The sequence below is a fragment of the Acanthochromis polyacanthus genome, chromosome 1, assembly GCF_021347895.1.
Source record: "Acanthochromis polyacanthus isolate Apoly-LR-REF ecotype Palm Island chromosome 1, KAUST_Apoly_ChrSc, whole genome shotgun sequence".
Classification (NCBI taxonomy): Eukaryota; Metazoa; Chordata; class Actinopteri; family Pomacentridae; genus Acanthochromis; species Acanthochromis polyacanthus.
In genome coordinates this window covers 9,350,150-9,557,709 of record NC_067113.1, presented here as the reverse complement: position 1 = coordinate 9,557,709, position 207,560 = coordinate 9,350,150, and the positions used below count along the sequence as shown (strand labels likewise).

The window sequence follows — 207,560 nt, the reverse complement described above, 5'->3', positions numbered from 1 at the left end:
TTACGTATTTAGAATACTAATTATGAGTAACTGTATTCCGGTACAGTTACTGTTTTTAAACGTGGTATTTAGAATACAGTTACTTTCATCATACCATTGGAATACTAATGTCTTTTTCACTTATTTTTATTTTATTTTTTTTATATCACCAAAATATAAATAAATTGCGTGTAGCGCTGGCTATCCCATAATTCCCAGTAACATGCATCTCACTCCCGCTCACTACTGATGACTAGCTACTAGAATCAGCATTCATATGCGTGGTCGAGTATGGATTCAGAGGAGAAGCCGGGCTGCTCGGAGCCACAACCACAGCAGAATCGACCTTCCAGCAATGAAGGAAAAAGTGCATTCACGGCCTGGAAATTTAAGCATTTTTTTACCCTGAAAGAGGAGACGGGTCAGCGAAATTTCAGGGTGCAGTGCAATCTTGGTCCGTGTATATTTTGGTAATTGGATTTTCCGTTCTAAAGCAGGTATTGAAAAAGAAAAAACGAGTGGTTGTAGACCCTTTATTTGTTTACAAACATTGTGACGTTTTTTGTGGGCGGGGCTTATGCTGGAGGCAAAAGCGGAGCGAGAAGTCAAGCAGGACTGGGAGTATATAGTTTGCGCTGGGAGTTTGCGCTGCAAACTCGAGCATTTTTAACCCGTTAAACTTAAGTGTACCGCCGGTGGTACACTTACTAATTTGCATAGGAATTTAAAGAATGTCTGAAGGCTGCAAACGTGATTATAAAAACACTATACGCCGATGGAAAGCTTAGATTCTCATGAATCCGCCGGTATAAACCACTTTAAGATGTGATTACCACAGCGGGTAATATAAACACATTTGTCCGACAAACAACGAATATCCATCCATCCTTTCTCTGTACACGGCTTTAACGTACACGGCTTTAACGTACACAGCGCGACTCACATTTCCGGGTTCATTATTACACACAGATAAAAAATATTCCACAAAAAACGGCCATAATCCAACCTTGGACATCCAGACAACACAAGCCAGTAAACTATTTTGTCCAAAACATGTCTTGAAGTCGGTATATAATCCACAAATTGGTCGTTTTCAAGGAAATGCACCTCGCGATGCGCGTCCAATATTCCCTGTATTTCTCGTCATATTTAACGGGTTATTGTTTTTGATTGTATTTTTTTCTGTGTCTTGTTGTGTCCTTGTTCTTATGGTGTGTGTATTTGGACCCAGTGTCTGGAATAAAGCTGAATTGAATTGAATATTTTTTTATTTACAAATAGAATATTAGCGATTTTTTGTACTGAAAATGGTTGGAATTGACTGCAGCTGATTGTCTCTGTCCAGTCTTTTCACCTCAGTGCATTTAACCACAACTGTCTTCGTTCCCTCTGAGCACGAGTGTTCGGTGGAATCCTATAAAACTTTAATTTGCGTTCGCCAATGTCATTACCCCTCATTCCTCCTATTCTGGCATCTAAAAACACAGCAGGACGGCATTTTAGAAAAGTTGATAGAGTCTAGTCCCTCAGTCTTTCGCCTTTCGGTCACGGCCGCGGGCTTCCTCTTTTGCCTCCAGCTAAAGCTGTGACGTCATTCGTGACATGGGTCATTAAAGGGTCTATTCACCTTATTCAGCTCCGCCCATTTTTCAACAGGTGGGACTTCCTGTTTTGAGTATCACTTCCGGTAACTCAGTCAGGGCGGTGTTTACAACTGAGAAAGTGATGTGGGAAGAAACGAAAACCTCTTTAAAAAACAGAAATGGATCAAGTCTGCCTCATCCGCGACTTATTACAGAGTGGGAGGATGACATGAAAAAGTGGCCACAAGTCATGTATGGCAATATTTTTAACTATTTCGTGTTGTCTCTTGGCGTTGATCGCTCGGCTATGAGGAATTATAAGAGCACTGAAGCCTATCAATATTTGCACAGTGGTAAAGTCGGCGCTGTTCTGTTACATCAAGAACGGGAATATACGTTTCTTAAAGCTAATGTCAGCCCGAGTCAGGCTTGTACCTCCTCACACATGGTGGGTGTTGGTGACAGCTGATGAAGCGGTGGAGACCACGGGATACTCCTGTATCGCTGGGTTGGGACGGTCCTGCAGTCATGCTGCTGCGATATTATGGAAGGTATGTTGATTTGAATAAAACTTTATTTGATTCATGTATATACGATGTGGTTGTGCAAACGTAGGTTGTTATTGTCATTTCTGAAACAACTACTGCGGTTTACTGTGTTATTAGCCCTGTCACAAGCTAATGCTAATTCCCTGGAGCAACAAAAAACTGATTCTGACCAAACCGCAGTCATAACAACGTTTCAAAATAGCAGAGAGTATCTTTTTACCTCATTGATGGCACGGCTAGGTCTTTAGTGGAAACTGAACTTTGGTAGAATCGCTGTAGCTGCGCTGACAGTGACCGATGCAAGCTGTGTGTTTACATAGCCATGAGCTGGTCCGCAGCATTCAGATCTAACCTTTCCGTGCTCTAAACAATTCTGAGAGAGAGAAAGCTTCATCGTTCCCCAGTTGTTGTGGCACCCACGGACAGCGCAATTGATGCCAAACATGTTAAAATCGCTTAAAAGAACAGTTAAAAGTAGCTACAGTAGCGAGAGGACTCGATGTTGTTGTAGTGCGAAGACGGTCAACCGGAAGTCGATCGCAAAAATGGCGCCGCCCTGCCTCACTTCCTGAATAAGGTGAATAAAATAAGTCAGAGACAGAAACGAAATGGGGATGGCTAGTAACTACGTCATCGTGTCCAAAAACGTCACTTCCGTGTCCTACCAAACCAACGATATAATGGTGCTGTGTTGTGTCCTGTGTTGCAACAATAGAAATGATGTAAATAAAACGATATCTTTCTACCACTTTCCTCTGGACGAAAAGGAGAAGAGAAGATGGCTGACACTGATAAGGTAAGTTGGATTTCTAATCTTAGAAAATACATTTAGCGCCGGGAGCTAACGTGCGCTAGCTAGTATTAGCCGCTTGAATTATGTTGTCTTTTTGTGTTATGAGGAGTGTTTGGGCCACATTACAAAAGAAACTAAAAGTGGTCGAGATTAAAGTCTCTGATAATAAGTTTATACTTTTAATTTATAAGAATAAAGTCTGCCGAGGGAGACTTTTGTCCCAGTTTTGGGGACTTGGACTTGCTTGACCAATCTGCCCAAAATACTCGACTTGACTCGGATATGGGTCTATGTGACTTGGATTTAATTGAGTCCAATACTTGGACTGACTTGCTAAAAATGTTTGGCTGAGATTATTTTAACTGTTATGGATTCATGATTAGTGTAAAGAGATGCGTAGTTATTTACATATGCAAATTAGCCATGTGCTCCCGGCAGAAGTTAGCGCTAGAGTGTGCTGCTGGGAATCTTCAGAGTATACTTTTCAAATCTAACATAACAACTCTAACAAAGCCAAGTAAACGACATTTAACCTCACACAGATGATAAAGCTAGCTTTATTTCTGACATCCTGTGTTTGTTAGCTTACGCTACTTAGCTACTCACCTCAACACTGTACGTTTTCCTTTTCATTGACGCCTGCACTTTCCCTTTACAACCACCTGCCAGCACACTAACTCTTACAACTCTGTTTGAGTTGTAAGAGTTAAGACCTCGCTTTACCGACTTCGGAAAATCCGCAAAATAAGATGTCACAGTGAAAAAGGTGACCGGTTCTTTCGCTACTGCCATTGTGTTTTCATTCGGTGCGCCGCGGCTTGGACACGGAAGTGGTCCGTGACGTCACACTAGCCATCCCCATAAGAACCGTTTTTCATTTTCTGAGACCGGAAGTGGTCATCAGCAAAGGTGGAGCCGTGATTGGTCAGACTCAGAGCCCTAGAGATAGTAAGAGTTGCGACACTCATGCTCTCGCAGCGGGGCGGTCACGTGGTTCATGTAAGCCTGAATAGTTCCAAACAGGCAGCGCTGTCATTTCCTTCTATGGGACTGAGAGCGGCGATTTCACGGTAAAAAAGGAATAAAATCACACCTCCAAGTACTTGTTTGATTATTAATTCATTGGAGTATGTATGTAAATGTCAGTTTTACATTTTGAGCCGTAAGGTGACATATTAAAGACACTTTTGGGGTTTTGGAGGGAATGTTTCACATTCGTGTTAGCATGGAAAATCGACTTTTACACAGAAATGTAAGATGATTAAAGATGTTAATTTTTGCCCAGCTGGATTATTGTATTTCCAGACAATGTCTATATTTCTCTGATTCACTTACCCGTAGTCTGGGAGTTATTGAAAAGCAGAGTGACAACAGTCCATTCAGCAGATAGTGTCCAGGCAGGAGTTGACTCACTATAGCCATTTTAAGACATACACAAAATATATATATTCAAGAATAACAACTCATTATGCTTTGATGAATGAAATAGTATGTTTTTATTGACAATGGGAGAAACAATGAGGGTCTTCGTGTCTTCAGTGAGGGCTCTCGGGATGCTGGCAGATAAATAGATACGATAGATATTAATAAATATATATTTTTAAATACTTACAAGTAAAAAAAAACTTACAAGTATACGTTTATGCATTATAAAGGGTCTCATATAAAAGACATAGTCTTGACAATTAAAAAGAGGTAGCGATGTAGCTAGGTAGCTTTCAAAGAAGAGCTAACAAGCACAAGGCAATGCCTGAAAGTCGGTCATCTGCCAATATTCACAAATACAGATAAATGTATGCACCACAAAGGGCTTCTGATATAATATAAAGACGTTAAAATTAAAAAGAGGTAGTGACTCATCAATTAATCCGTCAATATATCTCTGGAGATAACTTCACAGCTAACAGCAGAGTCGAGCTAAAAAAAGTAGCAGAAATTCGGTCGTCTACCAAGATAAAAAATATATATAATTACACTGCACAAATACAAATAAAGCTCAGCATATGCATCATAAAGAGCCTCTGATAAAATATAGGCAGTTGACAATTCAAAAGAGGTAGGCATTTCATCAACTTACCTCCACATATACTCAACAACCTGCAGTGCAAATGAACGGTGGCTGTCAGTGTCGAAGCGGTGCTTGGAACTAAACAAGCCTCCACAACCCGGAAGTAGACCGAAAGAAAGCGTACAACGGCACCCTATGGGAGTGTCGCAACTCTTACTATCTCTAGGGCTCTGGTCAGACTGAATCAGAGCCGAGGACTCTCTGTCCCGCCCACATTTATCGGCTTCTGCTGTTTATGGACGCTGCTGCCGCTGCTGCCAACAACGTTAGCTTCCAAAAGTGGAGATAAACTCTACAGGTAAGTGTTAAAGTCAACTTTGTAACTAGTTGCACTCTTCTCTACTTCTGGACAATATCACATATAAAGCAGTGAAGTTACTGTAAGTGAACATCAGACTGTAACCTCTGATATAAACATGTTCTAACATCGTGTTTTAAAGTCGTTCTGTAAATCTCAATTTATGTTTCCTAACTTTGTGTTTACACTGAGGCTAATCCCGGTTAGTCAGTGTTATCTATTAGGTGTAGCTAAGTGTCCTGAAGGTCACAGCTGATCAATCATAATAGATCAGTCATAAGGGAAACTGCTGTTTCGAGGTACAGTTCATTAATGATCAGCAGATAGAAATTAATCTATGTTAACGTTCCTCCACAGAACTCTGTTACTGATGAATGTTAATCTCTCAGTTCAATGAATGAAGAACAATTCAGTTCTGAGTTCATATCTCTGTTCTTTGCTTCAGACATTTTTTTCTCTACAACAGTGTACGGTTAGATAACTGTGGAGCTCATGTTAACGCTAATGATACATTAAAATAAAAATAATAAACTTTATTGTCCATCTAAGGCAGTAAAATACTCTTTGGCCTCAACTAGGAAAACAAACATTTCTATACGATTAGAAAGTAGGACAAAATACAACACTCTGTTGTGTTTCATTCGTACCCTGATGTGTTCACTCTGATATTTAAAGTTCCAGCAGTTGGATTGAAAGAACCTTGGAGATCTTCTTCTCACTGTTCGTGTCTTTTCCTTCCAGCCTTGGTCTGGATCATTTGGAACATCTAGTCTGATGGACTGAAAGCTACAGAGAACATGAACATTCAGCTGTGGTTGTCTGAACATTCTTCTCTCCATCACTGTGAGGAAGAGCAGCACTGATGTTTTCCTCATCCTTCCATTAAGAACAATAATGCTGCAGATTCAGCTCCTCTCTTCATAATACAACTTGTCTTGTGACTGTTCAGTTTTTACACTTCTTTATTTTTTTATTTTTTTTGTCTGCAAGTCTGCTCAAAAATGACACCAACCAACCATGGTGTCAATGCTTAAGCTTCATGTGCAATTTTTTTCTTCTTTGTGACTGTGACCATCACCTGCCCTCATGGCAAATTAACCTATCATGTTTATTTCAAGCTGTTTCCTGCATTATGCCATTGAGGGCTGTGCACACCCAAGTGAAACATAAAACAAACACAGGACAGACAGAAAGGTGAGGCATAGACAGTGTTCTAAGAGAAAAGGTGCATTTTATTTGTTTGTGCTCTTTAATTCACACCTTAAAACCAGTTACAAATATAAAACCCTTCACAAACACCAAATATGACAAAATCCCAACTGGATCAATCATGAAGATGTCAGGAGGCCACAAGAAGGATAGATAAAGCAGAGTGAGATCCACAGACACTAACCCAGCAACCTCCACTGACTCAGCGACCGGAGGAACAAACTCTATTGAGTTTTGGTAGGTGCCGGTGTGGTGAGTCTGGCATGCATGAAAACCTCCACCAAAAGGAGGGAGCTGTCTCCTCCAGCCCAAGGAGGTCCACACAGCCCCCCTGCAGGAGCCACCAAGCGGAGACCCAGCCCAGGAGCCCGGAGCGACCCCCCCCCCGACACAGCCAGAGCCCCAAGGCCCGCGCAGCAGAACAGACCATAGCAGACCCCCACCGGCCCACAGCCCCACTTCCCCCACGACCACCCGCCCTCCCCCTTCCTCCCCCACAACCCGACCCCCCGAAGCAAATAAATAACAATAAAAGATATATGCATGGTTTGTTTAAAATATGAGATATAGTACCATGACTTCAATATGAAATATAGTGTGTGTTTTACAAATTCATACAATTCAAGTAATTGGTAAGAGAGAAAAATTGTGTCATTTTGAAATCTTCTGTATTTCTCATTATGTATTACTGTCCATGTCTATGTCATCAAAAAATTAGACCACTTTTATGTATTATTTTAATCACTAAAACTGGGTTTCTGTGTTTGTTGTTTCAGAGGAAGCATCCCAATGCAGTACTGCAAATTCCAGCCACATCATCAGATGACTCTATTTCAAGCACACCTCTCAAGCAAACAGTTTTGGGCACCTGCACACTTACTCAAAAAAGACTTGATGAATTGGTGTTTGAGTACATCATAGCCGATGTATTACCTTTTTCACTGGTAGAGAATGCATCATTTTGGAAAATGATTGAGGGAATCAGTGGAGGTAAAAGACCCATGTCCAGAAAAACCTTAATGCAACACATTGAAAGTGAGACTCACAAAATGAAGCAGGCACTGACGGAAACACTCCGTGATGTTCAAACTGTTTGCACAACTGCGGACATATGGACAGCTCACCATAGAAGTTTTTTTGGTATTACTTGCCATTGGATTGAGCCTGAGACGTTGCAACGGAGGTCTGCGGCACTTGCCTGTGAACGGCTTCGTGGGCGCCACACATATGATGTAATTGCGGCCAAACTTTCTGAGATTCATTCACAATATCAAATCCAGGGCAAAGTGAGTGCAACAGTTACTGATAATGGCAGCAATTTTGTGAAAGCTTTCAACGAATATGGAGGGTCTGAAGCTAAGGACGAAAGTGATGTTGCAGATGAAGTACAGTTTGAGGATGTCTCAGCTGTTTTGGAGGCAGACCAAGATGATGAAGAACTACATTTTTTTTTGCCACCTCACCATCGATGTGCTGCACATACACTTAATCTTATTGCAACAACAGACTTGGACAAAGCAGCATCACAAGGTGTTCACAGAAAACTATCGAAGCGCCATGTCCAAATGTGCAGCCATCTGAAACAAAGCCCACCGCTCATCTAGTGCTGCTGATGCAGTCGAAGAAATTGCCCAGATGAGATGCCTGGTGCCATCAGTGACAAGGTGGAGCTCAGAGTACCATGCCATTGAGAAGCTGATGGGCCTCTCTGATGATCAACTGAGTGACATCTGCGATCGCCTCAGTGTGTCTAAACTCCACCCACAGGAGATAGCTTTTCTGAAAGAGTACACAAGCATTCTGCAACCACTTGCCTTCTCCATAAATCTTCTCCAAGGAGAAAAAAACTGCTTTTTGGTTACATTCTTCCAACAATCATCAGCCTGAAAGCCAAACTGTCCGAAAAAATGAGACAAGCTCAGTTTTCATCTCAAATCCTTACAGCAGTGATTAAAGCTATTGACACTCGGTTTGGGGAGTTGTTTTTATGTCATGAAGCAAGAATGGCAGCATCTACGATTCCAAAATTTCGACTGTGGTGACTTGCAGATGTGGAGAGAGAAGAAATAAAAAGAAAGATTGTCCAAGAAGCTTCTCAAATCAACTCAGGGGGACCCTCTGCTGATCACCATGCAGCTGCTAATGCCTCAAGTGGACCAGATGTGGAAGATGATGACAACTTCTTCACTTTTGGCACAACAGAGTCAACTGGTTCGATTGCAGAAGAAGAGGTGCACAGGTACACATTTTGAAGCTTATTTTATTTCACAATAAACCTAACTCAAACCAAACTCAAATACCTCAAACATGCAAAATCAAATTCTAGCATGTAAGTTTGTTGACCATAATACTGAAGTACCCCTCAGTAACGTCTGCCCCCGTGCTTTGTACTGCTCTAATACTTGTTTGTGTTGACAGGTACCTTCAAGATCCAGACAAGTTCTTGGCTTCACTGAAGATGTACCCAACTGTCAAAGCCCTCTTCATTAAGTACAACTCTACATTGCCATCAAGTGCGCCTGTAGAATGACTATTCAGCCAGGGAGGACTCGTATTCACTCCTCATCGCAACAGACTGACAGATGAGCACTTTGAAATGTCTCTCTTGCCAGAAATCACAGTGTATGATTTTTTAACAATTTATTTGTATGATACTGCTGCAAATAAGTATTTGAACACCTGAGAAAATCAATGTTAATATGTGGTACAGTACCCTTTGTTTGCAATCACAGAGGTCAAACATTTCCTGTAATCTTTCACCAGGTTTGCACACACTGCAGCAGGGATTTTGCCCCACTCCTCCACACAGATCTTCTCTAGATCAGTCAGGTTGCTGGGCTGTCACTGAGAAACACGGAGTTTGAGCTCCCTCCAAAGATTTTCTATTGGGTGTAGGAACTCAGCGAAGGCCTCTGGGATTCCTGAGCAGATGACTAACTCAGATAAGCACTCCCTCTCCCCAGCACTGAACTCTCTCTCCTCAGTTCCTGGAGACATGGGGATACAAATGTATTTCTGTGTGTTTTCATTCACAGAAGGATGGAGTTCTCTTACTTAGCCTCTTCACCCCTAAAGGCTGCAATGATGTCACTGTCAGGATTCGGCCCTCTTGCGGCCTATTTTGTTCCTTCTGTTTGTTGCTTGTCTGTGTGCATTTTTGTTGTTGCCTTTAGTGTGTTTTTTGGCTTGTCTCTGTCTCCCTCTGGCTGTGTTTTCACCCTGTCCCTTTTCCACTCGCTCGTCCCCTGGCTCTGTCTCATTAGCTCATCACCCTCACCTGTTGCAATCAGCTCCACTCAATTCACCTGGTCCCCTTCCCTGTTAAGCTCTGCCATTTCCCCTCAGTCTTTGCTGGTGCATAGTTGGACATTCATACAGTTTTTCTCCACTCCCCACTACCCTCCTCCGCTGGACTTTCACTTGTTGGACTTCGTCTTTTTCATCCCCTCACGGGATTACCCTCACCGGACTCGTGTTTGTAAGAGCTTAGTTTTGTTCTTGAGTTTACTGTTTGTCCCCCGCTGTAGTCTGTTAGTTTTGCTGTAGCTTTTGTTTTGTTTAGTTTTGTCCACTTTAGTCTAGCCGTTGTCAGTGTCTAGTTTAGTTTTTGTCTTCTTTCTTAGACTTCCTGTGGTCGTTGTGTAGTTAATTTATCCCTCCTGAGTTCCCTCCTGAGTTCCCCTGTTCTCCTTTTAGTTTTGTCCACCTAGACTAGCTTTCAGTTGTTAATGATTTTTGATTTTGTTAATAAATCCTTTAAATATGCCTACCGTATTGTCAGTGATGTCTGCGCCTGGGTTCTCCACCACCACCAATCCCAACAGTCACGCCATTTGCTCCTATCCTTGGCTACCTTCTTTGCCTCCTCCCAAGAAAAACCCATCTCCTTTAGTTCACTCTCACTCTCGATTGTCCTTCTCCAGGTGGTCTTCGGTCTGCCTGGCTTCCTTCGTCCTGTTGGTGTCCACCTAAGTGCTGTGTGAGGTATTCGTTTATTTGACATTCTTAAAACATGTCCACATCAACTCAGCCTCCGCTTCTTTATCTCCATTAGAACACTGCAGCTTCCTGTTTTATCGTATAGCTCTTTGTTCGAGATTTTCTCCGGCCAGAAAATGTTACACATCCTCCTTAAGCATCCATTGTGGAAAGCCTCCACTTTCGCCATATCTTGCTTTACAACTCTCCAGCATTCGGAGCCATACAGTAGCACTGTTTTAACATTGCTATTATAAAGTGTGACTTTGGTATTTAGGATGTACTGCTTCGACTTCCAGATTGGTCTTAGTCTGCTAAAAGCACTTCTGGCTTTTCCAAGTCTGGCTATAATGTCCTTCTGAGCACCACCATCTTTATTAACGCAACTTCCTAAGTATGTAAAATCATCTATGGTGTCTAGAGTTTCACCGTCTATGGAAAGCGAGTTTTGTGGTGTTGAGTTGATGTGCATCCCCTTGTTCTTGATCTTATTAATATGCAGTCCAATCTGTTTGGCATACGTCTGCAACCTTGTTGTTTTTTCCTGCAGATGCTTACCATTAGTTGACATCAGGACTATATCATCTGCGTAATCTTGATCCTCCAATTGGTTAAACAATGTCCACTGTATCCCTCTTGGCTTATCCAAGGTCGTGTTTCTCATGACCCAGTCGATGATGGTTACAAACAGATAACGGATAATATGCACCCTTGCCTTACTCCAGACTCCACAGGAAATGGTTCGGACATCGAGTTAAGGATCATTCTGCATTCAAAATGCTCATAGAACTTTCGGATAATTGATATGATTTTAGGGGGAAGTCCATAATGCCTTAGAATCTTCCACAAGCCTTCCCTGTACACGCTGTCAAACGCTTTCTTGAAATCAATGAAGTTTAGGTGAAGTGGGGTGTTTCATTCCACACACTGCTCTATGATGTTACAAAGCGTAAAGATATGGTCTATACATCCCCTTCCCCTCTGAAATCCAGCTTGTTCGTCTCTCAGCTCAGCAGCGATAGCTTCTTCAGTACGGCCCAGCAGCACTTTGCAGAAGACCTTGCTTGGAATAGATAATAGTGTTATACCCCTCCAATTATCGCAGTTGCTTAGATCTCTCTTCTTTGGAAGCTTCACTATTAAGCCTTTATGCCAGTCTCTAGGTATAACATCTTCTTCCCAGACACTTCCAAAGAGCTCTGTCAAAACCTTAGTGGAAGTATCAATGTCAGCCTTAAGCTACCTACTGAACATTAAACACCTCGAAGAACCTTTCTGATGGACAATGATTCTCACTTTGATGCTATGAATGTTTTGTTTAATCAACTTTCATGCTAAAACCCCTCCTCCACTCTCTTAGGAATGCTCCTTCTCCCATCTTTGACCACCACAGGATCAAATGATAGCCATAAAACTTTGACCTGCTGAAGGCTGGAGCACAGGGAGACTGGTACCAAATTAAGGAAATGAACTGAAACAAAGAACATCTTCAAAATTCATATTTCTGAGATGTATCTTGTATTTTCAGGTTTACCAAAGTTGTAGTGAGATGATGTTATACATTGCTTCCAAAAATGACAGTTCTATCTCTTACAGAAGTCCAGATATCAAAATGCCTGTTTAATTCAATTTCTTCCACAGTCCCACAGTATTCCATTATTAACCTTATTTATTTTTCTTTTCAGCTTGAAAGGATGAGAACTGTGTTATCTATTATCATATGTATGACATGTTATACATATGATAATAGTACCCAGGGGGGTACTGTGCTCCCTGCACAGCACGCATGAATTTCCAATCAGCGTGGCATATAAGCCCAACACCCCTCACAACTCACCGCCGGTTCATTGTTCCATCATCCATGCTCCATGCTCCATCATCCACGCCACGACGCACTCAGCTAAACCCTGCACACTGTTCCTCATCTCCTGCACGCCGCTTTCTGGACTCAATCTCCCCTTTGGACGTATTACCTGTTCCCTGCCCTCGCCACCTCTTTCCTGTTCCGCCCGCTTCCACCTTCCCAACCCAGGACTTCCGTGAGTCTCCCTACCCCGTAGTTTGGTTATTGTTTTATGTTTAGTTCTACTCGGCCTTCGGGTCCGCCCTTAGTTTAGTTTCGTTCAGTTTACCTCTCCTCCCGCAGTTTCCCCCCAGCTTCTTTTATTCAGCGTTTTCTGTTTGTATTCATTCTTATTTTTTCATTAAATCTTTATTAATCTCACCCACTTGTCTGTGCCTGCTGCTTGGGTTCACATGCCTGATCATAACAAGAAGCCGGTGCATCGGATGCAACGTTCGGCAAGAGTCAATTTATTTTCTCAGTTAAGGTAGCTAGTTGTTTATACATTGCTGAATTACTAGCTGATAACGAACGCAACATCTCTTCATGTGGATTTGAAGTGGCTTCAATGCAGCTTAAGACCTCCTGGAGGGACATTTTTGAATCACTGTCTGTATTTCTAGCATTTCCTGCTGAGCTCATTTTGGCCGGATCGTACCGTTAGGATTCTATGAGGCTCAGGAAATGACAGTCTCAGTTTAACATAAAAAGGTTTCTTTATTTACAGACGTTTCCAAAAACTACAACAAAGATGACGACTACTGCCGGAAACTAAATCCTCTTCTCTAATATTCACACAGCGACTACTTGTGGCGGGAACTGCAATTACTACAAAACACAAATTGCTCTACTCTTAGTAGGCGACACTTTAGCACTACGAAACAAACAATTTCTATAACCTCTACATTCGAGGGAAGGCTACGAATAATCAATACTTCGAAAACAGCTTGGTATGGGAGCTAACGCTACGAACGACGACAGAAAAACATAATTGCATCAGGTATGCTCGGGATGGTTCACCGTGCAGGAGACCAGTGTGCAGGACCAGATGGTGGACGGCAACGGCGGTGGTGGATGGATGAAAGAGACGCCTGGAGGTGTGGGACAGACTGGGAGGGAGTCTCCTCTTGCTGAGACGGAGACAGAGATCCGGTGCAGATGGTGAGTAGAAAACCCTCCTTGGAGCAGGTGGAGCCCCAACCAGGAGAAACGAGGACAGCAGACGTTAGAACAGCACAAGATGTGAATTTACTGGTAAGATTGTCTACACAGCTCCTACACGATGTGTCACGATCCGGCGTCCGGGAGTTGTGAGGCGTCTGGTTATATTGAGGCGGGGTGTGCTTGATTGAATGATCTCCACCTGCTCCTGATTCTGGCTGCGCGCCGCTGATGAGAAACACCTGCCGCTGCCACTGCACTGCTGAGCCAACCTGAAAGAGAGAGAGAGAGGGAGGAGAGGCACTATCTGGGTCTGGCAGCAGCCAGCCTGACAGTGTGTGACCTCGGGTTAAACTGTTTATCATCAAGTTCAGTGAATAAATACCAGTCGCTGGTATTATCATGTATTGTTTAGTGCAAGAGGTAAGTTTAACTGTTTAATTGAGATGAAAGTTATGCATGAGAGCATTGCCCGCATTCACAGTGTATATTCAGAATCCGAGGGTAATTTAGTAGCTCACGCTGATTGATCTCCTATGCTAAGGTTTTCTTCATAAAACCGAAATGTATATATCAGTAGGAGGGCTACACACAAACTTCATAAACCCTCCTATTCTCCTCAAATATTACAAACACATTTTACCCTTGGGGTCAGTTTGACACCAGGGATATTTGCCTCCAGATATTGGTTTACATAAAATTGTTGACCAAGTTATTGTGTCTGGCACTTTGTTGAATTTGTTTGGTGAAAACATAAAATAACCCTTTGATAGTGAAACCTGACCTGTCGTCTAGCGCCACCATCAGGCCAAACTTTTCAGTTAGAATTAATGTATCTCAAAAAGTTTTTATACAAATCTTCTCATGTTGTTTCCCATATGGCCTCACCACGAGAAGTATCAAAGTTCTCCTGAGAATAGTTGTTTCCCCCCACTACCTGTTATATATCAACTCAAAAATATCAACTCTGCAGCAGCAGGTGTGAGGATGTTAGGTCACACACAGAGACAGACAAGTTTTAGGGAAGGGAAACTAACTAGAACTAAAGCATTAAATAGAGAATCGCCAGAAGTAACTAAAGAGGGTGAGGGAGAAACTGAAGTAAACTCACTGCAGGCTGGAAGATGGAGCTTCTGGCTTCCAGGGACCGGCGATCCAGAGGCGTCACCGCTGGACGGAGGGAGCTGGTGGCGGAGAGTGGCAGTGATGGCTCGGAGTTGGGACAGCTGGGAGCTGGTCCGCTCTTTGGGAGGACAGCGGGGCAGAAATGGGGGCAGGATACGGCAGGATACTCCAGAGGCTTGGCAGGATTGTTCCAGCAGAACGCACAGACAGCGTGACCAGCGGAACTGCAGGGGAAAAGAGACTGACGTTAAAGGTAAATGCAAGCAGATAAAAACTGTGCAGCGGTCGATTACTGACTGCGTGAGCAGAAGCTACAATCTGGCAGGGAGTGGAGAGTGAAGCCGACTGTTATTGAAGAGGTGATGAGTCCAGAACGCAGTGCTACAGCTTCCTGGAGTTGCTGATGATGAGGCAATAACTGTTTACACCCACTGCAGGGAGTGGCACAGGAGGGCGAGAGTGAGAGTTCGGTAAAGTCATGGACTAATGGATGAAGTTGGAAAGGTATTGACAGATTCGGACTTCCAGCATCAATAAGAATAGAATAGAATAGAACTTTATTTGTCATTGCAACAAGTACAACGAAATTGCAAAAGCCCTTCAGTCAGTGCAAGACAGTGTGAGAAATACGATAAAAGGTGCATTGAACGACATGAGGTATTTATAATATAAGAGGTAGTGGTGTATATTGCACATTTCACATTAACAAAGGCTATTAGCCTTTGTTCAGGACCCTTACTGCTGTTGGGTAGAAACTGTCTCTGAACCGGTTTGTTCTTGCAGTGATTGACTTGTACCGCCTGCCTGACGGTAACAGATTAAACATATGGTGTCCTGGGTGACAGGGGTCCTGGGTTATTTTTCCTGCCTTTCGGAGGCAACGGGAGCGGTGCAGATCTTCAAGTGTGAGGAGAGGGCAGTCTGTGATGTTTTGGGCCGTGTTGATGATCCTATGCAGTGAGGCCCCCTGAGCCACCATGCAGCTGGTGTACCACATGCACAGACAGTACACCAGGATGCTCTCGATGGTGCACCTGTAGAAAGACACCAGCAGTCTCTGGGAGATGTTGTTCTTCCTGAGCACCCTCAGGAAGTGCAGCCTCTGCTGGGCCTTCTTCAGTAACTCGGAGGTGTTCACAGTCCAGGTCAGGTTCTTTTCTAAGTGGACACCCAGAAAGCGGAAGTCCTCTACCCTCTCCACACAGTTCCCGTTGATAATTAGAGGTGGAATGTCTGTTTTAGTCCTCCGAAAGTCGATGATGAGCTCCTTGGTCTTGGCTGTGTGGAGGAGCAGGTTGTTGTCTCTGCACCACCCAGTCAGCGGCGCCACCTCAGCCCTGTATGCGGACTCATCCCCCCCAGAGATGAGCCCCGCAACTGTGGTGTCGTCGGCAAACTTGATGACCGTGTTACTGGGGTGCATAGAGGTACAGTCCAATGTGTAGAGGGTGTAGAGCAGAGGGCTCAGCACGCAGCCCTGGGGGGGAGCCGATGCTGAGGCTGATGGTCCCAGATGTGTGGTCTCCCACCCTCACCCTCTGCCTGCGGTCCGACAGGAAGCTGTAGATCCACATGCAGATGGAATGTGGAAGTCCAAGGTCTCCCAGTTTACCCACCAGTTTGTGAGGAAGGATGGTGTTAAACGCGGAGCTGTAGTCCACACAGAGCATCCACGTGTGTGCAGCCTGCTGCTCCAGGTGAGACAGTGACGCGTGGAGCGCTGTAGCTACAGCATCCTCTGTTGATCTGTTGGCCCTGTATGCAAACCGGTGGGGATCGAGACTTCTGGGGAGGATTGAGGTGATGTGACCCCGTACCAGTTTCTCAAAGCACTTCATCACCACTGGAGTGAGAGCTACTTGCTGGTAGTCATTGAGGCTGGAGATGTGTTGCTTCTTGGGCAGGGGGACGATGGTGGAGGACTTGAGGCAGGGTGGGATGACGGACTGGGAAAGGGACTGGTTGAAGATTCTGGTGAACACTCCAGCCAGCTGGTCAGCGCAGTCCTTCACCACCTGTCCAGGGACAGCATCGGGTCCAGCCGCCTTCCACGGGTCGACCACCCGCAGTGTGCGCCTCAAGTCGTGCTCCTCCAGTGTGAGGCTGGTGCTGCTCTGGGTCACAGGGTGTGGTGTAGCTGCCTCTGGGGATCCTGTCTCAAAGCGGGCAAAGAAGGTGTTCAGCTCCTCTGTCAGTGAGGCTCCTCCCTCAGCAGTTCCGGTGTTGGCCCTGTAGTTCGTGAGGTGCTGGACCCCTCGCCACACCTGTCTGCTGTTGTTACTCTCCAGGTGGTCCTCAATCCTCCTCCTATAGTCCCTCTTGGCCTGTCTGATGCCTTTCTTCAGGTCGGCTCTGGCTGCACTGTACAGAGCGCTGTCACCAGACCTGAAGGCGGTGTTTCTGTTTTTAAGCAGCTGCTGGACCTTCTGGGTCATCCAGGGCTTCCTGTTGGGGTACACCTGGATGGTCTTGTTCACTGTGACCCGGGGGTTCTTGCTAAATCCGTCGGGATGTTGTGTGAGTCGATAAACTCAGCAGTAACGCGCCGTATAAACTCCTGTCCTATCTGGAGGAGTTTGTGATGGCTGTAGGTTCTAAGGCTGTAGGTTCTAAGGTTATCTATCAAGCACTGGCTGGGAGAGCAGTTAGCCACAGCTACTGTGAGCGCTGCCATCTTTATCATCAGATATACGTTGTCAAAACATAAATGATGCCTCTTTCAAATCGTTGTAAGGTAAACAATGTACTACCAGCCCAGTTTTATCAAAAGTAGCTGTCTTTCAAGCTGCACAAATAACATTGGTGTCTATCCGAATACACAGGAACCATCTGCGAATTGCAAAGCCACTGCAACAGCGAAGATAAACATCCATCCATCTATTCTCTATACACCGCTTTATCCTCACTAGGGTCGCGGGGGGTGCTGGAGCCTATCTCAGCTGACTCGGGCGAAGGCAGGAGACATCCTGGACAGGTCGCCAGTCTGTCACAGGGCTACATATACAGACAAACAATCACACTCACATTCACACCTATGGGCAATTTAGAGTCATCAATTAACCTCAGCTTATTTTTGGACTGTGGGAGGAAGCCGGAGTGCCCAGAGAAAACCCACACATGCACAGAGAGAACATGCAAACTCCATGCATAAAGATCCCAGGCCCAGGCCGGGACGTGAACCGGGGATCTTCTTGCTGCAAGGCGAAAGTGCTAAGCAAAGAGAAACACTACACAAATATTCAGTAGCTTAACTCTCATAACTGTAGTGTCACTAAAATCACTTCAGTCATCAACTGGCTCCTGCTGGTCATACTACAAGTCCTGGTTTGAGAGAAAAATATGTTTTTTTCCCCAAGATTTTACGAAATTTTTATAGTAACAAAAATTCAAAAACTTCACTCTTGTGTACTGTAGTATCACCAAAAGCACTGCAGTCTTCAGTTGGCTCCTGCTGGTCTTACTACCAATCAATCAATCAATCAATCAATCAATCAATCAATCCATCCATCCATCCATCCATCCATCAATCAGTCATTCAAACAATCAATCAATCAAACTTTATTTGTATAGCACTTTTCATACAATCAGATTGCATCACAAAGTGCTTTACAACATTAAAAACATTGAGTTAAAAACACTGAGTTAAAAACAAGAAAAACCCTTCCCTTCCACCCTGGGTATGTACTATAATTGCACGCAGGCATCCACACACGTACACACACACACTCTCACCAGGGACTGGAGGAAGACATGGCATGGCACTGAGGATCATGGAAGACGCTTCCATTGGGGTCGTCCACCCTGGGAGGAGCCGCAGGCCATGACCACCGGGGGCCATGACCACAAGGATCCCTCGGACCCGGACAGACAGGGGTACCCCCACACTGAGGTAGGGAGCTCCCCAACCAGCCGAATCAAAAGGACCCATGGACAGCACCCCGAGCAGCAGACCAGATACAGCCCTCAGCGTGGAGGACCCCCTTGGAGAAACACTGGAGTTAAAACTTTAAAGTATAAAATAAAAGGGCTGTACGATAAGATAAAAGAAAAAATACATAAGATAATAAATAAGTAATGATAAGAGCATAGGAAGGAATTAAAAGGTTAGTGAAATGCCTGATTGAAAAGGTGCGTTTTTAACCTTCTTTTAAAAACATCAACAGTCTCTGCAGTCCTGAGGTTCTCTGGCAGGCTGTTCCACAGGCGGGGGCCATAGTGGATAAATGACGCCTCGACGTGGGTTTTTGTCCTTGGTTGTGGTATGGATAAAAGGCTGTTTCCAGAGGACCTCAGGATCGGCGAGGGTAGATATGGTAAAAGAAGATCAGACAGATAAGAAGGCGCAAGGTCTTTAAGATATTTAAAAACTAATAAAAGAACCTTAAAATCGATCCTGAAGCTGACGGGGAGACAATGCAGCGACTTTAATATTGATATTAAATATTTTTTTCAGAATTTTAAGGAACTTTTATTTGTAGTAAAATTCAATAATTCTATTCTTATACACTGCAGAAAAAATAAACTCCATCCAGCCATCAAAGGGCTCCTGCTGATCAGACCTTCAGGTTTTTTACTTCCAAGTATTGTCTGTACCGGCCTTAACTTGGAAAATATCATATTCTATGTTTTTCTTTTGCCTGATTGGTGCTGTTGCTACCTTTGGTTTCACCTAAACTTAAAACAATCTGTTGTAAATTATTTAAAAAATAATTTTCTCATCTTTTTTGTGTTAGCTTGGGAGGGCTTAGCCCTGTTAGCCCATTTATACCAGCCGTCCCTGCTCACCCTACCACTCCATGCTGGGCCATTGACTGGGTTGCCTCTGTCATTGTTGTTCCTGCTCTCGTCTCTGCTACTGCTGACGCTCCACCAGCCACGCAGCTCAGGTTCCCCCCCAGCTCTGGATTTCCATTTCATTTCATTTTATTAATTTCAGGCTCACGACCATTTTTGGTTTGGAGCACATACACAACAAAACAAAACAAAACATGGCAAAGTATATTACTTTAACAGAGGTAGGACACTTTTCAAAAAGGCACCGAGCCTACAGATAATATTTGTATTTTCGTTCTCCATTAAATATATAAATTTAACCATAGAAGGATGCCTTACATAAAAATTAGGTAGGTATTGTGTCCTGTAACGCACAACATCAGGGTTCACACATTCAAATAATAAATGAAATTCATCTCCGAATTTTCTTTCATCACAAAGGTTACACAAACGAAATTTTTTATCTATTCCTTTATAACGACCAACAATTTTTTGAAGTCTGTTATTACCGATTCTTAATTTGCAAATGGCTTGCCTATAGTGTCCGTTCTCACACAGTAGATATTTCTCCAACTTAAACACTGTTTTGAAAGACACATACACATCACAGGAAGACATAGCTTGACGTTCACTGAACCACTTTTGTATGAACTGATCTTTCAAAGTTCGCTCAACAGCGAGTTTAAGCCAGTTGACATTGGTGATTTCCTGAGATCTCCAAATATAACAGAGACCACAGTCATCGAGAATCTGTTTCACTTGCAGAAGCCATGGAGACAGGTATTCCCCTTTACAATACATATCAAACAAAAGATTGTACATCTTTTTACTTAATTTAGTGTCCTCACTCTTTACTATCCCTCCCCAGAATCCAATCATTCTTTTCTTAATCACTATTGACAATGGGTAACATCCAAGCTCACCATACACCATGTTACTGCAAGTGCTCATTTTACTTTTTAAAATATATTTTAGAAATCTGAGATACAATTTTTCTAATAGATCTACTTTTTCAAATCCCCAAACCTCACAGGCATAGAGCATGACAGGGGAAACAAGTTTATCAAAAAGTTCCAATACAACATTAACTGCTAAATCATACTTCCTGCACTTAGCGATTACAGCAAACATTGATCTTGTCGACTGTACATGGAGTTCCTTTAATCCATTCTTTAATGAGCCATTACAACTAAACAAAAGACCAAGGTATTTGAAAGTTGGAACAATTTCTAATTCCTGCCCATTACATAAAAAATTTAATTTTGTAGTATTAACCTTTCTATGCCCGAACACAATTACTTTTGTTTTATCACTGTTAATTTCTAATTTCCATTTCTTACAATATTCACACATGTGGTTCAGTGCCTTTTGCAATCCCACTTTAGTTGTAGACATGATGATAGTACCATCTGCATACAACAAAAGAATAAGTTTCATGTATAGATCTGTTAAGGATCCACCAATGTCAACAGGCTGACATCCATTTTCTAACAAGAATTCCTCCAAATCATTCACAAATAGGGCAAATAACAGGGGAGACAAATTTTCTCCCTGTCTAACTCCTCTTAGGCTAACAAATGTCTGAGACTTCACCCCGTGTAAATAAACACATGATTTTATATTGCAATACATACTTTTAACAACTGCCAAAAACTGACCCTTTATGCCCGTTTTTAACAACTTACACCACAAGGCTTCTCGCCACACCATGTCAAATGCTTTTCTATAGTCTATAAAAGCACAGAACAACTTCTTCTTCTTCTTGGTAAAGATCTATTATTTGTTTCAATAGAAAAATATGATCATTGGTAGAATAGCCCTTCCTAAAACCAGCTTGATTTGCTCAAATGGTAGCATTCTCCTCACAAAATTTACATAAACGTACATTTAAAATATTAGTAAATAATTTTCCCAGACAACTTAGAAGGGTAATACCTCGATAATTATTACAATCTTTTGGGTTGCCCTTTTTCTTGTATATAGGCACTATAAGGCCAAGAGCCCATTCTTCAGGAATTATCCCACTATCCAAAATCTTATTAAACAGATTTACATACACTGGGACAAAAACCTCAGAAGAATATTTGATATATTCATTAAAGAGCTCATCAACTCCAGCTGCCTTACCAATTTTCAACTTTTGGACAGCGTCTTTGACTTCTTGGTAACTAGAATTTTTATTAAGAGAACTACAGTCAAGGATAGGTATATCTGCACTTAGATCATCTTGCAGGACTAAATCATCATATGATTCTACTTCCATGGATTTAAAGTAACGATAAAACTCCTCAACAGAAATGGGGCTTTGGGCTTTACTTTTACCAGGGTCAGCAAGTTTTCTCCAGTAGAGTTTAGGATTGTTAGACTTTAAATTTAACAGTTCTCTATTAAATTTTGTTTTATAGGCTTTTCTTGCTTTATGCAAAACTTTCTTATATTCTTTACTTTTTATTCTTAAGTTTTCTGCAGATAAAGGGTTTTTTTGTTGTCTATTAATTTTCTTTGCAGCACAATATTCTTGTTTTTTTCTGCCTACAATCATGGTTAAACCATCTACGGTATTATAGTCACCCTTCATTTTTTTATTCTTTTTAAATGTTCTTATTGGAAAAGTAATCTTTGCACTTGAGGTCAGTATTTTACAAATTTCTTCTACAATTTCTTCCACCGATAAGATATCCATATGAGTAGTTAAGGATTCCACCATATCTAAATCTAAATCTGCCTGCTCTGTCCTGCCCAGCCCAGCTCTGGAGCTCTCCCTGCTTGCTCTGTCCCTGGAGTCTCTCCCACCAGTGGTGTAGTCCAGGGTATACGGCGGTATACGGCATATACCCACTTATTTTTCAGTTAGCTTTGCGTATACCCACTTCTAATGCTCCCTGGTGCGCATCATTCAGTAATATCTGTGTGCCAGGTAGCCCTCTTTTCCTTTAGGTTGATGAAGCCATGAACAACCCTCCTCTGCATGTAATTGGCTGTTACATGCTACCTTCACTGATTCGATTGGTTAACTTTAGGGATGAGCCAATCAGAGGCAGAGTAGGGCGGGTCATACAGAGGAAAATTTTGCTAACACCTCTGTGGCACTCCAGTTGATTGACAGGTCTGCTTGAAAGATGCGCGGAAATGCGAGAAAGTCAGAATAAACACCTTTCAAGTGAGTGACACGTATCGAGCGAACCTACTTTCATGGACGATATAATTCTCAGGTAAGTTTTAAGGTGGTTTCCAAATGAATCATTGTTTTAAACTACTGGCAACATGACTGCACATTTCAAGGAGAGGATATTTTGTCGCCAGTGGTTAAAGCTGCAGTCAATTCCAGCCATTTTCAGTACAAAAAAATCGCTAATATTCTATTTGTAAATAAAAATATGACGAGAAATACAGGGAATATTGGACGTGCTTCGCGAGGTGCATTTCCTCGAAAACGACCTATTCGTGGATCATATACCATCTTCAAGACATGTTTTGGACAAAATACTTTACTGGCTTGTGTCGTCTGGATGACCAAGGTTGGATTATGGCCGTTTTTTGTGGAATATTTTCATCTGTGTGTAATAATGAACCCGGAAATGTGAGTCGCGCTGTGTGCGTTGAAGCCGTGTACAGAGAACGGATGGATGGATATTCGTTGTTTGTCGGACAAATGTGTTTATATTACCCGCTGTGGTAATCACATCTGAAAGTGGTTTATACCGGCGGATTCCTGAGAATCTAAGCTTTCCATCGGCGTATAGTGTTTGTATAATGGCGTTTGCAGTTTCAGACATTTAGCAAATTGCTTATGCAGATCTCAAAGTGTACCGCGGGCGGGACACTGAAGCGCAACTGAAGCGCAACGAGTTAAACTGAGTGTCGGGCCGAGTCTTAACGTTTTGAAAGGCTAACGTTATTCTAACGTAAGTCTGAAGCTAGCTAGATTGGGATAATGTGGGAAAACCTCTAGGCTGGTAGTTGATTTTAAAGTAAGTAAAAACACAAGAATGGGGACAGGTAGTTTAAGATTCGACCTAAAACAATATTGAGGTTTTATTCATGATGAAATATGAACAAGGATGCACTGTCAACTTCATATTTGAAGTATTTTATTTAAATAAATGTTCAAAAGTAACTGAAACACCATGTTTGCCTCATGATAAATACATGTTACATAAATCCAGTTTGCTTGTGTGACCAGTAATAACTACAAACTGCTCCTAATCAAGTCATGATAATTTTATAATAGTGGGCAAGTAGAAATGACTGAATAAATTGAATAGAGTAGTCTTCTATGTCACTGTTTCTAAAACAGGGCGGTTTTCTGGACTAATTTTTTTTTTAAAAAGGTGAAAATTAAGAGTATACCCACTTCTCCAGGGACCACTACACCACTGTCTCCCACCCCTCTGTCCCTGCCTCGACTCTACAACCACCGGCCCGCTGCATTCAGGCAGCCACCTGCTCAGTGCCTAGAACTTCCCCACTGCCCTCGCCTTGGCTCCCAGTACCTGGACTTTTAGTTGTAAGTCTTTCTGTTAGTTTCTTAGTCTAGTCCATGTCGTGGCCTGTTTTTGTTCCTTGCCTTTGTTTCGTTGGAGCCCTGCTTTAGTTTTATTTAGACTACCCCCTGTATGGGATTTTGGTGTGCCTTAGTTTTGATTATTAAAACCTGTGTTTAAGTATCTGCCTGCCTCTGAGTGACTGTTTTTGGGTTCAAAAACCTCACACCGTAACATCCGCTGCCTAATCACTACTGATGAAAATAATCCTTAATTGCAGCGTAAGACTGTAATTTCATTAGCAGAATGCAGCAGCACATAAAGAATATATGTTACACATGTGGATACAGTGAATTCTGTAATACTTGTACAACACATAAAAATGTAGTGGAGACAGTTATCTTATATTTTACAAGCATTAGATACTAGATCATGCTATATCATGCAGTTGCATGAATATAAAAGTAGAATCAGAATCAGAATCACTTTATTCATCCCCAAAGAGAAATTCAGTTGTCAGGGTTCTTATCTGTTTAATTTTGAATTGAATAGCCTGACTGCTGATGGCAAGAAAGATTTCCTAAATCTTTCAGTCTTGCAACGCAGGGATAGGAGCCGTCCACTGATGTTTCGTTGTTCATTGAGGCAGATGTGAAGTGGATGATCCATGTTGGTCAGAATGGCCTCCATCTTGTTCAGTGCCCGTCTCTCCACCTCATACTCCAATGTGTTCAATCCGATTCCAACCACAGAGCCAGTTTTTTAATCAGTTTGTTCAGACGCCTTGCATCCTTCTGTTTTATACTGCCTCCCCAGCAGACTGCAGCATAAAACGGGACACTTGCTACCACAGACTGATAAAACATCAAGTAATAAAACATTGTAACATTATCCCTCATAAGATGATACAGTTGATAAATGGTACAATCAATACCAAGCTAATTTTTGTTGTAGTCCTTAAAAATGACCACTAGGGGGCACTGAACAACTGTCTACAGTAGAGTGCCTGTACCATAGATATATACAAACACTAGATGTCTCAAGACAGAGTTGGCAGTGTCATCACTTGGCGGCCATCTTAGGACAGGGGACTGCTCTGGCGCACTGTACTGTAGTCAGTGGTAAGGTGGATGATTTCCTCACTTTAACACTCATAATTCGCTCAATTCTTGATTGATTTACAAACGGTTTAGTTTATTACAAACCTTATTAACGTGGCTATGATTCAGGCTAAATTCCGAAATCGCAGCTTTTCGTTTTGAAAAATGCGGCATAGTTGTGTGTCTTTTCTGCCTGGCTACTCATATTGAAGATGGTGTTACTCACAATCTGATTTTCAATTATTAGGTTTTCCTGAGACCAGCGTTTTTTGAAAACCGAATCTTTAGGTGAAATTACATTCTTTGTGGTTGTGGTTGTATTTATTTGCTTGTGAAGATACTTTGATTGAGACCTTAGACTTATTGTTTGTATACATCTATGCCTGGATTAGTTAGCCTGCAGCCGAAATGCATTGTGGGTAATGTAGGCACCAGGTTCATGAAAAGAAAAGACAACATCTCTGTTTGTTGTGCATTGATTTTGGTTGAGCTTTGTTTCGGTGCATTAGAAAGCTGATAGTAATAAAGAAGTGCAATGCTAAATAATAAAATTACATTTACATCCATTTATGCTGAAAAAAGATGATATCTGTGTTCATTTTTTATTTTTTTTGCAGTGGCAGCCTGAAGTTTAGAGAAGTGGAAGGTCCTCGCTGCAGTCCTCAAACCAGCAGGATAAAATTGTGACGATTAAAATATAAGTATAAACCATGAATTAACAATAGTAAGACACTAAATAACCTTTGACTAAAAAGACAGCTAGCAGACAATTTTCATGCCCGAGATTTAGAAATAAATAAATTCAAAAGCTTAACATGATACTGTGCAGCTAGTTAGAGATATTGGTCATCAGCCTTTAATCTTGTTTTTTTTTAAGAAGGCAAGATTAACTTAAAAATTGCCCACTCCATTGTTGTAACTTCAGTTGGTTATGGGACACTGCCAAAATCCTGGAAAATGATTTATTGAAAAGAGTGGGAACCTTGTTATTATTTTTCGTTATTTATTTTATTTTTTGTTCAAATGTCATTATTTTTTCATTTTAGCATTACTTTTTGTTATTTGTTCATCATCATTTATTTATTTTGTCTATTTGATTATTGTAAATATTAAAGATTGACAGTATCATATCTGTGTGTGTATAGCTATTTCTTTATTACCTATCTACTTAATATAAGTTTTATATGAATTCAGTGGTTTTAATTATTCTTATGTAAGCAGTAAAACAAGTACATCTCTGATGTTTATAACAAACCAAGCTGTTGTAAAATCGGTTGAAAATTGAGCAATCTACAGTGATTATAAAATCCATGCTTCATTGACTTTAATGTTATGAGTGATCGAGCAGCCCTGTCCCAAGATGGCCGCCATGTGGCGACATTGCTCTCCATAGGCTGACAGCGAGGATAAAGCGGTGTATAGAGGATGGATGGATAGGCTGACAGCGCTCATGAGCCATCTAGTGTTTGTATATATCTATGGCCTGTACAACCAGAGTAGCGACAACTGGGGATTTGACGCCATTTTGTTTCCATTCACTCAATATGGGACGCGCAGCGCGAGGTGCACATTCACGAAAACTAGCTATTTGTGGATTGCTTACTGATTTCAAGACATGTTTTGGACAAAATATTTTTCTGACTTGTTTTGTCTGGATGTCCAAGGTTGGATTATGGCCGTTTTTTGTGGAATATTTTCATCTGTGACTAGTTTTGAGCCTTCAAAAGTGAGTTGTGCTGTTTACGTCATGTGCTGTTTGTTGGACAAATGTGTTTATATTACCCGCTGTGGTAATCACATCTGAAATTGGTTTATACCGGCGGATTCATGAGAATCTAAGCTTTCCATGGGTGTATAATGTTTCTATCATTGAGTTTTCAGCTTCGGTCAATTTAGCAAAATACGTTTGCACATACGGACCGCTGAAATTTAACGGGGTAACCAGTTAAACTTCAGCGGCCCGTATTTCATGCATCTCCATGCATGAAAATGGTCAAAGTCAAAATAACCACAACTGCCTAAAATCACATCAAACTTTTCTCTGTGTCATTCACCCATACATCATAACATGAAAGTACATACATGGGACTAACCTGGCACAAAAACGATGATGAAGTCAGTTTCCATCCCACTCTCCGGACTTTATTTTCCCACAGTTTCCTTCTTTCTGAATCACTGGGAAACCGAAACATGTGGGATCCCTTCTCTGACCGATTTGTGCACCCAAAGGCACAACAGCCCGTCATTTTTCTGGTATTTAGGAAGCGAAAAAAGACCTAGAATTACTCTGCGGTGTAAACAACGTTAAAAGGAAAACCCGGCGTTCATGAATTGGAAACAAAATGCCGCCTATACATCACGTGACCAAAATTTTTTGGACCCGTCATGTCGCCACTCTGGTTATACAGGCACTCTAGTCTACAGATGTGAGCAAGACAGTGAAACTGTTCAAGTCAACTTTTAAAAGTGACAGTAGAGTTTTCTACACCTCAACTTATGACATTGTGTCTCTAAATGTAAGAGAAGTTTTTTTTAAATGACAAAACAATTCACAGATCACACCTCAGATTACCAATATTAAAACTTTTTTTTGGTGAGAATTGGAAATAAAATTAGAGTTAATGTCATTTAATTTAAAAAGGTTTTAATTCCGAGGCCTAGTAACATGCTCCTTGTATTACAGTGTAAGGTACATACACACATGAATACATTTTATTAATTCATTCATTCATCCATTATCAAAAGACAACCTAATCCTCTGTCGGATCATAGGAGTGCTGTAGTCTATCCCAGCTGACTTAGGGTAAAGGCAGAGGACACCCTGGACTATCACAGGGCTGCACATAGAGAAACAGACAACCAAGCACACTCAGGTTCACACCAAGAGACAACTGAGAATCACCAGTTGATAAGAGCCCCTTTGAAGCGATTTTTCCAGAGTACAATAAACAATAAACAAATGTTACTGGAATATACACAATTACACAGAGGTTAGTAGTAAAATATAAATAACAAAAAATCTACAGTACAAAATGTAAGTTTTTTTTAAGTGTTTGTGTGAAGTGTCATAGTGTGTCAAGAATCTTAAGTGTGTAAAGTGACTATACTAATGCTACAGAAATTAACTGAAGTAGAGAAAACAGATCTATTGAACCGATGTATTCCAGCTATGTTGCACATAGAAAAGTTTGTTCATTATGTATCCCTTCCGCAGTAGAGGGAAGAATTGTAAAGTCTGATTGCCTCCGGTAGGAAGGACCTCCTGTAGCGTTCTGTGGGACACCTCGGTGGTGTCATTCTACGACTGAAGGTGCTCTGAGATGACATCAGTGTGTCATGCAGAGAGTGAGAAATTGTGTCTATGATGCTGCAAAGACTGGCAGAAGTTCCTCCTGTTACCCAGCAACAATCCAATAAACTGTCCTTAAGATGAAAAGGAATATTGCCCTGATCAGCATCACAAGTACAGTCTGAAAAACATTAAAATAGGTTTATCTTCCATATGTTGCTCAAACCTGTGGTGCAGAGCAGAAATCCAGGAGTCATGGACAGATCCAGGACACTTTGCCTGAACACTGGTGACCATGCAATAATGGACACAAGTCAACTGCAGAAGAATTTGTGGTCATGAAGCTCTTTAGGCAAATCCTTGGTGTCCATGTACCAGAATGACCAAACTGTCATGAACTTGGAGGTGTGATGTTGTTTTCCTTGGTAAATCAGGTGGTTTCCATTTTTGGTAACTGAACAGGTTTGTCCAGCTTATTAACAAGGTCACTAATGAACCATACAAGTACAGCTGACAGCAGTTAAATACGTGTTCCAAACATCCATCCATCCTCTATACACCACTTTATCCTCACCAGGGTCGCAGGGGGTGCTGGAGCCTATCCCAGCTGACTCGGGCGAAGGCAGGGGACACCCTGGACAGGTTGCCAGTCTGTCACAGGGCTACATATACAGACAAACAATCACACTCACATTCACACCTACGGGCAATTTAGAGTGATCAATTAACCTCAGCATGTTTTTGGACTGTGCCCACATATGCACAGGGAGAACATGCAAACTCCATGCAGAAAGATCCTAGACCCACCCCGGGATTTGAACTGGGGATCTTCTTGCTGCAAGGCAAAAGTGCTAACCACTACAATACCGTGCAGCCCGTGTTCCAAACAGAGGGTGAAAAAAAAATAGTTTTCTCTCAAAAACAAAAAAATGCCCCAAACATGAAACAAAATCTTGTGAATTTTCCAGGATGACAGAAAAGTCCTTGAGACCAGAGAAACTGGTAGATTTGTTTTGGTTTTGCTGTCGTTTTATGAAGTTAGAAATTGTGTGATGGTTTCTCTGATGGTTCTGTCAGTTGACTGAATTGAGGTGATGGATCTACAACATCCAGGGGCTTTTTTGTGAACAGGGGAGGTTCTGTGCCTTTGATAGTCCATGCAGACATGTAGATCTTACCATGATCAGTGCCAACGTGGCTCCCTCTGTCCAGATCCTCACCTGCTTTGAGGTGGGCTTTGTTCTGGAGAGCAAAGGTCTATTAACATGAACTGAGATGGGATCAGATGAGTCAAGATGGGGGCGTTAAACTGCTCTGAATGCTTCTTTGATGTTAATGTAGGCCTGATCTAATATATTGGGTCCCCTTATAGTAAAATCTACATGTTGGAAAAAATGAGGCAGAACTTGTTTCATGTTTGCTGTTTAAAGTCCCCAAAAACACTGAATACCATCTCAGGATATGTGGTTTGCACATTTCTGACACTCTTAGTTCTGATGCCATGTTTCCCATTTGACAATTCTACTTGGTAAATAATGTTCTGCTGGAAACTTGAGGAACAGAAGAGTCTATTATGTGGTGCAGTGGATAAACATATTGTCTGTTTAAACACTAATATATTGTAACATTACTTCTAATGAGATGATGATAAAATGATCATTTTAAACATTCCAATCAGTATCTAGCTTGGTTCTGTTGTAGTTCCAAACTATGACCACTGGGGGGCAGTGAACCTTCATCACACCTGTCTACAGGTGTGAACAAGACACAATAACACTGTTCAAGTCCTGAAAGAAACAATGGTGTTATCAGAACTTCCTCTCACTGCACTGCATGATGATGTACTCAGTGTGTATGATGAAGAAAGATACGATCAACAGCCATGATTATTTATTACACATATTGTATTGTGTTTTTAAATGTTATAAAAAAGTTTTTTTTAAATGAGAGAACAACCAGTTCCATCACCATTTATTCAATCAGAACAGATAACAAGATACAGATGCTTCATCAGTAGCCATCATTCACCTGATTTGTTCAAAGTGTTGACATTATTGATCACACAAGTTCAAAAAGCATCACAACAAGAATCTGTAGTCTTTCTATATTGTATAAAAGTTTATATATGAATGAGATTACATTTCTTTCCCCCCATAATAAAATGATACAGAGACTAGTTAAATGTGTTAAACTGAGAGTAGTAACTCTATTTGTTCTGTACCAGTGGAGTAAATGAGACCTGAAGCCGTCTGACACATCAACTGTAAATTAATATTGGTTCAAATATGCAACAAAATTATGATTAAGAGGTTATATTTGAAAACTTTATTTGCAAAAACAGATAACTCCGTTTTATAAATTTTCGGAAAACTTTAAGTGTTTACTTGAGATAATAATAGTAATAACAATAATAATTTATTTTTTCTCTATTTTGTCATGTATTTTTCTACATCCAAATCCAAAAGTCAAATCCACTCAACTTCAGTTTGATTGATATTATCTCAAGTAAACAATATACAAAAAGTTTTCTGGAAAATTTATCAAAACTGAGTTATCTGTTTTTGCAAATAAACTCTTCATTTCAGTAAATGAGACCTGAAGCCGTCTGACACATCAACTGTAAATGAATATTGGTTCAAATATGTAACAAGACTATGATTAAAATGTTATATTTATATATTTAGGACCCGATGCTGCCTCCTTTAGAGGAATCAAGAAGCCAAATGTCCTTCAGCATTTACTTTACAATATCACACTGCTGTGTCCAAACCCAGAGCCTTTTCAAACACTCTCTGTGCATCATCAGCAAGTTCATTGAGAAACACATTCAGGATTCTGTAGGTTGCAGTAAAAGAGAGACCTGCTGCTACTAGGAAACCAAACACCGGAATGAATCGCAACCCTTCTTCTACGGCAATTAAAAGACCTGCACTTCCTATTTGGGTTATCACTTTCAAGAGGAGATCTGTCGTTAATTTGTTTAAAGCCAGTGGTGATTTGATGACAGCAACCAGATCCTCATATGGTACACCTGTGGTGCCAGCAAGTCTCTGCAGTGACGACTTATCAAGGCCAAATCCAAGTAGATATTTTCTGATAACAGCAGCAATCAAGCCTAGATCAGCAGTAACAGAAAGTCCAGGAATTGGTACACCTGCTGCTAGTGCAGACAGAGCAGCTAAGTATTTTATTTGGGCCTGAAAAGCTTCTTTCTTCTTGTTGATGATCGCACGGCTGATGTTGGGCATGGCAAACAGTAGAGCATTCTTCTTGTGGTCAGGAAGTTCTCTCTCTAAGGTCTCATGGAGGAGAGAGAAATCATACAGGTGGAGCTCAACGCTGGACACCAGGAAGACCTGTGGAGCCTCAATACCCTGTTTTTGAAGACCTGCAATGAAGAAGAGGGGAAACAACATGATACAGAGTTTAATTTATTATTCTGGAAATCAAACAACGGCTTTCACACAAATTCTAATGAGGGACAAAGCAGATAATAGGATTTAAATTTTGAAATTTAGGTGACAACAGCTACATAAAGTTACAGTGACTAAAATCCTTGTTTTTTGGAATATTCTCATTTAGTAATCTCCACGGTTACTTTAAAAGCGAGTACTGACAAAAAATTATATATTAAAAAATGTGTTTGCACACTATGAAAAATGTCCATAACACCAAACTTTTAAGAACAGTAATAATAATAATAATAATAATAATAACAATAATAGTAATGACAACAATAACAACTAAACACTTGGATACTTACCTTGAATGCAGTCTTCTCTTATACGTTTGAGAGTCTTCTCTGCATCAAAGTTCTTCTTACTTCTTTTCTCATCCTGTATGTTATGGTCAATCTTTGAGCGAACAAAGTAGAACTTTTTCTTCATCTTCTGAATCTCCCGAGCCAGTTCACATCATTTTCTCTGAAGCGATCAGCTGAGATGATGATGAAGAAGTCATACTTCTCAAATCCAACATGCTCCAGGTACTTATCAGCTGGAAAGTTGGTGGTGCCAATTCCAGGAAGATCCCAAAAGGTGACATTGGGATATTTTGGATGAGGGTATGAAGTGACCTCCATGGTGGTTTCTACACAACCAGTGGGAGCAGCACTCTCATCCTCATCATCATCTATGCCCCGAACGGCATTAACAAAGGTAGATTTACCAGCGCCAGATTCTCCTGTGATGGCAATATTTAGTGGAATATCATCTTGCATTTCTAAATATTCTTGAATTTTTGCAGCTGCTCCGGCAGTATCATTGTTCTTCAGATCTTCTTCACATTCTTTCATTTTTTCTGTATCCATGTTGGTCCTTGAACAGAAAAGGACAGTGTACAAGTCAGTACACCGTCATCTTGGACCAAAGAATATGACTACACACATAACTCTACTTAGAACAAACATTATGATTTCAAATCAAATGTTTCCATGGATCAGTAAATGTGCCAAATGCAGACACTAACAAGAAGTATTAAATTATAAAATCTGAACTTTAATCAATACAAAAAAATAACTACTGTGCACGTAAAACAAAAGCATGGGGTGTGAGAAAGATTAAATCAGAAATCTAAAAAATAACAAAAGCATGGAACAAACTAAAGCAAAAAATAAAGGAACAAGAAACCCAGAAATCAAAAGTACAAACCAGACACGGGAGCGCTGGTAAAACTCACAAAGCTGAACAGGTGCTCTTCTGAGAGGGAGTCCAAACTGGGTGATGTACAGTAGAAAATCTCAAGGACAACAGCTGAAATACAAGATAAACTGGCAAAGAACATGAGGAAAAGGGTGAGTATATGTACACTGGGGGAGGAGAGACTATCACACACAAGTAGAGCATATCAGGGCGGAGCAGAAGATCACACAGGAGGGAAAGCAAAGACTGAGAAGTATAAAGACACCCAAGACAAAGGCTGACTACAACCACATAACAGGACATGTCAAAATAAAACAGGACATAAATGAAACATGAACTAAATGCATCATCTGAACGTGACAATCTGACCTTAAAAACACATCACGTACATCAGAAGGTAGCAGGAAAACGTTCTTGTTCTCTTTTTATCACACTGGTCTTATTTTTTATTCACTTGGATTTCCTGTAGAAACTGAACCCTGGATCAGAACCACCACTGTTCCACTTTATATAATTAAGTGGAGACCAGGAGCAGAATCTGTGTCTGTCTGGTTGAATTCAGATCTCTAGGCAAACCAGTGTGACCATCCTAATGTGAGGGAAACAGATTCTCATACACAGTGATACTCTGGGATGTTCAAGAGGAGGCTGCCAGTCCAGTGTTTTCTCTGTCACTTCCTGGACTCTACAGGAACAGAGGAAATTACAGCTCTGACCAACATCAAGACCTATTCATTGGTGACAATGGGAAATCAAATTAGAGTTGATAATTTCCTGTAGTTTCAACAGGTTTTAGTCACTGGGCTCACAGACTGTATCCTTTAAATATGCTTGTTTCAGCCTGGTGTTTTGAAACTTAACATGCTCCATGGATGACAGTGTGAGGAATATGTTTCCCTACCACAGTAGGATCATCAGGACACTTTTTGCAACTTCACAGAACTGCTGGTCATGTCATTTTAGTTTTTCTGATGCATTCAAAAGATCTAAATTATTTGTCACATCTCAGTCTTTTAACTGGTGAGATCTTAGAACTATGTTCTGAAATTACAATCAAATGTTTGAACACAAATTATTGTGTCAACAATAAGAGTCACATTTACACTACTGGTCAAAAATTTAGAATGCCCCAATTTTTCCATTTAAAAAAAAAATTAAGTAGTTCAACACCAATGAATAGCTTAAAATGCTAGAAAGGTAAGTGGTGAACTGCCAGAGGTTAAAAAAGGTAAGGTTACCCAAAACAGAAAAATAATGTACATTTCAGATTTATACAAAAAGACCTTTTCCAGGGAACAGAAATAGGATAACAACTTAAAGCTGTTCTGCAGCAATGGAGGTTGATAAAGCCTTAAGTTGGTGCTACCAAATCCTACAGGTGTCCCAACTTTTCTAGATTCCTTCCAAACCCCCTCTGTCTGCATAAAGTAGTGTTGGAACACACTGTAGAACCCTCCAGAACATTATTAGAACAGGACTGTACTGCAGAAGGGGCTGCACAGTGGAGTAGTGGTTAGCACATTCACCTTGCAGCAAGAAGATCTTTCTGCATGGAGTTTGCATGTTCTCCCTGTGCATGCATGGGTTTTCTCCGAGCACTCCGGCTTCCTCCCACAGTCCGAGGTTATTTGATGACCCTAAATTGCCCGTAGGTGTGAATGCGAGTATGATTGTTTGTCTGTATATGTAGCCCTGCCACAGACTGGTGACCTGTCCAGGGTGTCCCCTGCTTTCGCCCGAGTCAGCTGGGATAGGCTCCAGCACCCCCACGACCCTAGTGAGGATAAAGTGGTGTATAGAGAATGGATGGATGGATGGATGTACTGCAGAAAGTAGTGAGTTGCTATAAAAATGGAGAGAAAAAGGTAATTAACAATAGAAGAGAGACAGACCATCAGAACACTTATAAATGTAGGTCTTTCCAACAGAGAAACTATGAAGAAAGTCAAAGTGTCAGTGAGTCCAGTTTCCTTCACCATCAGAGGGCTCAGAAACTGGAGGAAACTCTGACAGGAAGAGGTCTGGAAGACCCAAAACCACAACAGAACCAGAAGACCAGTTTGTGACAGTCAACAGCTTGGTGATAGGAGCTCACAGGACAACAGCTTCAATCAGCTTCATAGTGGTCGTAGTAAGAAGTGTCAGCTTAACTGTGAAGAGAAGACTTGGAGCTGCAGGTTTGACAGGTGGAGCTGCAGCAGAAAGCTGTTTGCTAAATACTTTCAGAATGGGAAAAAAGAGGCTTCTGGGACCATGAAACACACCCCAATGGACTACTGAAAACTGGAAGAGGTATATGGACTGATGGATCTAAATCCTAAATTTCTGGTTCATCAGCAGGATTTTTGTAGCCGGTCCAGTCGGAGAAAGGATGGTTCCTCAGTGTGAAACATCAACTGTCAAACATGGAGGAGGAAGTATGATTTCTGAGACTGTTCTGCTGGATCCAGGGTGGGTTCTTGTACAGAGTGAGAGGAACCCTGAACCTAAACGTCTACCACAGCATTCTGCAGCTCCATGCAGAACCCTCTGGTATGTTCTAGTTGGTCAGAGGTTCATCCTACAGCAGGTAATGACCCAGAACATCAGTCCAAGCTCTGGGCAGAACTACCTTAGGAACAAAGAACCAGATGGTTTGAAAACATGGTAGTGCAGCACAGTCTCCAGACTTTAAACCCCATGACGCTGGTTGGATAACTGGACAGAAGAGAGAAAGCAATGAACCTACAAGAACCACACATTTATGGGAACTTCTGCTTCTGGAAGAACTTTCTGAAGAATTATTTTGATTTCCATAGTAGAAAGAATGCCAGGAGTGTGTTCAGCTGTTATATCTTGCCAAAGGTGCTACTCGAGTCAAAGGTTTAGAATATATTTTGGTTTCTAAATTGACTATTATTTAACCTAATTTATTTGTCTGTGCTTTCGTTTTCAGAGTACAATGAGACATAAATGTGAGATTTCACGTTTTACTACTAATAAATGTGTTGTCTTTTTACTACTAATGAATATATTATCCTTTACTACTAATAAGTATGCTTTTATACACACTAACACTATTACACATACTGCTGGCTTCATACTGATATAAAACATTGCATTATGTGCTAAATGAAAGAATTGTACTGATATGTGAATGAATGAGAGGGTTCTCTAGCAGCTGTTCCACGGTGTGACTCCATAGAAGAACAACAAAGATGAATTGGTAGCAAGGCAGACAGAGGCAAATCCCATCTGCTTACACTCAAGACACACGAACATGCGCTGCAGAAACATATACACTCACACATGCTCAGACACAGTTAATCAATACTCAAGGCCACTCTGAGACATAAAAACAGAAATGTTAAAGAAAGAGAAAAAAAAGGCAAAGTAAGATGTATTTAGTGCCTGTGCATTTCAAATTTAAAATGTTGACAGTTTAAAGAAATTATGAAATAAATTAAATTATTGTGAAAACAGTAATGTCTTCATTTCACAGTATGTAATCATTTTACATGATTAATTTACAGTAATTAAAAAAAAATACAGTTATCCCTGTTAGAGTAGTCCACTATTTTCTTGTGATTAAAAGAATACAGCACCTTATTAGAGGGATGACCGTTACAGTGCTATAATTATTACTGTAATATCAATTACAGTATTTATAATTACATCAAATTTACAGTAGGGGTACTGTAGATGGTAATCTTATTATACACACAGTTTTTTTTTTTTGATGATTTTACCAGAATACCCTAAAAACCACCAACTCTTGTTTGCTTCTTCATTGTATCCGAGAAATTCCCTTTCAGGAAATCAGGAAAACAAGAGTACTGGACAACACAGAGGCAGAGTCTTGAGTCAAAGTTCACGGTTGTAGAGGTGCTGAGTCATTGTGCTGCCATCTTGTGGCGACACATGGAACTGAACCAGTAAATTCCTTATCCAGCCCTCATTGCAAATCATCCATCCATCCATTCTCTACACACCGCTTATCCTCACTAGGGTCGCGGGGGTGCTGGAGCCTATCCCAGCTGACTCGGGTGAAGGCAGGGGACACCCTGGACAGGTCGCCAGTCTGTTGCAAGGCTACATATATAGACAAACAATCACACTCACATTCACACCTACGGGCAATTTACAGTGATCAATTAACCTCAGCATGTTTTTGGACTGTGGGAGGAAGCTGGAGAACCTGGAGAAAACCCACACATGTACAGGAGAACATGGAGACTCCATGCAGAAAGATCCCAGGAAGGCTGGAACGCAAACCGCTGTGCAGCCTCATTTCAAATCTAATTAAAATATACTTTATTAATCCCGAAGGATCCAGCAGCGCATTACACTTCAAATATACAATAAGGCTTTGAATCTATCTGTGGAGCATTTCAGCGACAACAACTTGCCACTGAACATGCTCCTCAGTCTGTCCAAAGAGCTCTATCGGGAATGGTTGGGGTTTTCTATGATGCACAGCAGCTTGCTCAGACAACATTGTTCAGCTACTGTGAGTCCAGCTCCCTCCCAACAACTCTGCTGGGCTTGTTAACCAGCTTATTGAGTCTGTTCCTGTCCCTGGCTAAAACCCCCAAGCACTGGAGACATCAGAATGGTAGAACAGGTTGAAGAGTTTGCTGCAGACATTGAAGAACTTCAGCCTGCGTAGTAGGTACAATCCATTCTGCTCCTTCTTTTACAGCAGTCATGCTTACAGACCAGTCCAATTTGTCATCTATGTACCTGTAATTGTGGATCATCTCCACATCCAAACCTCCATGGTGACTGGGAGTGGAGATGATGACAATCTCCAAAATCCACCACCATCTCCTTGGTTTTGGTGGAGGTGGTTCAGCCTGCACCAGTCGACAATTTACCATTATTTTGGAATTTCTGTCATTCTTTAAATCATTCAGCATGTGGACAGGAGGGAGGCCTGATAGGTGGAGAGACTGGGCTGTAGCTACAGTACCTCGGGTCTGATCTCTGCAACAGCTGGTGTTGTCTTTGTTTTCTTAATAATATTTCAGAAAACATCTGTTGACAAAAGGTATTAATGTATAACAGTGATGTTCGTGCCTTAAAAGATTAGTTATGAACAGGAGAAGCCAAGAGGTGACTTACAGAGGCCATGGTGCCCACAGACCAAAAACTGGCTGACAAGTGATCGGAAACAAGTGACACAAACTGCTGAACAATGCAAGACTGTCCCAAGACCTGGAGCCAGAAGAAAGAACATGTAGCTCTGAAGGCTGGATGGACACGATGTCATGTCTCAGCTACAGGTCTGACCTGTGTAACAGTCCTTTATATCCTTTAATGTATATCCTTCAATGATATACATTAAATAAGAATTTCTTTTGCAATATCTCTGAAAAAGAAACACTAAATTGATTTTTAAAAATCTGAAAAGAAGATGTTTTGTAAATATATGACTGAAGCATGAATTTGTGTGTATGTGACTTATTGCTTCGTACTTTGGGAAACATAAAGAAAACACATATTTTCAGTGTAAAATATAATGTAAAAAGTGTTGCTGTAACAATAAAATCCTTAAGGCAACTCGTTGTCATTTAGTTGTATAAGCTTAATTGGCTTTTTTTCCTCTTGTGTTTATGAATATTTATTTATTTACGTTTTAGTTGTATATATTAACAATGACTGTTGAAAGAAACTGCAGGAGTTACAAAAATAAGAGTGCGCACTACACATTTTTAGATTTGGTTTAGCAAATTAAAGGTGCATTCATGATGTTTTTGCCCAGTAGCCAGTGCTCTTAATTCTGTAATGACAGGTTGAAGGTTTGTGGATGATTTCAGTGTGGAGCACAGTCATATTTTATTACTGCCACAGTTGGTATTTTTAGCATTTTTTGGCGTCACATTATTCTAGTTTAACCTTGTGTTGAGGCTTTGTTCACTCTGCAGCCTGTCTGAGGAGTGAGGTATGAACTGGAGGGGGTGTGTCGTGCTGGAAACTAACTCCAAAATAAAGATCACGTGTTGGCTGGAGTTTTTGCTGCTGGAAAACATCGCCCTCTGGTGGAACAGGGCAGTATGGCAAAAATAACAGCACCTCCGGACGGAACCATTCGCTTGACAATGCAGTGATGCAGTCACAGATTACCCAAAACCTGGTGTAAATGTTACTAAATCCTTAATATGTTGTGATACATAAAATCATAGCTGTATCAAACTTAAATAAAGACAGCTATCCCGCCTGCGGCACTTATGTAACGTTTCTGTGGATTGTTTTGTACCCCGTGTATTGAATAAAAGTGGTTCGTTCCAATAGTATTGAAGGCAAAGCTGAAAAACGGTTTGTTTTCCCCGAGAGGAAGAAACGTCGCTGTTCTCCGCCGCCGCTGCACCGATTTAAAAAAAAACGGTTTAAAATTTCTTTCATAGCTGGTTGGTGTTTAGACAGCAGGTTTCTTAGCTCGCCATGGCTCTGTGCGGGGGTGTCGGAGCCATGGCTTTGCCCAGCGAGCTTATCGTCCACATATTCTCCTTTCTGTCTGACCGAGACAAGCTCCGGGCCTCGGCCGTGTGCTCTCGGTGGAGGGAGTGCCTCTTCTACCCCGCGCTGTGGACTGAGCTCAAACTGCGGATAGGTGGTGGTTGTAACGGCGGCGGGTCCAGCTCCGACGAGACACCGAAGCTGGAGTTCCTCATGCGGAAGTTTGGCTCTTTCGTGCGGGAGCTGCAACTGGAACTCGCTCCAGTGGAGGGCAACCTGAGCCCCCTGAACAACGACCCGTCGTCCGCCAGGATGGACCAGCCTCCGGGACCTGACGACGACCCTCAACTCTCGGAGCAAAGAAGGGACGCCACGGCCACTTACTTGGACCAGGTGTTGTGTGTGTTCACCAGCATCCGAAACAATAGGTAATATAAAAAATACCCCAACGATGTGTTTTCGAGTCTTTGTTTTTATTTAGATTTTAGGAATTGTCAGGAGGCATCGTGCCGTTGTTTAAATTTTTACGACGTTTGGTGTCGCTAGCTAGCTAGCTTAGTTAGCTATAAACAAACCCTGGCATTAGGAGTTACGTAATCGTGACATGTCTTTGCAGTGGAGCTAGCAGCCAACGTTATGAATCCGAACAGTGTTCATTTAATAGTACGCCACTGCTCACTTTCACATCTGCAGTCATCAAACAGCGACGTACGGAGGATGCATGCTTCAGTTAAAGTCAAACACTCGTCTGCGTTTCTTTTGTTGCCGGTCCTATTTTCCATGTTACACTGGTCTCTCCATACCAACACAATGCAGCACTGGTGGTGGCTAGAGAAGGCTTTGTTGGCCGTGACTTGCTGATATCAGCACTGCCACACACATATACAGTGTACGTGTAGATATATTTTGCCCTGGTGTTCTGTTGCATACTGTAGGATATAAACACCCATGTGCAACATTCATAAAATATGACCACTGGATGATTTCTGCTTTGGAAGTTAGTATTCAGCTAAAACTTTCCTCTGGATGTTCCACATCGCTATTACAGCTTCTCCCCCATTCTCCATTATTCTCTGCAGTGCTTTGTAGTATTGAACTAGCTCCCATTCAAAGCTGCACACTTCATGTCTTAGTTCTGCTGAGGGGGTTTAAACCTTTTTTTGTCTGATGTCTTTGCATTGAGAAGTTTCTATTAATGAATCAACTACAAATGTAACCCGGGTCCCAGCTCCATACAACACATTGGTTGTTATATGGGTTTTAGTGTTTCAAAATTGGGCAAATCCACATGCCTTTGACGATACTGAATTTGCATAAGTTTTGCATGTGGACAGCATTATTCCACCACACAGAGCCAAACAGAAGGAGAGTTACTAACCACTGACTCTTACTATATTGCATGGTGATGACAGTGCTTCAGAAATATCTCAGATGAAAAATAATAATACGTTTCAAATCAAGGGAAAGCTTTTCTACTTAGATTGGAAATTAATCAAGGTTGTGTCACACTGGTACATGAGCTGTATAATTTCCTGTAAGTACAAGACAAAATGCATACGGTTTAGTTTTCTTACTACGTTCTTGTTTAGTGAGTCTGCCGTGAATATCAGTTAACCACTGAACAAGACAAATCATTTGGCAGTTTCCAAATCTATCTTCAGCTGTCATGTTACCAAATGATAAAATTTAGTTTTTCTCTGAGTTAATACAGGAACTCAAAACAATGAGACCAGATAACTTCGTGCTCCTTCCTCTGGGCCCTAAGTAGTTTCACATAGACGCTGAAGTAGGAAGTGGGTGCGCTGTACACAATGGCTTGCTGGTAGGTTTATGTGATGTGTGGCACATGTGTGGTTGCTCATCATTTCCTTTCACATCATACATTGGTTAACATCCAGACATCACTGTCAAAGATGAGAGTTTTCAAAGCTGAATGTCACTATTTCTCTAGTTCTTGGTATTGTTCTGTATTCTTTACCAATTCCTACTAAAATTAGGGCTGAGACGATTCCTTGAGTTATTTGAGTAATTCGATCACTGAAATTCCTCGAGGCAAAATTCTCTGAATTGAGGCTTCGTTTAGTCCACTACATACTAGACCTCAGGTCACTAACTGGTGGACCACGGTCCGAGTCTGGACCAAGATTTCATCCAATTTTAAATTTGACTTAAAGCTTCTATTTTAACCAGTGCAGCTTTTCTAGTGTTCACGCCATTTATTAGATCAGAAGCTGAATTATGAAGACAGTTTGACAAAGTCAGACTTTCTTTTTGTGAGTCGACAAAACTAAAACCTCAGTCAAAGTTAGCAGGTATGAAGGTAGTTTTCAACTTTCTTTGTTAACTCAGACTTTCTGCTTCAAACTCGTCACACAAATAGAATCGCTTAACCAACATTTGACTCCAGTCAGTTTTCTGCATAAAATCAGCTAATTGTGAACAGGTTGTTTTAATGGAGAACAATAAGGAACATAAACATTTATGATAGTAAAAACTGCAACTGGAAATTATGTGAGACAGGAATGCCGGTAGAAAACTGTTAAACATTTGTTAATGTATTTATTTTACCAATAAATACAGCTGAGTATTGATATCAGACAGCTGCACAGTAAAACTATCAAACTTATCTTCAAACATGATATTGTATTAAAGTGCATGTAGGTCTGACACTGTCTCAGAATGAAGGAAATCACTTTAAATTGAACCAAATCAAAGTGAACTGATGTCACTGATTGAATATTCTCTGTAATCAATACTAATAAACTGATCAGTTTTCTGATTTGTGTTTTATCAGCTGCCGTACCAGCAGTTTAAACAGACCAAACATAAAGACATATTTATGTGATTTCTGCACCACGAACTAGGGTTCCTTTGAGTTTTAGATTAATACCCCCGTACTATACTATATATGTACAATACCCCTGTACTATACTATACACGTACAACTCGCCGGTACTACACTATATATGAACAATACACTGCAGATGTCGGCCCGTGTTCTTTCAGGACGGTTATTTCTGTTGCACAGCGCGCTCACTTCCGTTGTTGATGCTGTAACACGCATGCTGATTGCCTGATTGATTATCAGAATGATCGATAGAGTCCTCGATTACTAAAATAATCGACAGCTGCAGCCCTAAATGAAATCCATAAATATAGGATTGCTCTACTCTGGTTGCGATTGCAGCTACCTTTCTGTCTGTAATTGCTAGATAACGTTCTGCTCACTGCACTTCTTATCAGTATTGGTTCTAAATATCAGTTATCAGTCTCCTTGATGTCTCCTTAATTGATATCAATTCTGGTTAAAAAAACAAAACACCAGTCAACCCCTGTTCTAAAGAGACCTAGACAGCCTGTTGAATAAAGGTAGCTGGGTTCGCCGTGACCTCTGTGCTTACCTTGACCGCATCAACTTTGTACGCATCAACATTTGGCATGTAGTCTACTGCTTGATCTTTGCCAATCTATTTTAGGTATCAGGATATAGAGGGCTGTAGACAGCAGTTCAGCACAGTACAGGGCAACCATGATTCTGTGTATGATAGAAGGCAGCTTAGCAATATACAGAACCACAGCTAAATTGGATAGTCACAAAATGGCTGCAATTTGCCTAGTAGGTGAACCCCTTTATTGATCAGCGTCTGTCTGTCTGTCAGTCAGCAACATTACTCAAAAACCGATTTGGCTAAAATTTTCAGGGAAGGTCAGAAATGACATGAGGATCAAGTGATTAGATTCTGGCAGTGATGCAGCTTATAGTCTGCATCCACACATTTTTTTCAGATTCCAGCCGTTGGAAATGATACGACTGAGCAGCCTTGACGGAGTACTGTGCTCTCTGTGCTTTTCTAATATTTAATTTGAAGTGCTGCTGTCGCTTCTGTTAAAATTCCATATTATCCCTAATGTGCGATGTAGTGTAAAATCACGTTACTGTAATAATAGCTTAAACAGACATTGACAGTGCTCATTTCCATGTTGTAAGCGCCGGTTGTTAATCAGGTAGAAGCAGTGTCAAAGTTGTAATGCAGGTGATTTGAAAATGACTGCCACATCAAATGGATGTTTTCTCATTAACACAATGTGTTGATGTTGTAGATCTGTCTGACGTTTGTTTCTTTTCTCACATTTTCTCTCACTCTCTAGAAACCTGCAGAAGTTGAGTCTGTATGGAGACACCTTTATCCTGCAACAAGAGGGACTATTAGACAGCTCTAACCTGCTCCAGATTCACCAGGGGGACAAAAAGATCAATGAGTAAGTCTGAGCTCGAAAACGCTTTTCTTCAGAACACCAGAAATAGTTATAAGTAGAGATTTTTTTCTGTGCATCGAGTTATCGCTTACATGTACAGGTGACCTGCAGGGGTTTTACCTGGCTCAGAATGGGCCTATGGGGCGTTACCACACATGATAGTAAACGTGATTGGTCCTCCTACAGCAAGGCATTGATTCTGTGTTGCCTTATCTGACAGAAATCTGTGCGTTTTCCTGCCATTTCTGAACATTTAAATAAACCAAAAATGTCTTCTGCCTCTAACAACAGAACTATTTAAAAATATATATTTTCAGTTCTTCTCATATTTGCGCTGGTGCCAAAAATTCCTCTATGCAGCAGAAATCCTCCACAAGATCATGGCAATATATTGGTAACTGATTGCAGAACATGATTTTGAAAAAAAATGTTAGCACTATATAGCCTTTGATTTTAGTCCAGTGAAGTTCAGTTTTATTTTTATAGTGCCAAGTCACAGAATGCAATAGCTCCATGCAAAACCATACAAAGTTATATAGAAGAACCTCAGCAAATCCAAAATTTTCCCTGGATTCCCTTTGAGCAAGCATTGGCAACAGTGGGAGGAAAAGTTGTGCATGTGGGTGTAAATGAGTATTACATACCAAATGGCACTGTTGGCTCTCTTGTTGAATTGGAGACAATGTGATGTTTGGTGTTTCAGAGTGGTAATTAATTAAGAAAAGGCAGTTTGTCATTATCCACTTAGAGGGCACACAACACCACGCACTTACTGAGTGTTCCTGGTTTTCTGCCAACAAACTGAAGCTATACCCACACAAATACGCTTTCATTTTAAAATGAACAACTGCTTCTACATTTACACATAGCATTCAGACAACTCCACCATTTTAGAGCTCCAAAAATGGAGACTTTTGGAAACGTTAGAAAACTCCAAGGTTGCGTTTTAGTCTGGACAGGCAGAAGGGGAGACTTTTGGAGTCCCTAACACAGACACCTATGTTCTCTTCATAGTTTTACCTCAATGATTAATCACACTCCTATGATTTTCTGGAAGAAAACCAAGATATGAGCCTTGACTACCAGTGGTCAATTCGACAATGATACACAATTAAAAGCATTGCTGTCCTTGTCTGTACTAGTAGCTGGTGTGTGGTTAAGGAACTCTCTGCTCTTTCTTTTTACTGCTCTTCCTCTGTAAATTTTCTACAACTGAACAACCAAACCCCTGCCTCATGCTTAACACAGCACCTGTATGCCCAGTGTTCATCAGAAGTCATGTGATTTTCTGGTGTGTTGCTACTCTTAGAGATTATTTTTGAAACAGAGCTAAAGCGCTTGTCTGGATAGAGGTTTCTTTTGTTCTAAAATAAAAATGTATTTGTGCGGCTGTTGCCTGTATATGGGACAGTTTAGCCTGGACGGCTAAGGTGCAGACTGTGTGGACCACAGCCTCTGCAGAGGGTTATTGGTAAGAGACCAAGAGCTGCAAACGATGATGTCATGGCTTATAAATAATCCAGTACAGCAACTTCTGCCAACATGCTAATTAGCAACTATTGGCCCTGAGAGAATATTTCGAAAGTCTGATCAGATTTAAAGATATGTTGGTGGCAGAAACCCGTAATCTTCAGACTTGTCTGAGAGTAGACTCAAAGGTTTCGTTTGGAGCAATGCTTCTCACATTATGGACTTAATATGTGCCCTCATTTATGTGTCAGGAGTTCCAAGTTCAGTACAAACTTGCACATAACAGACTATTGGCTCTTCAAAAGGATGAACAGATCATCACGAGTTTAGATGGTCTTTCATTTGACTACAGTAGTACCAAAACTCTCACAGGCACTTGGTAAGCCTCGTGTTAAAGGTCATGGGCAGTTGGTTTGGGCAAGGAAGACAAAGTCACTATCTAAAAGAATGACGGGAGATTGTCAAAGGCCACAGAGAAATATAAAGTAAATGTGCTTTCAGAGCATCTTGCATTTAATTTAAAGGTAGCTGCAGTCAGTCTGGTAGTGAATTGAAATTCTCAAGGTTTGTTTTCGTCCTCTCTGCTCTCTACAGGATCCAGCAGTTGTTCATGGAGCTGCTGTCTAACAGCAGGCAGCTGCGGTGGCTGTCCTGCAGCTTCATGCTGGGTCTCGTGACTCCCTGTTCCTTAGCCTGCCTATCAAATCCTTCAGCTGAGACTCTGCAGCACCTCAGTTTACTGGACCACCAGCTAGGCATGTATTTCTATCCAACTTCACATGCTTTGTACATGCTACATGACTGTATAGCCTCCTCCGTGTTTAGGAAGTATAGCAGGGCTGGCAGTTTATATTGAGTTTGTACAACTGTGACTCTTCCTCAGGTCCCCTTATCTCACCATCAGAGCTTGATCGTCTCTCTAACCTTCACTCTCTGGCTCTGGATTTTTCTGACTTGACATCTGAGCTTTGCGGTTTGCTGGCATCTCCTCGCCGAACTCCACTGCATCGCTTGTCCCTGCTGCTCAATGGCGCCGCCCTGGAGTTCAAACCATTAGAAGGGACAGCTACAGAGGATGACTGGAAGGCACTGGTAATATAGCAACTTGTGATCTAGTTGTAGGATCTTTTTGTTTTTGTGTTTACACTAGAATGTTACATTACCACTAATCAACAGTGACATATCAGTGAGTCTAAATGTTTGCGTCAGTCAAATGTACCCGATCCTCTGCAGGTTCGGGTGAGTGCCAACCTGCGGGTGTACATCATGGCCCTGGAGGTCGACAGTTCTGAGCTCCTCAGGGTCCTAAAGCCTAGCCTTCCCCTGGAGCGCCTTCACCTCGACAGTTACAGCACGCTGGTGACCGACGCCACGTTGGAGCTCATCTCTCAGCAGTACAACAAAACGCTGACTCACTTTCTTCTCCTGAGGGACGGCCCCGATTTCCCTGACCTCAGCGTCAATCGCAACGAAGACCCATTGGTCCTACTGGCATGGAGATGCACTCAGCTGGCTGTGCTGGTGATACATGGTGAGTTGGAGCTGCTGTGATCTGAGCTCATACTACCTCATGATTAGGGATGGGAATCGAAAACCGGTTCTTTTGGAGAACCGGCTCCCAGTAATTCGATTCCTAAGAATCATTTGTTTACTTGCCCGACGATTCCGCTTATCGATTCCTCTTATGTCGCAAAAACGTGATGACGTCACATGCAGGTTCTGGACTTTTCCAACATGGCATCCCGGCAGAAGCACTCAAAAGTGTGGCTATATTTCACTCGTAAAGACGACACCAGGGCTACTTGCAACACTTGCAATGCTTCAATTTCGTCAAAGGGCGGAAATGCTTCCAATATGCTCAAACATCTGTCCACCCAGCCTTTAATTAGTTTGCGGAAATGTTCCACGTTTGATACTCTACTTAGCGCAGGTGAGCCTCATTCAGGTAAAAGCAGGAGCGGAGCTAACGTCTCGGCGTCGTCTGCTTTACATGTCGAAGGTAACGATAAACTCCTCCAGGTCCTGTACATTGTGTTTATGCTAGCGCAGATCTCCTGGAATTATATTTTAGATGACGATGATGACGGCCTGAGCCATGCTGGCTCAGATGCTGGCTCTCACTCTGGCTCGGAGGTTGTAGCGAGTAGCTCTCGTGCACGTTTAGCAACCCCTTTCATCAAGGCAGGGAGGACTAAAATGACAGAGGCGAGGATAAATGAATGTCACCGAGCAGTGACCAGATTTGTGGTGAAGGATTTATACCCTTTTGCCACAGTAGATGCCCCTGAATTTCGGTAGGTTAATTTGTTGCATATTTTCTGTTATCTGCTCAAGAGTCAAAGCAAACAAACCAATCTGTATTTTTTCATGCTCTCACCCAATGAGTATCGATAATGGAATCGGAATCGCTAAATTCTTATCAATTTCTATCCCTACTCATAATGGTATATCAGTCCCTCCAGGAATTCGCGATGTTGCAATCGAGCGAATTCATGCGAAATCAACTAATCTCTGTGAATTTTGCGCGGCCTTGCAATTTTGTCCAATCACCGCAACTTTCGCGCAGTTTTGCCCCACCTTCCGTGAGTTCCACCAATCATAGCAGCTCCCAGGGCAATTCACTTCCTTGTTTATGGTTTGAAGATGCAGACATGTGCGATACTAATGTCTCTCATTTACCAATAAAAATTACTGCTGAAGACCGTGATAAACAATTAATTCACTGATGTTCTTCACCAAAGCGGAGCTAAACTGTTTTACACCCGTGCTATATTGTGGTGGAATACAAAAAAAAGAAAAAAAATAATCGATTGATACACACACTTTTTTAAAAAAAAACATGAAACGTATTAGAACGGCTGAAATGAGCGGACAACAGACCAGACAAATCACCATGATGGAAACTGTTGCATCTAGATCCGTTAGAGCACTGAAAGACTGAGGTAAATTAGATTAATTATTCCACCAAAGAACACGGCGGAGTTATGTGACGATCAGCGTGTGTGAATCCTTCCTCTGTTACCAACATCACTCAAAACCAGACTCGGGGATCTGAATGAAATTTTCAGGGTCGGTAAGAAATGACGCAAGGACCAAGTGATTAGACTTCGGCAGTAACATGGCTTAAAGTTTGGATCCACGGATTTCCCATTGAGGTAGCGGCACAGCGTCTGATAGCAGCACGGTAACCATGGCAACAAGTGAACGCTACCTCAGTGGCCTGCTGACGATCACATGATTGTGATCCTCCAACAAATCTACCACTGTGGACGTATCGGAAATGTCACAAGTAACAACTGATTCAATTGTGGGGGTGTTTCTGAGTCCCATCAATTCCCGTCGCCCACTACATATTTAGGTCACGCGATTCAGTATCTGTGCACATGCAGAACACACACCTGTGTTCAGCGGGAGGTCAGGTAATGAACAGTCTTGGCGGAGTACTGTGCTCTCTCAGTGCTGTTCTTGTTAATTGACGTGACAAGCCGTGTATGTGAACACGTGTGCCCCAGGAAGTGAAAATTAACTTTTTTAACCACTGACAGATATGTGCAAATATGATTCATTCAATAATAAATTATCATTTTGTGCCGCAAATCTACCAACCACGTCATATTAAACCAGTATCTGGCTGCTGCTAATGTCCCACCATGGTCTGCCAGCTTATGTGGAAATGGGTCGGAACGCAAAATAATTAATTTCTGAATAAATACTGTCAATTACAGCCTTGAAACATGTTCTACAAGCTGGAAAAAATGCAGCTTTTTAGCAATTGTCACTGTCTCCCGCAATTTCACCACAACAAATAAGCTTAAAACATCGCAACTTTTATCGCAATTTTTTTAGAAAAGCTCCCGCAAATTCAGGCATTTTCGGCCGCAACAATCACGAAAAACGCCCTGGCTTATTGCTCTAGACATACGTATATGGTAGTAGTTACTTCTTTTTCTGCAGGCCTCCTCTGTTTTTCAGGGCAACAATGTGAGATGAGAAACAGAAATTAATTGAAGGAAGCTTGATTAATGTTATTTCTTTGCTGTCATAGCCTGCTTTGTGTGGTTTGTGTTGTATGTAAACCCCTGTCCTTAATGTCAGCGAGATTAGTCCAGCCCTCCTGAACTCCTCTCCCTCGTTGTAGGTTACACTGTGTGGTCCCATAACTTGGTGGCCATCTCTCGTCTGCGAGGTTCCAGCCTTCGTGTCCTGACCGTCTCCGAGGAGAGCATCGACTTCGACCCAGACCAGTCGGTGTACGTGGAGGGTGACCCTGTCCACAACCTGGTGAAGGAGGTTTCTCTGGGCCTTGGCCGTGTGTGGCACCCTTGCTTGGATTCCAGCCTGGTCTTGTCTGAACCCACCCAGCACTTCCACCGTGAGCTGCACACCTTCAGCATGGGCATGTAGGCAAGGGATTGCAAGCTGAACGCATAGCAGCCTAAACTGTGTCAAGACCAGGCCAGACCCCCCAAGTCCAGGTCAGCTCAGACCTCTGAACCAGGTCAAAAGCAGACCAAAGTGGGAAATCTTAAAACAATCTATAAGTTACACTTTTGTGAGCTGATTGTCTTTAATTATATTTAGATTTTTCTTTCTGTTGCTTTCACAGAGGTTTTAGCACGCAATCAAGTCCTCCAGTTTTCAAATAGATCTCCTGTTTTCTTGCTTTTTCTCTAGATTATCTCGTTAACTTGAATAATGGATTCAGCCTTTGATGCATTAAATGTATCTTAGAGTTGAGAATATTCACTTAAACTGCATATTCTATTAAAAATGTGATATTATTTCAGCTTCGATGTATACCACGCTAAGACTAAACACATTTGACTTTGTCTGCTAAAAAGGGTCATCCTCCTGCTTCAGACTCCAGCCTGGCCCACTCTGGTCTGGTCTGGTCTTTCCCACAAGTGTTCAGAGCTCTCTTCTTCACCTTAATAACCTCCAGAGCCTATGTATAATGTAACTTTGATTTGTTTCCTGTTTTTTCCGCTTTTTTTTCTTTTTGTTTGACTGTTTTCCATCTCTCCCTGCTCTGTGTATAATCTTGTTTTTCCAGCGTGGTGGTTCCCTTGCCTGTGTAGGCTTTGTGTGTGTTTAAATACAGATATATTATTATCCTGCTCACAGCTAGAACAGGACAGGCAGGCGGGTTGAGTGATGGACCAGTGGGATTTAAGATGGGATGCGTGTTGAGACGCAACCTATTAGCTTTTCTTTTTTTTAAAAAAATCTTTGCTCTGTGTTGGTCTGTCTGCTCCACTCCACCAAAAGTTGGAGTTTGTAAACTACCCGATCGATGACTTCCTGGGTAACAACCATAGCTGCTTCTTCTGTTGCTCTAAAAGAGCACCTTGTGCACTTGTCCACTAGTTGGAAAGCCTTGCCAGCAGGGTGGGAAATTCCACTGTAAAATGGCTGACTGTGGCTTGTGCTAATCAATGTTAATGCAGTTTTCAGCAACAGTCATGTCAGCGCCATGACCCAGATGTGGCATTTCAAAGCCAAATGGTTTTATTTTTGGGTTTTGAGCACTTCACCAATGGCGTTATGGAGAATACTGTTACATTCTTGCCGCCAACACACTTCCCACCCTGCTTACTTGTTGACTTTTTTTGGGAAACCTCACGTCAGAAAAGTAAGAAGCCTTTTCTTCCAACTGACACTCGGAGCCAACCTATAAATTTCAGCACATTACAATACAGCACACCCCTACTGTGTTCTGTTTTGAGCTGTAATGAGCTGGTGGTAAACCGTTGCATCTTTTTCTATGTTCAAGATGAATATATTTGCCTTTCTGATAAGCATCACTGGTTCCAGAGCCCTTTTGTATTAAGCTGGTTGCTTCTGTCATTTGGCATCCTGATGATGATGCTTATTACTTGCTAAAATGAAGGCATCAAAGGGGAACTTTGGCATGGGGTGAAAGAAAAGATCCAAATGTGCACCGCGATAGGAAAGGGCTCTGAGATCAAAAACGTCTTCAGATAGTCCTGCAATATTCTAGAGACAAAAGGAGGTTTTATTCCATTATGCCATAAATAACTGTGTTTTGAGAAATCTCTTTGTAATTGCTTCCAAATTCGTGGTGAGGCTATGCTACAACAACAGCAGTATTCTTTAGGCGCAGCTTCTTAAGGTGGCAAATACCAAACCCAGGTTTTGCAGACATGCCAGCAGTACTGTAAGTAGGAACCAGTTTTTCTCAGTGGCACAGGTCTTGTTTTATGAGTCGAACATTTCATGATTACGAACAGGGAAAAGAAAAGGATGCACTGAATGTAATTTTACACGCATTTCTTATTGTGTTGGCCAGTCAGTCAGCTTTTTTGCTCCACATCGAAGGCTTACTGTATAGCTGTATTTGCCACAGAAATTTGGCAAAATGCAAATCTTGCCGGACAACTGAATAACTGAGTTCAAACATTGTAGGTTCCACTGACAGCCGAGACTACTTTTTGTTTTCTTTATTTTTTTTCGGGGGAGCAATGGCACCTACAGCACAACAAGGTTTCGGGTCACGAGGCTCTTTTCTGTGACGAAAAGTTATTCTTTGTCAGTCTCAGGTAGGTTTTTAACATCACTATGACCAAGACAGTGGTGGTGATGATGTTGTGTGGGATGTGCGAAACAATCAGTAAATGTGAGAAGTAGTTTTTTCTTTCTTTTTTTTTTCCCCTCTTGAGTCACAGTTGCCTTGGAAACAGTCCCTTGTTTTCTGGATACAGTTGTCGTTGTTGTTGATGATGATGTTGTTTCTCTTGCCATCTGATAAACCCTCGCTACACCTCGGTTGGAGGGTCAGCAAACCTAATCATACATTTGTTTTCAAAGATTAAGGTTGACAAAGACTAAAGAATGGCAAAACCAAGCTGCTCATTGCACGTGTTTTATATCTCCTGCAGATATTGTTGGGGACAGAGAGCGGCCGTGGAGCGGGAGAAAATCTATGCTGTCGATAGGCGACCTGCTGGGCCTAATTAATCTCCGAACGGATGGTAGTCGGTTTTCTGGGGTGAAATGATTTCTGCCTGATGCAGTGGATCTTGTCTGGCTTGTTCTTTGACATCCATTCACGAAGGCATGACTTTGACTACATCCCTGTGTGAATGCCTTTGTTCTATTAAATGAAATGAATGTTTTTCAGGCTCTTTAAAAGTGCTAGTATTCCATGTTCAAGGCTCAAGCCAGGCACTGTAGACCAAATAGCTCCAGGTAAATACGAGTATCATGAGTTGATGGCCCAGTATGGTTACATGTGAAGCTCTAGTGTTGTTTCAGCTGAGTGGTAATTAGAGCCATTGTGCACTTGTGTCTTGCTAAGGCATTTCTTGAACTGGACTGGGATTTTGACAGGAAAATCAATGTTAGGTTGGTCCTAATGGTCCTAGGCCAACCAGCTCCTGTCAGAAATGTTACCCAATCCAATGGCTTCAGCTCAGATTTAGTTGTATACAACATGGATTTGTAGATTTTTGGACAATGACACTGCAGACTGTGAAGGTCCATATCAAGGTCTACAGTTTACAAGGTTGATCAGCGGTTATTTTTCCTGATATGGAACCAGCATCATACAGTGTGCCAGCACTCAGAATGATTTGGTCCTCGTGATCGGCCCGTGGATACCAAATGTTTGCTCGTCTGTTAAGGGACCTTGATGGTTTAGCCATGATAATCTCTCTCGTCCTTGGTTCATATCTCAGGATTAATGCACTTTGGTACCAAGAGTTACTTTTTAAGGCTGTGGCTGTATATAGCGCTGTACACTCACACACAGAGAGGGGATAGAAATGCCAACATAACACATTCAGACCAAAATATGTTGGTTTTTATCTTATCTTCCTTCTCCCCTCTTCTCCTCTTCCTCTCATTGCTTTTAAGCGCTCATCTTTGTTCCTTTTATGTAAGACAGTTAAGCTGTTGCAGCTTTGTATTGTGTGTAGATATCAGCCGGGTGTGGGGTGGAAAACAAATCAGTTTTTTTTAGTTGAATGTAATATCAAACTGGGTAGTTATCTCAGCTAAGCAAGTAGACTTTTACTCACAACTGATTTTAAAATTTACAGGCTCAACTCCCACTTCCTCCTCTGTTTCCTGTCTTTTCAAGTCTTTAGATCTTAGTGGCTCCACACAAGTAGTTAGATCTTCTTTGGGCAGTCCAATGCAGCCATTGAGGCAGTGTTTCTGCCCCGAATAAAAGAAGGGGTTGTAGTTTTTACCAGATATAGCCAGTTCAAGCAGAATACGTTTGATTCTTCTATGATATTCCTTATCACACAGTGTATAAAAATATATTCCTCTAGTCATAGAATTCCCTTACAGACAGATTAAGGAATATTTATGCCATAAAACTGAAGGTAGAAACACCAAAACAGACCCAAATTGTAGTGAATGTGTTGTAGAGAGAGTTCTTGTTTTGTCCACATAAGGAGAGAGGAGGTGAGACAAAGTTCTGTCTGGTAATACAACACTGACAGGCCAGTAACTTCAGATAGGTTTTGACCAATCCTGGGACAACCATGCATAGCATAGGATTTTGAGAACTACCACCAGTGGAAAAACAACCTTTCCCTGACCCCTGTGTGTCATCACCAGTAGCTAAATATTGAGCCGCCTTGTGCCTGAAAGCCCCTGGAGTCTCACTGCTTTTCAAACCTCAGCTCTCCCCAGTTGTTGGCTTTGTATTCGGTGTTAGTTGTTGCTGTGATTGTTAGTTCACTCTTTAGGGATGCATCGTTGCGAGCTACAGTGGCAAAGGTCTCACCACTCGTGTTTGAATCTCCCTTGGAGCGTGCCTGTATTTTCTGCGGACGTTTTCATGTGTATCCAGTAGAAATGTGTGAGTAAGATGTGTATGTGAACAAGCTGTCAGCTGTGCAGCCGTCATTCGTTTTCTGCATGCGTGTGTGTGTGATTATGTGTATTTATGGGGGGCTTGCTCATGTACAGCAGTGCAGTCGTATCACTTCCACTGCAGCAGGAAACAGGAACAGAAATCATTCGTTCTCAGGGTACACTTGGTTTTTCAAAGAGGAGGAGGAGGATGGAAAGTAACAGTAGCTCAGGCCTCTAGCTCAGTCATATGGATACTAGGAGTCACTGGACCTGTTCTCCTCCTTTGATGTGTTCTAAGCTGCCAAAGACCACAGTGGAACAACCCAGACACAAGTCTATCTGAAGTGCCGGCGTACACTCACTAATACACACTGGCGGGAGGCTGATCCGGTGTTCTGTTCTCCTCCACACCTCCTCCCCTTACTTTCTGTTCTTTTCCACCTCTTAGTTTCTTCCACCGACTATGAATACTCTGTTTTTGTGCATCCATGCTCTGTCCTTGCTCTGCTTTGGTACCATATCCAACAGTCTCGTCATGTAGTCATAGTGAATAGAGACCAAAGCAGCAAAGGTTTGGCCTGTCTTGTGTTAGTGACTGTACCCTGTGTGTAACAACACAGGACTATGTGTTTCGGAGAGCATTTCTGGTCGTTTATTTCCAACATGTTACCTGATAAGGGTTAGCACCATTGTTGCACAGCTTGTACAATGTGGCCAAATTCTTACCTCTGAATGGCGCTCTGGGTCGACATGTTGCTGCGGCGTCATCGATCAAAGCCAGACCTGTCCAGTGGAGAACACTTCTACAGTGTGACAGAGGTTTAAACAGAAATGTCTGGAGTTGGACCACTCACCACCATATTCTTCCTTCTTTCTATTTCCTGTCCATCACCTGTTTCACTGTGAGGAGAGAGTGAATGTAAACCTAAAGGCAAGGAGAACGAAGAGTTTGGTTCAATCTTAGAACAGGTCAAGGACTAAACGCTCCCACGGATGCTTCCAGAAGTTACAGATAGCAGCTTCCCAGCCAGGACAATGGCCCGTGTGTCTGATGTGATGTGATGTGTTGAATGGCTTGTAGCCAAGGTCAAATTTGATGGGAGGCGTTTAGTCCTGGGCTTTTGTAGCTGTAAAGTGATTTGCTGCTAGAGATCTGCTAGGAACAGGACATTCCACACGGGGGTCGCTCAGGCCGTCTGACTAGCAAACCGTTTACTACATGGCTACAATGTCTGCGTGGAAATTAGACTCTATATACAGATATATTCTATTTTTTTTACTTTGGTCTATTTTGGAGGGATTGGGGATGCAGCTTGTACTGATGAGTCACACCAGATCAGCAGCTGGTCTGAGCAGAGTGGAGGTGTGATACCATTTAGAAGTGGTTCTTTAGAGTGTGTCGCTCTTTCAAAGGTCAACTGTCAACTTTCTACTGTGTGTTTCTGTGATGCCATGCTTCAGCATCCTGAGGCCGTTTTGGGGCCTTTTGTGTCCGGTACACAAAAAGTCACAAGGTAAAGCGACTTGCTGTGACTGTTAAATATAAGGACTGAGCACTCTTTGCATGAAATTCATCGTTTTCACACATTGAATCAATCTGGCAGATAAAGAACATCACAGTACAGAAGGAGGATGTTAGTCTGCATATTTAGGGCACACAGGAACTTGGTCTGTACTCATTTACACACCAAATGCAGATGGTGTTTTACTATGCTATACTGTGTACACACAGAAAGACTGAATGACACACAGCTAGCAGAGCCGTGTTTTTATTGAGGCCTCACAGGTCTGAAGGCTCTGGAGGGGAGAGAGCGGTGTCAGTTTTTCATGAGACCATTACCAGCAGTTACTGTACATTCACATAGTTGCAGCAAGTTCAATATGCCCTGTTGACCTTTTACGCTTTTTTTTGTTAGTTTTTTTGTTTTTTCGTGCTCTTCGTAAAGTATTCCTCTTCGACAGCAGGGCCTGGTGGCCTGATGAGTAACTGAATCCACAGAGCTGGCCTCTAAATGCAGTCCATCTGAAACAGTTGGCCTTGGCAGCGTATTCAAACTGTTGTGATTGCAGAGCTGTAAATATACTGTCTGTTTAAGCCTGTATACGAAGAGTTGGGTTCGACACTTCTGTGATAATACTTAATAGCCAATATTAATACCATTGACAGGGACAGGAGTGTGAGAGTGGGTTATTTTAGTACCAAAGCAGCAGACTGTGTCAAATCTGCATCAGTCTAAACACAGGCTCAGAGCCACAGGCAAACACTCATCAGACATCACTAGTCTCATTTCCACTTTGATTACAGCTCAGACTCGATGCCAGCTCGAGAGTTTGTAATGTTGACTCTCAGGATGTTTGCAGTGTTCTGGAAACTACACCTAAAAATAGCCGTGGAAAAGAGGTAGTAAGATGGTTCTGGGTCGAAACTGTCCCTAAAAGACATGTTTCTGAAGGGATTAACATTAAGACACAGGGTTTCCTCATCATAAAATTCTATTAGTTTTATTTTTTTTTATCTAAATGCTACAACCATAGACTACTACCAGGACTTGCAAAACTGAAAGAGTTCCCAGAGGGCTGGACTCATGCAGGAATGTGACAAATCTGATTAAGATCCTGATATGTTTTAGTGGCTTGGAGAAAAACACTGGATGTGCATTGCACTGGTATAAAATCAGTCCTGTGTAACCGATGTAGATAGATGTGTGTGTGTGTGTGTGAGATCTACTCAATGAGGGGGAGGCTCACACACAGCCAGGCTGCTAGCAGTTAGCCACACTGACAGGAAGTTTGGATTCTCCAGCTTTCAGCCATAGCTGAGACTAAAACTGTTCATCCAGCCAGTTTCTGATGATGATCTCAGCATGATTGGATACAGAGGGTATTATCATATACCTGTTACTCTGTAGTTCTAGAGAAGAAACAACAAAATGGCACTGATGGCATAACCTGGCCAAATTCTGTCAGTAGTTCTGCTGCACAGAGGAATTCGTGCAACGCCTGGCTATATCAAGGAACTGATAGATATTCATGCTCAGTGTCAGCCAACGATCTTCATTGAGATCTCAGCTACTGTGGCTCTGATGTTTCTGGCTGGTAAACAAAGACTTTCTTGTCAAGTCTGGAGAGCCAAACCTCCTAATTAGCCAGGCAGGCCGGCCTACTGCCCAGTCCAGCCTCACAACTATGCAAGAGGAATGCATATAATCCACTTTATTTTTTTCAGTTTTTATATTTTCTTTATCTCACCGTCACACAGTAGAAGTGAAGATGTAAACTAATAAGAACTTGCAATGACAATACTTGGCCTTATGATGATTTATGAAATCTTATCATTTAGTTTTAAGATCTTTTGATTCTGGTCAGCCAGCCCAGCGACAGCAGCGGTGACGGCGGGCTCACTCTTGGTCTCTGTGAGACTGGCTAGACGGCCCCAGTTTTATCGTGGTACGAATGTTGTGCATTTGTTTAAAATCAGGACAGTTTGCAATAACAGCAGTCTTACCAGTGGCCACAAAGGGGCACAAGCAGTGCTGATGGCGCCCGGCTGCGTCTTTAGAAAACCATAGAGGAAGAAATATAAACTATATAAATAGATATATTAACTCACACAGTGCATATTTGTATAGGTATCAACAATGCATTACCGTGGTATACTCTTATGCAACACATGTCCGGGTTCAATTTCTGAACGTGAAGTATATTATGAAATCACACAGACTTTGTAAATCAGAAGCTATGTTGTTGTGTGTTTTTTGCAAAAATGGTTTTACCATCCTTAATGTTGAATATTCTGAGCATAATGTTCCTGTGTGATTGTGTTTGTCAAAGTGAGCACACAGCACTGGGTTTTACCTTCTTTCTGTAAGCAGGGAATCAGACGGAGCCCAAAACACAGCTGGACAGACTTCAGATACCATGGAGAACATTTCAAGTATGTGTGATCATCTTTCAAAAACTTCAAAATCTGATCTGTGCAGAGCCTTGAAATTTAATGTATGAATCAGACAAACCGGAATTTGGTTATTGGTTACTGAACAGCATGGATTAGGACTTGTTGAGACCAAGCAAAGCTGAATTCCACCTTAAAGAATAAAATAAAGAAGGCGTTTTAATGGAGAGCCTGACTCGCCTTCGTCTGAAATCATGAAATTGCAATTTGAAATCTTCTCAGCTGTTTTTGGGACGAGTCTGCAGGGAAAGAGTCCTCTCTGGAGAAGAGGACAGATTTTATCTTTGAGAACAGTGTTGATCCATGGTTCTGTTGTGGAGAAAAGGGAGGCGCGTTACAAACCTCCATGTGAAACCTCTTAACTGACAGACGGCGTACACTTTAGGGGTCAGCCTGCTGAATGTTGATTTGAATTAATGTTGAATGAATGCTTCTCTTCTTTTAGTCAGTGAATAAAAATATTAAAAAGCCACTCGCTTCCATTGTGTGTTATTGCTTTTTTTATTGGCTGTTTACTATCTGTTGGTTTGAGGTAACACAGATCGTATTCCAAATGTTATTAGAGCCGAGATGGATGGATTTGTTTTTAGACTCCTCAGTCTCCAGTATGAAGCCAAACCTTACCACGGTCTACTGGAGAACAATAAGAAGCAAAATGATCATGCAAAGGATTCCAACTTTGCTGCTTATAGAAATATAAATATCTGAATGTAACTTCGATGACTTGACATGTTTAAGTAGCTCTGCCCATTGTGAAGTAGTAAATCTACCAGAAATGTAACAGAATAAGAAGTTTGTGACAGATGAAGGCTATTTAACTCATGCAGTAGAAGAAGCTGACCAAAATGGAGCCCTCATTTGCATTTCTGCTGCTCTCTCTAATCAAGCAGAAGTCTGAGCAGCACATAGTTCTTCTGCAATCTTTAAACAGGCAGAGAGTGCAGCAGGACCTTTACGGCTCATTAGGAACAGTAAACTGAATGTCTCTTCCTCCACCAGACACCAGGAGCCGGTGGATGAAAGCGTAAAGCAAAGACTGCTGGGAGACAGAGATGTTCTAATGGACTTTACCGAGCAGGAATGGAATGGATCAGATTAAGCATTTGCATGTTTATTAAATACTCTTTTTTTCCTATTAAAAAGATAGTGGAAAAAGTATACACCGCCTTTCTCAGTCTCACTGAAAATTTCCTGTGATCAGGCTGGCTTTCATGTGGTCACATGAGGCATTTTTTCCAATTTTTAGTGGAACAATTGGTGGTGTGGTTCCTCTGTAGATGACCTGGGAGTCTATATGTCTGTATGTAGTGTAGGAGCTCACTGTGCCTGTATATAAGCACGGATTCTCACAAAATGTCTGACATTGCCAAGCAAACAAGCAACACTTTGTGGCTCCCTCAGCTGGTGTCTGTTTTTCTGTCTGGCAAAGTGTAAGCTGGCTCACCTGACCACGTCACAGCCGAGCTTTCAAAGAGGAAGCAGAAAATAGCCTCTGAGCTTCAGACTGAATGCCGTTTTAAGTCTGCAAACGGCCCAAATAAAATGCTGCTGCTTTCTCCTGTCCACCTGCTCAGAATGCTCAGCAGCTGTAGAACAAATGGGACACCTACTGTGTGTTCAAACGCCTCCATCTGAGGGAGAACAGACGATGAGGAGCTAAAACCAGCTGCACTCAGCGGACCGACACAGAGGCTCAGCAACACCTCCATGCTCTGCATGGCGGGGCTTTCCCTCGAGTGAGGCGGCAACATGAAACACTTGGAAATGAAATTCAACCTCTGTCACCATGACAACGCCACAATGGGAAACGCTGGGAAAATCGGCTCAAATTGTTGGTTAATGATGAGCAGAGAGAGAGGAGGGAAGGGAGGAGAAAGATACTGAGAGGGAGGATGAGGGTGTTTACTAAGATCCTCTCTACCCCTTTTTCTTCATATTGTACTCAATAAATATAGAAAATATACTGGAAATATAATTACCATCCTATCCATCCCCGTTCATTTTCAACAAGATTATTTGACTGCCCTGTGACAGACTGGCGACCTGTCCAGGGTGTCCCCTGCCTTCACCCGAGTCAGCTGAGATAGACTCCAGCACCCCCAGCGACCCTAGTGAGGATGAAGTGGTGTATAGAGGATGGATGGATGGATTATTTGAGTGCTGAAGTGGGGTGGTATCATGATCACTATACGCTTGAAAACTGTGGGAACACACATCGAGGACATAAATGTCATAATCCTTAATGCAGAATAAAGCCTCACCAAGGCGTAGCCCTTTTATGAAGAAACAAATTTTTCATAAGTTAGTAGCCTATCTGGTTTAACTGCAGGCTTTTGACACCTCTGTGGTCATTTTATGATGAGTCATACAGCACTAAGAAGGAGTCTCCTGACAAAGAGGCAGTTGCCATTATGAGACGTCAAAATGTTATTTGATGGACGTGAACGGTCGTTTTAAGGCCGTCTGACGTTAGTGTTTGCACTCCAGGGAAAGCCAGGGCTCAGACTAAGAACTCATTCTCGTCTGGATAATGAGACTATGAGATTATCATGCTGGTGTTACACAATTAAACTGAAACAATAATACTTTTTTTCTGCTGTGGAGGTCACAAACAGCACGTTCCAGCACACAGTAGAGAAAATAATGTCTGCAGGGTAAATCAGTGCAGGATGGTCTGCTCTGGTAGCAAAATCCAGCTGTGCCACATGTTGATATGAAGCAGGAAATCAGCTGTGGTTTTTGTGTTTGAGGTTTTTTACTTTCATATGCAAGTGCTGCAAGAGTAGAGTAGGACTCTAGACAGGTTTTATTTTCAGTCTTGGACTCACACAGCAGAGCTGGCGTTCTCAGCACACTGCAGTTTGTGGCTGAGATCAGAAGAATCAAGCAGAACCTGGCAGAGTGTCTGAATACAGGAGCAATAACATAAATGAGCACTTTCTTCTCTCCTGTTCTAAACACAGTCTCAAAACAGAGACTTTTTTTAAATTCCTGGAAACATGAATATGTTTTGTAACCAGACACTATTCAAATACCCTCTAGATTAAGAATCCCTGCCTTACATTCAGCTGTTTCTTCACTGCAGTGGCATCATTTCTGGGGATCTTGTGACTTCTGAGAACGTCCATAAATTCTGGGTCTTCTGAGTACATTTCACATGTGGGCCCATCAAGTTTCAAGAAAAACTCCCAGTTAAATGTATCTGACATTAGTGTTTCACATTAATCGTGTTTGTGTGCTTTAAATAGTAGATCCTTTGTTTCCCTCAGAGGAAACCTTCAGAAACAAACCAGCATCTGTTTTTTTGTTTTGTTTAGTTTATTATTTTTTATCTGGGTGTAACAGTACAAGCAAATTTAGTGTTTTCTTTACATAAATAATTAACTCTTTACATAATAATTTGTTTGGGTGCTGAGGAGGAACCACCTGGAGGAAAGACTGCAGGTGTCCTTCTATTGGGCCACCATAGAGTCTGTGCTGACGTACTGTGTGACTGTCTGGTTCACAGCACAGGAAGGTTCTGCAGAGGGTCACCAGGACTGCAGCGAAAACCATCAGCTACTCCCTGCCCTCTGGAGAATATCACGATCTCCCGCTGCATCAGTAGAGCAAATAAGATCTGGGCAAACATCAGCTGTTCAGCCTGCTGCCATCAGGAAAGACGCTCAGATCCTTAACCCTCGTGTCATCCTTCGGGTCAAAACTGACCCGTTTTAAAGTTTGAGAATGTGAGAAAAAAAATATTTTCACAGCAAAACTTCTGATTTCCACATTTTCAACATTTTTGGGAAATCTTTGAACATTTTTTGGTGGAAATTTCCCCTGGATTTTGGTTGATTTTTATGTGAAGAAAATATTAGAAGTTTTACTGATATATATGTAATCACTTTCGATATTTTTGGAAGATTTTAACTCATTTTTTAAAAAATATTTATAAGAATTTTCCTGCCAAATTTTTTTCTTAACTTCTAAGGGAAATTTTTTAAGGAATTATTGGAGCTTTCTTCCTGAAGGTTCTGCAAATTTTCAGAAATTTGGAGAATTGTTTTGCTGATTTTTTTTTTTTTTTTCAGACAAGGAAACAATATTTTTTGGTGCCCAAAAATGAGGACAAAATACAGGACAAACAGGCTGAGAACCACTTTTTACCCAGGGTCCATCGGACTCCTGAACTCAAAACAACAACACACAGTGTCACTTTTGATAATGCTGCTAATCTCCTACCCATATTTATTCTATTTCATTGATTTTTATATTTGAAATTTTTTATCTCATATCTTGCATCTTTTGCATGATTCTTTGTGATGAGTGACGGCTGTGTTTCATAGCAGCAGGGGGCGGCAATGCGGCGCTACGTCACATGTCAGCTGCTGCTTTAAACTCCATGAAGAAGAAGAACACGTGACCCGCGCTAACTGAAAGGAAGATGGCGGTGGTGGTGCGGAGCTTGCAGGACCAGCTCGAAAAAGCGAAGGAAAGCTTGAAAAATGTGGATGATAATATTCGTAAATTGACCGGACGGGATCCCAATGAGTCAAGGTAAGACTGCAGAATGCTTATCTAGCTTTTTTTGTATTTATAGAAATAAACTAACTAGCTTGCTAGCAATCACGCGGCAAGCGACGTGTGCACGGTTAGCATGAGTCGGCTAACTAGCTAGCAGCAGGACCACCCCCTTGTTATTTACGGCTAGGTAGCTGAATCTGCCTAAATTTACGTATGTCCGGCATGCGGGTGTAATTGCACAAAATTATATTTTTAAAAATCCATGGATTTGAAATTACTCTTAACTTTGGAAGGAATTATGAAAAATTGTAGGTCAATTCCGTGTAGGCCCAGTGGTAGGCCTCACAGTTCTCTGTTTATGATGCTGCTTCTCCTACAGTCACGATGCGGGTACCAGACAAAATTACCAATGTTTCCCATGAATTTTTTTAAATCTTTGCTTTTGTGTTGATCTTATTTGTTGCTGTGTTTACAGACCGGGTCAGATCCGTCGGCTCGGCGGCCCCATGGCAGGCCTGGGAGGAGGTAGAGGCAGAGGAATCAACCTGCTCAGGTAAACAACGATCTTATTGTTCGGTCTGCATCCTCATTATCTGTCGTCAGATACTACAAAATCCATTACGATGTGTAACCCGGAACATTTACATTTGTTTCCATGCAGGAACAGTGAAACACACCGCACTGAACCTGTTAAAAATCAACTCAGAAATAGTCGGATTTTAGTTTTAGTTAATTTGTGTTAGATTGTTTGTGGAATTTAACAGTAAAAAAAAAAGTCCTCTCTAAAATGTGGTGTTTGTGGTAATTCTGCATTTCTATTTATTGACAAATTCATAACTTTCCAAACAAAACACTTGCACGTGGCATCCCTGATGACATGATCCGTGAAAAGCAGATCATATTCCAAATTAAGATTATATACAAAATTGATGATGTGATCGCATGAGTTCAAGTAAGTCAGTGGGGAGAATTTTGGTGCAGATTGTGTATTAATATTCTACCTGAAAACAACATCAACGATCTTTTGGCCCAACCTTAGAGATGTCACAACTAGCACAAGTTAATATAGATTAAGCGAATGATTGAAATATTGGAAGAATTGCTCAAATCTGTCCACAGCGGAAATAAAAAACATGCTACATAGCTGTCAAACTTGGTGTGCTGCATTTAAAACAACAGTGAATGGGATCACATTGCAAATAATTCTTAGTGTTTGTTTTAAACTATTTTTTTAGAGCCATATAGTAGTGTTTTTTCATACATTAGTTAAATCGGACACGGGTTCAGTCATGACAAGTTGCTGCACTTTCTAATAGGCTTTAAGATTTTAAATGTCGATATAGCAGCAGCTGGCTCTTTGCAGTGTTTAGATACTGTGCTTTAATGGCATGCAGAGCAGAGATAGAAGCGTTTTAGTAGCCGGTCTGGCTGCACACGTATGTTGGTGCACACAAACTTTTGCTTTTGAAACTGTTTCCCCTCTCTGCATCTGTAAACAAAGTGTGATGTCGATGTTAGTACAGGCTGGAATGTACAGCTCACAATATGACATGTTTTGTTTAGTTCTGAAATAATGCTTTTTTTGTTTGTTTTAAAAATATGTAGTATTTCTGAATGTGGTATGCAGTACGTTTAAGTCTCCGTGTGCTTCTCAGGCGTAGTCTCTCAGACATGGGAAGCGGCGGCCCTCCTGCCAAGCAGAGGGACATCGAAGGAGCCCTGCTGAGGTGAGGTTTTGACTTTTATTGTGCATCAACTCACGCAACGTCATGGTGTTCTCCTCTGGGGTTAAATATTTCTAGGGCTAGGATTTTTGTTGAGAAGCGTCAAAAAGATTCTCGATTGAAATTTTCAACACTGAAGGCAGTTCATTTTCAGAGTTTAAAGTCAGTTTAAGTAAATGTGCCTTTTACAGGTGCTGATTGTTGAGACTAAAGCTTTTTTAATTAAAAAAAAAACCTGTAAATTGCCTCAGACTAATGAGATTGTAGTGGCACTTATCTTTCATCATGTTTCTTCTTGCTGGATTTTTTTTTATACATCTTCTGGTGTACAGATTACATCCCAAACTATAATGGAATCATTTTGATTCTTGGCTCGCTGACAGATGTGAAGCAGCAGTTGCTATTTTTGAATTTGTTCTGAAGAGTCAGTCTCTAATCTTTCTGTGTGTTTGTAGGCTGGCGGGGGACCAGAGGGCCAGGAGAGACACGCGCCACGACAGCGACGCCGAAGATGATGACGATGTCAAAAAGGTAAGAGGACCGTGTGCGTGTAGTTTAGTTTATGTGGGACAGAAGTTTTATAGAAGACTTACACTAGAAGATTTGAAGTATTTTCTCCGTATTTATTAACCCTTTACGCTTCAGTGCGTTGTAGGTGTACCGTCGGCGGTACACTTACTAATTTGCATAGGAATTTCAAGAATGTCCGACGGGTGCAAACCCGATTATACAAACCCTATACGCCGATGGAAAGCTTAGATTCTCATGAATCCGCCGGTATAAACCACTTTCAGATGTGATTACCACAGCGGGTGAGAAAAACACATTTGTCCGACAAAAACAAATATTCATCCATCCGTTCTCTATACACGGCTTCAACGCACACAGCGCGACTCACATTTCCGGGTTCATTATTACACACAGAAAAAAAGATTCCCCAAAAAATGGCCATAATCCAACCTTTTATATCCAGACAACACAAGCCAGTAAACTATTTTGTCCAAAACATGTCCTGAAGTCGGTATAAAATCCACGAATCGGTCGTTTTCAAGGAAATGCTCCTCGCGATGTGCGTCCAATATTCCCTGTATTTTTCGTCATTTTTTTAATTTAAAAATAGAATATTAGCGATTTTTTTTTTTTTTTTTTTTTTTTTTTGTACTGAAAACGGCTGGAATTGACTGAAGCTTAAAGGGTTAAAGTTAAGAAATTGTAGAAAATTAAGTCTCTCCTGGGTAATGTGTTTTGAAAGCAAACATTCATCATGTGGCTGAGGCAGACTGACGGGGAGCTCCGTTATTATTAAAGCTGTCAAAAATAGATCATCTATCACACTGATAAAGTATGTTTCGGGGCAGTTTTCAATTAAAAACAAAGGAGCTTAATTAGGGCTGCAACTAACGATTATTTTGATAATCGATTAATCGGTCAATTATTTTTTTTTCGATTAATCGATTATCAAAATACATTTACATACATACAACTTAGGCATTTATTGGGCCACTAAAATACTGTAGAGTCTACGGCCACATTAGTTTGACTATAATCATCCTCTGGTAAATTCAAAACCGTGTACTGATGTCTCTTACCAAAGGGACTTCAGGAGATGATTAGATGATGATAAACTGTGACCTGCTGGTTGGGTTCTCTGTCCTCATGTTTCTTACATGTTGGTCTCCTGATGCTGCCTTACTTCAGCTAGTCTATGAGCAACAGAAAACAGTTTGCCCTGTACCTATTGCCAGGGTTCCAGTCTTCCAGTCTGTGCTTTTGAAAACGTTTTTGCTTCTTTGGACGTGGTGGAGTTTTGGGTGTAGACATTTTTAAACACACGGGAGCAGCAGCGTCTGTAACCAGGAAACCCGTGACAGGACTGGCAAACAGAGAGGTGTATCCGCTGGACCTCGCATCGGGTCCTCGCTACATAGGTCTAAGGAAGATGAAACTGGCTGCCCTTAATATTTCCTGTGTTTTATTTTGTTTATTATGCAGTTTTGATGCGTGTGTGACAGACGTGTATGGGACATTTATGAAAATACGTAACAATTAGCGTCCCGTATTGAATCAATATGAGACGCTACAATTAATTTTCAAATAAAGGACGAGTCCGTATTTTAAGAGACAGGTGGCAACCCTATTATTTTTATCGATTAAATCGATTGGTTGTTTCAGCTCTAATTTTAACAAATCTTTTCCTCATGTCTTCTCCTTCCCTCAGCCGGCGTTGCAGTCGTCTGTAGTGGCTACCTCCAAAGAGAGAACACGCCGAGATCTTATTCAGGATCAAACCATGGATGAGAAGGGCAAACAGAGGTACGTCAACACACGGCTTTAACTGGACATACAGATTTACATTCAGTATTGTTGAGTACATATTGTGGTCAAATTGCAAAATGAAGGCAACTGATCCTTTGCTAAAATGTTCAGCAGAAGCTGAGAATTGAAAATGCCTGATGGTGGGTGTGTGTTGTCTTGGTCAGGAATCGGCGCATGTTTGGCCTGCTGATGGGGACGCTGCAGAAATTCAAGCAAGAATCCAACGTCTCTTCAGAGAAGGTGAGGAAATCCGTCCATTTATGACTGAACTGTAGAGCTCAAGACATGATTGATAGGATTGTTGTTCACATGTCATTAGGGCTGGGCGATAAATCGAATTAATTTGATTAATTCGCCTTTTTAAAACCTGATGATTTGAAAATTTGCCAAATCGTAAAATCGAGGCGAGCTTAAATATATAACAATACAGATTCTTCTTCTGCCTTTCACGACTTGTGCACTGGTTTGCTTCCGCCTCTCATCTCCTTCCGCCAAAGCACTGACACCCCTGTCATGGCGGACAGAACAGCAGACGAAGAGTTGGTCGCGAGAAAAGGGCCTGATGTTACATCGATTATATGGAAGTGGTTTGGCTTTGACAAGACTGATGCAGAGCAAACTACAGTCATGTGCAAGGCTTGCAAAAGTACTGTGAAAACGAAGAGTAGCAGCACAACTAACCTCTTTCAGCACCTCCGGCAGAGGCATCCTAAAGAATGGGAAGAGTGCTTGCAGCTACGGGAGTGCGGCATGGCTAGCACTAGCCATAGCAAACGGACCACAAAGAAACAACAAAAATCGATTAAAATTGTAATCATTCAAGATGACTAAAATAATCGAGATTTTATTTTTTGTCCATATCGCCCAGCCCTACATGTCATTGAGACTAAAGTTTTGCAACTTGGGCATTACGAATTTGTGGGTTTTTTGCCTTTCAACTTTGTTGACAGGATAGTAGAGAGAGGAAGACAGGGAAGTGGGGAGAAGAATGGGGGAAGGACCTGCAGGAAAGGGCTGTGGGCTGGATTTGAACCCGTTTATGGGCTGTCCAACTCGACCTGTGGAGCTACTGGGCTGCCCAATTTGTGCTTCTTCTTTAGAAATGAAGAATAATTCATTTCATCAGTGTCTCAGGGAGACTCACTGTTAAAAAACCTGAGTTACGTTTTTCACACGGAAATGAGACGCTTGGAAATCTGCTAGAGAGAATGTGTGTGCATTTATAATAAATATAAAATTTAGTGGTGCACGACACGGAAATGTTCCGCTTGAGGGGGCATGGCTGCTAAAATGACCTAATTTGTCCACACCAAGCCACATGGACCTCGCATCAACATAAAACAAGTTGTCTGTGTTTGACAGTCATCTGTTGTTCATCCCACAGCAAAAGCGACGTTCAGAGATTGAGCAGAAACTCGAGGTTCAGGCTGAGGCTGAGAGAAAGAAGGTGGAGAATGAAAAACGAGAGCTGTTTGAAGAGAGGAGAGCCAAGCAGACCGAGCTGAGGCTGCTGGAACAGAAAGTGGAATTAGCTCAGCTGGTAAGAAAATATTTAACACTTTTTTGAAAGTGAGACCAGCAGCAATAAATAATTAATAGTCTTTTATTTTTTATTTGTCAGTATGCACCTGTGTTCCATTCATGATTGTTTTTTCTCTTTCCTTGTTGCACAGCAAGAGGAGTGGACCAGCCACAATAATCGCCTGGTGAAATACATTCGCACAAAGACGAAACCTCACCTCTTCTACCTGCCTGGAAAAATGTGCTCCGCGACACAGAAACTCCTCGATGACTCCACCAAGAAACTAAATGGTCAGTAAGGTTCAGTGACGAGCAGGTTTGACATGTATCTGTCTGTTGATTACTCTGTAACCTGTGAATCTTCGGCTTTTCTCCCCCACAGCTGTGTTTGAAGAGAGGCGTGAGGCTTTTGCTGAACACCTCAGCAAGATGGAGTCGCGCCCCCGGCGACAGCTAAACCGCGACCAGGACGGAAACACAGCGGCAACAGGGACGGACCACCCGGTGGAGGGTAAGCCAGCAGGTCAGGTAGTCAAGGTGACAGGTAATAAGGGTACTATGGAAATGGAGGAAGATGAAGAGGAGGATGAGGAGGAGGAAGAGGAAAGGGAAAAAGAGGAGGATAGAAAGGTGACAGAGAGGGATGAAGGAGAGCAGAGGGAGGGAGGGGAGAAGGAAGTGTTGAAAAAGGAAGAGGAGGAAGGAATGGAGCTGAGTGAGGAGGGGAGTGAGAAGAAGGAAGGAGAGGAGCTGAAGGAGAAGGAAGAGAAGGAGGCCAGTCCAGGTTCAGAGGAGATGGAGGTGGATCAGGGGGCAGAGAAGGAGGACAGAGGTAAGGAGAAAGAAGTAGAAACAGACAGTAAGCAGGGGCCCACAGACCTCCAGAATGAAAAGACCAAAGACATCCAGTCCTCTGAACCAACCGTAAGCAGTCAGGAAACGGCAAACACGAGTCATCAGCCCCAGCCCAGCTACCCTGCAGGGAAACCAGCAGAACAGCCCCCTGTGACCCAGGAGTCCTCTCCGGCCCCAGAACCCCAGACAGCCTCTGCCGGGCCTGAGCAGGATTTTACCGTCTCTGGATTTAAGGCTCAGGACTCTACAGTGGAGAACCAGATTGTGGAAGAAAAATCAGGGGAAGAAGCCCCAGAAAAACTGCCTGTTTCCCAGGAGGCCCCAGTGATTACCCCCACCAAGGAGGATGAGAATGCCAGGAGAGGGAGGAAGAAGGAAAAGGAATCGAGGAAAGGTCGCAGTCATAGCAACAGCTCCTCGTCTTCCTCCTCCGGCTCCTCCTCCAGTGGAAGCTCTTCTTCTTCCTCCGGATCCAGCCGCTCCTCGTCATCCTCGTCATCCTCGTCATCCTCATCGTCCAACAGCAGCAGCCGAAGTCGCAGCCGGGAGAGCGGCAAGCGCAAGAGGAGGCCGTCGGATAAAGGCAGGGACAGGAAGAAAGGAGAGGAGAGGAGTCACCACAAGAGAGGAGGGAGCACCGGAGGAGGGAGGGACTCCAAGGGATCGAAGGAGAGGAGGAAGAGGAGGAGTGAGGAAGGGAGGGGCAGGTCTTCCCGGAGTGATAGGGAGCATAAAGATAGAGATAGGAAGGACAAGAGACGCTGATCAGGTTCTCTGAGCTTCTGTAAAAACACTGGGGGAAGATGAACCTCCTGCTCATTACTTTATGACACGACAGGAGTTTTTAAAACTAGTTTTTCTTCCTAAAACATCCAAGGTTTCACCTGGACCGGCTGGAAATTTTAATATTGAAGGACGTTTCAGTGTCGACATTAAGCAGATGTCTGGTTCTGACTTTCCTCTTTTTCTTTTTGCTTGACAAACAAGTAGGCTGTTGGTCACAGGGGGACATGATAACAGGAGAAATCCCTTAAACTGTCACTAACCGGACCCCTTACTGAACAGATCAGATAGGAGAGACGTCATTCTTGTCCCATTATTTCAGATTTGGATTTTAAAAAGATACTTGTAACGCTATGAAGTGGTATTGAATGTTTTTCTAGTTTCCATCCTAATCATATTGCCATAGACTGGGGTGATGATGGTTATGGTAGATGTTTAAGTTGTTGTGATGATGCTATTAATCCTTCTTTATTTCACTGTTTGATCCATGTACATTGTGATTTGCTCAAATATTTGCTTTTGAAACTGTATTTCTTTTTTGGTACCAACTGAATCTGCTTCAAATAAAGGTGGGGTAATAGTAGAAACGTCCATGGTGTGGTTTTTATTTTGTATTATTTGCATCAATGATATATATTTTCACATATTGTTCAAAAATGTACAGGTGAAAACTAGATGGTGTTCTGCACTGCTTCTAGTCACATGCAGTGAATTCAGTTGAGTAGTTTATGTAAATCGTGTATTTACAATCTAGAAAGACGAAATACTCTAAAATGTCTGATAGTCTCATTCTCAAAACTTGAAATGAGAACAATTAGAGATGAATTACTAGTCATTCTGCAAAATCAATAACCGATAGCTATCGCAATAAACATTTTTGCCTCATTTGAGCAGCTGGAAACCAATAGAAGCAAAATGATAACCATAGTCTCTAGAATTCATCCTCTGGCCTTTTCATGGTTGGGGTGGCTGTGGATCAGGTGGTAGAGCGGGTCGTCCAATGATCAAAGGGTCGGCGGTTTGATTCCCACTCTGTCCTAGTCATGTGCTGTTGTGTCCTTGAGGAAGACACTTTACCCGCCTTGCCTCCAGTGCTGCTCTCACCCTGGTGTGGGAAGGGTCCTGACTCCTGAGAGTGGAGGTCTGCAGCCAGACCCCTCTCTGAATGTTGGCACGGATTGGCAGCCACTCTTCCGTCAGTCTGCCCCAGGGCAGCTGTGGCTGCAAATGTAGCTTACCACCACCAGAGTGAGAATGTGTGAGTGAATGAATAATGGATCCATTGTGAAGCGCTTTGAGTGCCCTGAAAAAGCGCTATATAAATCTAATCCAGTATGATCTGTATGATCTCTGCTGTAGTGAAGATACTTGACTAGATTCATGTCATTTTTAATGCTGGCAACTACAGTATATTTGAGGTTCTTCTGAAGACCATGTCCACCCACACAATGATCCTTCAACCCTGGTAGTATTATGCTAGGTATTTTAGTGCCAGATGATCTGGTGCTTTCCACAAATTAAATGCAATAAGAAGGATCACCTCAACATTCTTCAGGAAAAGGTTGGATCTTAGATGCAGTTGGGTTCCAACAACACAAAGACTCCAAACACAAGGTTGATCTGTGCTGTAGTGAAGATACTTGACTGTAGACTTATGTCATTTTTGATTTTGGCAACTACAGAATATTTGAGGTTCTTCTAAAGCAAGGGTGTCAAACATGCGACCCGCAGGCCAAAACCAGCCCTCAAAGTGTAAAACTTACAGAGAAGACATTAACTGCAAATTATGAATTTGAAAAACCATAAATGTAAAATACCCTAGTGAGGATAAAGTGGTTTATAGAGAATGGATGGATGGATAAATCTAAAAATAATTCCTAGACCTTGACAAGTTGTTTTGATCATAAAGTAAAATATGAGATTGCTCATTGTTCTTTTGTCGTTTTGTGTCTTATTTTTTAAAGATTTTCTTGTCTTTTGTGGGGGTTTTTGTCTGTTGCTTGTCATGTTTTTGTTGTTTTGTGTTTCCTTTTTGTTTCACTTGCGTAGTTTTTCTGCGTTCTTGTCATTTTATGTCTTGGTTTTGGAATATTTTGTCTTGTTTTTGTTGTTTTTTGACTGACTTGTCGTTTTGATCGTACAGTATAATACTACATTTTTCCGTTCCAGATGATTAAACGTTTTGTTCCTTTTATGGACCCTCTGATCTGGAAGATGTAATGTGTAAATGATAAACTGAGGGACAATATGGTTTAAATTTAACTTAATTTTCTTCCGAAATTTCAGGTTGTTCACAATGTTTTGTAAAAAAACAAGTCCTTTAATGTAAATATTTTCAGAATGTGCTTTCTTGCACTAAACAAAGGGAAAAATTAGTAATTGTGGTTATTTATAGGTTAGTAAGCTGTGACTTTACTGGTCTGGTCCACCTGAGATCAAACTGGGCTGAATGTTGAACCTAAACTAAGATAAGTTTTGACACACTTGTTCTAAAGATTCAAAGACCACGTCCACTCAAGCAGCGATCCTATAAATCATGAAGAGTTTAATAAACACATCTTGCATCTAAACCTCACAAGTGAATTCACAAAGACAAAGTTCAACTTGTTCGATATAAAAATATCAGTGATCCTGCTGCGTCAGTACAGCTCAGTTTGGTAACTGGATTCATTACAAGTACAAAAGTTAAGTTCACGATTCAGTCTCTTCCTGTTTATCTTCAACTTTCATCCCGACGTGAAGAAGCACTGCTGCCCCGTGTGGATGTGTGCTGGTACGACACTGGAAAGATGCACTGTCTCTCTCAACATCATTCAGTTCCTCAGTGAGCTGATAGCATCATTAAACATCGTTAAACAGTTCCTCTTCACTCCTGATGGTCTGCCAGATCATTCTGCTCAAAGTATCTGCAGGACAAACACAAGTAAGTGAGCACAATGTGCCGTACATCTATACTTGAGTAAAACCATGTATACCATGGTAGTCTTGAGTTTCCAGTAACTCCTAAAACTACTTTTCTCTGATGGAGTCATTTAAAGATACGTCTTTGTCTCAAAAACAATCATGCATTTTCATAAATTCATAGATTTATTTTAGATTTTATGGAAATCTGGTGGTCAAAAATATACATATGTAGAAAGCTGTGTGGATCAAATTTTCTTTGTTGCCTCTCTGTCTTGTGAACACCATGATTGACTACAGCTGCTGACTTCTCCGAGCCAATAGGGAACATTAAATACACCACTCGGGCCCAGACATAAATAACAACAATAACCAGAAATATGTTTGGAGGAGAGAAGGCGAGGCCTTAACTCTGGTAGTATTATGCTCTGGGTCTGTTTTGGTGCCAAAGGAATTGGTGCTTTACACAAATTAAATGCAATAATAAAGAAAGAAGATTACCTCCTCATTCTTCAGGACAAATAATCAGCCAGAAGGTTGACTCTTAGATGCAGTTGGGTGTTCCAACAACACAATGACCCCAAACACGCATCCAAAGAGGTAAAGAAATGCCAAATAAGGCTAGAATTAAAGTTATTCCCCTGACTTCCCCTCACTTAAACTCTATTTAAAACCTGAGGACTGTGCTGAGGAAACCGGTCTGTGCCAGAAAGCTGACAAGCTTAGTTGAACTGAAAGGCCAACCAGAAGCTTTGTAAGGCTACAAAAAGCACCTAGCTGAGGTGAAAATGGCCAACAGACACGGAACCAAATATTAGCATTGTTGTGTGTATGTTTCTGACCAAACAGATTATTATATTTCCAGAAGACTTACAATACATCTATGACTGTTTTTGTGACAAGGCTATATGTGTTTCAATGATTTCATCATATGAAATAGAGTTATAGGAGGCCAGCACTTATTTAGCGCTGACAAAGTATTAAAAAAAAAAAGGGGTGGGGTGGGGGGTGGTTGGCAATTTCTTCTGCAACTTGATGGCAACACCTTTGACCAATCGCACTTGAAGCACTTTTTGCACTTACTACAGGTTTTTCCTTATGTCTGAATTCTTGCTTGTGTTGTACGTGGCTTTGGACAAAAGCGTCTGCTAAATGAAATTGTAGAATTGTAGAATAGGAGGCACTGGAAACTCAAGACTGCCATAATATACGTGGACTTCTAGAAGTGTCTTCTTCTTTTCCTTTCGGCTTTTCCCTTCAGGGGTCGCCACAGCGAATCAATTGCCTCCATCTAACCCTGTGTGCTGCATCTTCTTCTCTCACACCAACTAACTTCATGTCCTCTTTAACCACATCCATAAACCTCCTCTTTGGTTTTCCTCTCGGCCTCCTGCCGGGCAGTGGGAAACTCAGCATCCTTCTACCAATATATTCATTCTCTCTCCTCTGGACATGTCTGAACCATCTCAGTCTGGCCTCTCTGACTTTATCTCCAAAGCCTCTAACATGTGCTGTCCCTCTGATGTACTCATTCCTGATCCTATCCATCCTGGTCACTCCCAAAGAGAACCTCAGCATCTTCACTTCTGCTACCTCCAGCTCTGCCTCCTGTCTTTTCCTCAGGGACACTGTCTCCAGACCAAACAACATGGCTGGTCTCACCACAGTTTTGTAAACCTTTCCTTTCATTTTAGCTGAAACTCTTCTATCACACATCACACCTGACACTTTTCTCCAGCCGTTCCAGCCTGCCTGTACACGCTTCTTCACCTCTTTTCCACACTCTCCATTGCTCTGGACTGTTGACCCTAAGTACTTAAAATCCTCCACCTTCTTGATCTCTTCTCCCTGTAACCTCACTCTTCCACTTGGGTCCCTCTCATTCACACACAGATACTCCGTCTTGCTGCGGCTAACCTTCATTCCTCTCCTTTCCAGGGCAAACCTCCACGCCTCTAGCTTCTCCTCCACCTGTTCCCTGCTCTCACTACAGATCACAATGTCATCTGCAATCATCATAGTTCATGGAGACTCCTGTCTAACCTCGTCTGTCATCCTGTCCATCACCATAGCAAACAAGAAGGGGCTCAGAGCTGATCCCTGATGTAGTCCCACCTCCACCTTGAACTCCTCTGTCACACCTACAACACACCTCACCACTGTCTTACAGTCCTCATACATGTCCTGCACCACTTTAACATACTTCTCTGCCACTCCAGACTTCCTCATACAAAACCACAGTTCCTCTCTGGGCACCCTGTCATAAGCTTTCTCCAGATCTACAAAGACACAATGCAGCTCCTTCTGACCTTCTCTGTACTTCTCTATCAACATCCTCAAAGCAAATATTGCATCTGTTGTACTCTTTCTTGGCATGAAATCATACTGCTGCTCACAGATGTTCACCTCTGCCCTTAGCCTAGTTTCAACTACTCTTTCCCATAACTTCATCGTGTGGCTCATCAGCTTTATTCCTTTGTAGTTGCCACAACTCTGTACATCTCCCTTGGTCTTAAAGATGGGCACCAGCACACTTCTCCTCCATTCCTCGGGCATCTTCTCACTATCTAAGATCCTGTTGAACAACCCAATCAGAAACTCTACTGCTACCTCTCCGAGACACTTCCATACCTCCACAGGTATATCATCAGGACCAAGTGCCTTTCCACTCTTCATCCTCTTCAATACCCTCCTCACTTCATCCTTACTAATCTTTGCTACTTCCTGGTCCACAACAGTCACCTCTTCTACCCTTTGTTCTCTCTCATTTCCTCATTCATCAACTCTTCAAAGTACTCTTTCCATCTTCCCATCACACTATTGGCACCTGTCAACACACTTCCATCCTTATCCTTTATCACCCTAACCTGCTGCACGTCCCAACCTAGCATACGAGTAATCGTAAGCCCCTTGTTTGGCCTTTGCCACCTCTACTTTCACCTTACGCTGCATCTCCCTGTACTCCTGTCTACTCTCTTCAGTCCTCTCAGTGTCCCACTTCTTCTTAGCTAACCTCTTTCTCTGGATCCACTCCTGCACCTCCTCATTCCACCACCAAGTCTCCTCATCGCCTTTCCTTCCAGATGACACACCAAGTACTCTCCGATCTGTCTCCCTGATCACATTTGCTGTAGTTGTCCAGTCATCTGGAAGCACCTCCTGACCATCCAAAGCCTGTCTCAACTCTTTCCTGAAAGTCATACAACACTCTTCCTTTTTCAGCCTCCACCATTAGGTCCTCTGCTCTGCCTTTGCCCTCTTCATCTTCTTCACCACCAGGGTCATCCTACACACCACCATCCTATGCTGTCTGGCTACACTCTCACCTACCACTACTTTGCAGTCACTGATCTCCTTCAGATTACACCGTCTACACAAGATGTAATCTACCTGTGTGCTCCTACCTCCACTCTTATAGGTCACCCTATGTTCCTGCCTCTTCTGGAAGAAAGTATTCACTACAGCCATTTCCATCCTTTTTGCAAAGTCAACCACCATCTGTCCTTCTGCGTTCCTCTCCTGGATACCAAACCTGCCCATGACCTCCTCATCATCTCCGTTTCCTGCACCAACATGTCCATTGAAGTCTGCACCAATGACAACTCTCTCACTTCTAGGGATGCTCTGCATCACTTCATCAAGGTCCAACCAGAATTTCTCCTTCTCCTCCAGCTCACATCCTACCTGTGGAGCATACCCACTAACAACATTGAACATCACACCTTCGATTTCTAGCTTCAGGCTCATCACTCAATCTGACACTCTTTTTACCTCCAGGACATTCCTAACAAACTCCTCCTTCAAGATAACTCCTACTCCATTTCTCTTCCTATCTACACCATGAGAGAACAACTTGAACCCTGCTCCTAAACTTCTAGCTTTACTACCTTTCCACCTGGTCTCCTGGACACACAGTATGTCCACCTTCCTCCTCTGCATCATGTCAACCAGCTCTCTACCTTTTCCTGTCATAGTTCCAACATTCAAAGTCCCTACTCTCAGTCCTAGACTCTTGGTGTTCCTCTTCTCTCTCTTCCTACAAACACACCTTCCTCCCCTCCTTCTTCGACCAACAGTCATCCATTTTCCACCGGCACCCTGTAGGTCGACAGCACCGATGGCGGTCGTTGTTAACCCGGGCCTCGACCAATCCGGTATGGAAGTCATACATTTGATTTGCATGTTTGATTTGGCCAAAGTTTTACGTCAGATGCCCTTCCTGACACAACCCTCTGTATTTATCCGGGCTTGGGACCGGCACAATAAGACACTGGCTTGTGTCCCCTTGCGGCTACAATGGACTTTTAGAAGTGTATAATCACCCTAAAGAAACCAGACAGTCTCACCTGGCGACCAGACAGATGAGTAGGTTGAGGGCCGGCAGCTTCTCATCCTCCTGACTATCCTGTGAAGTAATTTAAGCAGAAAGGTTAATTAACAATGCAGTATTTTATTCATACAGGCAGAAGTGCAGTGATCTGTGGGTTATGAACAATAAATTTACCGTCATCCTATTTTCTTTCTATGCTCATACCATGTTCCACGGTAAAGCTACACTGAGTGCAGGGGAGCAGGACCTACCAGCGTGCTGCGGAGCTGAGCACATCTTCTGGCCAGCTGTCTGATGGAGGAGTGAGCTTCAGGCAGCAGAGGCTTCTCCAAACAGGCCAACAGGGCATACAACCAGCGGCCCTGTGACAAGAAACCAAGTAAATAACTATGAAAACACAGAATTCACAAGTATTCAGTGACAGCATGATTACAGTGAGGGAATTTACACATTTTATATTTCAAATGTTGGAAGTCAAAAAAAGCAATGAGAGGACAAACGTGGTTCTTAAATAATGCTGGTACAGTGCAACACCCTCTTTGTCTCCAATTACATACTTGAAATTAAACATTGCTCATTTTCTGTCACGTTCTGTGAATGTTGTGAATAATAATCTGTGTGATTTTAACATCAGTCTCCTGTAGAGTCTCCAATCAGCTGAAAAATGTTGAGTGACTTCATGTACCAAACTCACCAACTGTGGAACAAATTCTCTCTCCTCAAACCAGCTGATAAGGATTTCCAACACCATCAGCACTGTGGACTGCAGACAGAGAGGAGGGAGCAAACAAACACACCAGTCAGACTGCTGGACTGGTTCAGAGTGAGATAAATGTCTAAATGTGGGAGTCTGTTCACCTGGTTCAGTCTGCTAACGATGCTCAGGAAGGGAGGGAACCCCACCTAAACACAAACACTGATGAATCCATCAACAAAATTTGGGTTCTATGTTCCAAAACACATCATGGAAAACAGTAAAATGCTTAACATATTCATTAGACATTGAACTATACAAAAAAAGACTCGCGTTGTCAGTTGTATTTTCAGAATCTTGGTGAGACCAGTGATAAAATATAGTTTGATATTTTCCTTTTAATTAAAAACTTGAAATTTTTTACATTTCTCAAAAATATTTCAATTTGCTAGCTCTTAGGGAATAGTAAAGATCCCATTTATTTAGGAAGAATTGAATAAACTAATCACTGTATTAATATGGTACAAAATAAATCTTCAGACAACCTTGCTATAGTCCACTGCTGGCTCTGAATCTGCATCAGTGTGGCTGGATGAAGAGCCCAGATAGACCTTCTCTCCTAAACAAAACCTCTTCCAGCCCTCTTCATCTGTTAGCTTTGGCTGCGAACAAAAAAATACATTCAGAACAAATTCAAAATCTGTTTGCTCTTGGAAAGCGAGAGAAAACTGTAGCAAGATTTCCAGTGGTTATGTTCCTGACCAAACTGAAGCTGAAACACCTCATGTGATGCTATTAAATGTACACAGAAGAGTATTTAGGACTCCACCAAGGAATTTGGTGGAGTGATGTGATGATCGTTGTACATTTGTCTGCCTGTTCTTATGTCTGAACAGATTTGGATGAAATTTTCAGGGAAGGTCAGAAATGACACAAGGACCAAGTGATTAGATTTTGGCAGTGATGCAGCTTATAGTCTGGATCCATGGATTTGTTAAAGATTTCTGTATCATTGTGAGATAGCGGCACAGCGTCACTGTAACCATGACAACAAGTGAACATTACATCAGCTGCCTGCTGAGGATCACATGATTCTGATCCTACTACAAATCCACCACTGAGGACTTATCAGGACTTATCCATCAGAAATGATCCAAGGAACAACTGATTAAATTTTGGGGGTGTTTCTGAGTCCCATTAATTCCCGCCACCTGCTACATATTTAGGTCACATGATTCGGTATCCGTACATAACGTACACATGCAGAACACACGCCTGTGCTCAGAGCAAGGTCATTGTGTTTGTGGGTTCATCTGTATTAAATGGTCACATTCTATGTTGTTGTGATTTCTGATCATCAGTTACTAATAAACACTGCTGTCAAACGATTAAACATTTTCAATCAGATTAATCACAGGATTGCTGTGGATTCATTTTGGTTAATCATGATTAAATATCATTCATTTTTAACCTATATTAATCATGTTTCATTTTGCATGAGCAAACAGACTCAAAAAAGAGGGGTATATCATTCACATTTCCCACAAGACAGCCGACATGCTGTTTAGTGTCTTCCATTTTAAGTTGCTTGGTTCTGCCACTACCAGATCAACTGCCCATTTGCGCATGTGCGACAGTAAATCTACTTGAACAAACTGCTCGAAATGTGTTGCCAGAAACGTTTCAGGTATTTTAAGTCATTCTGCGCTGTAGAGGGGTTAACCGCATTAAAATTTTTAATCAGATCAATCACGGTGATGGATTAATCTGCGTTAATTTTGACAGCCCTACTAATAAACAAATGCTGCATATTTAACAATGGCATATGGGGGGGATGAGCAGCCTTGGAGGAGTACTGCATTCTCTGAGTGCTTTTCTAGTTTAATTATTAAATAAAGTTTGTGACATCCCTCACCATCAGCACATTGGCGTCTAGAGACTGGCTGCTCCAGTGTCTCCTGTTCTTCATGATACTCTGAAAAAATATGCAAGATACAGAAACATGATGATCAAAGTTCTGCAATGATCCTACCTCAAAGCAAACAAGCAATTCTTAATTTTTGGATTAGTTGATATAGAAATGTTTTAAAAACAGTCAAAGAAGCATTTTTATAACATGACTTTGGGCTCTAAGATGGGAGTAGATCTTTCATTTTTTTACCTGTCTGACATCAGAGAAGTTACTGACTTGCTGCTGCTGCCAGCTGAGGCTGGGGGAGAAACCAGCTGGAGCAGCATGACATCCTGCAACCTGAAGTTCAGGAAACAACAAGGTCATCACATTTTACAGAGACTCACATATCCATCCCAACATCATCAACACACTAATGATAGACTAATAAAAAAGTGATTTAGTGACATTTGTTTCCTTAAATCAGCTCATGTCGCTGTTTGGACCCAGCTGAAGTCAGCGATCACATTCAGCTCAACAATCCTCTGCCACTTTACGTTTATTCATTTGAAAAATTTACCAGATATCACTATGAAACCTCGCCAGCAGATTACTTACAATGAAACAGTTATTTACTGCATTACCATTTTTTGTTATTTTATGTTGAAATATGCAAATTAGGTATTATCTTTCTAGATATTTGTTACTTTGCACGAATGTATAAATGTTCCAAATTCTTATTTTATTTATCTGACATATTGGAAATCAAATGTTTTTACAGAGCAGGTTTTGAATATCTCTACTTACCACTCAATAAATGAGCCAGAAAAAAAATGTATCGCTGGCATGTTTTTAGGAATAAAATGTTCTATAAATAAAGCTATGAACAATACATGAATGAATCTTTCCACAATAATGTTCAAAATATGGACAGTAATAAAACTAGGATGTGTGGTGCTTGGAACTGCTATTGAAGTGGAGATTTCTGCCTCAGGATATGAGGAAAAACTCATTTCGAGAAAGTCTCCTTTAGAGCACACACAAATGCGTATTTTGGAGGTTTTCTTTCCACTAGTCTCAAAGAAGACATTATGGAAGCAAGACATCCCAAAATCTCAAAACTAACCAGAAAAAAACTCTGAAAGAACATTTTTTTACCCACAATGTCCCAACTTGTTTATTTTTATTGACATGTATCATCAAACAGCATCTCATCCCTAGTTAGAAATATATAATAAAATTCTTTATATTTACTCACAGATACGTTGACTGTTTGTTTCTTCTTCAGTTTCTTCGGGTCGATCTGAGCAACCACCACCTCTGGACACAGTGACGCCTCCAACCTGAAGAAAAGGAAACACAGGATTCAATCAGCCTTACTGGCTCAACTAGAACAACATTCTCAGCAAAACAATACAAAGCTGCAGGTCAGCAGTCATTTCTTGTACTTGAAAACAGAATACATGTGAGAAAAAAAATACTGAAAACAAAAAAATAACATCTCGCTAGTTTTACAGAAGCACTCTTCTGTTCTACTATATTTACAGTGTCAGTGTGTATCACAGCAGACCTACATAAAGCAGAGGTCAGACCTGGACATCCAAGTCCACAGCACTAAATGTTTTTTGAATAACTCCAGATCTCTCTACTTCTCTCAGATGATATGAGATGATGTCATTGATCAAAAGTGCAGCAAGTGTATGTTTGGGGTCCTCTTTGTGTCAGTCAAGCAGCAGATCTCCTTCAGTCTACTTGGCACTCAAACATTTTGTGGAAACAGCAATTACACGGCTTGTCATTGTTAGCTAATTCACTACGGTGAGACTAGAATGGTCTGGATATAAGAGGCTTTTTCAAAAAGAAGGATAAAGATTATGAGATGCAGAGAAGGCTTGAGAAGGTGGAGGAAAAGTTGTCTCCTTCTCCATAAACTGTCATTAGGCAGAAATCGCAGACTGTCAGTATATTTGGTCTGATTATTTTCATTATTCATTACAGGTATAATGTTTTAGGTCTTCATGAGTGAACTTTTTTCCACATCATCACCTGCATCTCTTCTCCTAGACTGTTTAAAGGGCTGGTCACCAAGATTAGTATTAAATACGCCAAATTAAATAAATAAATGTAAAAAAAAAATTGAATGAGTGTCAATAAGCTATGAAATACACCAACCTATCTCTTTCTAGTTGTTACAACTGGCAGCTTCGGTCTCACTCAGTGGTTCTCAAACGTTTGGGGCAGAACATTCATTTAAAAAGAAAACGTGTATTTCCAAGGCAAACCTTTACATATGATTATAGCTGTGAATCATTATGAATAGGACTAATTCCAAGGCACAATGGTCTGTCCTATACTCACAGTAACATCACTGCAAAGCATGGGATGAGCATAGGATGGAAGGGAGAACTTTGCTTTCAACCCAATGTCTCACATCTTATATTCATTTTACTCAAAAATAACTTGAAAATGGTGCAATTATCAGGATAAAATCTAAATATATCTGGGCTAAACTAAGCACTCATTGTTTCAATATCCTAACTGCAACTCTGGCATAAAGTTACACTCATTCTCCACTGCCAAACACAACAAACACAAAAACACGGCTGTAGGTGGTGAACGTACTGGACTTGTCGGAGGTACTCCTGGGGGTTTCTGGGGGGTCCACTCAGGTCTAGGTCCTCGGTACCGGCTCGACACTCCACCGGCAGAAGCCTCGGCATCAACTCCTCCACGTCAGACTTCATTCTGTATCGACAGCAGACTAATTTCAAACCACACGATCTTAAAGGTTGCCTCGTACGAGTAAAATATCGACCTTCAGCGGACCAAAACAAAGAAGTTTCATCAAACGCTCCCAAACTAGGAAGCCATCTTGTTTGAAAACGCAGACAGATGACGTTATCTTTGTGCGCCAGAATCGTTGCCATAACAACGAACGCTGCACTAATTATCAGCTTTTAAAGAAACGGGCAAAGTCCACAAAATGTCAGCTTTTAGCGGTGAAAACATTTTTTTCTGTGACTTTGTTTGTTTCACGGTGGAATTTAAACCACACAGACTGTAATCTAATATTAAGCTCTAAAAATAAAATAAAAACCTTTAACCTATCACCAGATAATGTTTTGTATTGTAAGCAGCTCTAGGATGTTAATGATTATCCTCATGCTGGCCTTATATCTTATCTCATCTGTTTCATTTGCCATTAGGTTTTCATGACAGCAGCAGCACAGAGGCAATGTCCACTTGCCAGCACAACTGACCAGAGTTGTTTCTACCCCATTATGGATGTTTATTTCTTGATACACTCCAGATAAATCACCAAAATGGCTGTTTCACAGGCTTCCAAACTCCTGTGGGTTATAGGTGCAGCTTTTGTGATTTTACCACGCATCAACGAGGGATTGTTGTCTGACTACAAAATCTGTGGAGATTCTGGGTGTGAAAGTAAGTCAAAAAGCTCCTGATTTAATTCTAATTTTAATGTCACGCTGTGCACTTTTTAAATTTAATTTCAAGTCAGTGATCACGATGATCTTCAACACATCTTTTCTAATACACATGTGTTTGTGTGTGTGTGTGTAGGAATGCTGAGTAGAGTACAGGCAACAAAGGACTACCATGGTAAGGACTGTCGTTTCCTGAGCTTCAGAAAAGGAGATACCATCTTTGTTTACCACAAACTGACTGGAAAGAGAGACGACCTCTGGGCAGGCAGCGTATGTCTCAAATCTGTGTCTGTCTCATTTTCTGTGTAAAAAAAAAAAAAAAAAAAGGACAGAAGAAAAACTTATGCTGTCCCTAACAGCCCCTCATCAAAGGTTCTAAGTTAAAGAGATTAGTATTGGTTATAATACAGATAGTTTAGTTTGCACTGATCGGCTGTAATCATGTGTTTTTGATGTCGGTTGCTTTTGTAAGACTGAGAAACACAATTGCTATTTTGAGCTCCTTGTGAGTAAATTTATACAACAATATAATTATGTAGTACAATGGACAGACACAAAGACATAGCATTTAGTTACCAGTTAAAATAGAAGTGATTCATTTGAAGTTATAAACCACTCGCACACAGTCAATTCTGAAACTTGTTGATTTGAGAAATCCTCTGAAATTATATCTGACTGGTTCTTAGGTGAGGTTAAATCTGATTCATTGTGAGTTCACAGTAGTTTCTGTAAGGTGTAGGCTTACACAGTAAAATGTTTGAACCAAATATGGGTGTGAAAAAAACCCTATGTTTAGGACCCTAAATTATAGTTGAAATACTGCTACGTGTTGTCTTAGTTAACAGTTGTCACAAACACATTTTGGCCCATTTCACAGTGTGTGTGTTGATAACTGTCTGATAATGACAGCATAGTGGAATTGAGTGAGCAAACTTGAGTTCAAATCAAGCTTTAGTGCAGAAGACATAAATGTAAATGTCTTTGCATGTCACATAAAACTGACCTTGTAAAAGAAGAAAACCATCAAATAATTGGATTTTTTTTAAATGCTTCACTATGTTTGTCTCTCATCTCCTCTCCCTCTGATTCTCGTTTATGTTCTTTCTTCTTTATTTAATCCATAAATCTGTTTGTAATATGGAATTTTGATTACTGCACTGTTTTCTATTTGTTTCAGATTGACAAACAGTTTGGCCATTTCCCGATGGATGCAGTGCGAGAGGAACAGGTTTATGCAACTGCGGAGAAAGTAGTGAAAACACAGGTAATTTCAGCAACTGTTCAGTTTAGAGGCTCTGACCTCAACGCACACTGATCAGCCACAACATTTAAACCAATGAAAGGCCAATCCACAGAGGCTACACCCCACAGCGCACAAGTTTCACCCACAGTCCAACAAGTCGGAGCTGTTTTTGTAGCACCAGGAAACCTTCATACTATTAGGCAGGTGGTTTCAGTGTTGTCACTGATCATAAAAAGCATGTGAGGTGACTGTAATTACTGTAATATTTTTAAATTTATTGCTTCTGCATTTGTTGCTTGCCCCATTGTTTAAGAGTACTCCTTCTCTCCTTTTCTTCAGGAATCAGATTTCTTCTGCATTGATGAGATAGGCTATTCCATTGACTCTGCTCATCTGGAGAATGATGATGAAGATGATAGTGATCAGAAAGTCCAAATCCAGGAGTCAGACACCACCCAAAACAGCCTGAACACTGATGGCGCAATCACTGAAAGTCCTTTGACACCTGCAGATTCCTCTGCAGAACCTCCAGTTTCAGCTCAGGAAACAGAAGAAGATACAAACCAAAATAGTGATGATGCAGCAGCTGGGCCTCATGAGGAAGCACAAGAGACTCCTGCGACTCCGAACGAACAAGGTGGGTCTCCCTCTTCTTCCTGGATCGGTTCCTCAGTGACAGGATGGTTAGGTCTGGCTGATGAGGAGCCACCTGGCAATTTGGCGGAAGGAGAGAAGGAAGATGAAACGAAAGAGATCCAGGCAGACGATTCGCTTGCTTCTTCAATGACAGGATGGCTGGGGTTTGGAAGACAAGGAAAAACTGACAAAGCCAAAGAAAGTGTAAAAAATGGCGACGAAACCACTGATTCACTCACTGCTACCATGACTGGGTGGCTCGGCTTTGGAGATAAGAAAAAAACAGAGCAAGAAGAACAAAAAGAAGTGAATGAAGAAAAAGAAGAACCAGTGGAGAAATTCAGGAGTAGGAGGATGTCTTTGGATCTTGAAGGTAGCCAGCTGCATGTAGAAGAGAAAGAAGAGACGGGGACGTTGGGTTGGTTGGGTAATGGACTGTCAAACACACTGGGGTTTGGCCCGACCAGTCAGGACTCAGAACATGAGGCAGTAAGTGGAGGAGGAAGTGAGGATGAGAAGGAGCAGCCGGCATCTAATTATTGGATGGATATGGGGATCGGAGGCATTTTAGGCTTCAGGAAAGATAATGATGAAAGTACAGTAAGTAGCTTTAAGGAGACAGAAGAGGATCCAACCTCACAACAACCAGCAGGATCACTGAGTGAGGAAACTCATCAGTCACAGTCTGCTCTGACAGATGAGGGGAAGACTGAGACTAGCAATGAATCACAGGTGGAAAAACCTCCAAAAGACCTAAATGCTCCATCCACAGAAGCAGTGACTGCTGACAGTAATGATAATGATGTAGATTCTTTAGACAGTAACAAAAGCAGTGTTCTGCAGATAGAGTCTGAATCTATAGATGATCACAAAGATCTGTCTTCTCGTACCAAGTCTGAGGAAAAATCCCACATTGTGAGTGAAATGTCCTCTATGATCAACAGCTTTTTCCAGATCGGTGACAAAGAGGATAAAGAAGATGCTTTAGAAGATGGCAGTAAAGAGAAAGACAAAACAGATGAGGAGATATCTGCAGAATTGGAGGCTGAAAATCATGAGACGCCTAAATCAATGGGAAATGAGGGTAAGGATATTAACAGGGAGCCAGAAGAGGAAGAATTTAAAACACAGTCTGACAGTAATTTGGGCCCTGACCATAGTTCCGTGGATTTAAAGCCAAACTCCATGGAAGAATCTGCAGATAAGGTCGAGGAAGATGAAAGCAGGAAAACAGACGGTGTTCAGGAGGAAGGCGATAAAAACATTCATCAGGCAGAAGAATCCACAGCTGTGTCTGGTATGATTGGCAGGAGTGGTGACAACCATGAAGGAGGGAGCAGTAATGAAGAGACAGATTTACCTCACAGAGAAACTTTCTTAGCTCAGACTGAGGAATCAGCAGAAGAAAGTCAAGTCAGTGGTGAGCTATTCTTGTCATCAGCTGATGAGAGAAATGAACCAATCCCAGTTGTGGATAAAGGTTTTACTCTGCAGAGACCTGAAACAAATTATGCCAGCTCAGATACACTAGCTATGACTGACAACAATGCAGAAACACGTCACAGTGAGTTTGGACATGAGGAAGAAACACAACCTGTTAAGGACAGCTCTGAGGAATTGGAATCCTCCCATTCTTCTAATAGAAGCACTGAAAGTTTGGATGAAAATGCCTCTGAGGAGGACAGAGAAACAATCTCCTCTGGTGGAAGCACAGCAAACACAGATCAGGCCTCTGTGTCTCCACAGATGGACCACAGGGTCACACAAAGGGATGGTGATACAGACGAAATAAAGGAAACTGTTGAAGAAACTGTGAATGACAATGCAAACAACCTCCAGCAGGCTCAAACTGAGAAAGAGACATCAGGCGCCAAGGAAGACGGTCTGAAGGAAAGCGACCAAAATCCAACTGTAGGCTCTGAAACAGAAGCTGGAGAAGTGGAGCAGTCAAAGGATGGGTGTGAACAGGAGATGACAGATGGTGAGAAAAATGAGAAAATAGAGGATTTAAAGGAGGTGGAGGAGGCAACGGAAGAAGAAAAGCAGGAGGGAAAACATGATGAGCTGGAGAAGGTAAAGGAGGAGAAAGATCTGGAAGAAATGGAGATACAAGAAAAGGACAAACAGGAGGAGAACAATGAACTAAAGGAAGAGATTGAAGAGAAAGAGGTCGAGGATTCAAAGGAGGAAGAACAGCTTCAGCAAACAGAGGAGGTAAAGGGAGAGAGCAAGCAGGAGGACGAAGAGGAGGTAAAGTTAGAGGAACAGCAAGAACAAGTGGGGGACTTAACTGAAGAGCATACACTAAAGATATTAAAAGAGGAGAATGAGATGAAGGAAGAGGAGAAGCAGGAGGAAGTGAAGGATGAACAGAAGGATGAGGCAGAGGAGGGAAAGGAAGAGGAGAAGCAAGCGGGAGTAAAAGTAGAGGAGCAACAGGAGATAAATGAAAACGGGAAACACGAGGACAAGGAATTAAAGGTTGATGAGGAGGAAAAGAAGGAAGAAAGCTCAAAGGACGACAAAAAACAGGAGGATGTGGCAGAGGCAAATGGAGCAGAGAAAGAGGAGGAGACAACGGCGGTAAAAGAAGAGAGAAATCTGGAGGAGGTGGAGGAGCAAGAGGAGGTGGATAAACAGCAGAAGACAGAAGAGTTGCTAGAGAAAGAAAATGAGGCCAGAGAGGAGGAGTTAGAGAAAGAGGAGAAACAGGAGGAGTTACAGGAATTTGAGGAGGAAAAGGAGACAAAGGAAAGCGAAGGAAAACAGGTACAGCTGTCTCATTTGGAGGAACACGTGGAAAATATTCAGGATAACATCAACAGATCAGAGCCAGAAAGCGATGAGAAAGAGACCGAAGATGTGAAAGACCTTGGATCATCATTTACTGAAACTGCTGCAAAGACTGAAAACCCAGAGGTGGAGGTAAAGAATGAAAAGACTGAAGAGAAGGAGGATGAAGAGAAGCGTCAGGAGAGGCATACAGAGGAAGACGACCTGAAATGCTCAAGTGATCTTTGCACTCAACCAAATGAGGAGGAGCCTGTGGTAGAAAGAGATGGAGTTGGCTCTGAGGGAGAAAGTCCACAGAATGGTGACTCTGATATACAAATGAGGAATAATCACAGAAATACAATTAGTAGTGAATCCTGGAGTGAAGGAGGATTGGAACCTTCAGCTCCCCATAATGACTCTGCTCAAAGTCAGGATGTGTCACCTGAACAAACGGCCTTATCTGGGCCTGAGGATCCTCCTGGGTCTTCACTTCCACCTGATGATCTCAGTAGAGGGACAGCAGAGAGTAAGACTGGAGGAGCCTTTGGTCTTTTCAAAAATCCATTTGGATTTTTTAGCCAAACACCCCCGACTGAAAGCCAGGAGTCCACAGAATCAGCTCAGAGTTTCAATGCCGATACAGGTGAGACATCACAGCCACAGGCCTCTCTGACTCCTGAACAAGAACCAGATTCTACATCTGATTTGAGAAAGAATCAAGAGGTCCACACAAACTCTCCAATCAACACATCCACAGAGAAGCCACCGTCTTCCTCTCCTGAAATCCATCCCCATACTGCAGCTCCAAAAACAGAAGCACTCTTTCAAAAAAAATCATCTCTAAACTTTACAAGAACCTTCTTGAAGACATGAGTGTGGATGAGATGGTTATTTTGCAGGAACTTTTTGGGCGACACAAGCTGCAGTTTTTGGATTACATTTTGGTCAGCTCAGAAGGTGTGACTGAGGATCCTGATCATGACGAATCTATTCTGTCGGATATAGAAAGACTTCTGCATCATCACAGGGAGACGCTATCTCCTAGCGTGAAGCTCGCTGATGCTCCACCGGAAGACTCAGAACAAATCAGAACACTCAGCGCACTTCAGAAGCTGGAAATGCTGTTGGCAAGAGTGAGAAAGATTGTCAACACAGGACAATCAGATCATCAAGGTATTTTTGTCCACTTTGCCTCAACCATCTTGGCAGATATGTTGATATTTTGATCTAATTCAATGTTCCAATCAAAGTGTGCTTTTGGATTGCATTTGTATCAGTCAGAATGAATTTGTTTCCCTGTCAAACGCAGCTGTGGCCAGCTGTGTTGAGACGTCCTGTTCATCTCACAACAAAGCTAAGGAAGTGAACACTGAGACAGAGTCAAGGAAGACAGGGGATTCTTTGGTGACCCAGGATAACTCCATCCACAGAGATGGGCAGATGGCACTGGAAAAGGACAATAGCCAAGTGGGTGGTGACAAAAGACAAGAGGGGGAAACTATGGGTGAAGGAAATAAAGAAGATGAAGTCTCTCCTCCTCACATGCAACCAGGATCACCACAGCCACTGGAAGGTATGGATGACCCAAGTACCCGTTAATCAAGAAGGACTTTACAGCTGATTAAAACATATAAAGCAATAAGATATGAGAGGGAGTACTGCTCCACTTGCTGCATTCTCATTCCTGCAGCACACAACCTCGGATGGCCTGGCCAGAGAAATATTCTTTTTTTTACACTAGAATCACACATTAAACAAAGACAAAAGTTTTCAGTACAATCAGTATCAGTATCATTATGAGAACAGATGGAAAGTTTACATTTTAAACACTGTCATTTGTTTTGCTCTAACTCCCCAGTAATGAAGCAGATTCTGGACTTTGTTCTGCAGATGGCTGAAGACGCCATCATTTATGCTGATGCAGTGAAGGAGCTCCTCATATGGCTTGCTGTGCAGGTAAGAGTTACCAGCAGATTTTCAATGCAAGGAAGTTGAATGTAGATGTCATTTGTTTGGCAGAAACAGTGATGCAGCAGACCATTTTTATAGGTGGCGCACAGAAACTGATCTCTGATATTATTATATTTGGTTGTTTTATGTGCATGGGAAATTGCTGAAGAACAACGTTTTTGCTCTCTTGTTTTTATCATTGGCTTGTGCAGACTTGACCAGTCATTAAAAATAATCTTTTTATAGTAAATGGTCCACACCTGTGTTGTAGCTTTTAGCCTTATCTAGCAATAGCACATTACAACATTTATACATTTAAACACCATGCAAGGTGCTCGCCTATTTTTCAGAGCAACTCTGGGTTCAGTGTCTTGTTCAAGAACAATCTGGCATGTGGGGTAACTGGGGATCAAACCACCAACCTCTAACAGGCCTAATCAGTTCTGAGTGGGATCAAGGTTCAGGGTTCCTTTATTAATCCCTGTGGGTAGATTTGTTTTGCAGAAACAAATGATAGCATTTGGCATTCCATAACAAAACACACACTGAACCTGACAGGCAGCTACTTGATCGAGTGACAAGACAAAACAAAAAAGTTCTCAGTTTTCCACTAGTCACCGATATAACAGCAAGGAAGTAAAAAGATGTGATAAATAAATAAGATCAAGATAAATAAAAATAAACACACTATAAAAAAACCTTAGGGAAATAAAAGCAATCCTTGGGATAAAAAACAGGATAAGAACATACAATGTGAAAGTCACAAAGATAAATAGATCTAAGAAATATGATAAATAAAATAAAATAAAATAAAGTGCAAATGTCACTACTACTTACTGAGCTTAATGACGACGACAGGAACAAAGCTGTTTTTATAATGCTTTGTTCTTAACTTCGGGACTAAAAACCCCTGTCCAGAGGGAAGAAGCTGAAATTCACCCTGTAGAGGATGGGAGTCATTATTAAGAATTATAAATCCATCCTCTGTACCTGTTTAGTGGACAGGGAGGCTGTAACTCACCAATCAGGTGACTAGACCATCTCACTATTTGGTTCAGTGAGTTTTCTCTGTAACAGAGGTCTGACTGAACCATGCCACCAAGCAGAAAGATAAAACAGATTTAATAAAAGAAAACAGAGTCAAGATTGTTCGGTCGATGTGGAAATGTAGGGATTTTCTGAGGCAGTGCAGGCGCTAATGGACCTTTTAGCAGACAGATTTATGGTCCCAAGGTATTTATATGATTGTTCTATTTTCTGACCTTTAGTTAAAGTGACTCCGTGCCTGTCTTTTTGTTTTCTAAAATCAGTAACCATATCTTTAGTTTTTGAGATGTTCAGTTGGAGGTAAGGCTCCTCACATCACTGTACAAACTCATCAGTAACTGGGCCATGACTGGTTTCAACCTCTTTAAGATGGGCCTGTTTTCATATCTGCTCTGACACATGTTTGTATAGAGGATGAATAATAAAGGTGACAGCACACACCCCTGTGGAGGAGAACCCTGGGTATGATAGAACCCCATTTGTCCTCACTCTTTGTGACCTGTCAGTTTAAAAGTCTAAAATCCAGCCCACCAGATTTTTGCTGATTTCAAACTGTTCTAAAAGCCTTTTGGTTAAAATGTGGGGCTGGATTGTGTTAAAAACAGAGGAGAAATGGGTAAATAATAGTCCCTTTACTCGCCACATTTTTGAAGATCATGTTTAGTAGAGTCAGTGGAGTGTCCTCCACTCCTCTGCTGGGTCTGTATCCAGCTTGTGTTCAGTCTCCTTCAGGATCACATTCCTAACAAGATTTTTAAATACTTTCATCACGACTGAAGTGACAGCAACAGGCCTGAAGTCATTCAAAGCTTTTGGACGACTGGATTTAGGGACAGGTACCACGACAGCATTTTTCCAGACAGAAGGCACATGCTATGTTTTCAAAGACCTGTTAAAAATAACCTGAAATACAAAACTGAGTTCTTTAGTACATGATTTAATAAGGCGACCACTAATATTGTCAGGACTACGGCTTTTGTTCACCTTCACGGTACGAAACGCCTTTCTGACTTAGCTGAGTTCAGTGTTACAGTTCTGAGTGTCCTTCAGTTCCAGTTTCAGTTCCCAAATGTCCTTGCTAAAATCAGAAGAATTAAAACAGAATCCCTGGTCACTGACATCCAGCTGGGCTATATGTCTTGTCTTTCTTTAAATTTTGTTATCTCGGAAACTTTCCTAAACAAATTTAAACATGTTCTGTCAGGTACCATCAGATTCAGAGCTACTTTTGGCCTCATTTTTGTACATGGCACTTTGAGGTTCCTCCAGGTGCACAATAGACCAAAGTTGTTTAAGCGTCTACATAATATGGTGAGTGGTTCTTTAAGACATTACAGCTGTCTCTCCCTCTGGCATTCAGCTCTGCCTGCGTCTCAGCTGTCAAAGCTGGCTGGACTCTGTCAACATCCCTCACATTTGGGTCTATCACAGTCTGAGCCAGTTGGCAATCAACACAGCTATACAGTCGAAGTGCTTTACATGTTTTGAGGGGGGAAGTGAGGTTCTAGTTTCAGATGGACGAAAATGAGGCCAGGTCGGTGAGTATAACATTTAGAAACACGAGGCGAACATGAGCTGCCAGACTGACTAGTCTTCACCTGTGTCCTACTTCGACTGGCTGTTATTAGCTTGTGCTCGCAACTGATAGCTGGACACACACAGCTCAGGAAAACCTGTTGAGCATTTATGTGTTAAATTTGAGACAGTTAAATTAATTAGTGTAGAGGTTATCGAAAGCAATAATTAGAATACAGTATTCTCTTCGCTGACACCTGTTTCTCTGTCACTTTGAAAAAGCTCCGACGTGTCTGTGTGGCATCTTACAATTGGTGACGTTACGATTAAACCAATTGTACCGGTGGGGGTGTAATATCATTTCTGTGAAATTATAAGTCCACAAAATAATCTATATATGTTGCATTTAGCCTTATACATTTCTGCAATAACATATTCTAAATTGTCTGGACCAATTTTAAGCATAGACTTGCTACAAGAACTTCACAAAGAGAATTACAATATTCTTACCCCTCCCTACGACGTGCAGTCAGACGTGGTGTGCTCTTGAGCGTCGGTGTTGTGAATAGGATGTGAAATCGCCGCTAACCCAGTTGACGGCTTTAGTTTCTTTTCGGTATAAATAAGAAATATATAACTAAAATATAGGGCAAATGAAATAACTCAGAGATGGCGGAACACCCGGCGAGTGACCAGATGGCCAGCAAAGCGGTGGACTTTCAGGCGACGGCCGAAGCTTACTACAGTATCGCCGTGGAGAAAGTGAAGGATGTACGTTATGTGGCAGGTTTCGTTAGCATTTCCCAATTAGCCGCCAGAGCAGAAATAATGTAACGGGCTGTCATGTAGTCAGAACACGGCAGTATTTTCTGTATTATATTCATTTTTGACTACATGCGTGTTCTGTCATAGCTGCTGGCTAGCTGTCAGCACTGCTTTGACTATTTTGCCGCATTTTCAGATGTGTGTATGATTGTACACACAGTTAGCCGGTAAATAGTTAGCTAGCTAATTGTCAACAACATTAGTCTCTTATTAGTTGCTCTTCAGCCTTATTGCTGTTTCTAGTTTGCTGCTAAAAATGGCAGGTGTCACTTAATTCTCCCTTTAGTAGATAAAGAATTCACCAGCATGTTTGTCCTGCAATTTCCTTCCCATAACAGCAGTGTATTAAGCTGTCAGGAGTAACTATTTTCTTAATTAAGTATTCTTACAAACATTCTTTCCTGTTTTCAGCTGTCAAATGTAAAAACATTCCAAATACAGGAAAATAAAACGAGAAAAAAGATTCTTTTTATACAAAATATATACTCCTAGCCACTAAAATTATATATGCTCTTCTGTGTGAAGATAAGCTGAATGAAACCAGTTCTAATGCTCAAAGCATTCACAATCACATACATTTAACTGTTCATTATAGCGATGCTTTTTCCTCATGTGCTGATTAGACTTTCAGGGTAGTCATGCAGTGCTAGGACTCTAAAATTGTCTCCTCAATGGAAGTTTTTCTGTCTTTTCATTCAGGTTGTGTCATCGCTGCCTGATGACATAAGACCCGGGCCAGACCTGTACGGTGTGCCATGGGAGCCGGTCATCATCACCGGTCTGGTGGGGCTGGTGACGATGCTGCTGTTCACCTGTAGATGTTATAGCTCTGTGAGTGTTCAGCCTTCTATATTCACAGACACAAGACTTTACAATGTATTCACAAAATGTATTGGTGCAAAAACAGACACAAAGAGGTCACACATGTTCCTTTGGCATTTTTCAAACCATCTGTCTTTTCAATCACTCTAATTCATGGTTGTTCTTATTTCCTCAGATCAAAAGCAGAATGTATCGAAGTAAGTTATCACTACATATTCAAGGTCAAAGGTCAAAAGGTTCTTTATTGTCATATCATTCCACATTTTCACATGAAACAATACGAAATTGGACCCTGGTCCCAGTTTCAGCCATCAAAACAATATGAAAACACTTTCATAAAGACAATGTAGGTATAAAGAGACACACTATATATACAAACCTACAACATAAATATATGTGCAGTGACCCAACAGTTTGTGCAATATTTAGTAGGTAAATAAAGAGCCTAGTGCAGTAGTGTGGTGTGTGTATGAATGTGTGTGCCTGTTTGCGTGTGAGCATGTGTGTGTGCGTGTGTATGCTTGTGTGTGTATGTGGGGATGTGTGCATGCATGTGTATTTGCGGGGAGAGGTGGTGATGATGATATGGAAACAGAGTCTACAGAGACCTGTTCAACAGCCTGACCGCTTCGGGGAAGAAGCTGTTTCTCAGTCTTGTGGTTGTGGTCCGGATGCTGCGGTTGAAGTGTTTGTGTGCAGGGTGGGTGAAGTCCTTCAGGATGGAGGTGGCCCTCCTCCTGCATCTGTTTGTGTTAATGTTTGTGTAAATATTTTAGAATAGAATATCTGTAAGCCTTGATTCTTGTTTTTCAGGGAAAGAGCGGTGGATGGCTGAACAGGTTGTGCAGCTGCTGGATGAGAAATGTAAAGTCCTTGAGACTCTCAGTCAGTGTCAGCAAGAGGTAGGAGCTTGTGTTCATGCTGACTGACTTCTGACTACAGAGAGAGTCTGTCTCACACACAACACTAGGTCATTAAGTTGAGGTCACATTCATTTAATACGTTGTCATAAAAGCATCTGAATTACGTAGAAGAAGCAGTCTTATGTACATTGTTTGAAGTGAGATCAAAAAGCAGAGGCGTTGTCCTTACGAAGAAATTGCAGAAAATAATGAGCATCACTTACGATCCTGATTATATGCATTAGTCATGGCTATCATGAAAACTCTGACATTTACTGCTTGGTGATGTGTCGTTTACAGTATGATGACCTGGAGAGTTCACTGAGGGACAGTGGTGTCTTGGCCCAGTCTCAAAAGACAGAACAACTGGAGGTAAAGCAGAAAGAAACAAGAATGAAATAGGGATTACAAAATATGTCATTTTGAAAACCTTATGCTGTTTATTTTAAGAACTTCCTTAATGTCTGATGTCTGAAGGACGTCACTAATAGATGAAACTCACTCAGTGTGGAGTTGTGCACAGATTCAGATCTTAGGATTAGTGTCTAATTCCAATGGACATTCCTTATCAAAACAGCTCCAAAAGGTAAATGATTGTTTTTTCTTTTTAAGGATTTATGAAACTGTTAAAATCTTTCAAACTACCTCGCTTGTGTTTAGGTCTGTTTTTTGTGTTATCAGTTTGCAAAGCGACATGCTTAACTCACATTTCATATGCTGAAAATGGAACTTAGTTACACTGAAATAGCCTCAAATTCCAACATGCTATCTCATTGCACTCACAGTCAATGGTTTCTCACAAAAGATGTAACACAAATTTGTCATCTGTTTATCCCGGAATGTTTAAAATGGATTTCTAAAAGCAAATAAAACCTTTAAATTATATTTTGTGTATGTAGGCATCTTCACTTTCACAGCTACGATCTGAGTTGGTAAAATTTGTTACAGTATGCCGACATATCACATAAAATATAATAATCAAATTTTCCTATAAAATGAAGAACTGAAATGCAAAAAGTGTAGATTACTACAGAAGAGAGAAGTCCATATTGCAGCAAAAGGAAAGTTTTTCGTTCTGTTTATTCCTCACCCTTCTTTCTCCCAGTTATGCTCTAATTTGAAGGAGTCTCTTGATCACATCTTGTTGTCATGTGAATTCCAGGCTAAAGCACAACAGCTGGAACATACTAAAAAGCAGCTGGACGCTGATCTGGAAGAACTAAAGGATCAACTGGACCAGCAGAGACAACACAGTACAGAGCAAGAAAAGAGGGTAGGAATACAAAATAATAATAATAATACATTTTATTTGGCAGCGCCTTTCACAACACCCAAGGTCACTTTACAGAGGATAAAACACAGTAAAATAAATAAAACAAAACAATCAGACAAAAGTAACACAGCAGTTAAAAGAAACAATGAATATGCAGATTTAAATAGATGAGTTTTGAGTCTTGACTTGAACTGGGGTAAAGAAACAATGTTGCGGATGTCTGGTGGGAGAGAATTCCAGAGTTGGGGAGCAGAGCAGCTGAAAGCTCTGCTCCCTATGGTGCTGAGGCGGGCAGAAGGTACAGAGAGGTGAAGTACAACCTGATGTAAAAACACTGGGAGCTGACTATTGTGGTGTCATACTGAAGGAATTTTTGGTTCTCCCTCCAGATAGCAGTGCTTGAGGAGAACATGAAAACATTTGAAGAGGAAACCAAAGACCTCCAGTCACAGGAAGAGCAGGTGCAGTCCTTCACTACCTGACCTGTCCCCTTTGTACCTTCACATTACTGTCCTCTTTCTTTTGCTGCTGCTTCTTTTACTCCTTTGCTCTGTCCTTCTGGGCTTCATTAAACAGTTTTTATTCTTGTCTTTCTCAAGGCACAAACCACTCTTAAAGTGTACAGTATGAACAGCGAGAGACTACAGAGGAACCTGGAAACAGCAGGAGAAGAGAACACAGTGCTGCAGGAGAGCAACGCTCAGGTGGGATGCTACACACATGAAAATACAATTACTGTTAATGGTGGAAAGGGGAGCAGTTTTAAAATAAAATAAAGGGTTCAAGACATTGCCAAGCCATTTTTTTCTGTTCAGTTGTTCCAGTTGCACTGTGCCAAGTACCTGCACAGAATTGTTGTCCTATCTTGGTCCATGCCTTCTCTGTATGTCCCTGTATTCCTTCCATCATCATTTCATTTCTCTGCTCGTCTCTTTTTCTTTACAGTTAAGGCAAGAGCTGGAGGGGTGGACAGAACGAGTGAGTGAGTTGGAGGCAGAGATGAAGAGATGTGAGGTGGCCCACAGTGGGATGCTGCAGGATGTAGCCAACAAGGACGAACGCATAACGGTAAAATGGGTTCTGACAGTAAATAAGAATCTATTGTAGGTAGATATTATACAAATACATATCTGGTCTTTAACACAGGTTTTATTTTTAGAATTACTACAGAGGAGGACTGTAAATCAATATGAAAAATTTTATACATATATGTATATTGTAAATATTTGAATGCTTCCAGTCTTTGACGGATCGTCTTCTGAGGATGAAAGGTTGGGATTCAGATCTGGAGGAAGAACAAAATGAGGAAGCAGGAGAGAAGCAGGCAACCAATGGGAAAGCAGGAAAAGCGGAGAAGAATGGAAAACTGGACAAATCAGACAAACAGGGCCATCTCCAGAAAGTCCAGAAGCTCATTTATGCTGCTAAGGTATGTGAACAAAATCAGCACAAGCACTGGCAGTAGTATTTGATATTCTTATTTGTGTAGTGATGGTACAGAAGAATGCATTATATGAGATAACTTAAAAATGAAATACGGTTTGGAAGTTTACAGCAGTGTTCCCTCCAACGTTTTCTGTATTTGTGTGTAGCTGAATGCGGACCTCAAATCAGTAGATGAAGATAAAGACAGAGTATTTGCTAAACTGAATGATGAAGTCAAAGCTAAAGAAGACTTGCAAGGTAAGTTATAAACTGTATGCTAATGTAGGTTTCATTAAGATATCTGTGCAGAACAATTCAGTCAGTCAAAGCGCAGCTTCATTATTAACGGTTTCCAGAATCATAGGGCATTTAACAACTGTTAGTGTGTAGAGACTAGACATACAGTATCACTGATAATGTTTGTTGCTTCACTGTGTTTTGTTTTTCTCTCAAGAGGGCATTAAGGAGCTGGAGAATGAGAAGTTATCTCTGCAGTCTGACACTGAGCACTACTCTGATCAGGTAGCAGACGTCGACTATGTATTAATGCAATCTTATTATTTTGGTCCTTTTTCCCCCTTTGGATTAATTCCTCTTACTGGTGTGTTTAGGTCCAACGATTACAACAGAAACTCCAGATTATGACAGAAATGTATCAGGAGAATGAGCTTAAGCTGCACAGGTATCGACACATAGATAAACACACATGTATGAATAAGTCCAGCTAAAACTGTTTACTGATTTTAAATGTTTATGAGGGTAGTAATGGACATGTGTGCTCATAGACTGCTGACAGTGGAAGAGAAGGAGCGTCTGCAGAAAGAGGAGAAGTTAAATAAAGCAGACAAAAATATTGCAATGGCTATGGAAGAACTAAACAACTACAGGTAGCTGCTTTCTCAGCTTATTAAAAAACACATTACCAGCATATGTCATCGAAGGCATTTGTGAACTTCTCCTTCATACAGTCTCACTTCTGCTTTGTTTCAGGCAACGAGCTGAAGAGATGGAAGAAGAGCTGGAGAAAACCAAACAGTCTTATCAGACTCAGATTTCAGCACATGAGAAGAAGGCTCACAATAACTGGGTTAGTAAAATTCCACCACAGACTTATCCTGAACAAAAATCCTGAGGTTATTGGTCATGTTGTACATCTTAATGCTTGCCATGGTCGTGGTTTGACCACTGCTGAAACTGAAACGTTTGTTTGTGTGTATTTAAACACACTGAGCTTGACTGTATCTGTGTCTTTGTACATATGTTGTGTTACTGATGTTTCCAGCTGGCAGCCCGAGCAGCAGACAGAGAGCTGGCAGACATCAGAAGAGAGAACGGCCTTCTCAGACAGAAGTAAGCATAAGGTCAAGGTTTTCAATGAGTGAGGGAAGTTAACTACAACACTGTATTCTGTTCAGCTTCTGTAGTAGTTCACTCACCTTCATGGTGTACTAATGTTTAGCACACAAAGACTGCTTTATTAATAGTCAGGACCAAAAATGTGTGTCATACTTCAGCTTTAGGTGTGTTTGTTTACAGACTGACGGATACGCAGTTCAAACTCGACGCCCTTGACAAAGATCCGTTTGCCTTGAACAGCTTAGCTAGACCACTGCCTTTCCGAGGTACACACACACACACACACACACACACACACACGTCTGGTTCTTATATCCCCGTGGGGACTTACCATTGACTCCCATTCATACCTAACCCTTACCCTAACCCTAACCTTAACCAACACCAAAACAATGCCTAATCCTAAAGAAACTTTTTTGCACTTTTACTTTTTTCAGTAACAACAACATGGCCAAGAAAAGACTGTTTCCCCCCGTGGGGACCTCATTTTAGGTCCCCACCATGAGACGAGTCCCCACGTATATAGCAATAGTCAGGTTGAAGTCCCCACCGGTATAGATAAACAAGTACACACACACACACACACACACACACACACACACACACACACAGACGTCTAATATATGTTTAAGCAAATGTGAATTTATCTGTAAATATACCTTAAATTATTATCAGATCTTTTTTTTTCCAGATTGTCAGACAATTATAAACAAACACAATCTATTTTAAACCAATATGAGACCAATCGTTCTGTTCTCACGTATGTTAAATATTGGCTCTGCAGCTTGTGAGAAATATTTGAGCTCTGAAGCTAACGGCATTAACAAAAGTTAGGAGATGGCAAACTTGTATGAATGAGACAAGACTCACAGTGTGTGTTGGAGCTAATTTAATCTATTAAAAACACTTAAACATTTTGAGTTTGCAATTCACACAAAGCATCTACTGATGTAAAGCATGCATTACAAAATAAAAGCTTTCCAAAGACTTGCCATAAAGCTGGAAAGTGTTACTAAGTTAGACACAATTAGACAGACTTTGCATACAGTCTAGTAGTGTGCCTACGCTGCCTAGAGGTAAGAGACAAGCTAAGATGACTCCAGAAGAGCAATCAATCCAGTCACTGGAGCTCTTTGTTCATAAATCAAGCACAGATAAATTGTGGAACGGCAGTTTATCTTTGGGATGGACATTGAGCAACCTGCTGCTCCACAAACAAAAAAAACATTACTTTGCTAAAAAGCACTTTTACTCTCCCTTAAACACTGTAAAATGTTTTGTTTGATGAAGGTCCTGCACTTCTCTGATCTGCAGCTACCAGAATTGCCTGTTTGAGGTTATTGCTGTCCATGGAGGTAGTTGTTAAATCCAAGGGTTCATTACTTTTCTACCAGCACTCTGAATGTTTATTGCATATGTTTAATAAATCAGTTAGAATTGTGTGTGTCTAAACTTGGAACTTAGTAAAAGATCTGGTCAGATTTTACAACAAATTAATGAGGAAAACCAGATCCGGGTTCAGATAAAGGGTTCAACCTCTTGTTCTTGCCACGGTGGTTGAAATTGAGGAGGACTACAGATTTCTTTGCCTTTGTCTTACCCAAAACCTTCCTAAATTCCAGCTGAAAGGTCACCGTACGGTCCTTCTCCTCTGGGTCGACCTGCATCTGAAACCAGACCTTTCCTCTCTCCTCCTACATTGATGGACGGACCACCTGCTCGGCTGTCTCCTAGAGGTATATACTGTAAACACAAAATCCACAGTTAGCTGCAGCTGGACTCCATTCCAGTTACAAAATGTTGATCTTATTCTACAGACAGTACAGTTTCACACTGAGCCTCATTGAAGCATGCTGACCAGCTGATAGCAGCATGACAAACTGTAGATGCTGAATGGTTGTAGCATGGTCTGTGTGTTGGCATGCAATCAGCAGCCTGGAATGTACAGGGGAAAAACTGAGTTAGAGATTTCTCAGTTCACTCTGATTTATATGTTTTCATACTTTTTCTTCCCCACTCTCCTCCAATCACACTCCTGATTGTCTTCACTGTCTTGTATTGTGTCTTTTGGCTGTTGGTTCTGCTTCTCCTCCTCTCTTTCTCTTTCTCTGTAATTCTGTCCCTGTCTGTCACATCATCACCTTCAATCATCTTTTCTCTCCTCTTTGTTCCGGTGCTCCTTCTATTCCCACTGCTCCTTTCCTCCTCAGTGTCTCTTGGTCCAGGGGAGCCCCCAGGTGGCCAAGTGGAGATGGAGCGTGCTGCAGGTCCTCATTCAGACAGCGGCTCGATTTCTCCTACATGGGAGAGAGATCGCAGGGGACCCCCACCAGGTCCCCCAGGGCCTCTAGGACCACCAGGTGTGTATATATGTGAGGACAAATCCGTGCTTTCCATGTCCACTATGGCCTGCAAGAGTACGCCTCACGTAAATTTCATCGTCTGCCCAAGTTCACATTGGTCCGCTTGGGAGTCTCCATGCAGCCGGAAATGTGTGACTCCATGAACTGGCGCACTTCATAATTCATCACTTTGAAGCAGTGGCTGCTGGACGTTGGAGGTGATTTGATGGGGAATTCTGAATTCTCTAGAAATCCTGCGCTATGTCTGCTCCCTGTGCTCAGCTTAACTCAGGAATAACCACTGAGTACAGTCAACTCTGTAGCTAGCTGGGCTATGTTGTAAAAAGGTGCAAAGTCACTGTCAGCCTTCCAGAACATCCACAGGAGCCCTTAGTGTTTTCTGTAGGTGATATGTGGAGCAATGAGACTGTCTGCAGCAGACAGACGTGTACCTATTGTAGTATGAATGGAACCGAGTGTCCGTCTGCTTGCCGTTTATAAAGTACATGCACCATTTAGAAGAAAAAAAAGAAGACAGACCATCAGAATATTATGATAATTTCCCACCCGGCTGGACCAGTCCCCACCTGACTCTGAAGATATCAAGAGTTATTCATCAAACTGATGTTTCCTTAGTTTGATGCAAACATAGCAGGTGAGTCTTCAAAGGTTTGGTTCCTTAAAGGTTATTTTAACAGCATTTCCATTGCTCATTGTACAATTTAAGTAACAGTCTCTAAGAAGCTTCTAGTTTATTTAAGGTGATCTAAATTTTATTAAAGAGAACTGTATGGTGACGACACTAGCACAGACTTGTGACTTGCAAGGATGAAGACCAAACAGTTGTACTGAAGATTCCTACACTTGCATATCAAAGTAAGAATCATCGTTCAGACTGCTGCACAGAGCTTTTTTTTTTTTTTTTTTTTTCCCAAAATCAGTCTTGGGGAACGTTTTTGCATGTGGCGAGCTGTTATTGCTCGGTGTGCATGTGCACCTTGAGTAATGTTCAGGAACCCAAAAGAAGAAGTGACAGAAGCTGTGACTGAAAGCAGTGAGTGCTCACATATAACATTAACTATGATGCATCGTACCACGCCTCAAAGAGCTACATGGAGCGCAGTCATCCCTTCAGATATTAGTTACACCTGAGTTTGGCAGGTCAGAAGTTGAAGTCAAAGTGTGCATGTGAATGCTAAATGCATGTTGACAGTGCATGTGTTTTTTCAATGCATTTTGACAATGGAAACTACAGTTGTCTGTGAAGCCCTGTGAGACAAAAATCACATTGAAAAGGAAAGTCTACCTGAAAACACTATTTGTTCAGCTAATGTTTGTGTTTAGGTTTACAGGTAAAAAACAACATTTGGTTTTCCTTCTATTTCTTTTTTCTTTCACCCTATATCAGAAACTCCCACTTTACTCTGTGCCTGCAAGTTTAGAGATTTGTTCAACTCACTTACATTTATAGAATATTTTTGTGCTTTCTCACTTCCCCAGGCTACATGTTTCCAGAACCAGGAGGCCCCATGTACAGGAGACCTCCACCTCCTCCAGGTGCTCTGGGCATTATGCCTCCTCCTGGTTCTCTCCCCCCTGGCCCTCTCCATCCTCGGGGTCTCCCCCCAGGAGCCCGTCAGCCTCTGGACATGGCAGGTGAGTCGCTGTAGTTTTCCTGTCTTTTGTTCCTTTGGAGTGTTAAGAAGTGAACTTGTAGATACAGTAGGTTTACATCCTCGACCTACGGCATTTCGTGGTTACGGCGCCATGTCCTATAAATTTATTAAGAAAGTCTTGTTCTGTCATTCTGACGTACGGCGTTTGCGATGTTAAAACAAATTTTGTGCGGGAAGTAGTTGGCGTGCGGAGCGGATGAATACGTTGTCACGCGCTGCTATACGAGGAAGACAGCTTTGTTTACATCTGCCGGTTGTACGCCACATATGTCACAGTAGAACAGAATTCCAGCGTAAATCGAGGACCCCCTGTATTAAAATGGAAAAGCAGAATACAACTGTTCTGAGTGTTTAGACCTGTTGGAACGAATTCTACATGCTCATGTTCCCTTCATTCACTCACTAAATGTTTGTCGATGCAGATGGCTCATACAGAGAAAACAGCCTTGGACCTGCTGAACTAGAGCATAGAGAGGTAAGGAGTGTTTGTGTGACTGTTTTATGAGTGGATCTGTGGTCCAGCCTCTGTAAAATGTTTTTCTGTCTGTCTTCAGTCTGGTCCTGGTGATCGGAGGAGTCCCCCTGAAGCAGGTCCGAGGATAGGAGGTCCACCCCCTCCTGGACCCCCACTGGGTCCTATGGATGGTCCTTTTCCTCGAAGAGTCCCTTATGGACCCCCACCCCCACCTGTTTTCTACCCCCCTAGGGGACCGGGGGGGCCTCCTATGATGCCCAGTAAGAAGTCACAGCCATTTTTGCAGTTTCTAGCATCTTATCTCCAGATGTCATCAGTGGAGCTTAACTCTTTATTTCCTGCTCTCTCCCTCCAGTGTGGGCGCCTCCTCCTCCAGGAATGATGTTACCTCCTCATTTCCCACCCGGCGGACCTCCACCTCCTCCTGCTCCTCACCCTCACATGCATTCCTACGGCCCCCCCATGCGACCCCCTCCTCCAGACGGTCTCCCACCTTCTTCCATGGGCCCTCCCCTTCCTCGGCAGTCCCTCCCCTCCCCACCACACAGCCAGTCACCTGAGGAGAACACACCTTCGCCTGAAAACGCCATTTGAGCCTCACAAAGTTTCTGCTTCAGTGGTGAAATGATGTATTTTTGGTTAAAATTTAACCCGACACTAGATGGATGCTAGGGCAGGTTGTTGCTTTCCCTTATTTTCCGTAACATCTATTTATTCACCAACAGGATATAGTCCATGAATAGTGTTAGCGGAAGGGAAAAAATCAGCATTCATCAGAATGTTTTTTTTTTTTTTGCTGTAAGTCTGCTTCAGCTTTTTCTCCTCCAGTTTCATCCTTTCTGCTCTCTTTCTCCTGCCTTCTTTCTGCTTGTTATTTCCCCTCTCTGCCATCCACATCCAGCTACATCCCCTGTGAAATCATGGCGACAACAATTAGGCTCCAGTGCTGCTGTTCTTTTCACATGCAGCCTGAAATGTGTGTCTGGAAACGTAGCCACATAAACCAAACACAGTTGTTAGATCGTCAATTCCAGAAAGGTTTTTATTGGGACTTAGTTTGAATAATATCCAAACGTTCATAATGGAGCTGCATCAATCAACATTTCACACCCAGTGACAGAGAAATTTAAATGATCGCAGACCACAAAAATACGTCTTTCAAGCTTGAAGCAGTACATGTTGTTGTACCAAGACTCATGTCATTGTCACAAAAAATGAAAAAATGTAGCCATTTAGCAGCTATTGTTATTGACCTGGATTTGACTGTACCCCAATCCGATCACTTTACATTTTCTTTTGTCCATGACTGAACTGAACTTTAAATAATCCTCAGACGTCCAAGAGACTGTTTTCCTAAAATATAAATGCACAGCTGAATTTCACTGACTTCCCTGTGGGATTTGGATGGCTTTGCCTTCATCAACAAAGCTATGATTGAAAAAAAAAACAGCACGCAAACAGTGCTTTTGATTGTGTTACAGTGACTTACAAATGACCGAGGCTTGAAAAAGTGGCTTTTAATAGCTGCTTGTGTTTCACTGAAGAAAGCTGTGACTCATTCCGACAGTCACAGAGTGGTGAATTAAGCAGCCTGACTGGAAATGAGGCTGCTTTCAGAGCCGCAGAGATGACACCCATGTGAATTTTGTAAAAAAGAAAAAAAGATTATCGACAAATGAATAAAGATTCTAAAATTGTCAATGTCTCCATATCATTTCTAATGTAATAATGTCGTCGTGCATAAAGCTGTAACATCAAACTCATCAGAGGCCACCACAGGTAGCAGAGCATTTAATTAGAGAGTGCATAAGACACAATGAAAATGTTTTAAATATGATACACCTGTAACTAAATATTCCAAATATACTTTCAGTTATTGTAACCTTGATTGTACAGCACAGTTCATAAGTAATGACCTTTACCTGACTAAACTCTCTAATGGGTCATTTGAAACATGCAAAATATTTATTTAAAGGTGCAAAGAATGTTTTGGAAAAAAAAATTGTATACAGTTTAAGGAACATGACTTGTACACATTATATCATTTTGTTTATTTTACAACCATGTTTTATAATGAGTACATTTTCAGCAACACCGATAGCACTTCACTTACAGAAAGTAGTTCCAGGATGCTGGTGTTGTGGAAGCTGTGCTACTGCCCTTACTGGATGGGACGGTAAATCAACATACTGTCCAATGTTCATCTCATGAAAACATGAGAATCAAGCTCTTGTTCAATCAGCTGAGCTGGTCTTTTAATGTTCAGGTTATTTCCAGGCATTATAGGGCAAACTATGATTTCAGGTTTTTCAGCACTGTTCAGTGATTGGCCAGCGTAGATTCACAGGCAGATATCTAGCTTGTGCCTTTGTTTTAGTGTTTTGAGTTTTTTGGTCATTTTTTGACTTTATTTGACAGGTTAGTGAAGAGGCAGACAGGAAAGTAGGGAGAAGAATGGGTGGGTAGACCTGCAGCAGTAGGCAGGGTGTTCTTCTCCTCGTACGCCTTGTTCTTCCCGTCTCAGACATATCTCTGATCCATAGAACCAAAGAGGTCTAGTTCTGTCTCACTGGTCCACAGAACCATCTCCCAGAACTTCTGCGGCTTTGATAGGTTGGTTTTAGAATCCTGGAGATGATTTTTCTTGTGGTGCAGCTTCAGAAGTGGTGTCCATCTGGGGGATCTGGCATTAAGCCCTTCAGCATGGAGTGTGCGGCGTACTGTGTCCACAGAAACATCAGTTCCTCTTTCAGCCAGATCTTCCTGCAGATCCTTGGCAATAAGCTGAGGGTTCTTGTCCATCTGTCTTCGCAGGACTCTTGATCTGCTTGCCGACAGCTTGTTTTTTCCATCACGACCGTGCAGTGTAGCCACAGTACTGGTGGCTTTGAACTTAATGATGCTTCCAACAGTGTCTCTAGGAACATTCAAGAGCTTGGAGATCTTCTTGTACCCATTTCCATTTTTGTGCAAAGCAACTATCTCCTCTCTAAACTTCAGGGACATCTCTCTGGTCTGAACCATGCTGCTGCTAGAGGCATATGGGGAGTATTGACCCAAAGTGTCCACATTTTATAGACATGAGTATTACTCAATGTTTAGCATGTCACTGTCGAATTTCATTGAATTCAGGGGGTTGGATAATTTTCCAACCTGCTTTGTGTAAAAAAAAGTTGAAATTTTGGATGGATTATGAATTAAATATTGATTTTTGCTTTGGTATTATATTTCAGTAAATTGTTCACATTGGATATGATTTAGTCGCCTGCAGCTGTAATGTTGCTCATTTTGTCAGAATATCAAAAATGTGAGCGGGGTTGAATCACTTTGCATGCAACTGTATCTGATACCCTGATACCTGTTTTAGTGTTTAATTAGAATGCAGGTAACTGAGGTAGAGCACATTCTCTGAAAGAGGAAATATAGAATCAACAGCAGTTTTATTATGAGTACATACTGTACACTGGGGTTTTAAATCCTCTCAGAGTGAGACAGATGCGGTGGTTTGACCCGCTCATTATTTCCTACATCAGTCTTTGCTTCCCTTTTTTGTGTTTAGATCCTGCAAAGCCATCTACAGTGCCTTGTGAAAGTATTCGGCCCCCTTGAACTTTTCAACCTTTCGCCACATTTCAGGCTTCAAACAAAGATAGAAAATTGTAATTTTTTGTCAAGAATCAACAACAAGTGGGACACAATCGTGAAGTGGAACGAAATTTATTGGATATTTTAAACTTTTTTAACAAATATAAACCTGAAAAGTGGGGTGTGCAATATTATTCGGCCCCCTTGCATTAATACTTTGTAGCGCCACCTTTTGCTGCAATTACAGCTGCAAGTCGCTTGGGGTATGTCTCTATCAGTTTTGCACATCCAGAGACTGAAATTCTTGCCCATTCTTCCTTGCAAAACAGCTCGAGCTCAGTGAGGTTGGATGGAGAGCGTTTGTGAACAGCAGTCTTCAGCTCTGCCCACAGATTCTCGATTGGATTCAGGTCTGGACTTTGACTTGGCCATTCTAACACCTGGATATGTTTATTTGTGAACCATTCCATTGTAGATTTGGCTTTATGTTTTGGATCATTGTCCTGTTGGAAGATAAATCTCTGTCCCAGTCTCAGGTCTTTTGCAGACTCCAACAGGTTTTCTTCCACAATGGTCCTGTATTTGGCTCCATTCATCTTCCCATCAATTTTAACCATCTTCCCTGTCCCTGCTGAAGAAAAGCAGGCCCAAACCATGAGGCTGCCACCACCATGTTTGACAGTGGGGATGGTGTGTTCAGGGTGATGAGCTGTGTTGCTTTTACGCCAAACATATGGTTTTGCATTGTGGCCAAAAAGTTCCATTTTGGTTTCATCTGACCAGAGCACCTTCTTCCACATGTTTGGTGTGTCTCCCAGGTGGCTTGTGGCAAACTTTAAACGAGACTTTATATGGATATCTTTGAGAAATGGCTTTCTTCTTGCCACTCTTCCATAAAGGCCAGATTTGTGCAGTGTACGACTGATTGTTGTCCTATGGACAGACTCTCCCACCTCAGCTGTAGATCTCTGCAGTTCATCCAGAGTGATCATGGGCCTCTTGGCTGCATCTCTGATCAGTCTTCTCCTTGTTCCAGGTGAAAGTTTAGAGGGACGGCCGGGTCTTGGTAGATCTGCAGTGGTCTGATACTCCTTCCATTTCAATATGATTGCTTGCACAGTGCTCCTTGAGATGTTTAAAGCTTGGGAAATCTTTTGTATCCAAATCCGGCTTTAAACTTCTCCACAACAGTATCTCGGACCTGCCTGGTGTGTTCCTTGGTCTTCATGATGCTCTCTGCACTTTAAACAGAACCCTGAGACTATCACAGAGCAGGTGCATTTATACGGAGACTTGATTACACACAGGTGGATTCTATTTATCATCATCAGTCATTTAGGACAACATTGGATCATTCAGAGATCCTCACTGAACTTCTGGAGTGAGTTTGCTGCACTGAAAGTAAAGGGGCCGAATAATATTGCACACCCCACTTTTCAGTTTTTTATTTGTTAAAAAAGTTTAAAATATCCAATAAATTTCATTCCACTTCACAATTGTGTCCCAATTGTTGTTGATTCTTGACAAAAAATTAAAATTTTATATCTTTATGTTTGAAGCCTGAAATGTGGCGAAAGGTTGAAAAGTTCAAGGGGGCCGAATACTTTTGCAAGGCACTGTATATGCTCTGTTGTGGAAAGCTTCTAAATATTTCATTCTTATTAATGAGGTAATCACTCACACACAAGCCTGAAGCTTTCAGGCCCCTGTTGGTCTGGCGCTACATTTACTAATGTAATCCATCAGTATGTTCACCTCAGCCTCGCTGCTGCTCGATGTTAGTTCACAGACTCCACAAGTATTTAAAAAACAAATTTTAATTGAAAAACCCATCCACATAATTAAAAAGACTCAAATGTACCTGACACATTACTTAAAATACACTGTCAAAAATATAGCAGTTTGAATATTTAAAACCCCCACAGCTTTAATCTTTATTAACCACATTAAATCAATACTGTCAAATGGCAGTTTTTGTTCATCAGTCTATAAACAATGGGTTGTTTGTGCGAAGATTAAACAGTGCGGTATGATTGAAAGGATGTTGCATTGGTTCTTTCCCCATGTATACAATTAGCCAGTGACACTGCAGGATTGAAAAACATCTGAACCTAAACAGCCAAAAACCAGCAACACACTGAACCAACAAATCAACTATTCTCTGGATGGTCATAAAGATGGCAGCATTTAGATGTCTGGGAATAACAATGTAATGAATTTTTAAGACTCAGAAGAGACAAGAGGTAGATATGAAAGTGAAGAACCTAACAATACTTGCTAAATAACAACTTTTAAAGGGATGCCTTTGCAACTTAACTGTTAACATGCTGTCGGCACCACATTTAGTTACTGTTTTACAGACTGCAGTGATGTAGGGGAAAATAAGGAGAAGAGGAACTGAACTTTAATTGACTATCCACATGAAAACAAGCTATTCTGACAAAAACACAAATAAATCTGTTGAGGAAAAAAATGATTCAAATGCTCAGATATCAATGAACACTGTATGGTCTGTATAATAGGATCTGCTGAAATAATGTCTGCTGCTTGTTATATTCTAATCACTGCTTACAGTTACCAACAGAGTTAGTGGTCTAATGGAGTTCGTGACAGATTTTCAAGAGCTTTTAACTCATCTCTGACTGTACTGACTAAACTGACTTGGTCACATATGAACACACATAATTGCTCTCCAAAACAACAGAAAACTGTCCAGAAGTAATGTGATCACCATCGAACTATTCAAACATAAGAGAACAGTCTCATACAAAACATTTAGACTGATTCACATAAAAAGTACAAATATTCTAAATATTCCGTGGCACAGTGGGTCATAGATAAACCTGTACTTTCCTTTTATGTCATTGGAAGAGTGATCAGTAACCCTCAAGCCTAAAAATATCGATTACACACACTGATGAGCATGTGATGCAAAGCCATTTCCTTGAACTTGTCACTGAGCACAGAATGATTGTGGCCTGCTAGTTGGAACAGTCCATGGTTTTTCAGAATCGTTTTATCAGTGGGTCAGTACAAACATTTGAAATGCACAGGCACTGACATAACACTGTCAACCAATCTAAGTTTTTGGGGATCAATTATGCTTCCTTTCCTGTGTGTCCTTTAAAGGGTTTTAAACCTGTGAGTCCTTGCTGTGGGTGACTGTCAGCATGAGAGGCAGCTTACCGAGCGGTATCTCCGACAGGCAGATGTGGTCACTGCTAGCAGAGGAGTGTTCAGAGAAATGTTCAGCTGTGTGTGTGTGTGTGTGTGTGTGTGTTGATTGTAGAAGTGAATGCTACCGTGTGTGTGTCATATGTGCTGTATGTGTGTTTGAGGTATGCATGGCTTCACATGTGTGTCTCAGCAGTTGAGGATGGGCCTGTTTCTGTCTGGTCTGAATGGGAAGACGGAGCTGTCCGAGTCGCTCTTTCCTCTGTGGGGACCGAGTGTAGCCACGGCCTGGATGACAACACACAAAAAATAGTGTTAAAAGATATCTATACATATGCACACACAGACATGTGCATAGTAGAAGACACAGTTAACAGCAAACACACCTTTCTGATAGCTGTCCAGTCCTCCAGGATGTCCAGATCAGGCAGCATGTAGACAATATACGGACGTACACAGAGCTAAGGACAGTGATTGCCACAGGGAGTGACAACAAATTGAAATCAGACACATCAAGATACCGGCATTAGGCATTTTCAGTAGTATCAATATGTACAATAATTGAAGCTTTAGCAAAGGAAGGATATCAGACACCACAGAAGGTCGTCTCCTCTTCTTGTCTGGACTTAGAGCATCTCGCCTCTTCTTCCTCCCCGACAACTCATCATTCCACAGCTCTGATTGAAAAAAAAAAGCCAAAAGATTCACACGCTGTATGCATGCATTCAATTTAATATGCTGGATGTGCATAATGATCTCTTATTGCTTTTATTAGAATGCGCTGCATTTAGCTTTACTTGCATTACAGTGTTAAACACAAGGTAATGACTTTGTTACCTGATGTAATATCTATGCTGTGCCTGTCCTCCTCCAGCCTTCTAATTTTCTCCTCCAGTTCACTCTGCACTGTATCAAACAGCAACAGCTTCTCACTCTACACACAAACACACAATATCATGTAAAACATACAGATCAAACATAAACTACTGCCAAATAAATACAGCAAACTGCACACAATTGCAGCAGGTTAGTAATTTCTCTCTATGATCAGGTGATATAAGACTGTGTGTGTGATTGTGTCTCCAACCTCCCAGTGTTGGCACGCAGCCTGGATCTCACAGTGGTACTTGTTCTTCACAGACTCCAAGCACAACTCTCTGTAGATCCCTGACAAAAACACACACAATGAGAGATTCACAAGAAGGAGCGCTATCACAGGTCATTCATACCATCTGCTGTAAGACTGTACAACATCAGCATTACTGGCTGAAGCTAACATAAACTGGACTATATCATATCATCTTAAACCATGGTAAAATCTTACAATCTTCCACTGCTTGCATTTTTTTGCCCTTGTACAGTAACATTTATTCCACAAGCCACTTTATGCTGATGTCAGAGTGTAGTAGTACTGTATTTATTCATTTTTTATTATTCATTCTTGTATATATTGTACTTATTATTGTTATTATAATTACGATCATTACTGTACATGTGGTTAGTGCTGCTCTGAAAGATGTTTGCTGCTGTAACACTGGAAATTTCCCCTGACGTGGGGAGTAATAAAGGATTATCTTGTCTTATGTGAGATAATGAGGACCAGAGTGTGTCAGATTTTATTCGTGTATCCATCTGTTGGGGTTACCTGCTACTTTGGTGCGGACTTGCATGTTCTCCAGCAGTACCGCCAGAGGCTCGAGATATTCTGCTGCCCGACCGGCCTCCACCTCTGCCAGCTTGCTGTTCACCTGACTGAGACGCTCACGATACAACCTGCACACAGTCACGGGGTAAAGATTTTATATCAAATATTGTTATTTGCAACTTTTTACATTTTATAAAATTCAAACTCAAGACAAACTTGACAAAAACCAGCATCAGTCTTACTGGTCTTTGAGATCTGTGAACTGTTTCTCCAGGTTTGACATTTCATCGAGACACTCCATTCTCCTCCGCTCACAGTCCTCCTCATCCATTTCTGGAACAATATAAAGTGTCAGACAACAGCTATCATCACAAATGATGATATCAAGATGCACATCATAATCAGTACAAATTTCACAAAGTAGGAATTATTAGTCAAACCTTACTTTATGTACAGAGTCTATTTTATACTTTGTTCTTGAAATTCCATTTTCTTTATTACAGCTGTTTATATACTGTAAGTTGCACAGGAATGTTGAGCATATTTTCTTACCAGAGCTGTCTCCATCCTCAGAGACAGAGGAGGTGTCAGAGTCCTCCTCCTCTGAGCTGGATGCCTCATGCTCCTGCTCCTCCACCTCCATCTCTTCAGCTGTATTCTCCTTCTTCTCCCGGTCACGGTGCACCGGCATGACAAGAGGGCAATTTCAAACTGGCAGTGAGAGATAGAACTGTATTTCAGGTAGTCTGTTTTGGTGGTTTTACATACAACAGATAGGAATTTACATTTTAAACACATTACTTGATTCCATTTGGTTAGTTTTAGTCCAAAAGATAAGCTAAGATTTCAAAGCATTCCTACATGTTAGATAACTTCAGGAACACGAGTAGTTCTGTTTGTACATCAGAGAGAGAGAGAGAGAAGTGACTGCATATAACACCTGAATGATTAATCATTGTTGAACATGAAAGACAAAATGCTTTTAGGTCCAACTACATGTGGGCTCATCCACAAAATGACTTGGCAGTTTAAAGCAATTACAAAAGCCACTGTACATTTTACATTTCATTTATTTCACCTGATATAATTGTATAGTGACTGAAAACTCATTTTAGGGGTTTAGGTTGACTGTTTTATCAATAAACAATCAGCACCTGGTACATCCTTCAAGTATTTCTTTATCGTTTAGACTGACTGAGTAATTGGCATAAGTTATTTCTGCCTGTTTAATATCTGTAGTTTTCCAAATGCAGCAAGTAAACTTTATTCTTGGTGAATATTGCTTTTATACATAATATCCTACTTTTGCTATTCTTCTCGACGTGTGACATACTGAGTTACGTAAATGACCATCCCTCATAAACAAGACTGGCGAACTTCTTTATATTATTCAAGATTAAATATTAAGAAGCATTTTAACTGAATAAGAAGAATGTAGCTGTTTGACTTTTTAATCACTGAACGATGCAAAGCAAACAATAAACGACAACACATAGTTAGCATTTCGTTAGCAAGCTAACAAGCATAATTATCACGACTATTTCCAAAAAATACTCCAACAAAGGAGCCTAAACTAAAGCACAACTCCGAGAACAACAAAGTATTGGATGTTTGAGTAAATGTTTAAAGAAAAGTAAAACTTGGAAAAAAGAAGGTTAAACTTACTGTTTTCCTCGGCTACAGGTTCACTCGTGCGTACCAGCTAAGCTAAAAACACTGTACAGCGCTCTTATTTGCAACGGGAACTGTAGTTTTCTGTGTTACTAATAATCATATAATCGAAGGTATAGGAATGATAAACAAACTCCGTTACCCATGATTCAGTGCTACGGCTGGAGGCGGAGAGCTCGAGCAGAATTGTCAAAATGTGTTTAAAAGGGGGAAAAAAACCCTGTTTATGTCAGGAGTATATTGCATTTTATGGCATTCGCATATAACATGATTTAAACACGATAAGTTGAGCTATGTTTGCGTTGAATTTATCTGGTATCTATTATTTTGTTTTCCCTCATCCCTCCTCCGCCATGATGTTTTCTAAGTGGACAGCTAACCAGTTAGCTTAGCCCTAAGGCAGCGGACTGAAGGGAGGTGCGATGGATGGATGCGTTGCCCCGCTACGTTGTACATATTTGTCTTAGTTAAAACAGTATGCGCGCTCTCCGACATATTCCCCCCTCAGATATGCTCCGTGCTGTTGCGGAGGGCTGCTAGTTCGTTAATAAATGATCGAGGAGCATCGGTTTTTCCTTATAGTTTGAAGATTAACGCTAGCCGAGGCTGTTGAAGCGGCTATACGGCTAGCTCCTCCTTGCTGTCTGCCATCGCATTCTTGTGTCTCCTGCCTCAGGAATGTTCTCCAAAAAACCTCATGGAGACGTTAAGAAATCAACACAGAAAGTGTTGGACCCGAAGAAGGACGTGCTGACGAGGCTCAAGCATCTTAGAATAGTCATAGGTAAGTTAAAAATCCCCTTTAAGCAGCTAACAGGTTAGCGTCTGCGTGCCAGTGTCACACAAAAGTAATCTTGAAAATCACGAAATTCAAAGTTTACATGAATGTTAACAATCACCGAGGCCATATGTCACAAACCTGAAGGTAATGTCAAGTTTTTTAACATCGACTCATTATTTCGGCATCATATCTGTTGTCCAGTATGAGCCATTTGTATCATTAAATGTAAGTTTTAAGTCATCGCATGGTTTCTTTTTCCCCTTCAGAATGACAGCACTATTCATAGCCTCTTCTAGACAGGCTTAAAGTGAATGAGACTAGCTGTTTCTGCTATCACCAGAATCTTTCGGGTTATAAGAGGGTTATAGGCATGATTTATCTTACGTCTAAGTGGCATCTCTTTTAAATGGTCACATTTTGCAAGGAGTTTGACATAGGTATGGTCTCTGCATTGAGTAAAATCGAGGTGATGTGTGTTATACTGACTGTATTAAAAGTAGCTGGACATTAATGTTGCACGCTGCTAGTCCGGATGTTGTGATTTCTACAGGGGCGTGCCTGAGTGTTGGACAAAGGCCTGATGTGTGAGAAATGCTGAGGATTTTAACGTTGAGATGTGTTACAATGCAGCACCAGTCCGAGTTTACTGAATGTGTGGGAGAGAAGGGAGGATGGCAGGGTGTTAATAAGTGATGGTAGTGTTAGGGCGTGTGTGTGTGTGTGTGTGTGTGTGTGTGTGTGTGTGTGTGTGTGTGTGTGTTTGTGTTTGTGTGTGTATCTTTCACTAACACACACACACTTGCTCTCACGCATACCTACAAATACACATTCACTGGGTGCAGCGGGAAATAGCCTCTACTATTTCCTCTCTCTGTCCAGTACAGTAGCTGCTCTTCCTGTTTCTATTGTAAGAGCTACTGGGCTCTGTGTTTGTGTACATGAGACGGAGGGAGAGAGGGGTGTGCCTCTGCTCTGTGCTCTATGGGGAACACAGGACCATGATAACAATTCGAGACATGCACGCACAAAACACTGGTGCAGAAAAAATGAGAGGGAATATTGGCAACGCCTGAGAGAGAATACTTAGAAGAGTGAACAATGATTAACTCGCAGTTTCATCAATCATGGCTCTGTTAGTTGATGTGTTTAATAGTAAAAGTTCCACCTAAGAGAAAAGACAGGCTTCATAATAGACTCAAGAGCAAGAAGTACTGGTCTGTGTAGTTGATGTTGTTTCGCACTGCCTTGGATGTTTACCACTGTCATTGCAGGAAACGTACAGTAAGCGGATACCAAGACTGTTGAGCAATTTTTTAAATTTCAAGGAATAGCTAATACCTGACCTGACAGCTGCGTTGGCTTTGTAATCTATTTGGTGCAATCGGGTTATTAAGCAACCGCTGTCAGGTTCTGTTCAGCCCTGTTGTTCATTCCAGACTGAAAAAAATAACAGTAGTTGTGTTTTGGAAAATGGCTTAACTTGTGCTATGTTTGTATAAAGTTAAAATGGTCAAACCCTGGTACAAATAAAGACAGTATTGTTTTAGCCGTTTACCACGCTATATTAAATGAGACAAAATTCTATTTACATATAACATTACAAGGTCAGGATTTCCTTCCATTATAAGAAGTCAGACTCTTTAAAGAGGTCAGAAGTTGTAGTAAATATTGTGTTAAAATGTCAGTCCCAAGAGGAAATGATAGAAAATCACTCAGCTAGGCCACTGAGACCTTACAAGGACAGCCGTTAGGGCACAGATGGTTTCAGTGTGTCTCTGTGGCAGAGTTCAGCTTTCTGTCTTCATATAAACAAACCCAAAGACCGTCACTAGAGACTCTTCTGAATGTGTGTGTACCTATGTAATGCTTGGAATTGTCAGTGAGGACTCTGTCTTTCAGTTTTGACCCTGAAAGCCTGCAGTGGTGGTTTTATTCTTAGTAGTTGTGTTTTATCTCAGTGTCTCCACTCTAATGACAGCCAGCAGTGCTGAGGTCAGAAACACACCAAGGTAAACTTTCCATTCTTTAGAACAGTGTGTATGTTAAACTGTGGCTTGACATGACACGGGTGTTTTTAGAGAACCTCAGATGCAGCAGTGAGGTTACATTACTCAAATATACTTCCTGTAATGAAAAGTCAGAACTATGTGGTCTTCACAACAGACCTTTTTTTTTCCATTATGCGTTTAGCCTTCAAAGTCCAAAGCATTTAGACTGTTAATAAACAGAGAGGGTCCTGCAGCTGATTTAAAACACTTTACTTAGATATCCTGTACATGTGATTTTGTCCCTTCTCACTCTTATATTTTTTTGTTTGCTGTAAACGGTATTTTATGTGTTTTCTGTTTTTATTTTACTGCTTGAACAGAGGTAGACATTTGAAGTGGTCAAGTTAAAGGAGCACACGTGATGTTTTCTGTGCACAGTGATGGTATGTTTTATGAACATATGATGTGCGGGATGAAGCTGGAGGCAAACACTGAAGCAGGACACTGTTTTCAGCTCTGAGACAGTATAGATTTGTTGGGCAATCAAAGACAGGTTTTTACAATCTGCACAACAACTTTTTGCACTACTGGCATCTTGCACTTTAACAGTTACATTTATTCCACAAGCCACTTTATGTTGCTGTCATTATAGTGTAGTAATACTGTATTTATTCATTTTTCATTTTTGTATATAGTGTACATATTATTGTTATTATAATTATTATTATTACTGTACATATGTTCAGTTCTGCTTTGAAAGATGCTGCTGCTGTAAAAACAGGAGCAGTAAAGTATTATCTTATCTTTTCTTATCTCATCTTAAACAGTTAGATTTAGATTTTTGTTCTTTTGCTGAAAGTGTATGTTGGTAATTTTCCTGCTTTATTTCCCTCTAATTTCCCAGAAAATGCAGAGCCTGCAGAGCTGAAACAGTTCTTTGACCTGAATTATTCCCATATCTACTATGTCTTCTTTGAGAACTTTGTCACCATTGAGGTCAGCCTCAAGCAAAAAGGTAAGTTTTACTAGTAGTCACAGTCAAAAACAATTCCTTAACAGAGGATTCTGTTGTAGGTATAAATACATCTACTATGTTGTTGCATCGCCTTCAAGCTCATCTCTATTTTTCAGGTCATAAGTCCCAGAGGGAGGAGCTGGACTCAATCCTCTTCATTTTTGAGGTATTGACATCCTACAAATCTCTGCTCAATGTTTAAGTATAATAATAGGATTTAAAAATATTGTGAAGTTTAATTTCACTGGCATTTGCTTCTTACCACTCCTGGTATGTAACAGGAAGTTAATTTAAATGCATAATGTTGATTTTTTTTGAATTACATTGGGTCAGATTGATGTAGATTATTGAAGACAAAGGGCTTTGGTAAATTGTATTGGAGATTTTTTGCCATGGAAAGACACAGGAGATGTTAGGAAAGAGAGCAGGGGATTGGCATGCACCAGAGGTCTGGGCTGCTTGGGAGCTAAACTGAGGACTCACTACTTGAAGGCATTTGCTCTAATGTGGTATGCACCCTAACCACTCGGCTGTCAGGTCACCCTGAGATAAAAGCTTCACTCTAACTGAATTCAGGGTAGCTACAGAATAGACTCCTGACATTTATCTAAATCACTGAGGTGTTTGTGATTCCAAGAGCTTTAACTTTCTGTCGGTGGTCCAGGTCAGTACCATAACACCAGCTGGCATTTACCTCAGACTGAGACCACTGGCATTTAGCAACACCCAGAGCTGAGTGGTGGTGCTTGGGTAGCAGGGATAAGATAGCTCTAGATGTGTGTGTCTGTTACTGACCTCCACTTGCCCCTCAACACAGTTAATATTCTGACCAGGCCTGTGCAAAGCGCAGGTCCGGTGAGAAGTTAGAATAAAGAATGTGCTTAAGGCATGTTTCCCCTAGTAATTATATGTTAATCTGGGGCTGGACAATGCTCAGAGTTTCTAGAGTTACCGAATACTTGTTTCCTTAAAATAATGATATGGCATGATAACTATATAAAAAGCACTTTGCACTTTTTCTAAAATAAGGGAGCAACCAACCAACTAGTGAAATTTAATGATGAATTGTTTTAACTACAGTGGGAGAGTTTATCTTGATATCCAGCCCTCCTTGAAACAAAAGATATGTAACGCTCACTCATAACGAGCAACATTAATTATCATAATGGAAAAAATGTCTTAAATGATAATTTTCTCAATCTGAATCTTTTTTTCTCCAGAAAATCCTCCAGCTCCTACCAGAGAGAATCCAGAGCCGATGGCAGTTCCACAGCATTGGTAAAAGAACATTCAACTCCCTTCTTGAAACCAGTGTTTTTATAGTCAGATTGAATGAATTTTGGAAAGTGTGGCCTCTAACTTGACTATTTCATCTAATGTCAGAGATCAGCTGGCACCAAAATGTTTTTCCCCAGGCCTGCATGCATGAATATTTTACTTTGATGTATTTGCTGCTTTTTGACAACTCATTTTCTATCTAAGTAGGTAAAACCAGCTGTGTACTGTATATTGATTTGACATGACTTTCTCTCTCAGGGCTGATCCTCAAGAAGCTGTTGCACACTGGAAACTCTCTCAAGGTACTGCTCTTAGTCCTTGATGCTGGCCCAGTCCCAATCTCCACCCTATGGGCTCAGCACTAAACCCTTACAGATTTAGCTGACATCACAGCTGTAGTGCTCGAGTTCGTGAGGGCTCAAAATGGACTAAAAAGGAGGAATGAGGCACACCATCATGACAGCTCATGTTGCTTGGAAACAATGCATTGCTAATAAAGGAGTATTTGAACTAGTATTTCATTTGCAGTGATTAGCTCCCTATTTGTGATGTTATGATGTTTAACTGTTTTACCAAAAGTCAGGAAAGCTATGAACATCTGTAAACACCTGTACAGATGTTGGCCTGAAAATACAAACTACTTTACAAATATGTAATGAGTAGTCACTATATGATGATTTCTTCCCTGCACCATACATGCTCAGTGTGTGTACATTTTACTGGGGGCAAGAGAGCCATTTGTTTATATGTCACCAATTTCAGCATCTACTATGGTGAGTCTGCAGATATGCAGACTCACAGAAAGACTCATAGCTCTAGTGCCCTTGGCGTTTTTACTTAACAGGAATGCACCCCAAAATCCTTGAATCTGTGAGTGTGGAGATTGGAATTGGACCACTACATTACCTGTCGGTCATAGCCCTGTGACCCAGATTCTCCCTGCCCTCTAAAATATGTATATAGTCCTAATTCCCAAGTCCTACGTTTGATTAACACTAAAAGCTGCTAGTAACACCAACTAATGTAGATCCTCTTCTTTATATCTGTTCTCTTTCTCTTGTCTTTCTCTTGTAGATCCGTCGTGAAGGCGTGCGCTTGTTCTTGTTATGGATGCAGGCATTGCAGACTAATGCAGAGCGTGAGCAGCTCTGCATGTTTGCCTGTTTGATTCCTGGTTTCCCAGCTCCACTCTGCCATGGGACTCCACGCACCCTTGATACCCTGATCAACCCACCGCTGACTTTGACTGAGAGTTAGTAGAATAAACACACACACACACACACACAACATACACACTAATCTAATGGGTTAGCGTTCAACTGCCATTGAGAAAATAAGCTGGTTGCTCTTTTGGTGCACCTTTGACATGATATTATGTCTTAAAAACCTGCACATTTTCTCCACAGGATTTACACAGGGAGAAATGTTTGAGTGTAATATTAAATCCATCCACTTCTCCTGCCTATAGCTCAGGTGACCCCAGAAGAAATCACTCCCCTGGTTCCTCCCCAGTCAGGTGACAAAAACCAAGAAGACCTCAATGCCTACTTTCTAGAAGCTCTACTGAAATACATGGTAAACCAGGTATTATCATCATTCTTTACTAACACAATTAACACAGCATCATCACACTGTTGTAAATGTTGCAGTGCCTTACTAATGCCACAAATGCTGATAACATGGGTGATAGCAGGTATTCGGTCCTTCACTCACTGGTTTTGTCCTTTACAGATTTGATTGTAGAATAAGTATTGATCCTTACTGGAATCATTTACCCACTAAAATACCAACTGCATCCCCTGTTGGCACACACTGACTTTGCGCTTGTGTCTTCTCTGCTTGCTGCCATCACACACATGCATGCAGCTGTGCAGACACTGATAACATTCTCCGTTGAAACAATGGTGCTCTTCTGCGCTCGACCCTAGTCTATGTGCGTAATGCTCTCTGTATAACACAAGCTTGTTTGTGTGTGGGTGTTTGTGTGTGTCGACCAGGCAAAGTCTCTCGAGTGGCGGTGTAAAGAGAACCATGAACGTGGCTTCAGCTTCCTCTTTGGTCACTTCAGGAAGTTTTACCTTCCTCACATCTTTCCCAACTTCGCTATGGAAACCAGCCTCTACAACCCCATGTTGGGTCAGTACTGTTAAGTCATTCAGAGCTACGTGATACAATAAATCATAGAATGCGGTGGAACACATTGCATTAACAGTGATATTCTATGTAACACAGTTTTTGTCTTTCCTTTAGATGTGCCTCCGATGCGTCCGAAGCCGTACTACAGTGTGGTGCGCAGAGAGCAGGATGGCGGTGAAACACTGTACTGCACCAAGGAGAGTTTCCTTCAAGCCCGAGTCATCTTCATCCGCTGGCTGGTTTCCTTCTGGCTGGAACCTCGACCCAACACACAGACACACATCCCAGGAACAGAGGGAGAGAACGTCCCCAAGAACATACAGGTCACACAAGTTGACTGTATGGTTTGACTTTTAGTTTGCTTCTGTACAGTCAGCTTAATGAACTCATGCCAGTGATCCAGATCTTTTTTTTTTGGTCATTCAGGCATCACGTTTAGTTTGCGAAATATTACAAAACTGCAAAGAAGTGGCTCCTCTGATTTCCATTCATTGTTCTATCTCCCTGTGTCATCATTCTCACCTCCAGCGAGCAGCCGCCGGACTGGCTGCTCGATCTGCAGGCAGCTCAGACGACAGCAGTGGAGGAGGGCTTCGGTCTGACAGCCACCTGGAAGGCAGCATGAGCTCATCTGGGCCAGGAGGGGGTAGCATGGGGCTCTCTGGAGGTCCAGGGACTGTGGGTGAACCTGAGCAAAGCCACTCCAACACATCTACACTGACAGAGAGAGAGCCCAGTTCCTCCTCACTCTGCTCCATGGACGAAGAACAGCTGACAGACATGGAGGTGGTGAGGAGAGTGCTGACCAGCTCCAGAACCAACGTCAACTTCATCACGGAGATCTTTAGACAGGTTAAAGAGAAATAATTACTTATCAGGGAGTGGGGACATTATGTAACTGACATTTTCAATGGGTCACACCGTCAACACTTTGAATGCAGTGTCTGTATTTGGAGTGGATGTAGGTGACTCTTCTCCTCTTTTTCACTGCATTCATTTATAGGTGACTTTGTACTAACACTCTCTTACAGTGGAAGATGCAAATAATAGGCAACATTATTCCCCCAAAATAACCTGTTTATATCTATTATTCTGTTTCCATCGAAATAGGCTTTTCTACTTCCCATGTGTGAGGCGGCTGCAATGCGAAAAGTGGTCCGTGTTTACCAGGAGTGGATCTCCATGGAGGACAAGCCAGTGTTTATGAAGGAACCAGAGGAGGGCCCTTATCCTATAGCCACAGGTGGCAGTCTGGATTCAGGTTCTCAACTCGGAGACAAAGAAGATGAGGTGAGAAATGTCTTAAAACCAGCAACGTGATGTACATAGAAGGCCATGTGAACTGATATTTACTAACATATGACTTCCAAATACCATCTTTTTTCCAGCTTCTTATCTTCAGATTTTGTCTTCTACATTTTAAGTCTGGAGAAAGCTGTTTATAGGGACTTTGTAGCTGTGTGCAGGATGGTAAAACTCAGCTACATGTTTATTTTCTCTCATTTTCAGGCAATGAACAAAGTGATTGACAGTGAGTTACTGGAGTACAGTGTTCATGCTGGAGTTCAGACGACACTACAGGTATAGTTTTAAGACTGACTTTTAGTGTTTCTCTTTGTCTCACTCGTGCATACACATTCACACTTATAACCGTCTCATTGTTGCAGCATCATGGCTGCTGTTCTTTCTTTACCCTGTGAAATCGTCTTTTAAGATTTAAGTCACCCTTTTTTCATTCTGTGTCACTGTCACGTCTCCAGGTATTTATAACCCACTCCTCCAACGTCTTCTTATTGGAACCAGCCAATGACATCAAGATCCTTTTAGAGGAGCATGTTGACATGTGCAAACGAGTCCTGAACATCTACCGCAGCCTTGTCATGCATGAAACCATGGACCAGAAAACATGGTAAGAAAGAAACATAACACTATAAAAACATGTGCAACATACATTTCATTAGCGTGATGTCATTGTTAAAACAAAACACAAGGGTTCCATCACATCTGCTTGCCTCTGATTGATGCTTCAGCTTTAATCTGTGTGCCTGTATTTGTTTGTAGGGAACAAATCCTCCTGGTTCTGCTGAGAGTGACAGAGTCTGTGATGAAAAGGCCTCCATCCATCATGCCTCCAGGCAAGAAGAACAACACACTGTCAGGCAGATTGGCTGGACCCATCTTTCAGGTGCATATCTCACAATGTTTTCATAAGGGCTGAGCCTACAAACAGGAGACAATTGTGTTCTAATTAATAAAATTAATGAATGAACAGGTACACTGTTGCAGTCAATTTGTTTTCTGTTGACGTTCAGAAACATTAGAAAACATGTCTTCTAATATGCTAGGTAATGACGGTATCCAGTAAAGGTGCATTTATAGCAATGTGATTATTTGAATACATAGTCTTGGCTTATCAAGCATCTTCTTGCCTTGTTTCATCAATTGAAAACATCTTTTATTTCGTCCCTCTCTTTCTGTATAGACACTTATTGTAGCCTGGATTAAGGGGAACTTAAACGTCTATATCAGCAGAGAACTGTGGGACGATCTCCTCTCAGTCCTGTCCTCTCTAACCTGCTGGGAGGAGCTGGTCACTGAGTGGTCACTCACCATGGAGACCCTCACAAAGGTACTGATGCCTACCCTATTTTAAATGTTACTACATTTTAGCGTGACCACATCTCCCTGTGTTCTGCCATTAGTGTGGCTAGATAAATTAAAATAAACATTGCATTTATTATAGAAGATACCATCTGAAACAGTGGAATAATGTGCGTGAAAGAGTTGACGTGATGTTTATGTCTTTGTGTCTTAGGTGTTGGCAAGGAACCTGTACAGTGTTGATCTGAATGAGCTGCCTCTGGACAAACTCAGTGAACAAAAACAGAAGAAACATAAAGGAAAAGGTTAGTCATTCTGCAGACACTTTCACAGGTCTTTGGGGAAAAAACACATCTTCCTAATAGCAGGTTCTGACCTCATTTTACGTGAGCCAACTACATCTGTTGAAATCTGTTTACACATTGTCATTGTCCTGATTCTGTTAACTGATGTCCAAAAAGACAAGAATTTAGCACAGATATTCCAGCTTATGATTACAGTTTCATAGTAAGAATATGTACCAAGTCAAAAGAAACTTTTGATTTATTTGATATTAATATTATACTCAGTAGATTTTAAAATCAGTATATTTAGAAAATATAGCACGCATTGACATTTGAGAGAAATTAAAATTTTATATCACGTCTGTATAATAGACCTTTGATAGACATATTATCAGCTCAACGTTATGCAGCCAAAAATCTTCCAGTATGACTGAATGTGCCCTGAAAAAAAGAAAACATTCTGTCTCCATCACTACTCCAGGCATCGGTTCAGAGGGCCAGCGGCAGATTGTGGATCGTTCCTTCTCTAAAGGCTGGAGCAGAGACCAGCCAGGTCAGGCAGCAGCCATGAGGCAGCGAAGCGCCACCACCGCTGGCTCACCAGGCATCGAAAAAGCCCGAAGTATTGTCCGTCAGAAGACTGTGGGTCAGTATCTTCTGTTCTTAGGTGTCTGCCCTCCTTCTCTGTTTTGAGTTACAACTTTAAAAGTTAAAAGAAACACTGACTCCCACACATTGCTTCGTCTATGTAAACTGGCTAGCTTGGTGTTGTGTATGAGAGTCTTCAGAGTGCACCAATAGAAATCCAGTGTCCTATCCTTCCTCAGTACACCCCACAAAACTCTTCTGTTTTCTTAAGTACGTTTTTTTTAAAACCTGAGTCTCCTCTTTCCTTCTCCCTGTCCTCTGACAGGAAGTTTTGGCTTATGCTCACTGTCATTTCTCCTACTAAGCAGAGTGTTGTTTATGCAAAATCTTCTGCTGTGACCGATTGTGTGACGGGAGTGACAACATTACCTCATGCACTACAGTACTAGCTTATAGCAAGAAAATAAGAACTCATGATAATAGTACATAATAATCTGGAAAGTCTGACTTGGGGATATATGTAGAATGTAGTGTACTGAAATGCCAGAACAGAGATAGTAATGTTAGAAATTTGTCATATTGCTTTCATTTAACGTCTGCTTATAACTACTTGTATTACTGACATCCATCCATCCATTATCTATACGCCAGTTAATCCTCATTAGGGCCGCAGGGGGCTGGAGTCTATCCCAGCTGACTTAAGGTCCTTACACACCGGGTGCGTTTTTTACGTGCGTTTTTTTCGGACGTCAATATTTTTTTTCGAACCTGTATCCTGTCAATCGGCAACGTTTTCTCGCTCAGCGATTTTGCGGCTTTTATTTTTTCGGATCATGGTCGATTTTTCTAAAGTTTCGCATTCTTTGTGACCACTTCTGACCAATCAGATTGCGTGTTGTTGCGACGTCCCATTCACCGGCATACAACATACTTTTCACTGTCAATTGCGTTGATGTCACGGTCATCAATTAGGTCTCGGTTGTTACCTTACGTTTATGGATTATAGTTTAATGTTGTGCTTACCCGGTACTGGCCCCGACTCACATTACAGTACATGATATCAAGACAGAAAGACATCGCAACACATCTAATCAGAACTGAAAATAATCCGTCCGGTGTTGTGTTTTCTGCTTTTAGTATCTGTGGCATATGGTAGATATTATTATTATTCATACTTTATAGTTGAAGAAGTGAAGAAGATGTGGAGGAATTTGAGGGACACGTACGTGAGAAAGAAGAGAGAGGAGGGAGAAATGACGAGGAGTGGCCAGGCAGGTGGAAAACAGAAGAAGAGGTGGAAATACATTACGGCAACGTCTTCCTCCCCTTCGGAAAGTCGCAAAAACGCATCGTGCTTGATATGTATGGACAGGTGCGTCAAAACTCGCATCCGAGTATTTCGCAATTTCGCATCGTTTATTCGCATCGCTCCCGGTGTGTAAGGACCTTTAGGGTGAAGATGGGGTACACCCTGGACAGGTCACCAGTCTATCACAGGGCTACACATAGAGACAAACAATCACACTCACATTCACACCTACACACAATTTAGAATCACCAATTAACCTCAGCATGTTTGTGGACTGTGAGAAGAAGCCATAATACCAGGGGAAAACCCACACTACACAGGGAGAACATGCAGAAAGATCCCAGGCCAGGACGTAGTCACACTTTGTTAGTTGTTGTAATTAAGGAGGTTCTGCTGTTGGTAGATTTGAGCTGTGCCGGGTGTCAAGCTACCACCAGCCTCTCACTGTCTCACTGTCATCTTCCAGAGCTAACCCTGTCTCACCCAACCTCCCTGTGTCTTTCCCTCTACATCTACCCTTGAACCCTCCTCTTTTCTGCACTATTCTGTCACCTTCCTGTCTCTTGACTATTTTTTTAAATTATTCTTTCTCCCTAAACTATGTCTCTATGCTTTGACTTTGTCCCACACACATGCACTGTTTCCTCTCTTAATCTTTGCTTCCAAACACTTAATTGAGCTTCTTTAATGTCTTTGATCCATTTTACTTTCTGTCTTTATCTGCTATCTTCATTTTTCTGTAACTGTTACGTTTCATTTTCTTCGTCCACCTTTCTTCCACTCACTCCTTTACTTCTCACTTGAACAACACTCTTTTCTTTTCTTTGCTTTCCTTTTATGTCCCACTCTTCCCCCTTCTTCTTCTCTTTCTCTTCTATCTGTTTTTCCCACTTCTTCAGCCCTGCGTAGCTGCTCTACGGGGGACTCTCTGCTGTCCTCAGCCTTTATTCGCAGTGCTAAGAGTGCTCCTGCTCTGGCTCCGCCTCTTCCTGTCCTCCTCCACCACCACCACCCTTTACTACCCCCCCTTGCCGACCAGCTGGCAGGTACACACACTTTGCACTACCTGTCTGCCTGCCTGCTGCCTGTCCGCCTGGAAACTGTGGTAGTCTTCACGTCTGCCAGACACCTAAACTGTGTCCATCTTCTCATTTCTGTCAAATTTTTCTGATTGTGTGTTTGTTTTTAATTGAAGCAACATTTTGCATGTCCTCCTTTGGAAATCATAGAGCCCCTTCCCAATTCACCTGTAACTGGGATGATCAAGAAAAAGTTGTTGATTAATTATGCATGTGACAAATGTAGGGTCACAGGAATTTCATCAGATTTTATCAGTAGTGATTAATATGCCAATTGTTTGTTTTTGTCCATCAGAAAATAGCCAAAAATGATCGTGTCCCACATCACAAGGGGGCATCCTAAAATGTCATGTAAAAACATAAACTTTTCACATTTATGAAATTGAATCCAGCAAATACATATAATTTATGAGAGAAAGATCATTTTACTTGTTGACTGTCTCGGCATACCATTAGACTTAATGTGTGAAGGGATGAAGACAAACGTTTCTCTGCATCTCTAAATGAAAATGTTTTCTCCAGGTGAAATAAGTTTTTTTTTTTTCTCTCCTTCTGTAGAATAAACACTTCAGAAGTGATCACAGCCTGACAGGGTTGATAAACACCAGCATGTAAAATAAACGTTGTTCAACCTTACAGCCATTAGCTGATTACGACTGTCTCAGTCACTAATGTGGAATTCATCAGATGTTTGCTTGAGGAGTAAAAAGAAATTACATTGGTGCCGTCTTACTATACAACTGCTAAAAGTATATGTAAAATTATTTAGAGACTACTATATTCTGCCTTCAATTTATGTTCTCCACTTTGTCTGTGCTGCATATAAACTAGGTGGCGTTGTGTGGAGCCTTTAAATTTTGCTCTGTGGGAGAATTATTGGAAAGCCAATATTTAAGAACAGAATTAATCATTGCTACAAATATTTCTCTTAATGTTTTGGTGTAAAGTGGATTTTTCTTTTATTGGTAGATGGTGACTGCCTATGTGTTACCATTTCTATTGTTCACCTGTCTTCAAGAAACTTGACCTACCTGTTTTCCTGTCTACTTGCTTTGTTTTTCTGCATCTTATCTGCCTGCCTGCACATGTGCCTGTTCTTCTGTCATTCCATTAACTTCACATGTTTGCGTTCTTTTCTGCCTAATACTCACGTTTATTATCCCTTCGTTTCAATGCCCTTCTTGTGGATATTCCTAACAAGGATGTTGTGTATGAGATTTTATCTGATGCCATTTATTCCTGGGTTGGCATTAGGTTTGAGTGCGCCCATCTGTTTTGAAGGCTGTGGTGATAATTTTACTTGTATATTGTTATTGTTTCTTTTGGTGTGTGTGTGTTTCTGTATTAGTCTTTAATAAATGATGACAGCTCTATATAATCTGTAGTAGAAAGTGTTAAATTAATTTTTAAAAATGTTATAGGGACAGTAGAAACTAGAATAGATATTTTCTTTCAGTTCTTTCAAGACATATGATGTGAGTTAGTAGCTTTTAAAATGACATTTATCCTGAATGAGCTCTATTTATGGATACAGCTAAGCAGAGTTTTAAAAGCTGGTTAAGATTCAGACACCATAAATCCAGTTTATGTCTATACAGTGACAGGCAGATACAGATTCTGACTGAAAATTGTGACTCCAACAGTTACCATTCAGGAATGCCTGTTTATAATTTAGTTTGATAACACGACAGACAAGATGCAGTTCTGAGATACCTATCAGAGCTTGACAGATGGCCACAGGATGTCTGATATGAATACAGTTCACGTTTTCTCTTCATAAGTTACGCCAATGAGCACAATCAGATAAAGGACCAGAGATTAGATGGCTTCCGCAGACACAATTCTTGAAGCAAGGAAACATCTTTTTAGGTCTTCACTCATCTAAGTGTGTGTGTGTGTGTGTCTATATAAGTGCATTTTCATGTGTTTATTCCCATTTGCACTAACTTCTGTTCCTTCAACTTCTTCCACTGACCAGACCTTGAGGACCCTCCCATCACGCTGACGTCACGCACCTCTCGGATGCGCCACTCGTCCCAGAGCGATGAGGCTCCTCCCACCTCCTGCTCTGAGGTCTTCCAGGGAGGGGCCTGTGACCTGGATGCCCCAGCCCTGTCCTCCCTCGCAAGGAGCAGCAGTGCCTCAGACATCATGGAGCCTTTCATCGCTGAGCGGGTCAAAGGTGAAGACCCACAGAGGGATCCCACTTCAATCCCAAATCCTCCCCACCACCACTCCACAACTTCTTCCTTACTTGCAGCCAACAGCCACGCAGCTCAACCACTCCCACAATCCCTCACCTCCCCTTCCCCCACCGCTTTTACCTTGTCCAATGGTGGTGTTTCCTCGTCCTCAAAGGGACAGGATGTTGGTAGTGTTTATGACCAATTCTGGCCCCAGAGTGGCTCTCGAAAACGAGGTTCTAGTTCTGATTGGGTAAGTGACTGGGACTCTGCCTTTACCTTTTCATCTGAAAAGGAAACTGATGCAGAAGAGGGTGAATGTGCAGCTACTGTAGAGGAAGATGATTTATTCTCCTCCATCAGAGAATACCTCACTCACAAAGGAGGTGAAAGAAAGGAGGAGGCAGGGGGTCGAGATAGTCCTGCTCATACATTAGAAAATAGTGTTACTTTACCTGCACAGGTGCAAACAGGAGTAGCTAAAACACAACTGGACAATACAGGACAACTGGGAGAAGCAAAACAGGTGGTAAGAGATGACAGACAGGTAAGTACATCAGTCAGACACAGCAGTGTGGATTCCACAGAGGAGAATGAGGCAGAGCAGCGGAGTATCTATGAGTGCCTTGAGCTGCAGTGTCAGTGGCCATCACCCCATGCAAAGGGGAGTGCTAGCTTAGAAAGGAGTATGGAGGAGAAAAAGGGAGTAGGAGGAAATACTGGAAGGGCAGCAGGATGGGAAGGGAAATTTGACATGTGGAGTGAAATAGGAGAAGTGAAACAAGATGATAAAGAAACAGCAGCAAATGACAAGTCAAGTTTAATTAGACAAGATGCCAACACAGTTGAATCGAGCATTGAACTGACTCCCCAGACTTCAGACCCAACTAAGGCCAGAATGTCCCGTAGTAGCACCAAAAGGCACCATTCTGGGGGTGTCCATGTCAGCTTCCGACCCTCAACTGAGTCTGTCCAGTTCCACAACCCACTTGAGAATAAGGAGGCCCACTGGAAAGCCAGACTGCGACGACTCAGTCACTTCCACACACATAGCCACTCAGCTGGGGAGAGACCAGGGGCTGGAGCTGGGGCGGGGTCAGGGGGGAAGCTGGGAGCAGGGGGTGCAGGTAAGTTTGGCTCTGTGGCTGGAATTAGCCATAGAACAGGGGCACATGAGAAACTGTCACCTGGAACTGTTCTGGATAGCAGCGGGGGAGTGGGCACAGCCGGTGCTGGAGGCCTGGAAAACAGGGCTGGGACAGGAGGGGACAAGGAAAAGCAGCATCCTGGATCCTGTGTGGGATCCAGCATGGGCCCTGAGGTCCACTCAGAAGTTTTATCAAGTAGTTCAAGTTCCTCTGGCATATCGTCAGGAGTGCGCGGACGTCTGGGGCGTTCAGCCTTGCGATCTCGAGCCTCCCGCTCACGCTCCCAGGAGCCAGGCAGCACTGCCTCACGACACCACCAGGGGGCTATTCTCGGTGGTGTCTATAAGACTGTGGTTCATGCCCTGTCCTCCAAGCCTCGGCCCAGAGGCCAGGGGTCATCCCAAGGCTCATCGCCACAGCGGCAGGGCCGGGCAGCCATGGGTGATGCATCACTAAGGGACCTCTACTCCCATGTCCTGGGCTACTTTGGACGAAAGACGACCACGCCAGGTGAGGATCGCAACGAACGAAGAGCTCACAAAGGACACAACATGTGGAAAGACAAATACTCACCAACACACAAACACCAGCAACTTTCTTTTCCTTTTTGGCTGTTAACTGGTTTGTTATGATGGAATGATATTTTTTGGCTGAAACTCATCATCTTGCTGCTGGACTGAAATTTAAACTCCCTGTTGATGTGTTTCCTCTTGAACGTAGCCCCTCCTCCAGCCTGCCTCCTGTCGAGGACCCCACCCTCCTCCCATACCTTCCCACTTCTTTACCTCAGAAGCGCCATCCCTCCTTCTCCTGTCTTCTTTCTTCTTAGGGTTTTGGGATTTTAACCTTCTCACCTCTTTCCCCCGTTCTCCACCTCCTCCCTCTCCTCGATGTTGCATGCGGCCTCCTCGTGCCTTCTTCGCCTCCTCCCTGGACTCCGGCCCCTCTTCAGCTGCACAGAAGGAAACAACAATCAACAGAAAAGCACAACTGCCCGTAGAAAAGATACACACACCATCAAAGAGAAAACTGACAAGGCTAGACATAACACCTTTAATAATGCTCCCAGATGTTTTGTGGCAGTTTTCAACGTTAGAGCTTTGATTATTGCTATAATAGGACTGTAATTATGAAGGAAAATCTGTCACGTGAATACTTTTAAAGTGCAAATGCACACATTTATATAGAGTAAAACCATACACTATTGCTGTAGTTCATTCTCACACCACTAGACTGCAGCATAACACCTTGTGAGAACAGCCAACTTGTTAATAGCTGTATGCAGCAATTTGAATGCATAAGAAAAAGTACTTACTTTCAAGTCTGCAATCTGAGATGGTTATTTGCCTTGTACAGTATTGCAGGATGATATCAGTTGTTATGACTAGCAAAGTGCACATTTCAATCAGCAGTATAAATGTCTTTGTTCTTCAGACTACTGAACGGGGCTTAAATATTTTAGCCTTAAGATTCAGAGTTTTGATAGGAGCTCAGCGATTCCTTATCTGAATCAGTCTTGATGTGGTGTTACTGTTGTGCAGTCATTTTTTTTATTTTTCTTACTGTGTTCAGGTGTATTGCTCAGCTAACATGAGCCAAATAGCACTGAAAGTTGAAATGGAATTGGCGTGTTTATGTCAGTAATACTGATAGCAAATTCACTTTTACACTTTTGTGTTTGCATTGAATATCATCAGCCTCATCTGGTGCTCTGCGAAGATAAAACCAGATATAACATGTTGTGACTCATGTCATGTCTGTCTGGCTGTGTGTTGAAACAGTTTGCTGCTAAAGGTTCTGCCTCATCCTTGTTTTATAAACACAGGTGGTGTCCTGTCCCAGAGCTCTGTAACCTTGACCACACAATTTCACGTTGTGTTCAAGTATAATTTGCATGTCTGTGCTCACGCTGTTAGTATGAGCTTGCACGACAAAGGGGACGTCATTTTATGAATTGGCACAACTTCTTTAGGTGTTGTGTGTCGCATCCTTTACATTAGATGTCCTTCCTCACAGCAGCTGGTTCTTTTACTGAACTGCAGTTGAGTATGAGGAGCATGAAACGGGATAGCACAGGTCCTTAGCAGTTTGTGTGTTGGTAAGAATGTGGTGTTGCATCGCAGAGAGTCGTTGTTAACGCATAACTCCATATGAGTTGTATGTCCATTGTGTAGAACAATGTTGCCCAGCAATTCCAGTAGTGTGGAATTCAATGTTGAATTCCACAAAATTGTACGACAAGGCCACCTTTAGCTCTTGTACTTATCTGCACTGTTGATTTGGGTCTCAGGTGTCCTTTTGTAGACGGTGCAGGCAGCAGAGAAACCCTATCACATTGGGCCAAACACATACAGAACATGCCAATGCCGAATATTCATTTGCTGAACTGTATAGATACAGTCATGTAACTGAGAAACACACTAGGGTCTTATTTTTTTATGTTTCCATATTGTTTTGTACACATGCCTCCTTTGTATTGCTAATGGTGATGTCATGGCAAATAACCATTACAATTGGATAATAAGCTTGTAGACACAGCTGGATTTGTGATGTTTAGCATCTTGGAGAAAGAGGGTATCCAAATAACACACTAAATGTAGGTGTGATTATGCAGAAATGTTGCAATTGATGAATAAGAAAATGAGTTAGATTTGGTGGTTCAGTTCTTCAGTTTGTTTTCTGCTAACTTCATTTCTCTCCATAGGATCACAAAACAGGATGCTCATTCCTCTAATAAGCAGCTTAAATACAGTGACAGAGGCCTTTGTGGCTTCAAAAGTAGAATAGCAGCAGGTCAGATCATCTTCTGTGCTGGGTGATGTAACACTGTACTTGCAATGCAAAGCATTTCGAACAAAGATAAACTTTATGGAATGGCCATAATGTGTCATGGTGTCCTAAATCCAGCGAGATGGCAGCAGAGTAAATGGTTTCATTCTGTGTTCAGTAACTCCTAAGCTTTATTGACCATAGTCCTGGTATTGAGCGATGGACGCAACCGAGCTCCATCAGCTTTATTAGCCACACGTTCAGGAGTTAAAGATTAGTTAGTTAAAGCGGAAAACAGCAGATGTACTCCTTTCTACCTTTAGGTTGATAGATGCTCTCTGCTCTCAGAGTTTACAAACTAACAGTGATCGCTGTCATTGCATCCAAGCTAACAGCAACATATAACCCATAGTAACATAACTGCACTAATGTAGGCCTCTGGTATGCTGCTTGTCTGGACCTAACAAGGTGATACTCTCTTTTGCTTTTTGTGCATGGTGTGAATTTACCCCTGCATTGCTTTTCTGGTGGATTTTTGATGTGCCCGCTGTTGTGTGTGTGTGTGTGCCTATTTTAAAAAAAACAAAAAAACAAAAAAAAACATTAGTCTTTTAATAATATCAAAGCCTTCAGTACATACACATCAGGACTGCTCTTATTATCCAGAGACATTTGTTAAAATAGTTTGGGTTTGTTGATGGATATTGTGACATTTTTATGTAACGTGGAGTCACTTGTGCCTCAGCTGCAGTAAATAATGTATAATGTTAATCTGCTAATAATGCTGTAGCGTTGGTTAATTTGTGATCAAAAGCAAAATATCACCATATCTTTAATTTAGACTAATACAATGTAGATTGATGAAGTTAATCAACTTGTAAGACCTGATTACATAATTATGCTACTCATGGTTTCCTGTCTTCTTAGATGTTTGTGTGGGGAAGCATCACTTACTGTTTGTGTGTGCTCTTTGTCCATATATTCATCTACATGTCTACTGTGAATATTAATTTTCCATCATCCCTGTGTGTGTGTGTGTATATATATATTATTTTCTTTCGTAACCTATCTACCTCTATATCTTAATGTGTATCTGTATGTGTGTGTGTGATCAGCCAACAAAGAGGAGGTGGTCCAGAAGGCCCGTCCAGTCTCCAGTGACGTAGGAAGCAGTAACCCAAACTTCTCTGACCTCATGGATGAGTTTATCCAGGAGAGACTGAGGGCCAAAGGAACTGCGGTAAGTGCAACACATGCGCTAATTTAAGATTCAAGTGTCAAAAGCCGTAGAAGCTGCAAACATGGCTGTCTTCCTGGTGCACAGGGTCGTCGTGGCAGCAGCCCAGGAAGCTTGGAGGTTCCCAGGGACCTGCCGGAGCTCCTGGAGGCTGGTCAGAGTCCCGGATCACGACCCTCAGATGACCTTCGTCCCATTGATGACCCTGGGGTTCCCTCTGAGTGGACGTCACCTGCTAGTGCCAGTGGTTCCGATGTCATCAGCTCTGACAGCCAATCAGACTCCTTTAATGCCTTTCAGTACTCCACCTGCAAATTTGACAGTAAGGAACAAAACACTTACAATTTAGTCCTGATATGTTTATTATCTGCTGTTAGAAAAAACAATTCTGTATGAACTGCTGTAATTTGAAGAAGGAAATATTTCAGACTGATGCTTGGAAGTTCCTGGTTGAGCATACTAAATAGGTTGAGATCAAGTTTGGCAGATAAAAAACAGCCAAAAAACTCTCTAGTGGTAATATTAAAAATGCAAATATTAATAATCCTTCACGAAGAAATATTTACACTTTAGGAGTGTAACGTCTGTCTTTCAAATCAACTTTTAAAAGACTTGTCTTTTTAAATGTTTGCTTGTAAGCATTAATTAAGAATTTAGAAAGTAAGCACTCTATATAACTGATGAATTATCCGTTTCTTTGTAGATTTTACTTTTAATTCCGAGGCCTGTGCAGGAGGAGTTGCATCTGGTGGCGGAGGAGGAGGAGGAGGTCGAGGCAGCTCCCTGGACCAGGACAGTTTGGGTGGAGGCATGGCTTGTGAAGAACAGGAAGTAGCCAGTTTGACGACACTTCATATCGACTCAGAGACCAGCAGCCTCAGCCACACTGTCACAGTTACCGGTTTGTACATAACATGACGATCTCTCTAGCTGGATTTTTGTTGATAAAATATCATTTAGGTAGTTGCATACAGTTGCAGTGCATTCGCATATTGAATATATTTAAAAACTGTTTGCTTTTGGAAAAAAAATGCACATGTACTCTCAATATATTTGTCTGTGACTTCTGTCAACATATAACTTAAGAATTTAAGCCTTTTAATCTGTTTTTTATTGTCTATTATTGGCTGCGATGTTGTTGAACATCGACAATGAAATCAGACTCTCTTTCTGTGATATAACAAAATTTCACTGGTTTCTATAGAGTTCATCATAAAAACAGTTTAACAGTTCAGCTGATGAGGAACGAATGTCGGACATATAGTTCTCTGGCTGTTAAATCAGGAGTTGTTTATGTTTCTTTTCTTATCTCCTTGTCCTGTATGTGCTTTCTTGTCTAGGTTCTGAGAGTGCATCGCCCATGCATTCCCTCGGGGGCTCTCGCTCCCAGACACCCTCACCTGCCACACTGACAGCAGAACACACTGATCACACACACTCCCGTTCACACACACATTTGCAGCTGGACCAGAAGCTCCACAACTCTGTCCTACAGACCCCCGATGATCTGGGTAATACTGATACACACATTTATAAACATATACTTTCAGATGCCATTTTATCTTGTTGATAAAGAGTCTTGTATATAAATCAGGAATCAGAACGGATGAGAGATTTGGAAAACAACTTATACATTGTTTTTTTCCACTCATGTCTGGCACTTTAATGAGAGGTGAGAGTCACTGATCGATTCATTGATTGATTCTAGAAACAAGTGAGTTCCCCAGCGAGGACTGCAGTGTGATGGCAGGCGGCTCTCTAACTGGATGGCATGCAGATGTTGCCACAGTAATGTGGAGGAGGATGCTGGGTATCCTGGGGGATGTCAACAGCATCAAGGATCCAGAGATTCATGCTCAGGTCTTTGACTACCTGTGTGAACTGTGGCAAAACCTGGCCAAGGTGAGTACTGATATACACAACTATTCTGACTCGACACTTTCTCTAATGATGATGTTGCTATTAATGGACATTCCTCTTTTCAGATCAGGGATAATTTGGGCATTTCTCTGGACAACCAGTCGTCGCCACCACCTCCTGTTCTGATCCCACCCCTGAGAATCCTCACCCCCTGGCTCTTCAAGGTAGGTGTGATAGAGAGATCGCCAGAGGATTTATAATATTCTGACCTTATCACACATGAGAATATGGACCATCTGTGTGTTAAAAAAACATAAATTTTATGAGGGAGATGGCTTCATTTTGATCAATTTCCCTTATTAAGTAGCAAAGGAAATATATCTGTTTGTTACATAAAACAGAAAATAAGAGACTATATTTATGTATGTATGTGCTTTTTTCTAAGGCCACGATGTTGACGGAACGTTATAAGCAGGGGAAGCTTCATGCCTACAAGCTGATCTGCAGGATCATGAAGAGACGACAAGATGTTTCACCAAACTCAGACTTTCTCACACACTTCTACAACATCATGCACCAAGGACTGCTGCACCAAGACCAGGTAGAGTGTGCATGCGTGTGTGGACGCATTGTAGAGGTGGGAAAAAGAAACAAAAACAATGACCTGAATGTGATATGAAATTTGTATTTAAAGACAATATGTTAGCAAACTTTCCTTTGTTTCCAAATTTTAGTTTTTAATATAGTATTTCTTAATCCTACGGGTACATGTGAAACAAATATGTAATTATAAGTCAAAGATTCAGATCATATGATGGTACCTGGAGTTTTAAACTGCTGAGAGAGCAAATGGTTTAAAATAACTGTGTCTTAAACAGGATATTGTGAACACCATTATCAAGCACTGCAGTCCCAGGTTCTTCAGTATTGGTCTACCTGGAGCCACCATGCTGATCCTGGACTTCATCATTGCAGCTTCACGAGTCACTGCCTGCTCATCACTAAATGTAAGAAACACAGAAACACACTTGTATGATGACTTGTTTGCAGTAATTTCACTTCCTTCACTGTGTGACAAGCCTATACAGCACTTGCTTGATCTTTCAGTTCTATCCTTCTCACTGCTTTTTTGTCTCCTCTACTTCTCCTTCTTTCAAGGCTCCAAGAGTGGAGGCCCAGATCCTTCTCGGATCTCTGGTGTGTTTTCCCAACTTGTATGGGGAGCTTCCAGCCCTCCACCCCACCACAGCTGATGTGGTGCTGACCAAGTTCCCTGATGTCAAGGTAGATGGAAACAATTGGTTTGCGGGGCTGAGACAAGTCATTGTGTCTATTTACCTGAACTTTATCACTGTTCTTTATGGTAATGTTATAGTAAACCATCAGAGTTTAGAGCAGTGTTTACATGGATATGATTTTAATCTTGTGAAGGGTTGTAATAAAATGAGCATCTCTGTCACAGATATGCTTTTCTTGATGAATGAAAACATGCCAGTATATTTTAAAATTTGATGGCTAACAAAGCGTAGGTTCAAAAACTTGATCTGTTTTGTGTGTAATGCAGGTCAGTCCCTGTAGCACTTGTCTGCTGTCCATAGGGGATCTCAGAACCAAACTAATAGGTTAATCTGCCATCAGCCATTCTTGTAACAGCTCAGGGCTATGGGAGTAATGTTGTGATTGTTGTTGTTGCCGTGTAAACAGTTAATGCCATGCGTGGCAGCGCCTCAAGCTCGCTCACTGGTTTCTTACAAGGCAGAAACTTGTTTTGAATCACTAAGCGGTCATTAACACTGACCGAGGGGACAAAACCAGTGAGTGTGTCAATGCGTCTGGGAGTGTGTGTAGATGTGACTGAACGGTGGCAGCGTCTCCATATTTAGTTCAGCGTATGTGTGTATAATATACATTAACATCTCATAGTGTAATTCCTTAAATCAGTTTTCTTATTATTTTCTTATTAAACACTCCGTCAGTGTCTTCGTTATGCAGCCCTGGAGGTTACATTTGTCTCTGAGACCTGAGCGAGAAGTTAAACAAAACACAACATAATGTATTGTTAATTAAGTTCTTTATGATTTGTCTTGTAGGAGCACATTATCAAAACCATCCTGACCTCTGCCAGGGATGAACCCTCTGCTCCTGCTAGGTAAGTTTTTCTGTGTCCCTGCAGTTAATATAACCTTTGAAACTTTGTTAGATGTGAGTTTACACGGTTCTGTGGTGATTTTGGACATCACTGTTTGTGTTGGTGATGTATTTGATCAGATTATATAAAAAACTATCTGAATAGTGTGGTCTGTTAGAATATAAATTAAGAAATGATCATATTAAAACATGTTTCTGTGATCTCAGATTTGAACAGGCATGCTGTATTAAGAGTTAATGTGTCAGCTGAATTTACCAGTAGAAGAAATTGTTAGACTTTGATTTAACAGCATACCCTTTGACTACATCTTTGTTTATAGTACTCTGTCTATATTTTAAATTTATTTATGCATGAGTACAGCAGTGTGTGTGTGTGTTTAAGAGTATGCACATTGATCACAGTATACAGTGTACAGGACTGTATCCACAGTATTTCTATGTGTTTAAATGCTGAATTTGTTTTGTCAGGTGTGTGGCTCTGTGCAGTCTGGGTATCTGGCTGTGTGAAGAGTTGGCTCATGGGACTCAACATCCACAGATTAAAGATGCTCTCAATGTCATCTGTGTTACCTTGAAGGTCAGTCACACCTCAGTACTGTTATAAATAGTAGCTATGCTCTATAGCTACTCTTAAACAAATAGATTGGAAGAAAATCTGCATGTTAAATTCTTGATTAACTAAAATGCATTTTTTTTTAAATATTTTGATAGCTTCACATCCAACTTGATATGAGTGTACCTTGTTTTGCTGACTGTATGTTCAGCAAACATTTAATAAGTTAGATGGAGCACTTTCCATTACTTTGGGTCATTTCAGAGTTTCCTAAACACCAGTTTTACACCATTAGTGTGTTCCTAAAATGTGCCAAAAATAGATTAATCCTAGAAGACTAACAACACTTTTGTTCTTATTAAAGTAACATCGGTGACTTTCTGATTGAGTATTTTGTTGTGTGAGAGCGTATCGACTCGCCCTTTGACTGAGCATTCAGGAGACTACTGCCCAAACACCCACTGAACATCCAGCTAGGACCAGAATTTTTTCTTTGAACTGTGAATCAATAATGCTCAACTGTCAGACCAGCTGGTGAACATTATCAGTTGTGTCCAGTGTTTGTGTGTAGTCAAACTTTGTCCCTGCTGACCACGGTACCATGACTGCTGTCCCTGTCACTGACTGTGATCCAGTGAAATGAGACCAAAGCCATGACTGTGAATCAAAGAGGCCGCAAACTGGCCACATTACGCCGATGTGCACAGTTGTGTTGAAGCATCTGTTCTTTTTTCTTAGATGTTTAATTAGGCTTAGCTTAGTTGACAAACATACTACTAGTTGCATCGATCGATATACTACATTAGTGTAACTTTAACACAGAAAAATTAAATGCTTCTTGTTCATTGTCCTAGAAACTTTTTTTTTGCTGACCTTGTGATGATGAGTGAATCTGCAAATTGTATTCTTATTTTTACAGTTTTATTTTTCTGAAAGAGTGCCACTGATGCAAGATTTTTAATCTCTTTTGAACATTTTATTGTGAACCCTACTTAATACTGTGTGAGTCCTGAAATCCCTTCCTAAAATGAGATTGCCTGTCAGTGTCTTTACACTAGATCTGTTTTGAAAATTAAATTTTAATATTAAGAACAGACACAAGGCATGGGATCAGTACTGCCAAAATTAATGAGGACTTAACTGGTTAAGTTATGGGTTGTTTAAGTGCACCAAAATACTGACCTAATAACGAATGATTAGATGGTGGAAGTGTTAAACATGCTGAGCTGAAAGCAACTATGTGGTGGTTGATTGCTTGTGTTGGAGAAATTGCCTCAGTTGGTATTGTCTGTTTCAGGCAAGGAGACTGGGAGGCCTGTGGATCAGAATAATACTGTCCAACATTTACTGTCTCATCTATAGCCAAGTGGCTCGAGAAGGACACAAACACACACACACACATACCTTTCCCACCTTGGAATCCCTAGCTCATGTATCGGCAGCCAATGGCCTGCTAAGACACTACAGTTACACACACACACACTTGCATTCAGCCACTCCTGGGAGCAAACCCTGGACTGTCAATATGTTTGGTCGTCCTTCTGATAGGAGACTAATCCAGGGGGAATGCTGCAAGCTGTGTCTCTGTCACACACACACACACACACACACACACACACACACACACACACACACACACACACACACACACACACACACACACACACACACACACACACACTAACTCACACACACTATCGCTTATGTACACACATCTTGTCCACTTTTGAATCTCTTGCCTTCATACCAGCAGCCAGTAGCTTCAGCCATGGGCTCTGTGACATGCACCCACAATTATACACACATACACAAAGCTTGAGGGATTGTCATATTTCCATACAGAGCCACTTCCTCCTGTTGTCCTCCTTGTCCTCCTTCCCTTTCATCTGAAAGCATTTTTTGTTTTGTAGATGGCGATCCTCATTAGAGCCCGACTAATCCCTTCTTGCTAACCACCTTGTGTTTTATTGTGTTGTTAATAATATGTACATCTTAAATAAGTGTGAATACTACAATCGATAGTTAAATAAATATGACTAAAGACTTACTGTGGGATGCAAACTGTTTCTTATCATGGGAAAAGTGTGTTACAATAAAAGAGAAAAATAGGGAAAATCACACACTCACCACTGTAGAATTTTCACACCGATGATATCAGTTTGGTTTGACTGATATTGATTAAACTGACAATTATTATCTCACGATGCAAAAATGTAAAGAGGAAAATGTATGTTTTGTCTAATGCAAAGCCAACATTCAGATGGCTGTCACCGTCCCTAAAATAATACCAGGTTAATTGTAAACTTGTTCGTGAATTAATTTGTTCAATTTAGTGTATTTTTTTATATTTAGACTAATTAACTCCAGATCTTTTCTCACTTTTGATACTGTGTTTAAATACTATTAAAATAACTGCGAAAACTCTTGGATTAATTGGTGTCGTGCTGAAGCTATTTAAGCAAGCATTTTTAAAAAGATGAAAACCTTTTACAACAAACAGGCAAACCTTTGGCATCATTCATCTTCTACCTCGTCCTGCTCCCTCTTGTGCTCATGTGAGGAGTGTTAAAGATTTCAACCATCTAAAGGTACTAGGCTAATTTGGGCCAATCATCAAATGAAATTAGAGTTTATTTGCGCTCTGAATGGCTGTGTAAAATGTAAGAAAAACAAACACAGGTGGGTGAAGAGGGGACCAGCTGACTGCAGGCACAGCAGTAAACGGTGTCACATTTGAGCAAATTGTTTGATCCTGATGCTGATGGATTTCATTCAACGTATGGTTAACCCGCATTGTTATCATCTACTGAATACAATCTGAAGCCTGTTTCATTCTCTCCATTGGAACCGCTGCTTTGAGACCTCAGCCCCGGCTTTATGCAAACACAACAGTTTCTTAGTTTAAATGTTGATGGTGAATGTATCGGCGTAACCAACAGAGACTGCAAATTAACATCAGTTTTCTTCTTCCAGTACCCCAATAAGAATGTTGCACTGGTGGCATCAGACATCCTTCACCTCCTGATCAGTCATGTGGATCATCTTCAGAAGTTCCCACCTGACACTCCAAAGAAGATCGTAGAGGTGAGGCATAAATTACTGTGTGCATTTGTGCAATTGATGCAATATTTCCGAACACTGGACTCATTTATTTATTATCTCTTCATCACCATGTCGTCACATCGTGATGATACATCATGCTGTGTACATTCGAGGACTTAGAAGGTCAAGAAAAGATTTAAGGACTTAATAATACTAAAATTTCTGTTGAGGGGGTTTTAAAATATAGTTGCTTTCTGGTACCAAATTTACTCAGAAGCATTCATTCTTGTAATGCTGCAGATTTGTAAAATAATGACATGTTTTTTTCTTTTTTTTTCTACCGTGTTTAAAAGATTTTTAGATGGAAAACAATGTCTACTTTTGCCTCTTCCTTTAGATTTTAATCGCCACCATCACATACTTGCTGCCCACTACTGAGTCCTCCCCTCATGAACTCGACAAGAGGGTAACACAATTACTTTCACAAAAAATATCAATATTTTTTTTCACAACATCAGTTTTTCTGCAGAGAAAGTGACTTTGTGCCTGTATGTTGCAGCTGGTGGTTTCCCTCCTCTTGTGTTTGTTGGACTGGGTGATGGCTCTGCCTCCAAAGACTCTTCTACAGCCTGTACAGACGCGAAGCCCCCCAGAGAGAGACCAACCCACCAAGACCCTGCTCAGCTGTATTTATAAGGTGTGTGTGTGTTGTCATTCAATGACTATTACATGAGGACACACAATTACTTACACTGAAATAAATAGTCATTCGAGCAGAGCCATTTCTATGACAAGTTTCACTATTTCCTCACACTTTTTTCCCCTTTATTTTGTATGTATTAATGCACTAAACTTGAACTTGATCTACAAATGAGGCAGAATAGAGTCCAGTCTGAATGTCTGTTAATCAGCAGGCCATTTTCTTTTTAAATTATGTCTAGGTATTACATGGTTGTGTGTATGGAGCACAGTCTTTCAACAGTCCAAAGTATTATCCGCTGCAGCTGTCGGATCTGTTGAGTCCCGACTATGACCCGTTCCTGCCATTAGAGAGCCTCCGAGAACCAGAACCACTGCACAGCCCCGACTCAGAACGCTCCAGCAAACTGCAGCCTGTCACCGAAGGTAATTTATCGAACAATGGTGACACACTGCACCATATTAGAATCCCTGACATCTCTAGATTGAGTCCATCCATTTTCCAGGCATGTAAAGTGGTGCAGTAACACAGATGCACACAAATATACAAAATCTCTGTAAAATATGACCCAGAGTCGCTCACCAAACCACTGCCAATCAATGAAGATTGAAGAAGGTAGGTATGTGTATGTATGTGCACATGTCTGCATCCGTGTGGGAGTGTGTATTGTCCCCTGCTGTGGTCTACCAGGACTCAGTGACTAGTCTAATGACTGGAGCACACTGATAGGCCATGCTTCTCTTCTCTTCTCTTCTCTTCTCTTCTCTCTCTTCTCTTCTCTTCTCTTCTCTTCTCTTCTCTTCTCTTCTCTTCTCTTCTCTTCTCTTCTCTTCTCTTCTCTTCTCTTCTCTTCTCTTTATATTCTAACATACTTCTCTGCTTTTCATTTCTGTTGTATTCTTAAAGATTCACTTTTTTCCACTCTTTTCTTTTCTTTTGTCTTTCTCCTCTTGAGCCCCCCTGAGGTTTAGGTAGTCATTGAGAATGTCTGGTCAATACATATCTGTACTCTACAAACAGCCTGTCAATAAAGAGTTGTCAGGAAGTGTGTGTGTGTGTGTGTGTTTGTGTGTGTGTGTGTGTGTGTGTGTGTGTGTGTGTGTCTGTCACAGTGTGTGTGTAACGATGCTGATTAACCAGGATCTGCTGGCAGCACAGTGTGTGATGGCATCGGCTTCTTCTCAGCACGGGGCAAACTATGTCCAAGCTGAAAGTGTGTCTGTACCTTTTCCTAGTTTGTACAGTAATTCTTGAAGTTTTGCAGTAAGTTGGAACCTCTAGAACACGTCAAAGTAATAGTTTTTATGATACCAGTGCATGCAAAGCACTCAGCTGAAGTAACACTCCCGTAAATGAGTGAAGGAATTAATGGATAATATGTAGCTATTAGACCAAAATCATCCCTCCAGAAGCTTTGTTGACTCAAATGGAAAAAAAAACATGACAGATAAAATATTAGACTTTAATATCTGCTTCCTGAAATATATTTTGTTAACTGTATCTGTCTTACTGAAGTACACATCACTGCTTTGCTTTCTGTACTCTCTCTCTGCAGTTCGTAGCCGTATTCAGCAGGGCCTGGTTTCCATCGCAGCCAGAACAGTAATCACCCACCTGGTCAACCATCTAGGACATTATCCCATGTCTGGAGGGCCTGCTACTCTGTCTAGTCAGGTACTGTGTCTCTGTATGTTTGGTGGAAACAAACAAACAGCACTCGTATGATGTAGAAGTTAAGCTAAAGAAAGTGAATGTTATTATTATTTTAAGCCGGTGTGACACAATGATTCATGTCTGCAGGTTTGTGAGAACCAAGACAACCCGTTCTGTGAGAGTGCAGATCTTGGACCAGAACTTTTCCATTCACCAAACCTACAGTTTCTGGTTCTAAACGGCTCCACGTTGCTCTCAGTGCTACAGGTAACCTTGGCTGATAATTTTAGACACTTAAAATGATAAAAAAAGTTCCCACCACATACTTTATAGAGCTATTTTGATCTTTTGTTACATGGCTGAACTTTGATAGGGACCTAGTCTTTACTCAACATCTCTAGTTTCCAACCTACCCCTGGGTTTTAACAGTTTGTCATCTTTCAGAAATTTACAGTATCTCTTTTTAAGTGAAAATAGATTTAAAGATAATCTCAGTTTTTACACAAAGACAGTGCAGCAGCTCAGTATGAGGATGATTTCTTCATTATTTGAAAAATTTAGTATGTAACCCTTGTCCTTGTCGTCCTCTATCTCCTAGATCCGATCAGAGTCTGGTGTGCCAGGAGGTGGAATGACAGCTGGCTTGTCGTCTGCTCCTGCTAGTGTTCGTGTCATCATCCGAGATGTTGCTGGGAAACACTCCTGGGACTCTGCCGTCCTCTATGGGCCTCCACCATGTTCCCCAAACAGTCCGGCACACACACTTCTAACACACACACAGTCGCCGCACAGTGCGAATCTCCATTTACGCACCCCACCAGGAGGTCCGCCGAAAAAGATGGGAGTGAAAAGAGAAGATAGCGAGGAAGATGGGCAGGAGGAGAGGGGGCCGGAGGAGGGAGGAAGAGGGATGGAGGGTGACAGGCAAGAGTTTCAGGGAGAGGAGGAGGAGGAAGAAGAGAAAAGGAAAGCAGGAGAGGAGGAGGATGAAGATCAGAAAGGAGGTGGAGATGGAGAACAAGGAGATGAGGAGGAGCAGGAGGAGGAGAAGGATGAACATGGATTGGATCGGAATGGGGAAAGAGGGAAGTTGGCCTTGGAGCAACTTCTAGCTCCACCATTGGCTAAACGTGTGTGTCGGGAGGCGGTGCCAGCGTTTGACTCGCTGAGAGAAGGAGACGATGCGTTGGATGAAATGCTACAGTACCTCGGATACTCAAGTCCTGAGTGTCTGCAGAGAGCAGGTACTTCGTTTAATCTGAATTTTTATGATACTTATTTCATCAACAGCATATAAAAATAGCACAATCAGCATTACCAAAATGATATAAAGGAAACTGCCAACAGTTTCTCCTCAACCCTTTAAATTCTAAAACCTGCCAGTAGTTTTAAAAGGCTTGAAAAAAAAAAAAGCCAAAATGACACAATTTTTCAAAACTAGACAAAATAATTGTCCTTGAAATAATGTTGTGTGAAATGTGGTTGCATTGGGAAAATTAACCAGAGATAAACTGAAGCTCAAAAATTTAAAAATTCAAAAAAGAAAATATAAGTAACAGTTTGTACCAGATCCTGTAAGAAAAAAACATATATATATATATTTATATATTTTTGAATTTTTAAATTAAAAATTTATATATATATATTAAAAAAAAAAACCAGAAAGGCTGCTTTCACTCAGAGCAGAGAGGAGACAAGTAGGGAAAGTGTAAAAATATTGTATGTAGAGTGGTCGTTTCTTCCAGTATTGGTAACACCAGGAACTTATGGGAAATGTGTTATACTGCACAAAATAGCCAGCCATGGTTGGACTGTTTTCGTAGAGAAGCAGGACTTTACATTGAGCAAAATAATCAGCTCACAGTGAGTAAATCTGAGACAGGAGCAGAAAACACCCAGAGGCTGCGTTGGGTTCTGAGGGTTCAGAGGGTTATCAGGGTTCTGTAACAGTTGTTCTGAGGTTCTAAATGGATGGATAAACTATTTCAACAACACATGTAAATAATCAGATTATTCTAAAGTACCTTTGACTTCTGATTGGTCCTCCAGGCATGCCGCTCAACATCCCAGCTCCTCCTCCAGCGTGTGTTTCAGAGAAGCAGGAGAACGATGTGATCAATGCCATCCTAAAGCAGAGTGCTGACGAGCGAGAGTTCGTCCTTCATGTGCGTGAAGTCCATTTTATATTTTTTAACCAGATCATTTGAGTCCTTACTTTCTGCAGTGTTGTGATAAAGGATATACTTGGCTACTGGCTCACAAGTAGAGTATCAGGGTACAACAAAACAGTAATGCCAGGTTTCAAGAAGTACAGAATACATGTCAGTACTATTGTTAGGGTCATTTTAAGCATTATGTTTTTAAATTTTGTAAAAGGTGTGCACTGTTTCCATTAGTCTTTTTTGCAGAAGACATTTATACACATTACAGTAGGAAAATTGCAATAAACAATAATAAAATAATGAAATGAATGGTGGTTTATGGGGTTGCTTCAATTGAACAAAGCCGTTGTTAATCCTTTTAGCAACACTCACACTTTGTTGTGCTGTGAGGAAGGTTTATTGTCTCATTGCAGAAAGCCTATGTTTGCTGATCAGCAGGTGCAACATTTCTGGGTTTCAGTGGCAATCTATATTCATATCACATTATTACTTTACCTTTTATTATTAGGGTGTTCTGAAAATAATTTGCAGGAACTCCTCACTATAGAAGAACCATCATTATAGCTGTTCTCAGTAATGTAATGCGTCATGCTGTTCTTTTCATTCTAGTAGTTTTGGTTACTGTTCCATGTTACAGGGTTGTTTTTTTTTGTATTAAACTGAAATACATGAATGTTTCAGAGAGGTGAGGAGTTGAACATGAGAGCGGTGCAGCAGACTGAACCAGAGACTCAGACGCCACAGTCAGCCTTCTACTACTGCAGACTGCTGATCAACATATTGGGACTGAACTCCTGGGAGAAGAGGTGAGACCAGACACACTCTGATACACCAACGGAAACTTCACTGTTTCAATCTTTTAACTTTGCTGTATTTGTCCCATCTCTACATTTGGACAATGAAGTCCATGGCAGTTAGTGTCTGGAGAATGTTAAATAGGACTTCATCAAGCTGCTCTATTTATTCTAGTTCTTATCAGAATAAAATGCATTTTATGGGGATGAACATGATTAAATATTGTGTCAAAAGTTGAAAAAAATGGAAACACTATATTTTGCTTACAAAACTTCCAAAGCTTCCAAAAAGGCCTCCTGGAGCATAGACTCCAACAAAAAGTCAACTAATGTAATTTAATGTGACATTTTAACCCGTTTTTAACATTTCCAGTCGTTCTACTTCAACACAGTCCTACAGAAAATGAATGTTGTCAAAGCCACATTTGAACAGTGTAATCTAAAGACTGTTTTAGATTGCAAAGCTTTTGATAGTGATTCTGAAGCCACATGATGAGAAGAAGTTGTTGTCACTCAAATTTGCATTATTCAGTTTAACACAAACTTGTCATGCTTGAACAGTTGTAGCTGAACATCTACACATCAGCATCAAATCAAAGTCACAGTGCCTCCTGCTTAAAAACAAGAAGTCAGCTGTTTCTGAAAAACATCATCCAGTTCACACCAAATTTACTTGAAGTGCTCTAAAAACTAGTGCAACTTTTGATTTGAGCCCTCAAAACGTCCCAGGTTGCATGAAGCTGAGAGGAACTCACTGCTTGAAGCTTTAATTAATTTTAGCTTCCATTTCATCATTTCATCTTGGATACATCTTTGCTTTTATGTGATTATTTCTATAAGACAAGATGGTTTAACTTTTTTTTAAACATTTTATGACAAAGGTAGAGTACATCAGTGGTTTCAACTGAGAGGCATTTTCCTCGTCTCTCTGTACGACATGTGTGGGATGTCTTTTATGATTTTTGTCTCTCTTAGAACAAACCAAATGCTTGTTTCATGCAAATGAGACAAAAAAATCTAATTCACCGGAGTATTTTGTGCTCATTAGACACCACGTTCTCCCATTCACACGGTACAGCATTTCATCTTCTCAATGGCTCTCGGCTAAAATACACAGTGTCAGGGTATCACTTTAAATGTGTCTGGCCAGCTAATGGACACTCATCGCTCTTTATACTTTATCCAGGGAATTACACTTTCTGCATTCAGCCCGCACAATAGGCTTCTTAACACACTGTGCTTGTGTGTGTATATGTGTGTGAGAGTGTGTGATAATGAGTATAGTGCTCTATTGATCAAACTCAACCCATTTGGAGTTAGAATAAAAGGCAGTAGTTGAAGAAGAGAATGATTGAGGGTGAAGTGGCAAATCAGAAAACAGGATGAAAAAGGCGCATGTAGATGTAGAGAAAGAATTAAAAAAAAAAAAGAAATGCAGCCAAAAAAAGGTAAGTAAATATGGAGGAGAATACAAAAAAAGGCTCAAGAAACTTGGATGTTGGAGACAAAAGAGAATAGACAGATCAGAATGAAAGAAAAGAAGAGATTGTCTAATCATCTGTTATTGTCCCCTTATGTCTCTCCAGGTATTCATATGGGGCATTACAGACACTAAGATACTGACAGTCACCCATGTGTGTGTCCCCTTTTATGCTTTTCCCTATAATCCAGGGTGTAAATGGAGTCTTTGAGAGCAGAGAATGAGGCCATTACCAAGTATCAGTTTAATAAAGAGCAAATTGCTGTCTCTCTCTCTTTCTCTTTATCTCCTGCTCTTTCTTTTTTTCCCTGTTTCTGAGAGTGAAAAGAATGACGTGTCATTATCGGTCCACTCCAAGCTCCACTGCTCGAGTCTTGGTTTTATATCAGCAGTGCAGAGGTTGGCAGCTGGTCGCAGGGACATTTTGAACAGCTACCGAGCAACTTTTTCTGCATGAAAGCCTTTTGTTTTCATTAAAACAAAGGTACCTCTGCATTTCTGTTTGGAACGTGAACGTGATGATGATGACTGTGGTGAGCATGAGATAAATCTGCTCATTTGCACTACAGAAATAGTAATAGTCAATAAACTATAATTGTAGGGCCAGAGCATGTTGGTGTCTCACACATCTGCTAACAATAATGCATAGTTGAAACCTCGTACTTATACCACAGTTACCCTTTATGGAGTAGATAATCTGATAAGATTTTGGTATAAATGTCAAGACATGAGAAAATCCAAGTGCCCTTCGTTTGATTATTAATTCAATAACTTGCCATTGTAATGTAGTGATGAAATAATTATGACAAATGCTTTTAAGCTGAAGAATAGAGTTAAACATATGTACAAAATACATAATGATGAATATTCTAGTAATGACTGATGTTTGATGGTACGGTGTGTGTGTCTGTAGAGGACACACACACAGCTGGAAGATCATGAAGTATAACCTGTATGGTGTGAAGATGCATGCTTTCTAGAAAATGATATTGGAAGAATTCAAAACATAATGGTATAAACTTAAAGCAATATAACTTTTAAAAGAGGAGTATCAGAAACATAACAATACATAAGGGTGGAAATCTGTCTGTGGACATGTTCTCTGTAAAAGAGGACCTAATGATGACCTAATGTCCTCTCTGAAGTGAGATCGAGGGTGAAATATGACAACCTGACATCATGATCTGACCAGTAGATTTAGAAAAGTAGAATGGTGTCAGAAGTGTCTGTCTAATAATACGCCCTGACCAACTCTCATAGGGTTTTTTGTCGACAGTAAATCCTGCTGCCTCCGAATGCTGACTTCTCCTGGTGTGTTTTTGGAGATTTTTAACATTTGAACAAGGTCAAGTCTTAGACTCTGGTCCATGAATTGTGGCTTAGATTGAACTTCATCACCAACTGTCTGCCCAGTTCCACACACACGAATGAATGCAGCACTACCTTTTAGAAGACCGTATGAAAATATGTTCTGGCCTTATTGTCACATTTCACTCGTGTCTTTGGAGGCCTGGTATTCAGCTCACCTTTGATCACTTTTACTTTCTGACTACTAACTGTTGTTAAAGATGGAAAAAACCAACAGATAAAGGTGATGCTATGAGAAGCTGACTTTAAAACAGTATATGCCTAATATACCGTATACACACGTGGACAAAATTGTTGGTACCCCTCAGTTAAAGAAGGAAAAACCCACAATTCTCACTGAAATCACTTGAAACTCACAAAAGTAACAATAAATAAAAATTTATTGAAAATTAAATCATCAAAAACAGCCATTACTTTTGAATTGTTGATTAACATAATTATTAAAAAAAACAAACTAATGAAACAGGCCTGGACAAAAATGATGGTACCTCTATAAAAGATTGAAAACTATTTGACCAGAGTGACATGATTAACTCAGGTGTGTCATTTAATTGACATCACAGGTGTTTCCAAACTCATAATCAGTCAGTCTGCCTATTTAAAGGGAGACAAGTAGTCACCCTGCTGTTTGGTGAAAAGGTGTGTACCACACTGAACATGGACAACAGAAAGCGAAGGAGAGAATTGTCCCAGGACATCCGAAAAAAATTATAGACAAACATCTTAAAGGTAAAGGCTATAAGACCATCTCTAAACAGCTTGAAGTTCCTGTGACAACAGTGGCTCATATTATTCAGAAGTTCAAGACCCACGGGACAGTAGCCAACCTCCCTGGACGTGGCCGCAAGAGGAAAATTGATGACAAATTGAAGAGACGGATCGTTGGAATTGTATCCAAAGAGCCCAGAGCAACCTCCAAAGAAATTAAAGGTGAACTCCAAGGCCAAGGTACATCAGTGTCAGATCGCACCATTCGTCGTTGTTTGAGCCAAAGTGGACTTCATGGGAGACGACCAAGGAGGACACCACTGCTGAAAAAAACTCATAAAAAAGCCAGACTGGAATTTGCAAAAATGCATGTTGACAAGCCACAAAGCTTCTGGGAGAATGTCCTTTGGACAGATGAGACCAAACTGGAGCTTTTTGGTAAGGCACATCAACTCTATGTTCATAGACTCAAAAACCAAGCATACGAAGAAAAGAACACTGTCCCTACGGTGAAACATGGAGGAGGCTCAGTAATGTTTTGGGGCTGCTTTGCTGCATCTGGCACAGGGTGTCTTGAAAGTGTGCAAGGTACGATGAAATCTGAAGACTATCAAGGCATTCTGGAGAGAAATGTGCTGCCTAGTGTCAGAAAGCTTGGTCTCAGTCGCAGGTCATGGGTCTTCCAACAGGACAACGATCCAAAGCACACAGCCAAAAACACCCAAGAATGGCTGAGAGAAAAGCGTTGGACTATTCTAAAGTGGCCTTCTATGAGCCCAGATCTGAATCCCATTGAACATATGTGGAAGGAGCTGAAACATGCCATTTGGAGAAGACACCCATCAAACCTGAGACAACTGGAGCTGTTTGCTCATGAGGAGTGGGCCAAAATACCTGTTGACAGCTGCAGAACGCTCATTGACAAATACAGAAATCGTTTAATTGCAGTGATTGCCTCAAAAGGTTGTGCAACAAAATATTAAGTTATGGGTACCATCATTTTTGTCCAGGCCTGTTTCATTAGTTTGTTTTTTTAAATAATTATGTTAATCAACAATTCAAAAGTGATGGCTGATTTTGATTATTTAATTTTCAATAAATTTTTATTTATTGTTACTTTTGTGAGTTTCAAGTGATTTCAGTGAGAATTGTGGGTTTTTCCTTCTTTAACTGAGGGGTACCAACAATTTTGTCCACGTGTGTAAGTTGACACAGTCTACGGTACGACTGAAATGAAATATGCATAGTTCGGATTATGCGGATGTTTTAAGAATTGTGTGTCTGAAGTTTGGGGGAAAGGCTGAGGTAACATTTGGTTGTTCTGTGGCAGAGTTCTTACAGGTTCTGTGCAGTAATTGCAGGACCCTTGTGATCTTTAATCCCTTCGTTTTCTTCTTCTTAAAATGTTTTTCCATCTCGTTTAAATGTAAAAATAACATTTAACAGATACCAGACTGCACAAAATCATTTCAAAATATCTTTATTCATTTATTTCAACAATGTAGACCATATCTGACCTTAGTTTAAAGAGTTTACTAGTGAATAAGATGTTTATTATCAACAAACCAAATGTATGCTTGAAAGGTCAACATTGGAGTTAAAGATGGTTTGGAGATTTTTACTGACTGTGGAGAGGGCTGATTTTTACATGTAGCCTGCTGAAAGTTTTGAATTTGAAAAAGGGACAAGCAAACTTCATACCAATGTTTACATTTTACTGAACCCTTCATGAAAGCAATGCTCTAAAATCTTTCTGACTCTGTAAATGTGAAGACATATATTTAAATGCTAAACATCACTTTTTTTGTTTGTCTTTCTTTTCTCCAGTAGACGGACAAAAACAGGCAACCAGCTAGCCAGGAGAGGCGCAGTTTGTAGCCAGATAGTAGTAGACAGGCAGGGTTAACTATAGCTGTGAATAACGAACTCTGTCTGTCTTGCAGGAGCAACTTTCATTTGTTGAGGAAGAATGAGAAGTTACTGAGAGAGCTGAAGAATCTGGACTCACGGCAGTGGTGAGAAAATAGGGAAAGTCAAGCACCTCTTATTGCTTTACTCCTCCATCTCCTCTGTTCAGCCATTTAGTCCCTTCATTGTTTGAACTGACTGACTATTGCTGCTTTAACAATGCATTTTCTGGGGCGCCCGTATAGCTCAACAGGTTAAGCGGGTGAACCAAGTATAGGGGCTGGTCCCCGACGCAGCGGCCCGGGTCGATTCCTGCTCGCGCGGCCCTTTGCTGCATGTCTTCCCCCTACTCTTCTCCCTCGTTTCCTGTCAATCTCTCTACACTGCACCTATCTAATAAAACCGGAAAAAGGCCAAAAAAATAATACTAAAAAAAAAACCAATGGATTTTCTGATCAGCTGCCCTGTTGCTCAATCTCTTCTAGCCGTGAGACCCATAAGATTGCAGTATTTTACGTTGCTGAAGGCCAAGAAGATAAACACTCCATCCTGACGAACACAACAGGCAGCCAGGCTTATGAGGACTTTGTCTCTGGACTGGGCTGGGAGGTAAGAACACATTTATTCAGTCATTCAGATTCTACGTTTATCTTTCATATTGATGAAAATGGGCCAAATTGTGACAAAAACGAGAAACAAAATAACAAAAACATGAGACAAGCGACAAAAATCATACAAAAAACAAACAAAAGCAAGACAAAATATTACAAAAGCGAGACACAAAATGTCAAAAAATTTGACAAATGACAAGAAACAAAACAAAAAATTAGAGAAACGTTACAAAGTGACAAAAAAATGAAACAAACGACCAAAACGAGACTAAAAATTATACAAATGACACAAACGAGACCAAAAATGACAAAAGTGACAAAAAATAGACAAAACGCACAAAACGATACACAAAACAATGAATAAAGTGAAACACAAAATGACAAAAATGAGACAAAAAACAGAAGCAAGATAAAAAGGAAACCCAAAACGAGAAAAAAGAGAAACAAAAGTACAAAAACACGAGACAAACAAAAGTCACACAACAAAAGACAAAAACAAGACAACATATGACAAAGCGGAACACAAAACGACAAAAAATGAGACAAATGACATGAAACAAAAGTTACAGTGACAAAAAAAAATGAGATGTACGACAGAAACCAGACCACAAATGACAAAAATAAGAAAAAAATGAGAAAAAATATACAAAAAACACAAGCGAGATAAAAAAAACACACACGACACAAGCAATACACAGAACAACAAATAAAGGAAAACACAAAATGGCAAAAAACACAAGCGATGCAAAAAAGAAACACAAAAAGACAAAAACATGAGACAAACAACAAAAGTCAGACAACAAAACAACAAAAACTAGACAGAATATTACAAAAACGAGACACAAAACGACAAAAGAACAATGAGCAATCTAGTATTTTACTTTATGATCAAAACAACTTGTCATGGTCTAGAAATTATTTTAAATTTACAGTTTTATTATTTTACAGTTAATGTCTTCTCTGTAGTTTTTACACTTTGAGGGCTGGATTGGACCCTCTGGAGGACTGGTTTTTGCCCACAGGCTGCATGTTTGATACCCCTGGTCTAGAAGGATCTAAGAAATGTCTTCGGGTGGTAAATGGCATGAAAAGGGGTTTAATAAGGTGTGTTTGTGTGTTTGCACTCATTAGGTGGACCTCACCACACACTGTGGCTTCATGGGAGGCCTTCAGAGAAATCGCAGCACGGGCCAGACCACGCCTTACTACGCCACTTCCACTACCGAGGTCATCTACCACGTCTCCACTCGCATGCCCCACGACCAGGACCACAACCTCACCAAGAAGGTAACATGCTGACACCGTCTGAGAGGTGTTGATGGAGATGCAGAGGCTCCCGGTGTTCCCCATCCAGCTAATGGCAGGCTGCCTCATCGTTTGTTGCTGGGTGGTTTTGAAGAACACACCTGAACACTGTGACATTTCAAAATTGTGAAAATTGCTGTGAAACGTGGATGGAAACATAGTAAGCCCTCCTCCAAACGACTGCTGGGTGGAACTGTGTGGTGCAAGAGAGAGTAATAAGTTCTAACAAGCACATTTGCCATTTCCTCTAGTTTCACTCCTTTTATTTAGTGAGGAGAAAAGTGCTTCTTTTGCTTCTTTGCACTCCTGAGACTCACATTGCAAATGAACATAGGTGAACACACACACACACACACACACACACACACACACACACACATCTGTTGTATCAGTGTTTCTACGCCAGACCGATGTTTTCAATAATTCTTGGGTGCAATCACGTCTGTGTTTGTGCACGATGTGGGGTGTGGGCTTGTATCAGTGTCTAGGCAGGCAGGTTTATTGTGTGTGTGTGTGTGTGTGTGTGTGTGCGCACCTGTCAACCCTCAGGCGCTGGGCGCACTGCACATGGCCATAATGTCGCTTTAATCAGATCATACTTCCTGCTTCTCGGCCTATCACATCGCTTCAGGCTCCTGATTGGATTATCAGCGCCTGGTCCGACACCATCCGTCTCCCTGATCAGCTGATGGCCCCATCAAGCACACATAGTCACATACGCGCACACACACACACACACACACACACACACACATGCACGTAGACTACAAACCTGTTTAACTTGACACAAACACACATCCACAAGGGGTTTTATTCTCATCAGTCTGTGCAAAAAAACCACACGACTATAAATTTGTGTTAATGCTGGACAGAAAGGCACACGCACACTTACACATGTTAACAAGCACACACGGGCTCACAAACACATGCACACACAGTTTGACAAACGCATCCACTAAGAGGTTATACTGACAGACACACATGTCCATACTGGCAGACATTTATCATCTATCCTGCTGCCACACACACACACACACACACACACACACATTTACACAAACACACAGTGAGTTTAGTCCATCGCAGGGCATTTGTCCAGGTCTCCCTCTTTGCAGTGTGTTGTGGTCCCATACCACATCTGCTCGAAACACGATTAAAAGGATTAAAGCTGCATTACACCAACTGATTGTGGCATCAGAGATGACATCACTCTCTTCATCACAGAAACATTTTGAAAACAGGGATGAGACTCAGACACACATCAGACTGCAAGACTCCACTCTGCCTCCGACTGTGTCACCGAGCTGCTCTGACACCCAAAAATATGACTTGAAGCTCGTAACTCTCTTTCTCCAAATACAATAACAGAACAGCCCATCAGTTCTCTGTATCACTCTGAACTGTATCTTGCCAACATTTTGAATTGCACAGACAGGGGGAAGTGCACCTAATAGATTTATTTCAATTAGAACTTGATAAATATATCAACTTATTGTATCACTGTTCCAAATTTATCTGGTTATGTATCAGGTCAGGTTAATTAAGCTTCAATGCAGTCAAGTAAATTCGAGCAGTGTCAGAGTGAAGTCAGTTCCAGGCATGATTCATTAGCGTACAACCCAAAAGGTCAGAAGAATTTTAAGACGTGCTATCTCAGTCTGTACTTATGCTGCAAGTCAAAATCAAGATGCAAGCTTTTCCTTATTTTCTCCCTGAGTTCACCTTAGAACACCTGTGTTACCATTTGGCCGGCATCAACCTAAAGCTTATGTAAAATTTGAGCGAGATGTGTGACAAAATTACATTCCATTAAACTGTTTGTCCTGATACACTGTTAAATTATATCCTGGTTAACAAACATCTTCACAGTAGGCAGAAAAAAACTTGTCAGAGGATTAAAGAGAAAAAAGTGATTGGAGTCAGAAACACATTTAAAAGGAAATGTCTTCAATGTGTTTGTCTCAGGGCCAAGGCCGACACAAACCAGACGAGTAGGGAGACGTGTGTGTGTGTGTGTGTGTGTGTGTGTGTGTGTGTGTGTGTGTGTGTGTGTGTGTGTGTGTGTGTGTGTGTGTGTGTGTGTGTGTGTGTGTGTGTGTGTGTGTGTGTGTGTGTGTGTGTGTGTGTGTGTGTGTGTGTGTGTGTTGGCAGTCATCAAGGTTAATGACTGAGCTGTCACCAGCCCTGACTGTAGCCTGCTGAGTGAACGTGAACCCTGCACACACACACATCACCACACAGCATCACACATGATCCCATCTGTCATCCAGCCCATACTCCATCTTTCCGGGGCTTCACTCTGTCTTGTTGTCCCCTCTCCATCTTCACACACTCACTCCATCACGCCCAGGGCCACCTACACTAAGCACACACCCAAAATCAGAAGCCTTGGATTTATGATGGATACAGACTATCCACTGCAGTGTGTGTGTGTGTGTGTTTTGTTGCATTGGCTAAGTTTGTGTTGTTTATGCTGCATAAAATCATAATATGAATGTTTATTTGATTCTAGTATTAATGTCGGTCTTGTTCCTTCTCCACCTCCCGCCACTCCAGCTTCGACACCTGGGCAACGACGAAGTTCACATCGTTTGGTCGGAACATTCCAGAGACTACCGCAGAGGGATCATTCCCACTGAGTTTGGAGACGTGTTGATCATCATCTACCCCATGAAGAACCACATGTATTCCATCCATATCCTAAAAAAGCCAGAGGTATAAACAATAATCATACTGACAACATAAACTGCCCTTTTTGGAAAAAATTTCCTTCCATATGTGTTTCTCTAGAATCCTCTGAAACTCTGACACGCCTCTGAAACAGCAGGACATTTAGCTCATTATTAAAACACAGTGTGGTAATTATTCCCCCACTGGGCTAATGAGTAATAACTATACATGTAATTTTAGTGGAAATCATTGGCCAATCAGTGTAATCATTTTCATCACAGTGGTATGACTATGTGTATGGCACGACTGGAACTTTTAGATGGCTTTTTGTGAAATTTAGAGCATGAATTCCAAAAACTTTTCTTTGAGTGCCGACAGATTGCCACGAGGCTGTCTCCCCTTTAGAATGAATCATAGTAGATGTGTTGAACTCTTGAATTTAGTTTAGCATCATTTATAACTGGCTTTATGACCAAATACCAATAAAAATCAAAGTTCTGCATCAGTCTAAGCCAGTGGTCGGCAACTGGCGGCCAGCGGGCCAAAACTGGCCCATCAGGAATAATATCTGGCCCACCAGATGATTTTGAAAATTTGATTTGGCACGGAGCCAAGCCAGTCCGTCACCGCAACACGAAACTCGCGTGGTCGGCTGCTGTCGGAAGGTCCGCTGCTAAAAAACTTCTGTCAAACTCATTTTTGTTCAGGTTCCACATTCAGCCCAATTTGATCTCCAGTGGACCGGACCAGTAAAACCAAAGCATAAAAACCTATCAATAACAACAACTCCAACTTTTACCTTTGTTTTAGTTTAAAAAATTTACATTCTGAAAGTGTTCACATTTAATGAACTGTCTTTTTACAAAACATTATGATCATCCTGAAATTTCTTAAGAAAAATTAGTTCAATTTCAACAATATTACGCCTCAGTTGATCCTTTAGACGTGCATTACAACTTCCAGATCACAGAGTGTCGACAAAGGAACACAACATTTAGTCACAGATATCTGGAACTGAACCATATAGTGTTTACTTTATGATCAAAACAATTTGTCAAGGTCTAGAAATTATTATATATTTACAGTTTTACAAATTTGCAATTTATAGTTAATGTCTTCTTTGTAATTTTGACACTTGGTAAAGTCGCTGAAAATGGACCATTTGGTGAGCCGCTTTTGGAGCGCGGACTGTATATGTGACATGTCTGGTAAAAATAATCGGAGTAGATGAGCCGTGGTGGTCATCAAGTACGCTGATGTTCCAGCTGTACATTAATGATGCGTTCTCCAGTTCTCAGGAGTCAGTACTTCCAAGTACGGACTTGCATGCTTGGTATTGAGAAATGGCCAGCACAGTTTGAGTAATGTTGTATGGTGCCAAAAACAGACCAAAATTAAGACAATAGTTGAGCTAATTAGTTCCACATAGGCAAACTTTTCCTCCCAGTCACTCGCAGCCACCTGTCATGTCTTTGTGCATGTGTTGTGCACGTCACTGATCTGAGACATGCACAACCATAATCAGTCAAACGATGAGACTTGCAACAGTGTTTAAGCTGGACAAAATGGGGAAAATTTCCCTGAACTACCCAAGATTTCTGAATGTACATTCAGATATGAGCTGTGTTTTACTCAGGGATGAAGCTAAACTGCAAACCACAAACATGCAAGCAGAAGCTGCTGAAGTTCTGAACTCAGAGCCTCCAGTCTCCTCGTCTCTCTCTAGTCAGTTGCACAGCTGGGACGGTGCTGAGAACAGAGGAGGGGACTTACATGATGTGGACATGGAAGTTCTGCTGCCACACAGGACCACTGCAGCATGGCTCGGTGCAGCTCCCACCTGCTGTGATGCTGCAGAGCAAATCCATCTCATCACAGCTGGGCACAGCATGGCACGGCTAAAACGGGCCAGCTCTGCCCAAGTAGGTTAAACCCTAGTTGACAGTCAGTGAAATAATCAAAAATAAATTCTAAGAGAGCAAACAACGGTCAGGATTAAACAACAGTAAGTGACATCATGTCACACTTTTTCACTAGCAAACTCCAGCCCTTAAAGGAGGCTGTGAGATGCAATTTAAAGCTCCAGAAAAAACAACTATTAGGTTAAGACTTCTTAAATTCAATTTCTGATGTAAAACAGACAAAGCAACAGATTCTCATATGGGAGAAGTTTTGAATTTATGTCTGCTCACTTAAGAGATCAATTAATAATTATTATTAAAACTGTTGTCAATTAATTTTCTATTTCTGCAGCTCTAGATGTTTTTTGATGATGGAACACTGTGTAGATTTGGAAAGTCCAATCAACCCGAAAGTGGAAACATGCAGAGGGTTTGAAACAGACTTTAATGTTTCATACCAGACCTCACAGATATTCATCCAGACTGACTAACAATCCTAGAGAGAGTCTTGCCTCGAGTCTTGCTGATCTGGTTAATGTATCACTCTAAAACACACAGACATTAATACCACAGCACTGATGGAATAACTCTATTTCAAACAAGAGCTAACACAATAAAATGCTGCTTTTTTCTGTATGACATAGATACCGCAGCACTAATGACATAATCATATTCTCTTTCAGTCATTCTGCAAGGAAAAATATTGAATTATCATGAATCTAAAAACAAGTTAGATAAGATATTCCTTGGGTTGTTGTCCTGAAAGCACATGTGTTCAGCCATACAGCGCATGGCTTGGAGACCAGATCTGCAGATAAACTCAATAAAAAGCCCAACATTAGTCTCTATGGTGGATTCCACAAGCAAAGTATTGAATTGAATCAGAAAGCCATAGCCTGAATCAAATATTGTCATTAAAAAAAATCTGTTGTGTCAATCATTCCTTGTCAGTCGTGATTCACTAAAACCCAGCAGCTCCCAGACAGCATTCTGTGTCCAAAAAGGGCAGTTCGTTATTAACTATAAAATGAAATTATTAATGTTAACTTCAGTCTGTCTAATGCCTGCTTTGTCCTGTCTGCTTGTTGGTTCTCTGTAGGTGCCATTCTTTGGTCCGCTGTTTGACGGTGCCATCGTGGATATGAAGATTTTGCCGACCATGGTCAGAGCCACAGCCATCAATGCAAGCCGAGCTCTCAAATCCCTCATTCCCCTGTACCAGAACTTGTATCCTTTGATCCGCTTTGTAAAGAAATAATGAAAAATTAGGATCAACAGCCAAAGGAAGGTAAGCCAAGCTCATTTTCTTTCCTGCTTTATCTCTTTCTCCAGCAGCATTGGTAGCATTTTCTTAATGACGTACAGTAGTTTACTTTGTGAAGCCTTTTTGCCACAAACTGATTGATATTTAGAGGCACAAATTAGTAACCTAAAGGAACAGTTTAAGATGTAGAATATGTAGATTTGAGTGGTTCTTTCAATAATTGATCAAATTATATAATTATTGAAGTGAAAGGACAACAATTCTGTCTTTACAGTCAGATTACTGTAGATATTTCAGTGACGACAAAAATCATGATTTAACAGAAACAAAAGGAGATGATCAAGATCCCCTCAGGCAAAGATAAATAGAAGAACTGGCGCTGGTTTCGAATTAAAAGTTCAAATGTTCTTTATTGTCATTAAGCACAGCAATAATAGTCTGTAATGAATAAAATTAAAGCGTTGATAGAAAAATAGAAATCTAGAATGCTAAAAATAGCAAATAAATGCTATTTGCATTTTTGGGGGGGGGGGGGGGCGGGGGGGGCGGGGGTGCTGTTATTGAGAAGTCTTCTGGATTGTGGAAAGAAACTGTTGGCCATTCTGGAAGTTCTTGCTTGGATGGATCTGAACCTACTCCCTGATGGTAGCAGTTGAAAGGGATGATGGGCAGGGTGTGAGGAGTCCCAGATGATTTGGTTTCAGGGAGCGGGAAGGTGTAGATGGTGGTGATATCTCCAATGACTCTACCAGCTGTTTTTATGAGCTGCTGTATGGCTGCCTGCTCCACCTTCGAAAGGGTAGCCACAGCAAATATGGGTTCGGTGTAGGTTTTCTACTGGTTATTGTGCTTAAGTTAATTGATGAACAAAAACTATTCCTGGCATTATTTTTGAAAATGTCCTCACTTTACAGTATTTTCTGACTAATACTGTGCTGTGTACAGCAAACACACTTTATGGTAACATCAGTGGCCCAACCAGTTTTGTCCCTGTGATCCATTTTTGCCCTAGAATTCAATTTTTCTCCACCAAGCACAGTCAGTTTGCCTAAAGCTATTAGTAACCTACATAGTACTGTGTATAACTCATGACGCCTTGAAGTTGGGAGTAGTTTAATCTGTACCCCTCCACTTTGTGTCACAGTTTATCACCACATGCTGGCAGATTTCATTGAGATTCAATCGTCTTTGGTCAACATATTACTGCTAAATATGTCTTGTGGGTGATGTGCTTTAATCAGGTGTTGTTGCTGACATTGACATTTCTGAACTGACTACACTTTTGATATTCTTGTATTTTTTTCTTCTTTCCTCGTCTCCGTCTAAACAGAGCAGAATCTGTGCTTTAGCATCTTACTGCATACTAGTATGGCTAGGAATCAGCTGCTATAGTCAGTATGAGATGCCTCTCAGTTGTCTTTTGTGTTTATTTGTACTTTTTAGTGCTCTTGTTGAAATCGTAAGCCATTAAATACTTCAGATAAAACTATTTTCAGCACGTTTGCATAAATCTGAAATACTCTCTTAGACAACTCTTGTAAAATGACTTATTTGTAGTCTTTGCTAACCTACTTTGAGTTGTGAGAATGTACCTGTACAGTTGTGAGGGCTGTTGAAATCCTAGCACATGGTTGTGTGAGCGAGAATGTTGGTTATCGCTCAGCTCAAGGATTAAGAATAGCAAATCAATGTCCAGTGCTGTTTGGCTTTCAGAATATAAGTGCTACTGTGATAGAGCTGTGTTTAGTTGGCTCTGAAGTGCTATATATCAAGTGTGCACGTCTGCTGTGCACGTCCAGGCTGCAGAAGTTGGGATACACATTTGGTGTGTGTTTGCGTGCATGCTTCTGTGTGTGCAGGAGAGAAAGAGAAACAGACAGACAGGTGTGTATACAGTCTGTCTGCTTGATCCGATGTGATGGTAGTTTGGTTGGAAGAAGCCCGGCGGTCAATACTTATCGATGACTCTCCTCTCTAATGCTGTTTCTAAATGAGGGACTTTGCTCCCTGGTCTCATACACAGACATGTACACACATCCAGGCAAGCATCCAACACGCTCATACACACTCATGTGGACACAAGCGATGCAAGTGCATCCGCATAAAGACATGCAGATTCATTCACAGTTGTTTAAACAGCGTGCATTCAGAAACACTCATAATACGAGGTAACGGCATCCCCCATTGAGGCAAGTTGGCTCATCATTGGAATTTATTCTAAGCTGCACTTAAAGCAGTTTGATGCTGTTCCTCTGTCTGTCTGCACATCTTTTTAAATTTCTGCTTCTTTCTCGTATATCTAAAGAGTTCATCTACATGTAGGTTAAACACCACAGTTGTAAATGTGATCGCAGGAATTCTCATTTAAATCCACACCACAATAAAGAGCTGCTTCAAGCTTTTGCAGGTCAGTCATTAAACCAGCCAAGGCTCATGCAAGAAGAAATCACAGAAGCACAAAACCTTTCCATGTTTTGTTTAGCAGCATCTTCTGCCCAACTTTTAATAATAAAATAGAAACAAAACACAGTTCTCATCTTGAGAGAGGAGCTACTATCATTGCCATTCCTTATCAATTGTTCAGCTCAAGTCAAAGGTGCTTTGTTGAATATTATTGTACACAAGTTCTACCAAGACATACACATTCATCTCTGAAGTATTATAAAGGATGTTTGGGTTTTTTTCCTTCATGTAAAGCATGTTTTATCTTTCTTCTTTCTCAGCAGAGTGGCATGACATTTTTGCCAAATTTGTAAGTTTCACATTTTATTTCTAAAATCTATTAGAGTATGTTTACATGCTTTAATGTTCAAAACTCATATTATTTTTCTCATACTCTGCATTCACTTAAGGAAAAGGAAAACCCCAAAAAGCAAAATATTAACTCTTTACAGGCTTTCTTGCATTTATACGTGCAAGGGTAGCATTGTTTTTAAAATGCGATTCCACCACATTAAAACTGTCTCCAGGAGAGACACTGATCAAACAACTCACCTACAACCCATAAAGCAACACAAAGTAAACCCACAGTATCTCTTTCCTAAAGTCAAACAAGCGCTCACTTAGAGCAAACGCTAGTCCCCGATTTATTCAAAGAGAGCTACTGTAGATGCAAAAATTTAACCATATAGTCCAGGCAAACCTTTTTCAAATTGAAATAACTGTTTTGAAATTATTTTTTATCTTTGTCCCCCTATTTCTATCACATCTTAGTTCTCCTCTCAGAGTTCTGTCCTTCCTCTGTTCTCTTTTCCGTCATTGCCTTCCTCTACAGTGCTTTGTCTCTCTTTACTCCCAGCTTGCCTCTTGTACTCCATCTTTCAATCCCTTTTCTCTCATCTTTTCCAGTTTTAATCTTCCTCAATCATTGTCTTGTCCCATTGTTTCTCTTTCTTTTCCTCCTCCTCTCTTCTCCTTCCACCTCTCTCCTTTGTTCGGAGATGAAAAATGTGGTGGAGGTGATCCAAGCCAAGAATATAGAGGGAGCATTGGGAGAGACGGGGAAGTTGAAGTTGCCTTTTGCTCTGCAGCGTCCACCCACAGGACAGAGACGTAGAGATTGTTAGGCTCAGTGTGATGCTGTAGCACGTCTAACACCCCCGACCCCATTCTGCGTGTGCGTGTGTGTGCGTGTGCACGTCTTTGCATGTGTCCTGACATCAGTTTGTGTGTTTCTCTTGTGTGACTCCAGTAATTTAGAATTAGTGTGCAGGGATGTTGAAACCTATACAGTTGTGCCTTTTCTCATGTTTCCATGTGAGACATCAACTTAGCAGCTACATGTCCATGTTTGTGTGACCATGTACACGTGATGACACACATGTGGCGCGCATGCTTGTTTCGAGGTGTTTGTGTGTCTGCGAGTGTCCTGGTGTGTATTGATTGGTGGTAGCAGCAGGTCGATGTCTGTGACAGGCTGAATTACAGTAATCAGTCATTATTGACTCTCCATCTCTGCTACACACACCGCTCTACTCCACTCTTCTGTCTCTCCACCTCTCCCTCCTTTTCTGCCCTCTACTTCTGTCGCTGTCTGTCTCCCTCCTCTAACTCTCTGCCTCTGTATCTCTGCCTTCACATCCCTTTACTTCTTCTTGTTCCCTCGTTTTTTTTCTGCTCCTGTCTTGTATCACTTCGTCTCTCCCATCATCATTTCCATCTTCCTCCCTAACTTTGTCCTGTATTGTCTCTCTTGTCTGTCTAATTCACTTATCTTGTGTGTTCTTCAGACTATGTCATCTTGTCTGTTTTTCATCTTTTTTCCAGATTTATTTACTTTTCTGTCTTCATTCAGAGTTTTTTTTTCACTTCCCAGTGTTTTCTCCATAATATAATATCAATCCTGCTTGGAAAAGTTAATGAACATTTTGAAAGGAACAGGACAAGATAATAGACATCGATATAAGACGAGTAAACTTTAATAAATTAGCTTCCCAATTTATTCCAATCTTAATTTACGTCACACACCATTTCAGATTCCTTAAAGTTAAATGTCCAAGAAACACTCATTCAAACCCAGGAGGAAGTCCTTCTTACCAGCTGCAATCACAGTAATTCACATGCTTATTTTAACTTGTGATTTATATGCCGTGCATATGTTTTAACTTATAAATTTTTTCTAACTTATATAGTATGTACATGGTTATACTGATGACTATTAGTGTTGGTGTTCTGTTGGGTTTGTAGGTTGTCTGTGTGTTTACATGCTGCTATTACAAGTAATTTGCTGTAAAGGATCAATAAAGTGTTATTCTATTCTATTTTAATTCAGACAGGAGTGGCTCAACGGTTGGGTCTGTGTTACCACAGTACAAACGGTGCCACTATGAAAAATTCCCATAGCACACCACATTGCAATCTCTTAAGTCTTTAAGGTGTATCTCTGGCTAACTTTGTCACGTTTGTGATTTTGTACGTTAATCATCACAGTTAAAATAGCACAACATAGTTCAAATCGATGGTACTGAGCCACAAGAGACACGGAGCTTTGTAGATAAATTTCATGAATAACGTTTACCAGGCATTCCTGGGGATTAGAGCACATGAGGGTGCGATGTCCTTGTGCACGAGTCTCCTCAAGTGCTGCATTAAGCTGCACGACTGTGTCTGATTCTGAGTGCTGCATTGTAACATCAAGGGGCCTCGATGAGGGTCTGACACAGAAGTAAATGGGGGTGCAGAGGGATGGAAGGAAGGTTGGCAGGGAAGAGTATGCTAGTATTAACTGGCATATTTCTCTTCTTTCTTTTTCTGTCTCTCTCTCTTTATGTCTGTATTCTTCCCTCCCTCTCTCTCTTTCTCTGTCTCTTGGCCCTCAGGGCAGTCCATCTGCCTTTTCTCTCTCTCTCTGATCTTTCATTCACCATGACTAGAGCCATCCAAAAACACACACAACACACTCACACAGAGTGCCAGGCTGCTGGAGCAGCTGTGTGTAAGCACAGCTCTATCTCACATATCAGCTCACTGCAGCAAGAAAAGCAATCCAAAACTCCCCAGCACATATGCATGCACACAGCGTTCATATAGCCCTCACTGCATTCACACGTGATCAAAGTAAGGCACTGACAAGCATCACTTTGGGTTTAGAAACTGTCTACCCTGTAATGACTCCTCCATCAGTCCGTCAGCATAGCGTTAGTAGAGTAGAATGGATTCATCCTGTTGCCTATCGCAGTGAAATCAATTCCTCTGAGCTCAGATTAGGCCAGATGAAAATAAGGTGCACACCGCAGAGTCATATATTGGTCTCATCTCATCACTTCAACTAATGCTGAGCACGGTTCATATCTGACTGATGGTAACTTCCTACTTTCTACCTCATAAAGGGGCCTTGGAGAGGCTTTTATATCAGGATTCCTGGAGAATTAAACAGCAGATTTAAACAGTTAAATGAGGAAATCCAATGTGATGTCAGTAATGATGTGTTTCTAATTAAAATACATAGTTTCAGCCATGAGATCTAGAATTTGCAGCAGTATTTTAGTTTAAGTAATTTCAGTAAATGATGTCTCTTGAGGAAACTAACAGAAACTATGAACTGAATGTACAAATCAACTACTAAAGCTGTTTTATCCCTGTATGTTTTCGAGCTCCGCTGCTGCTCACAAAAAGGGTGAAAAACTCCCACAATTATTACATGACTTTAAAATGTTTGACTTGTTACTTCAATTTTTTTTTTTATGAAATCACTGTAGAGCAGCATTAAATAAAGGGTTGGGGTTGTTCCTTAAGTAATATGAAAGTAAAGTTTGAAATGATGATAAATGCTGATCATTTTCTAGCGAAGTTTTTTCTTTCTTAAAATCGACTTTTGTGTTCTGTGGACTCTTCATTCAACCGCGTTCACTTAGTTCACTTAGTTGTATCTGCTACAGCTACTCTACCATGTGAAAATAGCGTGTCAGTGTTAGCGTCTGAGAGAGACATTTGTGTGTGATAGCAGTGCTGTTTATGTGTGTGATGGTGTAAGTGTTAGTTGATGTTCAGTGTGTGTGTGTAAGAGCAAGCTGTGGCCATCCTCCATCTGCTCCTGGGTGATTGTGGTTCTGGGGAACAATGTTGGAGAGATACTAAGCTGCTACACACACACACAAACACACACACATGCATACACACTCTGCCAGCAAGTGTTTGTGTGTGGACGAATTTTCAAATGTATATCATCTATCCATTTACACTTCATGGTGTTTACGTTGCGTGTGTGTACATGTATATATTCCACTCAGGATTAAAGCTTGTGTGTTTGTGTGTTTGTGTGTTTGTGTGTGTGTGTGTGTGTGTGTGTGTGTGTGTGTGTGTGTGGGACATCCCCTCTAGTAGTTGATTGGCAGAGATAGCTACACTGAGGCTGGGGTCAGCATATGGCTCAGTGTGATAGCGATGCTGTGTTTGTGCGTGTGTTCGTTCTGTGTGTGTGTGTGTGTGTGTGTGTGTGTGTGTGTGTGTCACTGCCTTTCCCTCTCTTTCACACTCTGTTCCCAGTGAAATGATGGCAGCTCAGGGCATGTAGCGCTATTATCCCCCATATCCACACACACACACAGAACACACACACACACACACCGAGGGCAGCCAAACGCCTAGCGGCCTGCCTGGCTTCTCTTTGCCAGCTCCCACAATAGATCCCATTGTCCCAGTAAGGCTACAATCTGCTGTGTGTGACAAGAAGTGTGCGTTTCTCACCACGGCAGAAAGGTGAGGGCAAAACCCTACAAATTGAAGACATTTTCTTATTGCTGATACTGAAATGGGGTCATGTTATCCTTAACCTCCCCCAGGCTCCACTGTGCCCATCAGACACGGATGGAGCGTTTAATTTGACACAAATGAAAGCTACAATCACGCCTGCATCAAGCTTTGACGCTTCTAGTGCTTCAAGAAAATCAGGCACAAATTAACAACGTCAGCCCGCTGCATCTTTCTGTGGTGACAAATAAACTCTGCATATTATACAATATGCATGACTATGTGTTACCCATTTATTCCTCACTGAAAACACAACAATCTATGAGCAGCTAAGGCGGCTAATTGACAGCAAATCAGCAGCATACACTGAGTGGTGTTTAATGCTCAAAGACACAGTTAGGATTAGGTTAAGGGTCTGTATATTACTGCCGGTTAAGGGTAAGGAGATGAATATGTCTGTGTGTGAATGCGTGCGGAGGGGGAGCTGATCGTGGTTAATTGTTTCCGTCGGGTAGATAGAGGAAATGAAAAGAAAAGGGTGAAGAGGAGGGGTCACGGCTAATCTCTTCCACTTCTCCTTGGGGAGGTGTGTGTGTTTGTGTGTGCGAAGCTTTCAGGATGTCAAGCTGCTTCACAAGCCCATATTAGCACCGTGATCTTTGACATGTGAAAGTGTACAGACGTTCCAGTTAGTCTGCTCTGATGTTTGAATTATAGAGCACTCCGTCTCCGGTGTTTTCAAGTAGACCAACATGATGGGTGTGCAGAAATTATGAGCTTTAGATTCTGGTTAGACTCTTCTGAGAGCGGTTGAAAGTCAACTAAAATCACCTAATTTCTTAAAGCTGTTTTGATATATTTAAAGATTTCTCAAAGACATACTCTACCAGTCAGAAGTTTGGACACACCTTCTCCTTTAATGCTTTTTGTGTATTTGTATTATTTTCTACATTGTAGATTCATTCTGAAGATTAACGCTTTTTTGTTTACAACATAATTCCATACGTATTCTTTTACAGTTTTGATGTCTTCAGTACTGATCTACAATTTAGAAAATAATTAAATATAAGCCATTAAATGAGAAATTGTATCTAAACTTTTAACTAGTAGAGTGCATTTTAATGTTTTTCCAATCAAGGACCCTAAAGAAGTGCAGCGTGCACAAATACAAAGTTTCAGAATCAGTTTTATTATCATTGTGCAGATATTTAATTTTAATCTGCATGTGCTTCTTTCTTCATGTACAAATAGCAGTGTTAACTCATTACTGTAGTACACATGCCCAGCTTACAAACACACACACAGCAGTGTGGCTGTTAGGTATTCTGTAGGTTTGGTCTGAGGTGGGAATTACCAAAGTTAAAAAGACACATTTCTGATCAGTGAGGTGTAATACTTTTGAGATTATTCATCTTCTGTCATGCTTATTTGGCATCATTTTAAAGAAATATATGATTCATGTCATGCCTGAGTGAGCGTGTGTGTGTGTTTGTGTGTATTTGTGTGCACACGTACACGCCTGTCACCAAGAGCTGTGCAGACACATGAGTTGTAGCCATCAGTGGCTTGATCACACCTTGTTGGAGCAGACCCCCCTCTGACTGGTAAACAAGCTAATCTGCAGTGTGTGTGTGTGTGTGTGTGTGCGCGTGAATGCATTTTGTGGCTGGGTGTGTGAATGTAAGTATTTTTATGTGACAAGGTGCTTAAGATTCAGGCAGGGATCTCATGGATGGCCGAGACCAAGTGCAGCACAGCAAATCATGGGTATCATGAGCTCGCCTTGGCTTCAAAGAGGCAGGAAGGAGGGAACGGTATAAACCTGCAGAGAGCAGTGAAAACCTGATGGATGATTAATCACCGTTAATAATTTGATTAGAAGAAAAGCAAGCTATTTATCCAGCTAATTAGTGCTAAGTGGGACAGTGTTTGTGTGTCTCTGAGGCACCAGTTTCTTTCCTTCAGGTGTTTCCAGTGTGACCAAAAAAGTTTTCAGACCTTTTAGCCACATTATTGGGCACATCTGAGACTTACTCAGTTGTTCATTAATTTGATTATCCTACAGATTTATTCCTCTATACTATCCTTTTTTTTTTAAATAAAAGTAGAATAAAATAGTTCCATCTCCATCCTGTTTTGCCCAGTCCAAGTCAGGAGTTAAATCCCCCAAAATATTGATTTAGACAAGGAAACACTGCACATATTCAAGTTGAACTCCTCTGTATTCTGTTTTTGGGCCTTGCTGCATTTATTTTTTTTGATCAAGTTGTTTTATTTTCTTGTCAGTCTACAGCCTGCAGCTCAACTGAACAGTCACAGAATTTGTGTCATGTGACGACTAGCAGCAGCTGAGCCACTAACGGCTTCTAAGTGAAGCAGTTTTTTGTTTTTGTTGTTTTGGTTTTTTAGAGATTCCAGCGCAAGTTGTTGATTTTTGGTAAAATTTTAATATTCCATGGGTTAAATAAAATGATTTGGATGAAATGTAAAAGCGATGAATCGTGATAAAATATCTCGATTTATAGCTTACATTTGGTTAATTGTTCACATGAAGCCACACGTCACACATGGTTAGTGGAAGGACAGTCTAAAAGTTACAAATCTAACAATTCCTTCTGTTTTAAAGGCGTGGCATATTTTGGCTGTGTTTTTTAAATACTATTATCAATTTATCTTTTGCAGATAACTTGCCTCTCTAACCTCCTGGCAGGTTTTGGGGTTAGAGAGGTTTTTATTGCTTACCAATTTCTGTTGATTGACAAAACTAATATCTATATTTGTTAAAAGATGTGCAAGGAGAAGAGCTTTTAGGATTCAGATAGACTTTGCTACTCTATGGATGGGATACATGTAGACGATGTAATAATACAGATTCATTTATTGTGCTGTACTTGTTCTATAAATCGTTTTTCCCTGTCAGATTTTTAAAGAATGGCGTGAACATGAAGAAAAATTGTCATTAACATCTGCACAATACATCCAATAGGTCAGGGATTACTTTTTTGTCACCTCTTTTATCCATATTATGAGAATTCGTGTATGTGTGTGTATATAGCCACAGTATATGTGTGTGTGGAAGGAGAATAATGTGTAACTGCCTGCAGATAAGAACAGGATCCGTCTCCTTAATAAGAGAATTATTATTGCAGCCTGGGTGACAATCACAAACACCCGGTGTGTGTGTGCCCGTTAAATAAAGCTTGTAATTGCACTGGCAGCTTTAGGGCTCCCCAGTGGTGACAGGGAATAGAATGAGGTTGTGTGTGTGTGTTTGTGCACACACACACACACACACACACACACACACATGTCAAAGGGTGAAATAGTGGGGTAACAAGGGGCCAATTAATGTATCACGTCTGTTTTTTCTCCTCCGTCCCTGTTTCTGCTTTGGGTTAAAGAGCAGATGAATAGGGGCAAATGTGAGTGTGTGTCTTTCGTGCGCGTCGTCCGCTAACAATAACTAGTGCATTAGACCACCCTATCTCTGTCCTCATCTTCGGTGTGCGTGGACACACACACATAGACTCGTAATGAAATCACAAAGCCTCCATATCATTGCTATCACAGAAAGATATAAACCCATTAGCTTGTTCCTTTGGGCATGAACACACACACACACAAACACACACAAATACACACACACACACACACACACACACACACACACACACACACACACACACACACACACACACACACACACACACACACACACACACACACACACACACAGGTTTATCATTACACGCTGTAAAGCTTTTCCAATTGTATTATCCCTCTGATGTCCTTCTCTCTGTTGTCTGTTCCAATGCCTGGGGTGGAGAGGACAGATAGGGGGTGTGTGTGTGTTTGAGAGATGCCGAGTGAGATACAGTGTGTATGTGTGTGTGTCTGTGTTTCTGAGGAGAGGTATCGTGTAGACGATTTTTAGAAAATGGACAAGTTGTGCTGTCGTAAGTGCCATGTTTTTACCTTTTAGAAGAGTAAATCACACAGATTGTCTTACTTCATGCTAACAGATGTCATCGATTCATCTTGTTGAGCTGGGTGGTGGTTTGTTCACCTGTCTGACAAGAGTACACAATAGGTTGCACATTTCTGAAAGGCATTTTCATCTTTAGAAGGATCTGATGTGCTGCGGCAGAAGTTAAAAAAAGTCTGAAAATGTACAACATGCTCGTTCTGTGGGACAGTAGCCTATAAAGTTTACAATAACACCGTGCAAGGCATGTTTATGGGATGCCTGCAGGTCTTGAAGTCTTAAACACTGAGTGTTATTAAAAAATATCATATTTGGTACAAAAATACAGTAGTTCAGCTGGCTGAGCAGGTGACCCATGAACAGGAGCTATACTCCCCAACACAGTGGCCTGGGTTTGATTCGGCCCTTTGCTGCAAGTCTTCCCTCCATTCTTCTCCCTACTTTCCTGTCTGCCTCTCAACTAACTTGTCTAATGAAGCCACCAAATGGCCGAAGAAATAACTTTTTTTAAAATAAAGTTATTGCGTTTTATTTCAAAAGCTTATTAAGATGGTATTAAGTAAGTATTAAGATGGTTTTTTTGGAGGCTCATCAGCTCATGGCAGACAACTTTTCATTTTGTTGATCCATCCATCCATTCTTCAGCACTGAAAGACACAAACCTTTTGCAGTAAAAATTTGTGTTTTTGCGGTTTTGCTTTTTTGTGTTCTCTTTATGCTTATTGTGTGTCTCCTTGTGGTTCCATTGCATCTTTTTGGGATTGTTTCGCGACTTGTGTTTGTTTTGTTTCTTTTTGTGGTCATTTTGAGTCACTTTGGGATAGTTTAGTTTGTCTTTGTAGTCTTTCCTAGCTAAGCTCTGCAACTTTACACAGAAACATCTGGCCTCTGACCACTCAAGTAAGCCTCACAATCCGTCATGCTAGGTCATGTTAACTGATTAGTTGTACTCAGAGGAATTGTTGTGACAAAAGTGTGATATAATGTCAGTGAGTTCTTGATTTCATAAATATTTGCTGGGCTTATTGATTGTTTTCTGTCATGCTTTGACCTGCATGATTGTAAATGAAAATTTAATTGCATCATATGTGGTCTTAAAGTGTTAACGAGTCTTAGATTTTAATTGATAAACTGCGGAAATCTTGTCTTGGATTAAGAATTGTACATTCTGGATGCATAAACAACATTTAACTGTGATTCCTTTTAAAAGAAGTAAAGGAAACTATAATTTAATATAGATGTGTAATTGGGTCACTGACATGGACCGTCTGTTTAGTCGTCTTTGTTGGTTTCTTCTCTTAAGTTTTTCTCATTGTCCACTGAAATACATTAAACACAGTAGCTCTTCTTCTTGCTGTCAGGTGATAACTGTCATGTTTTCTAGTGCAGAACGTCTCTTTGTACAGAAACAAGACCGCTGGCTGAGTTTGCAGCAGACACAAACTCAGAAATCATGAATTGGCTTTGAATTGGAGCAATCAAACTATTAGAACAATGGAAAATACTTGGCTTCTGTATTAATGTTGTATCGAAGGCTCTCACTTAAGACAGGGTTCAAGCTTTGAGTCACATTTCACTGCCAAAATGACCGTTTTTTCGACTTTCCGTTGGAAATTTAAAACATAAATTTTCTATTGTAAAATTTTCTCAGGAATTCTGATTTGAAATCAGAAATCCAAATCTCTAACCACTTTTGAGCTACAGCCATTTTTTCTCAGACACTTCAGGCAGAAATTGACAAAAACATTAGCATTCATATTCCTGACATTTATAAGTACTGTGCTGTGAATACATGGAAAACCTTGCTTTAACTATACCATTTACTGACTGAACATCTTAAAGAGTCCATACAAAGGTCATGTATATTTACTAATCATCAGTCACTTCTCAGATCTGCCAGTGCCTCCTGGTATAGCATGAGCATTTTATGTGATTTTGCTGCCCGAGCAGCATCTGTTCTATTTTCAGATAGATAATCTATTTGATTAACTGTCTTCCTGCTGTACTGCTCTTCCCCATACCACTTGACCACTAGTTCATCAGCAACAGCTAGCGAAAAGTATGGGGCAATTACCCCCCCGCGTCAAAGTCCGCCCTAACGTGCTTTATTCCCCACACTGACCGGCTCAGATAGTCTCAACGAGTGTCCCACAACATACTAGAGATGAGAAGTGAACGAAAACCTCCACATTACCTGGCGATCGCTCTTTGTTGTGGTCTGTATCCAAATCTCAGGACGCTGGAAAGCAAATCTCGTTCCGAAATCGCGCGATAGCTCGCGCCAAAACACCGGTTTCGGCGTGAGCTAGCTGAGCTGCTAGCTGAGCTGCTAAGCTGCCTGCCTGGCTAAATACTAGAGCTATGTCGAAAATTCATTTCTCCATCACTCACATGTATGAAATGACATATGAAAACAGACCCCAGGTTGAAAAAAACCAAAGTTCCCCTTTAACAAAGATTTCTTAACTATATTTAGTAGAGTCAGGCAGTGAGAAAGTAACAAAAGGAATACAAAACACCTTAATACCCCAAAATTTGCCAGGTGGAAATTTAAAAAAAACGATGTAAAATTCCATGTTAAAAAACTAACACTTGTGTCTGAGCATCAAAATCAACAAAATAATGTAATCACCATCTGCACAACATTTTAAAGTATACTGGGATTGATTTTTGAAGCTGTATGGTCAAAATTGCCCAAGTGTTAGGTTTTTTTTTAACAAGGATCAATCATTTTTTTACAAATCAAGAATTTCAACAGGGTGGGTTAGTATTTTGCTTGTGTGCTCTTAGCTGACTTAATAAAATATTTGTTGTCTTCCATATCAAAGTACAAAAAATTTTGTCACCGAAAATCATCATTTTTTTGCCTGTTTTTGCCATAAATGGCCACAAAAATGATCTAAGCATACAATTGAGATAAAATATGATGCTTCCAGTAGACAATTTTTTACCCTAGAAACAACTTTTATAATTTGGAAGTATGGAAAAGTATTCCTTACAGAATTTTTTATGCCGGTGACTCAATGCTTGAAGGCTGTCTTAACAGTTGTGGTGAACGTGTGAAGCCTACATCACACATTTATGTGTAAAGCTACGTACACTATATAGAGTACACTCACTTACAGACACACACTCAACAGACAGCATTGCCACACACACCTCCCAGCGGTCGGCCCGGCTCCTGATGCTCTAACAAGCTCCCTCTCTCCTCCCCTCGCCTCCTCTCCTCCTGCTTCCCTCGGCCTGAAGTGATCACAGGAGTCGAACACCGCTACAATGAACTGCACTGCGGGAGAGAGAGGGAGAGAAAGAGCCGGGGAAGGCACGAACACTTCACTCTCTCCACTCTTTTCAGCCACGCACAAGAAATGAGTTTCTGATTCGACACAAAAGAGCCTCTTTATCCGCCCCCTCTCTCGTCTATCTGTCTGCCTTTCTCTGCTCTGCTTTCTTTTTCTCCCTAACCAGCTTTTTCCCTCTCTTTCTCCCCTTATAATTTTCCCTCTTTCTTTCCCCTTCTCTCTCTGAAAGAGAGATGTTTTTTCTGCTAATGACTTAATAAGAGGAGCCATCTGAAATTCAATTACAGCAGATTTCATAGCAGCGACCGCCATTTGGTTAGAGGGAAGGAGGAATGGATGGAGGTGGAGATGTGTGAACGTAATGCAAGTCTACTTTCTCTGACCTCTCAATGGTTTCAACCTTTTTCAACCGATAATAATAGCTTTGTTTGGATAGCATGTTTCATGCTGGGGATCCACCAAAATACTTTACAGGACGGGATTATAACTAGAAAACAGTTCAGCAGATGAACACAGAGAAACAATAACTAAGTAAAATGTGAAACAATCAAAAGTGTCTTTAAAATTGAGACAGACTTTTTTTGTGAGGAAAATCCACTCATCCAACAACTTTTTTTTTATGGCAGCATTCACAGCAGTTTACCAGTAGCTTTCACTGAACATTCAAAGAAGAAATACATAAAAAAAAGTAAATAATATGAATCACAACAATCTTTTAGTTACCAAGATCAAGACTAAGATCCAAATTTCATTTTTACAAACTGTTTAAAGTTCCCATGTTTATGTAAATCAGTACTCTGAGTAATTTAAAAATATCCCAGGCTATGAAAAGCTGAATATACATTCTATCTATGTATCTGCAAACACCTGCATAACATCTCCACACGGATGTTTTTACTGATATTCCCTGCTTTGACCTTTTACCACGACATTGGTGATGTCCATGTTCACTCTGAGTTCACTTCCAGCTGGCGTCTATTTACCTCTCACTATTTGAGTCAGATTTGAGTTTGTAGCAATACTTTATGTAGTTCTATCATAGTGTCAGTAGAATATAATCTGTTTGCCACTCACAGTCTCGTAGTAGGAAAAGCACAGGTCTGATTGATGACAGTACTAGTGGCTCAATACGACAGGACAGTGAGACACCAGAACCCTGAAACTGAAGCAGTTAAACGGAGTTCAGCATCAAGCTTCAACACCATTTAGTATCCAAAACACCCCACACAAGTACTCGGGCTGCACAGTATTAGAAAAACTGACATTGGGATGTTTCCTTTTTCTAAAATGTATATTGCGATGTGAAAAAACTACAGGAATTTTCACTACATGACTTGAATAACTATTTGGAAAGAATGATTTTAGACTTATTTGGAAGATTTTTGTAGGACAGTGCATCTGCATAAAAATAATCTTTGAAAAGCTCCTTTGGAACCTTTCTCTTGTGGTGTAACACCAGCAAAGGCTTCCAGAATAGTTTCTGCCTTGCCATATAGAGAATAAAATGGTTCAAAAACTGAATCATGTTGCCTCGTGTGGTGGCAACAATCGCACAACACTGCTGACAGACAACCTGTGTTTGTTTAATATCATCGTTTCTGTAGCAGAAATATTTCCATTCGACTGATGTTGTGTTTGTTTTTGCACTAAATCTTCCCTTTCAGTGTTTCTTTCCTGTGCACGTCAACAAACTGTCTTTGAATACAGTTTTAAAGAACCCTTATGCTCTGTCAAACACACCTCTCTTGTTGATCAGTCATGGAAAGTGAGAACAGTGAGTTTTCTTTTTGTATCGAGCAGCAAAGCAACTGTTGGAGGATGGATTAATTTGCCTGACTTCACATTTCAGTCCTAACAAGTGCTGTGCTTGACTATAAATTTCAGAGATCTGTATTTTAGATTCACCATAGCCCAACAGAGAATAAAGCAGTGTACAGGAAATAGATGGCCAGATACATTTTAGAACTAGAGGTGTCAAACTTGTGGCCTGCGGGCCAAAACTGGCCCGCCAGAGGGTCCAATCCGGCCCACAAATTCTAAAAATTACAGAGAAGACATTATCTGCAAAGTGTAAATTTGTAAAACTGTGATTTTAAAATAATTTCTAGACCATGACAAGTTGTTTTGATCAAAAAGTAAAATACTAGATTGTTCTTTTGTCATTTTGTGTCTCGTTTCTGTAATATTTTGTCTTTTTGTTGTTTTTCTCTGACTTTTGTCATTTGTCTTTGTTTTTGTCATTTTATTTCTCGTTTTTGTCGTTTTGTGTTTTGTTTTTGTTTCGCTTGTGTTTTTTGTCATTTTGCGTTTCACTTTATTTGTTGTTTTATGTAAGGAAACATCTGGAGTTGTGGTTATTTATAGGTTATTATGCTTTGAGTTTACTGGTCCAGCCTACATGAGATGAAAAGTTTGACACCCCTGCTTTAGAGTCTTTCATTTATAATTTTAGGACTGTTTGCTTCATCAGGTGTTTAGAAAATAGTTAAAGTAACATTTCACAGCTTCAGCTTCTGTAATGGGACAGTTTGTTTGCAGCTGTAGTGAATATTGGCATCAGTTGCAACTCACATGAATCATTTCTTTCAGTTACTTTAAACATTTTCCTATAGCACTTGCGTACTTTTCCCAAGTAACATTTTCAGTGTGAGGCTTTGAGTTATAGTAGAGCATTCTTACAGTGTGGTTCTCCACCGTCACTGATGAAGGTAATATTGGTGCTTTCTGTAAGTTTTGCATGTTAGTCCAACTTTCTCCCTCCTAGTGCAGCCTGTTCACAGTGGGGAGTTGGTGTTTGAGACACAGTGACATAAGTCCACAGGCAGAAACCCACACTGAGAGGCACAAAGAGGGAGAGAGAGATAAAGGAGGCAGACGGAGAAAGAGTGAGGAACAGTAAAGTGATGTTCCTGTTATTTATCTCAGCAGTGGTGCCATGTCTCTGTATGTATTTCTCCTCCTTCTCCTTGTTCTCTCCCTCTGTAGACTCCTTTCTTTCCTGCAGGTGTCCTTTCAACCTTTTCACCTCCTCAAAAATTATAAAGCGGCAGTCTTTGTTTTTTCTCTCCCCTGCTGCTTCATCCACGCTCACATTTTTAAAACACGATATGAAGATGATTAGGTGTTGTTTGCTGGAATATGCAATGCTTCTGGTTCCTAATTACATTACATCCACACGACTCTCCTCCTCACACAAACACGTCGGTTCACTGAAGGGGGAAGTGCGATGCAGGGGAGCAGGAAGCAGGAAAAGGCAAACGGTGAGATCACATAGACTCATTGTGAGACTCCTGCTGCTCTTTTCTCAACTCTCTATGACCAGACACGAACGCACACACACTCACACCGCATCGTGTTGTTACCTAAATATCTTCCTCCCCGTCTCGCCTTCACTCAGAGCTGCTGCAGGATTCTCACCCACACTATCTCCCATCTCCTTTTTGCAAGTTCTCTTCTTCCTCCCTCAGCACCTCGCTTTCCTTGCACCTCTAACCTCCAGCCCTTCCTCTCTCCCACCTTCATTCCCTCTTTGACTGTATTCTCATTTCGTGAAAGTGTTTTCGAACCATTAACTGTTATTTTTAGAAGTCCTTGTGAGATCAGGTTAATATCAGAGAAAATGGTAGATTGCAGAAGTTTCTCCCGCTCTACTTTGCCAGCTTCTTCTTCCACCCTTCCACCATCTCTGCCCTCCTTCTTTCGCCTCTATTCTGCCGGCGCACTTTAAAGGAGCCATATTGTTGTTATTATCATTGTCTCTAACTGAATCAGTTACCATTAGACCTGAATCTTTCTCCTTCTGAGGCCCATAGACCAGCTCTCTAACCCAATAGAAAACCCATGGGCGCTATTACAGATGGCTGACCCATTCACAACGCACACACACACACACACACACACACACACACACACACACACACACACACACACACACACACACACACACACACACACACACACACACACACTCTGTGAGGTACAAACACACAGATTTCATTCTGAAGATTCATTGGCCTAATCCCATCACACACTCAAACAGTAACACATGCACTTACAAACACACAATGGGCTTGTTCACAGCCCACCTTTTCAACCACACGCACACACACGCACACACACGCACACACACGCACACACACGCACACACACACACACACACACACACACATAAACACTGCTCTCATTGAAAATCCCTTGTTATTGGAGCTCACTGAGCAAACGGTAATACTATTGGGAGATGATGGGACTGAATATTGTGTGTGTGTGTGTCCAGGAGACTGTAGCGGCTGCATATGGCTGTCATTACGGTTGGATGTATGAGAAGGACTAAGGAAGAGAGGGTAAATGTCATTCTATCAATGAGGTTATCTCTAATAGATGGACAGTTGAAGTCTTGGTTTCCATTTACTCTGCTCTCGGCTGAATCTCTGCGCCTCTCGCTTTGAATTCATCGCTGTAATAGTGAGTGATAAAAGGGCTTGGGTTTACCTTTTTTTTTTGACTGCAGTGTTCTCAGTAGACTCACATGGAAATCCAGGGATGTGGAGATAATTGGCTCGTGCTGCAAAGTGTTTTCATGTAAAATACACTGTCTATTCAGCGACCACGTGGTGTTTTCTGTCTGTGTGTTTTAATCATCTTTATATATTTTCTTTTAAGTCAGTGTTTTACCTTCCTTTTACTGCCATTTATTTACTGTCTGTTTAGCTCATGGGGTTGTTCAAGGTTTATTTCTAAGCTCTATTCTAATAACTTAGTTTCATTATTATATTTTAGTTCTTTAAAAAAAAAAAAAAACTCTGCAAATTGTAACTCCGGCGATTTCTATTTGTTTTCACATAAAGTTTAGGGACTCTGAGAAGAGGCTATTTCAAGGACTTTAAAAAAACAACATTTTTTTTTAAGTCCTCATCTTACAAAGGGGGGCTGCACAGTGGAGTAGTGGTTACCACTTTTGCCTTGCAGCAAGAAGATCCCCGGTTCAAATCCCAGCCTGGGCCTGGGATCTTTCTGCATGGAGTTTGCATGTTCTCCCTGTGCATGCATGGGTTTTCTCCGGGTTCTCCGGCTTCCTCCCACAGTCCAAAAATATGCTGAGGTTAATTGGTTATTCTAAATTGCCCGTATGTGTGAATGTGAGTGTGATTGTTTGTCTGTATATGTAGCCCTGTGATAGACTGGTGACCTGTCCAGGGTGTCCCCTGCCTTAACCTGAGTCAGCTGGGATAGACTCCAGCACCCCCCGTGACCCTAGTGAGGATAAAGCGGTGTATAGAGAATGGATGGATGGATCTTACAAAGAGCAATAAAGTTCTACATGAACACACAATTTCCTGCCTGAGTTTGATATTTAGTGTGTTTTTTGTTTTGTCTGAGCTCTGAGTGCTTTGAAGTGTTGCTACATGTGATTCAAATTCTGAATCTGTCTTGAGTGTTTATTAGCTCTGATACGACAGCTTTGTTAAGCTGATGAGCTGAGGTTTTGACTGGAATTCCTAATAAATAGCATGCATAGATGCTTTTTCTTACAACTTCAATTAATTGTTGCCCATTTGTGTGCATATAGAGACAGTTTTTAAGTGATAAGATGCTTTTCTGGAGCTTTGACTCTTTTTATTGTTCACTGAGGTTTTTTTTTGGTGAAACACTTGTTCAAATGTTTTTGGAATGTGTATAGACACATCAGAAGATACGCTGAACTAGTTCAGCTTCACTCCTGTTTACTTGCAGATTCCAGGTGAGATCCAGTAGTCATCACTCTGTTTCTTGCACAGAAATGCTGGATCTTACATTTACCACAATGCCACCAGGATGCAGTCTTCCATTAGACTGCCCTGCTTAGTAAACTTGCATCTCTTTCTAACTTTAGATTGACAGTTGCAGCTTTGTGTAAATTTTCTCATTTCAAATACAACATTGTGACCTCATCAGGGTCATTCTGTTCGACCAGAAGTCCCACAGAACCAAAGTAGATATATAAATAAGGACACCGTGTTCAATTTAACAAACATTTTCTGTAAACATTTATGTTCCTTCTATAAGGAGAAAGTGTTTATATCTGTGCATTGTGTGCTGTTCTTCTCTTTGTACTGTTTTTACCTATCTGCTGCTGTAGCATGGAAAATCTATCTTTCTATCGTCGATTGATCTATTTATCGTCTATCTTTCTATCTGTCTAGCTATCTATCTTAGACATAATAAAATAGAAGAGTCAAACAAAAAAGTTATTTCCTAGTTTTCTGTGATGATGCTTTTCTCATCAGAACCTTTCCAGTGTATCTACATTTATTTTCTTCTTTCTGTTAGTTTCTGTCGCCTGTATTTGGTTTGGCCTTGACTTTTGATCTCAGCTATGAGGAGCGAGCCCGATACCTAGAAACCATCGTGCAGCACCACCAGGAGCCCACCACGTTCGAGGATTATGCAGCTCGAGTCTACAGCCCTGCTCCCTGTACTCACCTGCCCTCAGACACAGGTAAGACCTGACTGCTGTTGCTTTTGCTCTGTGAAACATCACCAAACGAATACACCACACCGATTTCATTCTGAACGTTAACTGGCATGATTCAGGTGATTAATACAGCTTTGTAAGGAAAAGTCTTCTAGGCCAGCCAAAGTTTCCAGATATGGACACAAATTATGACAAATCTTTGAGTGTATTAAACCTACATAATAGAGAGCTACATGAAGATTTACTCTGAATGTTTAATAAGATGGCATACTAAATAGAAAACCCACAGCTACATGAATTAAATATTCTTTTTTGGGGTGCACATCTGTTCAGCTGTAGAGATACCAGGCATGCACATGGGATTTATATGTGTATAACTCTCATATATCCTGTTAATTCTGTTACACTGAGGCTAATCATGTGTCATGATAAGTGTAATTTAAAATGACGTGCTGTCCTTTGACTCACATTAAATCTAATTATTCAACTTGGCAATCATTTACAGTAATTTAATTCTGCTAGTTAGCCTCACATTTCTTCACGATGATCGATGTAACCTGTAAGATAGACCTGTGTTAGTTACGTATCAGTGTATTAATATTTGTAGGGTTACGGTGACACGGAGTGACTGTGTGTGTTTGTCTAAATGTGTGTGATCATGGTTGTTTTTCTTGGACAACCGCTTTTCGTCTCTCCAGCTGTTGTGTCCAAAATAATAATTGTACAATAATAATCAACCTGCTTTGAGGCTGAACAACATCTGGCACATCCTGATACACACGTGTTTCCCCAAATGTTCCCTCGTATCATTGTATGGCATTTAAAAGCCCCGGTAGCTTATTGCTGTGTATTGATTGGTCAGAACTGTATGTGTTCAGCCCCAAAGCTCATTTCAGAACACAGGATCCAGTAGTTAGACTCAGTACAGTGCTTCTCAGTTTGATATTTTAGTCCAAATACGCCGATCATGTCTGTTCACAATTCAGATGCTGTTTTTGACTAAATCTAAAAAATAAAATGATCCTGTGCTTTGAAATAAACCCTGCTCAAATTACTGAAGCCCTATCTATCTATCTGTCTCTCTCTCTCTCTCTCTCTCTCTCTCTCTATCTCTCTATTTCTCTCTCTCTCTCTCTCTCTCTCTCTCTATTTCTCTCTCTCTCTCTCTCTCTCTCTCTCTCTCTCTCTCTCTCTCTCTATATATATATATATATATATATATATATATATATATATATATATATATATATTTCTCTCTCTCTCTCTCTCTCTCTCTGTCTGTTATTAACTCACAGGTCCCCCTCCCTTAACAGCACAATGATCAGAAATCTTCTCTCTTTCTGTTTTGGTTTAATTTCACCTTTTTTTCTGATTTGTTTTTACTCTTTCTTTTTCTTTTCTTTTGTTTTTTTTTTTGTTTGTTTGTTTTCTACTGTCGTCCTTTTCTTTTTGTTCCCCCTCCTTTAGATCGTATTGTCTCACTTGCCTATAGCTAAAAGGTAAGCCTGGTCACATGATTGACACGACCCGTTCTGATTGACTCTTGCTACTGACATTTCAGCCTAACCTGCGCTCTTTTCCGATTCCTCCACCATGTTGTGTTTCTCTCTGTTTCTTCCTCTGTGTTTTCTACGGTTTAAGCAGGTCTGCATGTCTTTACAAGGAAGTGTCATTTTCTGCTCATCACTGAGTGTCGTTTGGTTTAACTCGTTATGATTTGCTTGTTAGCAGAATCTGTAATAAAAAGACAAGAGATAGACTTGATCAAGTATATGTGCAGCCCAAAATCTGTGACAGCCTGTACACACAATGATCGTGCTGACTGCACATGTGCCAGGAAAACAAACGCTGCTGAAAGTAAGTGCATGTTCTGAGGAGAATCCGTGAGGACGTTCTTCATCATCCACATCTTTATGATTCATCATTAAAGGGTTGAAAATAAAGTAGTCACTGCCAGGCTTTGGACGTGCTTCTATTTGGAAAGAACCCAAACACAGTAGAAAGTTTTCTGTTCTCCAGAAATCCTGTGCTGTGTGTTCCCACTGCGCTCGACACTGGTCAGGAGTGATCACTGACAGCCCAATCTGTCACTACCTGGGTCAGTATAGAATTGTGGGGCTTTTTCTATCAAAGTTGACATTTTTGCTGTTTTCAGGCCTAAAATCAACATGGCCGCCCATGACCAAACACCACATGGCATTTTAGAGAAAGATTCTTATGAAATATTATACATACAGTTGAGTAAAATTAAATGTTATTTATAAAGATATTGTAGTTACACTTGACTCGCATTCTACTTTATATTAAATAACTCAGAAAGCATTGGAGTCTGGCCAGTCTTTCCTTCAGGAGGAAATGACATCATGTGGAGCAGGTCATGTGATCTGGGATTCACACACTTCCTGGAGAGGTGTTTCTGTAATGAGGAACTTAGTTAATTTGTTATTTTGTGTTACAAAAATCATATAAAGACACGTAGTGACAAGAGACACACAAAATAATGACAAAAAAATGCAAAATGACCACAGAGACACACAAAATGACCACAAAACGCATACAATTCCCACAAACACACTGAAAAGGGCCACAAAGATGCACAAAATGACTACAAAAAGACCAAAAATGCTCACAAAACAGTTTGAAAATGACCAAAAAAGAAACAAAATGAGCACAAAGACACACAAAACAACCACAGAAAGACAAAACATGACCACAAAAACGCACACAATGACACAAAATGACCACAGAAAAACACAAAATGACAGATAATTATCATATAAAGACACAAAATGACAAGACACAAAATAACTACAAACAATTGCAAAACGACCACAAAAACACCTAAAAGTATCACAAACTGACTTAAAACAGCCACAAATAGACACAAAATGACTACAAAAGCTGATTGAAAATGACCAAAAAAAAAGAAACAAAATGACCACAGAGAAACAAAAGGAGCAGGTCATGTGATCTGGAATTAACACACTTCCTGAAGAGATGTTTTTGTCACGGGGAACTCGGCTGAAAGGGATTTCTCGGACATAGATTCAGTTTGTTATTTTCCATATAAAATTTGATATATTGCTAAAAAAGAAATATTTGTCATGATTATCTCAACTTGATAAAAAGAACAAAATCCAAACTATTTCTGAATCAGCTCATTTTATTATTGTTTAGCTCATTAGAAGGTGGTTGGTATTAAATTGGGACGGGTATTTAGTTGACATTTTAGTGATATCCAGTCATTTTTTATTAATAAGTGATTGTTTCTATAATAAATAATTATGGAATTTGTAAAGACATGATCATAATGAACATAAAAATATTAGTTTTTTTTTACTTTTAATAAAAATGTATGCAAGATATATCCCATGGACTTCAAAAGTCCCTCAGTTATAGATTGATATATTCAACAAAAGTTTGTACAAAATATTTCACTTTTTTCTTTAATGGCTGATTTAACATTTTCATGTACGTCCTCTTTAAGTTTTTTACACATTGTCAGGTTCTAGCTTTGATGCTTGTATGACTAACTGATTTAACTACAGTTTATTTAACGGTAACATCATACCTCCCTCGTACCAAACTACACTCAGTGGCATGCTGAACGTGAGACGTCCTTCTTCTAACTGTGATGTTTCTGCTCTTCTGTCTGCTCACTCGGTAGCTCTGGTGGTGGTTCTGTTAACCTGCGATGTCACACTGACCTGGTGGAACCTGACCTCTAACCTTCTGTATGCTCCTCTCCTCCTGGTTCTGATATGACTCTAGAGCCGCTCACACACACTGTCAGAGTGGATACTAAGCGTAGATGTGCACAGAAACACAAACTGTTTGAATGTGGAACTTTGAACTAACATTGTTTAGTTTCTTTTTTAGTGGTTTATAAATGTAAAGCATCAGTGTTTTCTGTCTCATCGTGTTGTGATGTGTTTGGTCAGTCTGTGTCTGTTGTGTCTTTCTGTTCTGTCTGTTGACTGTTTTGGGTCTGTTTTCTTTTGGCTGCTTCTCTTTTGTTTTTCATTCATTTTTTTCAATTTTCTTTTTTCCCTCCTTCATGCTTCTGAACTGCCCTTATCCAATCCTCTTATTCTACCTTCTTTTCCCCCTTTTCCTTTCTATTTTGCCTTTTTCCTTTCCTTTGCTTGTGCTTTTCATTTTCCTTTTCCTTTTCCTCTCCTTTCCTTTCCTCTCCTCTCCTTTCCTTTCTGTTCATTTCCTTACCTTTCCTTTCCTTTCCTCTCCTCTCCTCTCCATTCCTTTCCTTTCCTTCTCCTTTCTTTTCCTTTCACTTTCCTTTCCTTTCCTCTCACCAGAGGAGCATAGTGTTTTGTATCTGATGGTCCCTAAACCACTAGACAGCTTTAACCTGCTCAGGGTGAAGGGAAAATGTCTGAAGCAGAAGGTCCTCCATGCTAGCTGTGAATGGTATGCATCATAGATGAATAGCTAACAGAATCATGTACATACAGTACTACTTCTCCCACTGAAAACCAGAGAACAGTCAGAGCTAAAGAGAGCTGAGTTCCAAAGACAAACCGCTGACATTCAGAGTGTAGATGGTGCAGTTACTTACTCACCATTAAAGTTATCATGAAACCTATACAACTGTAAGGGAAATGCTGCTTCTGCATCAGATACATTAAAAAGATGACACCGATGAAAGAACCGCTTCATTTATGTGGCTTTTAATTACTCCTACAGTCAGAGGACCTCACAGTGAAAGCCATTCTGATGGCAGAAAATGTGCTCAGCTTTTTCACTTTATTCAGTCACATATGGCGTTTCTCCAGTTTTTAAGCTGAATGCCTTTAAGTTTTATTATTTTAAAATGATCTGAAAGAAAAACAAAGCAATGATGACAAGATAATACCAGATCAAATTGATGTTAGCTTAGCCATCTTAGCTTCATTTAGTTCTGTTCTGTAGCTTAACAAGTCGATAAGACTTAGTTTGATGTTTACATTCTAAACACAAACTAGTAAATGTTTATGTTTTATAATAAGAGAAGTAGAATGACAAGCAGTGTAATGTTGTCGCTGAATTTATTCATCTTAGCATAGCTTTCTTCAGTTTTTTGTATCGTAGTTATGAAAACAACATATAAATATAAATAAATAACTTAATAGTAAATAAACTTAAAAGCAAACAAGAAGTAAAGTAACAAAGCATCGATCAGCAAAGTGAACTAAAGTAGAGTAGCTTAGCATTAGCTTTGCTGAACATAAGTTAGTGACTAAATGATGTAAAAACACCAACACTTAAAAGAAAAGTCATATTTTTTTTAAGTTAAACATAAACAAATAAAATGTAAAAATGTCTGTAATTATAACATGAAACGTAGATTAGTACAAATGTAGTTTTATCATTTTATCATTGAAGAAACTTAAAAAAACAGTTTCCTGTTTCACACTAACTCTAGGTTCTAACCATGTCTAGTGGTTTTTAGGGAACAAGGATGAAGACAGTAGAAAATAAAGATAGAACTTCATGTTTCATGTTGCTCGTCTTTGTAGAGTCTGTCTGTCTGTCTGTCTGTCTGTCTGTCTGTCTGTCTGTCTGTCTGTCTGTCTGTCTGTCTGTCTGTCTGTGTTTGTCTGTCTGTCTGTCTGTCTGTCTGTCTGTCTGTCTGTCTGTCTGTCTGTCTGTCTGTCTGTCTGTCTGTCTGTCTGTCTGTCTGTCTGTCTGTCTGTCTGTCTGTCTCTGTCTGTGGTCCTTTGTCCTGCCTTGTAGGAATCAGTCTCAGTAGACCTTCATGGGTTGAGGTGTAACTTCTGGTTGGTCCTTCATCCTGTTCTGCTTGTTTACCTCTACCCTCCCGTTCCATCCGTCCACCTCCCTCCCCCTTCACATTCTCCCCCTGATACCTCCTCCTCCCCCTCCTCAGGCTCCTGCCTCGAGATTCTTCGGGGAGAAAGTCCGGCTCTTGGGGAGGCCGGGAGCGATTCGGCGTCCCCCATGTCTCCTCGGACTAGCAAGAGCCGCATGTCCATGAAGCTGCGACGCTCCTCCGGATCGGCCAACAAGACCTGAGCTCCCCAGATTCCACGGCTCGGACGGAACGGACACTTCATATCGTATTAGAAATATGAGCTCTGCTGTTCCTAAACAAATTAACTGCTTTGGGAAAATGAACATATCCCTGATGATTACGATGACTGTTCTCAGAAATTAACCATCAGGGGTGTCCTTAGATTTTAACCCAGCTTCTTCAGCATGCTGCATTTCTGATTGGACACTGGCCTTCACTGCACAGAATCTCAGTTACACATGCTCTGTTGTACTCTCTAAAAACACATGTAATCATATTCTGTGGAATATATTATACTATGACTTTATCTGAAAGTGTTCACAAATGTTGTATATATCTGCAGCTTTGCTTTAAAAACCATAGAAACCAGTAGAACCAGTGCTGCAGCATGCTGATGTTTGTCACAGTAGAAGGTTCAGCCTTAGTAGTGCAGTATCAGTTCATAACAATCTGTGCCATGTTAGAAAGCGCACAAATTTCAGTGTAGCCAGGACTGCAAAACGCTTACGTATGTCACAATTTACTCTACAAACGGCTGATGGAGAGAACATTCAGCGAGGTCAAACTGCACCGCAAAGAAAAGCAGAGTCTGAGCTGTTGAATGTCGCTGAGGGAATCTGTATATTTGTACTATAGTCAGTGTGAGTGTGTACAGACGGAGGCAGGAGGGCTGCATGGAGAAAGCTAGATAAAAGTCTATTTTTGTTGTCAGTGCATCGCAGACATGTAGAGATGAAGGCAGGGTTGGTGTGGCCTCCTTAAAATGTAAATACAAACTCATTCATTTGCTAACAATAACAGAAGCAAGCAGCCAAAACTGTTCTTTCCCATCATTTGAATCCAGAATTAAATCCCCGCCCAAACTCTGAAAGCTGAAAGCGAGCTGACCCTCCTGATGTGAGGAACGGCGTTTTAGGAAGGATGGAAAAAGCGTTACTCTTATCAATTATTGTAAACTGATCAAAGAGGAAGCACTTGTTACACAATGTTTATTGTGGCTTTTCTTTTGTTCTCGCTCATGCTGTAAAACGTGGACAAGCACTGATGATCTTTTTTTTTTGCTCATTTTTTTCTAAATTGACTGTAAATTGTGTTTTGACCCGAACAAGAATGCTGTATTTTTAGTCCCTCTGTCATCCGAGGCAAGAAACCACAGCTGTTTGTTCTTTGACTACATATATATATATTCTGTATATCTATATATGTATGAGTATAAATATATATATAGTAGATCTATGAATATCTCTAAGAATGTGTACAGTGTGAGGAAGCTTGTTGTGTATATATATGGTTATATGAGAATAGCTGCCAAAGCCAAACTGTGGTTGAACTTCAGACCACATATTTGCTAAAAAAAAATAGGTCAACACTACAAGATTTCAGGCTTCAGCAGTCGGCACTTCATTCTGTAGGAATTTAAAGGTGATATTATTTTACTCAGTTCAGTGCTCAGCCGTGGTGCCACAGCCAGATTCTGGAAAATCAGAGGAAAACTTGGTGTTTGTGTGATTGTTCTCACTTTGTTTCCCTCTTTAAACATGAATTATTGTAAAGGTGGAGCCTCATGTGAAACCCAATAATACTGTTTGAACTCAGCAACACGTCAGCTACTAATTTAGGGTTCTTTTGGGTTCATAATACACCTAATAAATGCCAGATAGACAAGTTTAGGCCTTTAGTTTAGTGTTCAATGAGCCCCTGTATCTTTCTTCTGGAGGCAATTTAAAGGCGACAAATCAAAGTGGTCAAAGAGAGACATAGCCAAAGAGGGGTAGCAGAAAGACATGAGTTTATTATTACTTTTTTCTTCTTTTTGTAATTTTACTATTAAATCCACTCTTCTATTTAGACTCGTCCCCAGTTTCTCTTGTGGATGGAGGGGATCAGATTGCAGTGTTGTGTGGTTGTCCGTGTTTCAACACTCCATCAGTTCAGTTTACTATATATAAAACTGACTAATGGCCCCAAAAATTTACCTGAGAACTACAAAGTTTCTCTCTAAAAGTCAAGGCTGTGGCTTTTCAGGGTTTGCCACGATTGTATGCTTTTTCATTCATTTTACACGACGGCTTGTTACTTTATTTTCTGTTGGCCTGACTGATCCCTGATAGAGGAAGCATGTTTATGTCAGATCTGTGTTTAAAAATATAGATCTCTGTTAAAGGTTTTGCTTCACTGCTTGAAGTCTGTGTGTACACAGCCGTATTGTTTTTTTTTTTATTATTTTTGTTGCAGCCATAGATTCTCTGTAGAGAGGAAAGGGATTGTACAACTTTTTTTTTGACCCTTTATGTGGGGTTGAAATTTTTCATTTAAAAAAATGCCGTTGTAAAATGAGGTCAGATTCATGTACTGTTACTTTGTGTGTGAGTGTTTGAAGTCAGCTGGGATTTGAGTTGTCCCTTTAAATTATTGCTGTTGCAGTTGTTCTTTTTGCTGAGGTGGAAGCAGCGTGGATTGGTTAAATGATCTGTACATGCTGTAAATACACCACAGATCGCTGACTGTGTCCCGGTTTCTTTGGTTACATCCCGTAAACACACTGACAGCCTGTTCGGTCTGCATCCCAGACTCCGTCCCAGTCCCTATGCCACACAGTAACGCCTCCTTTAAGCTCTAACATTAAAATCCCTGTGACTCTGTTTGACGCCTGGAGTCCAGATGCTGCTTTAAAGATAGTTTTAGAGATTGTAAATACTCGTCAGGATTGCATTTTGGTAATAATAACCTGTGTTTAGTTAAAAACTCTGATTAGCAAGAACCAAAATTAAAAAAATTCATATCAGCGACACTCAGCCAGTCAGATTGGACACGTTTAGCCTTTTTGTTCCAAATCTGACCCCTCTGTTGCTTTCTTCTGTGAGGAAAAATTAATCTCCCTCCATGTTCGAGCTGCAGCAGCGTCAGTTGCCCCTCATCAATAAATGTGTTCAACTTGTGTGCCTGTCAGTGGATCTCTGAGTGTGATGGATACGGGTTCAGCTGTTGTCCACATGTTAGTTTGGGACGGAGCTGATATATGTAACTACTGATTATACATCCTGCATGACACCAGTTCACTACTAACTGCATGTTTTGACCGGCTGTATCACCACACACACACACACACACACACACACACACACACACACACACACACACACACACACACACACACACACACACACACACTCACTCTCCACACTCCTCAAAATATGTTACTGTCAAACCTGTAGTATGTAAACATGTGGAACGTCTAAGTCGCAGGCAGTGTGGATGTGTGATGATGGCATTTGACAATAAATGATTCGTACCAACAACTGTGTGTGTGTTAGATTTGAAACAGTATAAATAAAATATTGATGGTATTGTATTAACATTTATTGACAATAATTTAGAATCAGTTTCACATTCAACCATATCAAAATAGTACTTCATAGAATCACAGTTACATTTTAGCATCATAAAGGCATTTAGCAAATATCTCACCAGTAAAGTAGAATCAATAAAGACAAAAAGACAACATTAAATGTTTCATTTCTGTATGAAAATATTTTATAGCTGAGACGTTAACTGGCACATTTACTATAAAAGGCATATTATGGTCTGATTGTTTTCTTTCTCTCTTTTTTCTTTGTAATCGTATTTTTCACTGTACATGAAATAATCTTTTAAACAGGACAATAATTCTGTCTCCAGTTTTCAGGTTGAGGAAGGTCACTTTCTAAATGTTTCTACAGGTCTGACTTATAAATGTAGACTCCTCCTGAGCTCTAATGCAATCTGACTACTTCACTGCCAATCATAGTTTTCATGTTATCCCCCATACTGTAATTATGAAAGTAAAATTACTGTAACTAGTAACTAGAGTTATTGTATTGTAGTGCCAAATCAATCAGAAAAAGCTGAAAAAAGAGACAGGCTCATTTTAACTTCCCTCCAGTTCACTCATTTTGTCATTTTAATAACCTTCAGGTTGGTCTGTTAAATTGATAATGAGATGAAAAATGTCCAGCAGCCCCTCAGAAACAGCAGCTTAGTTCCAGTCATTACAGTCCTGCTTGTTTAAGAACCTCTGGAGAAGCCTGCCGGTGTTTCAGGACCATGGACAGCGGAGGTTCAGGCCAGTCAGTTCAGCACCATGGACAGTTACATTTAGTAGTTCAGGTTCATTAATACTCAGAAAAGTTTACGTTTGTTTCCAGTTTTATTACCACCGGCAGCATCTTTCTGTCTAAATAACCTGTGGATGTTTGTTGACCTTTAAATTAAAGGCAGTGACTTCGGTTTGTCCCGTTAATCGATCACTGATCATTCTACAGGTGATCGGTTTTCTTTCTGAGCACACCTGTACGCTTCACGGCCGCACCGTCATCTGCAGCAGCATCACCTGCCGGTTCTCGGTGGGGTGAGACTTGTTGATGTGTCTCGTGAGCCCCGGGGAGCTGAAGAACGTGGAGGGACAGTGCTTGCACGTGAAGATCTGCTGCTGCTCGCGCTCCCCTCCAACACTCTCCTCTCTGTGCGCGTGGAAGCCATCCGCCCCGCGCGCTCCTCCCGCCAGTAACTCGTCCCTCATGGCATGCCACAGACGGTGTTTGTCTCTGATTTCTACCGACGGGAAACGCGCGCCGCACAGGTGACACAGGAACACCTGGCTCTGTCCGCCGCTGGGCTCGCGCACCTGACCGTAAGGTGACGGGGGCGGAGAAGCTCGCGCTGTCATCTCGTGAGCGGCCAGGTGTTTCTTCAGGTAAGCCTGGCGGCGGAATTTCTTCCCGCAGTAGCGGCACTCATACACTTCATCCTCCGGTAACGACTGAACAAACGGTAGAGGCGGGTGCGGGAGAGACGGCGGCGGTAGGTCCACGCGCTCGTCTGGGTTACCATTGAGCATGAGGAGGCTGGACGGCGGGCTGTCCGCCGCTCTCACCTGCTGCTGCAAGTCCAGGCAACTTTCTACCGGGCTCCGGTAATGCGCGGAGGACTCGTAGTGAGGAGGCGCGAGGCTGTCGGGGCTGTCTCGAGCCCGGCTGTGGAGGAGCAGCAGGGAGGGCTCGCGCCTGATGGAGCTGTCCAGCGGTCCGCGCTGCTGATTCACGCGTAGCAGCTCGTTCTCTTTACCGTCCATCTCCACCGGCGACCTCTCGTGCTGAACGAGTCCTCGCGCCTCTTTTAACGGCTTGTTCATGGGAGTCTCTCCGGTTTGGCCGTTGTTCACCGGACGGGGTTTGTGCCAGCGGCGGTGAGAGGCCAGGTTGGCGGGACAGCTGAACACTTTGTCGCACTCGGGACAGCGGTACTCCACGCGCACTATGCGGGAGCATTTGTGCTGCGCGAGAGAAAACGGGTCGGGGTACTCCTCCTTACACAGCTGGCAGATGAACTCCCCCAGCGGCTGGTTCCCGGTGGGGACAGACTGCTTCTCCCGCTGCCTCCGCAGCTCCGGACTCTCCTTCTTGATCCGCAGACCGAGAACCGGAGAGGTGGTGACCTCATCCTCGAAGGTGAGTCTCCGGTTCACTTTGGGCTTCTTGGCGGGGTTCGGCTGTTTGCTGAACCTGCTGCTGTTCAGCCGCTGCTCGGGCTCCAGGAAGGACCGTTTTCTGGCCGGTGGCTCCTGGTTCATCAGAGTCAGCGGCGGGAACAAGTGCACGTGAGCCATATTCGGGTCAAACTTGTCGTAGGACGGCGCGTGGTGGCGGCTGCTGCTCGCGAGGAGCCTCTCGATAGAAGCGGACACTGCGGTGGGCGTGGAGCTCACCAGGAACGGCAGGTCCGGTAGCTCCGGTACCGGGGATGATGTCAGGCACCTGCTCGTGAACAGCGGCTGTTTTTCTCCTCCCTCGTGCTGCTCCAGCAGTCTCGTGCCGACCGGTTTAACGGGGCTGCAGGAGTCCGTTAACGTGAGTTCGGGTGGAGGTGGAGGTGGGAAGAAGCAGGAGAAGTCCCCGTCAGGACTCAGAACCGCGCTCACCTGCTCCTCTGTCTCCGGTAACTGCGCGCGCCGGTCCGCCTCCGCCTCCAGCGCGGACTCCATGTGCGGGCTCCACGCCTCCCTGCCACCGGCAGGGTCCTCGCGGGTCACCGGGAACTCTCCATCTGGTCGCTGAAACGGGAGCACGCTCAGCACCTGGCTCTCCGGTGGTGCAGCTTCAGAGCCGTCCGCGCTGCTCCGGTCACCTGCGTGTGTTTCCGGTTTGTTGGTGCTGCTACTTCGTGCCCGGTACGACGCCGAGCCTCTCCGGTGTCTCTTCACCAGGAATCCTCGAGGCATAGTGACGGTGAGGACGGTGCTCTGCGCGTGGCCCCGGCAGAAAGAACAACAACTGTTGTCTCGAGCTCACTTTCAAGTAGAGCTTTGAAGGGAGGGAGGCGCGTGCAGGTGTGTGTGTGTGTGTGTGTGTGAGAGAGAGAGAGAGAGAGAGAGAGAGAGAGAGAGAGAGAGAGCTGGGCTGTCAGTGGTCACCGTGAGTCTCCGATTAGACGTCACTAATCAACTATTAATCATTACTAATTATTTCATATCTGAAATGAAAACTACATTTTGGGATGAAGTCATCAGAGCTACAGCTGCTGCCTCTCTTGACTTCCGCAAATCAACTACCTAAAAACTACATCTTTCTGTTTTTTAATTTTAAAAATACAAGACAAAATGTTTTATTACTTCATGAGGGCGTTTTAGTCTCAACTTTCAGCTCTCTAAGTTTTGGATAAATGTTATGAAGTACCAGAATCTATATGATGTGAGAAAACATGATGCCAGTGAAGGACAAGACAGACTGTGGAGAAAAAGATTGGCAGGATGATAGAAACACATGTAGACTGAATAACAATATAAATAAAATAATATAGATAGGTTGTTAACATTATTGCATTCAGTTGACCTGGACTAGTTTGCTCTGGTACATGGTCTTTAACTTTGTAAGACTCAAATATATTTTAAAAAAGAGCAAAAGAATAAAAAATAAACAAAAATATGTATGTACAAACTGAAATATATTTAAGAAAATGTGCAAAAAATAAAATAAAACAAAATCTAAATACTACTATTATTATTATTATTATTATTATTATTATTATTATTATTATTAATACATGTGTATAATAAATACAGAATAAAATGAGAAAAATATTACATATAATATAAAAGAATATATATAATATTAAAAATTATATATATATTTTGTTCATATTCTTCTGTGTTTGAGTTTTATTATTTTTAGTATTGCTATTTATATTTTTTTAGTTTTCTTTAACTTTTTTGCTCATTATATATCTATCTATATCTATCTTTCGATATACATAGATAGATATATTGATATAGATTTTTTTGTGCATTTATTTGATTTATTTTATGCTCATTTGGGTCTTACAGGGTTAAAGACCATGTACCAGACCAAAAGAGTCCAAGCCAACTTAAAGCAATAATGTAAACTAAACAGTGTTTTATTTATATTATTATTCAGGCTACATTTATTTCTATCATCCTGTCAGTATTTTACTCCACAATCTGTCTTGTCTTTCACTGGAAGGGCCGTTGCTTCAGGTTTTCTCATTCTTTTCTCTTTCTTTCTGCAGCAGTAGATTTTATCAGGTTAAGAATGTTCTGTTGTTTTTGGGTCAATGCTTGATCCTCACCATTTGTTGTGAGTTAGGCCACATAAAAGCATCTCTTTCTTTCTTTCTTTCTTTCTTTCTTTCTTTCTTTCTTTCTTTCTTTCTTTCTTTCTTTCTTTCTTTCTTTCGATTCACTGACTGTGAACTATTTCCTAAAATAAACAGCTAGATGCTAAACTTTTATTTGAAATCAGGATTGTGTTACACTAAAATCTGTGAAGACGTTATTTGTTATCAGAGCAATCTTTCCACTTGAAAACTTGAATTAACTTGCACTGATTTAGACCAAGACTACAGAATGGAAGAAACAGACGACTGCAGACAAAAGGATCCTGTTAGCATCCAAACAGACACCAGATAACAGAACATCACCACTTCCTTAAACCTCAGCCAAGGCATGACAAAATGTTTGGTTTTGTTTTATCAGTTATTTATGATCATCTTTTCATAACAGTGTATTGAAGTAAACCATTTTTAATTATGACATATTTTAAAGTGTATTTTGTAATGAAGTATGCAGCTTTTTGTTTGTTTGTTTGTTTTTTAGCAAACATGCTCGGTCATTACAGAAGTTTTGTTACATTTCATTCCACCTCCAGAGCTTGTTGAATACTGAAGTTGCCCTTTAAATAATGACCTAAACGGTAAATCGAAATGTCTAAACGGTTTGTGTTACTCTTGACTGTCGTCATGTGCCTTCTTTAAACTTTATTTAACTTTATTTTGACTGTGACAGGTGGCCACTGTGAAATATAATTAACCAGAATCCATCATGCGAGGTAAACAAGTGTTTCATTAAAACATGACATTTTCTGGTCATCGTGTGGTTTTTACAGCAGAGTAAATTAGCAGCTGAGCTCAAACAGGTACAATTCCATCATAAGGACAGCATTCCTAAAACATAAAACTATTAGTAATATGGCTGATCTTTATAGTTCCTGTCACCTGGATTTGACTGTCATTTATTTTATTGTTATTTAATAGTTGTTGTTGTTTTCCTTTTTGTTTCCTCTGCTGTTAAACCTGATGTTGCTGTTTCTGCTGATCATGTACCTCGTATCTGGAGAGGCTGATGTTCCTTCACCTGTCAGTGGTGAACATGCAGACTTGTTTTCAAGAGGAGTGGTTTGTGTGTGTTTTGGCAACAGTGTAATTAGGAGCAGCACCCATGGGGACTCAGATACAGATCATATCTGTTATAAGATGAGTAATGATTATCAGTGATGGGAATACCTGAGGCATCGTTTTCCCTCTCTCTCTCTCTCTCTCTCTCTCTCTCTCTCTCTCTCTCTCTCTCTGTGTGTGTGTGTGTGTGTGGATGGAGGACTATTCACACCCGCCCTCCCCCACCAGAAGCTGCTGTAGCTGATAAGAGATCGGAGGGAGATCTATCCTTCCATGCCTCCCTCCCTCTCTCCCTCTATGCCTCCATCCCTCCCTCCCTCCATCCCTCCCTCCCTCTATGCCTTCCTCCCTCCATCCCTCCCTCCCTCCATGCCTCCCTCCTTCCATCCACCCCCCAGGCCGGGGCCCCTCTGAGTGGGCCAGGCGCTCTCCAGCTTGGCCAGTGGGCTCCAGCCAGCCGGCGTCGCTGCCTGGAAATCAATCAAGGCGGATGAGCGTGAGAACGAGCTGGGGGTCGGGCTGCTGGCTTGGTGAGGGCCCCCTGGGGAACAGACATGAGAACAGGGATGAGATGGGTGGAGGAGAGTCCAACACTAAAATCTAATTAAGCACAGGGCTTCCAGATTCTTTAGTTTGGTTGTTTTTCTTTGTGATTGTCAGCTGCTAGTGTCTCCCACAGTGAGGAAACCTTGACCCAGGTCCAGCCTCTATTGACCCGACAGACTGGACCAGTAAACATGTGTGTGAAGCCTGTAATTTTCTATCTTCATCAGGTTTCATTCACATTTTAGGACCTGGAAGAACAAAAATAGACACTAATGTCAAGAAAGAATTCTGTCTTTTTCAATCCCATATTTTTATGAAATTTACCAATTAAATTCAGGATGAGTATTTCATCTTTTGTTTAACATACAAACACATGATTAGTAATAAAATAGACTCAAACATTCAGCTCCATCAGTTTGCTTTTACTTCAGTATAATTCCCTCTCCTTAGTGCTCCAGTGTTAAATGTCTGTCAGTGATGACTTTAAATGCAGTAGATCAACTTTCCACAGTCCCAGTAGATGGGAAGCAAATAGGATGTATCACAGCTGCATTTTATTTTTAATACTTTAAATGTAAATAGGTATTTTAACCCTCTTAAAACCCACTGTTGCAAAAATACAATATCATTTTTTTATTATTGTTTTTTATTATTTATATCTATGTATATAATATATCTGGGGGATCAGGCATATGAGTCTTGAGACAATTTGACCTGTAATTGGTGCTATGTAAATAAAATTGAATTGAATTGAATATATATTTATATATGTCTTATTTTTGAGATATATATTTTTTTTTTCATAAATTTAAAAAAAATTGCTATTTTTTTTAAATTTGGGATTCTATATATGTATGTATAATTATTTTTCAAATGTTATATGTTTATACATTTTTACTATTTTTGGATTTGTGTTTTTATATATACATATTTTTTGTTTTATTTTATTGAATTTTTTGTTCATTTCTTTCTATATTTGAGAGAGAGAGATTTATTTTATTTGTTGTTCTATTATTTTTTTTTATTTTCAGTTTTTTAGATTTGTCTTTATATGTATGTTTTGTTTTGTTTTTTGGTTTTATTTTATGTTTGCTCTTTTTATCTATATTTGCAAGGTTAAGTGTAATTCTATTTAGTGTGTGAATTGGTATAAATCAGTCCTGGGTCATAGTCGACCCTTCTTTTATTTTGCCTCTGCACTACAGATGTACTCGTAATTAAGATGATAAACACATCATTTGCAAGAAGCATGAATTTGGTGATATTTGGAAGAAAAAAGGGAATCCAATCACATCATAAAACAAAAGACTGAGCCGGGACACTGAAGCTCTGCTACAAAGATAAAATAAGGAAAATAAATGTGTGCTGATGTAAGAAAGGACGGATGGAGCAGCTTTCAGCAGTTCAAAAACGCTCTCAGTCAATCTCCTGTAAAAATATAGATCCACAGTCGGTCTGAGGAGGCTGGAGGATATGAAGTGTGTGTGTGTGCGTCTTTAGTTTGCATCGCATCAGTGGGCAGTGAGGTGGATAATCCTCCAGACTGCTGAAAATGACTCTATTGATTTGTGCTTCTCAGTCACAAGCCTTTAAGTACTGCAGTATTATCCAGCTCATCTGTCCGTCAGTCCGTCTGTGTTTACATGGAGTTTACATCTGTGTGATCAGGTGGTGGCTATTGTTGTGGGGACCTAATGTCCCCACAACCATAGGAAAACCAAAAGAAATGTCATTTGTGGGGACCTCATTTGGGTCCCCACAAGTTTAAACAGTGTTTTCTTGGCCATGTTGTTGTTACTGAAAAAAGTAGAAGTGCAAAAACGTTTCTTTAGGGTTAGCCATTGTTTTGGTCTGGGTTAAGGTTAGGGTAAGGGTAAGGGTTAGGGGTTAGATATGAATGGGAGTCAATGGTAGATCCCCACAAGGATAGGAAAACACAGTGTGTGTGTGTGTGTGTGTGTGTGTGTGTGTGTGTGCGCGCGTGCGTGTGTGCGTGTGTGCGTACAGCCAAATCTCTCACCTAAAGAAGATTCTGGTACTGGTAGCTTCAGCACTTCATTTTATGGTTTAATGTTACATTAGAAATGGGTTTCATTGTTTATTTTTTTACAACATAGAAAAACTACCTTAACTCTCTTTTCATACACACACAGTCAATAAACTGTTAACAGTCTGGACTCCACTGGTTGCTGCAAGGATTATAGTAAAACCAAATAAAAACAGTCATTATAACATTAAATAGCGCTACACTGGTTGACACTCTAAGCCTCAGATAAATCATCTCTTTTTGTTGATTTAAATTGGCTTAGTCTTTCTTAGTGTCTACAGATACGGACGGTACCCGTAGCCTGTGGGCTACGGATACGGCACTTTCCATTTGCCAGACAGATACAGACCCGTACGCGAGTCTCGCGAGTCAAGAAGCTGCTAACCACTGCAAACTGTTGAAAGGTAAGCAAAGGTTAAGGTTAGGGTTAGTGTTAGGGTCAGGTTTAGGTTCCGTACCTGTAGTACCGATGCTACGGGTCCGTACCGGGAGTCACGTGACCAGATCTCGCGTATCTGATTGGCAAATGGCAAGTGCCGTATCTGTAGTCCACAGGCTACAGGTACGAGTCCGTACCTCTAGCAACAACCTTCTTAAAATGATAGAGAAACAAAATCAGATAATGCACTTAGAGAGGAGACTGGGGGATGAGTAAAAAAAATGATTTCAGTGAAGTTGTGTTCTTCATTGTGCAGCCTTTTCAATAATCTCCCCTCTCAAATTCACACTCCTCAGATTCCCAGCCATCCGTTAGTTTAGTCTTCTTCAGTTAGCCAGTTCAAAACGGCTCTTTAGGAATGTGATGTACTTGTTATTGCTGTCTCTGTCAAGCTGTAACAGCGTATGGAAATCTACAAAACACAGTAAAAGTGCAGGGAACAGGTAGTTTTAATTGGCCTGATAGCCAAATCTCTTCAATTTAATCAAATCACTAACGTAGTAAGAAATAATTCGTAATTATCCCTGGATCCCTGCTGATTGATCCCCACTGTTCACCATGGAAACAGTTCAGGGTCAGCATTCTGACTCCTCTCTGTCCACCTGTGACTGAACATGCTGCTCAGTAAAGTGGTCCTCTGGCGCCATCTGGTGGTGCAGATTCACAGAACTCAAAATCATTCCTTTAAGTTCATACAGGCTGTTTTGTTGGCTTGTAAAAGCAGATGGTCCAACCAGAGAGACCAGATGATTCATCAAAGTTAATCCTTTATCTTGGAAGTCTAGAAAAACAAATACAACTCATGATCTGTTAATATTTACTTTCTCATGGGGGTTTTTCTAACAATGCCAGTGCAGAATTATGTAACAAATCATACAGATGAGCTGTATGTTCAGCTCATGCACTTTGCTGGTAGAGGTCTTGTGTGAAAACACGATGCCACCCTGGTGCTGCTCAGAGGTGGAAGAATTGCACAGACCCTTGACTTAAGTAAAACTACCAATGCAGCGATGTGAAAATACTCCATTACAGATACAAGTCCTGGATGAAAAAATCCCACTTAAGTCAGAGTACATGGCTCAGCAGTATTATGTAATCAGTAGATTATTCACAGTGAATCAGCAGTCTCTCAGCAGCGTGTTTCTGTTGCTGCAGGTGGAGCTACTTTAAACTCCTTTATTTACAGTTTTATAAACACAGATAGATAAGGCAGAGGTGTCAAACATGAGGCTAAAACTGGCCCTCCAGAGGGTCCAATCCAGCCCTCAAAGTGTAAAAATTACAGAGAAGGCATTAGTAAAACTATAAATTTAAAATAATTTCAGGACCATGACTAATTGTTTTTATCATAAAGTAATATACTAGATTACTCATTGTTCTTTTGTGGTTTTGTGGCTCATTTTTGTAATATTTTGTCTTGTTTTTAGTTGTTTTTTGTATTTTTTCGTCTGTTTTTTGTCATTTGTCTCATGTTTTTGTCGTTTTGTGTTTCCTTTTTGTCTCACTTGTGTTTTTGTCTAATTTTTGTCATTTTGTGTTTTGTTTTATTTGTTGTTTTGTGTAATTTTTGTCATTGGTCCATTTTTTTCGTCACTTTGGAACTTTTTTGTCTCATTTTTTGTCTCTTTTATGTTTTGTTTCATGTCATTTTTTTCATTTTTGGTCATTTTTGTAATATTTTGTCTTGTTTTTTTGTCGGACTTTGGTTTTTTTGATCATACAGTAAAATACCATATCATTCATTTTTAGATAGCTGTGACTAAATGTGTTCCTTTGTAGACACTCTGTGATCTGGAAGTTGTAATGTGGAAATGATAAACTGAGGCTGAATGTTGTTGAAATTTCTTTTTTTTTCTTTAAAAAATTCAGGTTGTTCATTATGTTTTGCAAAACAAAAAACAAAAAAAAAACACAAAGCAATTCCTTAAATGTGAACATTTTCAGTATGCACTTTTTGGGCTTAACCTCCCTATTAATTAGGAGTTGTGGTTATTTAAGATAGACTTTATTAATCTCACAAAGGAGAAATTTAACATTACAGGGCTCTTAGAAACAAAAACAAAACAAAAACAGGAGTGCAAAAGTCACGAAAGTGCAAGAACAAGATAATAAATATTGCACATAATAACAACTACACAGTAGTGTTATACAGTCTGATGGCAGTGGGGATGAAGGACCTGCGGTAGCGCTCCTTCTTGCATTGAGGGTGTCTGAGTCTTGTGCTAAAGGAGCTGCTCAGCTCCACTACAGTCCGGTGCAGTGGGTGGGAGCTGTTGTCCATGATGGATGAGAGCTTGGTCAACATCCTCCTCTCACCCACATCCATCACAGAGTCCAGTGGGCAGCCCAGGACAGAGCTGGCCCTCTTGTCAGCTTGTTCAGTCTCTTCATGTCCCGCTCTGTGCTGCCCGGGGCCCAGCAGACGACAGCGTAGAGGAAAGCAGAGGCTACCACAGTGTCGTAGAAAGTCCTTAGTAGAGGTCTGCACACTCCGAAGGACCTCAGCCTCCTCAGAGGCTATAGGTTATTATGCTTTGATTTTACTGACCTGGCCCACTGGAGATCAAATTGGGCTGAATGTGGAACCTGAACTAAGATGAGTTTGACACCTCTGATCTAAGGGCACCCAGCATGATTAGTTGCAAAAACAAAGTTCCAATACACAAATCTGTTTTCAGTTTTTGGACTTTTTCACCTGCTCTTGTCTCAAAAATCACACTTGAGTAAATATACTTTCCGCCGCTGTTGTTGCTCTTCTTTTCACCCTCCCTGACAATGTGTTCTGGAGTCTGGGTGGCCCGTTCTGATGTGTTCAACAGATCATGTGAGATCACATTTCTCCTGTTGACACATTCATGATCAGAAATGATCTCCATGAAATAAAAACGGGTCGCTTGCTTGACCACCAACGATAGATGGGAGGAAACGGGAACTATGAGTCTTTGCAGGATCATCACAATTTACACAATCTGTTCAGCAACTTTGCCAACTAAGTGTGGAGAGATAGAAGGAATGAAAAACAATCAGCTTCAAAAAGGGAAGTCTGGACTGCTGACTGTATAAACCCCCACAGCTCAGGAAAGCACACTCAGCAAAACACAGGAGCATCAACAAATGAGCTAACAACACTGATCATCCATACAACGACAGAACTGATCAAACGTATGCACATTTCTGCAGAGATGAATAATATAAATGTTTCAGATATTACAATGGTTTGCTTATGGAATGCATCGAGATAAAAGTGCATGTAAATGTGACTTATTGTGTTATAGTATCTACACAACCAGTCAAAAGTTCGAACACAGCTTCTCATTTAATGGTTTTTCTTTATTTTCATGACTATTTACATTGTAGATTCTCACTGAAGACATCAAAACTATGAATGAACACATCTGGAATTATGTAAACAAAAAAGTGTGAAATAACTAAGAACATGTTTTGTATTTTAGTTTCTTCAAATGATTCGATTTGTATTAAAAATTGCCAATAATGACTCAAAATATGTCCAAAATAACTTGTAAAAGAAGTTGAAATGAGTTCAAAATGACTCGAAGGCTGTTCAAAACTACTCAAAATTTCCCAAAATGTGTTGAAAATGATTAAAAAAAAGAAAGACATGACTCAAGATATGTCCAAGATTTGTGGAAATCTTGTTGTAAATGACCCAAAAGAAGTGCCAAATAACCATGTCCAAAGTCGAAAAAACTGAATTTGTCCAAACTAATTAAAAAGCGCCAATAACGACTTAAAATTGGTCTAAAATAACTTGTAAAATTTGTCCAAAACTACACTAATTGTAGTAAATTACTTGAATTTTTTTAATAATGATTTGAAACTTGTGTTCGGTGATTTGAAATGTGTCCTAAATTATTCAAAATCCTCTAAACTGACTCAAACTTTGTCCATTATGAGTAAATATTTGTTCACAATGACTCGGAACCTTTTCAAAATCACTCAGAACTTATCAAACCATGTTAAAAATGGTCCAAAAGTAGTTACATCTGATCCCAAAGAATTCAAAAGAAGTCCTAGATAACCCTGAACAAGTCCCAAGAAAGTATGTTCAAAATGATTCAGTTTGAATTAAAAATTGCCAATAATCACTCAAAATCTGTCTGTTCTGTTAGATTCTTTGCTTCGATTCCTGCTTTGAACACTCTTGGCATTCTCTGGATGATCTTCATGTGGTAGAGCCTGAAATAGTTCTCCAACAGTCTTGAAGGAGTCCCAGAGATGCTGAGCATTTGTTGGTCCTTCTGCCTTCACTCTGAGGTCCATCTCATCCCAAACCATCTGGATTGGGTTCAGGTCAGGTGACTGTGGAGGCCAGGTCATCTCCATCATCTCCTTCTTGGTCAGATAGTCCTTCCACAGCCTGGAGGTGTGTTTGAGGTCACTGTCCTGTTGGAAATAAATGATGGTCCAACTAAACCAAACCTGATGGGATGTCATGTCACTACAGGATGCTGTGGTAGCCATGCTGGTTCAGGGGTCCTTCAGTTTGGAATAAATCCCCAACAGTGTCCATCACTAATGGACACTGTTGGGGAGGACCATCACACCTCCTCCTCCATGCTTCATGGTGGAACCATGCATATAGAGACCATCACACCTCCTCCTCCATGCTTCATGGTGGAACCATGCATGTAGAGAGCATCACACCTCCTCCTCCATGCTTCATGGTGGAACCATGCATGTAGAGACCATCCATCACCTTTTCTGGTCTCACAAAGACACGGCAGGTGGAACCAAAGATCTCACATTTGGACTCATCAGACCAAAGCCCAGATCTCCACTGGTCTAATGTCCATTCCTGGTGTTTCTGGGTCCAAACTAATCTCTTCTGCTTGTTGTTTTTCTTTAATAGTGGTTTCTGAGCAGCTATTGGACCATAAAGGCCTGATTGGTCAGTCTCCTCTGAACAGTTGATGTAGAGATGTGTCTGCTACTAGAACTTTGTGTGGCATTTATCTGGGCTCTAATCTGAGCTGCTGTTAACTTTCCATTTCTGAGGTTGGAGACTCGGATGAACTTCTCCTCAGCAGCAGAGGAGACTCTTGGTCTTCCTTTCCTGGAGCGGTCCTCATGGGAGCCAGTTTGATGTACCGATTGGGTAGTTCCTAGATAGTTCCTGGTAGGTTCCTGGTTAGTTCCTAGATGGTTCCTGGTAGGTTCCTGGGTATTTTCTAGATGGTTCCTTGTACATGCCTTGGTAGTTCCAAGATAGTTCCTGGTAGGTTAGATGGTTCTTTGAGGATTCATTCAAAGTTCTTGAAATGTTCCTGATGGACTGACCTTCAAGTGTTAAAGTAATGATGGACTTCCTTGTAGGTTCCTGGGTAGTTCCGAGATAGTTCCTTGTAGATTCCTCGTTAGTTCCTAGATGGTTTCTGGTAGGTTTTTGGGTAGTTCCTGGTATGTTCCTGGGTACTTACTAGATAGTTCCTGGTAGGGTTCTGGATAGTTCCTAGATGGTTCTTCGCAGGTTCCTGGATAGTTCTTAAATGGTTCCTTGAGGATTAATTCAAAGTTCTTGAAATTTTCCTCATGGACTGACCTTCATTTGTTTTTACATTTTTTTTAAATTTTATTATCCCTTATAAATCCCACGAGGGGAACCTGCCAGTTCTTAGATGGTTCCTTGAGGATTCATTCAAATTGTTTGCCATTTCCCAGACTGGCTGACCTTCAGTTCTTAAAGTAATGATGGACTGTCGTTTCTCTCTACTTAGCTGATTGGTTCTTGTCATAATATGGATTCTAACAAATCGGGCTGTCAACTGTGCACCAACCTGACTTCTGCACAATTCATGGTCCCAACTGCAAAGCAGGAGTCAAAGCACAGAATCTAAAATATAAAACATGTTTTTACTAGCCTAGCCGCGCTAGACAACCCACGGCAACGAATTTAATTCTCTGCCAGGGAGGGTCTAGTTACCCTCCGTAAGGCTCGAGGCTGGATTCTCCTAAAACTGGCCGGACCAATCACCATGAAGTGTAGAGTCAGAAGGCGGGCGTAACGAAGTGACGACAGAGGCGTGACGATTCTGACAGAAACAACCAGCGCACAATAAACAGTTATCTTTCGACTCGGCTTTGGCCACAGCCCTTAAAGATTTGAAGCTAAAATTCAACTTGAAAGATAAACAAAGGACGGCACTGAAGTGTTTCATTGAGAAGAAAGATGTATTTGGACTTATGCCGACGGGATATGGCAAATCCTTAGTTGGCTCCGCTGGTTGGGAAGCTAATGGGACTTAGCCACAGTCCGCCGGTGCTCTCGGAACTACGTCAGCCTATTCGTTGCGTTGACTGGTTGTATACCTACCCAATTGCTGCAGAGGGATTTGATAGACAACCTTTTAGCCCGCCTCCCTCCCTGTCGAGCTTCCCTAGACCCTTGTGCCGTCAGAAACATGGGTGTAGTATGGCTAGGCTATGTTTTTACTTATTTCACACTTCTTTGTTTCCTACATAGTTCCAGATGTGTTCATTCATAGTTTTGTTGCCTTCAGTGAGAATCTATTAAGTAAATAGTCATAAAATTATAGAAAAAACATTAAATGTGAAGATGTGTCCAAAGTTTTGACTGGTAGTGTAAATATATATATTAACGGATACAGTGAGAGTCAAAGGTCAGAGGCCACATGTAAAGCTGGAAATTTTCAGAAAGTTTGATGACTTTAGAACAAATTAAATGCAACACCTTCTGACATGTGAAATTAGGAAGCATTTAAGATTCTGGGCTTTTTCTAGGTCAGCAATCAAATGACAGCACATTAGTGACACTGACCACATGAAGTCACAAAAAAAGGTCAGATATTTCCTTGAGCTTCATTAAAGCAGCATTCATGTGACAGTCGGGTGGATTTGATCCAATCATCTGAAGCTTGCTCAGCTAAACCGATCTACAGCTATTGTTTACTTCTTAGAAATATGATTGAGTCTCAGGTTTCCAGTAGAGGCATCGAGCTCTGAAAGACTTTGCAGAAACTATACGGTATCTCTATATGCAAAACAGGATGAGGCAGAACAAATGTAAGCACACTATCCGAAGAACAATACATCAAATAGGGTTCACTAAGAGATAGAAAAGTAACTTCATCACTGACACTGAATGAATATGCTGTAATGTGTTGAAGGAAAAAGACCACATAATGTAGTTTTAGGGTGAGTCTACCTGTCAGATTATAGTCAGGGGAATTTGTTTTACCTCCTCAGCACTGCTACTATGTAAAAATACTACTAATGTCATGCTTTCAAGTTCATACACTAGTGGTTCATTACTGAAAACAAATGTGAGCAACATATTCAAAGCTTATTTTAGCTGCTCAGATGTATGCGGAATTCAGTTTAAATCTGAAATGATACATATTTCTAACTCCTGCTGTCAAACAGAAGAAGAGTGAAAGATTCAACATTTCTTTTTCATTTAGTGCCAGAAAGAGTTACATCTTTTACTCCAGTAAAAGTAACAATACCAGACTGTAATACTAAGTTACAGCTAAATATTCTATCATTTTATTATTAGTACTTGTACTTGAGTATCTACTTAAACACAGTGGTGGTACATTTATTTAAGTCCTGTACCTAAGAACAGATTTGAGGTTTAGCGCTTTTCTTGAGTGTTTTACTTCCACTCGGCTACACGTCAAAAGGAAAATGTGTCACTTTTAGTATCACTACATTTATCTGACAACTTTAGTTACTTCACAAATTAAGATTTTTGCCATCAAAGCGTATGAAGAATTTGTGAATTATGATATTTTGTCATTAATTAAACTACTCAGCAGTTTATACAAGCACAGCTGGAATGATTAGTAGATGAATAAGTTAGTCAGTTGACAGAAAATCCATTTCAGTAACTGTTCTGACAGCATTTATTTCTATTTTCAGAATTTTTACAACCAAAACAGTCACTTGATTAATGGACAAAATAATCAGTAAATTAGTCCTCACTGAAATAATCATTAGTTGGGTCAATATTATAATTGAGGAACTTCTGAAGTCCATGGGATTTATCTTGCATTCCTTTTTTATAGAAGTTAAAAAAAAACTGATGTTTTTATGTTCATTATGATCACGTCTTTCACAAAGTTCATTTTTTAATGGAAACAATCACTTGGTAATAAAAAATGACTGGATAGCAAGAAAATGTCAACTCAATAACTGTCCAAATTTAATACCAACCACTTTCTAATTAGCTAAACAATAATAAAATGAGCTGATTCAGAAATAGTTTTGATTATGTTCTTTTTATTAAGTTGAGATAATCATGACAGATATTTCTTTTTGGCAATTTATCAGATTTTATATGGATAGTAACAAATTAAATCCCTTTCCACTAAGTTCCCCATTACAAAAACACCTCTCAAGGAAGTGTGTTAATTCCAGACCACATGATGTCATTTCCTCCTTAAGGAAAGACTGGCCAGACTCCAAGGCTTTCTCACTTATTTAATATAAAGTAGTCCACAGGTTTACTACAATATTTTTAGAAATGACTTTCAGTTTCAAATTTACTTAATTGTGTATATAATATTTAGAAGAATATTTCTCTAAAATGTCATGTGCTGTTTGGTTATAGGCGGCCATGTTGATTTTAGGCCTGAAAACAGCAAAAATCTCAACTATGATACAAAAAGTCTCGCAATTATATATTGACCCAATTCCAGTTAATAGTTGTAAATGAGCTCCACCTCAAACAACTACAACAGTAAAATACTGCTTTATTAGTATAACAAGGGCTGCTCAGTGGCGTGGTGGTTAGCATTTTGCAGATAGAAGATCCCCGGTTCATGTTCCGGCCTTCCTGGGATCTTTCTGCATGAAGTCTCCATGTTCTCCTGTACATGTGTGGGTTTTCTTCAGGTTCTCCAGCTTCCTCCCACAGTCCAGAAACATGCTGAGGTTAACTGGTGATTCTAAATTGTCTGCAGGTGTGAATGTGAGTGTGACTGTTTGTCTCTATGTGTAGCCCTGTGATAGACTGTTACCTGTCCAGGTGTCTCCTGCTTTCACCCTCAGTCAGCTGGATAGACTCCAGCACCCATGACCCTAATGAGGACTAAACGGTACATAGATAATGGATGGATGGAATAGCATAACAGTCATAGGAGCCATTTCTCTGCAATAGGCTCTTATTTTTAATACTTAAACTACATTTTTGTCACAATTCTTACGGCTATTTACTTAAGTGA

The 207,560-nt window shown here is 41.0% G+C and overlaps 8 protein-coding genes across 15 annotated transcripts; 5 read left to right on the top strand and 3 right to left on the bottom strand.

Moving 5' to 3' along the window:
- Positions 1-39,141: 39,141 nt before the first annotated feature.
- LOC110956293 (F-box only protein 33) lies at positions 39,142-58,289 on the top strand. Its single transcript, XM_022201665.2, has 6 exons — positions 39,142-39,737; positions 43,459-43,569; positions 45,631-45,791; positions 45,920-46,128; positions 46,270-46,567; positions 49,175-58,289. The coding sequence occupies exons 1-6, from the start codon at positions 39,295-39,297 to the stop codon at positions 49,438-49,440; spliced, it is 1,488 nt and encodes a 495-aa protein (XP_022057357.1). The 5' UTR covers positions 39,142-39,294; the 3' UTR covers positions 49,441-58,289.
- Positions 58,290-62,197: 3,908 nt separating this feature from the next.
- Positions 62,198-70,113, top strand: pnn (pinin, desmosome associated protein). The gene is made up of 9 exons (XM_022201664.2): positions 62,198-62,356; positions 62,799-62,876; positions 63,979-64,050; positions 64,503-64,578; positions 66,266-66,360; positions 66,528-66,603; positions 67,748-67,903; positions 68,037-68,175; positions 68,267-70,113. Exons 1-9 carry the CDS (start codon positions 62,244-62,246, stop codon positions 69,502-69,504), a joined length of 2,043 nt encoding a protein of 680 aa, XP_022057356.2. The 5' UTR covers positions 62,198-62,243; the 3' UTR covers positions 69,505-70,113.
- A 1,934-nt stretch (positions 70,114-72,047) lies between these two features.
- gemin2 (gem (nuclear organelle) associated protein 2) lies at positions 72,048-82,229 on the bottom strand. Its single transcript, XM_051955859.1, has 10 exons — positions 81,961-82,229; positions 80,597-80,681; positions 79,609-79,698; positions 79,363-79,422; positions 77,993-78,109; positions 77,612-77,656; positions 77,448-77,516; positions 77,005-77,115; positions 76,770-76,828; positions 72,048-72,428 (listed from the first exon to the last, which is right to left on the bottom strand). Exons 1-10 carry the CDS (start codon positions 82,080-82,082, stop codon positions 72,389-72,391), a joined length of 798 nt encoding a protein of 265 aa, XP_051811819.1. The 5' UTR covers positions 82,083-82,229; the 3' UTR covers positions 72,048-72,388.
- A 401-nt stretch (positions 82,230-82,630) lies between these two features.
- ctage5 (CTAGE family, member 5) lies at positions 82,631-104,747 on the top strand. 2 transcript variants are annotated; one of them, XM_022201661.2, is made up of 27 exons: positions 82,633-82,782; positions 82,921-83,054; positions 83,962-84,048; positions 84,367-84,664; positions 89,297-89,394; positions 93,475-93,606; positions 93,773-93,794; positions 94,411-94,499; positions 94,800-94,871; positions 95,662-95,772; positions 96,162-96,233; positions 96,372-96,476; positions 96,718-96,840; positions 97,013-97,201; positions 97,365-97,455; positions 97,652-97,719; positions 97,809-97,879; positions 97,983-98,084; positions 98,188-98,284; positions 98,480-98,547; positions 98,734-98,819; positions 100,176-100,289; positions 100,764-100,913; positions 102,396-102,551; positions 102,994-103,046; positions 103,126-103,306; positions 103,402-104,747. In XM_022201661.2, exons 1-27 carry the CDS (start codon positions 82,662-82,664, stop codon positions 103,638-103,640), a joined length of 3,129 nt encoding a protein of 1,042 aa, XP_022057353.2. In that variant the 5' UTR covers positions 82,633-82,661; the 3' UTR covers positions 103,641-104,747. The 2 variants fall into 2 exon arrangements, with proteins under 2 accessions (XP_051813932.1, XP_022057353.2); XM_051957972.1 differs by lacking the exon at positions 100,764-100,913 and having other exon boundaries at positions 82,631-82,782.
- LOC127536749 (myb-like protein X) lies at positions 84,671-88,447 on the top strand. The gene has a single exon (XM_051957968.1). The coding sequence runs from the start codon at positions 84,811-84,813 to the stop codon at positions 88,309-88,311; it is 3,501 nt and encodes a 1,166-aa protein (XP_051813928.1). The 5' UTR covers positions 84,671-84,810; the 3' UTR covers positions 88,312-88,447.
- Positions 104,748-108,430: 3,683 nt separating the features above from the next.
- brms1la (BRMS1 like transcriptional repressor a) lies at positions 108,431-113,244 on the bottom strand. The gene is made up of 9 exons (XM_022201658.2): positions 113,116-113,244; positions 112,003-112,161; positions 111,693-111,783; positions 111,451-111,578; positions 110,893-110,972; positions 110,643-110,739; positions 110,393-110,482; positions 110,192-110,256; positions 108,431-110,093 (listed from the first exon to the last, which is right to left on the bottom strand). The coding sequence occupies exons 2-9, from the start codon at positions 112,139-112,141 to the stop codon at positions 109,995-109,997; spliced, it is 789 nt and encodes a 262-aa protein (XP_022057350.1). The 5' UTR covers positions 112,142-112,161; positions 113,116-113,244; the 3' UTR covers positions 108,431-109,994.
- Positions 113,245-113,350: 106 nt separating this feature from the next.
- Positions 113,351-189,900, top strand: ralgapa1 (Ral GTPase activating protein catalytic subunit alpha 1). 7 transcript variants are annotated; one of them, XM_022201653.2, is made up of 47 exons: positions 113,351-113,905; positions 116,795-116,905; positions 117,022-117,071; positions 118,126-118,183; positions 118,442-118,485; positions 119,258-119,435; positions 119,652-119,767; positions 120,181-120,319; positions 120,434-120,642; positions 120,848-121,171; positions 121,430-121,609; positions 121,829-121,900; positions 122,080-122,228; positions 122,381-122,504; positions 122,802-122,948; positions 123,135-123,225; positions 123,686-123,850; positions 126,001-126,147; positions 128,159-130,021; positions 133,396-133,520; positions 133,605-133,839; positions 134,221-134,418; positions 134,858-135,028; positions 135,226-135,419; positions 135,503-135,601; positions 135,823-135,978; positions 136,256-136,384; positions 136,536-136,661; positions 137,468-137,526; positions 137,994-138,102; positions 141,052-141,162; positions 141,518-141,586; positions 141,680-141,817; positions 142,062-142,245; positions 143,376-143,494; positions 143,621-143,740; positions 144,072-144,717; positions 145,523-145,638; positions 146,317-146,441; positions 151,929-152,000; positions 152,379-152,502; positions 153,636-153,791; positions 156,366-156,524; positions 159,480-159,607; positions 180,470-180,594; positions 182,038-182,069; positions 186,458-186,597. In XM_022201653.2, the coding sequence occupies exons 1-46, from the start codon at positions 113,800-113,802 to the stop codon at positions 182,064-182,066; spliced, it is 8,295 nt and encodes a 2,764-aa protein (XP_022057345.1). In that variant the 5' UTR covers positions 113,351-113,799; the 3' UTR covers positions 182,067-182,069; positions 186,458-186,597. The 7 variants fall into 7 exon arrangements, with proteins under 7 accessions (XP_022057345.1, XP_051813922.1, XP_022057347.1 ...); XM_051957962.1 differs by lacking the exon at positions 182,038-182,069 and having other exon boundaries at positions 119,652-119,758; positions 120,416-120,642; positions 128,159-128,362; positions 186,458-189,900; XM_022201655.2 differs by lacking the exon at positions 182,038-182,069 and having other exon boundaries at positions 128,159-128,362; positions 186,458-189,900.
- A 39-nt stretch (positions 189,901-189,939) lies between these two features.
- LOC110956289 (insulinoma-associated protein 1) lies at positions 189,940-193,000 on the bottom strand. The gene has a single exon (XM_022201657.2). The coding sequence runs from the start codon at positions 192,855-192,857 to the stop codon at positions 190,938-190,940; it is 1,920 nt and encodes a 639-aa protein (XP_022057349.2). The 5' UTR covers positions 192,858-193,000; the 3' UTR covers positions 189,940-190,937.
- Between the last annotated feature and the right edge of the window lie 14,560 nt (positions 193,001-207,560).

Coding starts and splice junctions, on each gene's coding strand:
- LOC110956293 (XM_022201665.2), top strand. CDS start 39,295: ATGGCTCTGTGCGGGGGTGTCGGAGCCATGGCTTTGCCCAGCGAGCTT. Junction 45,792..45,919: donor TTTACTGGACCACCAGCTAG/GCATGTATTTCT, acceptor ACTCTTCCTCAG/GTCCCCTTATCTCACCATCA. Junction 46,568..49,174: donor GGCTGTGCTGGTGATACATG/GTGAGTTGGAGC, acceptor CCCTCGTTGTAG/GTTACACTGTGTGGTCCCAT.
- pnn (XM_022201664.2), top strand. CDS start 62,244: ATGGCGGTGGTGGTGCGGAGCTTGCAGGACCAGCTCGAAAAAGCGAAG. Junction 66,361..66,527: donor GATGAGAAGGGCAAACAGAG/GTACGTCAACAC, acceptor TGTCTTGGTCAG/GAATCGGCGCATGTTTGGCC. Junction 66,604..67,747: donor CCAACGTCTCTTCAGAGAAG/GTGAGGAAATCC, acceptor TTCATCCCACAG/CAAAAGCGACGTTCAGAGAT.
- gemin2 (XM_051955859.1), bottom strand. CDS start 82,082: ATGAAGTCTGACGTGGAGGAGTTGATGCCGAGGCTTCTGCCGGTGGAG. Junction 79,423..79,608: donor ACTTCTCTGATGTCAGACAG/GTAAAAAAATGA, acceptor ATATTTTTTCAG/AGTATCATGAAGAACAGGAG. Junction 78,110..79,362: donor TAGACGCCAATGTGCTGATG/GTGAGGGATGTC, acceptor TTTTGTTCGCAG/CCAAAGCTAACAGATGAAGA.
- ctage5 (XM_022201661.2), top strand. CDS start 82,662: ATGGCTGTTTCACAGGCTTCCAAACTCCTGTGGGTTATAGGTGCAGCT. Junction 95,773..96,161: donor GTACAGAGCAAGAAAAGAGG/GTAGGAATACAA, acceptor TTCTCCCTCCAG/ATAGCAGTGCTTGAGGAGAA. Junction 98,085..98,187: donor GAAGAACTAAACAACTACAG/GTAGCTGCTTTC, acceptor GCTTTGTTTCAG/GCAACGAGCTGAAGAGATGG.
- LOC127536749 (XM_051957968.1), top strand. CDS start 84,811: ATGACAGGATGGCTGGGGTTTGGAAGACAAGGAAAAACTGACAAAGCC.
- brms1la (XM_022201658.2), bottom strand. CDS start 112,141: ATGCCGGTGCACCGTGACCGGGAGAAGAAGGAGAATACAGCTGAAGAG. Junction 111,784..112,002: donor TGAGGATGGAGACAGCTCTG/GTAAGAAAATAT, acceptor ATATTGTTCCAG/AAATGGATGAGGAGGACTGT. Junction 110,094..110,191: donor ACTGGACAGCTATCAGAAAG/GTGTGTTTGCTG, acceptor GTTGTCATCCAG/GCCGTGGCTACACTCGGTCC.
- ralgapa1 (XM_022201651.2), top strand. CDS start 113,800: ATGTTCTCCAAAAAACCTCATGGAGACGTTAAGAAATCAACACAGAAA. Junction 118,486..119,257: donor ACACTGGAAACTCTCTCAAG/GTACTGCTCTTA, acceptor TTTCTCTTGTAG/ATCCGTCGTGAAGGCGTGCG. Junction 180,595..186,457: donor TCACCTGCCCTCAGACACAG/GTAAGACCTGAC, acceptor CCCCCTCCTCAG/GCTCCTGCCTCGAGATTCTT.
- LOC110956289 (XM_022201657.2), bottom strand. CDS start 192,857: ATGCCTCGAGGATTCCTGGTGAAGAGACACCGGAGAGGCTCGGCGTCG.